At 51.3% G+C, this 284721-nt stretch overlaps 3 protein-coding genes and 2 long non-coding RNA genes across 10 annotated transcripts; 2 read left to right on the top strand and 3 right to left on the bottom strand.

Moving 5' to 3' along the window:
• The first annotated feature begins 41804 nt into the window (after positions 1–41804).
• On the top strand, positions 41805–78088 carry NOS2 (nitric oxide synthase 2). The gene is made up of 26 exons (XM_028109436.2): positions 41805–41914; positions 48955–49039; positions 49780–49902; positions 51376–51524; positions 55071–55233; positions 56005–56096; positions 57051–57192; positions 57286–57425; positions 58763–58937; positions 59031–59132; positions 62332–62526; positions 63532–63614; positions 64000–64144; positions 65016–65120; positions 66027–66076; positions 66476–66650; positions 67679–67811; positions 68802–68880; positions 69684–69865; positions 71993–72156; positions 73085–73292; positions 75043–75130; positions 75560–75681; positions 75942–76090; positions 77000–77194; positions 77784–78088. Exons 1-26 carry the CDS (start codon positions 41805–41807, stop codon positions 77901–77903), a joined length of 3474 nt encoding a protein of 1157 aa, XP_027965237.1. The 3' UTR covers positions 77904–78088.
• LOC114214014 (uncharacterized) lies at positions 68613–78679 on the bottom strand. The gene is made up of 4 exons (XR_003610300.2): positions 75892–78679; positions 73936–74081; positions 69566–69710; positions 68613–69234 (listed from the first exon to the last, which is right to left on the bottom strand). It is a non-coding gene; the product is annotated as an uncharacterized LOC114214014 (long non-coding RNA).
• Positions 78680–80062: 1383 nt separating this feature from the next.
• Positions 80063–96063, bottom strand: LGALS9 (galectin 9). 2 transcript variants are annotated; one of them, XM_028109438.2, is made up of 11 exons: positions 95942–96063; positions 91477–91568; positions 88866–89067; positions 87680–87790; positions 86403–86498; positions 84583–84618; positions 83953–84003; positions 83307–83348; positions 82558–82646; positions 82276–82438; positions 80063–80865 (listed from the first exon to the last, which is right to left on the bottom strand). In XM_028109438.2, the coding sequence occupies exons 1-11, from the start codon at positions 95978–95980 to the stop codon at positions 80719–80721; spliced, it is 1068 nt and encodes a 355-aa protein (XP_027965239.2). In that variant the 5' UTR covers positions 95981–96063; the 3' UTR covers positions 80063–80718. The 2 variants fall into 2 exon arrangements, with proteins under 2 accessions (XP_027965239.2, XP_087884515.1); XM_088028389.1 differs by lacking the exon at positions 86403–86498 and having other exon boundaries at positions 95942–96062.
• Positions 96064–105241: 9178 nt separating this feature from the next.
• On the bottom strand, positions 105242–251242 carry KSR1 (kinase suppressor of ras 1). Of its 5 annotated transcripts, XM_028109359.2 has the most exons (20): positions 250920–251242; positions 172278–172418; positions 148755–148902; positions 144192–144651; positions 141339–141343; positions 138746–138806; positions 136512–136595; positions 134920–134981; positions 134713–134819; positions 131526–131694; positions 129551–129592; positions 127749–127803; positions 126853–126901; positions 125450–125829; positions 123163–123259; positions 120049–120182; positions 119230–119361; positions 117947–118082; positions 112885–113018; positions 105242–108190 (listed from the first exon to the last, which is right to left on the bottom strand). In XM_028109359.2, the coding sequence occupies exons 1-20, from the start codon at positions 251148–251150 to the stop codon at positions 108112–108114; spliced, it is 2706 nt and encodes a 901-aa protein (XP_027965160.1). In that variant the 5' UTR covers positions 251151–251242; the 3' UTR covers positions 105242–108111. The 5 variants fall into 5 exon arrangements, with proteins under 5 accessions (XP_027965160.1, XP_087884512.1, XP_087884511.1 ...); XM_088028386.1 differs by lacking the exons at positions 141339–141343; positions 144192–144651; positions 148755–148902; positions 172278–172418; positions 250920–251242 and adding an exon at positions 140993–141025; XM_088028385.1 differs by lacking the exons at positions 141339–141343; positions 144192–144651; positions 148755–148902; positions 172278–172418; positions 250920–251242 and adding an exon at positions 139687–140974.
• LOC148163482 (uncharacterized) lies at positions 191341–196052 on the top strand. The gene is made up of 3 exons (XR_015769363.1): positions 191341–191648; positions 195394–195562; positions 195661–196052. It is a non-coding gene; the product is annotated as an uncharacterized LOC148163482 (long non-coding RNA).
• Positions 251243–284721: the final 33479 nt, after the last annotated feature.

Genomic DNA, 284721 nt, shown 5'->3' with positions numbered 1-284721 from the left:
ATTGTTTTGAGCCTCTGCACCTGCTTGCCGCCCTGGGCTGTGATGCAAAACACAATCCTTTCAAACAAAAGAGTGTAGGAAGTGACTGCCCCTCAGCCTCACCAATCAATTCCAATCAGCTCCAAGAAAACAGATTCAAATCAGTAACGCAAACCCCACCCAGAGCTAATTCTTTCTGAACAATAGCAATCACCAAGCTTCACTGAACATTAGGTGTTCAATTCTATTTTAAGTGGCATGGGAGCTTACCCCCAAAGTCAGATTTAATTAACTAATTTTATCCTGCCTCTTTATTAAAAAAAAGGACATGCGGGGTTTTTTATAATTTTAAACACAGTGAAAACGAGGAATTTCAAGAGATAGAATAGAAGCTGGTTATAGCAAAGTAGTTGAAATATTCCATCAGGAATGTGGATAAAATAGTCTGAGCAGGAACTTTAACTCTGAGCTTCCTAGCACCCAAGGCAAAAATAAAAATGGTAGGTAGGCCATGTGAGATTTATCATCATTTGAAGAAGGAGAAGGAAAGAAGCAGTAGCAGCTACAAATGATTTTGTTTGGAGGAGCAAACATTCTCCTGGCATTTCATGGTTAGAAAATTAGATTATGTAGAGCCTCATGCAAGGGACTCGAGATCAGTTGCTCAAAGACATCTTTGACCATGATTTTGCAGGAGCGAAAATGGTCTTGCCACGAAATCATGAAAGCACAGATCAATGATGGCTCTTCTGAGGAGAGCGGTTAACTCATATTGAAGCTCCTGCATCAAAGCCTGATCCCATGTCACATTTATTTTTAACTTTGGTTCAGGGATGTGAGGTGGTTGCTCATAATGAGTTGACTTCTAAAAAGATGGACTTTAGAGACACAGCCAATACAAGTAATACAAGCAAGCCAGCTTCAGCAAACCACCAGAAAACTCCCATGCCTTTTTCCCCCCACTGGTTGTGCAATACTGTATTTGCCCCCTTGTGATGTGTCAAAAGAAAAAGTGAAATAACCAGGAGAGTCTTGACCAAAGGAGACACAAAGAACGGCCCGGGCCTCGTGGACTGAGCAGGAGCTTCAGCTATTGGAAATTCCCGAAGTATGTGCCCATTTTGGCATTTCTACCTGGAGTGTGGACTTCCCGGGGTGGTGGCAGAAAGCCAGAGTCGGCATCCGTAGGAAGAGTGGTTCCTGCCCAAGGGCAAATATCCTTGCCCGGAGCTCTCCCTCGTGAACCAGCAGACAAACTGGCCTGGTTCCAATGTTTGACTTTGTAGACAAAGGCAGCTTTTCGGAAGCACATTTGCAAGAGATTCAATGAGCTAGTTTTCTTGTCTTCTCTCATCTAGTTCTTTCACAACCTACTGCCAATATCTGCATTGCAGGTACAAGTGTTCAGCACCACTGTGACCCGTATCACTCCTGTAGGCCATTTGGGGGGCAGGAGGGGGCTTCCAGCTTCTCTGGATTAATAACCAACATAGCTCACAGGAGGTAGTTACAGGATTAAGTGCATAAGTTCCATCTCCTGCTTCCATCCCATTTAATGAGAAAGTTTCCACTTGGGAGAGGGCTCAGTGAGGTCAGCTCAGATTCCAACTTTGTGCCGTTTGGGAGGCATAGGTTCCTTCCAGGGTGCAAAGTGAATGGCAGGGATGATGCGTAAGTCTTCTCTCTAGGGCAGCGTGCTGTTTTATGACCAGCAGAGGGCATGAGTTGGCATTGTGAAACAGGGCTGGGCTGTCCCCTTACCGGAGGGACAGTAAGCCACTGTCAAGTCAAAGGACAGGAAGAGAGCTCTCCAGCTTCCCCAGTTTAGTAAACCAGTGCATTCTGAGGCACCTGGATCAGTTCTGAGCATGGCGGGCATGGGGTTTCCCCTGTCTGGGTGAGACAAGTGATTCAGCTCTTCGGCTAATTTTTTTTTTCTCGGTTTTTGGCTCTAAGTATTGGCTTTGCTCTAGAAAAAAAAAAAACACTTCAGAAATGGGCATCGCTTAAGTGAGCCAGTCATAAGGGAGCCATGCAGACATTCCCTAGGTTCCCCCAGAGGTCCAACAAATAACATTAATAAAAATATTAGTAATAACAGCCATCTCTTATGTAAGCAATAATTATATACCAGCTTCTGTTCTAAGCATTTCCCATACATTTACTTATTTCATGTTCACAAGAGCCTTGTGAGGTGGGTGGGGTTGTTAACCTCATTTACAAATCAGGGACTTTAGGAACAGAGAAGTTTAGTAACTTGTCCAAGATCACATAGTGTTGGGAAGATGTCTGCTGAACTAAGAAAATGTCATCAGAAAGAGTGGTTTGAGTTAACGGTCTGGGTGGTCGGTAGCCAGCCTGGTGAGGTCCTTATGCTCTTGAATCTTCTTTGGGTCCCAGAACCCTTTGAGAATCTGTTGAAAGCATATAACCTCTCCCCATAAAAACGTGTATATGCTTTATCACAGAAAAAAAATTCCAATATAGCTGCTTTACTTGAGGAATTACAACTCACTCTTTAAAAAAGAACGGTATGGGACGCCTGGGTGGCTCAGTCGGTTCAGCATCTGCCTTCGGCTCAGGTCGTGATCCCAGGAGCCTGGGATCAAGTCCCGCATCGGGCTCCCTGCTCAGTGGGGAGCCTGCCTCTCCCTCTGCCGCTCCCTCTGCCACTCCCTCTGCTTGTGCTCTCTCTTTCTGACAAATAGATTTTTAAAAAAATCTCAAAAGGAATGGTATTATTTTTCTGTTTGCTCCCAACCCTCTTTCCTGCAGGTGCACCTCTCTCGACGAGCATCCTGAAGGATGTCTCAGTCTGTCCCCATTACATCTGAGTCACTTGTATTTATTGAAACGTCTCATTTTGTACACTTTAAATATGTATAGTTGTATTTGTCAATTACACCTCAGGAAAGCTGGGAGAGAAACCAGTCTTGCGTAAGTTATCAAGTCGTAATATTAACGATGTAAGTTCTGTCCATTTAAAGCCTTCAATCTTGTCCTCAGTTCCAAGCTTCCCTCCTCCTCCCAGGCTACCAGGAGGCTCTTTTCCTTCTGAGGTGTGCGTGTGAGGAATGTCTGCTCTTGCTGCACCCCTTGGTCCCCCTCTGTTACTCCCTCACTGATCTTTGGATTGGTTCAAGTCAGAGGAGGCGCCTCCTAAGGGCTCTGCTTGTAGGGACTCATTGTCAGCATCAAGTGACATATGGGGAGGGCGGGGAGTGTGGTGAGGACACCACAGAGAATTTAAAAGCAGTCGTTAGACTGATAAAAGTCAGTTTGCATTTACCATCATTATGCACAGATAACACTAAACAACGTCAGTGATGAAATGCTTTTTCCTGCCTGGGCAGACCACACGCCCTTGGTGGGCCATGAGGTCAAGGGACTTTGGCAGGCCTTGACTCTCCCTTGAGATCTGGAATCTTCAGGCCGTCTTCCAGCCGGAAGCACCCGTTGCTCATGCCTCTGTGCCCAGCGCCACTTGCCTCCTCGCTGCCAGCAGACCTGTAGCCTCCCAGCTCATCCTACCCTCCACAGCCCCAGCTCTGCCTGCAGAGAGAACTGGGCAGGAACGTGGGATTGGAGGGAGTGATCCTTGCCTTTTCTTGACCCTATGACTCCAGGAGCCTCAGAGCTGCCTGGTGGCTCTGCAGACATCCAAATAAACAATGAGGTGTCAGTCTCCCCATTGTGCAGATACCCTCAGATTTTTATTGACCCTTGTCCCTGTTGAAACTCGGTCAAAAGTCCCACTCTCCCCTTCCACCCCCAGAGGACGGATGGAATAACTTCCCAAACACTCTTCTCTCCCAGGAGACATTTCCAGACTCCCACAACCCTCCAGCTTATTGTATAGACCAGGGTGGTGGGGAGAAGGGGGTGCGGCTCTGGTGCTTCCAAGGGTTATCTCTAGGCAGGCCTGGTGGGAAGGCCGCTTCCTTCCAAGCCGGTGGCTCATGGCCCTTGCTATGTGGTATACTAGTCCCCGCGGTTCTCAGTTTTGGGGAAACAGAAACAAACCTCAACATCTCAGGCCACCATGCAATAGCTGTATAAAATTCCAGGCCCACTTAAACCCAGGCCTGGGCCCCAGGTCAGGAACCTCTGTGACAGTGTCATCACCTATGAGGCTGGCTCTCACAGGGGGACAGTGCTGGCTGGGGTCAGCACAGCCAGTGTCTTAGTCACCAGGGCCGTTTCCTCACCTTCGTTTCACCTGCCGAGCCAGGGTGCCGGCTGCATGTGCCCCGAGGAAGGGGTGACCTCTTCCTGATTGGCACACAGGAGCTCCCTAGCTCAGTTACTGCCTGGGCACAAACAACAACTACCCCCTGCCCCCCAGGTCTTCTCTGGCTCCCAAAGTTCCCCAGGTCCCCTACTTGCTTTGATCTGGACTGTCTTCTTGCCTTGCAGCTTCTGGGCTTCCCTCCCTTCAGCTCCGGCCTCTTTCTGCATTTGGGCCCAATTTTTTTTTTTACCCTGGCTCCTTGGCAGGACCCCTTGAGCTGCTATCCCTTGTTCTAGTCCGACCCTCCACCTATAGCGTGGTCAGCTCCCTGCTGAGACTTCCCTGATCCACTTTATATGATAAGGGAACTTCGAAGGCCGTATGTATCATGAAAGGATCCCAGGCTTCTTGTAAAATACTGATCTTGAAGTTATTTAGTTAAGAAAGAACCCCTTAAGAAAGACTCTGCTGCCTCAGACCTTGGTGAAACCAGGTGGATAGATGAGCACGCAAATAAAAAGCTTAAATGAGTCCAACTGGCTTTTGACAAAGGAGCAAAAGGAGAAAAGATAGCTTTTCACCAAATGGTGCTAGAGCAATTAGACATCTTTAGGAAAAGTAAATAAATAAATAAACCTCCCTCTAAACTTTGCATCTTATGCAAAACTTAACTCAAAATGAATCACAGACTTAAATGTAAAATGTAAAACTCTAAACCCTTTAGAAAAAAAAAAAAAAAGACGGAGGAGAATATCTTTGGGATCTAGCACCAGGCAAAGAGCTAGACACCAAGAACACAATCCTATAAGAGGAAAAAATGGAATCTCATCAAATTAAAAACTTGCTTTGAAACTTTTTTACAATGACAAAAAGACAAGCTACACACTGGGAGAGAATATTTGCCAGTGATGTGTCTGATAGTTCTTTTACATCTAGAATGTAAAAGAACTCTCAAACTCAATCGTAAAAAAGAAAAAATCCAAATCAAAAATGGACAAAAGACGTGAAGGGACATGTCCCTGAATGTTTACTGGGCAAATGAACACATGAAAAAGAATGTCCAGTATCACTAGCCATTAGGAAAATGCAAATTAAATCTGCAATGCAATATCACTACACACCTATCAGAATGGCTAGATTAAAAATTGTTTACAACTTCAAATGCTGAGAAATTAGATCACCCACACATTGATGTGGGGATGTAAATGGTACAGCCACCCTGAAAAAACAGTCTGGCAGTTTCCTAAAAAATGAAACATACAGCTACCAAACCTAGCGATTGCACCCTTGGGTATTTGTCCCCGGTAAATGAAGACTCACATTCATACACAAACGCATGCATAAATGTTTACTGCAGCTTTATTTGTAATAGCCCAAACTGGAAACAATCCAGGTGTCCCTCAATGAGTTAAGGAACAAACAAACTGTGGAATATCCACACCGAGGAACACTACTCAGCAATAAAAAGGAATGAACTATGGATACACCCAACAACTGGAATATATCTCCAGAGAATAATTCTGAGTGAAAAAAACCAATCCTAAAGGGTTAAATACAGTGCGATTCCATTCATACAGTCTCTTGGCATGACAAAATTGTAGAAATGGAGAACAAATCAATGGTTGGCAGGGGTTAAGGACAGGGGAATGGGGGTAGGAGGGAACATGAACATGGCTGATAAAAGGGCAACATGAAGGATCGCTGTGATGATTTAAATGTTCTATCTGATGTTGACTGTGTCAATGTCACTATCCTGGTTGTGGTATTGTACTATAGTTTTGTAAGATTTTTACCATGGGGTGAAACTGGTAGAGGGTACCTGGGATCTTTCTGTATTATTTCTGCCCATGAATCTACAATGATCTCAAAATTAAAAGTTCAAGTAAAAATTGATGTACTGCCTAATTTTTCCCGACCAATGAAATATCCTTAAAAGTAGATATCCTCAAAGCAGGATATTTTATTAAATACAATATTCTTGGGAACCATAAAGCCCTTTCTTGTTTACTTCAGTGGTAATATCATCTATGGAACAAAACCCATCTTCTTGTTGCTTTAGAAATACACAGATTTATACAATTTTATTATGATGCTGGGTTTCTACTTCTAGACAAGATGAAGTAGACACACTTTTCCCTATTCCTCCCACTTTAAGTACACCTAACTATTCTGGACATGCTATATAAAATAAACATAACAAGACTCATAGTGGTAGAGAGAAGAAGACTGACGAGCTAAGGACCTTGGGACTCTAGGATTTTCTTTTTGCCTCCTATATCCCAGACTGTGTCCTGGGTGCAGCAGCCTAGAAACACCCACTGAGCACGGGGCCGGGGGGGGAAGGCCTAAGAAAAGTCTGCTCTCTCCAGCCAAAGTACAAGGAAAGGGACAACCTAGCAAAACAGAAAACTTTTAGAAAATAACTGCTCTACTCCAGGCAATACCACAGAAAGAACTGTGGCCCCACTTCTACTTCCATCTTCAAAGGCTGAATGGGGAGTCTAGAGCCCCACATTTGGTGTCTGTAGGGAGGCTTCCTCCCCTCTCTCCACTGAGGTAGTGTCAGAGAAAGCCTAGTGGAGAGTCAAAGCTTTCACTACCACCGGTGATAACAACACTTCCCCACCATGATGTCAGTGGAAACCACACAGTGAGCAGTAAAAGGCACTCTTGCCTCTTCCTCCCAGAGTGTCAGTGGAAGCTAAGTGAGGAAACTGGATTTTTACCCTCACCTGGAAGCAATGAGGCAGGGTCTTCTTTTTCCTGCTGGATGCTGTCTCAGAGAAGACCTGCTAAAACAGATTTAAATAAAATTCAGAATTTCATAATATAATATCCAAAATGTCTGGAATTCAACTGTAACTCACTTATCACACCATGAACCAGGAATATCAACTTGAATGAGAAAAGATGGTTAACAGAGAGGTGTCTGGGTGGCTCAGTTGATTAGGTGTCTGACTCTTGATTTCGGCTCAGGTCATGGCCTCAGAGTCATAAGATTGAGCCCCGTGTTGGGGCACCACGCTCAGTGGGGAGTCTGCTTGAGATTCTCTTTCTCTCTCTCCCTCTGTCCCTACCCCCAGTTTGCATGCTCTCTAGAGAGGGAGAGGGAGCTCTCTAAAAAAAAAAAAAAAAAAAAGGACAGTTAACAGACACCAATCCAAGGTGACACGGATATTAGAATTATTTGGCAAGGACTTTGAGGCAGCCATCATGAAAGTGCTTGAACAAGCAATGACAAACATGCTTGAAATAAATGAAAAAATATAAAATCTCGGCCAAGAAACAAAAGATCAAAGAAGAATAAAACACATTTTAGAACAGAAAAATACAATAACCAAAAATTTAAAATTCAGTTGATGGCCTTAACAGAAGAATAGAGGTTATGGAAGAAAGAATCAGTGAACTGGAAGTTAGAACAATAGAAATTCCCAAATCTGAGCAACAGAGAGAAATAGACTGAAGAGAAAAAAAAAAAAAAAAAAACACAAAACAACAACAGAGCCATAGGGACCTAGGAAACAAACAAAAGACACAACATTCATGTCATTGGAGTCCCAGGAGAGGAGAGAGTGAAGCTTAAAATGAATTTGAAGAAATGATGGATAAAAATGTCCTAAATTTGGCAAAAGACATAGATTCAAGAAGCTGAAAAAAAAAATCAAACAAGATAATCCTAAAGAAATCCATGCCAAGATACATTATATTCACACTTCTAAAAAGTTAACCCAGAGGAAAAAAATCTTGAAGGTAGCAAGAGAGAAATGACACCTTACCTATAGGAAGAAAGCACTTCGAATGACAGTATATTTCTCAGCAGAAGCCACGGAGGCCAAAAGAAAAGAACTGTCAACCCGGATTTCTATACCAGTGACATAGAAAATATCTCTCAGGAATGAACGATAAATCAAGACATTTGTAGAGGAAGGAAAACTAAGAGAGTTTGCCTCCAGAATCTGTCTACCCTAAAAACTGGCTAAAGGAAGTTCTAGGGGAAAAAAAGGGAAATGGTAAAAGAAAGAATCTCAGAACATCAGAAGGGAAGAAAGAACAAAGGAAGGAAGAAATCTATGGGTAAATACAATAGTCTCCTTCTCCTTTTGAGTTTTCCAAATTATGTTTGATGGTTGAATACAAAATTACTAAGTATGATGTGGTTCTCAATGTACGTAGAGGAAATATTTAAGACAATTATAAATGGGAGAGAATAAGAGACACTGAGAACACAACAGCATGTCTGTGCTATTCTTGCCCAAAATTCTTGCCTCAATCTAATCATGAGAAAACATCAAACTAAAATTGAAGAACAGAGCAGTCTTCTTCCAAAGTGTCAAGGTCATGAAAGACAGAAAAACTGTCTTGGATTGGAAGAGTCTCAAAGAGATATCACAACCGAATGCACCACGGGATCCTAAATTTCTAAAATGTCTCCAGCTTTTAAAAAATGCTGTTTTAAAAAAATTCATAATAATAGAGTGCATAAAGTACACTAATTTTGAGTGTCCAGCGTGATGATTTTTTTATATATAGACACAGCTATGTAGCCAACACCCAGATTAAGACATGGAATATTTCCACAAGGAATGACAAGACTTACCCATAGATTCCTTTGTGCCCTTTCCCTGTCTGTTCCCTCCTCCAGAGGTAACCACTATTCTGCATTCTAACGTTGAGATGGTATAGGCTTGTAGGCCCCTTGCGAGCCAGGGTCATTTGAGAACTGCAGTGAGGTTAAGGACAGCCAGGCAGGCCTGGGCCAGGAAGAGAAAATGTTCTCTTCCCCTTATCTCATGTTGCAAGTTCTAAATGCCTGGACCAGCAAGAAGTGGCTCTTGCCTAGATTAGAGGTGTTCCTTCTTAGGACAAGAACATGCTGACTCCAGAGGAAGGGTGGCTGAGAGAATTCTTTAATTCAGCGAGCATACATTCTGTTCTTGATAAACCTTGTGTATCTTTTTTCAAGGATGTTAGCTTAATCCCATTATGTACTGAAAGTACACATCGTTATGTTTATCTGATTGCTGCAAGTATATAGCTGTGTGGAAAATAAACGACAGCATGCAGTTGCAAGTGCTGCCTTTGCTCTGCATCCCCTGTGTCCTGGTTCTTTCACAACCCTTACCCAGGGACCCCAACGCACTAGACGTTGACAATTGGCGCCCGAACAGGGACCCTGAAGGACGTTCAGGAAGGGTGAGTAACTTGAGTAAGTACAGGGTTATGGGACAAGGAACTTCTACTCCTTATGTTCGAATGCTGAAGCATTCGCTTGCTGTCTATGGCATCACTGTTGCTTCTACCGATATTGAGATGTGTTTGAAAGTGATTCGAGAATGGAATCCTTGGTTTCCAGATGAGGGTACTTTAGACATGGATAGTTGGCGGCGGGTTCGACATAATAAGTCAGATCCCGAGACGGAGCAGTTGTGGAAGGTTTTTCAGCGGGTTATGGCTATGGCGGAGGGATCTAAGAAGTCCTCTAAAAAGCCCTCCGCTCGGCCTCTGCCATCCGCACCAGTTTTCTCTCCCAAGAATCCTTTCCTTTCTGCTGCTTTAGCTGAGCTTGATGCGCTAGGAGATACCGATGATGAAAGTGAGGCTGGTAATTCTGTCTTTGCTTTTCCTGTCATTAGGCCTCCCCCGGTCCAGGGAGTAGCACAAGCACCATATTATGAAGGTATCGGAATAGAGGACATTGGTCGCTTGAAAAAGGCAGTGTCTCTATATGGACCACAGTCGCATTATGTTAAGGAGCTAGTTAATGGATTAGCTCGACATTATAATAACTTCTCTCCTGAAGATTGGAGGGTTCTTTGTAGAGCCCTTCTGAAAGAGCCTGAGTATCTGCAGTGGCAGATGTGGTTTTCTGAGCTTTGTATGGATCGTGCTCGTCAGAACGCTCTAAATCCCAATCCTCGGATACAGGCCATAACTTACCAAATGTTGGCAGGTATAGGTCAATATTCTGATATTGCTGCTCAGGTTAATACCCCTGAAGAAATTCATGAGCAATTGCGGGAGATAGGTTTAGAGGCTTGGGAACGTATCCGGCCAACAGGGGAGCACGATGGATCATGGACTAAAGTTATTCAAAAGACTAATGAGCCTTATGTTGAGTTCTTATCACGATTAAAACTGACTTTGGAAAGAACTGTTATTGGAGAAGAGGCTAGACAACAACTGTTGAAGTTGCTAGCATATGAGAATGCTAATGAGGATTGTAAGAGAGTTATCTTACCCATTAAGGATACAGGAGACATTAATACCTTCATGAAGGCCTGTAAGGATGTAACATCAGAAAGTCGAAAGATGCAGTTGTTTGCTGAAACCATGGCCACTACTTGGCATTCCCTACAATCTAAGCAGCTAGATAGCATGAAGTGTTTTGGTTATGGCCAAATAGGACACCTAAAAAGAAATTGTAGAGGAAAAAATCAAATCTGCCTTCTTGACCCGGATTGATCCCTCATTACCTTTAAAATTATACATCCTTAACACATGGCAATATCCCACGGCTATACTAGGTCAAAGTGAGTTGCCCATTGAATGGATCTATACTAAACATCATTTTTCAAAAAATATTACGCCATATGGTATTCAAATAGCATATTTGATAGAACAAGCTCGAGACAGGGCTATAACCATAACTGGTTATGATATTATGGACATTATTATCCCCTTGTCCAAGGATCAATTTTCATTTTTGTTACGAAATATGGAAGAACTACAAATTGCTCTTGCGGGGTATGTTGGTCAAATTGATTATCATTTTCCCAAAGGAAAGTTATGGGACTGTTTTCGTAAACAAGAGTTTGTTATTCAAGATATCATCAGTAATCAACCCCTAATTGATGCACCCACAGTCTTTACTGACGGTTCAAAAACTAAAAGTGCTTACTGGACCCCTACTAAATATTGGGTTCAGTATACAGACTTTGATTCAGTTCAGCAAAATGAATTGTTCGCCATTACTCAGGTGTTAAAGGATTTTCCCTCTGCTGTAAATATCATCGCTGATTCTGCTTATGCTGTAGGAGTCCTTAAAAATATATACACTGCTGTTGTGCATTCACATAAGTCCAACTTACTTAGCCTATTTTTGCTCCTACAAACCTTGCTAAGGAATCGGAATGCCCGTATTTATGTGACTCATATTCGTTCCCATACTAATCTTCCTGGTTCATTGACACATGGTAATGCTCAGGTGGATGCTTTGGTGTCCTTTGCATCTGCGGAGGAGGAACATAATTTATTACACACCAATGCCGGAAGGTTACATGTTCAATATAAAATTCCATACCGTCAGGCAAAACATATCGTGAAGCAATCTCCAATCTGTAGACCTTTACATCTGCGCACTATAAAAGCTGGGGTAAACCCCCGAGGTACATATGCCAATGAACTTTGGCAAATGGATGTTGCTCATGTGGCACAGTTTGGTCGATTGTCTTATGTGCATGTGGTAATAGATACTTATTCTCAATTCATGTGGGCTACAGCACAAGTTGGCGAAACTGCACAACATGTCATCACACATCTGTTGGAAACTTTTGCTGTGATGGGTTTACCATCTACTATTAAGACGGACAATGGACCTGCATATGGAAGTAAAAAATTTCAAGCCTTTTGTAAACAATATGGTATAATGCATAAAACAGGCATTGAGTACAACCCCCAAGGACAGGCTATTGTGGAACGTGCGCATAGTACTTTAAAGTTGCAAATTAAAAAATTAAAAAGGAGGAAAAAGGATCATATATTATCATTCACTCAATCTAATGCGCGTTCTATTTTGATACAGGCACTATTTACACTGAATTTCTTGAATCTTCCGCAGGGAGATATTCTTTCCCGAGCAGAAAAGCATTTCATAGAGGGAGAGGCTGCTCCTCCTCCGTTAAATGAATATATATGGTTTAAACCGGCTGCAGATGCAGAGTGGCAACCAGGGCTATTACTTTATAGAGGGAAGGGTTATGCTTATGTCTCCACAGAGGATGGACGGACCTGTGCCTGGCTCCCCGCGAGATGGATCCGGTCGAGGACCAATTCGCACGGCACCGTATCCCGCCAGGCGACGGATGGGGAATCCGGACCAGGATGAGCTTCCGTTACAAGCCATGGCACACCTAAATCTGGATGCCACCGCGGAGCCAATGGAATGAGTCAGTGGTGAATTATCAATTGATGGCCTGGGGAGATGGCGGCATCGCAGACCCTCGTATATCACATCAGAAATTTCCTGATCATATTCAAACGCACTTACGGAAAATTGCAGCTGCGCTTAAGACTGTTCGAATGTACAATGGAGCCTTTTCTGGCACAGCAAATTCTGCATCAACTTATAACTTCACCATGTTTAAAGAAATGAATGTGACTGCATGTGTGCCTTTACCATATTTGTTTCTGATAGGGAATTTTAGCTTTGATAATGGAATTAGCTGTACCAAATGCCGATTATACTCTTGTGTTAATAGTTCTATAGAATTTAAGCCAGAATATTCTCTTATGATTTTGCAACAACGTTCTCATATTTGGCTTCCGGTAAATTTAGAACGACCGTGGGCGCAAAATCCCGTAGACGCCTTGGTTTTAGAATTTTTCAAGAAGGTGTTAAAACGCACAAAACGTCTTGTTGGCATTGTTGTGGCAATTATTTTAAGTTTAATCACAGTTACTACATTAGCCGCGGTATCAGGTATAGCACTACATACATCTTTACAAACTAAACATTTTGTGGAAAATTGGCACCGTGACTCTCGGGATCTTTGGCTTTCACAAACTATGATTGATACTCGCTTACAAACACAAATAGATGTCCTTAGACAGACTGTGAGTTGGTTAGGAAAGAAGGTCTTGACGCTAGAGAGGCAAATTTGGCTGCGTTGCGATTGGAATTCCACAACCTTTTGTGTTACTAATTTAAGATACAATGCATCACAGCATGATTGGAGCATCATCCAAAGATACTTAGAAGGTAACTCGTCAGCGACTGACATGATCAATAATTTACATACAAATATTCAGGAAGTGTTTGGTAGACCCTTTGAGACTGAAGATGCTGCCACGTTGGCCGATTTATTCCTTAAACAACTTGAGGGACTGGATCCTAAAGGTATTATTCAGAGTTTGGGGCACACTGCAGGAGGAATGGGGTTCGTACTACTGGTTATTATCTTATGCTTCATGCTGTTGCATTTTTGCTATTTAAAGCCATCACAGAATTCTATGGCCACCCTCTGGAAGGCAATTTTATTAAAACAAAAGAAAAAGGAGGGAATTGAGATGGTATAGGCTTGTAGGCCCCTTGCGAGCCAGGGTCATTTGAGAACTGCAGTGAGGTTAAGGACAGCCAGGCAGGCCTGGGCCAGGAAGAGAAAATGTTCTCTTCCTCTTATCTCATGTTGCAAGTTCTAAATGCCTGGACCAGCAAGAAGTGGCTCTTGCCTAGATTAGAGGTGTTCCTTCTTAGGACAAGAACATGCTGACTCCAGAGGAAGGGTGGCTGAGAGAATTCTTTAATTCAGCGAGCATACATTCTGTTCTTGATAAACCTTGTGTATCTTTTTTCAAGGATGTTAGCTTAATCCCATTATGTGGGAAAAGTACACATCGTTATGTTTATCTGATTGCTGCAAGTATATAGCTGTGTGGAAAATAAACGACAGCATGCAGTTGCAAGTGCTGCCTTTGCTCTGCATCCCCTGTGTCCTGGTTCTTTCGCAACCCTTACCCAGGGACCCCAACGCACTAGACGTTGACATAACGTCACCAGTGAGTTTTGCCTGTTTTTGAGCTTCATATAAATGGAATCATATAGTATGTACTCTCTTGTGTCTGATTTCTTTCATTCAACATATCTGTGAGATTCATTTATGTTGTTTTGCAAACCTGCAGGTCATTTTTTTTTTTATGCTGTGTCGCATTCCACTGTACGAATTTATTTCTTTATTTTCCTATTGATGGGCATTTGGCTTGGTTCCAGTGTTTGACTATGAATAAAATCTCCTATAAACGTTTTTGTATGTGTATTTTTGTTCTCGCACAAACTAATTTCTTTGGGTAAATATATAGGAATTGCTAGGTCATATTTTTAGCCTTAGAGATACTGCCAGGCAGTTTCCCAAAGTTGTACCAATTTTTATTCCCACCAGCAATGTATGAGGACCTGTTGTTCCATGTCCTTGCTCACACTTGGTATTCCCAGGCCTTTTTTTGTTTTAGCTATTCTGGCAGGTGTGACACTCCTTTATTTTCATACCATTTATTTGTTGAAGAATTTGCATCATTTCTCCTGTAAACCTTCCCACAATCTGGATTTAGCTAATTGTTCTTTGTGGTAGCATTTAATATGTTTCCTTTATTCCCCAATATTTCCCTTAAACTAATAATCATCTCTAGAGACTTGATTATATTAAATTTTCTTTTTTTCAAGAATACTTCATAGGCAGTTCTTCCTATTATCTGTTGCATCAAATCAGAAAGAACATAATGTCTATGGCCTCACTTTAATTTATGTTAAGAGAAATCAGTGGATTCAGGTGATACCAGCATGTTTCATCTGCTATCAAGATTTTCTTTTTTTTTTCCTTAAAGATTTTATTTATTTATTTAACAGAGAGAGACACAGCGAGAGAGGGAACACAAGCAGGGGGAGTGGGAGAGGGAGCAGCAGGCTTCCCGCGGAGCAGGGAGCCCCATGTGGGTCTCGAACCCAGGACCCTGGGATCATGACCTGAGCCAAAGGCAGACGCTTAATGACTGAGCTACCCAGGCGCCCCTGCTATCAAGTTTTCATCAAACTTCCACTGGATGATTTTAATGGAGATTGATGATTATTGCTTAGATCCATTATTTCACTGGAGTTACAAAATGATGATTTTCTAATTATAACATTCCTTTTGCATTTATTATCTCTGATTATTTGTATTCTTCCTTATAAGTTGTTTCGTTATCCTGTATACATTTCCTACCAGAAAAGCAAGATAACTGCTTGATAATCTTGATCAATTAGCAGAATAATGAGTTGTTGCTCATTATTGTTGTTGCTTCAACCTCTAACATAATGAATGAATTTTTTTTAAGTATCATTATCCACTTAAGGATTTATAAAAAATATTGAAAGAGTTTCAATTCATTGCAATAGTTCTTTCTGATGCTCAAATTGTCCCATCTTTGGCCAATGAGAATACCTTCAAGTTAGCTCTAAGTGTATAGACATTTTTTGTTTGTTTGCTTGTTTTTAAGAGAAAGAGAGAGCACTCATGTGCATGAGCCATTTGGTGGGGGGAGGAACAGAGAAAGAGGGAGAGAAAGAATCTTAAGCAGACTCCTCCCTGAGTGCAGAGCCTGATGCAGGACTCAATCCCACAACCCTGAGATCATGACCTGAGCCGAAATCAGGAGTCAGACACTTAACTGACTGAGCCACCGAAGCACCCAGTATATGGACATTTTAAGGCATTTGATACATACTACCAAATTGCTCTCCAGGAAAGTTGTATGGTTTTACATACCCACAGTGGCATGTGAGAATGTTGCTTTTCTGCTGTCACTTACAATGGGTTCTGTAATATATTTTAAATAAATATCTGCCAATATAATAGATTAAAAATAGTAACACATTAAAAATTTTTATTGTGAAGGGTGCCTGGGTGGCTCAGTCAGTTAAGTGTCTGACTCTTGGTTTTGGCTCAGGTCATGATCTCAGGGTTGTGAGATTGAGCCCAGTGTGAGGCTCCATGCTGGGTGTGGAGCCTGCTTAGGATTCTCTATCTCCCTCTCCCTCTGCCCCTCCCTCTCCACTCATGCACATTGCCCCTCCTCTGAAAAACAATTTTTTAAATTTAAATTCAATTTAATTAACACATACTGTATTATTAGTTTCAGAGGTAGAATTCAGTGATTCATCAGTTGCCTAAAAACTTTTTATTGGGATAAAATGTACACAACATAAAATTTACCATTTTAGCCATTTTTAAGTATACAATTCAGTGGCATGAAGTACATTTTACTGTTGTGTAACCATCACCACTAACCCTCTCTAGAATTTTTTCATCATCTTGGGGGCGCCTGGGTGGCTCAGTCTTTAAGCGTCTGCCTTTGGCTTGGGTCATGATCCCAGGGTCCTGGGATGGAGCCCCCACATCGGGCTCCCTGCTCGGCAGGAAGCCTGCTTCTCCCTCTCCCACTCCCCCTGCTTGTGTTCCTGCTCTCGCTATCTCTCTGTGAAATAAATAAATAAAATCTTAAAAAAAAAGAATTTTTTCATCATCTCAAACTGAAGCTCTGTACCCACTAAATAATAACTCCCCATCCATCTCTTCTCCTTGCTTCTGATAATCACTATTCTACTGTCTGTCTCTATGATTTTTTTTAATTTAAATTTTGTTTTTGAAGTTATGGTAACCTATACATAACAAATTTACCATTTTAAAAGCCATGACTAAGTGTACATTTCAGTGACATTAAGTACATACACATTGCTGTGCATTCATCACCAACATACATCTTCAGAACTTTTCATTTTCCTAAACTGAAACTCTGTGCCCATTAAACAGCGACCCCTGATTCCTCCTCCCCTTACTCCAGCAACCACTATTCTACTATCTGTCTCTATGAATCTGACTACTCTAAGTACCCCATATGAGTGAAATCATACAATATTTGTCCTTTTGCTACTGGCTTATTGCACTTAGCCTAATGTCTTCGAGGTTCATCCATGTTGTAAGCACGAATCAGAATTTCCTTCCTTTTAAAGACTGAATAATAGTCCATTATAAGTATATGCCACATTTTATCTATTCATCAGTCCATATGTACTTGTGAATAAGTTCAACTCTGCTTTCAATGTTTTTGGATATATACCCAGAAGTAGACTTGCTGGAGCATCTGGGAATTCCATTTTTTTTTTTAAGATTTATTTATTTATTTATTTGACAGAGAGAGAGACAGCGAGAGGGAGCACAAGCAGGGGGAGTGGGAGAGGGAGAAGCAGGCTTCCCGCTGAGCAGGGAGCCTGACGTGGGGTCCGATCTCAGGACCCTGAGATCATGACCTGAGCTGGAGGCAGACGCTTAATGACTGAGCCACCCAGGCGCCCCATCTGGGAATTCTATGTTTAACTTTTCGAGACACTGTCATGCTCTTTTCCACAGTGGCTGCACTGTTCTGCATTTCCACCAGCAATATGCAAAGGTTCTCATTTCTCCACATCCTCACCAACAGTTACTATTTTCTGTTCATTTGTTTGTAATACCCATCATCCTAACGGGTGTGTAATGGTATTTCTTTGTGGTTTTGATTTGCATTTCTCTAATGATTCATGATATTGAGCATATTTTCATGTGCTTATTGGCCATTGTATATCTTCTTTGGAGAAATTTAAATTCAAGTCCTTTGCTTTACAAGTGGGTTGTGTGGGGGCGCCTGGTGACTCAGTCGGTTGAGCTTCCAACTCGGTTTCGGCTCAGGTCATGATCTCAGGGCCATGAGATCGAGCCCTGCCTTGGGCCCTGTGTTGGGCTCTGTGCTCAGCAGGGAGTCTGTTTGAGGATTCTCTCCCTCTCCCCCTGCTCCTGCTCTCTCTTTCTCTTTCTCCAAAATAAAATAAATAAATAAAATCTTTAAAATTGGGTTGTGTGGGGGCGCCTAGGTGGCTCAGTTGGTTAAATATCTGCCTTCAGTTCAGGTCATGATCTCAGGGTCCTGGGATCGAGCCCCACCGCAAGCTTCCTGCTCAGTGGGGAGCCTGCTTCTCCCTGTCCCTCTGCTCCTCCGCCCACTTGTGCTCACACACTCCCTCTCAAATAAATAAATAAAATCTTTTAAAAAATAAAACAAAACAAAATAAAATTGGGTTGTGTGTTTTTTGTTGTTGAGTTATTGGAGTTATATATATTCTGGATACTAATCTTTTATAATTGTCCAGGAAAGATTAGGAGGTGCAGGTACCCATATTATCTATCTATCTATCTATCTATCTATCTATCTATCTATCTATCTATCTATCTCCATAAAGATCAGATATAGGATTTGCAAATATTTTCTCCCATTCCATAGGTTGCCTTTCACTTTGGTTGATAGAGTCCTTCAGTGCACAAAATTTTTTAATTTTGATGAATTCCAATTTATCTCTTTATTCTTTTGTTGCTTGTGCTTTTGCTGTCATTTCCAAAAATTATTGTCAGGGGCTCCTGGGTGGCTCAGTCATTAAGTGTCTGCCTTCGGCTCAGGTCATGATCCCAGGGTCCTGGGATCAAGCCCTGCATCGGGCTCCCTGCTTGAGGCCTGCTTCTCCCTCTCTTGCTCCCCCTGCTTGTGTTCCTGCTCATGGTCTCTCTCTCTCGCTCTGTGTCAAATAAATAAATAAAATCTTTAAAAAAAAACAAAACAAAACAAAAATTATTGTCAAAGGCAATGTCATGGAGCTATCCCCCTATCTTTTCTTCTAAGAATTTTGTAGTTTTAGTTCTTTGGTCCATTTTTAGTCAGTTTTTAAATATGGTGTAAAGTAAGAGCCAACTTCAATTTTTTGCATAGGAATATTCAGTTTTACCAACACCATGTGTTGAAGAGACTGTCCTTTCCCCATTGAATGGTCTTGGCATCCTCGTAGAAAATCATTTGACTATTTATGCCTTCCTGGGATGTCTTGATATCTCCGGGTCCCTTTTCTACACAACAGGTCTTTAAATGTTGTACACAGCCATCATGGCCCCCATAAGGATCCTTAGATTCATCAACCATCTTTTTTTTTTTAAAGATTTTTTATTTATTTATTTGACAGAGAGAGACACAGCAAGAGAGGGAACACAAGCAGGGGGAGTGGGGGAGGGAGAAGCAGGCTTCCCGCTGAGTGGGGAGCCTGATGTGGGGCTCAATCCCAGGACCCTGGGATCATGACCTGAGCCAAAGACAGACGCTTAACAACTGAGCTACCCAGGCGCCCCTCATCAACCATCTTTTGATACAACTCTTCCATTTCACCCACAGTGCCTAGGAGGTTGAACTGATGAACTTCTAAGTGAATAAATATACATGGTATAAATCTTCCTCATGACCTTGGTCATTCTTCTTGGGACATGCCCCAGTGTCCCAATGTTCTTTAAAAAGGTGGTTTCCTGACCTGGACACGAGGCTCCATATGAGGATGAGCCATCTGCAGACCGAAAGTTGTCACCTCTTATTTACAGGACACTCTGCTCTCTTCACGTAGCTGAGAGTTGTGTTAGTTTTTTTGGCAGATGTGTCTATCTCACTGTTGACTCATCTTGGGCTTATGAGCAGCAAAAATATCCAAGAATATGTTAAAAGAGTGTTTATTGCCATTTCCCCAACTTGATTATAAAAGAGAGAGATTTGGGAAAATGTAGAAAGGTAAAAAGAAAGCAAATCAACCATTAAAATGTTTAGTGTTCGGTCTACTTTCTTTCTATTTGTGTGTTTTAACTTTTTATTTTAGATTTTTATTTATTTATTTATTTGATAGAGACACAGCGAGAGAGGGAACACAAGCAGGGGAGTGGGAGAGGGAGAAGCAGGCTTCCCGCTGAGCAGGGAGCCTGATGCGGGGCTCAATCCCAGGACCCTGGGATCATGACCTGAGCCGAAGGCAGACGCTTAACGACTGAGCCACCCAGGTGCCCCTGTTTTAACTTTTTTAAAACAAAATTCAGTTTGGGGCTCCCGGGTGACTCAGTCAGTTAAGCGGCTTAGATCATGATCCCAGCATCCTGAGATCGAGCCCCAAGTCGGGCTCCCTTTGGGAGCCTTCTTCTCCCTCTCCCTCTGCTGTTCCCCTACTTGTGCTCTCTCTCTCTCTGTCAAATAAAGGAAATCTTAAAAAAAAAAAAAAACAAAAGAAAACAAAATTCAGATTAAAAAATATATATATATATATTTTAAAGTAGGCTGCATGCCCAGCATAGAGCCCAATGTGGGGCTTAAATTCATGACTCTAAGATCAAGACCTGAGCCGAGATCAAGAGTCAGACACTTAACCAACTGAGCCACCCAGGTGTCCCCAGATCATATATTTTATGATACTACATATTCTTCAAACCCTCACTTCATAAAGAGACTATATAGGATCATAATGGCTATATAAAATTCCTTCATTTAGAGTTTATTGTAACTTAATATTCCATTTTATAATTTATTGAACCATTTTGCTATTGTTGGACATTTCAGTTGTCTTCACTATCTGTTATAAATAATAGCATTAGGCACACTTTGGTGTATAACTCTCTTTTAATCTCTCTGAATCGAAGTTAGGCTTCACAATTTATCCACCAGATTGTACTTTTTCCAACATTCAACTTGTTTTTGGTTGGTTTTCCTTGATTCTTTCATCCTTATCCAAGCCTCTATGAACCTCAATTTTCTTTCCTAACATAGACACTCTTCTCAGGTTTGGGTCAATATAAGCAGGTGTTATGTCTTTACTGGAGTCTTTACTAAAAATGTTGAAGAGGGTAAGGTCATACACAGAGCTGGGTAGTTTCCCATTAGAGAGAACTTTCTCTCTGTTGATGTTAACCACTTAGGGGGAAGAAAGGGGGTACATTTTATTACTATTATATTCTTGACACTTTAGAAACTGACATTTAGAGAGATTATATCACACAAACTGAGTCTGACTGGAGCCAAAGTCCACTTTAGTCATACGCCACATTTAGCTTTATAGTTAGTAAGTTTTGATATCCAGTAAAGTCAGTTTCCAACTTTCTTTTCTTCTTCATGATTGTCTTGGCCAGAGGTCAGCAAACTATGACTCACAGGACAAATTTGGCCCACTGCCTGTTTTTGTAAATAAATCTTTATTGGAACACAGCCATACCCATTTGTCTGTGTATTGTCTATGGTTGCTTTTGTGTTACAAACATAAAAATGAGTAGTTGTGACAAAGATTGAATGGTCTATAAGTCTGAAGTATTTACTATCTGGTCCTTTACAGAGTTTCCCAAACCCCAGTCTTAGCTATTCTAGGTTCTTTGTATATCTGTATTTTTAAAATCCTACTGGGATTTTAACTGAAATTGCATTGAATTTTTAGGTCAATGCTATCTTGCAGTATTGAGTTTTCTAATGCATGAATATGGTATCTCTCTCCAGTTACTTATGTCTTCTTTAATTTCTCTCAGCAATGTTTTATGATGTTAGTGTAGCTCTTCTGTGTCCTTTAATAGATTTATTCCTAGGTATCTGATGTTTTTTGATACTATTGTAAATGCATTTTGAGACTTTTTATTTTAAAATCATTTCAGACCTAAAGAAATTTTGCAAAGTTAGCATGAGGAATCCTATGTACTCTTCTTCCAGATTCCCTAAATGGTAACATTTTTATTACATTTGCTTTATCATTCCCCCTCCTCTCTCATATACACACACAGATATATGTATAGACACACACACACACACACACACACACACACATTGTTGGTAAGTGATATTTTTAAAATCTTATTTTTCAATGCTGCTAATATACAGAAATAAAATTGATGTTTTATATTGACCTTGTAGCTGGCAACTTTGCTAAACTCACTTGTTAATTCCAGTAATGGATTTTTTGACTTGTCATACGTAATCATGCAATCTGCAAAAAATGACAGCTTTACAGCTGTCTTTCCAATCCTCTTTTGTTTCTTTTTCTTGACTTATTGCATTGGTTAGCACTTCTGGTAAAGTGTTGAATATAAGTGGGGATAGTGGACATTTTTGTCTTGTTCTCAAACTCAGAAGAAAAGTGTTCAATATTTTACCATTGAATTGGATATTAACAGTAAGTACTTTTGTTGATATTATAACAAAGAGTAGCAACAAAATACCCGCAAAACCCAAAATTCTATCAAATAAATTCACATAGCAATGAAAAGGAATGAATTACTGCTACATTCAGCAATACAGTGAATCTCATAGATACAACAATGAACAAAGAAAGGCAGAAATAAAAGAATTCATTCCGTATCATTCCGCTTACACGAAGTTCAAGACTAGGCAAAACTAATCAGAATAGTGGTTTCTGAAGCAGGAGATTGACAAGAAAGGGGGCATGAAGAAGCCTTTGGGGAGCTGGAAGTATTATATCTTGATCTAGTGATGGGCGCATAGGTTGGTATCAGTGACTCCACTGTCTAACCCTTATGAAATCTATTTATCTAAATTTTGGTGTATCAACGTTAAATAGGCCAATAATCTCTTCCTGCCTTACAGAGTACTATTAGAATTCAAATAAGATACAAGAGCCATAATAGCTAACATCTGCTGGGTGTTTGTTCTGTGCCAAGCATCACTTAAATACTATATACATCAATTCATTTAATTCTCACTATACCCTAGACGGTAGATTCTGTCTTGTACATGTAAGAAATGATGCTTCGGAGGGTCTCAAAGTCTCTAAGTGGAAAAACCAGGATTTAATCCCAAATAGCCTAGTTCTCCAGCTGTAACCACTGCTCCATCCTGCCTCTGAGCTCTCCCTCTCTGACAGTGACCAGGAGGCCCTTTTACAGCCCTTAGTGTGTTTGCCAAGCTTCTGCTCCATCTGCTCTCCAGCCTTCCTGCTTCTGCCTTCGAGTCCCCTGAGCTGCTACACCGTGCTGGAGGAGCTGCTGGAAATTCCATGTTGGCACAGCATGGTGTTTCCACCCAGGGTGTGGGCACGACCTCAAGACAACTCATTCTTACCACAGCCTGTGAGTGAAGCAGTGGAGGAGGCAGCCCCAGGGATGGTGAACAGACTTGGCTTGTTGCCTGCGGGCATCATGGTGTAGCCAGCAGGAACCTTCTAGGGCCTGTACTTGCTTCTTGCTCTGGGATAGCTCTGAACTCTGGCTTTTAGAGAACCAATGTCTGCCTAGTAAAACTCTATTCCTTCCTCCCTTCCCTCCCTCTGTCTTTCTTCCTTCTTTCCTTTCTTAATTTCAAAATTTTTAATGAATAAAGTTTATGCCGGGTTAAAAAAAAATGCAAACTGTACCGAAGAGTCTAGAATAAAAATGGTCTCCCTCTCAACCTTGCTTGTCTCCCACACTCAGGTGCCCCTTCCAGGGGCAACTATTATGCCAGTTTCCTGTAGTTCTTCCTGAGATATTTCACGCATAAAAGTATATACAGATGTATCACTCCCCCATTGGCTTCTCACAAGTCATGTGATACTATTACATCTTGCTTTTTACCCTTAAAAATCTACCTTGGAGGTTATTATATGCCAGTATTTGAAGACCTGTTTAGTTCTCTGTAACAGCTGCAGAGGACTTCCATCAGTTCATGTCATGTCCTCTACTTAATGCTGACTCTTCTGGCCGTAGCGTCTGGTCTTGCCTGTGACAGTCAGGTAGACTATCATACACGCTTACGCAGATACCTACCTGATGTGGGGAGAAGCAGCTTTAATCCTGGACTTTATGAAGGAAACCAGAGAGTAACAAGAATGACTGACCCTAGTGCTGGAAAGAGGGCGATAAACATTTTCCAGTATGGTTATCAAACCTGATGTGACTGAGTCTCTGTGGACAGCCTCTTTTCTCATCCTGGAAAGCTGAGCTCAACACTTGAACACACATCACAGCATATTTATTATTAAAAAAGGGGCACTTTACACCACATTGGTGGAGAGATGGGGAAGAGGCTTTCCATTACACACCGCCATAGCCTAACTTCACGAAGACCCCCAAGCCCCCTTTCCCATGCTCATCGCCTCATCTCCCTGCTCCCTCAGCCTCATTCACTGCCTCTTCGGCTGCATCCTCCCCTCAGGCTCTGCTTCCCTGTCTCGGCCAGAGCCATTTAGCTCTCTTGCCTTCCCTTTCACATCCTCTCATCCATCTCTTAGAGTGTGGTCTCTAGGTCTTCTGCATTGGATTCACCAGCAGGGCTTGTTGACAATGCCATCCAGGACCCAGAAGAACTGGAAATTGGGGGAGGAGCGGTCAGGAATCGGCATCACTAGCAAGCTCCCAGGTGATTCATAGGTGTACTGAAATTTAAGGCTAGGTGTGAAGGCTGCCTTTGGGACCATCAGTTGGATCCAGGTATTTGGAGCCAGGTTGATGGGAGCAAGTTGTACTAAGCATGGCAGCCTGTGGGGAAAAATGCCCTCTTCTTGGCATGCCCCATTCAGAAAGGGGCCATGGTGTGGCCACTCCATGGCCAACTCCAATCTCTGGGATGAAAGAAGAAATACCCCCACTGTGCTTTGCCCGTGGCAGATCCTATTTGGAGGCCAGCATTTTTTCCCTTTTAAAAATTGAGGTAGAGGGGCGCCTGGGTAGCTCAGTTGGTTGAGCCTCCGACTCCTGATTTCAGCTCAGGTCATGATCTTGGGGTCCTAGAATAGAGCTAGCAGGGAGTCCGTTTCTCTCTCTCCCCCTACCCCTCCCCACTTCTTGTGTGCTCTCTCACGCTCTCTCTCTCTCTCTCAAATAAACAGATAAAATCTTAAAAAAATTCTCTCCCTCTACCCCTCCCCCACCCCTGCTCACACGCGTGCACTCTCTCTCTCTAAAAAAATAAAATAAAAATAAAAATTGAAGTAGAAGGTATACACAGTAAAGTGCACAAAATCGAACTGAGCAGCTTGATGGGTTTTTGCATTACACACCTCTGGAATACCACCCCCATCAAGAGACAGAGCATGAGCTCCCTCGTGCCCCCTTCCTCTAACCTCCCTGCCCAGAAGTAACCACTATTTTGACTTCCATCACCATAAAGGAATTTTGCCTGTTTTTGAACTTTGCCTAAAATTGAATCATACAGAGTGTACTCTGTGTTTGGCTTTTTTTACTCAGCATTTTGTCTGTGAGATTTCTCCATGTTTTTGTGTGTAGTAGAGATTCAGTCTTTTTCAGTGCCGTGTGCAAGGAGTCAGTAAACTGTTTCTGTAAAGGGCCAAATAAAAGATTTTCAGCTATGCAGACCACACGTTCTCTGCTATAACTACTCAGCTCCGCCACTGTAGCTCAAACACGGCCATGGGGGATACACATGTGCAAAATAGGGGTACAACGTGTGTTGACCCCAGCTGTGTAAAATTTCGTTATGTGAATATATCACAGTATATTTAGTTATCCATCCTCCTGTTATGGGCACTTGGGTGATCCACTCTTGGATACAATGATTCGTGCTGCCATGTGTTTTGGTGAACATAGGGACTCATTGTGTGGCTTGGAAGGAGTGAATTGTTAGATCATAAGGTCGGCATATGTATAGCTTTAGGAGATACTGCCAAACAGTATTCCAATGTGGTTGTACCAATTTGCACTCACCAGTAAAGTTTCTTCCCGTCCTTGATAACACTTGGTATTGCCAGTTTTTTTAGTTACAGCCGTTCTCATAGGTGTGTTGTGGATTTTAACTCACATTTCCTTGACGACTCATGATGTTGAGCACCTTCTCAAATGCTTGTTGGCCACTTGGATATTTTCTTTTGTGAAGTAAAAATTGTCTGCTATTCCTAAAAATTGAATTGTTTGTCTTTTTCTTGTTGGTTTGTGGAAGTTCGTTATATATTTTGAAGACGAATCCTTCGTTAGATAGAAGCATCTGAAATATCTTCTTTCAGTTTATGGCTTGCCCTTTTACTTTCTTAACAATGTCTTTTGAAGAACAGAAGGTTTTAATTTTAATGAGGTCCAACTTAATCAACTTTTTTTCTTTTCTGGTTAGTGCTTTTTTGTGTTATGTTTAAGCAATCTCTGCCTGCCCCAAAGTCATGAAGATATTCTCTTACCTTTTCTTCTAGATGCTTTGTTGCTTTTACCTTTCCCAGCTAGGTCTGTGATCCATTTAGAATTAATTTTTGAGTTTGATGTGAAGTAGAGGTCAACGTTCATTATATTCCATAAGGAAATCCATTTTTCCAGCACCATTTAGTGAAAAGACCATAGTAGGCCTGCTTTTAAGGTTGGGCTCTAGTCTTTAAAAGGGTTCTGGACACCTGTAGTGTGTTCAGAGCTGAGGAGGGGGGCTCTAGACTATGCCCCAGGAGGAAGAGATGAAATAGCGGGGGGTTTAGATGCTCTGGGCAACTCTAAGGTGGGTAAGGCATAAAGGCAAAGGAGGTTGCTTCTCTCTATGTGTGAAATTCCTTGTCTCCATAGTGCTTAGAAGGATGCCACACCAGGCCAAGAGTTTTCAGCTGTTGCTGGAAAAATGAGATTTCCAAGAAATTCCCCTTGGAAAAAAAAGAACCTGGTTTTGCATGTTTAAATGTTTTCACTACTGTTCATATTGCCTGGGCCAAATTATTGCTTCTGGAGAGAAAACAGGCTTCAAACTATGAACGACTAAGTAAGTTAGTACCGACAACAGCAGTAACCAGGGAAACTCCTGAATATTTTGAGACCCCAAACTATTTATTTCTGTAAGTGAAAGAGAAAGAGTGTCCCAGGCTCGGGTTCTGCAGACGTCAGACTGTGGACTCATATGTTCCAGACCGATGACCACTGTCCAGATCTTTCCTGGCCACTCCCCAGGACCTGCTCTCTGGCTACGTGAACCCAGGCAGCAGTAAGGGACAAGAAAGCCACTTTTATTTATTTATTTAATTTTTTAAAAGATTTTATTTATTTACTTATTTGAGAGAGAGAAAGCATTAAGTGCAATGTGAGGAGGGGCAGAGAGCGAGGGAGAAGCAGGCTCCCCGCTGAACAGGGAACCCAATGTGGGGCTCGATCCCAGGACCCCAAGATCATGACCTGAGCCGAAGGCAGGTGCTTAACTGACAGAGCCATCCAGGCATCCCAAGAAAGCCACTTTTATATACATTGCTTTGATACTCTAAGGATGGGGGAGAAGGGTGCTTGTTATTTCTCACCATTTCTGGAGTATGTGCGGTTCAGACTTGGCTGGTAGGCACAGAGCCGGGGGGTAGACACAGGGATGAGGGCCTCTTGAATTGATGCTAGAAAGCATTTCATTCCCTGACTTGTGGTTTATTTCTGAGTACCGGGAGTCTGCAGGGGCAGCTGTGCCTGGGGAGAAAGCACCTTCAGGTGCTCACTCACCCAGGACCATCCTTGAGGTCCACTCTCCTTGGAAAGTGATAACAACTGCAATTAACAAATAATTTATTCTCTGCATATTAATCAAAACATTCACCCAACAAATTTTTATTGAGGCAGGCACTATGCTAGACACTGGGTGTACATCCATGAACAAAACAGACAATAATTCCTGTAGGATAAGGGGGATCGGGAGGGCCAGGGGAAGGAAGGGCTGTAATTTTAAGTAAGGGTGATAGGGTTGGCCTCAAAGTCTTCAAGGAGGAGAAGAAATGAGTCATGGGGTTCTCTGGAGGAAAAGTTGTCCATGCAAGGCTTTAGGTTGCCCCTAGGTTAGGCAAATTCTAAATCTAAAGCTTCCTCCCTCCCTCCCTCTTTTCCTCCATCGTTCTTCCCTTCCTTCCTTCTTCCCCAACTCCTATAGGTCTCCTCTCCCTGAGAAACAAAGGATAGATGTGTTCAGCTGCTGAGAGCCCTCCAGGCCTCTCAAAACAGAACTTGGGCATCTTCAGGTATGCCCCCAATATCACAGGACAGATGGGAATTTAGTGATGGATTGTCTCTCTAACAGAACCTCATAGATGCCCCCAGAATGAAATTAAATTTTAATATGTTCACTCCAACTATTTCTATTTCATCCCAACTAATCCCTATCTCCTGAGGCCTTTGATGGGCATTTTAATTAAATCATGAAGAGCCCTTTGTCTCCTGAGAAGGAGGGTTGAAACCTCCCCATTTCTCCCCGTCCCTCCCCATCCCTCCGTCTCCCTCTACCTGCCCCCTGTCCTTAATGCTGAGTAATGTACCCCATTCCCAGCAGGGTTCTGGGATAGCAGGACCCTGTTCTGGACATGATATGGAAAAGAATAATGATATGGGAAGAGTATTCATTCACATGTATTATTGTGAAGCAAAAACAAAAAGCATGTTACAAAACAGTATGTTTGCCATGATTTCATTTTTGTAAACAAATTATGTGTGTGGGTATGTGTTACCAAATATTAATAGTATAACTACCCTCTAGGTGGTAGGATTACAGAGGATTTTCATTGTGTTTTTGTTGCTCTATATTTTTCTACAGTAAATTCTATATAATTCTTACAGTAAAAGAAAAAGTTAACCAAAATCACAGTATTATCATATCATGTGGTCGTTCCTTTACAACTACATGATGAGGGGTTCACATTCCTCAGCAGAGCACCCAAGAGCCTTGTGATCTGGTTCCTTGTAAGGTCCAGTCACTCCTCCCCACCCCCTGCCCACCAAGCTCCTCTTCAGCAACACTGAACTTCTTAGAATTCCAGCCCCAGCCTGACTTTTCAGGCCTCTATATCTTTGCACATGCTATGCCCCTTGCCTTGAACTTCCTTTCTCCCCCTGTCAGCTCAATGAATATGTTCTTCAAAACCCAGCTAAATGATCCATAAAAAACAAAACTGATTAAGTTAATCAAAATTGAGGGGCGCCTGGGTGGCTCAGTTGTTAAGCGTCTGCCTTCGGCTCAGGTCATGGTCCCAGGATCCTGGGATCGAGCCCCGCATCAGGTTCCCTGCTCAGCGGGGAGTCTGCTTCTCCCTTTTCTCCTGCTCCTCCTCCCACTCATGGTCTTTTTCTCTCTCTTCTCTCAAATAAATAAATCAAAACTAAAAAAAAAAAATCTAACATTAAACAGGTGTTAGTTAACAGTAACATAAAATCTGACACTTTGCAAGAGGCACTTTTAAGAGGCTGAAAAGACTGGGAGAACATACTTGCAAATCACATATCAAACAAAGGATTCATAGCCAGGGCATATAAAGAATCCACAAACTCAACAATAAGGAAACAAATGACAAATTTAAAAAATGAGCCAAAAACTTGAACAGACACTTCACCAAAGATGTACAGATGGCAAATCAATGCACGGAAAGATACTCAGCATCATGAGTCAATAGGCGATATACAAAACTACAATGAGATACCTCCACGCAGCTGTTAGAATGGCTAAACAAACAAAAACCTGACAATACCAAGTGCTGGCTAGTATGTGGAGTAACCACAGAGCTCACACGTTGTTGGTGGAAATGTGATATACTACACCCATTCTGGAAAACAGTTTAGAGGTTTCTCATATACTTATCACGTGACCTAGCAATTTTACTCCTAGCTATTCAACCCAGAGAAATTAAACTTACACCCCAAAAACCTGCACACAAATGTTTAAAGCAGCCCTTCTCATAATTGTCAAAGACTGGAACCCATTCAAATGTCTTTCGATGGGTGAATAGACTGTGATTCATCCACATAATGGATTACTCTTTAGCAACAAAACAGAACAAACTATCCATATCTAACAACACGGATGGTTCTCAAAGGCATTTTCCTGGGGGAAAGAAATCAGTCCCAAAATGTCACACAGAGCACGATTCCATTTATATGACAGTTTAGAAAAAGCAAAACTATAGGGACATAGAAGATATCATTGGTTGCCGGGGCGGGGGGGAGGTTATGGTGGTGATGGTTATGGGGATCTACACAAGCTTTAAAACTCATAGACCTGTACCCGCAAAGAAAAAGAAGTCAATGCTAATCTAAAAAGTAAGACAAAATCCAACCGTTGTGGGGAATTACCTGCCCTGGTAATCCTGTCCCAGCCTCCTGACACCCGGACTCCTCACTCCGAGGGACCACAGACAGGAAGAGAGTTTCCACACAGACTACCCTGCAGAAAATGGAGCGGAAGTGGAGAAACTTGCTGACGCTTCCAGCAGGTCAGGTGGTAAATGCCCTGTAATTTCAAGGACCGCGCGACCTTTCCAACTGCAGGGTTGAGAAAGCCTGAGTCTCCGAGTTCCCCATGGGACAGATGGGTGCACCAGAACAGGCCGTTTGCTCTGATCCCTGAGAGTCTGTGAAAGGTGGATTGCCTTTTCTTTTTCTTTCTTTTTTTTAATAAGCAAATGCTCACCTTGATCCTAATTCTAAATTACTTATTTTCACAGTAGCATAGATGTTTCTATAAACCAAGAAAAACTGAATAATATTATACGTTTTATTTATTTTTGTATTTATTTATCTTTTCACAGTTCTATTTAAATTCTAGGTAGTTAATGTACAGTGCAATATTTTTTTTAAAGATTTTTATTTACTCACTTGAGAGAGCGAGAGAGAGAAAAAGAGCACAAGTTGGGGGGGTGGTGCAGAGGGAGAAGCAGACTCCCCGCTGAGTAGGGAGCCTGATGCGGGGCTCAATCAAAGGACCTGGAGATCATAACCTGAGCCAACGGCAGACGCCCAACAGCCCGAGCCACCCAGGCGCCCCAGTCCAGAGCAATATCGGTTTCAGGAGTACAGTTCAGCGATTCATCACTTACATCCAACACCCAGTGCTCACAGCAGAGACAAATGTCCTCCTTAATCCCCATCCTTCAACGGGAATTTGGGCCAAGTTCTGCTTCCTCAGCGCCTGGGGAAAATGCAGCGTCAGGGTACTTTCCGCTGCGACACCTTATCGTAGTCTAGCTCCCCTTCTTCCTCAATCGCAGGTGAAAGGGTTACTCTCGTTGTTACATATTTACAACGGAACACGAGACTCCCTCAATAAAACAGCAGCAGTATCCCACTGGGCTCTGTTGGGGAGCCAGAAGAAGGCGAGCCCTTCCCACAGGTTCCGGGAATAAGAGTTCACTGTAGAATTCCCTGGGCAATAAGGAAGCAGGGCGGCGGGACTGCAGGGCCTGGCGACATGCAGCCTGGGGGAATTCCACACCCCAAGCTCGGTCTGCCCCAGGCCTGGGCTGTCTCCACACTTCCTGCCCGGGGCAATGCACCCCGCACTCCCGCACCTCGGGGTGCTGCTCACTGTGGCTTCAGCCCCTGGCCCCCCTGCCCTCTCTTCTCTCTTTGGGGTCTTTTGGACACCCACCCTGCTATATCAACCACTGCTCCTCAGTCTCCCATTCAAATCCTCTGAGGCAGAGGGCCCAGCACACTGCCTCCAGGGCCACCGGCTGCCCCAGGGAGAGGGGCCCACGGTGTCCAGCCAACTGGGCCAGGTCACATGATACCCAGCAGGGAGACCCAGGCCCAGAAAACCTCGCAGAAGTGGCCGCGCCAGGGCAGATATCCTGATGCTTCCAGAAGGGGTCTCTCCAGCTAGGAGTTAAGTACTCACGACAAAACAATTAATATGGAATTGTAGACAACACAAGGGCCTGGAACAAAGTGGCAATCACAAAGTTGCCCGCGTTTCTCTTCATTTTCTCCACCTCTCTCAATCAACCGCACGCTCCCGTTTCCCTTCTGGTAAAACAGAGAGTGTGTGATCTCCCTCCACCCATACACACACCTTTCCCTTCGTGAGGAGGGTCCCTGAGGTCATTTGGCAACTTACACAGTGGCATCTGCGGGGCCCTCCATAATTCTAGAGCTTCCGGGGGGCAGAGAGAGCCATGGCTGCCACCAACCCCCCCACAAAGTCATTTCAACAATTTATTTTATCCTTCTCTCTCCTGACCTTTTAACTGCCCCAACCAACAAGTTACTTAGGTGACCCAGAAACCATCCTCAGAGAGCTGGCCTTAGAGTGGGCTACAACAGTAAATACAGGTCATTGCTCTTATAATGCCCCAGGCATCCTGAGCCCCGGGGCGGCTGCAGCTACTTTTTCCTTAAAATCCTCTATGCTGCGGGGCTCTTAGTAGCTGTTACTTGTCTATTAAGGTTGGGCCTGGAATCTGGAAAACTCTTCTGTGAGGTTTGCCCGTGGAGCCTCGGCTGAGTTCTTTTTTTTTTTTTTTAAAGATTTTATTTATTTATTTTGAGGGAGAGAATGAGAGAGAGAGAGAGCACATGAGAGGGGGGAGGGACGGAGGGAGAAGCAGACTCCCCACCGCGCAGGGAGCCCGATGAGGGACTCGATCCCGGGACTCCAGGATCACGACCCGAGCCGAAGGCAGCCGCCCAACCAACCGAGCCACCCAGGCGTCCCCCTCGGTTGAGTTCTATCCAGCATTTCTCAGGTGTTTCCTGCCCCAGCTCCCCACTCCCTCTGAGGGAGGCCCTAAACAGGAGGCTCAGGGGTCCGGAAAACAGGAGAGCTTGAGGTTACAAGTGGCTGGGAAGAAATCCCCTCCTGAGGCCAGTGCTAATCCTCCCAGGAATGTCTGCCCCTCCCGCCCCCTCAGTGACCGGCTGGCCCCTGCTGCAGCTTCCGGCCCTAGGTGACCCTGTCAGCTGGCTCTCTCCCTCCCCCGCTTCCAATGCCCCCTCTTCTCCAGCTCTTTTCCAGGAGTTACTGAATGAGGCAATATCGATGCACATATTGGACAGAACTCTGCAAAAACAGCCTGGAAAAAGGAAACACCCATCATGTGCTGCACCCTGTGCGGGCCATTTATGCGCATCCCCACCAGCCGGGCTCATTATTTCCACTTCACAGAAGAGGAAACTGAGGCCTAGAGGTGTGCCAGAGTTTGCCCCATCCAGAGCCAGTCCCTGGGCCTCAGGGAGTCCAAGCCCCCTGCATGCTTGGAACCACCCAGAACTGCGGCCGAGCGGGTGTCCGGAACCACAGTGTAGGGCAGGCTGCGGATTGCTGTGTCTCTACTCAGTGCAGGCCCCAGTGACTGGGGAGCAGCCTCTCCTACCAGAACCAGAGCTCAGGGCTCAGAGACTGGCATTCATGTCTACCTGTCCATCCATCCACCCAACCATACATCCATCCATCCGTCCATCCGTCCATCTGTCCATCCAAAGGCCATGGGCCACTGCACACCCACTTGGAAGCTAGAATAAAAAAGACAGGCAAAAACAAATGTTGGTGAGGATGTGGAGAAACCAGAACCCTCACACACTGCCGGTGGGAATATGCAACGGAGGAGCTGCTTTGGAAAACAGTCTGGCAGGTCCCCAAAAAGTTAAATATTAAAAAAAAAAAAAAAAAGCTAAACATAAACTTACGCTAGGATCCAGCAATCCCACTCCCAGGTATATGCCCAAGAGGACTGAAAACATCTGTTCCCACAAAAACCTGTACGCAAATGTTCATAGCAGCATTACTCATAATATTCACACAGTAGAAGTAACCCAAATGGCCATCAACTGATGAGTGGATAAAAAAAATTAGTATGTCCATACAATGGGATATACATCCTATAAGATGAATAAACCTTGACGACGTTAGGCTTAGTGAAATAAGCCAGACACAAAAGACTGCATATTGCATGATTCCATTTATATGCAATGTCCAGAATAAGTGAATCCATTGAGACAAAAGGCAGATTAGTGGTTGCCTAGGGCTTGGGACAGGAGAAGATGGGCAGTGACTGCTAATGGCTTATGGGGTTTCTTTTTGGGGTGATGGAAATGTTCTGGAATAGGATAGTGGTAACGGTTGCACAACCCTGTGAATATACTAAAAACCACTGAATTGTACAATTTTAGAAGGTGACTTTTATGGCATGGGAATTATATCTTAATAAAAGAAGTTTATTGTGTACCTGCTATATGCCAGGCACAGTGTATCAGTGTATTTTTTTCTCACAGTTTTTTTTCCCCAGTGCCTTTATTTGATGTGGTGGGGATCATTGTGCACTATCATCTGATGTTTTTCTATCAATACCATAAGCATCATATCTTGTCATAAAAAATTCTTAATATGCTTCATTTCTTTGACTATATTATGGTCCACCCTAAAGCTGGACCCTAAAGCTGGACCAGCATGCCTTTCTTCAGTGATGACCATCTTATATGCAGTGATGCTCTGAACATGTTTGTGGCCAGAGTCTGGAGTGGGAGGTGCTGGTTATTGTCCTGCTTTTTGGTGGGCGCTCTGGTCAGGAAGGGGACTCTCCCAAGAGCACCAGAGACAAGTACTCCACGAAGTGGGGGAGACTCCAAAAGCCCAGCTATGAGAACTGTAAAGGCTTTCAAGAATCACCATTGAAAAAAACAGAGGCCCAGAGGGCTCACATGGCCCAACCAATAAATGGACAGCTTTTCAGGGAAGGATCCAAGAAGGCTGCGTTTAGCTGGTTGGAAGGCATTTAGAATTTCTTCTTGGATCAGCATGCGACACCCTCAGAGGCTGACGTTGGGGAGAAAGTGACCAGACACTCCTCTTCCTCCCCCATTTGGCTTAACCCTCCCCCACCTGCAGCACGCAGCCTATGGTCCACCCCACATCTCTCATTCCAGGGCACCCTCTGAATTCCAGCTGTCAGCATCTGCATCTTTGGGCGTAAGGGCTTTTTCCAGAACCGAGGAAGGCCACTCTGCCCACAGCAGGCCTTGGGGAGTTAAATCCCCCCTGGGAGCAGGGATTCCTCCCTCAGGCAGTGATGCTCTGGAATTGCTGGGCAAAAAGCTAGCAGCCTGGCCCCTCAGGTGGGACTGCTCTGGGCTCTACGTTGCATCCTCTGTTTCCCTGTGGGGTTAAACTCCAGTTGCCCATTGTGGTAACTGGCTTAATAGTGCGTGCTTGATGGCTGCCTGCCCTTCCCCATTTTTTTTTTTTTAAGATTTTATTTATTTATTTGTCGGTTGGGGGAGAGAGTGGCAGACAGAGGGAGAAGCAGGCTCCCCACTGAGCAGGGAGCCTGATGTGGGACTCTATCCCAGGACCTTGGGATCTTGACCTGAGCCAAAGGCAGATGCTGAACCAACTGAGCCACCCAGGAGTCCTGCCCTTCCGCATTTGATTACTGATGTCCCTTGCACCTTCCAAATATACTACTTTGCAACCGAATCTTTGCCTCTCAAAGTACCATACCTCAGGGGCTGCCTGGATGTCACTGTATGTATTAATCCTCAACCCAGGAAGCAGCATGGAAGGGCAGAGAAGAAAGAATGTTTTGGGGAGCATCAGCAAGGAATCTGACTCTTAAAGAAAATTCCTGGCTGGAATACCCCCGCAAGCTGGTCAGGTCCTGACCCACTGTACGAGCCCAGCCAGCCAGCATGAGTCACACTCCAGGGACTCAGCAAGCGAAGTCCTCCATCGTCTGGGCCACCTTAGGTCTGTCCACCCCTGGTGACCACCTGGGCATTCCCAGCAAAAATCCCTCTGCTTCTGTCACCTCCAAGTCATTCAAGGTGATACATAGCCACAGAGCCCCAGTCTACCCAGTGGCTGGAATTTGTGTGGCTCACACCCTCCAGTGGTCAGTCGACAAATGGCATGGGGCTCTGGGGTTGAGGGTCTGTTTGAAACTTGATGCCTTAGGGTAGCAAGGTGAGGGGACACGTGACTTGCCATGAGTCTATCCCGCTTGCGCACGCACGCGTGCAACACACACACACACAATTGCTGAGAAGTCAAACTTGCCTGCCTTCTCGTGTGTTTTCCTTGCAGTTGTGCTCCACCTCCATCATTCTTGTCACACCTGCATACCACCTACACTAGTCTTTGCTTAAATATTTTTTCTTACAACGACTCCCTTTTTAACTTAAAAAATATATTTCTAAAATAAATTTTTATCATATTCCACAAGTGAAAAACCAGTCAATGGTCGCAGACAGTAATCACATCAATAAAAAGTGTTAACAGAAAAAAGCGTACCACCCCAAACATCTTCTGGATTGCCTTAGGTACCCTTGACCACACTTTGGGACACCTGTCATTTGACCCAGGTTTACCCAGATGTGGACCTTGCCTTTAGCATCATCAGTAAGGACAGCTACTGAGCGCCTACTGTGTACAGAGTGTTGAGGGTACAAGACACTCAAGGGAGCCGCGTCACCATCTGGAAGGGGGGTGGTACCAGTGAACTGGGGAGGAGCAGGGCCCAGAGGAGCACAAGGGAGGTCGGGGCCCTTCTGGACTGGAAGAAGGGGCGAGCCAGGACAAATAGCTGTGAGACTTGGGCATGAGATACTCTTGGCCTCAGCTTCCCCATCTGCTAGGAAGGGAGCTCCAAGTGTCTCTTGGGTGCCTGGCGCTTTGAAGACAGGATCTCATTTAATCCTCAGGAAAACCATACGAAGAAGCTCTCGGTGCAGCCAAAGAACCTGAGGCTGGGGGCTTGGCCAAGTTCACCTGGCTGAGCTGGGAGCAGCATAGAGTCGTCTGGCCTCACAGCCACATGCGCACAGCACGGGGACGGGAAGCCTGATTGTCACAGGGCCCTGCAGAAAGGCTGTCACCCGGCCATCAGCCACGACAGCACTTGCCTGAGACCGCCTGGCCCCGCGGAATCGTCCTGGCCACCAGGACAGCAGGTGACACGACCTGCCTTTCAAGCACTCTGCTCACCATGACAACCACGTGCTGACACCCTGCTTATTGCTTTATTCCTACTGGTGTCCCAGTGAGCCGGAGCTTCCTGGACACGGTGGGAATCCCGTGGGTTCAGAGAGGTACAGCATCTCTACTGGGAGAATGGACATCATCGCTCTCACTTAGAAGCAGTGGAGGTTGAGGCTTCTCCTCTGGCCTGGGACGCCCTTCTCTGTCCCCTCACCCCAGCTCAGTCTTTCTGTCCTTCCAGGGCTCTCCTGCCTGAAGGATCACAGCCCCGTTGAGTCCCCATTGCCCCTGGAGGCCCCGTGCCCTCAGCATCTGAGCAGCACTGGGGTCAGCACAGTGTCCCCACTGTGGGACACAGGGGACGGCTCCCTGGCTTCAGCACAGGGAGGACCCAGTACTGCATTTCTGGCTGTCCAGTTTGGTGGGGAGTCCCCTGGAGCACTGTCTGTCCTGGTTCTGCCCTTCGCAGGGGCCTGACAGTTGGAGAAGGTGCAGAGGTGCAGATGGGGATCTCGGCCTGCGAGCTGGAACTCCAGGGTTTTAACCTCACCACTTGCCTAACTGTGTGATCGCTCAACTTTGCTGAGCCTCAATTTGCCCATTTGTAAAATGGGGCAAGTCATAACAGCCACCTCCCAGGCTGTGCTGTGGATTGAACGGTTGATGCATGTAAGCGCCTTGCTTAGGAAGTGTGCTTTCTGAATCGTTATTTTTGTAGAAAGAGCTTCAAGGTGGCTGTCTCCCAAGGCCCAGCTGAAGCTGAACCATCTCTATAACCTGGTGCAGGACCAGACTGACTTTAGTTGATGGGAACTCAGTCCCAAGATGATGAGGCTGAGACATTCCAGTGCTGCCTGCTGTCGGCTCAGTGCCCGAGACATGCTGGTAATGAGGGGAGGTGGGTGTTTCTCCAGAGAGGCCTCAGGACCTCCATTCCCACACTCCTCGGGGCCCACCTGGCCCCACCTGCCCTTCAGGTGCTCTTTGATTTCTCCTCGGCAGCGTTCACCTGCATCGTCCATCATCAGAAGAGGCCCAGGAATGCAGCCTGTTGGGTGAGTGGGGCCAAGTTCAGGCCCCAGAAAGCCACCAGATATCAGAGAGGGAAATCCATGACACCTCCAGGATGGGGCCAGCCCTGGACCCCGCGTGCAGACGGGAGCTCTGGGGAGGGCATCCAGGGCCCACCCTGTGTTCTGGCTCAGAGGCTCCCCGCTGTGTGACACTGGTGAATCTCTCAACGTCTCTGTGTGTCACCAACCTTACTGCTATTTTGACTCCCCTCCTCGCTGTTGGACTAAGAGAGTGTGGGGATAGTGGTGATTGTGAATATACGAAGCATTAGGAATATACTACACACCGCTGACAATGTACGCTTGAAAATGGTGGAAATGGTGATTCCCCTCCCCCCCAGGGTGAGTTTTACCCCAATAAAAAAATAAATGAACGCAATGTTACAGAGAGAGAAAGAGAGTTGGGGATTTATGTCGGGGGTGGGTGCTGACCCTCCAAGGAAGGGCACTCCGGAGGAGAGGTCAGGTCACCCACTTGCTCTTTGTCAAAAGGCAAATTGTTACTCTCTGACCCACAGATTCTCGCTTGGCTGCGTTTTTTGCTCCATAGCACAAAACATTTTCTTGGTTCTCATCCCCTCACTTTAATCTTGGCCACCACTGGTGGCGTGAGAAGTCAGGCCTGGACAGGGGAGGTGGCTTTTATGGGGTCACACAGACGCTCAGTCGTGGCAGCCTCGACACTCAGGCTGGTAACGGGAGCAGAACGCAAAGGAACAGCAGGGGGACAAATGGTTCCCGCTCTCCCCTCTGCACCAGGCCCCTCCAGAGCCCCTTTGCTCCATACCACTCAGTGCTCAGCTAGCGCTTCCTGAGTGCCCACTCCGCGCCGATCAGTAGGTGTTTCGGATCGTGGGCCCGACCCCCAAGGGTTCATGACTTCGTGGGGAGACAGGGGATCTGGGTTCCATCCTGAATCTGCCACAGATGCCCCTGAGACTCCAGGTGCCTCAGTTTCCCTGCCTGTCCAGAGGGGAGGAATCGCAGGCAGCGACAGACACACACGGGTGGCTGGGCAGTTAGAAGCACCATGCACTTCAGGGGGTCCCGTGAAGGCCAGCTGACAACAAGACAACAAGGACACGGAGACACTCCCAGGAGCTGCATTTGGGAGGGGTCCTCTTCATCAGGGGATGAGAGCATCTGAGATGGAGCCGGGGCACCCCCCTCAAGTGAAGGGCAATGCACACACATCCTGGGGGTTCCCGGCCCATGCATGCAAAGCCCAACTGTCACATGCTTGACAGATCGAATAGCTGAATAACTGCATTTCCTAAGCAAAACCAACCCGCTGCTCTGATGCCAGCTCGATGGGATTCTAGAGGAGTCCATGAATGGCAAATAATAGTAGCCATCTCAGAAGATTGCTGGAGGAGTTAAAGGAATTGATATATGTATTTGCTGCAAGAATAGCCAGAATATGTGGAAACAGAGGGAATAAGAGTTAGAGCAAGGCAAACTCCTAATCATCCCTCAAAACCCTTCCTGGTGTCCTCTCCCCTGCGACCCTTCTCTGAACAATGTAGATTCAGCTACCTCAACCATGGCATCCCTCTATCACTGCAAGCATCACACTGTACCAGAATTTTCCATCATTCTTTTCTCTAAGCTTTGCACTCCTTGAGCCCAAGGACTCAGGTCTTTCCTCAAGCAGATTGGTTTCCCTGAACAGAACTGGCTAAAGCCTGAAAGAAGGATGGCTTTGATATGCTGAAACTCATTGCAGAAAAACTATTTTTCATTCATTCATTCATTCATTCAGCAAAGATCTTTGAGCTTCTCTTCATGTCTTTTTTGGGACTCAGTTTATCTTACACAGATTCGATCCATTATAATGCTGCATTTAATTTGGGATGGGCAGGAAGGAGATGGATGGATGGCGACAGTGATATGTTAGGATGGTGAGATCATGGTGAACAATTCATACCACGCAGGAATACTGTGTTTGAAGTACTATAATAAATGGAATCATAAGAAATGATAATTTTCCATAGAATAAGTTATAAAAGAATTTCTGTTATAAGACAGGAATTTTTTCCCCTGTAGAAAATAATTCGACCTGCCGTCCTACCATAGCTTACTTAGAGCTGAAGGGTAAGACATCAGCGACACCAATATCTGAGCAGTCTCCCAGTGCCCGCGGTTCTCCTTCCCCACCCCAAACCGCAAGCTGAATATTTCAGTGACCCGTTTGGAACACTGGCATCATCTAGCATCACCGGACTTCTGTAACCTGGGCATTTTCCAGCGTGTTCCATGCTGTTAATACTCCCCAGCTTCCTGGACTCCTGCCACAGACTGGAAAACTAAGAGGCCAGACAGGAATTAACCAGAGAGCTCCCTGCTGAGGGAAAAAAGGACCCAGATGCTGAAAGCCAGACGAATGTGGCTTGGCTAAATATAACCCGGCTCCACGATGACTCCTTTATCAGACTACCCCCCACCCTCCCCACCCCGCCCCCACTGACGAGCTGCCGCCATGGACCTGGGACCAGGAAGCATTGGATTTACTGAGGATGTCCCACACAGAGTGATGTAACAGCAGGGTCAGGTCACCCACAGGCCAGGAGCCCCATCATAAATTAGCTAACTGTACACCCAGCCGGGGACACTCCCTTTGGAAACAACAAAAAGAGACCTTTATGCAAAAACGGCTCTCTGGATGACACGGGGTGGGTATAAATACATCTTAGCTGCCAGTGCTCTTATAACTTTGTGCAGTCAGTTGAGCCTGAGACTCTCTGGCCCCAGAGAAGTTGGCATCACTGTTCTGAGACCTCTCAGCCACCGTTGGCAAGAGCACTGGGTTAGAGGTGGTTCTGAAGGCGTCAAGGTGCAAGTCTCCCTGTGTGCTTGTCCATCCTCTGCAGAGGCAGGGCAACCAGCTGCGAGGTGAGTTGTCTTCATTTCTGGCGAAGCGACTGTTTCGAGAGGGTTTTGCTTCTTCCTGTCCGGGAAGGCCCTGAAAACTGTGAGAATTTTCTGCCTACAGAGATAAACTGGTGGAAAATCTAAGAAATGCCCAAAGGAGGTTGGGCCATTTGAAAAGGGCATCTCACTCAGATAGTTTTCCTGCAAAATTTGCTACATTTCAAGGGAAACCGTCTTTGGAAAATTCAGATTGGAGAGCGGGGAGGAATCCACTAAGAATTTTTACCCAGATTATCCTGTCCAGTCCTTATAAGGGGCACCTCTTCCCTGGAAGATGAATATTATTAAGTCCATTTTACGGATGAAGAAATGAGTCTCGGGTAAATAAATTGATCCAGGTAATGTAACTAGGAGAGCCAGGACTTGAACCCAGGTTTGGGGGCCTCTAAGATTCTTCCACAGGCCACATCACACACTGCCTCCCAGGGCGGAGGGATTTGCCATTGAGAAGGCATGCTGGGGGCAAGCCCAGACCCAACCTGGGCCTCTACTTTGCTGTCCCTTTGTTTTGTTTTGTTTTTTTTGATAAAGAGAGACACAGTGAGAGAGGGAACCCAAGCAGGGGGAGTGGGAGAGGGAGAGGGAGAGGGAAAGCAGTCTTCCTGCTAAAACAGGGAGCCCAAAGCGGGGCTCGATCCCAGGACCCTGGGATCATGACCTGAGCCGAAGGCAGACGCTTAACCGACTGAGCCATCCAGGTGCCCCAACTTTGCTGTCCCTTTTTCACCTTTTTTAAAGAAGGTGGTCTCAAATGTTGAGGGCTGAGTACATTTTTTCACAAACAATTCCACAAAGAGTCTCAAACAAATATCACTCCCCCCCCCATAAAAAAGGAGCAGACGGTTAAGGTTGACAACAGCTGTAAAATCTTAAAGGCAGCTACGACTTGAGTGCACTCTCCAATGACAGGTGTAACATGACAGTTGCTAATTAGACTGCTGGGAATGAGGCATCCACATTTCAACGCAGGTGGGCTCCTCCCCACCTTGCCCGAGGTTAGGGGGGCCAGCAGATCCCATTAAGGAGGCTCAAAGGGTACGTGCTTTGTCCTCGCTGAGCTATGGGGTTCAGTCTTTCCTTTAGATTGTTGTGTGGCTTTGTAGAATTAAAACCCATGTCCATGGATCCCCAAATCCAACCTCAAAATAGGAACAGAGGTTGCAAGCAGGGATGAAGTGGGTGTTTAAGACTGTTTATGTCAGCTCTTGTACTGATTCTGTAATAAACTAACCATATCGAGGAGGCTCAGTTCTGCCAACTCTTCCTAACCTGACACCATCTCCTTCCCCTTCATCAGCCCCACAGTGAAGAACCTTGGAGTTTAAATCCAGACAAGTGACCAGGTCTGCAAAGCCGTAGAGATGGCCTGTCCCTGGCAGTTCTTGTTCAAGGCCAAATCCTACCGGTTCGACTTGACCGAGGAAACAGACATCAACAACAATGTGGGGAAAGCCAGCCGGGTCCCCTCCAGGTAAGCTTTGGCCTGCCACCACCGACCGCTCGTCTCCCTTGGGCTCCCTCTCCCTGCTCTGCGCCACCAGCTCAGAATTCCTCTCCCTGACTCTGGCTTCTCACTGGAGATCTGTCCTCGCCCGTGGCTTCTTGGATGTCCCTGTTGGAATTTAGTGCAGCCACTGTTTCGTGGACACCTCGTTGCGCCTGATACTGTGTGAAGAAGGAAGGGACATGGCGGAGTCCTGCCCCTCGGGGATTCTGGAGTCTCTGGGGGAAGAAGATAGGAAGGGAATACGGAATATCTGACTTGAGAATGGGAGGCAGTGGGGCTCAGTGGTTAGAACCAGGGCGGCCTCCTGGCTGATGTTTGTTCGGATTCACTGGTGTGTATGCCTCATGAATGGTTCGATATTTTGAGTATCAACCTGGTGTAGAGTACTGGGATGTTAGGCAAGCCTTGTGCCAGGCTGCACGAGCTGGCCCTGGGCTGTCTCTCACCAGCTGTGTGACCTAGGGCAAGTTAACCTCCCTGATGCTCAGACATAGTATGAGGACACCCATGGGACCCGCCTCATAGTATGTTGAGGATGAGACGAGACTGTGCATAGAGAGTACTTAGCAGAGTTGCCCATACATAGCATAACTCAACTAATGTTAGGGTTTCTTATCACTGACCATGTGCCCCAAGTTACTGAGTAACTCCGTGCCAAGGTTATACGGGACACTTCACCTGCATTGCATCTCACCTGATCCCCACAGCGGCTCTGTGAAGTGTGAGTTATTGTCTCATTTTACAGATGAGGAAATAGAAGTCCTAAGAGGGGAGGGACTTCCCCCAGGTCACATGACTGGGCATTGATTTCCTCATCCACGCCCTCACCCCGCCCCCAGTCAATCTGCAATAACAGGATCCTATGAATCAGAACAAAGCCCCAGTCTGCACAGGGCTGCCCCCAAGCCCCATAGCCCCAGAAAGCTTTCCCGTGGACTCCGGTGGGCAGCAGGGCTACCCTGAGCACACCTGCCAGAGGCCACAGAAAAGCAGCAAGTTTAAGAGCAGGGGCTTGGAGATAAGCAGGTGGTTTTGCCACTTATTAGTCCTGTGGCCTTTGGCAAGTCCCCTAGCCGCCGAGCCTCGGTTTCCTCATCTGCAAGAAGGGGACAGGAAGGCCTATTTCCTGGGGTCATGGTAAGAATTCAGTGAGTTTTCACATGTAAACAACTTCACCCCGTGCCTGGCAGAGAGGAAATGCTCCATAAATGGTATCGGCAGGAGCTGTCACTGCTCTTGCTGAGGGCAGCGAGGATGAGGCTGAGCAATGTTAAACAGGGTCCCCTCTCAGGGCTTCCCAGAAGTGAGGTGGGCTCGGTGGGCCTGCAGAGAGGGTAGAATGTGGGGCGGGGGGATGAAGACAAGTAGCAAAGACATTCCAGGAAGGGGGTGGGGGGGTTGGCAAACCCTCAGAGACAGAACCAAGCATGACTGTGCTTGGGGGGCCGCCATAGGAGAGGCGAGGCAGGGAGCCACTGCAGATTCTTGAGCAAGGCAGTCCCCCTGTGGGTGTGGCTGGAGCTGGAGGAGGGTGTTCTGGAAACCAGGCAGTCTGAGCTGTGGTGGCCACGAGACCGAGAGGTGAGAGCGCAGGGTTGGAGAGCCTCTAGGTGTCCTCCTGGCGCTTCAGGCAAACGGGGCAGACTTCCTTACTCCTCCCACAGTCTCAGGAGGTCGCCAAATCATGCGTCCTTTCCTTCTCTTCACTTCCCGGCTGCAGCCCCTCACACTGGCTCTGACCTCTCTTACTCCACCTTGACTTCTAGCAAGCCATGCTCCTGCTCCAGAGTCTGCAGTGGCTCCCCATGGCCTGTCACCACACTGAGGCTTGACTGTGGCATTCTGTATGATCACCCCTCCCAGACGGGGAGGGGGGCATCCCACCTGCCCAGTTCCCCAGTGCCCATACACAGCACATTCCTCCCTCCGCTCATCCAGACCCACTCGACCCACCCCACCCCCCATCTTTTGAGATCCCCCTGAATCCCCCTGGCCTACAGCCTTGAGCCCTGAATCCCACACCTTCTACTAGCACTGACAGTTATTCCTGACTTGTGGTTTGGGACCATTCAGGAAACCTGAGCTGTAGGTGGACTTGAGGCAAACTAGCTAACTCGTCTTCTTGAGCTGGGGTGAGCTGGGGGGAGGACTCACACAGGTTATTAGAGGGAATGGGGAGAAAACATTGCACGTTAATTCATTTATCCCTCCCAACAGTTCATGAGGAAGGAGTTTTTGTTATTCTCTTACTGTAGCCATGAGGACACTGGAGCCTAGAAGATTAAAGTAATTTTTAAGATCTCACAGTTGGCAAAATGACAGAGCCAGGAGCCAAACCCAGCAGTCTGGCTTATAACCACTACACCAAGCTGCCACTTCATGGTCCTGGGCTTGTCCCAGCCCATGAACAATTACTCACCAAGGGCTACTTACCTGGCAGGGTGCTGGGGGTTTTAGAGATGGCCGTGAAGCCCTTCTGTTTATCAATTAAAGAAACAATAAGTAGAGTCATTTACTAACTGCATACACAGCAGTTAAAAATAACAAGGCTTATAAAGTCCTTATGGGGTCAGTGTTGAGGCAGGAACTATTATTTCCCTTACTTTACACGGTTGAGTGACTTACTTCCTCAAGGTCGGCACCTGGGAAGTGGTAAGTTGAGGTTTGAACCAAGTCCAAAATAATAACCTCTACACTCAGCAGGCTCTCCCTGAGGGCCTACTATGGGCTGAGAAAGGGACCAAGAAAAGAGACAGAGTTCCTGCTGTCAGGGAGGGAATGGATGGGGGAAACGGTGCCTTCCTCTGCTTCAGCAGGCAGAAAGGGATGTTAAAAGAGCTTTCTATATGGTTGCAGAGGTGGGGTAGGCAGAGAGATAGACGCGAGGTTAGAAGGCAATGTGGGTGCACCAGGATCTTTTCTGCGGAGACCACAGGGTTCCTGGCCTGGTGGTAGTGTGGGGAGGGGTGGGGCGGGAGAAGGCCTTGGGGAGGAGGGAGACCCAGCTGGACTGCTATCATACAGTGAGGGGGTTGGCGTGGGGAAGATGTTCCTGGAAAAGGAAGTAGCAGTACAAAGGGGATTTTATCCTGAAGGCAATGGAGCCAATTAATATATTTTGATTTTAAAAAGGAATTTTCAAATCTGTTCAGATGTAATAAGACCAAGAACCTATTATATGTGACTCATAGTTCTCTATTTTATGTAAACAAATGATTAGGAAGTGAGCATGGTGTGTGTGTGTGTGTGTGTGTGTGTTTTAGAGACAAAGGCAACATCCAGATGAAGATAAACAGCATTCTGAACAAAGTTGAGCTGAGTGTTGCTAGCCAGGCTGCAGTTGGCTCAGAATAAATAGGTACTCTCTTTCATTCCACTTTAATTTGGGTTTGGGATTAAATGTAGTGGACTACATGCAGGAGGGCCACCTGTACTCTGAGGTTGAGGGCTACTGTTCTGTCCCTGCCTGGATCCTGCTTCCAATGTTGGGAGCTACTCACAGATGGAGCAAAGTCGCGAGGCACCGTGCCTTACAGGTAGCAAGGGCCAGGACCCCGGAGCCCACCATGTCTCCCACTAAACGTCACCCCCAGCCCTGCGCTTCCTTTGGCTTCCTTCCTGGAACCACACAGAACATGCAGAAGAGAAATAGCACGCCTTGGGGCAGCCCAGTGCGATAAGAGAGCTTGAGCTGTGGCCTGGGGAGCTACCGTGTGGTCTGGCGCAGGATCCTTAACTTCTCTTGGCCCCCAGCTGCCTTCTCAATCACGAGGAAACAATACAGAACCGCCTTTTGGACTGGATTTAGTAAGGGGTGGATGAAATAACAAGAAAGTTGGCTTTCCAAACTCGAAGCGCCGTATAGTGGGAATCATTATAAACCTTGCTGTTATTTCACGAGGAGTAAACGAAGCCGAGGCCGGCCGCGGAGGCCGGTGATCCCGGCACGGAGATGGTCCAGGGGCGCCCCAAAGGCCGACCTCCCTGAGGACGCCGAGGGGTGTAGAAGGCCGGGGGACGCAGCCCGGAAAGCGGAGGCGCGGGGCGACCGTCGGGCCCCGGGGCCAGGCGCAGGGTGAGGCCCGGGGTGGGGCCGCTCCCCCCGCTCCCCCCGCTCCCCCCGCTCCCCCCGCTCCCCCCGCTCCCCCCGCTCCCCCCGCTCGCTCCGCCCCGGGGCGGGGGCTGCGGGGTCCCGTGGCGTTAAAGGGGCCGGGGCGGTTCCGGGAGGGGCGCCCTGGGAGCTGCGCCCACGCCGGGGCCATGCGCGAGAGGCTGGGCGCTGCGTGCGAGGCCGCCCGGCCCCGGCTCTGCCGGCTCCTGCGCAGGATCCTGCGGCCGCAGCCCGCCTGCGGCCCCCGCCGAGCCAGGTACTCCCGCCGGGCCGGGTCCGAGGGTGGCGGGCGGCTCCCGCGCCGGGACCGGGCTCGAACCCCCGGGTTTCCGTCAAAGTGTGAGGGATGGAATGCTCGTAGGATTCCGATGCGGATTTACTTAAATCAAGTGTTTTCCTCGTTTAGAACGCATCAGAGGTCGCAGTTCAGTAGCCACAAACGACCCAGGGAAGCCCCGCGTGCTTCCAGGAGAGGCGTCTATGCGGGCAGGAGTAGGAATCGGGGATGTTTCAGCATTTGGGAACTTTCTGGATGGATGTTTCAGCACTGGAGCTGCTGCACGCTTTAGGACAGATAGGATTAAGAGAGCAGAGAGGTTCTTGTTTTACGAATTAGACCCGTTTCCCAGAGCGCCTCCACCCCCACCCCGTGTATGCAGTGGCGGTGGTCAGGAGTGGGAACTGCGAGGGAAGTCCGGACCCCCGTTACCACAAACAAGCCACAGACCGCAGCTCCGACCTCAGCCATCCTCAGTCACTCCGAGGCTTGTGGATAGTTGCTGGGTCCAAGCACCACACTCCAGCACTCTTTATGATGGCAGGTTCTTAAGGGTCCACTGCTCCCACGAAGGACCAAACAGGGCTGAGCATAGCTGTGGGTTTAGCCAAATGGCAGGAGTGTCTGGAATAGACTGTGCAGTAATTGGGCGACAAGTATCCAGATCCTTAGTATGCTCACCTGGCTTCCAGCTCCCCCGTCTCTCAGCAGCTAGCCCAAAGAAATTAGCTACCTGGGGGAGAAGGGGACTGTGCATAGCTTTGTTGATTCGCTTTTCAAATTAAAAAAAAAAAAAGATTCCTAATTATGAAGGAATGCATGGTCATAGTTAAAGTTGGAAAATGCAGAAACCTATAAAGGAGAATTCAGATCGCCCATGCTGTCATCTGCATTAAAATGCTAGTCACTGTTAATATTTACTGGCATCTCCCCCAGGTGTTTTTCTATGCTTGCACGCGTGCACCCGCACGGCATCAGACCATGTACACAGTTTGAGGCATTATTTATAATAGTGGAGAAACTGGACACAATCTAAATATGCAGCCATAGGCAGTGGGTTCAGGCAGACTGTGGACCCTCGGTAGAGTGGATTTTCAGGTAGCTTTTTAATATTTGCAGGCAGTAGTTATGTGAAGTGTGCAGACAGTGTTTCTCCATCTAAACGTTACTGTGCACCAGTACGCTTCTCAAATTCTCCAGTCCAGTGGCCACAAGTAAGTAAAAGGAGGCAAGAACAAGCACTGTGCACGTGGGGGTGAGGGGTGAAGGCAAAAGATCAAGAGCAGCGAGGCATTGCCTCACTGAGGACCCCAGCCTCAAAGCATCTTCCGATTTAAGGAGCCCCGTGATGATCGCTCAACCATGGCTTACCCCTTCTGACTGTACAGTTGCCCCTATTTTGGCTTTTTTCTGGCGGGGCCCCCAGTTCAGACCAGCGGGGTGATGGCAGGGGGTCACATGGAAGGTCCTTCACAAGGCTGTTGAATCACTCCATTCAGATAGACGTTGCTTTCTGATATGTACTTACGGTCGCTTCAAGAGACACTATCTCTTTATAGTTACAAATCATGTAGTGCTATTAAAGTATGTAGTTAATTATATAATGTTAATTTAAATATATAGTCATTACTTTTCCCAATAATTAAAGTAACACAGGTTCATTCTTCGCATTCCAACACATTACCAATATGTATAAAGTGGAAAATGAGAGGGTGCCTGGGTGGCTTAGTCGGTTAAGCATCTGCCTTCAGCTCAGGTCTTGATCCCAGGGGCCTGGGATTGAGCCCTCGCATCGGGCTTCCCTGCTCAGCAGGGGGCCTGCTTCTCCCTCTCGCACTCCCCCCCCCGCTCGTTCTCTCTCTCTGTCAGATAAACAAATAAAATATTTTAAAAATAAAATAAAATTAAATATAAGCAACATACTTTTTAAAAGAGTCCTTGACTTCCAGATATCCTTACTGAGATATTTTTGAATGACATGATGTTTCAGTTGCTTTGAAATGATAGCAGACGCTGGGAGAGTAGAGTTCAAACGAGATTGGCAATTGGGTGGGGTTGAATCTGAGTGAAGGGCCCATGGGGACTTATTATAGCATTCTTTCTACTCGTGTATGCTCAACATTTACTGTAAATAATAACAATTTAGAATAAATAAATAAACCAAGATAAATCAGGGGCTTTACATAAAAAGCCCAAGTCCCTCCAGACAAGTGGGTACTGGGCAGTGCTGCTGGCCTGGGAGGACAGGGTTGAAGGATCCATTCTCTGTGCACCCAGTCTCTTCCCACATTTGTACTTGGCTTTTGAAGGGGGCATCTTCCCAGAGCTTCTGTGGATCACTGTTTGGGCAGCTAGCTTTGGCTTAGCTCCGCACTTTGTAGGGGGAAAGCAGGAGAAGAGGAGGAGGGGGAGGGCGATGATGGTGGGGCGACTGGGTCTGACCGGCTGCGTCCCCCACCACATACACACACCCTCCTGACTAGCAGCTGAGAAGTTCACTCCCACCCTCTGAGCCTCAGTGCTCCCATCCATCATATGGGGGCTTGGCAGGCGGGGCTCCAAGATCCCTCTCTGCCCGTAGATACTCTAACTCGTGCTGGTTGTTTCCTTTCACAGTCTAGTGACACAGGATGGCCCCCAGTGTCATGGCCTCGGCAAGCACCGGAATGAGTCCCCCCAGTCCCTCACGGGGACGGTCAAGGTCAGTGAGTCACACGGGTGTGGGAAGGCCCTTCCTCCCTCGCCCAGGCAGATGTAGGCTGAGCAGCCTGCTGGGGACCCCCAGGGGCACAGGTAGGGGTGAGGAAAGGCCTTGGGAGAGTGGGATGATCCGTGGTGGGCAGGAATAGGGGCACCTGTGGTGCTATGGCCCCTGGATCGCTTGCCGGTGTGGGCCGACCATTCATGGAGCCAGCCAATGTAATCCTGGACTCAGCAGCTGAGCCCTAGTCCCAACCCCCGGCCTCTAGGCCCCAGGTTCCATCTTTCTTAAGAGCTTTGGACCTTAGCGTTCCAGAGAAGTGGACAGAGAAATGGGTGGGGGGTGGGATAGAAGATGGTTTCCATATTCTTAAATAACTCCAGGGAAAGCAGTGGTATCTTCTTCCTTGTCCTGATTTCTGTTCTCTGTAGTACTGGCTGTGACAGTAGTCTCCCTTGCATCTCACCTCAGTCCCTCCTGTTGCAATTCCACTGAGGGAGCATTTGGCAGGGTCTTGGGTGAGGAGAGAAGCCTGGCCCACGGCCCAGGCACCTGGAGCTCTTAGCAGGCACAGGCCCAGGTGTCCAGGCTGCCGGGAAAGGAGGAGGGACACAGAGCCACATCCTGCCCTGGGTCTCCGCCCATAGCCGCCCACCCCAAGCCAAAATAGGGCCCAGGGGAGACCTGTGGGGCCCCAGGGAGGAGGCATTTGTAAATCCTTGGTGTTTTCCCCCTCTTAGACGTCTCCAGAATCCCTGATCAAACTGGATGTGCCCCCATCGGCCTGCCCGCGGCATGTGAGGATCAAAAACTGGGGCAGCGGGATGACCTTCCAAGACACACTTCACCACAAGGCCAAAGGGGTGAGAAGTCTGCGGCTCAGGGAGAACCACCTTTGTCCCAAGCTGGGGAAGCCATTTGGGCCTTTAGTAAATCAAATGATGTCGCCCTGGGCAAACCAGACAGTGATCTGCTTGGGCACAGGGTACTGGGAACAGAGGCCCAGTGGTCTGCACGAATAACAGAAGGACGTAGATGATGTCAGCCCCCTGGTAGTCCCCTCATGGTTGCTGGATAGTCCAGGAGATGGGATAAAGGATCACAGGAAGAAATTCAGTCTTTTTTAGAGAGACTGCATAGTAACAGGGAGAATTTTTTTTTTCTTTTTCTTTCTTTCTTTTTTTTTTTTTAAAGATTTTATATATTTATTAGAGAAAGAGAGTGCGCATGCACAAACAGGGGGGGCAGCAGAGGGAGAGGGAGAAGCAGGCTCCCCACTGAGCAGGGAGCACCACACGGGGCTCGATCCCAGGACCCTGGGATCATGACCTGAGCCGAAGGCAGACGCTTAACCTACTGAGCCACCCAGGTGCCCCCAGGGAGAATTTTCTAACAGAACTGCCCAAAGCTAGGTTGAGCTACATCGGAAGATGGTGAGCTCCCTGTCACTAGAAGGATTCAAGTGCTATTTGATAGGGAGATTGGAGAGGAGTTCAAGCAGCTAGTGAGTAGTTGGAGTAAGTGTCCTTCAAGGCTCCTTCTCCTAAGTGTCTTATTCTAACTATAGAAAGCGTTCTGGGGGCGCCTGGGTGGCTCAGTCGGTTAGGCGACTGCCTTCGGCTCAGGTCATGATCCTGGAGTCCCGGGATCGAGTCCCACATCGGGCTTCCTGCTCAGCGGGGAGTCTGCTTCTCCCTCTGACCCTCTTCCCTCTCGTGCTTTCTATATCTCATTGCCTCTCTCTCTCAAATAAATAAATAAAATCTAAAAAAAAAAAAAAAAAAAGAAAGCGTTCTGATTGTAAAGTAGAAAGGAATCGAAAATTTCAAGACCTTGAAAGTGGAAGGATTTCCCATACCTTCCAAAAATTACCACAGTTAACATTTGTGTATCCTTCCTTCCAGCATTTTTTCTGTGCCATCCTCTGACTTTAGGATTTGCATCCTCTCCCTTTGGTTCATTTGTGTTCCCAGGAGCCACATCAGCCTCTTTAAATGAGAAGGTAGTTGAGATAGTCCCAGAGATCAAGCTGTTGACTTGGCCCTGCGTCTGAGTCTGGTCGGGGAGCCGAGTCAGAGACTGAGCCCAAGGTGGTGGGAATAACCCTGGCTCATACCCACTTGGGTCAGCCAGTAGAGGAAAGGAGATGTGCATGGTGAGAAAGCTTGGTGGACCCCAAGGAGGAGGTGCCACAGGGGTGGAGAGGGGCAGCAGGAAGCTGGAGCAGCTGGAGTGGAAGGAAGGTGGCCAGGAGAGCTGGCCCACAAGGAGGATCCCCGTCAACACCTTCCTGAGGGGTCAGGCAGTCCCCTCACCTCCTGCCTCTCTCTTCCCAGGATCTCGCTTGCAAGTCCAAGGCTTGTCTGGGAGCCATCATGAACCCCAAAAGTTTGACCAGAGGACCCAGGGACAAGCCTACCCCCCCAGACGAGCTCCTACCTCAAGCTATTGAATTTGTCAACCAGTATTACGGTTCCTTCAAAGAGTAAGTCTCATTTGGGCTGGATCGCTACGGCCCCCTTTCCCCAAGCTCTTCGGTGTCCCGTCATTTCCCTCTGACCCCAGGCCCTTTCCCTACCCAGATTCACCATGGAGCCAGGGCTCAAGCACAGTTTTCCAAGGGGAAAGACCCCAGAGTCAGTTCTCATAATCGTAAGAAAAAGAGGCATAGCAATAGTGGTTAAAAGTGTGGGCCAGGAAGTGTAGCTGTTTGACTTTGAATCCTGGCTGCACCAATAACCAGCTCTGTATCCTTGGGCAATCTGCTCACCCTCTCTGCACCTCAAATTCCTCATCTGTAAAAATGGAGTGAGAACAGAACCTGGCTTAGACAGCATCTTCACGTTGAGTGACCTTGACAATGAGCTGATACGCACCCTTTCATTATGAAATGTTTGAAAGAGAAAGGACTTCAGGGACCCCCTGGTCAAACCCTCCTCTACCAAGGGTGAGCAGGGAAGCCCAGTCCCAGCTAGAATCCATGCCGTCTGACTTGGAGAGGGCAGGTCATACTCTTTGCACTGAACTCTGTGGGGTTCTATATTCCTGGGTTTCGTAAAATATATGATGATTAACGGCATGGATGCTGCTGATTTCAACCCTGGCTGTGCATAGAGTCACTTGAGGACTTTGCAAAATGCTGATGCCAGGGTACCCTGGGCCAAGGGCATCAGGATCTCAAGAAGCGTGGAGAGGGCAGGACTCTGTGTTCCCTAAAATCCCCTCTGGTGACTCTGATGTAGAGCTGGGTTGAGTAACCTGTTGGGAGTTGGCTGCCCTATGTGCTATGTAACCACAACCTCTATAGGAGTGCTTTGTGGCTAGGACGTTCAAGATCCTTGGGCTGTTAGCTCTGTCAATGACTAATGAGCCTTTCAGGGTCTGGGAATTCACCTGATGGGCCTCACTGGGCCACGGTATCAATACTGACGTTCGCTAGGCACTGAGTGTGTTCTGGGCCCTGCGTGAGTGCTTTATGAGCAATGCTCACCACAACTCTATGAAAGGAGTATCATTAGGATCCTCCCCATTGTACAGACACCTGTAGGAACTCCCCCATTTTACAGGAACTGAAGCCCACGGATGAAGTAATTTGCTTGAAGTCAGATGTTTGGGAGTCCCACAGCTGGGATTTGAACCCAGGCAGTTTGGCACCAGAGCCCCTGCTTTTAACCTGTGTTCTAGCATCCAGCATTTTGACCTTGAAGGTTCCAACTTCAAGCTGGACCTGGGAGGTCCTGCTGGCATTTGGAAGGCACTGGGTGGGTGTTAGCCCGGGGAAGCAACCGGGTTGCTCTTGGTGGTGTTCAAATCCACTTGTTTCTCACAGATGGAAGGCCCGTTTCTCAGTCCCAAGTCCAAACCTTGAACCCATCAAGAGGTCCTGGGGGGTGTGAGTGACAAACGGCAGTCCATCCCCACGATCACACAGAGTTGCAGACGGCTGGTGGGTTCGGTCTTTAGCGAAAGAAGGATTGTATAGTTAGAAACTGTAACTTGCTGAATGTTCTGTTCAGATCCATTCACTGATACCAAAAGCTACACTCTTTTTTTCAGAACTCATAGGCATTCTAGCATCTGTAGTGCCTCGGAAATGCGACTATATGAGAACAGTGGTAAAATATAAAATTCTAAAGGAAAATTGGGGGGAAATGTGAAGAACGCTTTCCTACATAGTCACATATTAACACCAGGAAGTGGGCTCAAGGTATCCGTGTTCTGGTGATTACTATGGTGTTCATGCTCGGGCTCAGAGTGGGGAGTCTTGCTAGAAGCTTTGTGGGGGGCGGGTAGGGCTCCCAGTGTGGCAACAGCAACCTCATCCAGCAGATCCTTATGCCAGGAGTGTCCTTGCAGATGAAGAGCCCCAAATGTTTGGTCTCTGAGCTTTTTTCTTTTCTTTTTAAAGATTATCTATTTATTTATTTGACAGAGAGAGGCAGCGAAAGAGGGAACACAAGCAGGGGGAGTGGGAGAGGGAGAAGCAGGCCTCCCAAGGAGCAGGTAGCCTGATGCAGGGCTTGATCCCAGGATCCTGGGATCATGATCTGAGCCAAAGGCAGACGCTTAACGACTGAGCCAGCCAGGTGCCCCTGAGCTTTTTTCTTTAATCAAGGAAGAGCCGTCAAGACACTCTTCGTCCATAGAAAGGCCATTCTGTTCTGAGTCGTCCACTCTCCTTAATCAGGAGTTCATTCCTTACATAGTGTTGTTTGTTGCCATTTCAAATTGTCTTTGGTGTTGATTGGAAATTTCGAGGTTGGGGTGTGTGTGTGTGTGTGTGTGTGTGTGTGTGTGTGTGTGTGTGTGTGTGTGTGTGTGTCTGTGTTTCAAAGCCTCTCTGACTGAATCCCTCCCTGGGGGATATTTTTGCAGCCTGGGAGGGGTGAGGAGGAAGAGTTTAGAAATCTCCCATGGGCGCCTGGGTGGCTCAGATGGTTGAGCGTCTGCCTTGGGCTCGGGTCATGATCCCGGGGTCCTGGGATCAAGTCCCGCATCGGGCTCCCTGCTCCTTGGGAGCCTGCTTCTCCCTCTGCCTCTCTCTCTCTCTCTATCTCTCTGTCTCTCATGAATAAATAAATAAAATCTTAAAAAAAAAAAAATTTCCCCTGGGAGGGCTGGCTGAGCAGGGCAGAGGTTGAGAAAAAGCACGCTCAAGGGGGGTCTTTGAGGTTGGACGACGCTGTGGAGGGCTCCTTCCTGAGTAGGCCCTGCGGCCCTGCAGGCTGGGTCCTGAATGCCCATCCCAGTTCAGAGAGGCGTGGGCAGGCCCTCAACATCTCTGTGCTTGCAATTCCCCCCTAGAGTGAAGGGTGGAAGGTTAAGAACTGGGGCTTGGCATCGGGCACCATGAATCTGAGTCCTACCTGCTCTTTATCACACTTATGCTCCTGGGCCGGTACTTAGCCTACCAGAGCCTTCATATTCCAGACTATAAAATGGACACAAAAACGCTGCCCTCACAGACTCAGTGAGACCCCGACTGTGGGTGGCGTCGCCCAGTACCTGGCTCAGAATGAGTACTCAGTACACGGGAGCTGGCATGGGAGGGACTGCTCATCTCTGGACCGTGGGATGGTGGCCAGAAGGCAGGACATGGCTGTGACTTGACTCGATGGGTCTTTCTCCAGTCTTTCAAGTGTCTGAGGATTGCACTCCTTGCAGATGCTTGCCAAGCTGAGATGAATAGGATTGGAGAGAAAGCACCTGGAAACAAGAGTGCCATCGGGATCGGGACCGGCTAGGTAACTGGCAGGAGTCGGTGGAGAGAGAGGAAAATGTGGACTCCCTTTTCAGAAATGATGAAGAATTTCAAGACAAGGACAAGAGAGCATTAAGCCAAGCCTGGAGCCCTTCTGAGCTCGGGGCTGGGGTCCCACACCTGTGAAGCCGGCCCCGGAGGGGAACGGTTCTCTATGAGGGACATCTTGCCCTCCTGGTAGCCGAGCTCAGTTCCTGCTTCTGTGCATTGAATGAATCCTATCTAAGGCCATCTTATTGTTGATCTTCCTGCTGTCTTCCTGTTCCCCAGGGCAAAAATAGAGGAACATCTGGCCAGGGTGGAAGCGGTAACAAAGGAGATAGAAACAACAGGAACCTATCAGCTGACAGCGGATGAGCTCATCTTTGCTACCAAGCAGGCCTGGCGCAATGCCCCCCGCTGCATCGGGAGGATCCAGTGGTCCAACCTGCAGGTGGCCTTCCTTAGACCGGGGCAGGGAAGGAAACGGGGAGGCGGGCAGGCCCCGAGCCGGTGGCTCTGAGCAGTCGGGCGGGACTCCCCGGTTCTCTCTTCACGTTCGTGACCTTGAGATGGGGCTTCGTAGGGCTCCCCCCGGGAAGTCTAGAATCTGATTTCAGCACAGGATTTCTAGCAGGTCTTTTGTCTCACATTAAACACAGACATAAAACCGAACGACCTGTTGAGACCCTGGTGCCTCGGTAGAGGACTGTTTGAATCCTCGGCTCCTGGGAAACACTGTCTTTATCCTAGCCTTCTAGGAGGCTTTACCTTGGGGGATCATTCATTGCTGGGTAATATGGAAATCGCTGGGACAGGGAAGTTGATGAGAAATGCCAGTGAAACCAACATGGGCTGAAAGAAAACATGCTGGGAGCCTGGTGTAAAATGTGCTGATGTTGTAGAGGCCCTAGGTTAGGGCTGTGGGAATCCCCATTCACATGCTCGAAAGTCAGGTTCTCTTGGGATTTGGGTTTTGATAGGGCTTTCCAAGAGGGATTGCCTGGGCTTCCCCAGGAGAGCAGGAGAAAGGCTGGACGGGGGAGCCCTGAGACGGGAGGTGTCGATGCAGAGAAGGGAAGAGAACGCTCTCCTCTGCTTGGTGTTTGGGTGGTGGACGACGTTCAGGCCACTCCCCCAGTCCCTCGTAACTCAGCTTCTGATCAACCCTGGGCCCTCTGTCCTCACGGTCCTTGATGGTCTGGGCTGGGTGGGCTGTGTGCAGGTCTTTGATGCCCGGAGCTGTTCCACTGCCAAGGAAATGTTTGAGCACATCTGCAGACACCTGCGTTATGCCACCAACAACGGCAACATCAGGTGAGTGCACCTTTCCCGGGGCTGCGGCTGGGGCCCACCCTGCCCTGGAGTCTGAGCCAAAGGACGCGGGTGGGCTCAGGGGAGGCTTCTCCAGCAGAAGCCAGGGAGAAAGAGGAAGGAGAAAGAAACACGCTTCTTCGGCAAGCCTCTTTGAGCTTAGTCCCTCTTCCTAGCCCGTGTCCTTGGTTCCCTTCTGACTTGGCACCATTTGGAGGGCATGGGGGGTCTTTAAGAAGCAACATCTTCATTGCTGAAGGTCAGACTCCCTGCTTTTTAGAAGGGATGAGAGGTTAGTTTTGCAGCTCAAGGCTCCAATGTGTCATTTTTCTTAGAACCGGGAGAGTCACTGCTCATCAGTACCCACCCCCGCCCCAAACCTTACCTTCTCCTACCCCCAACCAAAGAGGTCAAGGCTGATAGGACTGAACAGCCCATTCTGTCATTCATTCACTTTTCTGTTCAGCAAACAGCGCCCATATAATGGGGACCCGACCCATGACTAGGCATGGCAGCGAGGTGGGGGCAATACAGAGGTGGCTAAGACCTAGGACCCTGCTCCAGCCCACTGTGAACCTATGCCCGGCTCTAGACAAGCATCCCCCTAACTGGACTGCATGAGAGAGAGGTGCAGCGAGGGAAAAGGCTGGGACAGCTAACCCCACCCGAGGGATGGGGAATGTTCCTGGAAGGGGTGGTCCCTGTCTTGGTCTCAAAGGAAGAGGAGGCGCCAGAAGGAGAAGGAGAGAGAGAGGGTATGTCAGGAAGGGAGGCAAGATTACACTGAGGCCAGTGAGAGCCTGGCATGTTGTGTTGCTGTAGGAGTTTGGTTCAGTGAGCTCAGGTGCAGTGGGGTGGGGAGCGGGAAGACAGAGGGCAGAGGGGGACCTGGGGAGGCTGGCTGGGAGCCCCCACTGAAGCCAAGGAGTGAACGGCACTGTCCTTGTCTCGGGGAAGGTCGGCCATCACTGTGTTTCCCCAGCGGAGTGATGGGAAGCATGACTTCCGGGTCTGGAATGCTCAGCTCATCCGGTATGCCGGCTACCAGATGCCGGACGGCACCATCCTGGGGGACCCCGCCAGCGTGGAGTTCACCCAGGTACGGGATCCAGCCTTGGTAGCTGACAGAGTGGAGCCAGAGGGGTCAATGGGCCTGGGTCAGGAGACTCATTTGGGCCTGTCTTGCCCCCAGCTGTGCATCGACCTGGGCTGGAAGCCCAAGTACAGCCGCTTCGATGTGGTGCCTCTGGTGCTACAGGCGGACGGCCAAGACCCTGAGTTCTTCGAAATTCCACCTGACCTTGTGCTCGAGGTGCCCATGGAACATCCCAAGTAAGCAAGCGGGGCTGCTGGGATGTGTGTCAACGTGCATGCTCCATCCCTTCCTTGGGGAGATCTCAGTCCTCAGGCCCCTCCTTGCCCCCAAAGCCCAGCCAGCAGCAGGCGGTGTGCAAAAGGCCTGGCTCTCAAGGCTTGCCTTGTCGATGCTTGCACGGCAACCCCGGACTTGGGTCTTGGGCCTCAGACTTAGGAGGATATGTTGATGATGGGGGGAAGCAGAGGCTTAGACAGATGGTCCCTAGGAACTTGGAAAGCAGTGACCTTGGGAGAGGAACCCTCAAAAGGCTCTATCATTCTCACACTGAGCAGCCCAGGCCTCTTATCTTCCTGCCAACTCTCTCAGCTACCCCTCTTCTTATTGTGGTGAATCTATAGGGCCATAGTGACTTCTGGAGCTCATCTGGTTCAGCCTCTGCTCTGGGCAGCAATCATCATCACAAAAATTCCTTATATGCCTTATATTGAGACTCACTGTGTAGCAGGCACTGAGCTGGACTCTTCTTTTTGTCCCTTGCATACGCTGAACTCAGTCCCACCTCAGGGCCTTTGCATTCGCTGTTCCCTCTGCCTGACATTCCTTTTCCTCAGAAATTTAAAGTGTTCATTTCTTCTTTACCATGAAGTATTTCCTGAATGTCATCCCCTCTGAGAAGCCTATCCTGAACACTCAGTCTAGAGCAGCTACTCTCACCTTCTGTCTACCACATCACCTTGCTATTATTTTTCTATTCATCTGTTCACTTGTTTATAGTCTAGACTCAGGTCTGTAAGCTCCTTGAGAATAGGGATCCTGCCTTTCTTGTTCAGCTATATATCCCTAACATCTGAAGGGTACCTGGCATGTAGTAAGTGCTCGATTATAAATATTTCTGGAACAAATGAATTTAGAAACTAGTGATACCATTACCTTTATAGTAAACCCATGAGTTTGGTGCTAGTATCTCTATTTTACTGGTGGGGTTACTGAGGTTCAGAAAGGCTAACTCACATCCCAAGGTCACACAGCTGATAAGCGGTAAAGGAGAACTTGAACCTGGGCTTTCCGACACTAGAGTCCTTAACCGCTGTGTTATGTTGGGTTCTCCGCATTTAGCATGGTGCCTGTCACATGCTTGTTGCTTAACATATCTTTGCATGGACGAGTGGGTAAATGAATGCATAATTAATGAATGATACCTACGGTGCCCCATTCCCTTCTCCCGGTTGGAGTTGGGAAGGGGTTTTCTTGCTTGACTCTTTTTGTGAAGCCTTTTTTGTCGGTGGGGGTGGAGGGAGAGGGTGGGCAATGGCACAGGCCCCAGTGACCACTGGCTCTGCCTCCCTGCCAGGTATGAGTGGTTCCGTGAGCTGCAGCTGAAGTGGTATGCCCTGCCCGCAGTGGCCAACATGCTGCTCGAGGTGGGTGGCCTCGAGTTCCCAGGGTGCCCCTTCAACGGCTGGTACATGGGCACGGAGATCGGGGTCCGGGACTTCTGTGATGTCCAGCGCTACAACATTCTGGAGGTAACGGGGCCCGGCCGGCGGGGCCAGCTGCAGATGTGGGTCTGTCCAGGGGGTTTGTGAGGACCAACTCACCTCATCACTCTGCCGCTGCAGGAAGTGGGCAGAAGGATGGGCCTGGAAACGCATAAGCTGGCCTCACTCTGGAAGGACCGGGCTGTCGTTGAGATCAATGTCGCTGTGCTCCACAGCTTCCAGGTACGTCGTGTTCTGTGAGTCTAGAGACTTTCTGGTCAGAAGGTTATCTGGTCCAACTGCTCATCTCATGCTTGGTTCTCCCCTGACAGTGTCGTCCATTTTTTTATATGCATCACACTAGTATTGAGCACATATAGGCGCTGGGGATGCAGACAGATAAGCCCTCCTACTCACACTGGGTCTTCTAGTGTAAACTTGAGTGCTTCTAGCAACAGGCAACTCCTTACCTTTCAAGACTTGTCTCTGCCCGAGCTTGAGCACTGAATCCTCTTCCCTCCATTTCTCAAGGACTTTACTCCTAAAAATTCTGCCCCCCTTCTTCTGTCTCATCCGTGTCTTCCTCTCTGCTGGATCATTTTCAGCAGTGACCAATAGGCTGTAACAGGTCCCATCTCCAAGAAAGAAATGACCGGCTAACCAAATAAGTCCCCCAGCTACTACCTTGTTTTCCTGCTTCCTTTTACAGCTAACCCGCTGAAAGGTCTCCCTCCATAGCCTCGTCCTCCAGCCACTCCAGTCAGACTTCTGTCCTCTACCGCTTTTCCGGTCACTCTGGAATTCTTGCTGTTTTCCAAAGTCACCAAGATGGTTCCCACCTCAGGGCCTTTGCACTTGCTTTTCCCTCTGCCTAGAAGACCCTTCGCACAAATCATCCCATGACCCCCTCCTTCCCTTCATCTAGGTCTCTATGGTCGCCTCCTTAGAGTTGCTCTTCCTGACCACACCATGGAAGACGGCACCCTTAACCCACCTCCATCCCATCCCTCTCTCTTCTTCAACTCTGTCTTTATTTTTCTTCATAATTCTTAACTAGCTCCTGACATCACATAGTACATCTACTTCATGCCTTTCTGTTAGGCTGGGCCTTGTCGCTTTTATTCACTACTCTGTCTCTAGAGCATAGAAGAATTTCTGGCCATTGTAGATACGGGAAGAAATATGTACTGAATGAATGAGAGCCCGTGTCCACACGAGCAGGGGCTGCCCTTGTTCTGCTGAGCAACTGTATGCACTCCGTGGGCCCGCACACGGGTTAGTACTTGTGTGGGACTGAGCCTTCTGGTCTGTCCGCTGCTCTGACTCATATGAACGCTCCCCTTCCTTTTGGGAAGGAGGCAGGGGATGTGTGAAGATAGTACTGTAGAGGCTGAAACCCTCTCCCCAAAGCTGGCAGATGCCCTGGAAGCCAGACCACTAGGAAGATAGTCCTTTATTCATTCTGCAAAACATATTGAACATTTTGCATGTGCCGGGCACTAGGCTTGGCCAAGGATGTGAGTGGTGAACAAAATAGACAAAAACCCTTTCCTTGTGGAGAGGAGTGGGGAGTTGACATTAAACGAACATCAGTAAATATTTACAATTGCACAGCTTCCCAGAGCTGGTCACCCCATAGGAAGGTCAAGCTTGTGATTGATTGTTGCGGGGGCGGAGGGGGTCTGAGGCGGAACAGGAAGAGCCCCCTGGGGATGGCCCAACTCAGAAGGACCCTGCTGCCCGTGGACACACATCCTGACTCCTGGGGGCTCTGTGCACCAGCCTGTCACTGCAAAATGCCGATATGTCCCAGAAAATCTGCTGATCCTCGACTGTCTCCTGATCATTGCTGAGCACGTCCCTCCACTGCTAGAGAGTCTCCAGGACTTCCTTATTACCCTCCTTTAGGATAAACTTCCTCATCTGTAAAAATGGGAATAAATAGTAGGGCCTTCCGCACTAGGTTATTGTAAGAATTAAATGAAAATGTAGGCACAACACTGAGTTGTGCTACCTGGTCCCTAGCAAACACTCGGTAGGCCTTAGTCTTATTGTACTTATTATTGTTATTATTGTCCTTATTATGTTATTATTACAGTCATCAGCTTCTGAGCTTACAGTTGGCCTGGCACCTGCTTGTAGATGTGTAAGATTTCGAAAGACGCGATGAGCCCTCCATCAGCAGGCTGCTCTTGCGCCTCCCGCCTTGGCTCAGGCAGTGTCCTCCTCTAGGAATGCCCATGCCCTGCCTAACTGTGCCCATCTCTTAGGACTTACTTCTGCTTATGGGGCGCCTGGGTGGCTCAGTCAGTTAAGCATCTGCCTTGGGCTCAGGTCAGGATCTCGGGGTCCTGCGATCGAGCCCCATGTTGGGCTCCCTGCTCAGCAGGGAGCCTGCTTCTTCCTCTCCCTCTGCTGCTCCCCCTGCTTGTGTTCTCTCTCTCTCTCTTTCTGTGTCAAATAAAAAAATAAAATCTTAAAAAAAAAAAAAGACTTGCCTCCACTTAGAAGCAGCTTCTGGAATCCCCTCCTTCTCCCCCAGGTCTGTGTCTGAGCTCAACCCCCTCCGTTCCCCAGCAGCACCTGCACTCTCCTCCGTTATATCTCATAGCAGACCACATGGACAGCCAACTTCCACTGCCTCCCCTCCTTAGAATATAATCTAATGCAGAAAAGGGGCCTCGCGTTCACCTCTATACTACCAGTACCTGATGCACTGCCCGTGCATGTTCTGTGCTTTAAAGGCTTAGTAGGTTCAGCAGCTAATAGCTGAAGGTCACACTGCCAATAAGAAGCCACGGTTTGAATCATGACATTAAACAAATGTCTCTTGACTCGATGAGTTGCCCCAGACAGTGAGGGGTGTGGCTGCCTCTGTTGGATCATTCCAGGAAGGCTCAGACCCTTGGCTTCCAATTTTAGGATGTGGGACATTGTGGTGACTTATCTTCCATACACTACGGTCCCCCCCCCACCAACACTCAGTCCTCTCCAGAGATGTCTAGTTCCTTTTTGGCTGAGAGAGCCACATTCTTGGAGAAGTGACTCCTGGAACTCTCTACTAACAAGTGGCAAGAAGACTCCGTGGTTGGATTTATCAGCATCCAGAGGGAGCCATTTGTTGGGAGTTGGGGGAGACTTGTAGATGCGGCCTGAGAAGCTGACACTGTCCCTAGAGGGCCGAGGGAGGGGCCACCATGTGACCTGTGGGCCTACCATGGCTATGGTGTTTTCTGGGGCTCCTTTGGAGGCTCCGAAAGTGCCTTCCACTTGGGTATTTGTTTTTAGCAGCAAGGAGGTGGCCAGGGGCAATGGCTATCCCATTTTACTGAATGCCCGGCCTTTCCACAGTCCGTCTTGGGAGCCCCGCAGCCGACCGACCATGCTCCTGACTCCCCCATCCCTTGCCTCAACCCCCCCTCTTTGCCTCCTTCTAATTCAGAAGCAGAATGTGACCATCATGGACCACCACTCAGCTGCAGAGTCCTTCATGAAGTACATGCAGAACGAGTACCGCTCCCGAGGGGGCTGCCCGGCTGACTGGATTTGGCTGGTACCCCCGATTTCTGGGAGCATCACTCCTGTGTTCCACCAGGAGATGTTAAACTATGTCCTCTCCCCTTTCTACTACTACCAGGTAAGGGAGGGCTTTCCTCTCCTGTCTGTCTTGGGAGCTCAGGGGTGGAGAGAGTGTGTCTGTAGGTGTGTGCGCGTGCATGCGCGTGCGTGTGCACAGATGCACGCATGTGCACGCTCACTCGTGCAGGACCCACGGGGCATGGCGGGGACACAGAGACCTCTGCTTTTCAGGCTGCACTCATGGATGCTGAGCAGCGTTTGTTCCCACAGAGAGTGGGACTTCAGGAGAGACCTTTTATTCTACCTTCAGGGGCCCATTGCTTTGCTGGGGCTTACGCTTCTGAGGCTGCCCACCATTACCCCCACCTGTAGACAGTCAGAGCCCATGATGGTGAAGAGCTTGGCCCCTGGGTCAGATACGCCTGCAGGCGACTCTGCCACTTCCTAGCTGTAGGATCTTGGGTGGGTCTTTCACCCACATGAGCCCTGCTGTTCTCATCTCTAAAAGCGATGAGCATTATTAGCTCCACGATAGGAGGATCCCACAAACTGGTGGATGCCCAACCGAGAACGCACTCTATCACCATTGCCTGTTGACACCAGTTCATTTTTTGTCAAAAAAGAACTTTGGTTTGACTTGAGGAAGAGCTTCCTTACTTTAAGATGCTAAGTAGCAAATCAGGGTGACTGTTTGCTGGGGACAGTTTGTACCTGCTGTGGTAGCACCTCCTTTTCCTCTCAAAGGAGGAACCCGGTTTGGACTCTACATCATATGACCTGCCTAGTAATTAGACCCTAAAGGTGGAAGCGAAGTGGGGCCTCTTCCTTCTGGGGTGGACACTAATGGAAAATAAGCCAGCAGACACCCCGGTGTGCGCAGCTCTAAGCTGGCCACTGGGGCTGTAGCTCCGAGGGAGACAGAGCCCCGGTCCTCCCCAGTGGGGCATTCAGGGACCCCCGCCTCACAGAGGGCACGAAGGGTCCTCTATCTCCCTCGCATTCCCACACCAGAGCCGAGCCAGGGCCCACCTGCCCTCACATACGTGTGCCTTCCTTTCTGAAGGTGGAGGCCTGGAAAACCCACACCTGGCAGGACGAGAAGCGGAGACCCCGGAGAAGAAAGATTCCGTTCAAAGTCTTGGTTAAGTAAGTGGGAGCGGTCGGTGCTGAGGCCTGAACTGCAGCCCTTCCTTCCAGGCGCTGCCCTTCTCGGCCTCGACGGGCAGGGAACCAAGAGACATGGTGATCTTTATGGAGGATGGCTCGCAGGGGTCCAGATACCAAGGGGGGTCACCTGCCACCATTGGCCCGACCTTCCCTGTCCTCCATTCTCCCCAGGGGCTGAGTAGTGGGTTGAGCAGGTGAAGGGAGGCGAAGGGCCACGGGTCAGGGTCAGGAGCTGGTAAGAAACGTGCATTCCTTTCCCTCATCCTACCACACTTTAAACACTGTCCCTCTCCCGTTCTCCTGGGGCCCCCATGTTCCTCTGGAAGGCTGAGTCAGCACAGTGTCTGTCTGTCTGTCCACACAGAGCTGTGTTCTTCGCCTCCATGCTGATGCGCAGGACCATGGTGTCCCGGGTCAGGGCCACAATCCTTTTTGCGACGGAGACAGGAAAGTCAGAAACGCTGGCCCGGGACCTGGGGGCCTTGTTCAGCTGTGCCTTCAACCCCAAGGTAGCCGGCTCAGCTGGACATGGGCCTTTTTTCTCTGCCTGTGTATAGACAAGTTGGCAAAAGTTAAAATGGCTGCCCTGCTTCTGCATGTCCCAGAGCCTTGGATGTGCTGATCGTACATTGTAAATTTGTGACAGAAGGATAGATGTGTGTCCAGGGATTCCCAAATTTACATAGCACACAATTTTTCCATGGTGTCCCAGGGAACACAGTTTTGAGAAATGCTCTCCTAACCCAAGTCTCAATATCCGTGAGCTCCTGTAGATGGATTCTATTCCTATTTACTCAACACCTTCCCTACAGGGCACAGTGCTAAACGTGAGGGGGGCAAAGGATGAATAGGAAATAAAACAGAACCCCAGAGGGTGGCTCATTCATTCTGTCAGTGTTGGATTTTGTCCTTCTTGGACACTTCCCACGTCACGTGGGCGTGCATCAAACAGGGAGGCGGTGACATGTGTCACCTGAGATTAGCCTCAGGCGAAGCATTCGGATCCCCGAGGCATTAAAGGATCGTCATTTTTGTAACACGCTCATCTCATTTTTGTGGAAAATACGTCCACACACTTCAGAATTCAAAATAGCAGTGGGAGCGTTTTGACTGGGGGCCTGCAGGGTTTCGGAGACGAGCCCTCCCCGGCTTGTGGACGTGCTGGCGGTGGGGCTTGCGTGGGGCCGGAGGATGGGGAGTGAAGTGTTCATGGGGGTTTATTTGATGGGGATTCGTGGAGCACGCACCTCTGTGCCACGCTTGTGCTGGGCCTGGGGGAAACAGATGATGAGGGGGGCTCCTGGCCTGGGTGGGGGAAGGGAAGCACAGGGTGTCTGGGGATGGCGTGGAGGGCTGATGTTCTCCCTTGGGACCCTGCAGGTCCTCTGCATGGACGAGTACAAGCTGAGTCATCTGGAGGAGGAGCAGCTGCTTCTGGTGGTGACCAGCACGTTTGGGAATGGAGACTCCCCCGGCAACGGCGAGGTGGGTGGCCTGGGTCTCAGTGGTCGGGGGTGCCAGGGCCCGAGGGGGCCAAGAAAAGGATCTGGGCGATTCAGCCTGTCCCGTGGAGGACATGTGGAAGTGAGTGCTCAGATCACTCTGGGCTGCCCTAGCCCCAGCATTTGGCTGCCTTCTTTGTAATTATCACCATATGTATGTGACCCCTTTCCTAGGACGTACTTTATATTTTTAAGTAAGTTTGACCCACCTTTTTTAAACTCAAAAACTCATGTGTAAAGGAAACTTTGTATCATCCCCAATGGAAAGCCGACAAAAAATAAATCCAATGAAAGCCACAGTTCTTGAATTTTTGCTAGACGCTGTTGCCTGAGCATAGCTTGCTTTGTGTTTTAAAATGAGCAATGGCCGAGTATTAGAGGTCTTCGGGCTCCAGGAGCTCCAAGCTGAGACTCTCCCTAGTTTTCAGAAAGACGATAATAATAATAGAAACAGGAATAACTAAAAAAAAAATTACAGAAAAGAGAATGTCTTACCATATGATTTGACACTGTATCATATTTCACCTAAAGTTATCTTGAGTTCGTTGGAAATCAGGGTTATCTTAGAGAGTACGGGACCAGTTGTCATATTTACCAGGTTCCAAACAGGAAAAGAGGCTTATGCTCCATTAGGAGACCTCCTGGAGATGCCGGGCTCTCTCTCTACCAGAGCTGGATGGGCCTGGGCTATTCGGCGCTACAGGCCCACATGAGTTACTAAGGCTGAACTGGTCCTTGAGCCCCAGCCAGTAAACTGACTTCCGTTTGTGGATCCTAAACCTTCTTCTGCCAGATGTGGCCAGTTTTGAAGTGGGCCACCAGAAGAAAAGTAAAAGCAGTGCTTTTATGAATCTTGTCCTGAGAACTTGGTGGTTCTCTCTCTTTCTAGAAACTGAAAAAATCTCTCTTCATGCTGAAAGAGCTTACCAACAAGTTCAGGTAAGGCTTTTCCCCACTCGCACTTGTCCAAGCCCTGCCTTATGGACCTAAGGGTTCTGGGACCTGGGTTCCAGGGAGGGTACTGGTTGTGTATAAGGGGGGAGTCTCGTCCAAGATGTCCAGGCACAAAGAGAGCCTGTCCTCAGAGTGTGTCGAGGGTCAAACCGGGGAAACTAAGTCCCTCTCATAGGTCTGCAGGCTGAGCATGGGATTGGTCGTGGGAGTTGGTGACAATTGTGGCTTGGGAGCTGGAGAGGACCTGAAGATGGCGTGCACTGACCGGTCCTGTGCCCAGCTGGAGTGGGGGTGTCTGAGGCTGGCTTACGGGCCGGTCGTGCCATGTGATGCTTGCAGGGGTGAGCTCACTCCAGTCTCCATGTGTGTGTCCTCCTCGGGCAGGTATGCTGTGTTTGGCCTCGGCTCCAGCATGTACCCTCAGTTCTGTGCCTTTGCTCATGACATCGACCAGAAGCTGTCCCATCTGGGGGCCTCTCAGCTCGCCCCAACAGGGGAAGGGGACGAGCTCAGTGGACAGGAGGAAGCCTTCCGCAGCTGGGCCGTGCAAACCTTCAAGGTCAGTTCTTAGCTGGAGCTGCCCCCACAGCAGGGACGGGGAGGCCACAGCCCATTCCTGCCCAGAACTTCTGTGCCAGGCATCCTGGGTAGCCTGACCCCTGCCTGGTCCTACAGGCACGGTCCTAGGTGTGGCCTGAGGGCTCAGGTCATTGCTGCTCTCCCTCAGTGCCCCCAGAACTCCACTTGAAGCATGCATCCCTGGGTAGGAGAAGAGGGCTGAGACACCTCCCGTCCTCCAGGAACTTTGGTTCCTTCCCCCTCTGATTACCCAGGTCACCCCTCGATGACTTTGCCTTGTTTCAGTCTCCCAGCCACAGAGAGCCTGGGGACAGGGACCATGCAGTGGAGTCTTTGGACCTGTGTCAGAATCTCAGTAGGGCTTTGCTCCCTGTGGCTTGACGCCCCTGATTTAAAGAACTCCTCATTGGGGCGCCTGGGTGGCTCAGTCGGTTAAGTGTCCAGCTCTGAATTTCAGCTCAGGTCATGATCTCGGGGTCATGGGATTGAGCCCCATTTTGGCTCTGTGCTCAGCAGGGCATCTGCTTGGGATTCTCTCTCTCCCTCTGCCCCTCCCTGCACTCGCTCTCTCTCTCAAATAAATAAAATCTTAAAAAAAAACAAAAAAAAAAACCAAACTCCTCATGTAAGCAGAGCATTTGACCCAGCAGTGGTGCTTAGAGCACCAGCTTGAGTCAGGGCAGACTTGGTTCCCAGGCCCACACTGCCTGCATGTGACTCCACACCAGCAGCGTGGGAGTTACCCAACCTCAGGGGGTGGGCATGTGGGTAAAGTGAGATACTGTCAATATTAACATCCATGCGAATAGTAGTAGCAACTCTTGTGCCGAGCCTGGCCACCTCTTTGAGTCCTCACAGTGGCCCAGTCTGACCCACGTGCTTAGTAATTATAGGAAGCGCTTCACCGATTTGTAAGGACCTACAAAATGGTGGCCCCATTGATGGGGATGACGTCATTGAGGATGACAGTGACCGTGGTTAACACCGGTCTGCTCCCTCTTCTTCCAGGCGGCCTGTGAGATGTTCGATGTGCGAGGCAAACACCACATTCAGATCCCCAGGCTCTACACCTGCAGTGTGACCTGGGACCCACAGCACTACAGGCTCGTGCAGGACTCGCAGCCTCTGGACCTCAACAAAGGTACCTTTTGCTCCGCACTGCACGGGCCCTTCCTGCTGGGGTGGAGGTCTCTGCGCCCAGAGTCTGTGGTCGAGACGACCACTAGGACCCTCTGAACGGAGGCAGCTGGCCTAGGGCTGCCAGGCTCTCTCTCTTGTTGGATCCGAGCGCCTGCTGGGGTGCGAGGCAGGAGAGTTTGCTTCATCTCTGAGGGAGGCTGTTTCAGGAGGAAGCCCCGGGTGGGTGGTAGAAGAAAGGGGAGCCAGCACCCACTGAGGGCCTCCTGAGTGCCAGGCACTGTGCTGCGCTCCTCGCCTGCCCATTCTAAGCGAGCCCTGACATTCATCTTGCAAGAAGGGCCCAAGGACCTGAGCCCCTCGCTGGCTCAGCTGGTGGGGGCATCCGACTCTTGATCTCTGGGTCGTGAGTTCGAGTCCCATGTTGGGTGCAGAGATTACTTAAAAAAAGGGGGGGCACAAAGAAACTAAAGCTCGGGGAGGTGAAGCAGGTTGCTAGCATGTGGCCAGGCTGGGATTTGAGCCCCAGCTGTCCAGCTCTGACAGCAGCCAAGTATTGTAAAGAACATCCTGTGGAGGCAATCCCAGGCTGCGCAACGGTGGCTTCTGGACTCTGGGCCTCCACGATTCCTCTTTTCTGGTACCACGAGTACAGTAGTTGTGTAGCTTTCTGTGTGTTTAGGATACCCCCAAGTTCAACTATGCTCTCCCGCAGATGCCAGGCCATGGGGGTGGCCTAGAAATGCCCCTCTTTGGGCACCTAATGCATCCCCCTCCCCCCCTAGCAGCAGCCCAAACACCCCTGTTAGACCAAGTGTCTTTATTTGTGATTCAGAAACATGGCAGGGAAACAGCAAAAGAAAACTCTACCCCACCATCACAGCGGGACGCCCAAGGGGTAGTGTCCAGGCATAACTGACTCAGACTCGGGGAGGCTGACCCGTATCAGCGCTTAAGAACCACTCTGCCACTTCATCCTTTCTGTTCCCCACAGCCCTCAGCAGTATGCACGCCAAGAACGTGTTCACCCTGAGGCTCAAATCACAACGGAATCTACAGAGTCCCCAATCCAGGTAGGGGAGACCGCGGGGCTGCTTGGGTGATGTTCCACAGGTTTAATATAATGAAGGAAGGACCAGAGCAAGTCAGTCTTTGAAAGGAGAGAAGTGTGCACTGGCATTAGCCATGATGTCATGGGTAGGACCAGCTTGGCCGGTAACCCCTGTGACCTTCGGTGCCTTTAGGTCTGGTCTCCATTAGCTGTGGGCCGGTCTTCCAGCTTAAGAACGAGGCATCTGCTTTACTACCGTCCTTTGTCACTAAACCCTTTCACCAAAGGTGGAGGGCGGCGGGCAAAGAGAAACTCAAACCATTTGGCTCTTTCTTAAGAACTTTCAAGAACATTTTTGGCAGGGAAGGACATTGCCCTGTGAGGAGAAACAAGTGTTAGGAATTCCGTGTAGGTTTTGTTTTCATGTGCTGTCCTCCCCCGTTCATTAGGAAAACCGGGCTTTGTTCTAATAAGAGCCAGATTTGAGCCGGGGACAAGGAAGGGTTTGTCCCAATGACCACAGATCTCCCAGGGGTGCTTTCTTTAGGTGGAGGGTGTGGTCAAGCCCAGGTGGGCTTGGGAGTGCTGCCAGGGAGGGGGCCACCCACCCTCTCCCCACAGAGAAACCCCAGCCCCGGTGGGCCCCAGGCCCCCTTGAGCACCCTAGCTCCAGGGGATGCCAACAACCCAAGCCACTCCGTGCTCACCGAACTGAGAAGGAAAATGAAAACAGGGCACATTTCCTGGGAAAGTCAGCCCGCCCATCAGGGAGCTCGGGAGGAAATCCTGGTGGCGTCACCAGAGGCTTCTTTTTCCCTTCTCCAGCCGCACCACCCTCCTGGTGGAGCTCTCCTGTGAGGACAGCCACGGGCTGAGCTACATGCCCGGAGAGCACCTCGGGGTTTGCCCGGGCAACCAGCCGGCCCTGGTGCGAGGCATCTTGGAGCGAGTGGTAGATGGCCCTGCACCCCACCAGCCTGTGCAACTGGAGAGGCTCAGTGAGAGTGGTAAGACCACTGCACGGTGGCCCCAGCATCCCACCCCCTCTCCCCACCCCGGCAGCCCCCCAACTCCGCTGATGGGCTGGTCCCGTGCCTGGGCTGTGGGCACCTAACCCTGTCCTTCCTGCTGAGTGGGTGGGCCACCCAAGCCCATGCTGATGCAGTTTGGCCAACAGAAGGGATGCTTCTTTGGGGCTCTCTGCCCAACCCCAGAGGTTGGGGAGTCTCTTTCCCTTCATTCTTTTGCTCACCCAGCCACTTTTTTGTTAATGGATGGATTCATTTATTTTTGCATCAAAATTTTAACCAGTTGGTCGCATCTATATACTAGGCAGGCCCTGGGCTACAAAAACGAATGAGACTCAGTGTGCACACTCAGAAAGCTCACTACCTAGTACAGGAGGCAGATAGGCAAGAGTCTCCTCCTCCTCCTCCTCCTCCTCCTCCTCCTCCTCTCTTCTTTTTTCCTTCTTCATCACAGTAGCAGCTGGTATTTGTTCGGTAATTACTAGATGCCAGCATTTTATAGGCCTTGTCTCTTCAGGACCCACAATAAACGTGTGTGTGCACTTTACCTGATGACATAATGGAGAGATGTGGGAACAGTGTAAAAATGCTGAGCTTCGAAGGTTAGAGTCCCTGAGCCATCGGGGACTAGCATCACTAGCTGTGTGAACTTGGGCCTATAAGCCAACCTCTCGAGGCTTTATTTCTTTGTCTCTAAAATGGAGATAGGAGAGCCTTCCTCGCAAGGTGGTAGTAAAGACCAAATGAACAGATACACATGCAAACTTTACCACAATTCCTGGCACCAAATAAATGCAGGAATGGAGAAATGTTCATTTCCTACAGGCTAATGAACATTTGTCCAGAAGCTCAGAGAAGGGAGAGTCTCCTTGGATTCCAAAGTGCGTAACCCCCTTGCATGTTCAAGGCATTCTAACCTACGGCTCACCCACTGAGGGTCTTATTTATCCCCATCTCACTTGGCCAGTGGGCAGGGGCAGACTGTAGGTGACCAGGAGAGTGAGACTCCTCCTGGCCATCCTCACCTGGGAGAAGACGCTGTCCTCGCAAGGGCCTGGAGCACCCCCTTCCCGTGCTCTGGTGAGGTTCAATCTATGTGGGGAGCAGAGCACAGTGGTGGTGGGTACTGGGAGAGATGAGCTAATGAAATCAACCATCATGAGCCTCCCAGCCCATAGGAATAGCTCGCTGGCCTTAGTGATAATCTTGCCTCCAAAGAATGTGTACCCCCCAAAGAGAGTGACCACATCAGGAAAGTGGGGGTCAGAGAAGCAAAGTATAGCATTGTCTCCCACCGTCCAGGAGAAATGTGAGCGAGGAGACAGAGATGTCCTTGTGACTCTAGGAAGACAGATGTGGTCCATTCAGGCCTTGGGTCTGGATGAAATAACGCAATAGTACTATTTTTACCTAACGTGTATTGAGCATGTGTGTACTAGACACTGTACTATTATATATACACCATTCTGTTCAATGCTCATACGAACCCAGGGAGACAGGTTTTGTTATCACATCCGTTTTACAGAGATGGAACCCAAGGCTCAGAGGGTTTAATCACCTGGCTATTAAGTGAGGAACCAGAGTTCAAACCCATGTCTGCTGGCTCCAGGGTCCACACTGTGACCACCCCGCATACTGCCTCTTGGGACTCCTTGGGACTTGACACTTTGGGCTGATTTGCTGCTCACCCAGTACCTGTTGGTATAGCCCCAGAGGACTGTAGTCATGGGCTTTTCTCTAAATGAATAACTGGCCTCTGGGGTGTATATCAGTCTTTGGTGAATTTAGTCACTGTGAGTCTGTAGTTCACCTATGGGTGTTTTGCTGTAGTTCAGGTCTGAACCAGAGAGGGACTGAACTCTGGTGCATAGTTGATTTTCCAGGATCATGTCAACTTGGGTGCCCTTTGGAGGGCTGTTGATCGGCCTTCCCTGGCAGCACTACCTCTGGGCACATGAACACTTTCACAGTTCCTGGAGCTAGAAAGTCAGTGTCTCTCCCCTGCAGCTGTAGGGTGGAGGGTGTCTTCCCCAGAGGCCTCATGACCCTTCAGGAAACTGAAATAGGGCCTTTTTGTCATTCTGACTCCTTTTTTTCCCTGTCCAGGAAGCTACTGGGTCAGAGACAAGCGGCTGCCCCCATGCTCACTCAGCCAGGCCCTCACCTACTTCCTGGACATCACCACCCCCCCTACCCAGGTGCTGCTCCGAAGGCTGGCACAGCTGGCTACGGAAGAGGCCGAGAGGCAGAGGCTGAAGATCCTGTGCCAGGTGAAGATTGGGCCAGTGGGTGAAGGAAGGGCAGGGTCCCAGAGTCAGGGGAAGCCAGAACCCAGAGCTGGTCTTTAACCTCCAAGGGGGAATCCGACCCATCTTCCCAAAGCGAGCCTCGTCAAAGCTGGTGGGAAGTCAGTATCCTCTCCCATACCATCTCTAGCACACAGTTGTGTTGAGTGAACTGAACTTTTCTGAGTGTCTGCAGGATGCTACCAAAGCATACTTTGTTAGAAATTACCTAGAAAAGGAGAGCCACTATGTCTTGTCTTTGTATATTCCCCAGACCTGGCATAAGCAAGGAACTTAGGAAGTGCTGGAGGATGGATGGTGAGGATGAATGGAGACATGGACACGAGAGAATGCATTAACTCACTGGCAACTTTCTAGGCCCGTGCTTTTGCAAAAGGCACTGGATGGCATCCTATCCATCATCTTTCTCACTAATTACCTTTATTCCAGCCATTATCCTGTGGCTGCAGTGTACTAACTCGGCACACATGCTCTCATTTCGTTCTCATGACGTTCCCATGAGGGAGGTGACGCTATCCTCATGTCACGAAGGTTAAGATTGGGACAAGATCCCACAGCTAGTAAGGGCACCCAGTCAAGATGCGAACCCAGGTCTGTATGATTCCAAAGCCCGGTCCAAAATTAGATTATAATAAGGATTTGACTGCTGCCAACCAGTGGCTGACAGTGAAGTTCTAAGCACACGAATTAAATAAATGCAACTCACGGGCCTGAGTGCTTCCAGGAAAGGCACCCTTTTTCTCTCCAGCACCCTGGACAGCACCTGGCTCTTGGACGTGTTGATTGAGGGAACCAACGTGTGAATGAATGAATGAATGCTGGATTGTGACAGCCTCCTGCCTCCCTGTGAGCGTGTGTGCCCTGAGTCACTCACACTGCTCTTGGCTTTCAGCCCTCAGAATACAACAAGTGGAAGTTCACCAACAGCCCCACATTTCTGGAGGTGCTAGAGGAGTTCCCATCCCTGCGGGTGTCTGCAGGCTTCCTACTCTCCCAGCTCCCTATTCTGAAACCCCGGTACTACTCCATCAGCTCCTCTAGGGACCGCACACCCACGGAGGTCCACCTCACAGTGGCTGTGCTCACATACCGCACTCGAGGTAAGGCTTGGCAGAGGCTTTGGAGCAGAGTCCAACTCTGCTACTTACTGGGCGGCAGTTCAACATCTCTGAGCTGTGGTCTCCTTGTCAGTTAAAAGCCCACCTCCCAGGGGCGCCTGGGTGGCTCATTTGTTAAGCGTCTGCCTTCTGCTCAGGTCATGATCCCAGGGTCCTGGGATCGAGCCCCGCATCGGGGTCCCTGCTCCGTGGGGAGCCTGCTGCTTCCTCTCCCACTCCCCCTGCTTGTGTTCCTTCTCTCGCTGTGTCTCTCTCTGTCAAATCAATAAATAAAATCTTGAAAAAAAAAACCCCACCTCCCAGAGTGTTAATAGCAGTAGCAGGTGTGTGGCAGAGACTACTATGAACCGGGTGCTAAGCAAACCTTCTGTATATATATATTAGCAGTAACCGCATGAGATGGGTACTGTTTGCATTTTAGGGTGAGGAAGCTGAGGCACAAAGAGGTTAAGCCCCAGAGTTGCACCGTGAGCAAGTAGGGAACTGGATTCAAACCCACGCAGTCCTACTGCTGGGTCCATCCTGCTTCACTCTGCGGTCCTACTACCGCTGGGACAATGTAATGAGATCACGTGGAGAAAGCACCTCCGGGTACTTAGTGGGAGCCCAGTGATTCTTAGTATACCTGATAGTCTAGCCGGGTGCAGGGTTGATGATGCCTTGATTGCTCACTCACTCAGTGATGGTTTATTTCATATCTCTCTGTGCTTGCCATGATGGTGGGCGTGGAAACACAGCACTTGTAGCTTCTGACCTCGTGGAGCTTCCCGTCTAGAGGGGGTAGTGAAGAGAGACTCATCAAAATAGGCAGTTGTCATGATGTGGGTGCTAAGAAGCACGGGGTGCTATGAGGGCAGAGGATAGGGGATGGGCTAACAGAGACTGGGAGGTCCAAAACCTTGTCTACTTGGACTTGGCTACTGCACTGGATGGACTGTGCCCTTGTCCTGCCCTCTGTAACTGAGCACTGCCTGGGTTGGCAAAGCTGGGTGCATAGCAGTTTCCAGATGATGGGCAGACTCTGCCTGCTCTGCTGGACAACATCTTCGCAGGTCAAGTTTCAGGGCTCAGACAGTGAGAGGGGAGGTGGGTACATCTTGTGAGAGCCAGATCCCATTCAGAGGGAAAAAGAGAGTTCTTCTCAGGTTGGTTGGGATAGCTTTAAATGCCGGGCCTTTGGGAAGGGAATGTAACCTGGAGCAAGTGGGGGTTTCCACAGGCCCAGGAGGGGCCCCCAGGGAGGCAGGGTGTCAGAGCAGACCAGAATGCTCAGGAAGCTGTCCATCACTCAGAGCTCCTACCAGCAAGGGCTTTACCTCATGAAGACGGTGGCGCATTGACTGCCATCGGAGCTGAGTGGTGGGCTGGGAGGGTCCCTGGGGAAACTCTTGGAAGGAGCGTTAGAGTAGGAGTCAGGAAAGCTGAGCTGTCATCTGATTTTACTGCCACCTGAGTGACCTTGTACACATGCCTTCTCTGAGACTGTTCCTGGAGTGGCAGAAGGAGAAGCTGGCCCGCTCTTGATGCACCTTTCAGCTTTCCCCAGCTCTGGCTGCATAGAGGGTGGACCACAGAACCGGGAGAAGAATTGCCCCCTCCCTAAAGCCCACAGGGAGCCTGAGTGGACACTCCCAGGAGGCTCATTGGTCTGGGGGGAGCCTCTGGGACAATTCGCCCCCTGGGATGGGGGAGGTGGGGGATGATGTTGGTCAAGTCTGTGTTGTCCTTGCAGATGGCCAAGGTCCCTTGCACCATGGTGTCTGTAGCACATGGCTCAGCAGCCTGAAGCCCCAAGACTCAGTACCCTGCTTCCTAAGAAGGTAAGCACCCCCTCCACTCTGTCCATTGTGGTGCCACTGGCCCCTGGGAGTTCTGGTTTGAAAGGGAGGGATCTGGGCCCTTGAAGAAGGCGTTGGGGTCACACTGGGCCTCTGCATTCTATCCCCTGGCAATAGAGCATGGCCAGGTCTCCGGTAGGAACAGAGAGGACAGCAGTGGGGGGGGCCCGGAGTACAATGAGGTTCCGCCTTTTTCCAAAAGGAGCCCACGACGAGGTGAGGGTGTGTCTGGACAGGGGAAACAAAGCAGCCTCCAGGACTTGGGAAATCACATTTGAGCTCGTTGTCTTCTCCACCCCCACCACACTACCCCGCTGCCCCCACGGCACCCCCAGCTCCCCAGCCCCTGTCCAGCGTGTTCATCCATCTCTGGGTGTCTGAGGACTCAGCCTCTCCATCTGTCCCCTTCAGTGCCGGCAACTTCCAGCTCCCCGAGGACCCCTCCCATCCTTGCATCCTCATCGGACCTGGCACAGGCATTGCCCCCTTCCGTGGTTTCTGGCAGCAGCGGCTCCATGACACCAAGCACAAAGGTACAGTTAGGGGGTTCCCTGGCATCTCCCTGGGGCCTCCCTGGGGTTGTGCCCACTCTCCCATTTGCCTCAGCCTGTGTGGACAAATGATCTGAATGCCCTGGGCCTCAGTTTCCTCATCTGTAAAGGGGGGTACAATACTAGATTTGCGGGCAGGAGATGAGAATTCAAGTCGGCTGTCTGTCGGGCAGGGCAGGCCTTGACCCATACCTCGCCCTCTGGTGGCCACCCTGGTAACTGCAGCCCACTGGGTCTTGCAGAGCTCCAGGCCGGCCGCATGACCCTGGTATTCGGGTGCCGCCGCCCAGATGAGGACCACCTGTATCGGGAAGAGATGTTGGAGATGGCCCAGAATGGGGTGCTGCATGAGGTGCACACAGCCTATTCTCGCCTGCCTGGCCAGCCCAAGGTAAATGCGGCAGCTGCCCATGCAGTGGGTGGAGCATTACAAGCCCAGACTAGTGGGCGTCCCCGCTCCCCACAAGCCCCTCGCTCTCTGAGCCTGCATCTGAGCTCTAAAACAGTCCCACACCCGTCACAGCAATGCATTCACTCTGCCAGGAGAAGAGACGGGCCCTGAGACATTGAGGACCAAACAGGGTCACACGGTGGGTTAGTCCCAGCACCCAGCTGGCTGAAAGCCCTCGCCTGGGATACACACCTGCCTGGGATGACGTGGCCCAGGCTCCACCGCCCTGCTGATGGTCCCTGCTGCCCTCGGGGGCACTTAGCCCCATGAACGTGGGGAGTCAGGATAGATGCTCGCCTCAGGCCTTGGGAATTTGTTCTGTCTGGGCTCCTCCCAGGCCCAGTGTTTTGTGTCCAGTGCTGGGGTCACTGGGCATCTTGTGGGGAACAAGAGCAGAGGCTCCTAGACTTCTGTGTAATTGGGGAGCCCAGTACTCTGTGCCCTGCTCTGAATTACCCTGGGGGTTCCACGAGCGGTCTGCACGGAGAGGCTCCTGTTCTGGGGTGTACACAGGTGCGTCTCAGAGCCTGGGCAGGGGAAGTGATTTGACAGATGCCTCTTTGAAGCATGATGAATTCAAAGTCAATGCAGGAGCCTCACTGAATGGTCAGCTTCCTGAGGGCGGGGCGGTGGCCAACATTCATCTCTCGAGCCCCAGCCCGGCCCTGAGCTGGGCAGGATGCCAGTGCCCCTCATCCTGAGCCTGACCCCGCGGCAAGGTTCTGGCTGGGAGGGCCTCCGCCCTGCAGCCCATCGTGCCCCTCGCTGCCTCCTCCTGGCCAGCAGACCTAACTGCAGGCTTCACCGCCGGCAGCAGGGGCCTGGACCCACCATCTCCTCTGGTTTCAGGTCTATGTTCAAGACATCCTGCGGCAGCGGCTGGCCAGCGAGGTGCTCCGCGTGCTCCATGAGGAGCATGGCCACCTTTATGTCTGTGGGGACGTGCGTATGGCCCGGGATGTGGCCCATACCCTGAAGCTCCTGGTGGCTGCCAAGCTGAGCCTGAGTGAGGAGCAGGTGGAGGACTATTTTTTCCAGCTTAAGGTACGGCATCTGGTGTGTGGGCTAGCATGCAGCTCAAGGCCACGGGTGGGGGAGCCAGGACCAGGAAAGTCAGGCCTAGGGGAGTCAGGCTCAGGATAGGCCTGAAACTCAAAGGAACCCTAGAGGTGGCTGGAGGTCCGAGCTAGATGGGCTCTTAGAAGGCCTACCCGTCTCTCCTGGTCCAGTCGCTCAGTTAAACAAAGGCAACACGTTGCTTGGTGACAAGACTCCTCAGAGCCTCTAACACGCTACCGTGCATCGGGACTCCTCAAGACTGGGAGAAAGTATGCAGCATTTTCCAAACGTATTTATCTCAGAGCCCCCATTTCCTGGAGTATCTTGGGGGACAGGTACGAGGAAGGCTCGGAGAGCTGTTCGGGCAGTTCATGGCAGTGCAGGTGCTGATGGGAGTTAGTCTAGTGGGATTCAGTTAAACTCTAGGCGTCACAGTTGTGAAGGCGGATGGCTCATGAGTGTAGGTGGGATAAGGAAGCTGGGGGAGCCCCAGGGCTCGTCCTTGCCTGGACCTGATGAATGAGAGGTGGCTGGGTCGGCAGAGCTGACACCCTGGTTCTGTTTTCCCTTAAAGAGCCAGAAGCGCTATCATGAAGATATCTTTGGCGCTGTGTTTCCCTATGAGGTGAAAAAAGATGGGGCAGCAAGGCAGCCCAGCGATCCCAGAGTTCCAACAGCCCACGGGAGAAGTTAAAGTTGCTGCCACAGAACTTATTGATGGAGCCAACTCTCAATTATCTGAGGTCACAGGGCCTGGGGAGATGGAAGGAAATTATATGCCTGAGCCTCATGTCTCCTTCCCCACCAAACCCGATACTTGACCTGCTACTGAGTAGTAGCAGCCTGGACTGAGTGGAACCTCTTGTCGCCCGTGAGCCCACCCTTCCCGGATAATGGAGAGTTGGGCCTTCCCAGGTCCCTTGAAGACTTAATCGTCAGTGCCAGGCCCGGCTGGTGGGTGAAAAGGATGGAACCTTCTTCTGACTGCACCACTCTGAGTGACCACAGGAGGCGCTGTCGTGCTACCCTGTATTTAGGCACCCTGTGTACAGTTATTTATAACTCTGTATTTAAAAAAAAACAAACCCCAGTCTTCTCTAAAGGGCCCATTGGGCCTTCCCCGTATGACTCCTTGATGGAGATATTTATATGAAATGCATTTTATTTTAACCACATTGTATGTGTGCAGGGGTGTTTTGTAGGGAAAGCAACTCCGTTCTACAGAGTTGGGGACTGGTGGGTGGTGCAACCTGGACCCAAATCCCCCACAGAGGGATATAGTAGCTTGGCCACGCTGCTTCTTGAAATGGCCACCAGGTATGGGGCGGCCTGTGGAATTTTGTGCACACCTATAGTCCTGCAATGGGGGGTGGTGAGGAGGCTAGGCTTGCCTGTGGGGCCTTGGCTGTGTCTTACACCGGTGCACCTCACACGGGTCTCACCTCACCGGGGGTTCACCTCACACGGGGCTCGCCTCACCGGGGGTTCACCTCACACGGGGCTCGCCTCACCGGGGGTTCACCTCACACGGGGCTCGCCTCACCGGGGGTTCACCTCATACGGGGCTCGCCTCACACGGGCTCACCTCACACGGGGCTCACCTCAGACGGGGTTCACCTCAGACTGGGCGCATCTCACACTGGGCCTGTCTCACACGGGGCTCACCTCACCCTGGGCCCGTCTCACACGGGGCTCACCTCACACGGGGCTCCCCTGATCCGGGGCGCACCTCACACGGCCTGGTATGCCAGCTCCTCAGGGAAGGCCTTGACCAACAATCCCCTCGTAGAAAGTCGCCATGTTTGGCTCTGGGGCTGCCTGTTTCAGGAGAGTTGGGCCAATAATAATTTGGCACCTGGGTGACAAAGCAGGTGGGATCGGACTGTGTGTCAAAGACGTGGCAGTGAGTGAAGGACACGTGTCTTCCGTGGGGAAGACTTCTTAAGGGGCTGAGCCATGTTTCCTTCTCTTAGAATAAGGAAGGAATGCAGCCAGGGGCTAAGTGGGGGGCTCTGAGAAAATCAGGCTCCCAGCTTGGGTTTGGCCTCTGTTTCATTGGCTCCCTGGCCCACTTCGCCCCTACGCAGAGGGGGTGAGGGGGGAGAAGGAGGCCTGCCGGCCGCCAGTGCCCCAGCAACGCACCTGAACAATGTGCTCAAGAACACGGTCACCCAGGCCGGTGCCTCTCCCCTCTCAGCTGCACGCAAACCCCCTGGGATCTTGCTCCCAGGCGGACTGATTCTGGAGGCCTGCGGCAGGGCCGGGGATTCTGCCTTCCTGACAGGCTCCCAGGTGCTGCTGGTCCCAGGACGATGCTCGGAGTCCCAGCCTGGTTCCAGAGGCACTGGATTCTTGGTGGAGGTAGCAGGATGGGTTGGCATCATGAGGACACGGAACCGGCCCCCTGCGCTGCCCCAGTGGCTGGTAGCAGCCGACACGCTGAGTCACTCTCCTCACCACACCCTAACCCCAAACACCAGGACCCGCAGTGGAACAACACAGACAGGTGTCAGCTTGAGTCAGCTTCTCCTGACACCACGCCTGCCACCTCCTCCCACTGGGACGGAGGGTTCTGACGAGCCAGCCCTGCCATTTGGCCTTCCGGCCCAGCCCTTGGCCCGTCTCAGAAGTGTGAGGCTATTTGCTGGGTTCACCTGTTACCAAGCTTCGTGCATCACAGATGCCCGCCCAGGAGGCCCGAGCCCAACCTGCTTTCTCCCACCCATGTGGGGGGTTTGTGGGGACCCCCCTGGGAGCAGGTGTGGATGTCAGGACCCACCCCATCAAAGTGAGCTCATGCTCTCTGCCCCCCTGCCCTCACCCAGAACCTCCCCAGTTCCAGAGACTCCAAAATGTTCCAAACCCATTTAATAACCACAATGACCCCCCCATACGTATGTGCCAACAAGCATTTGTCTTTCTTTGAAAGAGCAAAGAGAAGAGCCCCCTGTTGAGAAAGATGCTGTTAGTTGATGGAGACCAGGGGAGTGTCAGGCTATCTTTCCTGGAGTGGGGAGGGTGGGACCCAGGTGTAAGGAAAGGTTGAAGGTAGGAGAAAGGGGAAGGGCCCAGGAGGCCGCCTCCAGGGGCTGAGACGGCGAGGATCGGTGGGGGTGGGAATGTGGCTGAGAGCGTAGGGTGTGGGCCTGGTCTGGGAGCTCGGGAAGGCCCGGGACCCTCCCTTTCTGTCAAGGGGACTGAACATGGGGCTTAGCCCGCAGGGACCACCGGCCTCGCCTCAGCCGGTAGGATTTGGGCAGCCGCAGCCCTGGGCGCCGCCCTGACTGAGGAAGGCAGCCCCCCCCCAGGTGCCTCCTCCACGCCAGGGTGGCTGTAGCCCGAAGCAGAGCCAAACACACCTTCTCTCCAGAAAAGCCCCAGCTCCCCAGCAGGCTGGGAAAGCCGGGGGCAGGGGCAGGGACAGGGAGAGGGACAGGGAAGAGGGAGGTGAGGGGCAGAGGCAGTAGGCGACACGGCCGCACCCTCATCCCCAGGGCCGGGGAGCCCAGCTAGGTCTGCACGTGGGTCAGTTGGACGTCGCCCCCCACTTCCAGGTTGTTGATGGCGGGCAGGTTCTTCAGGCGGTGGCAGTATTCCAGCAGGTGCTGACCATCCACGGCTACCTTGAGGCCGTAGCCTTCACACGTGATCCACACCTGAAGAGAGGCCACGTCGTTGGCACGCCCCTCAGGAAGTCCTCTGACCTAAATGCAGCCTCGTGTCTCCCTCCACCCACCTGCCTTCCTCAAGCATGATTTAAGCAAGCCTCACGCCAGCCTCTCCCCGACCAGCAAGCCTCCCCTGCCTTCCCCCTGCCCACCCTGAGCCCTTCTCGTCAGGTGCCCCCCACCCGATCCTCAGTCTCCCACCGAGTCCCGAGCCTCTAGGGGCAGGAACACCGGCCTAGGCCATCCACGTCCCCAGTGGCCGGCACACAGCAGAGTTCCACGCCTGCATTCCCGCAGGGCAGCCTCCTGACTTGTCCTTCCCGCCCCACACACTCTCCGGGAGGCAGGGGGACCGCGTCTGCTAAGACATCATCACTTACTGTGCCCCGGGCCCTGTCCTCAGCCTGTCACAGACATTATTTCATTTCATCCTTACACCTCGATGAGATGGAGATTCTTATTAGCCCCATTTTTCAGATGAGAAAACTGAGGCACAGAGCCGTTAAGTCACTTGCTCAAAGTCACACAGCTCCCTGTGAATCAAAGTCTACTCCTCTCTGGCTTGAAACACACCAACACACCGCACTGAAACCCAAACTTCTTTCCGTGGCTCTCAAGGCCCTCCATCAGTCAGTGCTGGGTGAGGAGTATCAAGGCATATGTGAAGACACGGACGTTCGGGCAGAGGTGGGGCCAGATATCGCCTTTTCTTTTTGAAGCTCCTCAGGTGATTTGCACGGGGAGCCGGGGGTGAGAACGCCTGCTCTGTGGGGTCGGGCCTCCAGCCATACCACCCACACCTCTCTGTCCTGCTCGGAAGCCCAGCCTCCCTGTCCCTAGACGGGGCCTGGCCGTGACTCTCTGCTTTCGCAGTGATAGCTGCCCTCCCTGCTGCCCCCCAGGAACGCCCCCCTCGGGTCTTTGTGAGGCGGGCAGCTTTTGTCCATTAGGTCTTGGCTGACGTTGTGGCCTCCTCTGACTGCTGTCCCCATCTAAGGCAGCGTGGCCCCTGCCCCAGAGCTCACTCGAGCCCATGATTCTGTTTTGCTTTCTGCACAGACCTGTTGTTATTTCCAGGGATCTGTCCACGATTGTTGAATGAATGAGTGAATGAATAAATGAATGACAGCTCGTGCTTGGGGCCCACCTGGCACTTATGGGCGGCGTGACCTCAGGCCGGTGACCTGCACTGGTGAGTTTGTCCCCTCATGTGCAAGCAGCGGGAGGACAAGGAGAGCAGCAATCTGGGGGGCACTTTCTCTTCTGAGACCAGCCCTCGCCCCAGAGGTATCAGCTCCTATATGGTTCGAGGGGCCCCCTGACGCCCTCTACCATCCCCGCCCACCCCGCTCTGTTTGCCCCTTGAGCCCCTCTGAGCTCCAGGCCGAGGCCCCTTACCGAGAAGCTCCGGCCTCGGGCAAAAGGCATTTTTCGGGACAGGCTTCGCTCCTCAGATCCCCAAAAGCTGTTGATCTGCGTGTTGCGGACCACGACGTTCTCATCAAAACGGGGGTTCAGGTGGAAGGCAATGTCACTCCCGGAGCGCAGGTTGATGTGGAACCTGGGGGTGGGCAGCTCACATGGACCTCCTCTGCCCCCTGAGCTCTGAGTCCCTACCCTTCCCAGCTTGCCCAGAGCCAGGGGGTGACCAGAAGGACCTTCTTGAGAGCCACGGCTTACCTCTGGGCAGTGGGCAGGACGGTGCCCGACACAAAGATGGTCTTGGAGGGGTACAGCCCACCCGGGATGGAGGTGAAGAAAGGCATCGGCTGTCAGTGGGGGGAGGGGAGAGGGGCAGGTCAGCTGTGTGGGGGCGAGCTTTGTGCCAATTTCCATGAATTTGAACTGTCAACTGAGTTTGACAGCCACGCCTGTGAGTAATATATTTTCAAGAAACAGGGGTGCCTGGGTGGCTCAGTGGGTTGAGCATCTGCCTTTGGCTCAGGTCAATCTCAGGATCCTGGGATCGAGCCCCATGTCAGGCTCTCTGCTCAGCGGGGAGCCTGCTTCTCCCTCTCCCTCTGCCTGCCGCTTTGCCTACTTGTGCGCTGGCGCTCTCTCTATCAAATAAATAAATAAAATCTTAAAAGAAAAGAAAAGAAAGAACTCCACGATATCATTATTTGGCTCAGTAAATGCCAAAGGAAAACTTTCCAGCATTTCTCAAAGTAACCGGCTTCCGCTGTCGTGAAAAGAACTTGGGCCGGACACAAAAGGATACTTGGGCTGTGAAGGATGGCCCTCTAATAGGCTCATGGTGAAGGGACAATTTTAAAGGTGACAGCTTCCTTCAACAGCCTTTTGATTCCCTTGGATGTTTCCAGAACTTCAGCTTACTAAAGGACTGCCCTGATGTTGTAAGCTGCCCACCACCTCCCACTCGGCCCGACACAGACAAGGCCTCTGCCCCTCCCAGAGAAACCACTTACATAGGTTGTGGTGGGGTACGCCATAGGTGGGGTGATAGGATTCTGTTGAAAGAGACCAGGAAGTTCAGTTTGGGAGTGCATACCCACGCGGACCCCTCCACATCCTAGAGGGGACGCCCCACTGTGAGGCCCTTGGCTTCACCCCTTCACCTTCCTTCCCAAGTCAGCCTTGGTGGAACTTCTTGCCATGCTCCCTGACCTCATCATGGCCACCTGCCTGCTTGCCTTTCAACCCTTCCACGGGCAGCCTCCCTAACTCCAGTGCTCCCATCTGATTCACAGTGGAAGCCTGTGACCAGCAGTGACATCCCAGGGCTTGTCCTCAGGACACAGGGCCTCATACCCAGACGCTGGGACCACTGCACTCCCCTTTCAGTAACAGAGAGCCCATTTTCTTGCTGGTCCCTAAGGGAGCCTGCTTCTTAAGCCACTGGGTAAATCCACCCTGACCCGGAATCTCTGTTGGCCCAAGAGGAATTTTACTCACATGTCTTTTGAGCGGAGGGCCCAACCCCAAACACCCCCATCCTCCTTGCTACACTGCCTTCTTCCCGGGGGAAGAAAGTTCCTCTGGGACTACTGAGTTCAGTCCTTGGGGAAGGGGGACGTGGTGAGGCTGTGACCCAACCAGAACTTTCAGACTTACAGGGAACAGCTGTCCAGGGGTGCTCTGCATGGTGTGGATGACAGTTTGAGTCTGCAAGAAAGAAAACTCAGGTTTGAACCGGTTCTCCCCAGCGTGAAGACCACCACCTGCCACCAGAGGGCACCACTTAACACACACTTTGTGAGAGGCAGCCATCTTTATGCATGTAACAAGCCCAACCACTCCCCACCCACCAAGCCCCGCAAAACTGGCGGGTTAGAGGTGTTTCTTCCCTCAGGTGGATGAGGTAGGGGCAAAGGTTTCTTCTACTTGGAGAAGAAATAGGGCTGCCCTTGTGGCCTGTGGCCCATCTTTCTTCTCAGGGGATTTTGTCTAGCACAGCCTCACTGTCCAGGAGGAAGGAGTGAGTGTGGGGGCCTCCGTCTCCTGTAGCTGCTCACAGAAGGGCAGGGGGCTTGAGCAGACAGTGGCAGTTCAGGCTGTTTCCTAATCCATGAGGGCCAGCCAATCCCCCAGCCCCACTTCCTCCCACCACCAGGCAGATGGCCAGGGTTGGCCTCGGCCACACCCCCCCCATGGGAGAGGCCCGGTGCCCAGCCCTGCCTCCTCTTTCTAACCCGCAGGAAGAAGCAAAATGAAGAAGATCCCAGGAGAACTCAAGAGACTTACAATGGGAGCCGAGTTGACTGGCCAAATGCCTGTAGACTGAAGGGGATGAGAAGATCCAAACAGCGGTTAATGTTGTGTTACGTGCAGGGGAGACGCTGACAGAGGCTGTCGTAAGAAAGGCCCCCCAGGGGCGCCTGGGTGGCTCAGTCGTTAAGCGTCTGCCTTCGGCTCAGGTCATGATCCCAGGGTCCTGGGATCGAGCCCCGCATCAGGCTCCCTGCTCAGCGGGAAGCCTGCTTCTCCCTCTCCCGCTCCCCCTGCTTGTGTTCCCTCTCTCGCTGTGTCTCTGTCAAATAAATAAAATCTTAAAAAAAAAAAAAAAAGCCCTCCCCAGACTCATGCTTCCCTCCTTCCTGCTCCCAAGCGTGTGGTGCCCAGATTCTCAGCCCCACCCCCATCCCAGGGACACATCAGGCTTGGGGGCGGGGGCACTGTCAGGGTTGGAGGAGCAGGGACTTCCTCATTGTCTCCACCAGAGGGAGAGTCATATAGCTCCCCTTAGCTCCCAGAGACAAAACCGTTACTTCGGTGCCATATTTCATTCGTAAGGTGAAGCATTTAGTGAAGGCCTACTGTGTGCCAGGCTCTGGCTTCCGGACATTTACAAGGGATGCATCCTCAGCTCCGGTTTCACTAGCGAGGCAACGAGGCTCAGAAAGGCTAATCAGCTTGCCCAAGCCCCTCTGGGTAGCAAGGGATAAAATCCAAAATGCTACCCAGTTCTGGCTGATTCTATCTACCATACCCTGTCCTCCCCAGGCCAGAGCCAAAGTTGGGCTGCCCTGCAAAGACTCCCTGGAGCTTGCCTGGTCCTGAAGTCAGCATGGCAGGAGGCACAGGCCCTGTCGGGGCCAGGAGAGACCACAGAAAGGCTGGGTAGAGAGGCACCCTTTCCTTTAGCCCCCACTGCTCCAGTGGCCAAAGGGAGGGCCAGACCCTGCTTCCCTTCCTGTCCTAGACCCTGTCCCCATGCCGCAGATTCTTCTTGCCCTGGCCCGCCTCCCACTCTGCTGGCTGTGCAAGCCACACTCCACATTCCTGGGGCCCCTACTGCTTGCTCAGGTACCGTGCAAAGTGCTGGGGATCCACAAATGAACAAGCCACAATCCCTGTCCATGAGGGGCTTGTGGGTATAGGGCAGAGGGGGGGGGTGGAGTGACAAGGACAGACATGTAAGTACAGGAAGATGCTCCCAAAGAGCAACATTTAAGCAGAGCATTGAAGGGCTGGTAAAGGTCGGCTGAAGGGGGTGGGGGAGGCGCAGGGTGCTGTCAGCACCGGGCCTGCAGGTGCAAAAAGCATGGTGGCCCCAGAAAGCCTCAAGTGAGCAGTGGAGGCTGCCTGAGCATCCTGGATAGGGGGTGTGGCCAAGAGGTGGGCTGGGGCAAGACTGGGGGGGTGGGGCAGGGTTCTACACCTCCTGCTGGGGAATCGGGGCTTTATTTAGAAGGACCTGGAACCTTTGGGATGTTTAAGTAGGGAGACGATGCGATCAGATTTGGGTAGAGGAGGGTCACCCTCGTGTGGGTGGGGTAAGCAGGGAACTAGACCAGGGTCGCTGTAGTCAGGGGTCAGATGGCTTGGCCCAAAGAAGGCTGTGGCTCCAGGAGGAAGGGGTGTGGGAGCACTGCAGGGAGACTAAGGAGGGGAAGGAAAACCCAAAGCCGAGTCCCAGGTTCCCAGCTTGGGCCAGGTGGTGTGGCGGAGACAGGGAAGGTTTGGGTGGGCATGATGAGGCCTGCCTGATGGAACCAGCCTCTTGGACCCTCTGTCCTTTCTCCTGAGATGCTCAGCCTCCAAAACCTCCACATTGAACTCACTTTTGGCTTTCGCCCCTTGGGTCTGGGGGGGCAACAGGCAGTCTGGGAGAACTGCACCGTGGAGAAGGCAGGCTGAGTAAGGTTTACTCGGGTGTTCTGTTAAAACAAAAGGCACCAGGGCATGAAGAGAAGGGTTAATGGAGCCAAGGAAGCGCGGAAAGACCGGGGCCTGGGCCAGAGGGAGGAAGCCAGTCAGGGAGGGGAGGGGAGGGTGTTCAGGATCACGTGGAGGGACAGAGGGGAGGAGTATGCTCCAGTGAGGGACAGCAGGCCAGCGTGTTCTCTCCCCCCCCCGCCCCACCACTCCCCTCCATCTCTGTCCCCTTCCCCACCCTCTCCTCTCCCCTGCCCCGCTCTCTCCCTCAGGCCCATAGGGGAGTAATTTGGGTCGGGAGGGAATATGAGAGATTAGGAGAAAAAAGAGAGGAATATCGGTTGTGGGCGTGTTGTGTGCTTTTCTCACCTCCGGGAGCACAAAGCCCGGAAGTGGTAATAGCAGCTCCAACCCAACGTCCTGGGGCCCTGTGGGAATGTGGGCCCAGCATACCCCTATCCTCCCAGTTTTCAAAAAAGCCAGAAATCCAGATTTCCATGTGATACCACCTGACCTTTTTTTTTTGACTGTGGTAAAATACACCTAAGATTTACTTTCTCAACCAATTTTCAGTGGACAGCTCAGTTGCATGGGGAACATGCGCAACTGTGGCTCAGCCAGCACCGCCATCCATCTCCAGAATGCAAAACTTCTCCTCCTGACCTTTTAGATGCCGGCAACACATTCGAAAATATCAAAACACAGAGAGGGTCAAATAGAGCCTAGCGTGGGCCCGTGCAGGCCGTGTCATGATCTCTGACATGTATTACCTCCTTGAATTCGCACTATAACTCACGGGGCAGCAGTGACTATGCCCCTTTCTCAGATGGGGAAACTGAGGCCAGGGGAGGCAAAGTTGCTTGCCTAAGATCCCACAGCTGATGACAATGCGCAGAGCTGAGCTAGATTCAGTTTGATTCCCAAGTTCTTTCTGGAGCCACATGGCTTCCTAAGCATGGCGGAAGTAGAAAATGACAGAGAGGAGCGGCCTGGGAGTCCAGGAGACTGAGACAAGTGCTCTGGACAAAGACAGGAGGACAGGACAGGGGAGTTGGAGGGGCATCGCCAGAGTCACCTGGGGAGGAGATTGGCTGCTACCATAGGGCCCACCCAGTGGGGCCCAGGTGCAGCTAGACGGGGCCCTGCACTCAGCCCGAGACAGGTGCCAGGTGGACAATCTGACCTGGAAGCTGATGTAGGACAGCTGCACAGCCCCGGTGACGGAGAGGGTGTCCACGCGGTGGAAGGGCACGCGGTGTGAGTACTGCATAAAATGGTTGCCGTTCACCGTCACCTGCCAAGACGAATGCACATTCCAGGAGAGGGCTCTCAGGCCAAGATGGGGGGGGGGACGTGAGCCCCTGCTCCCGGGAATTAAGCCCTGTGTCTGGTTTCCACATCTGTCCCCTGGGGGTAGGGGCACCAGCCTTCAGAGCTGTGCCAGTTGTAAGCATGGCCTATGATCCAAGTGCATCCGATCCCAGTCTCTACTTGCTTTTTGGTTCTTAGGGTTGTTTGTTTATTGCAGTCAGTTGATCTTTCTAATCTTAACTCCCCGGAGGTGTTCTTTAAATATGCATAAACATGTTCATGGGGGCAGAGGAGAGGCGACCCTGGGTTGTACATTGAGGAGCTGGGCACATCCATGCTCGCACAGAAAAGGACAGACATGGGGATACTCACCCCCATCCATCTCCCAAGCCCAGAGACACTATTCTGCTTACTAATGCAACTCGCAACACCATGTAACACTAAGCCGTTAGTAGAACCTGGATAAAGACTGCGATAATATTACCAAAAAACCAATGTTACCAGGGACCTGCGTGGAGGAATGGTTACAGCAGAGGAATGGAATTAACTGGAACTTTAAAGACCTGCAGGGCCAAAAAGCACCATGGTGATGTATCTAGTTCTTACTTCCCGAGTGAAAGAAGAAGCAGATGAGCCCGTAGATGCAGGGGAAGGAGTGTGAGGAGACTGTGGCCATCAGAGCGCCCCTACAAGGGAAAGGTCCTGCTCTCCGTCTAACGGCATTGCACATGTGATTATTTAAAGGCTCATGTGCTTTATGGAGGCGCCTGGGTGGCTCAGTCGGTTAAGCGTCTAACTCTTGATTTCAGCTCAGGTCATGATCTCAGCGTCATGAGATCGAGGCCCGCATCAGGCTCTGTGCTCCCCATGGAGTCAGCTGGAGATTCTCTCTCTCCCTCTGCCCCTCCTTGCACTCTCTCAACACATACATACATACATACAATCTTAAAGAAAAAAAACAAAAACGCTCATGTGATTTATAAAGACTAGTCACCACCACACCCGATGGGGCTGGGAGGTAGGCAGCGGGAAGGGGGTTGCAGAGAGTTGCTGCTCACCTTGAAATCCTGGCTTTCCACCAGGAAGCAGAGCTCAAATGGATTCCCCATCTGGAAGGGCATATGCATCTTCCTCTCCTCTGGCCCCCAGGACCCGTTCTGCTTCGTGTTGCAGACCACATAGCCACCCTCCTCAAACCGAGGGTTGAAGTGGAAGGCAATGTCGCTGTCACTGTAGCCACTGTGAAAGTTCACGGCAAACCTAGGCAGAGGGCAATCAGATGGTAGGTAATTCTGCAGCCTGGTTGCCGGCCGAGGTGGTGAGGGAGCCTCGCGCCTTGGACTGTTCCCGTCTTTGAACTTGCACGGCAGGTCTGGACCCATCCTTAGCTTGTGGCTATCCCTTCTGTTCACCTAATTTGCACTTCGTGTGTTCTTGTGCAATGATTGCATTTTGCCCTTACAGTGTGGTTTTCTAGAAACACGTAGAAAACGGGTAAAGAAAAATGTTGACGCTAGCAACAAGAAGCACAGGGCTTGAACACGGATTCAGATTTGCATCAGAGGGAAGTCAAGAAATGTGCCTGGAAGTGAGAGCGAGTCCCCATCGGCTCAATTGGGAAAGAAGCAAATAAATTTAGAGAACATCTGGAGTTGATGGAATATGCCTACAGAGCTAGGTACTAACAGAGAAGCATCGAATAAATGGTAGCTCCCTGAGCGCGAGAGCTTTCAGTATGTACGTCTGTCTCTCACTGGTGGTTGGCGTGTGTCCCACATGTGACATGTGGAGTGGTGGCCCTGAAGTCAGAAGGCCTGGACCTGGACCCCAGCTCTACACTGCTTGTCATTTGTGATGATCCTGAACCACACACCATAGCCTGGGAGCTGAGTGACTTCTTTCCTTTGGGGATGCTTCATGAGGGGGTGCTCAGGAAGCCCCCATCTGAGTAAATGTCCGTTCCTGTCTCTGTCCTCGGAGGAAGCCCCTCACCATTGAAACCGCCTTTGGGTACAGCTATGGTTCTAAGGTGAGGAATTAAAACAAAAAAACCTTCCAAAAGGCCTGGCTCACAAAAGGGGCACAATAAATGTTTGTTCTGCCTTTTCCCAGACAGAGCTCCCTCGGGTCCTAAAACCAAGTTCCAGTCTGAGGTTCTCCTCCGAGGCACCTCTGTCTACCCCAGCCTTCCCTGAACTCAGCGTGAGCCTGGTTCGCCACCTGCTTCTCGGGCTCGCTCGGCTCTCTCCAGCTGACCACAGTGCTCTCCTGTCATCCGCAGCCCCCACAGGGCCAGGCCCTGCACCAAGCCCAGAGGCAGCCCTTGAGAGACATTCTGTTCAATTCCTGCAGAGCCCGCTTGATTTCCTGCTGGAGGAGCGTGAGTTCTGGATGTCGTCCTCAACACCAGGCTGTTCCGAGAACCCTCAGCCAGCAAGAACCCTCAGCCAGCAAACTGCCGCGGCCCTGAGCCCAGCCAGCCCTCCCTCTGGGAAAGGAGGCTCCCAGGGACTCTGGAAGCAGCAAATCTAAGTCTATATTCCTCTTAAAACGGAGAATATTTTTCTGAAATGTCTCTGGGTGCATTTTCCCCTCTGTGGTCCTCCAGCTTCATTCCTAGAGTCCTTAGAAAAATCCTGCCCCGGGGAAGGATGAGTGCAGAAGCTTTGCAGGAAGGGGTACAGGATGGGAGTAGAAAGCCATCCTGGTGCCGGAGGAGGGGCAGGCAGGGGGAGAGGGAGAAAGGAGGGAAGTTCAGAGGGGAGATCCCAGAGTCCCCTGCAGGCAGGGTTTAGGGGGATCCTGGTGCCTCACTTCCCTCGGGGTCTGCCGGGGGCACTTGGGGCTCTCGGGGAAGTGCCACGGTCAGCGTGGCCACCTGGCAGGCAAAGCCGTGATGGAGAAGTGCTGAGCTGAGGTAGGACTGGGCCTGGGAGCAGTGTGAAAGGATCCAGGAGGTCCCAGGCGCCTGCGAGGTGATGGGAGAGAGGACCACGTGTCCAGAGGGGCGTTCGTGGGCGCCGCGGACTTCAGCAGGCAGCCCCCGTGGACGCAGACACCCTGCAAACTGGGCGACACCCCGCTCCCCCGCACCACCTGCACAGCTGCAGAAGTCAGCCAGGGCTGCGTGAGCTTCTGAAGGGCCTCCAGCCTCTGAGGAGACTGCAAGCTCTTCCCTGTTCCCAAAAATTCCCCCCTGGGAAGGAGGCGTGGGGGGGGGGGCAGGAAAAGGGTGTTTGTATTTTGAATGGACTTAGTATTTCCCAGAAAAGACCTCAAAACTGAAAGAGACCAAAATGCATTTGACGACAAGTTTGAAATAGGTCTAGATCAACGAAATGAGGGCTCTGCAGTTATGAGAAATGAAGGAAGTAAGAATTTTGCAGCTCTGGGCTACAGTGTAGAAAGCTCAATCCCAGAGCGTAATCATCTGCCTCTGGGCTGGCCCCCTCCCCTCCTTAGACTTAGGGAGAGCTCCTGCTCTCCCTAAGTCTGTGGGGCGTCTATGTTCATGGTGCCCAGACGCGTCCGGCAGATGCCAGTGGGGTCGTGCAGACCACCTGGGATCCCCTAGGCCAGGCACGGATGGCTCGGAGGGCGTTGGGTGAGCTGACGGGTGCCATGATTGGCTAAGGGCCGAGTCTGGAGAGAAGAAACAGTTCCCGGTACCTGGTTCCAGTGCAGTAGAGAACGGTCCCATTGACAGTGATCTTAAGTCCGTCCTGGAGACCCCCCTGGATTTTCCCGGAGAAGGGGATGCTCTGCGGGGAGAAAATGCTGGTCAGTCAGTGGGCCTGCCCCCTTTTGCATGTTCCCCTCAGGACTTGCTAGCAGCGGCCTGGGTGTGGGCCCCGTTCGGGGGCGCCTCAGCCTCACGGATCTTCCGGGCCTGTGAGGAAGCAGACCCGAGTCCAGGTGGTTCCACAGACTTGGGGGGCTCTGAGAGGATGGGGTGGGGCCGCCCTTGAGTGTCTGAGAGGAAGGGACAGCTTCTAAGAGGAGATAGTAGCATGTACCTGACCACTCGGAACCCAAGGAAGCCCATCCTTGCTCAGGGGAGTGACGGGCACCTCATTCAGCCTGACTGCGACAGGGGCATCTGGGAGAGGCGACTTCTGCTGCTCCTCAGGTCAGGCCATTAAAGACCTCGGTGACCTTGAGCAAAGCACAACGTCTCTGCTTCTTTGAGTTCCCTCTGTTGTTTCGGTCCATGTCCGTGGTTTTGGAGAAGTAGAGTCAGCCTGACACAGCTTATGGCCCAGCGGGGCATACTTCTCTGAAAACATACTCCCCTCATTTATCTGTCGAGGCCTGAAAATCTCTTAAGAGCCTTTCATCCTGTCGCAAGACATAATGCTTCAAAGGCGAAGGGGAACACTCCTGGCAAGCATGCCGCCCTCCCTTCTGAAGCCTATCCACGCTGAGGTGTAAAGATCTACAATCAGAGTGTGGTTAGGGGCGTTGTAAGCGCACAGCAAGAAGGCTGGGTTGGTGGCGGAAAGTGTACGGATCGTGGGGACCGGGCAGTACAGGTTAATCCCAAGCAACAGTTTCCCCAGAAAGGTTTTGAGATTTCAGTATGTCTTAAATGGTGGGTGTCCCCAAATTCTGAAAAACAAGATTATTTTAAATCGAGTATAATCTGGACAGTCTGGGTGGCTCAGTCGGTTAAGCGTCTGCCTTCGGCTCAGGTCATGATCTCAGGGTCCTGGGATCGAGCCCCATGTCGGGCACCCACTCAGCGGGGAGTCTGCTTCTCTCTCTGCCCCTCCCCCCTGCCCGTGCTCCCTCTCTCAAATAAATAAAATCTTTAAAAAAATAATAAATTGAGTATAATCCTACAGACAAGCTTATTCACTGCAGCATTGTAACAGCAAAGGATTGAAAAGAGTAAAAGTTCACCAAGACGAAAATGGTGAAATAAATCATGGTATTTCCATACAATGGATTTCCTGTATCCTCCATAAAAGAAGAAGAAGAGGGAGAAGGGGATTCTTTGAGAACTGATATGTACTGACACCGTTTGTATAACAAAACGGGTGGGGGAGGCCACATACATGCACTTACTTATTATGGATGAAATATGTGTGGATGAGTTCAAAGACACTGACAACCCTGCTTGACTCCAAGGAGGCATGGTGGGCTGAAGAATTAGCACCCCATCTCCACCGCCCCAGGCGCCCACATTCGAATGCCCGGAATTTGTGAATACTGTATGTCACCTTACGAGGCAAAAGGGACTTTATAGGCGTGATTAAGTTCAGGATCTTGAGATGGGAGGTTATGCTGGATTATCTGGGTGGGCCTCAGAGTCCTCAAAGAGGGAGGCAGGGGAGCAGAGGCAGGAAGCTGCTGGGTTTAAAGATGGAGGGCGGGACTTCCGGCCGAGGGAGGTGCGTGGCCTCTGGATGCTGGAAAAGGCAATAAAAGATTCTTCCCTGAAGCCTTATTGATACTTTTAGACTTCTGACCTCCAGGACTGTAAGAAAACAAATTTGTGTTGTTTTAAGCCTGGTGGGCCAAGGCTGCTGTGGAATTTGGACTTTGTGTGTGTGTGTGTGTGTGTGTGTGTGTGTGTGTGTGTGAGAGAGAGAGAGAGAGAGAGAGAGAGAGAGAGAGAACTTTTGGATTTATGGTCCCACAGACAAGGGTTTGCCGCCCAGCTCCTTGTGCTAACTAACAGCTCTCCTACTGGGCAAGTCCCTTGACCTGTCTGCACCCCAGGTCCGTTCTCGGAACAGTAGGGCAACAGCACTGGCCTGACAGTGTTCTTGAGAGGGTTTGATGAGATGCCACCCAGAAAGCCCTGGGTTTGTGGTCTTTGACAATGGCAACTGTTTGCATCAGGATGAATTAATTCCTCTGCTGGGTCAGAACTTGCTCTCAGTTCCTTCCTGTGCCTGGAGGCTGAGGACTTTTTCCTCCTCTTCCTGTCCGGAGGCGCCAGGCTCTACAGGCGGGAGGGTGGGCAGCCCCCTTCTGGAAGCCCAGTGTCACGAAGGGGGCCCAGCTGGCTGGAGGGGGCTCACCAGCGGGAGGCTGCGGCAGACTTTTAGCCAAAGGGTGCTGCTGCCGCAGAGGTTCTGAGGCCCTTCTGGTGGCTAACCTGCCCTGTCACCTCATTACCCAGCATTAGTGCCACTTTTACAGAGGAAACTGAGGCACAAAAGATTTGGTAGTTTGCCCAAAGCCACTTAGCTGGTCAGTGATAGCGTGGGGTTTGAACCCCAGCGCCCATGCTTTTAATTGTCATACAGGCTGCTTCTCACGACGAAGCACAGAAATCCTCGCTCCTGGCTCACCAAGCGCTTCCCCAGACGGGGGAAGACATCGAGGCTTGTTCTGACTGTGCTTCCAGATTCCGCCCTGGACCTCCGAAAAGGCTGACCCGGTGGCGCGTGGGCAAGGAATGGAGGCCAGACTCCCAAGGCAGCCCGGCTGCATGACCTTCCCACCACACTTTGGAGGAAGCAAGGTTTCCACAGCTGGATATCAGTGGGCCGCCTGGGAGAGGGCACCCATGTGGGTGGGCAGGTGTTCCCGGCGCCTGGGGGGCTGCACCCATCATCCTCTCTCTTGTCTGGACTCCAAGGCCCTGTTTTAATTCACTGTTGCCCATAGGAGAATTTTCCTTCTGATTTGAACATTATGAATGCAAGGATTGGAAAGTACAACCTAGCCAGAATAATGAAATGTCAGGGCCCGGAAGGATCTCTGGGATTGCCCAGCTGATAGAGAACGAGCCTAAGGTGACATGTTTTGACCCTGAGAGCCCCATGGAGGGCCAACCAACAGGGTCTGGTTCAACTTCCTCCAGCAACCCTTCCCCTGACCTTGCTGGCAGTGAGGAGGAAACAGGCCCAGCCAGGGCCCCTGCTGAGTGTGGAGTTAGCACCTTCCCTGCTTCAGCAGCTGCTGCCCACCCTAGGCCCCCGCCCTCCCCCCGCCCCCGCCGCCCCCACTCACTGAAGGGCTCTGTCAGCCCTTTGGCCCAGGCTCCTTGGGAAGCTCTTTGCCAAGGCCCAGGACACAAGCCTTCCGGGCCCGGGGTTGCTGCTTGCCTACCTTCTGTTATCAGAGGTGCTCTCTCTGTAAGCACCTCCCTCTCCTGGCGGTAAGGTAAGTTACCTCCCTTATCTGCCACTTACCATCTGGGCACATCGGACAAGTGACCTCAACTTCTCTGAGTCTCAGTTTTCCATGTATGATGTGGGAATAGTAAGGCTCATGGGGTTTAGACAAGGCCATCTGCAGACAGAACTTACACGTCTGTGGCCAAGGGTACAAAAGGCAGCCCTTTGAGCCCCACGCTGCAGGGACAACCCTCTTCCTTCTCACTCCTGAGATGACCCCTCTGCAGACACCCTTGGCCTGCCTCTGTCTTGTCTACTCACGCCTCAGGGAGCAGACACCTCCTCAGGAGGACTTCCCTGCTGCCTCCGGACTATGAATAATACGAAACACTTCCAAAGGACCCCCCCAGCGTGCCAGGCACTGTTCAAACACTCCAGATATGCTGCCTCGCGCATCCTTACCTAACCCTGGGAGGTAAGCTCGAGGATGAGCCCCATTTTACAGATGTGGAAATTGAGGCCCAGGGAGGTAAAAGTAACTTGCCTGAGGCCGCCCAGCTAGTAAATGGCTGGAGCCAGGGAGCCCATCTCCAAAGAAAGTGCCCTTAAGTGCCATGCTGGGCTGTGAAGGGTCGCCCAGGCATGCTATGTTGGCCTCCCCCAGAAACCCTGCCTACTTCCCTGTTCATACAAACAAGCCATCACTCTTCTATTTATTACTTATGCCCGTCTCCCCTCTCCCCTGCCGCCCTCCCCCTCCCCCCCCCCACTTCCCACACCTGGGACAGGCTCCCAGGGGAGCTCAGTGAACACTAGTCAAAGGCACAAATGCTGGGGACAATCAGCTCGCCAGCCCTGAGAAGCAGGAGAGAGAGTTGTGTCAGGATTCCCCCCGCTTGGCTTTCTGCCCTTCCTCCTGTGTCCTCTTTGGGACAGCGGCGCTCTTCCCTTGCTGCCACCCAAGGGTCATCTCCCGGAGACCCAGAGCTGCGTCCTCCTGGCTGAGGCCGCCAGCGCAGCCCGGGGCCAGCACCACCCCTGCCCACCGCCCCGGAACTCACTGGGCTCAGGTAGGGAGGCTGGGAGCTGCTGAAGGCCATCTCTCCACCACCTCTGCGGCCACCGCTGCTCCTCACCCCAGCCAGGCAGTGGTTTGCGCTGGGAGGAGCTAACCAGGAAAGAGAAACTAAAGCATATTGGTAATTACTCAATGGGGATGGGGATGGGGATGGGGAGGAGCCAGGAGCAAGAGGAAGTAGGTCTAGAGAAAGAGCACGTAGGGCGTTGAGGGAGGGCTGGGGGTATGACCCAGGGAGAAGGAAGTAGACACTCCCCGGCCCAGTGAACTTTTCCCCTCCTGCCTCCTTCTGGGCTCCACTCCTGAGATGGAATTGTGTTTGGTTCATATACATTCAAAGAGCCTGACTCCATTGACTCAGCAAGTTTCTAGATGACACTCTCCATAAGTGTGTGGCCATGTCCCCTGAGTGTGCCTGCTCTCAGGGCCCAGAAGACAGTGGGGCGGTCTGATGGGCATCGCCCGGGTGCAGGGCTGTGGCGGAAGGCTGGCTTGTACCCGTTTACACACGGAGAAACTGAGGCTCTGAGTCTAAAGGACATGCCCAGGGTCACCCAGGTCACCAGTGGCAACCTAAGCTGTAGGACACTTAGGTTCTCAGAAAAAGCATTTTTCCCTTTCAAAATGCTATGTATCATATGACGACCCAATCGCGTGGAAGGAAGTGTTTTCCAACCAGAAGACACGGGAACGGGAATTGTTCCCCTAGAGGATAGCGGTGCCCCGGGAACTTGGGGTCCCTTCTCCACGGATGTCTCTCTTTCTTCTCGTCTCGCCTCTTCCTTTTTGCCCCGGGCGTTAGAATGAGGAGAGAAGTCTCAGACATGATAAAAACATGTCACGAGACATGGGTTGGGGGGACATATGAAAAAAACTGTGTCTAAGTGGCTTCAGCACCTAGTGACAGGACGGGCTGTGTCAGGGGAGCGGCGACAAGCAACTTACCTGAAGCCAAGCGGGTCCCCGCAATGTGCTGGGGAGAGAGCCCACGGCCAAGCTGGAGGAGAAGTGAAGGGTCGTGCAGGCACCGAGTGGGGAGAAGCTGTGGGGCCATTCACGGCTCTGCACCCGCCTTCCACCCCGCGCCTTGCCGAGATGCACCAGAATTTGCAAAGACTGACGTCTTCGAGAGGCCCCCATAGACTGAGACCACTGTGTCCCCTCTGCCCACCCTCCACCCCCACTATATTCCTGGACCAACCAGAATTCGACCGAATTTAAGGGGCAGGCAGCAGCTGGGGCAGAAAGGAGACAAAAGAAAGGAAGGGAAGGTGTTTGGAGTCCTCACAGGGACACTGCGACAGTTTTGTGTGGGATCAATATGGAACAGCTGGAACTTGTCTTTGGGCAACTTCTTGGTGGACGATCATAAAGTCAAATATTCGCCTCTCCTCTGTCCTGGTTCGTCTCCTCCTAGATATTTACCGGAAAGAAGTGGAAAACACACGACAACTTTATTATTCATCCTCGCCCCACGTTGGAAACAACACAAATATGCACCAGTGGGGAAAAAAGAAAAAAAAAAAAACCACGTTGTGGACCCGCCCTCAGCCACGAAAGGGAGCCACGGATCCAGGAAAGAACCTCAGTGAAGCTCGTGGCCGAGTGAATGAAACCAGGCGTGCTGGGACCGTTCCATTTAAATCAAGTTCAGTGACAGGTCAGAAAAGCGATGACCCGGGGACAGCACTGACTGGGAGCGACGCGGAGAAGGCTCCTGGGCGCTGGAAGCATTCTGGAACTTGCTATGGATGGTTTACAGATATAAAAACTCAGCCCCCAAACTAGGATCTGTGCCTTTTACTCCACAGAAACACTTTATCTCAATAAAGTCCTGTTAATAAAACCGAAAATGCCCCCAAGCCCCGGGAGATGCAGGGACAGCTAGAGGTCCAGCAGACAAGCACTTTGGTATCACCATTCACCTTGGAGGTGAGTCACAGCCCTGGAACAAGGGTCCTAGGGTCCCCTGTTCCCACCCTGCGGGGGGGGGGGGGATGGCGACAACCAAACCCAAAGGCCAGTGCGTTTCCAGACAAATTAGGACAGAAGGGAGGCATTTCGAGACAGCTTGGCATCACCCTGTGGTCACCACCCTCCATTCCCAGGGCCTAGCTCTGGTCTTAAGGGGGTGAGAGGCCGTCCTCCAGAAAGTTCCTTCCGAGCTTTTTTATTCCAAGTCCCAAATGCTTGTCTGGAGCTCTGTGATCTCTGCAGCGTAGATCGAAGGATCTATTCAAACTGTGAGTCTGCCACCTCATACCCATGAGGATGGCCACTACCGAACAGCAGAAAATGACAAGTGTTGAGGAGGATGAGGAGGAAGGAACCTGGCGCACTGCTGGTGGGCTTGAAAATGGTGAGGCCGCTAAGGAAACTAACACGTGTGGTGAGGCAGCCTTTATAGACGGCTTTCTCGAATAAATGCATCACCAGCTTCCAGCCCCCAGGCGGCCCCCATCGATGAAGTGCCCCTTTTATTTTTTTTTTTAAGATCTTAAAAAATTTATTCATTTGACAGAGAGAGAGAGAAAGAGAGAGAGCACAAGCAGGGGGAGTGAGAGAGGGAGAAGCAGACTCCCCACTGAGCAGGGAGCCCGACGTGGGACTCGATCCCAGGACCCTGGGATCATGACCTGAGCCAAAGGCAGACGCTTAACTGATTGAGCACCCATTTCACGTGCCCCTGAAATGCCCCTTTTAGAAAGCTTTGGAGAGCCTAGATAACTGGCCCATGAGTGAGCCTGCTTTTCCCTTCCTGCACCCTAATTACCTCCTAGCCACCCCCGAGGACCCCAATAAAGGCAGAACTCCAGGTCCGTGCTCTCTCTCTCTCTCTCGCTCTCTCTCTGTCTCTCCCTACAGCATCCCTGGGTGGCCCCCATGTGCCGTGCACCTTCCTGGACTTGTGATTGAGAAACCTCATGTTTTCAAACTTCCCCGATGGTTGTTGCTGAGGGGTGTCTCACAATCATGAGAGGAACCACCAGAGCTGGCTCCACCACAGGGCTGGTCCAACCACAACATTGGCTCCGATGGGGGAAGTATCGGAGGGGGTGTGTGTGGGGGTTCACCCCAAGTGGTGTGAGGTCGGTGAGTGCCCCAGGCATATCTAGCCCACAGCATCACTGTATTGGCTGAGACCAATGCAACACCGCAGTTTGGTGATTCCTTAAAAAACTAAACATAGGGGCTCCTGGGTGTCTCAGTTGTTAAGCGTCTGCCTTTGGCTCAGGTCATGATCCCAGGGTTCTGGGATCGAGCCCCGCGTCAGGCTCCCTGCTCAGTGGGGAGTCTGCTTCACCCTCTACCCCTCGCCCCCTGCCCCCATGCTCTCTCTCTCTCTCCCCCCCAAATAAATAAAATCTTTTTAAAAAATTAATTTAAAAAAATAAATAAAAGCAAACCTCATGTCATCACCATAAATGAAAACCACCACCACTTCCATAAATAAAAACGCCTGGTGGGCAAAATGGATGAAGGTGGTCATGCAAATTTTGGGGGGACACAAACATTCAAACCATTGCAGTTAACAAATACCCCAAACATCATAAAATCCAGAAAAATAATATTTTTTATTAATTTCCTGGCACTATAATACTTTCCTACTTTTTTGGCTGCACACTGTTTGCTTCTTTGTGTTATGAGGATTTGACATATTTTCCATAAAGGAAGTCGAAAGGTCATCCTGCCTTTCCAATGGCCTGCTTCTTGAACTCCACTGCATGTGCGCTCTGGGGACTGGGCAACGTGGGACACGTTCCTTTGGGATGTATTTCTGGCCCCAAATCTTTGCAATGGGCAGGAGGAGGGTTCCAGAAGCCATTCCTAAACTGGGACGGGTGGGAATAACTGAATTATTCACAGAAGTGGCTGTGAACCACACGAATATATCCCACTAAACCTAGAAGAAACATATGCCCAACTCGACAACTCTTTTTTTTTTAAGATTTTATTCATTTATTTGAGAGAGAGAGAATGAGAGAGACAGAGAGAGAGCACATGAGAGGGGGAAGGGTCAGATGCGGGACTCAATCCTGAGACTCCAGGATCATGACCTGAACCGAAAGCAGTCGCTTAACCAACTGAGCCACCCAGGCGCCCTTCTCGACAACTCTCTTAGTCCGATCCCCAAAATGCAAATGGGCCTTTCCAATACTACCTGATTCAAGAGGCCATATGATAGAGGGGAAGTTAGAAGGGAAGGAGACAGTAGTGTTAATCAGTTCATTCAAGGGGCGCCTGGGTGGCTCAGTCGGTTGGGTGTCTGCGTTTGGCTCAGGTCATAATCTCTGCGGTCCTGGGATCGAGCCCCCCGTTGGGCTCCCTGCTCAGTGGGAAGCCTGCTTCTCCTTTCCCTCTCTCTGCCCTCCCCTCCTCCTCCCCCACCTCGCTCATACTCTCTTGCTCTCTCAAATAAATAAATAAAATCTTTACAAAAAACCAGTTCATTCAATACATCTTAGCTCTTGCAAATGTTACGAACACCTGTGGCCAGGCAAACCCATTGCCTATGCAGTGAAGAGCCCTGCCTGAAGTTCAAGCTTCTCGGGTTCTGTTCCTAAACCTGCCGGGAAGACAGACGATAGTTGGGCTGGCAGCCAGGGGTGCTTGCCCCTGGAAGACGAAACCTGGTTTGGCTATAGCTCCTGGCCCTAGCCCCGGCCCTGCCCCTTCCCAGTTCCTGCTACCTCCTTCCTTCCCTAAGCTGTTTTAGGACCTAACTCCCTCTTCATGTACCAGGAACACTCCCCAGGAAAGGAGGCAGTGTTTATGGACACCAGAGTGCTGTCTGCCTGGTAGGGGGCCAAGGACTTCACATCTGTCACCTCTGGTCCAGCTCCTGGCAGGCCTGGCCGTGCTGAATCATTGATGAATCTATGCATCAGACAAGTGCCCCACCCCACACATGCAATGAGCACCCAAACCAGGATAAAAACCAGGTCAGCTGTGCTCCCCCAGCTTCCCCCAGCAGCCCCTTCCACCGTTTTGGTGTCAGTGGAAGAGATGGCCTGAGCAACCAGGCTCCAGCTGCTGACCTGCTGAGCCGATGCCCCCGCGCCTGCTTCATCTAGTCTGTGTGCGGTCACGGGGCCACCCTCACCAATCCCCTCATTCCAGGCAGCTTTGGGGGAGCAACAGAGAGGGCCTGGCTTTTCCTTCCCAGAATTAGTCCACATAGGAGACCTTGTTCCTTCTGAGACCTTACATCCTAGGGGCTAGAGCATGAAGGATCTCTAAAGATACTCTTCTGATGGTATATGCCAATAATGTCCCCCAAAGAGTCATGCTTCCCTGGGTCCACACTGCTCACAATGTGACTTTCTCTTCCTTCCATCAAGAGATGGAGTCAAGGGGCGCCTGGTGGCTCAGTCGGTTAAGCGTCTGCCTTCAGCTCAGGTTATAATCCCAGGGTCCTGGGATCAAGCCCCGCACCAGGCTCCCTGCTCCTCGGGGAGCCTGCTTCTCCCTCCCCCTCTGCCCCTCCCCCTTGCTCATGCTCTCTCTCAAAATAAATAAATAAAATCTTTAAAAAAAAAAAAAAAAGGCGATGGAGTCTCCTTTCCCGAATCGGGTTTGGCTCATGACTTGACGTGGCCAACAGAATTCAGAAGTGACATTGTGCAATTTCTGGGGTTGGGCCTTAAGGTACCACACAGTGAAACGGTTAAAATGATAATTACATATATTTTATGACATTTAAGAGGTGGGAGTTGGGGGGAGAAGGCTATGAAGCTCCCCCTGGAAAATGTTCACCTAAAGTTCTCTGAGTCTACAACGGGCCCAGTCTGTGTTAAAGGGGAGATCGGTGCTCGTGGGTGGTGATTAGCTAGAGACTACTTCTAGATGCTACGAGCCTTTCTTCTTGAGATCCCCAGACGGATTGAAAGATACTTGGAAAGAGAATCACTTTCTCACTCTGGGACTCTACATCATCTGTGTCTCAGTTCTGCCTAAAGACATCTTAAGGACCCACCAGTAAGCAGGGGCCTCTCACTGGGCAGCTCTCAGCTGGGAGGACAGTGGTGATGTGTTCTGGAACAGACAGGGGAACAGAGGGTCAGGGCTTCCTTGAGCAGCCCTGTCGAGGACAGCGGGATCTGCAGGAGGGCTGGGGACTGCCAAAGTGAAGAGCTGTTAACGCGGGGGGGCTGGACTCCTGAGCTCTGGTAGGTAAGCCACCCCCCACATCTCCCTGACTCGGGCACCGTCAGAGGACACCCCTTGCCCTGAAGTCCAATGACATGTCAGGCTCCCACCATCAACCCCGGGCCTTGGGGAGGGGGGCCGTGGTTTACGGTGAGTCAGAGCATGCCTCCAGAGCACGCAGGGAGGCGGCTGAGCGTGCAGGCTCCCCCTGATGCCTCCGGCCGGCAGCCACAGCTGAGCCAGAATGTGCCGCCGCGCGTCTGCACACTGCTTTCGTTGTCCTACACACAGAATAAAAAACATGCAAGCCAACTTTTGGAAATTGAGAGATTTCACGTAAAAATTCAGACTCCTAGCTCCTCTTAAAGATAAACACACGAGAAGAATGACAAACAAAAAGGAAGGTCCGGCAGCTGGGGGCTCGTGTTCCCAGGAGGCAACAAGGCAGCAGGGCTGGGGGCGGCTGTGGCGGAGAGCACACTGTCCAGTTCCCTACAGCCCTCACCCCTCCTCAGAACAAATGTTAGAACAAGCATGAGTTCTCGCTGGGTGTCGGCCGCATCCTAAGTCAGGCACGTTGCTCTCGCACCTCGGGATCGGCTGCCTGCCGTGCTCCCTTCTGCAAACCGGCTGGTACTTGGCCCTTAGAGCATGTTTGAGCTACTTCCCTCAACCACTACTTTCAACTGGCCCCTTGAGGGTTCTGGCACAGGACGGGGGCCCATTTCGGGGTCACACACACTTTGAGGGTCTCGCTTCTGAAAACACAAAGCTCCTGTGGATGTTTCGAGATATGCGCTCTTGCAGGCTGGATTATATTTGCATCTTTTCCGTCTAGCACTAGGGCATGGGAAAGAGCGCTCATTCTTCCAGTTACAAAGCTCTCCTCCAAGGATACAGCTTAAAACTTAATTCCCAAGGACCCAGCTGCACTGGCATCTCCCATCATTTTGGCAGCTGGTGGTACCCCTTTTCCCTCCTCCATACACCAGCCTCTAGTGCCTGCCAGCCCTGCCCCTAACCCTCCCTATATCCCAGGAACTCCTCTCTCTCCTGGGCCCAAATCTGGAACCATCTACTCCTGCAGAGGTCTGCTCAAGTGGAATAGCATACAAAAATTGGATTTCAGGGTACAGAAGTAATTAGGGAATGTTAAATATTAAACCATGTGGCAAAGATCCCGTGTGCCAATGCTCCCTCCCCCTTTCTGAGTCTACCAGGGATCTTTTTTTTTTTTCCCTGAGTATTTCTTTTTTTATTATTATGTTATGTTAATCACCATACATTGCATCACTAGTTCTTGATGTAGTGTTCCATGATTCATTGCTTCCATATGCACCCAGTGCTCCATGGAGAACGCGCCCTCTTTCATACCCATCCCCAGGCTAACCCATCCCCCCCACCCCCCTCCCCTCTAGAACCCTGTTTGTTTTTCAGAGTCCATCGTCTCTCATGGTTCGTCTCTACCAGGGATCTCAAAGGGTCTCCCACCAGAGCCTCACTGCCCTTGCTAACCTCTAACCTAACCCCTCTCAGGCCCTGGGGAAACAGACTTCCATTGCTTTTATTTAGCACCTCCTGAAAAGATAAAAATGGCCTATCGAGAAAGAAAAAGAAACCTAGCAGCTAGATATCTTACCAGATAAAATCACTAGGGAAAACATGCTGGATATGGCAGTTATAAAAAAGCACCCCCCCCAAGTCTCTATATATAAACTGGGGACCCTCAGCTTTACCACTGGGTCCTCAAGAACGAGGTCACGTTTTTAATTTTTCTAGTCCCTGCCCTTATTCATTTCTACAGCAAGGTGTGCTGTCGGGCAATGGCCCTCTGCCCATGCAGCACTCACCTGGATGCCCCTGAGCATGACCCCGCCAACCCCCGCTCCTCACCCACAGACTCACCTCACCGTGACTGACTCTATTAGCAGCAGGGCAGACATTTGGGGAGTTACCCTGGATGCTCACCTCTTCCCCACAACCAATCAAAGCTCAGGTCATCATCCCCTTGCCTCTAGTTCAGCCCGGCTCCAGTCCCTATGTATCTAAGACACAAATGTAACTATGACCCTCCCCTCCTCAAGAATCTCCCATGGCTCCCCAGGGCTGCCACCTAAAAGTCTAAACTCCTTGACTTGGCACTTGCAGGATCCTCTCTGGCTCCAATCTACTCCCCCAGTTTCACTGTACAACAGCTTGAATACTCATGATATCCCAAGCATACCATGTCTTCCCAGACCTCTGAGCCTTTGCATATGCCATTCCCACAGGGTAGAATGCCCTGCTCTTGTTTATTTGCACCAGGCACATTACTCACTGTAAAAGTCAGCTTCATGAAACCTGCCAGGCAGACTGAGGGACCCTTTCCTCGGACCACTTGGGGGCTGAAGGCAAGGGGACTACCACCTTTTTATCTGTGTTTCAGCACTTAGCGCCACCTTCAGAGCACAGGCGTTCAGTAAACGTCTGGTCCGTCCCTCGACTTTTGCAGAGAGGAAGTTCTGGAGTCAGAGCCATGGGCTGCGTCCTGGACTAGCCACCTTCCAGCTGTGTCATCTTGGGTATCTTAACCTCTCGTGCCCCGGTTACCTTGGCTGACACATCACAATTCCTGCTTCCTGGCGTGGTTGTGAGGATTACATTGAGTGGGGCGGGGGGTGTGTGGCATGATGGATAGAAAGCACCTCCATGGCTCAGAGGAGGGCCTTGCAAATGCCGGCTCCCCTTCTCCTCCATCTGTCCTGCCTCCTCCAACCTCCAAAGCACCTCTCTACATGACTGGCAAGGAGAGGCTCCTAGAAATAAGAGTCAGATAAATGAGCACGCCACTCCCCACCCCCTACAGCTTCCACGAGGTGAAGACACCTTCAGCCCAGGAGACACTGGGTCTGGGTCTGCTCATGAGTTGTTAAGTGTTGGAGGCTGGATGACCATCCTCTGTGCATCATGGGTCTGATGCCGTTCTGTCTCCACTCCTCCATCTGCCTTCCAGGTCCATGGACGCCTTCTTTCTCTGGAAGGAGCTCCTAGAGGGGGTCCGGCCCCCAACCCCCATTCCTGTTCCCTCATGCCATCCATCCGACTAACTCCACACACTCATCTGGAACCGACCCAAGTAGACACAAGCCCCAGACACCTTGGTACAATTTTATTCACAAACTCCAGACACCCAGGCTTGGCCTGGCACAAAGGATGTGTTCTTGCCAGTGACAAAAAAACGGATACAGCACATTCATTAATACTAACCATTTTAATTTAAATTAATAGCATTTCTGGAAGACAAATGCAGTTGATAGAAAATATAAAAACTTTTACTGTACAGATTTTACATTACATTCAAAAAAAGCAAGTGTGTGCCTGTGGCCACGGAGGAGGCGGGCTTTACACACACTAATGAAATTCGGGCTAACGTTGAAGCATCACATGAGCTCCCTAACGGCTTCACATTTGTGTCTCCACCAGGCCCCCTAATCAACGCGGAACAGCAGTGCAGGCGTACAGGGCACGCGGCTGGCCCCTCGGATCACAAGAATGCCACGAGGACAGAGGGACTCCAGCGCCCTGGACTCGGTGACACGGAGAGGTCAACGTTGCTACACCGCCCGCTACCAATGGGGGAGCTTGATTGAAGACCTTGAGCTGGATGGAGAGCTAGGGGCTGCGGCTCTGGGGGTTAAAGGCAACGGGGGCACGGGCCCTAGGGTTCTGGAGGGGATGCTGGGGACTGAGGCTGTGCCGCGAAGGACCAAAGCTTGGGCTCCACTCTCAGGCCCTGGTGGGGACCTCTGCAGCTCCCAGAGCTCTTGCCGAGGAGGCTGTCCCAGCTTCTCCATCCCCTTCACAGTTGGCCGTGAGCGCTGAATTCACAGTATCTGGCCGTCCTTCATGTGTCTCCATGGCAGACAGGGAGAGCACACAGAAGGGCAAGCACGTCTTCCCAACCTCAGTTCACAGTCACTTTGACAGGGAGAAGGGACCACGTTTCTCCTAAGGGACAGGCAGCCCAGAGGCTAGGCCAAGGGCTGGGCGGCTGTCCGGGGTCCTGAAGATGAAGGGACTGTCCTCCAGGCCTTCAGCAACCCCTCAGGGTTCCTGGCTGAGCGTCAGTTCCTTAGGGGCAGGGACCGTGACTGCTCCCATCGCGGGGTCCCCTACACTTGCTCAAGACACAGTCAGTGCTCGATGAAACCTTCTTGAACTGACCCACAGGCGTGACACCCATCGGGGAGGCCAAGGGATGAGGGGGTGAAGCCAGCAGGCCCACAGAAGAGGAAAGACCCACCCAGAGCTGAATCCAGCTGGCTCACAGCTCTGGTCTTCCCCACACACCCTGACTGGGAAGGGTTAAGGAGCTCAGGTCTGGGGCGCTGAGGGGCAGCGGGAGCCCAGACACCTCACACTGCTGCACAGCTGTGCTCTCCAGGCGAGGGTGGCCCACCTGAGGGGCGCCTGACCCAGAGTCAGGAAGGCAGCCCTACCACTTCTAGGCAGTGGCCTGCTTCGTATGACATTTTGGCCAGACTCCAGGGAAGGCTCTGAAGATTGGGAGCTTTGCTAGGCGGGTGTAAATGAAAGGGATGGGAGGGCCACATGCCCCCATCTTGGCTCGGGGCATATGGACACAGATTCTGGGTCTGAATCCAACCACATCTCCAGCTTCATCACCCTTGGTCAGTCCTGGTTTGAAGCCTAACATGGTGTAACGCCCACTAAAGGCTTCTTTGCCATTTGGAACTGTTCTCCTTAGGTGACAGCTTCTAATGAAGACAGGCAGGATGTGCTCACACCACGGACATCCCCCAGTCAAGCCCCTCCTTCTGGTGCAAATATACAGGCACAGATGGTCCTGACTCGGTTCAGGGGAGGCTCTGAGGACTGGTGGACTGGTCTAGCTCAACAGCGTGGAGGGGCACAGGCCTCCCGTCTCAGCTAAGAGCTCAGAGCAAGGACAGTGGAAGGGTCAGGCGTGGCTATGGGCTTCCAACAGGATTGGAGGAGAAGGGGTGGGCAATTCCAGAACGTTGGCATGACTGGTGGGGCTTCTGAAGAGCCAGGTCACCCTGTGGCTGGGAGGGTGGGCTCAGGAACCCGCTGCCTGCCACTTCTCCCTCCCCCTCCCCTCTTTGTTCTCCCTGAGCAAGGCTTCATGGTACACGCAGCTGCCGGGCTGGGCCTTAGCTCTGGGGTCAAGTGTCAGCCAGGACTGGGATGTGTCTAAGAAGCTGAAGCCCTGAGGGCCATCTCCTTGGTGTCTTCCTGGAAGCTGTGTGAAAGAGACCTCTCTACAGGTGCTGGAAACCCTGGCCACCAACCCCTGGATCAATCCAGACATCATTTGGATTTAATCTGTCTCGACTTTTCCAGCAGCTATGGGCTGGGTTACTGGGGTCAAAAGGGAACCCAAGCCCTCTGGGAACTCCTGACCCTCATAATCCAGCTTGGTTCCTAGCCAGGGTTTCCTTTGCCAGAGGAAAAAAGGGACAGTGTCCCTTTGTTAGGATAGGAGGAGAACCCTACAGAGGGACATTCCCCACGGATAGGCTTTAGGGCCAAAGCAGAGTCCAGGTCAAACCTTGTGGTCCCCATCCTACCCCGAGAACAGCCACAGTCAGGATGCTTTTCTTCCTTTTCCTCACCGCCGCCAGGGTCCTCCGGAGGGGAAGGCCGCTTCCGCCATCCCAGCCTCTGCGGACCACTCTGTATTATTACCTGTTGTAAAGCATTGAGTTCACGCCCCAGAAACATACATGTAAACATTCGCTGCCTGTCGGGGCAGGTCTGGTTGTTGGTGATATGACTTTAAGAAACAGCAGGTGCAGCTCTATCTCCCGGTGTTTTTGTGGATGAACGTCTGAGTGGAGGACTCACACTCCTGGTCTGCAGCACTTAGGAGGGTGGACCGATGTTTCAAAGAGTGTTTTCGTTTGTGTCATGGTGGTTGTTTGGATGCTTTAGAAACACGTTTAAGAAAGAAAGAAATCGGCAGAGAAACTGCACGGCTGGCTACATCTTTGGATTACTGGACTCCAGGACACCCAAGCCAAACCTTTCAAACCGGGGTACAACTTTGCTGCTGTTAATGCTGCAAAGAGGAACAAAAACATGGGTTACAGCCACGCTGGTCTTGACTGGAAGCAGGATAATGTTAGCTAAGGAGCGGGCCGGTTTCAGAAGCTCCACAGAGGACCCGCCCCAGCAAGAAGCAAGAAGCAAGAACGGCTGCAAGCCAACAGCCTTGGCAGAGCTGCTCCTGGTCAGACTTGGCCGGGGTGCAAAGACTTGGCACATCCCTCCTGGGGGACATGAGCTGGTTAGTGGCAGAGTCCCCGGCACCTGGCAGGCTGTCATTGCCGCGGGCTCGACTGAGCTACTTTCTCACTTGCGGCCCAGGAGGGCTCTGCTCCGAGTGCAACCAGGAGAAAGAGAGACTGGACCCCAAGTGCCGAGAGTGGCCTCACACAATCCTTCTGGAAATGGTCCCCAAACATTGTGGGGAGGGGGGCATCAGGACCCTCCGGGAGGCAGTAGAAACGCAGACTCTCAGAACATGCCTCCAAAGACCTGGACTTGCTTTGGGGGGACCCCGGAGACCTGCATTTGGGAAGCAGCACAGTGACTGTGTGTGGCCTCTCAGCCACACTCTTGAACACTGACTTGGGTTCTGGTACTTTCTGTCTGTAAAGGGAGTAACGTTGTGGGGACTGGCAGCAGAAGCTTTGCTCTCATCAGTGAAATTGTTTGGCAACAGGCCCCCTTTGTTTTAGGACCACTTTCCTGAGGGCACCGCTGTGGACAAAGCCCTTCCCAGGTAGTGTCTTTCAGAGCAACGGGACTCTGGTGTCCACCCCCCCAGGCCCCTCCCAGAGAGGGCTGGCCTTGGGCAGCTCTGAAATCATCCCACTCCTTGTTGGACAAAACCTTGCAGGTTAACAGCCAAGCAAAAGCCCTGCCCCGCACTGTGGACCCAGCCAGTGGGAGGCCGATGTGCTTGGGGGGCGGCGCGCGTCGGTCTCACGGAGGTGTTAGTGGGGAGACAGGGCCGCCTGGGCGCTGCCCCCCAGAGGAAGAGTTAGAGAATGAAGTCCCATCCGGGGGGAGGCACCTCTGCTGGGCGGGGTGGGGGGGTCTGTTAGGAGGTCCTCGTGACAGTAGTTATTCAAGCACACGCAGGCCGTGGAGAGGGGAGGGGGCCAGTTTGAAAAACAACAAAGCGAAAGAAGAAGTCTCGGGAGAGATGCCTGGAGCGGCAGAGATCGCATCCCCTGGGTTAGTGCCCGCACGTCAGTTTGTGTTTGAGCAGAAGTCACGGTGCTGAGTGTCGATTAGGAGGAAGAAAGCCCCCGGTGCATGCAAGGCAGCCAGGCCTACAACCTATGGGTAGAAAGAGAGGAGAGGAAAACACAGTCAGAACCCGAGCCCATGGAGGGGCAGGGGGAGCGACAGAGGCCTGGCCAGGGCAGAGGGTAGGGGACCCACTTTCCCTGCAGAGAGGGAAAAAGGCGTCCCCGCTCCATTCCAGGCTTGGCAGCGCAGCGAGCTCAGGAGGGACCCGGCACAAAGCACCTGTCCTAAGCTCCGTCCCAAGCTCCCCCGGGACAGTCACAGAATGTTTAGACAGAGGTTGGCCGATGGACCCATGGCCCCTCAGCCCCTGACTATCAAAACAGACTTGCCGAAAGTTCACTCTCTCTGCTTACTGCGCTCCCTTCTTTAGGCTCTGGTCAAAGGGCACCCTGGACTTGGACCAAGGCTCCGAGTTCTCTCCCACCCCGGGACGAGCCGCCACCCGCCACAGTGGGTGGACAGGGGTGCTGCCAGGTGCCATGGGCCTCCGCTCGGCCCGGCCAGAGACCCACAAGCCCACGGGACCCTTGCCGGTGGCCATTTCGCCTACAAGACTATCACTTTGGCTTAGGGGAACAAACCAGATAAAAACGGGGAAGCCGAATGCCGAGAGAGAACAGGAAGCAGGGTGCAAACAGGCAGAGAATGAGGGGAACAACGGAAGACACGCTATTCCTGCAGAGCCGGACAGGAGTTCTCAAAGTCCAGGTGGCTGTCACGCCCTTTCCCGTAGTGGCGGCTCCGCCAGCGACCGGGAGGGGAGGCGCGCGACCACTGGGCCAAGTGTGGGAGGAGCGTAGTCCCCAGGTGATGGCACCGGAAGCAGACGGGTGGGGGAGGAAGCAGGATGACAGGGCGTGGGGGGGGTGGCAGCACAGGCCAGAACGTCCGCCACCCCCCAGAAATAAAAAAGCAACGAGACAGATGGAAAAGGAATGAGAAAATGAGAATTAGAGGCGGAATGTGTTGAAGGAGGAATCATGGACCGGCAGGAAGCACTGACTGAGAGGCTCATTCAGGTCGGCTGGCATTTTTCTCCCCAGTGGCTAACACGGGTGGCTCTGGGCAGGGAGCAACGCCCATTTGTGGTTCTGTCTCCCACCTGTGAAATGAGAAGGTGGGGCTACATAGTCTTTAGGGAATCTGGAATCATCATCTCCTGAATGCCGGACCCGCCTAGCGCAGCCTTCTCTTCTGTGGAGGACAAAACCAGGGCCCAGGATATTCAACACGGTGCCCCGAGTCCAGGGGAACCCCAGTCTCCTGGCCTCTGCCAGGGTAGCTCCTGCTGGAAACCCAGTTCCAATAAGCCCTCTTCTAGAGACCCTTTCTCAAGCTCTGGGCGGGCAGACAGGGCCCTGTGCGTGCTCCCACAAAGGCTGTTCTTTGTCACGGCACTTAGCATGTTAGTGCCATTCCCTCATCCGTTCACCAATTACACTGCAAGCTCCCGGCTGGCCGAGGCCTGCCCTTGGCCTTCCGTCTACCCAGCTGTGTAGCAGGTACTCGGCAATGGCTGGGTAGAACCCACACCTCCAATGGCAACATTCTGTTGCACCCCAGTTGCACTAGACTCTGACCCATCTTAATATGGACACTAAGGTGGCATTCTAAAAAACAGTATTCCCAACCCCAAACTGTCATTCCTCTAGGCCGTCCGTGCACATGGCCTAACTCAGCAGTTTATCACATTTCTTCAGTGAGTTCTCCCACCCGCATCCTCTGGTTGGGTGACCCATGCTGGGTCCCCCCTCACCTGTAGCTTGAAACCCAGTTTGGTTTAAGATGGGCCAGCCAACTATAGCTAAGCCAAATCCAGCCACAGAAAGATTGATCATTTTAAAGGTTACAAAAAAAATCAAAAACCAAAAAAACCAGGAACATATGATAAGAGATCATATGACCCACAAACCTAAAATATTTGCCAACTGGCCCTTTCTAGACTAGGACGGATGCTGCTGCACACCTGGGCAGCAGGTAGGAGATCCAGGTGCACCTCCCCCAGGGGCTCCGTGATGGGACGGCAGGTGCCCCAGCAGCCACCTTGGCTGTACGGACAGGCTCCTGTCCCCTCAACTACCAAGAGCAGCTCCACTCTATCTGGTTTATTTAATGGGACTCTGGGGGAGAGCACACTTTTAGAAAGTGCCCTTTGCCTTAAAAAAGTTTAAAACCATTCCTATTATTTAGGGGTCTTTTCATGAATGGGCTGCTCAACCTGCTTCCGCACAATCCACAAACTAAGGATGGTTTCTGCCTTTCTAAATGGGTTGCGGGGGGGGAACATCAAAAGAAGATTTCATGGTATATGAAAATTGCACGAGGGGCACCTGGGTGGCTCAGTCGTTAAGCGTCTGCCTTCGGCTCAGGTCATGATCCCAGGATCCGGGGATCGAGTCCCCCATCGGGCCCCCTGCTCACTGGGGAGCCTGCTTCCCCCTCTGCCTGTGCTCTCTCTCTCTCAAATAAATAAAATAAACATCTTAAAAAAAAAAAAAGAAAGCTGCATGAAATTCCAGTTGGCGCATCCATAAATAAAGCTTTATTAGAGCCCAGCCAGCCCCCCAGTTTGCGCGCCGTCCCTGGCTACTCCTGCACCAAACGGCAGAGCTGAGTCCTTGCGACACAGGCCATACTTGGTACTATCACAGCTCTGCGCTGCTGCTGGGCACGCCACAAATCCCAGGGACGGCGCTGTGACTCCAACTTCCCTCCTCGCCTGCAAAGCCTAACGCAGTCCCTATGCTAGAAGCCCACTCCCTGATCTGGCCCCAGCCCCACTTTTTAAAGCTGCCAAAACTGAGGCCTAGAACGAAGGACTTCCTCAGATTCCCACAAGGGGTTCGCGGCAGGGCAGAGGTCTGCTTTTGAGTGCTCAGGGAGAGAGAGAGCCAGAGGGACAGAGCAAAAGGGGAATGAGACAGAACGTATAAGAGGCGCGAAGGCTGCCTGGTACCAAGGGGCACAAAGGACTATGTGATTAAACAGAAGGCAAATGGATTTCCAGCATTAGAGTCGCACAGAAACCCGGGCCACGTGGTCCCCATCCCAGGTGGCTGATTTGGGGGCTAGCAAGCCATCTCGAGTCTGCACCCTTTTAAGTCAGAGCTGCTCTGGCTTCCAACTGGCCCTATCTGGCCCCTTCCAAGGCAGACTGCTCTTGTCCAGGCCTAGCCTGGGCCCAGCGTCAGCACTGCTCTGATAACAGGGATATGTGGGTTTTCACAGAAGAGGACTGGAGACGCTCGTGTCTCAGAAGGAGTCTCTGAAATAAACAAGATCCTAGGATCTCTTGGGCAAGGGGATGAGTCTAGTCCACTCCGGCAAATCTGCTCTGTGTATTCCCCAGATCAAAGTCTTACGCAGACAGGGCGGACGGTGCCCTTTAAGACACCAGGTGAGGCTGCAAAGGCCCACCGAGGGGGTACTTACTCAGCAGACTTCCAGAAGTGGCCGGGGTGGGAGAGCCGCCGGTTCAATTTGGGCAGCTTCTCCAGCATGTCCATCAGCAGGGTGAAGCTGGGCCTCTCCTGCAGGTCGAAAGCCCAGCAGGCGGACAGGATCTCCTGCAAACAGAGCCAGCAAGAGTGGGGGGTGAGAGCTGGCTGGGCGGGAGGAGGGCACAGCTCGGGTACTCTGCACAGGGTCCCTTTGATGCTCTCCAGCTGGGACCACCTCCATCTGGTGGTCCCCGGAAGAGCCTACCCATATTAAGAAGATTGGTCAGTCCAGGAGTAGGGCTGAGAAATAACTGAATCTCAGAAAAGCTCTCATGCTTTCAGTGGAAAACAAAGCTCCTAAGCTTTCTCCCCTCTTTCCTTCTTAGACTGCCCTGGAATACCAGGAACAAAGCTGAACAAACAGCTAATAGGAAAGAGATCAGAAAAGGGATTGTAGGGGCGCCTGGGTGGCTCAGTCGGTTCAGCATCTGCCTTCAGCTCAGGTCATGATCTCGGGGTCCTGGGATCGAGTCCCACATTGGGCTCCCTGCTCAGCGGGGAGCCTGCTTCTCCCTCGGCTGCTCCCTCTGCTTGTGCTCTCTCTCTCTCTCCCAAATAAATAAATAAATTGTAAAACAGAAAAGAAATGGGGTTGTAGATTTTTCGAAATGGAAAGCAGAGGAGATGTAAGATGCTCAGAATATATGTGGGGTGGGGCTGCAACAGAGGTGGGAGCCTCCGTGTTACAAGAATGGAGGCTGGGAGTGACCAGAAGGATGAAAAAGAGTACAGCACTTGAGAGTCAGCAGAACACGTGTCCCAACTGCCCGCCAAGGGGCATCAGGGTGGCTCAGGTGGTTAAGCGTCCAATTCTTTATCTCAGCTCAGGTCTTGATCTCAGAGTCATAAGTTCAAGCCCTACGCTGGCATGGAGCCTACTTAGGGGGGAAAAAAAGGGGGAGAGAGAAAGAGGGTAAAGCTCCTCTCACTTTGGTAACTTGCTGCCTACTGTCTGGATCTGCACATTTACTGCACACCTTTCAGCCTTTCAATTCAGGAGAGCTCCCATGAGAAAATAGGCCTGCCTACACAACCAGGCAGAGAGTGCTCACCCACTTAGGCTCAGCAACTCAGGTTTTTGTTCTCAAGTACAACTAGACCTTGTGGGGTTGCCCATCAGGTCAGGAAAACAAGAGACCCCGAAGATAAACTGACCAGAACACTGACTCTGGAGAAAAGTGTGTGTGTGTGTGTGTGTGTGTGTGTGTGTGTGTGTGTGTGTGTGTAGAAGCTACTCTATCCATAAAACAAGATCAGGGTGCAATGAAAAACATACCAACAAATAAGGAAGAGATTGAAATTAATAATACAACTTCTGAAACAAAACATTAGTTAGGAATACTGGCAGATAAAATCCTAGAAATTCCCCAGACCTACAAATTCCCTGACCTACACCCTCCCTACCCTCCAATGGCAATCTCAATTTTAGGTAGGGAAGAGAAAACATTAAAGAAGGTAAAAGACACAGAAGCTCACTAAGAACCAAATTCTGTCCAATGGGAGTTTCCACAAGAGAAAACAAAGGAACTACAGGGCAGGAAACTATATAATAAAGACATAATAAAAGAAAATTTCCCAGAAACTTTTGAGAGAAATTGGAATCTTTATCTGAAAAGGCCCAGTGAAGGGTGTCAAAAAAGAGTATCAAACCAAGAAAAATAAACTTATTCTAAGGCATATTTTAATGAAATTTCAATGTAACAAGGATAAAGAGAAGATCCTAGATGTTCCCAGAGAGAATAAAATAGGGCATCTACAAAAGATTGAGAATTAAGATTAATATCAGCGTTTTCAGCAATGCACTGGACACTTAGTAGACAGCAGAGCAAAAATTTCATATTCTTAGAGAAGATTATTGTGAACCTCTTGGTGTGAAAACAAAATCAGGACTTGTTTAGGCATGTAAGGATTCAAAGATGATCTCCTATGCACCCACTGGGAGGGAGTTCCTTTAGGGTTCACTCTCATTTTGCTGGAATGCAAATAAAGAAATGGGAAGACATGAGATACATGAAATTCTAGTACTGAACCAGGGATGAATGAAAAGAAATGGAAGGATGACAGCACTACAGTAGGCCTAAATAATTCCAGTATCCATATTACAAGAAACCCGTGGGCCCTGAAAAGAATGGAACAAATTCCATTCCATAAGCAGTATGTAGGAGCTGCAAGACCTCAGGAATATGGTAAAGGTGGTGCTTGTGACCATTCTTGGCAAGAAAAAAAGAAAGACAATTAGAAACTACAGGAAAAACCTAAAGCTGCACAAGAAAACCACGGTCCACATGTGAAGCCAACAAAATTGTGAGCCTCTGAGTAACTGACAGAATGAAAGAAAAGAGATGGACCCACAAAGAAGAAAATGTAGTGAACTGCTTAATCAGCCGCTAATGGCAACTACAATCTATGATAACAGCACACACATATTTGTTGTCTTTTAGCCTCAATCTATAGACACAGCATGGATGATTTAATCATGTCAACACAAAATCAATCTTAATAAAAGGATAAAGGGAAAGCTGATGGAAGTTGAGCAGAGAAGAAGGGGCAAAGGGACAGGGAGTGAAAAGCTGCTGGAACAAGAAGCTGGTCTTTTGGAGAGTGACCTAAGGTAGGGGACTGCTGGTTTTCATTAAGAAGCATTCTGGCCTCTTGGTGTCATCCTGTGCACACTACTCACTGTGGATGCCATGGCACAGAAACTTGGTGGTGAACTTACAGCAGTGTGGCTGGAGGGGCAGAGAAAGGTGCCTCCCAGAAGCCACTCCCTGCTTTTGACTATGATTCAAAATCATTTTTTATTGCCATTGACCTACACCCTCCCTACCCTCCAATGGCAATGTTTCAAAAAAAAAAAAAAAAAAAAAGAGCAGATAGGAAAGTCAACTTTCATGAACCAGAAGCTGACTGCTGGAACATTTTCTCTTTGTCCCTACTTCCCTGCTCCCTGGCCCTAATCTATTCTTAAGAGGCTTCAAAGGACCCGTAACCCCACACTGTAAGAAATCCTTCCAGAACAGAACATGAAAGATTAAAAAAGTTAATTATAATCTTAGCCCCAACCCAAGCCAATTAAATCTTTCTCTCTGGTGGAGGCCCTGATCCTGATATTTTTAAAAGCTCCCAGATGATTCTGATTTGTAGCCAGCGTTGCACTCTGACTCCCTTGCCTCTGGTGGGCTCTATACTCTGCTCTGGGCCTTCCCCCTCTTGAAGACTGCACCTACCACTCTAAGTGTGCGGAGATAGAACAGACTGCTGCCAGGAAAGCAACTTGGTATTTTTTCTTTCAGATACAACAAATATTTAGGCACACTCTGGTTTATACAAAGGTGTCCCTCATGACTTTATTGTAATGGGTAAAAATTGGAAATAACCTAAATGTCCAACAACAGAGAAGTAGTTACATGAGGGTGTGAGCCAGAGGACACAAGGGTAGACAGGCTTAAAAACAAGAATTTGCCAATGATTTGAGGTAATAAGCATAACAAAAGACCACGTGGAAAAAAGGTCATGATTTAAAAAATCAGCTATGTGTTAAGATCCTGATTTTGTTAAAAAAAGATATGTATTTAAAAAAATTAAGTGGCTCAGCCAGTTAAGTGTCTGGCTCTTGATTTTGGCCCAGGTCATGATCTCGGGGTCGTGGGATGGAGCCCCATGTCGGGCTCTGCACTGAGCGTGGAATCTGTTTGGGATTCTCTCTCCCTCTGAATCACCGCCCACCCCCCCCCAGCCCCCTGCCCCACTCATGCTCTCTCCCTTCTCTCAAATAAATAAATCTTAAAAACAAAACAAAACAAAACAAACCTGGAAGGTAGTAGCTGCTTTAGCTGCTATCTGAACGACTCAATAGCCAGGAACCCAAACCTTTCCTACCACTAGCCCCCTAAGGGGTCCAGGGCTGTGCCAGGGAAAAGATGGAGGCCAAGAGCACCAGGGTGGCACTCATCACCCACTTGCCTTGCTCAACAGCCCAGATGAGATGCTATTAATTGGCCAAAGAAGAGCCTGGTGTTGGTGCTACAGATCAGCATTCTGGTGTCATTCTTGGAGGAGCAAACTGTACAGGCAGTTTGCACTTCAACCAGATGGCAGGTCCTACTGAGGAATAAAGTGCCCCGGGCATGTCATAAATGAGCCTTCCAAAGACGCCCTAAAGGCTTGCTAACAGTCAAAGGAGGAAAATATGAAAATCTGTCAGGTCCCGAAGGAAGATCAGGTGCCCTCCTCACCGTGCCCGTCCCCGTTTGCACACGGTGATTCTACCGGCACTGTCCCTGGCTTCAGCAAGAAGCTCACAGCCCAGTTAGAGTTCAGCTGCACCCACACTGGGTGGTCCCTCCAGGCACTCCCAGTGCTAGGCCACCCAGATACTGCCTGGAGCTTATTCACATCCGGGCTGGTGCCTATTCATTCCACTCCTGTCTGACTAACATGGGGATGGTTGACTGCACTGAAAACATAGAGCTCTGGGTTCCTTGTACCACTGTGCTGGGGCCAGGAGACTTATAAACTGCAGTGCAGAGAAAGCATCAATGGTATTCGGAAGCAGGAGGTCCGCACCTGTGTTACCATCTGGCATTTTGACAAATACGCTGTGGAAACTTCGATTTGCTCCTGAACAGTTGAGAAGAACACTTTGGAGAGGGATTCATTTGATGCCACAGTGAAACCCCGTTTGTGTTCGGTGCGGGAGGATTTCATCATATCCTTTCATGTAAGTAACATACAGGGCCCTACTATCTTTTTCAGCTCATAACTCAATTAAAACCATGACCGTTATTTCTTTCCAGTCTTTTTTTATTTTTTAAGACAATGGTTTTTCTAAAGAAAAATAGTTGGGTAATAAAGGGCACAGCAAAGAGGCCCGCCTGGCATACTTCTGCCTTCAGGCCCCATTTCTCAGGTGACTGAATGAAGAAGGGCATACCTGCCGTGTGCCCGCCCCCCAACCCCCAGCCCTTCTTCCCCAGGAACAGGTGGCTACTCACAGTCACTTCCTTCCCCAGGCTGATGGAGGCCAGGACACGCTTCATACCCTCTCCGCTTCCAATCTGCCAGATCAAGGCCTCTGCAGCTTGGTTCTTAAGGGGCCAGTCTCTTGCTTGCAGTTCATACCAAACAGTCCTGTGGGGACCGCCCGCACGGCGTGAGCTGCTGAACCACCCGGCCCAGCTCATGCGCCCAGGGGGGCTCCTGCTGCCACCGTGCCGGGAACCCAGCCAGTGCATCCAGGATCCTCCTCCAGCTTTCCCCACCGACCAGGCTTCCAGAAATACTGTGACAGAATCCTGGTGGCTCCTCCCAGGTACAAGCAGACCCATGGCCCAAAGCACCTCTTGTGGTGAGAAGTCTGAGGCTGCACAGGCTCTGAACAGAGATCCTGTCGAACCTCAGTGGGGCTCATGCCTACATCCAAGGTTGTTTGAGGAGTAACAAATACCAAGCCCAGTGCAAGCACCCACGTCAGGAGAAGAGACTACCCCAAGGGAAGGTACCCCGAGATTACAGAGTGAGGCCCTCACTCAGCCTCTCCAAGCTCCCTCACCTTTCCTGGCTCATCTTGGCCTTCTCCCTTAGCCCCGCACCGTCCAGTGCTGGGGCCACTAGCCACGTGGGGCTACTGAGCAACGGACACGTGGAAAGTGGACCTGCGGGGTGCTGTGGGTATAACATACTCACCAGATGCTGGAAACTTTGTGGGAGTAAAATAACTCCTTAATTTTTTGTTTTGATGACATGTTGCAAAGATCACATTTGGGATCTACTGCATGAGACACATTAGTACAACAAATTTCATCTGTTTTTTTTTTTTTTCTAGTGTGGCTGGGAGCAAACTTTAAATTCTGTATCTGGCTCACGTTATATTTCCATTCTATTTTTCTTTTGGTCAGCTTTGTGGGGCACTAGAGGCAGGCTGGCAGGACCCCCGGTTCTCCCAGAGGGAGAATGCTGAGCTCTGGTCACCGTCCTCATGGGGCATTGGGTGAGACTGACACCTGAGTCACCTTAGTGAAGGTGTGACTGTCAGTGACTGACACCTAAGCCTCCTTAGTCCTCGTGAAGCAACCTTACAGGAGGTACTGTAATTCTCTGCCTTTTACCGTGGGGGAAGAGGAAGTCAAGGATGTGGCCCCTTAGCCAACAAGCGGCAGAGCCAGGACTCAGAGCACAACAATCCCCTCCGGCCCCCCCCCCACTGCCGCAGGACCCCTTCTTCTGGACACACTTGGCCTTCGAGCCGCAGGAAGGGGGACGTCAGGGGCCGCCTCACCCAAACGCATAGATGTCAGCAGCTTTGGAGAACGGCAGCTGGTCTTCGTCCTTCCCGGGGGTCATCTCGCGGACGATCTCCGGGGCCAGGTAGCAGAGCCAGTCATGGGACAGCTTCAGCTGGTTCTCACGCCTGGAGGCCAAGAAGCCAGGGCAAGGGCACGGGGCCTTTCAGCCGGCAGCAAAGAGGCTGCCTAGCACACCTATGCCCCAGGGCCAGCCTACCACCCGTGCATGGCCCAGAAAACAGCTTGCATATCTGCACTGGCAGAGGCACCAGGGGAAGAGGGATAACCAGCTTCTTCCAGGAAAACGGACCAGTAACCGGTATTAGCAGGGAGTGGATTCTCCATCCCAGGAAATCCGTTTGCCTGTGTATCTTACAACCTGGCCTGGGGCTTGGTCTCCAGCCAGACTGCCACTCTCCCTCCAGGAGGTCCTCCCAGATTCTTGGAGAGAAGCCTTTCTCCCTACCCCCACCCTTCAAGATTTGGGGAAATAAAACCTGATGCTCTTCCTCATCACCTCTTCCTGACGGGGATTGTGAACCCTAGGTCATTCCTAGAATATCTGCCCATTTCCCAAGCCAGTGGGGACCCAGCCTCTTATGGGGGTCAGCCTGAGAATGAAGTGCTATGTGCGAGGGACCCCCCCATCACCCAAACCTGATTCTGGACCAGAACCACAGGACCTCAGTGAACCTGAACTTCCTGCAGGGAGGGCTGCCCCTCAGCAACGGACAGGAAGAGCTGTATCTCCAGGCCGGGCTGGCACTGCCCAGCCCCACCCTGTTCTGAGCGGACACCCAAAGCCAACTTACCGGCCCTCTCGGACCACGCCTGAGATGCCAAACAGCCCGAAGTCTGTGATGACCACTTTGCCATTGTCATAGAAGACGTTCTTGGATTTGAGATCTTTGTGCACAATGCCCTTGGCATGTAGATAGCCCATGCCCTGGAAAACAGCAAGCCTCACGTCAGCAGGGCGGGAAGATGAGGGATAATGATTCAGCGTCCACCCGGGCTGGGCCATGAGCTGGATGCCCTACCCAAGTCAGCTCAAGTAATCTTCAAAATCCTATGCAGTAGGATGATCTCCATTGTACAGATGAGGAAACCAAGCCTCAGAGAGGGGAAGTCACTTGCCCCAGGCCACACAGCAGTTAAGCAGCATTGCTGAGGTTTGATTCCAGGCTAGTCCATGTCACCATGCTGTCCAATAGGCACCGTATACTTGGCTCAGGTGTGAAGTGTGGATTACGGGTGGGGAGCTGGGGGGGGGGGGGCAGGAAGTATATAAAGAGCGATGATCCCACCCCCCGTGTTAAGTCATACAGGAATTGAGTGATCTACAGGGTCTCGATCAGGCTTTGTACAACAAGCCTCTACCCTCAGGCTGGGCAAGGGCTCAGGGTGGGGAGCAGAGAGGAATTCCCACAGACGGAGTCCCTGAATTCAGGTGGTCCTAATATCTGTGCTGGGGTAGAGGGAGTCCTCGACTACTACCTATGTCCAGATCCACATTCCATCTCGGTTCAGGTTCTAGTTCAGTGTGTGGCCCTGGACACTGGACTTCTGAGCCTATCTCCTCATCTACCAAGGGAAAGGGGCGGGGCTGGAGGATTTCTAACCACTCCTCGATTTGGAAGTGAACACTGGCCAGGTGTATGGGATGTGGGTGACCTGACACAAGCACAGTCTCGTCCAAGGCCAAGCTGTCGTCATGAAACCCAAGACTCCCATGTACCCAGATGCCCTTGGGAATGGGGGCGGGAAGCCACCACTGACACGGCATTCCCCGCCAGCTCAGAAAGAGGCCCGTGTAAAGCCACCTCCCAGCCTCCCACGCTGAGGGCACTTCACACACTATGAAGAGCCCTTCGGCGGCTTTCAAGGTATCTTGGGGTGAGAAGTAAAATGGTAAACAAGAAACCACATTTAGAAGTAGAAAGAATGAGCCGTGAGGCAGAATCAGACAGAACTCAGCTGAGGCCAGAGCTCAGCCTGAGGGGGTCTGGAGAGCGTCGGAGAAGAATTTACACAGGCGCTCAATGGGGAGGGCTTGGGGTCTGCTGTCCCCCTGCCGTGGAAGCAGAGGGCTCCAGGAAAGAGTGACTTGCTCCTTGCCAAAACTCCACCCTGAATGCAAGAAGGTCATTCCTAGAATATCTGCCCATCTCCCAAATCAAACCAAGGTACAAGCCTTCCTCAGTGGCCCAAGACCCCAACGTGGTCTGAACAGGGACCAGCTGTATGACTGAGGACAAGCTGCTGTCCCCTCTGAGCCTTGTTTATAAGAGAGCTGCCTCAAAAAGCCAGCTTCAAGAGATAAGATGGGGGCACCTGGGTGGCTCAGTCATTAAGCGTCTGCCTTTGGCTCAGGTCATGATCCCAGGTCCTGGGATCGAGGCCCGCACTGGGCTCCCTGCTCAGCGGGAAGCCTGCTTCTCCCTCTCTGGCTCCCCCTGCTTGTGTTCCCTCTCTCACTGTGTCTCTGTCAAATAAATAAATAAAATCTTTTAAAAAAAGAGAGAGAGACTTAAGTGCCCAGGTCTGGAACAGACGCCCCGCCCTTCCCACAATTTCACAATTTCACAGTGTCTCCAGACTGGCCCCCAAATCACAAACCTAGATCAAGTTCAGGACCCTGTTATTGTATTTTGAACCTCAAAACACCAAAGATGAGTACAAAAGGAAGTGGCTTAGAAGGTTCCAGCGGAAGGGGGCAGGGGACAGCTTTTCGGCAAGAGGAAAACCAAACAAGCCAGCAGAGAGGGAGCTTCTGGCTCTGCAGTTCTAAAATCTCTGAGTAGCTTTTCTAGTCTGCCCCTAGAAACTTCCAGATAGCTCATCCATCTGACCTCAGCCAGTCAGCAAGCAGACACAGACTCCCCAGTGTTCTGACCATAAGGAGACAAAACTAAATTAAGGGAGGAGGGCAGAGCAGGGGAGACAGAGGGGAGCAGGGCCCAACGAGTTTGGGCGACACTATGAAGCAGGTGTGACACTCAGCAGCTCCCTCCAGCTCCTCTGAAATGAGACTTACCGCAGATGAAGGCATAAATGTGCTATTTTAATTTTGAGGCTTTAAAAGTTTAATTCATTAATTCAGCCACCTGGTGACGTGGAAATCTTGGTTTGCTCATGAAAGTCACTGTGATTTTTGTGTTTTCCTTGCTACACACACACACACACACACACACACACACACAATGGATGGAAGGGGGGAGGGAGAAAAAGGAAAGGTAAGGGTGGAGGCAGGGAACAGGGAGTTGGGGGGAGCTGGTAAGAGCAAGCTTTTCCACAAAAACAAGAAAAGAGAAACCCCGACCCAGCAGCAGTCTGGCTTTTACCCAAGCCTGCTTGGGTGCTAAAGAAAGCAACTTATAAAGAAGCTTTTCTTTCATTTGTGTTTCACTACTTTAAAAAAAAGATGAAAGAAAGAAAAAAGGCTGCCTGAGGGCCAGTCCTCATGCAACCTGGATTTGGATCCTGGAAGGCAGAATGCGTGTGCGCTTTCACCCCGCCCTTAATCAGTTCTAGCAGCCTCTCCCTGCGTGCCAGGCCCCGGCCTCAACGTGCTCTTGGCGGATTACTCCATTCTGCTCTTGTGCCAATCCAATGGGGGAGGCTACGTTGGAATTCCCATCTTGCGGGAAGCAGGCCAAGGCTCAGAGACTGAATGACCTGCCCAAAGTCACACAACTGGTGTGACCAAGATTCGAACTCAGGCCACGTGTCTTTAAAGCCTCCTGCATTCCTCCCCAACCAACTCATCCGTCATCACCGACTGGGTGCCTAGCTCCTGGTTCTAAGCAGGTGAGGCACAGACAGAGGGAAGGAGATGGGGTCCCACCCTTGAGGGCCCCAGCTCAGAGACGAGATGAAGCAGGGGGATGGCCAGGAACCCTGGAACCAAGTGGGTAACCCTTTACCTTGATGATCTCCTGGGCAATCTGTCTGGTCTTGTTGATATCCAGAGATGTCTTGGGATCCCTCACAAATGAGTGCAACGTCCGCCCCTTGCAGAAGCTGTGGAGAGTGGTGGGGTCAGGCTGAGGGGTGGGGCCGGTGCAGCCGAACCCCACCCCTCGGAAGCCTGAGAGGAGCTGTGGAGAGAGTTGTGCCCCCGGCCTCCGGAAGGCTCTCTCTGTCCCTGGGACCGTGGGCACCAGAATCCCTGTTCTCCACCAAGCCCAACACCCATTCCTTCTTGGGCCTGGCCTGAGTGTACAAAATCACACACACACACACACACACACACACACCCCGCTCCCTGTGGCTCCGGGCCTGCCCACCCCAGAACAGGAAACCCAGTTCACCAAGGTTCCTGGCAACCCAGAGCAGCCCAGCCTTGGAGGATTCGAGGCAGAAACAGGCCTCCTCAAACTCAGCGAAGAAGCTGGTCTTTTAGGACTGTAAACAGACAAAATTTGGGGCTCTCCATAATGATTCTCATGATCATTTTTACTGTTCTCTGATCACAGAGATTTCATTACAGTAGAGGCGTGTGTAGGAGGGGGTGGCATCACGAGGTGTCAGTGATTACGGGACAACAGGTTCAAGTGTTTGGGCCTCCCCCTGCAAGGACTCCTAAAACCCGGGTGAGCAAGGACCCAGAGAGAATGTATGGCTCATTTCCTATTCCCGGGAGAAGTTCAGGAAGGCATCTAACGAAGGGCCTGGTTTTAGGAAACCTCTCCAAGGAGATAGGATTCTTGGAGCCTCAGACACTTTGAGAACTGGCTGAGGGGTCTGGGATATTGGCTGATGGTTCCTTGTCTGTTTTCGAATCCCCTCAACATATCCTAAAACGTGAATTTTTTTTGGTAATGAACGTTTTGCCATTTTGATCTATGTATTCCCTTTAAGCAGACTCAGGTTCTCAGAGCCCCGGGTGGGTGAAGAGAGACGGACAGATGAATGGACGGACAGCGCTGGAGGCTGGGACCCTGGGAGTTGCTGAGCTGGTGTAACCTAAAGCATCACGTTGTCGGGCTTTGGGCTGGCATTTGGTCCCCCTGATGTGGCAACCTGGGCGGTATCACACTGCTCAGGAATTCTGGTGGTTCTGCTTTATGTCTCTGATAAACAGGCAAAAGGGAAATTTTTACTTAGTAAATGCAGTTTGTTTGAGTGGGGGGGAAAGATTCTTCCAAAGTACAGGGTCTGGCTACAGGGAATGTCGTCAGAATATTAATGAGGGGGCTCTTGGCAGATAGGATTCAAGTGATTCCTAGTTTCTTCTTGAAACCTCCATGTATATTCCAAAATATCTCCACTAACCTCTTATTGCTGTTCCTGACTGTAAAAGCAAACACCCACCAACTTTTTGAATGCCATGGGCCAAAATGTTTCAGCCTCACACCCCCGGTGCTGGGGGGATGGGCAGTCACACACCAAAGTTGGTGGGGGGGGGGGACACATCGGTGAGCACTTTCTGGAGTAGAAACAGACAGTATATGTCAGAGCATCACATGCGTATACTCTCGCTTAGCACATACCCTCCCAGAAAGTCACCTACACAGAGAAATAAACATGGTCATTACGGCAAAGTGCCCAACAAAAGAGGACTGGCTAAATAAACTGGGGGCGACCTGTGATCAGCCAGAGAGAGAACCCAGAGCCCGGGCCACTTTCAGTGATTCATGCTGGTAGCTTGAAATCAGCTGTGGGAAGAGTATTTATTTATACCACAGGAATGAAGAGATGCCACAAACTAGGGCTTCCCTCCTCACCACCCAGAAACTGGTGGTTCCACATTTACGAGCACACGGCTGGGGTCAACGATGTGCCAGGAATGCTGGGTGGGCGTTAAAGACTGTGGCTGGCCTCAGACCTGCACCCAACCTGGGGAAAGCAGGTGCGAACCAGGAGGGCCTGTGCTAATTCTTCCAAAGGAATCGTTTAAAAAACGTGAGTATATACAAACTTCTGTGTTTAAACAGAAGGCACGATAAAGATCTGTCACAGTGTCCACCTTGAGGGAGAAGCACCCAGTTGGGATGGAAGGGGACTGGCTTTCACTCTGCACCTTTCTGGAGCCTTTGACTCTCTCTATCCTTAGGCATCATTTTGTTTATTTGTTCATGACGACGGGTTATCCGATGGGGAAATTATACCCCATTTTGGTTCTCTTCTTGGCACCTTGGTCCTCCAGAGCATCCTCGCAAACCACGGGGCCCCTGGGGAAAGGGTGGGGGCGGGCAGGGGCTCGGTTACCTGGTAATGATGGCCAGGTGGGGCGGGTTCATGCAGGCCCCCATGAAGAGCACCACGTTCTCGTGTCTCGTCTGCCGGTAGTTCATCACCTCCTTCTTGAACAGCTTCAGGTGGTCCTGGTTGTGGCCGTCCATCTCCAGCAGGCGGATGGCCACCTCGCCGTGCCAGCGGCCGCGGTGCACCCGGCCCCAGCGGCCCTGCCCGATGGGCTCGCCCAGCTCCACTTGCTCAAAAGGGATGTCCCACTCCTGCAGGTACACACTGGTCTGGCTGGCCTTGCGAGAGATGGGGCCCCGCCAGGGCCGGCGGGAGCTGGGCAGATCGTCCACCTCGTCGTCGTCACCCTCTGCGTCGGACTTGCCGGCCTCCGGCTCCTCGGCCTGGAAGGAGGGGGAAGGCAGAAAGAGGGGCAGAGGGTCTGGGGTCAGCCAACTCGCCCTCCCCAGAGCCCCAGGAGAGAGGCATGGGGTCAGGAGGCCCAGGTTCTCGTTGCCGCTCTGCACTGGCTTGCCGTGGACGCTGGGCAGGTCCCTTAGCCCCATGGGGCCTCGATGTCCTCACCAACAAAACATGGTGCATGGCCCAGGGGGGCCCTGAGGCCCTTCTTCCCGAGAATGCGCCAAGATCTAGTGATGGACATCTAATCGCTGGGAAAAAGCAGTGACATCCCCCTGGCATAGACGAATTTGACCGCATTTATCCTTTCTGGGCATTCCCTTGTTTAAACTGGGTTTCTGACTGTCCTCCAGGCAGGAGTGAAGCAGTCAGTTAACATTCTAAGCCTGGGTGGCTCAGTCGGTTAAGCGACTGCCTTCGGCTCAGGTCATGATCCTGGAGTCCCGGGATCGAGTCCCGCATCGGGCTCCCTGCTCAGCAGGGAGTCTGCTTCTCCCTCTGACCTTCCCTCTCATGCTCTCTCTACCATTCTCTCTCTCTCTCAAATAAATAAAAATCTTTAAAAAAAAAAATTCTAAGCCACACTGCATGGCCAGGGACGCAGGCTCAGCTGACACTTTGGTTCAAGGATTAAGACAGTGGTTCTTGGGCCTCACTACAATCAGAATCATTTGGGGGGCTCTGACATCATACAGATGCCTGGCCCCACCCCGGACGGACTGAACTAGAGTCTCCCACGCTGGGCCTGGGGGTGCCGCGGGCTAGGGTGGGAAGCATGAGAGGTGAGAGCTTACTTTAGCTTCAAAGATAAAAAACCAAAAAGAAGCCTGCTTCGTTGCATTCCTCATCATTCCCCCCTGCGAGGCACCTGCCGCAGTGGGCTCCTAAGATGGCCCTTGCCAGGGCCTGGCACCCACACGCTCCCCACACCCCTGTGTGTGTGCTGAAGACAAGGAGGAGAGGAGAGAGAAGGCAGGGTCTCCGGGCTGCGCGTCATCCTCACTCACCTCCACGTCATGATCCTCCAACACGTCTGCTTTTGGCTGGTTGTCGAGCCTAAGAATCAAAACAGTGCGTCAGGGAGACCCTGAGCGTGGGCCACTCTGTTCTCAGCTAGGCAGAGGACTCCCCGGTGAGGTCTGAGAGAGGGTTACTGGGCCCTCATCCTAACTGTGACCCCCCTGCCTGCGGGAAAGGCAGTATGGATGCCACAGAAACGGACAGGAGGCTAGAGGCCAAACCCCATTTCCCTTCTCTGGCCTCGGCCTTCTTCAGACTAACCTGAGGGTGGTGGGGAATGAGGGGTGGGCAGGAACCACCAAGGCCCTTTCAAATCTGATGCCCGGTGCACAGGGTTCTGAACGAACACACACACACACACACACACACGGGACTTGAACTTCTACTTGAGAACCAGCTCTGTCACCTCCTAGCTGTGTGACTTCAGGTAATTTCTTAACCTCTCGGTGGGGGCTCTCGCCTCCGCACATTAAGGATGACACCTACTTCGATACCTACCTTCACCAGGCTGAGAACTATGTGAGGAAACGGGAGTCAAGGGCTCAGCAGAGCCAGACACGGGGAAGGGGCTCCGTAAACAGGAGCTATTTTTAGTAGGTGTCTCTAGCTCCGAGCCTTTGCCCACCTCTCCTGGGTCATAAGACTGCCCCAGGTTCACAAATATCCCTCCCCATGCGGAGTACACCCACAGGAGGCTAAGAAAACCCTCTGGGCGAGTTCAATTAGCCCAAGGAGTATCCCGCCCGGCTGGCCCAGGTACACGGCAGCGTCCAGAGCGGGAGGTCAGACACACAAAGGCGGGGTGGGAGGTGGCCAGGGGTGCAGGTCAAGCTTTAACAAGTCCCCATGGAAAAGAAAGAGAACACAGCATAGGGAGGCTTACCGGGTGCTGTCCGCCGCATCAGGGGATGGGACTGCCTGTGGAAATGCTGAAATGTCTAGAGGAAACAAAAAGCAAACACAAGGCCTGAGACTCCCTTCCTCCACCCCCTCCCCCAAAGGACACAGTGCTTGTGAAGCCGGCCCACCCAGTGGAGTGGCTCCTCCCCAAGCGGCCAGCCCCTCACAGGGCCGTGTCCCTGTTCACCAGGCCACTGCCACTCCTCAAATGGGACACGGATGCAACCTTCACAGCGCTTGGTTTTGCCCACACAGCTGGGTGCTGGGAAGGGCCTCCAGGTGAGGGAGGAGGTTGAGATTCTCCAGTGAACCCCATTCCCCTGCGGCCAAACTGCCCCCTAGGAGCACGTGGTAAAAGCAAACTGGATATTATTGACTGGACGTGGGGGGTTCTGCTCAGAGGCGGCAGCTGGTTACAACAGCCCTTGAGAGCAGTGAGACTCGGGGGGGCTCAGGCCAGCAGAGGCCCAGGGCAGGGCTCTAAGGGGGCTCATTAGTGACACCTGGTGCCTGGCTCAGCGGCTGGCATTTCTGGTGGGAGCCAGAGGCCCCGCCCCTTCGGCTTCTGGGTTTGGGAGGCTGGCGGAGCCGTTCTCAGGCGAGAGCAAGAAATGCACAGTCCACACCTCCAGGGACCCGAAGACTGGGCAGGTGGGGCTGACCCCGATCCCGGGACTTTCCCAGTTTTAGCACTGAAAGTCCCTGACCCCTCCTAGCCTGCGCACACCTGGCCAAAGCCATGTGGATAGTCCTGTAAGAACTTACAAATGCCCCAAGTTGCTCCCCTAATGGAGCTGGGCTGGAGAACAGAAAAGCCTGGACTAACCAAAATACCATGACTTCAAGGCAGGTCTGTTTAACCCAGGAGAAAAACAATTAGCTACAGTCTTTGTCTAAACACACCGAGAGGGCGCCTGGGTGGCTCAGTTGGTTAAGCGACTGCCTTCGGCTCAGGTCATGATCCTGGAGTCCCGGGATCGAGTCCCGCATTGGGCTCCCTGCTCGGCGGGGAGTCTGCTTCTCCCTCGGACCCTCCCCCCTCTCATGCTCTCTCTCAAATAAATAAATAAAATCTTTAAAAAATAAAAAATAAAAAATAAACACACCGAGACTTCATATGGCTAAATTATACAAATGCTTGTCATCCTCAGCTGGAAAAATAAGTACTAACCACATAAACTCCCTGGGGGCAGGAATATGGCCAAATGCAAAGGTTGGCACGTAGCGGGTGGGCAAAACAATTTTTGTGGAAGGGAATCAATGAGATTGAAAGTTGTCTCCTTGAAACTTTCTAAAATAAAGCTGCATTTTATCTTATCGCCAGCAGATGGCGTGAGGCAGCAAGGCTCAGGAAGGTATAAACCCGCAGACTTTTCCAACCTGGCTTCCCTTTCTAAGATAGCTTCTGTAAGTAGCTTCCTTGTCATGATGTAGGGGGAAGATATCCTAACGGATGCTCATAAGGCATCGGCAGAAAGGTCTCTCCCTTCACTCTGCAAACAGGATTTCTGCCACCTCCCAGCTGTGTGACCTTGGGTAGGTTGCCTATAGTCTCTGTTCAAGAGGCCGAACAGGACAGATGCCAAGGGCCCTCCCAGCAGATCACTGCCCCTGTGAAGAATCCCCCTCAAGGCGACCCACCCTGCTCCCTTTCCCAGCCGTGATACACAGCTGTCAAAACAGGTGTATGTGAGACTCAGGCACCTGAGAGGAGGGGGTGCCCAGGGGGGCTGGACAGAGGGCTCACGGCAAGGTGCAGTTAGTGGAACCATGCAGAGGACTCACCTGGAAAGATAAACTGCTGTCTATGATGAATGAAGTAGGCAGCTTTAAACAGAAGAGGAGGTGAGTCACACACACAGAACAGCAAATGCAGGGGCTTGGCGAGGGGGGCTGGTTACAGGGTGGGGCAGAGCAGGGTGACCCATGCAGGAAGGTGAAAGGGAGCTGGAAGGAAATGGGTGCTAGCAGGAGCCCCCAGCAGGGAAGGGGCTGGCCCCGGAGGACTTGCTGCAGAGGCCTGGCCCCTTCCATTCGCCTCCCAGGCTCACTTCTCTGTGAAGTGTGTCTGAGCCCAGAAGGGTGAGACACGAGGGGGAGGAAACAGTGCCTGTGAAAGCCGGCTGGGCCTTGTGCAGAGGAGCGGCCTCCCTTGGCCCCACACTCATGCCCAGAGGTGCTGAGGCCTCAGCAACCCGACCTCACCCTCCAAAACAGAACAAAAACCCACCTCTCTTAATCGGGACTAAAGGGGATGCGCTGGGGGTCTGGACTCTGAGAGTTGTCATATGGTAAAACAGGGGTACAGATAGCCTTTCCCCAGGTTTATTCTTCGACATAAATGGAAATGCCCCCCCAGAGTACAGAGTGGGTGCATGGTAGGAGTCATTCCTTCCCCAGGGTAACCACAGGGCCGGGCCCCGGGCACGGCCATGACCAGCGAGATCATAGATCCTGGACAGAGTGAGGGCTCTGTGCAAAGGACAATGAGGGCCCAGCCCACAGACGTCAGGGAAAGCTGAGAGGCTCTGGCTGACATCACAAAATGGACTTTTTCTGTGGCTATTGTTTTTCAAACAGGGCCTTCCTTTTAGAAAAACCCAAGCTAGAAGTTTAGCGAAAGACCCAGTTTCAGAGCATAATGGCAGAGCAGAATGCAAAGAGACGGTCACTCCAATGGGCTATGGCTCCACTGCGGGCGGGGTGGGTGTGCTCGGGACGACGCAGGAGATCCCCAGCCAGGCACACGTTAAGGCAAAAGAGAAAAGATTCCTACAAAATCTCAGTCTCCCAGCGCCCCTGAAAGAAATCCCTAGGACCCTGGTAAGAATGGTCGAGAGAGGCTGCCTGGCCTCTTGCTGGCTGCACGTGGCTCCAGCTAAGGGTCGCCTGGCACAGAAAAAGCTCTGCCTCTGTCCTCCCGGGCCTGGAGCCCCAAGGGCCAGTGACAGATGGGGCCTGACCTGACCGGGCCCAGAGCAAACTGGAGTGTCCCAGTGGCCGCCAACCGAAATACCCAGAGGGTCTAGACCAGCTGCAAGGAGCTGCCAGGAGGGGCCAAGGCCTGGGCTCATCCTGAAATAGGCGAGTGGGCCTTGCTCTGTACCTTGGAGAGGTGGGACACCCCGGGCCTGGCTGAGAGACGGGGGACCCTGGCCCTACAGAGCATGCACTCCCCCTGAGACTCAGTGTCCTCATCTGCACGGTGGGAATAACCTAATCCCAACTTCACAGGGTCTCCTGTTTTATGGGAACAAAGAGGGAACAAAAGCTCCCCCTTAAGCAGCTTATTCAGATCACAGAGCAGGTAAGCAATCGAGCCCCAGAGTCCCTCTCCCAGGCCTTCTGGGCCTGCCCCAGCTCCCTGCGCTCCTGCCAGGCTTTCTGAGCGCTCAGAAGCTGTGAGTGAACAATGCCCATGAGATCCCATGCACAGGAGGGAAGGTACGGGGATTGTGTCGAGAATCCAGGCTTTATGCCTGACAGACTTGGCTTTGATCCTGGCTCTGTCCCTTACATGTTACAAAGCTCAGGGCGAGCCACTTCCTCTGAACCTCAGTGTCCCCATCTGTAAAATGGGTGTGGTAACAGCACCTACCGCAGAGCTCTCATCAGGTGTAAATACGGTAACACACTTGAGCTTGGCTCCCGGCAAAGGCTCTTAGTGCTGGCAGTGTTTGACCTTGAGCCTGCTGGCGCGTGCTGAGAAGGGACACTGGACCCCATCCTGAAGGCACACAAAAGCCCCGAGGTGCGGTACCTGGGAAGTTGAACCTGCTGTCCCGTTGGCCAGGAGAGGGGTTGGGGGGCGTGGTGGCACTGGATGGATTGGATGATGTTGGGAAGGGTGCCGGCGAGGAGGGCGTGGAGGATGTGGTGGAGGACGGGTTGCTGCTGGAGTCCAGGTGGTTCATGGCCGGAGGATGCTCCTGTGGGACCAGAGACACCAGAAGTGGGCAGGGACTGTCACCGCCCTGCCTGGCCTGCCCCTCCCATACCCCAGGCTGAGACCCCCCCCTCCCTGCCTAAAAACAAGGAAGTCTGCCCAGGGCATCCTGACACTGTACCGGTCTAATATTCAAGACCCTCACCTTGATGCCCATCCCCTAAGGTACTCCTGCTCATCTTTCTTGAGCTCAAACATACTTTCCTCCCAGAAGCCCTTCTGAGCCCAGTGGGGACCACGCTCCTCCCCCTTATCCGCCTATAGCTAGCACTCTTCCTCAGGGCACTTGCACTTTGTCAAATGCATCTATCTTGGGGGGTTTTCTGAAGAATTTCAGAAAATTCTGTGTGTCCTGTGAGGGCAGGGACCGCGCCTGCTCATCATACACCCAGTGCCCGGCTCTGAGCAGAGCACACAGGAGGTTTTTTTTTTTTTTTTTAATGAATACAGTCTCTGACAAGTGTTTAGTGTGTGGTACACAGTGGTGTCTAATAAATGCTCCCTCCACTCTTTTGCAGACCTACTGGCTAGGACTGCCCAGGGGCCTAGCAAGGTCAAAGGGCCAGTGGAGAGAGGGCTACAGGTGCGACTCTGGCCCTGACCGATTTCCCAGACTCAAACTCCAATCCCTCAGGGGACAGGGTTGGAATTCCTTGGCCAAGAAAGTTGGGGCCAGGGGCGCCTGGCTGGCTTAGTCGGAGGAGCATGCAGCTCCTGATCTCGGGGTTGTGAGTTCAAGCCCCACATTGGGTATAGAGATTACTTAAAAAATAAAATCTTTTAAAACAAAAAGTTGGTGCCAAATTAGGTTAAAGGCTGAGTTCTACAGGTTTCTGTTTTGCAGGCCCTAAAGGCTCTCAGGTTTCCAGGGCACCCCAGAACCCACCAAAGCTACAGTGGGCCTCACAGTCCAGGGACAGCGCCCACCACCTGGTGCCACAGACCGGTGGGGGAGGGAGCTGGGTCCCCTGAGCCCTTCCTCTCCCTGCTCACCCTGCAGTGACCCTGCAGTGATCCCTGTTCCTCAGGGCTGGGCCAGCCCGGGGAGGTAGAGTAGCTACGAGGCAGGTTGCATCCCGGCTCCTCCACTCAGCACCCATGTGACCTGGTTCAAATCAGCCCACCTTTCTGAGCCACAGTGGTTCTCGATAAAATGGGGGTATCGGCTGCTGCTTCATGGGCTCAGTGTTTACTACCAACACGTCTGCACTGCCTATTGTGTGCTGGACTGCGACGCAGGCACCAGGGACCAGGCGGGAGCAAGACCATGAGGCCCCGCCCTCCAGAGCAGCCACCTGCTGGGGACACAGGTCCTCAGCCCACATCCCGGCAAGGCTTCCCCGAGGACTGAGTGTGTAAATGCTGAGAAGTGTGTTTCAGGCAGAGGGAATGGGGGGGTGGCAACCAAGGCCCCGAGGCAGGAGTAGGCAGAGCCACTATGAGCAAGGGGAGCTAGAGAAGAGGCTGGAGACACAGGCCGGCCCCTTAGATGACTGGCCCAAATGCACGGCCCTCGGCGCAGTGCCTGGCGAAAACTCAGTGACCTTTAGCTCGTGTTATGAGAATAACCATAAATCGGGGTGAGGGAAGGACGACGGCCGGTCAGTGCCCTCGGTGAGGTAAGGGGAGGCACCACCCAGAACTATGTCAGGTCAGGGCCGGGCAGGTGCATGCAGGAGGGCCTCCTGGAGGAGGAGGGGCTCTGAGTGAGTTCTGAAGAACTGACAAGTGTGGGTGTGGGGGGACGGTGTAAAGGGGGGGGTTCATCGGGTGTTTGCCAGACAAGAAGACAATGCTGGCAGGGTGGGAGGGGCAGATGGGGGTGCCTAGTGTCCCTCGCGAGGAAGTGTGTCTGTGTCTGTGACAGGCTGGACAACGCCGCTCCAGACCAGCAAGTTCGTGAACGTCTGTCCCCTCGTTACCCCTACAACACCCTGTCAACGAAGCATGATTGTCCCCACTTTCCACACTAGGAAGCTGAGGCTCAGAGAGGTAAGGGAACTCACCCAAGGTCCCTAACTGAGGCGTTAGGGACTTGCTCTGAGGCAAGAAAGGGGACTGACTAGTCGGGACTGGAGTTCAGCTGTGGTCCTACACCTCTCCACTCCACCTCTCCATCCCTGGTGGGAACACCCCAGTTGGGGGAAAATGCAATGACAGGCGGAGGGAGGCTGAGAGAGGACAGGAGCGGGCCCATACGCACGGTCAGCTCCGAGGCACTGGCCTCCCTTGTCGGGTAGTAAGATGTGGAGCAGCCCTCCCCCCAGGCTGCACCTTCTGGGTCCCTGGTGTTAATGGGCCGTACCACCTGCTTCTCTTCTCCCTGCCCCAACCTCTCCCCAGTCCGGCCCAAGCCACGGAGAAGCCAGTCGCATGCCCCTCCGTAGGGAGGCAAGGGCCTGCTAAGCCCTGGTCTGGGGCTGGGGCACAACACACTTGAAAACCCACAGCCACACCGGCAGCAGCCCGGGGGGAGGCCACCAGCTGCATGGTCACCAGGGGGCTGCCATCTGAAGCCACCAGGAGCACAGGCGTCTTATAGACACCATGCGCACCTGTGTCTGGCGGCCACGAAAGGCCTGTTAGACTCGCCTTTCAAATCTGTTGTAGCGGCAGAGGACCCCTGCTCTGGGCCTGCCCCTCGCTCACGGAGGGGGGGCTGCGCTCAGGGTCCTCATCTAAAATGTGATGAGTATGTGATTTTTAGAACCATTGTGAAGATCAAAAGGAAGATCAATGGAAAAAGTTCCCAACTCACAGTAAGTGCCCGGGAAATGTTCCGTTAAACCGGGGAAGGTGGTCACGGGCAATTAACTACGATTTGGACATCAACGTGAAGTCTACGAAATGGCTAACAACAGGATCCCTGAAGGCCACCCTCTGGCCTCGCGTTACATGCCCCACTTCCCTGCCAGACCCCCACATTACAGGAGGAGCCCCGGGGCAGGGTAGGGGCTTCTCCCGGCAGAAGCAGCTGACCCGTGGGCCACCGCCCGTGTACCTTCTTTGTCAGTGCTTTGGGGAGGGTTCCGAAATGGGGCTCAGCTGCTCTGTCCACTGGGTTGTTGATATCCGAGGGGACAGATTCCGTCCTCCGAAGCCTAGGTTCTAGGTAAAAAGGAAAAGGGGGAACCATTAGCAGGGAGCAGATCAAGCTACAGAAAAGTCCACCCCAACCCCCGAAAGCAGAGAAGAGTGGAACACTCACGTGGGAGGAAGGATATTCTACAGGCAGGGGCTTCCTTTGTACACTTGTTATGACATTTCAATCTGGGGGAAGAAGGCGGCAGGGTCAGTGCACGGAGGGCGACTTGGGGCTCCCAGGGCATGCACGGGGGCTCCAGGCAACACTCACTCTTGACTGCCTTGATCTCCACGCCCTTCTCAACAGACACTAACCCAGACGTCTGGAATATTCCACGTTGATCGTCCTAGCAGCTACTGTCTGCCTAACCGCCCAGCAAAGCAGTTTTAATCATACCCATTTTAACTTGTTGTGGGTCACACGTCTATTTCTCTTCTCTAAAGAAAAGGACACCCTCCACTCACATTCAGAAAACTAGAGACCAAAATCTGAACTTACAAAAAAGATGAATCAGAAGGAGAGTGTCTACCTGACCAAGGGATCCCAGGGATGCAAGGGGCAGCCCCTCCCGCTGCATTCCAACACAGGCCACATGGTCTGAGGGTCAGCACGGGCCCAAATGGAAAGACCTAGGCCCTCAGTTTGGTCCTATCTGCTGCACCCTGTCTTGGGGTTCTCGACAATCAAATGGGTCGACAGTGGGGCCCTACCAACCTCACACCACGATCGTCGAAGAGCGTGGGGCTCAGAGGTCATTCTATGCTCTCCGTGTGAAAGGCATTGCTTGAAAGGGAGCGGGAGGTCCCCAATTTAAAGCCAGGAGCCACAGAAGACCTAGACTGGTGGAAAGTTCTGGTGGCGTCTCCCTGGTGGTCAGGGGAATCATCAGGAAAACACAATTTATCCAACAGACATGCGTGAGACCTGTCGCCTCTGGTCTGGTGGGATCCTAAATGCTTTTCCTACACACACTAGCTCAGAATCTGGAAGCCATCCTGATAGATAAAGGACCCGGAATCATCTGCCCACTTGTGAAAATGAGGCCCAGAAAGAGCAAGCATTTTGCCCCAGGTCACAAAGCAGTGGAGGGGCAGTGATCCAGGAGCAGAGACTCCAGGTCCATCCTCTGCAAGCAACAAAGGACACTCTGCCCCCTGTGCTGTTCCCTTCTTTGTCCTTCTGTCCCACCAGAAAGCACAATGGTACGAAACAAGAAAGCTGTGTTTGTATAGAAGCAACATTCTCCCTGAACTCTCCTCTTCTGTGAACACCATGAGCCATCTCTGTTTTCACCCCCGCCTGACCCTTCTCCCCAACTTGTGTGCTAACACATGAGGACAAACTTCAGAACTCCGCAGAGTTTCCAGAAAAGTCCTCCCATTCCTCTCGGACTTTGTACAGGATACAACACCTGGAATGCTCTTTCTTCCTTGGGTCTCCCTGGTAAACTTCTACTCAACCTTCAAAGTCCACCTCAAATTTCCCCTTCTTCTGGGAATGTCTGCTCGATGCTTCCTTCATCTCTCTAGAGAGGGCTGATTACACCACAGTATGCCGAATGGGATTATAAATAGTAGCTTTAAGAACTCCCAAAGGGGTTCCCGTGAACTCTGACTTAACCTAAGGCCAAGATGAATCAAGTAGTAGGACTCGTACTAAACTAAATGTATGGCGTTCACTCGCCTCCCCCACCCCTTCCATCCTCCGCGCATCACCTGCAATGCTTGCATTTCACTCCAAACATCATGCTCTTCTGGCACACGTGGCAGACCTGGGACAGCCAAGACTTGGTGGAGAACCTGCAGGAGGTGGACACAGGAAAACGCTCACGTGGCTCAGAGACCAGAGCCTGGACGGGGCGGGGGGGGGGCGGCTGCCGGGAAACCAGGAGACTGGGTTTCATCCTGGAGCGACCGGTGCCCTCTCCCAGGGCAGGGATGCCCAGGCCCACTGCCTGCTCCCGGGCATTCAGAGTTCCCAGCCACAATGTAATCCTTGCCAAAATCCCAGTCAGTGTGGTCACGGATGCCAGCTCTCCGGCAGCAGCCATCGAAATTACAAGTGCGCATGCCGAGCGATTCCCGTTGTAGGAACTGATCCAACAGACACTCCCGTGGGTGTCAAATGAGGTACAGAAACTCCCGCGGGTGTCAAATGAGGTACAGACAAGGTTACTCCCCGCCGCGGGTCTGCAGCAGTAAAAAACTGAGAGCAGCCTATGCCGTTGAGGTGTGCAGACGGCTGACGATGCAAAGTACCATCCAACCACACCATCGGACACCGTGGGGCCAGAAAACAAAACAAGAAAGCTCTTTTTGCGCAAATACGGAATGATCTCCAAATTACATTATCAGGGAAAAAAGTACAACATAACTCCATCTATATGAAGTTCAAATACAGGAAAAAGTAACCAGTGAGGACAGAAGTGAACAGTAACCCCTGGGTGGTAGTGCGATGGACCCGGAGGGGCCGAAGATCAATTTTTTGGAGGGCTAGAATGCTCTGGAGCTTCACCTGGGTGGTACACATGGGTGTATCCATATGTAAAAATGCATTTGGGCTCTCAGCTTTATGTAAATGATGCCTCCATCTTTACAAGAAAAGAAGCAAAGGATAGAACAGTGTGTATAATACACATACGTGTTTGCTTGTATAAAAATATCCCAAGAAACCGCCAAGATCTGCCTACAGGGGGACCCAGAGGGCTGGGGGCGGCAGCAGCAGGAGGGGAGCGCCTGGATAACCCTCTACACCTCTTGATTTTTGAACGTCTTTCAATCCAAACTAAATCAAAATTTTAAAAGTTAAAAAAACACGAAAGATATAGATTGGAAGGAAGGACAGGGGTTGAGTGGGTGGTGTCCGGCAGAGAAAAAGCAGAAAAAGTCTAAGGCAGTCCACAGGGTGGAGAGGCCGAGGGGCAGAAAGAACTCACATTGTTGGAGGAATCAGATTTTTTTGAAAGCAGAGCCTATCATAGTAACAACCGAACACAGAATGGTTTGTAATGCATCCAGGGGTCCCCACTGAGGTGCCTCAGCCACAGCCTCTCCTCCACGAGACTCCGGTGCACGGGGATCAGCCCTGACGAGGCTCCAGAGGGGCCTGGGCATTGGCCAGAGGACGCAAGCCGCTATCTTACCAGCAGTGTGACCTCAGGCAAATTACTCAGGCCCCAGAGCCCCAGCGGGTCTCCACCTGTGGGCAAGAATTCCGGGCCAGCCTCCCAGGCTCACTGCAGCTCAGCTCACGCTCCAGGGGGAAACGAAAGGCTGCCACAAGTCGCAGAGCTCTTGACAAGCGTGCCCTGTCGTGTTCCCGACAGCCTTTAGCAGGGACGGCCAGAGCACAGGCAACCCGAGGCGCCGTTCTGCAGGTTGTCCAGCGTGACAGACGTGCTGTTTGTGACACACACCAGCCTCACAGGTGCCGAGGCCACGCCTTCGGGCCAGTCCATGTCATGGGCCCATATCAGCCCATGCCGACACGCACCAGCCGCCAGAGTCCCTAGAAGTTGTTGGAAATCCAGACTGCCAAGCCGAGAACTTTAGGGATGGGCCACGGGAGTCTGGGGTTTCAAAGCTTCATGGGCTCTGATGTGCAGCCAGCTGTAGGCGTCACACGATCTCACCCTGGACCTGCAGGAAGCTCTCAGCTCCTCCTCCCTGAGACCGACACCTGTGTTTTCCCTCAGTGCAGGGGTGGGGTCGGGGAGGGTCCAGCAAGCCCATACAGCCACTGGTGACGGGCAGGGGCTCCAGGTGGGTGCAGGGCTGTGTTCACAGAGGTGATGGACAGACCAGAGGCAAAAAGCCCCGAGAAACAGGGATCAGAACGAATCCCCCCCCTCAACCTGCGATGAAGAGCGACCCCTCAGTGGGGGCCCCAGCCCATGCAGGCCCCAGCCCAGCTCTGGGCCCCCTCCCAGTCCCAGCCTGGCTGGACCTACCTGTGAGTCACCGACAGCCCGATATCCCTTCGTACCATCTGCGGGGATCCATGTGGGAGATCTGCAGGGAAAGAGTCCAGGTCGGCCGAGGAGGCCTGTGCCTGTGGCCTTCTAGGTCACAGATCACAGGCTGGGTGGGTGAGAAGACTTAGTGAACAGGAGATAAAGGTGTCCCTGAACATGCAAACCAGGGACAGGCCAGGGAGACCAACGGGGCAGCGTAGTTACCCTCATGCCTGGCCCTGCTATTCCTGGGAACGTTACTGCCTGGTCTCCGCACATGGTTCGGAAACCATCCCCGTGTGGCTCCTAGCTTCAGGGGAAGGCAGCCTCGAGAGGCAGAAGGCAAAGCAACGGTGAGGACAGAAGTCCCCACCGATGTCCACTTCTTGCACTCCCGCACGGATGCATCCATAGGTCACTGGTTTGCGAGGGCTTAATGCGGGTCTCTTGTTTAGTGGGTAGGTCGTCTCTGGCCCTTGACGGCGGAGGGTTTGGGGCTAGTTAACGTCCCCAGTACCTTTGCAGACACAAGCACCTTGAGATTTTGCTCTCAGAGGCTCCAGTGCCAGACCTTGGCAGGCAGAGCAAGGACATGGTGAAGCTTCACCAGAGCCCCACGTGGGCCAGTCCCACCGGCTTCCAGAGGAGTCTCACTCAGGAACGAGCTTTGAGGTGAGCATTCCGTCTGCCTTCCTGGAGGGCACCCTAGGCTCTCCCTGCCCTAATCCTGGGTTCCCCATTAGAACTGCATCCCCAGTCACGCCTGACAGGTCAGGCAGTGGAGGGGCAGCTGGAGGCGACCCCTCCATGGCAGCCCACATGTCCCACTGCCTCCTGCCCCATCTCTGCCTGGGCACCCCCGCTCCTCCCCTTCTTCCCCGTCCTGCTTCTGCGCCTACTCAGCACCGCCTAGCACCCCCTGGAGGGCGGGCTCTCACCTGTGTCCTGAGGGGCTTCAGGGGTTCTGGGAAACCCTCTGGACTGGTAAGCTCTGTGGGCTTTTCCCTGGAAGGAGGGTCTAAACTGTTATCCAGTTATCAAAAGGAACCATAACCCAGAAAAGTCAGGAACATGGTGCTTGAGGGATATGCGGCTGTCTCCCGTCCCCGGAGTCAGCAACAAGCCCCCTCTCCAGATGTGCTGGCCGGGCACACACCTGGTGCTCACTAAGTGCTGGTTCACCTAATGCCAAGTACCACATACCTGAGCACATAGAGAGGGTGAGCTGCAGGTGCTGACTCCTCCTTCCACACCAAGGGGAGTCTGATCAGGACCAAAGGGTCCTCTGCTACCCCTTGGTGATTCAGGAACCCACCATCACACTAGCCCAGCTCTCTTTGGCACGTCTGCCCTGGGGCTGACTTGTCCCAACTCCTTCCTGGGATCCACGTCCCTGGGAGCAGACAAAGCCAGCAAAGCACCTGGGTCCAAAAGGGGTTAGGCTGCCAGCCTAAGAGAAAGGGACTCTGGAAAAACGAGATTTCAACCACATATACCCCCTGTGGTTGACTGGTCACGTCTGCTGCGGGCGTGGGGCAGGGGGGAGGGGAGACAGCACGAGGGCCAGGCATCCGGTGCCCTGGATCTAGATGGAACACTCGCCCTGAAGTCTCACTGCTGTGGTTCCTGCGTTACCGCAGCAACTGGGAGGCTGACAGGATGGGTTGTCCTAGGGATGTGGGTGCTCAATTCTCCCCCAAAGCGCTGAAGTTTGCGCCCGTGTCCCGGGGAAGGGGCAGCGCAGCCTCCCTCCTTGCTCACCCTATGGCCCCGTGGTTAGCCGGCAGCCAGCTTCATTTTGGCAGAGCTCTGGCCTGCCATCCTGCCCAACCGCCCCCCGTCACTTAGACCCTGCTGACGGCTCCATCACTCCGCTTAGCCAGCTCAGGATAGGACAAAAACAAATGGCTATTTTGCTCAGGCCCAAACCAGACATCTCTGCATTTCCAGGGAGACAATTCAAAGCAGACCCCAGAGGCGTGGTTGTTGCCCTCTGCTCTGCCTCGGGAGAGAGAAGCCCTACAGAGCAGCCCAGTGCAAGACCCTGCTGCCAACCTGGAGGTGGACGGCTGGAAAAAGGGATCAGGGGCCGCCGGGGCTCCCTCCGCCCCTCCCAAAGGGGCCTTCCCATTCACACCCTCCCACCTCCTTGGGGCCTCATGCAGAGTCAAGTCACATTCCTGCCTCCAGGTTGCCTCTCTCCTGAGAAGAGGGGTCCCAGGACATCAGCTGACATCCACCTACACCAGACGGATGGCGCGCCTCTGGGTGATTGCAGCAGCCCAGCACGCAAGGCTCCCTGCCAGAGGTCCCCTGTGGGGATGGCCAGCTACAGGCAGGGCCTGAGTGGGAACCGTCCACGGCCCAAGATGCTCTCCAGGCCTCTGCTTCGCAGAGAGTGGCTCCTGGCTGGGCTGAGGCCACCTGTCCGAGAGGTATGTCGCGAGGCGTTTCCCAGCACCTCTGCTTCTGGATGGTGCAAAGGCCGAGTAGGCCGAGAGAGGGTCAAGGAAATCCACCCCTGACGGGGACAGCAACACAAACACGATTCCCCCGGGTGGCAGAGGGGATGAAAATGAATCACTCTTACCAAACCTGCAGGAGACAAAAGAGAGAGGGGCGATGATGTCACCATGCTGACTCAGCGTGTTCCCCAGAAGCCCCCCTCCCCCCCCCCCCGACCAGGAGGGAGCGGGCAACGTGCTCAGGTGAGGGCTTTGCGTCCCTGGTGCGTGGGGCCAAGCTGGCCACGTGACTATGGAGACGGTTCCTCAATGGAAAGGGCTAGAAATTACCCCCCGTGGGCACTGGAGCTAGCCCTGCGCTTCACGCTTCCTACATGAGCTTGTCTAAACCTCGCCAGCCACGCAGCCTGGTAGGGTTCGCTCCGTTTCACAACTGAGCAAACAGCCTCACAGTCTCCCCAGGTCACACACCCGCAAGCGGGGACAGCCCGCCCAGAACCCTGGCGGGGGGGTGCGCTCAGGGTCCAGGCAGGGGACGGGGAGGTGGCTGGAGCAGAAGGACCATCACAGTTGTGAGAACAGAAAGGCGGTCCTCAAGGAGGGCCAGATGGGGACATGCCCTGCGCCAGCCTCCTCAAGGGGTGCCACTATCCCGGCAACGAAGAAAACTGGGGGAGACTTAGGCCACCTAGTCCACCCTCTGGGCTCACTGAGAGCAACAAGGTGACCTGAGTGTCCGTGTCAGGGCTAGTTCTAGTGGCTCTGTGTGGACCCGACTCAGAATCCCAGGGTGAGGCCCAGCTCACCAGCTGTGGGATCTGAGGACGTGGAGGCATCTGCCTGAGGCTCTGTTCTCCGCCCAGAGCCCAGAATGAGACCAGAGTCCTTCTGATGCTCTTCTTAGGGGGAAGATGAGAAACAGACGCATTGGGTTTACCCACTGAGATGCCCTCTGATGACCCACATCCATGTGTCCCCATGGTAGTTATACTCTCTGGGAGAGGAGGATCCAGAAGGGGGAGGAAGGCTGCAGTCCCTTCTGGGGGATGTGGGGGAGGACCGGGCCCCAGCAGGACAGCCTGAGGAGGAGTGGCAGGGCAGGTCACAGCATGGATTTCTCTCCTTGGGTGACATACTCAAAACCATCAGAGATGTCCAGGGCCCATCCCATGAGGGACCCAGGACAGCCTACACTGGGACACGGGGAGCAAGCCTACCCAAGACCAGAGAAGGAGAGCCCGTGTCAGGAGAAAAGCCGAGTCCTCAACCCTCAGAGGTACAAGAAGGTAGGAAGCACCCAAAGAAAACTCCTTCCTGGGGCACCTGGGTGGCTTGTTAAGTGTCTGCCTTCGGCTCGGGTCATGGTCCCAGGGTCCTGGGATCGAGCCCCGCATCAGGCTCCTTGCTCGGCGGGAAGCCTGCTTCTCCCTCCCCCACTCCCCCTGCTTGTGTTCCCTCTCTCGCTGTGTCTCTCTCTGTCAAATAAATAAATAAAACCTTTAAAAAAAAGAAAAAGAAAAAAGAAAACTCCTTCCTTCCCCTCTGCCCTGCCCACAAGAGTACACTGATGAGGGCAATTCTTACAGTAGCAGAACCGACAGTGACCTGAGAGAAGATAGTTAACACTATACGCTGCAATGATATGAAGTCAAAAAGATTAGGTAGTTTGAATAATTATAGGTATATGCAAAACCGGTAACCTGGTTGGCTCTGCAGGGCGAACAGGGAGGAAAAATGGTGGGGGAACCGCACACCGTCAGCCCCTGCAACCTACAGGAGCTAGGAAGCTTCTGCGTCTTGCACTATGTCACCATTAGTACCTATTTAAGTATATAGGTTAACAACATTTTTTACATAAAAGAGTAACATATTTTAAGATGTATGGACGTGAAGTTCTCAGATATCAAGGTAAGTGGAAAAAAATAGGTTAGGGGCACCTGGGTGGCTCAGTTGGTTAAGCATCCGACTCTTGGTTTCAGCTCAGGTTGTGAGATCGAGCCCCACGTCGGGCTCTGTGCTCAGTGGGAGTCTGCTGGAGATTCTCTCTCCCTCTCCCTCTGGCCCTCCCCCAGCTCGTGTTTGCATGCTCTCTCTCTCTCAAATAAATGAATAAACCTTTGGAGGAAAAAAAAAATAGGTTCGAGAATAGAGTACATGGTATTTGATAATCATTAGAGGTTTCAGCCAGATATTCCAGTTCTCCCTACCTGGGCACATGAGAGAATTACATTTCTTGGTTCCTTTGTTTGGGTGGAGCCATGAATGGTGAGTGGAACTTGCAGGAAAGAGCATGTAATTACTAGTGTGTACAGCTAAAATTCTTTTTCCCTCTGCCTTAGTGGAATGTTCCAGACAGTGTTCCAGAAAGTGGCTGTTCTGTCAGCCTGGGACCTGGAATGAGGCCGACCCACAGTGGACAGTGGCATGAGCAAAAAATAGATCTTTGTCATTTTTTTTTTTTAAAGATTTTATTTATTTATTTGAGAGAGAGAGTGAGCACACGAGAGGGGGGAAGGTCAGAGGGAGAAGCAGACTCCCCGCTGAGCAGGGAGCCCGACGCGGGACTCGATCCAGGGACTCCAGGATCATGACCTGAGCCGAAGGCAGTCGCTCAACCAACTGAGCCACCCAGGCGCCCAGATCTTTGTCATTTTAAGACCCAGAGAACTAGGGGTTACTGCAGCAGAACCCAGTCTATCCTTACTGATGCACGGTACCATTCTGTGTGTGTGTGCGCGACGGCGCGTGCACGCACATGTCCAGAAAAGAACCTAGCGGGCAAGATTCGGTCCAAACTGCTAACGAAGCCCGGAGAGTGGACTGAGACACAGAGGCACTTTACACTTTGCACCCTTCTAGGTCGGTTGATTTTATTTGTCCTTTGAAAATAAAGCCCATATTCCGTTTATGATGAGAAAACCGTAGACAGAACTTTCAGTGGATGGCACACTGAGCACCAGCCTGGCGGGAACACTCACCTCATCGGGGAGACCTCGTCAATGCGGTTCCCCAGCTGAGACTCATGGGACTTGCTCCGGGTGAGCGTGGGGAAGCTGGGCAGCAGCTGAAAAACCTTGCGGCTGGGCGGGGGCGGCGTCCGCGGCGGTTTCAGCTTGGTGTGCCTTCGCAGCTGGGGTGTGGTCGGAGGGGTGATGAAGCTGTGCAGGGCCCGGGGGGTCAGCCGGCCACTGGTGTGCAGGAGGATACAGGTGTCCGAGAGGCCCTCACAGGGGCCAGGGATCGGGGAGTCTGAGGTGGGCAGAGCGGACACAGACACGGAGCGTGGGCCCTGGGTGCTGCCGCCCATTCTGCCCAGCTGGGCGCCCCCTGGGGGCCAAGCCAGGCTGGCCGGTGAGAGGGCATCCGCGGAAGGCCCTGAGCCACTTTCCCGCCGGGCATCCAGTGAACTCCAGCCCAAGTCCTCTTTGTGCTCTCCTCCTGTGGGCCAAGAAGTGGGGTCACAGATGGTCAGAGCTAGAGGGACTTACTGGTGGCCAGGGCCCCGAGGTTAACACCTTGCCCAGGGCTGCACGGTCCCTTCTCGGCAGGCTTCGACTCGCAGCCTTTATACGGGCCTCTCGCGCACACACATCACCACCCGTGTCGTCTGTGACTGTTGAGGCCACCAGCTCAGATATTACTGTCCCCATTTTATAGAAGGGAAATGAGGCCCAGAGACAGAATGGCTCGTCTAGGATTCTTGCTGGCAGGTCTGTGGGGAGCAAGCTGGGAAACCCAACCCCAAAATGGGTGACCTCAGAGAGGGAAGTGGTAACTGATCCTTAAGAGTCAAGAAGGAGAAGCTGGGGTGCTCAAAGGGAATAACTCCATGTCAAGAAAATTCAAACACCAGGAAAGGGGCGTACCAACCTTCAGTAGTAATCTGCCCTGGGAATTTACTATAGGACAGAAATCCGGTTAGAAGAGGATCAATAGCCAATTCCTTCTGAGAGGCACCCGTGACTTTTGGCTGCCCACACAGCGGACCCCCGAGACCTTGAGGCTCTGGGCAGTTCCAACTCAACAGCCCAGTCTGTCCATTCATTCGAGCATATGCTGGATGCCGGGTGTCAGGCCATGAAAAAAGACATCCACTGTGCTCTGAGAGTCCAAACAGCAGGACAGCAGCGTGCTGAGACAGAGACGCCCAGGCCCTGAGGGAGCATGGAGAAGGGGGACCCTAACTAGCCTGGAAGTCGGGGTCTTCCCAGAGGTGGCGGCGTTGGGGCTGAGCCAGCTGGAGAAGGTGAAGCAGGTGCAGCAGGCAGAGGAAACAGTACATGCAAAGGCAGGGAGCCCACCTTCTGGTGACTACGAGGAGTTCCTCGTGCCCGGAGAGGTCAGGACGAGCTAGAGAGCTGCAAGAGGCCAGCTCAGGAGGGATCTCGGAGGCCTCGCCAAGGACTTTAGGTTGGAGCTTATATGGGATGGAGAGATACCAAAGGTTTGGGGGCAGCGAGAAAGGAGCCTGTCTACAGAGACCCCAATGCGGGGAAGGAAAAGACACCTCCCTCCTCATTTTACCAGTGAGGGGAAAGTACGGGAAGGTCGACGTTGACTCAAGACAAAACGAACTTCCACACTGGAGTTATTCCACCTCTGTGCTTTCTGCCCTGTATCGCTCAGTCTTCCCAGCACGTCAGGGAGGCCAGGAACGCTGACAAGGTCAGGCGGCGAAGCGCGAGGTGGGGACAGCGCCCTCGGTCCCGAGCACGGCACTAGGCCTCCTCCGACAGGCTGTCCAGCCTGAATGGCCTACAAATACAGCTCAGCCTCATGAGCCAAAGAGCTCTCTGTCATCAGAGGTGCTCCAGCCCAGCCCGGACAGGCATTGATCAGGGATGGTGGAGAGAAACTGGCCTTCACAATGCTCAAGGGCTCTTTGTACATGTCCCCCCTCCTCAAGGACCTTTTCCCCTACTTCACTGCCTCAAGACTTTCTTCTCAGGAATCCACTCCATAGAGTGAGTGACTCAGTCCGTGTGTTCCTTTTGTTTGCTCTTACAGAACCTGCAGCCACAACTGTAACTTAGAGCCTGGCCTCCAGGAGGCTCTGGCCTATCTCTTCCTGAGGGGATGGAAGAGCGAGTTCCATGATCCACGCGCAAGTCCGCCACCCAAGGAAACAAGTCCCAAACGCTTCAGACTGCCCATTTAATCTCCGCTGCTTTGAGCCGCCCAGGGATGGCACATGGGTCTCAACACGCATGCCAACACCAGTTAACCGGCAGTGGCTCTTGAGAATGACTCTGGAGTCACTCAATAGGAAGAGCTGGGGAGTGATTAGAGACGTGTGCTATGGATTAGGGACTAAAGCATCAGCAGAAATGATCTCCCTTGTTCACTGGCCACTGGCATGGAGAACCATCCTTCACTCACCTTTCTTAAGTAAGACCAGGGGCCACAAGGCAAATGTGTTCAACATTTTCCAGGACCCCGCAAACCTAATACTGAAAAGAGTACTAATATACGCCAGGCTCTGGTCTAAGTACTTGATAGTCACTCATTTCATCCTTACAACAACACAATGAGAGAATGGTGTTATGACCTCCAACGTACACATGAGGAAACTGAAGCATGGTGGGGTTAAGTCACAGACCAAGGTCCCACAGATTCTAGGAGTGCTGGGCCGAGACAGATGGATTCCACGGTCCATCTTTACTGCAATTAAGACTGCTCTCACCAAGCCCAGTTAGCTGCAATAAAGACTATGACCACATGATCTGAGAGGCAGGGCGATCACAGTCCCCACCCGGTCCCCAGCAGGTGCGCCAGGAGTATGGTCACCACTGGGCAGACCCATTTGGGTGAGGTGTGGCCAGGACCCTCTTGCGGACGTAGAGGTACCACAAGCTGAGACCAGATGAGAAGGATGTGGAAAAGACGCTGTCCTCCCCAGAGCCCTCCTCTGGGGCATAGTAGAAAAGCCCCCTCTGAGGAAGAAACCCAGCTCTGGGGCATGCCAAGTGTGGGACCCCAGATAACTCACCCAATGCCGCTGATGCTCTAGCTACAAGAGGTTCTCCCCACCACCACTTAAAAAGGTGTTGCCACTGGGGGAGGCTGGGTGGCTCAGTTGGGTAAGCGACTGCCTTCAGCTCAGGTCATGATCCTGGAGTCCTGTGATCGAGGCCTGCATCGGCCTTCCTGCAGGGAGTCTGCTTCTCCCTCTGACCCTCCTCCCTCTCATGCTCTCTCTCTCTCATTCTCTCTCTCTCAAATAAGTAAATAAAATCTTAAAAAAAAAAAAAGGTGCTGCTACACACATGTCAAGTGCCTGGCTTCATAAATTCGCATTAATGAGTTGGTGATGCCCCTAGCTTGGCACCTAGGACGGGCAGTCACCTTCCCAACACAAATAGGTCACCTCCCCTCTTCGACTGCTGGCTCCTCCACAATTCTTTACAATTCAGGCATAAGGAGGGAAGGCTGGCAAGTTACCCACCCCAGTCGCAGCTTGGGTGGCAAGTACTTCTAAATTTCCACAATGTGGAAACAAGCTAGCCACCCACAAAGATTGAGGCCGGAATCCTAGCTCTGTCACCCACTGCTGGGTGTCCTCAGCGAAGCCCTTTCCCCTCTTTGGGCCCCATCTCCTCTGTAAAATGTGGGAATGAGAATGTGGACTATGTCTCTCTCACGTTTATTCTGTGGCCCCTGCTGGGAGGCCTGGCCTGTCGAGGTCTTCAGAACTGAGTGAAGCTCTCCATGCTGGGCTCTGTGTTCAGAGGAGGACTTGGGACAAGGGGGTCCAGGAAGAAATCAAGCCCAATCACCTCTGGGGGGGGGGGTGGCGGGGAAAGGGATCAAGCAGACTATAAACCCAGTAGCTTCCTTAAGCCTCAGTCAGCCAGAAATAAGACAGGTGGCTCCAATCATTAAAAATGGGACTAATTCCATTCATTAGGCTCACTGTAAAGCCTTATCGGTATGGTATTGGGAATGTGAAATCACGGCGTTTAAAGCCATTTCCAAGGCAAGATTTAAAAAGCCTGTAAATAATTCCCAAGGAACTCCTCGTAATGCCAGGAGGACACACTTTGCCTGGGGCGGCCATGTACACACTCACAGCTGAAATACCACACAATTTCTCTCATCATGCTTCTGCCTTCTGAGCACACAGCCCAGCAGCCAATGGGGACAGGAGAAGGTAGGAAGCAGGCTGGGGGTGAGCCGGGCTGGGGAGGGGGTTGGAATGCAGGGAGCCGAGGGAGGGTTCAGAGCCCAACAGATGTGCTCAAAACGGGTAATCACACAGGGCCCACCCAGTGGGCTGGACTGGGGTCTCTGGCGATGGCAGAAGCTTCCCTGGGTTTATCCTAGCCAGAGCAGTCGGGATGCAAACCCTCCATCTCAGATCACACACTCTCTGCCCTTTCCAAGCTGCCCCAGAAACCCTGGGCCATACTTGCCCCACCCGAGTCAGTGGCCCCAGGGAAGCAGGACAGACCTGGAGAGAGAAACCTGCTATTTCAGCCCCGCTGGAGGGACAGGGAGCCGATGGGGCTGGCCTCAGCACTGGGGAGGCCAGTCCTACCTACCCAGACCTGTCACTTTCCGCAGGCAGGCAAGGGCGTACTGCAGGCGGCTACACTCCTCGGCATTGGCCCCGTAGCGCCGAAGCGTCTCCTTCACCTTGACCTCGTTCATGTCCAGCAGGGCATCCAGCGTGAGCTCGCTGAGGATCTCCTGAGGAAGCACAGAAGGGAGAGGCAGGGAGCTGGTGAGCAGTCAGGCCGGCCTGGGCTGGGCTCCCCTGCTGAGTGGCAGGGGCCAGGTGCTGGCAGGCCGGCCTCGGGACCAGAAGCCACCACCTGTCAGAGGACACAGGCAGCTAGCTCTCGCCCCCACCCCCAGCACTCCCAGAGACAGCAGCTGAGGTTGAGACACCAAAGCTTCAGGGCTGGGGTGGGGGAAGAACAGAAAAAAAACCAAAGTTATGATGAGGGCACGTTGCCCGCTTGTTTCTTTTTATGCCTCTGCACAGAAAAATGATGAATCATGACAACTTCTTAGAATGACAAGAACTTCAGATAAAGATGGCCCTTTGCAATTTTGCTGTATCGGAATTAGACAAGATAGATTCCAAATAAAACTGGCTTAACGAGAGAAGGGTTAAAAAGAATTAACCGTCTAGGACCTTACTACCTCGCCTTACTTAATTCTCAGTCAAAACCTCTCAAGGATTCAAGGTAGCAGGGAGGAAAGGCGAGACTCAGGTGCGGCAAGGACTCCCTGTGGCCTCTAAGGATGGAGGGGCCAGATGGGAAGGGACGCAGGGGGGCTTCTCGGAGAGAGAGTGGCGCCTGGCGGACCAGCACGGAAAAGGGAGCCTCAGACCTACAGCCAGAAGGAACTGGCTTCTGCCAACAACCTGAATGCACCTAGACACGGCTCCTTCCCAAAGCTTCCAGGTAAAAGGCCAGCCCTGCTGCCACCTTAAGTTCTTGGGCCTGGTGAGATCCTTCATCCTGTTCTCCTCCTGCCGAACTGTGAGCTAAGAAATGGGGGATGCTTTAAACTGCTGTGTTTGTGGTTATTTGTTATACAGCAACAGAAAACTAATACAGAGAGTGAATATTGGAATCAAGGCCTGACTTCAAAGCTTGTGCTCGCTCTTCTCATCAAGAAGGGAGAAAACCCCTCCGGTTCTGACTGCTTTGAGCCATATGTGACACCCAGTTCGGAGCAGACAGAAGCACATGTCTGTGGCCTCCAGGGGCTTGCAGGTAACTGACATAAAAAACCAAGTCACTGCAAAGCAATATAATATGGCCTAGCACAGAGAAAGCTCAAAGAGCTACCTGATGGGGGGGGCGGGGAAGGAGGGGTGGGGCTAGGGATCAGGGTATTTCTTCTTCTTCTTTGGCCCCTTTCGTTATTTTCCAGATTTCCTATGTGAGGGGAGGCCACATCCCACAGCAAATGATTCATATAAAGCTTGTAGTTCTTCAGAACCTAAGCTGATTTTCACTGATGTCAGTTCGCTGTGTAATTTTCTTTTAGAAAGAGTTACTGTCCATTCACGTGGCTGTAAATCATAGACTTAGCTGTCGAACCTGAACCTGACGGAGATACTGGCTGTGAGTCCTTAGAGCAATGATCTGGGTTTTTTTTTTTGCGATGCTGGTGGTGAGGGCCACCGCTGAGGCCTGGGCTCTGGCCATGTCCCACCCCCACCCCCACCACCTTTTCGTCTTATCAGTATATTCTTCAATCTCCAGGGCTGTGGACAAGAATCTCATAGCTCTTTAGAGTGATTCACACTGAAATTTGGAAAAACAGATGTGAAAAAAGCACCAAGAAGCTCATCACTGGCTGGACAAACCCTTGGTTGTCAGAAATCCTTCCAGATGATATAACAAGAGCGTCATAGGAAACCGCTGATAACAGCACAGGCGGGAGCCTGGTCAGATAAACGTCCCCAGGCCTCAGCTTTGTTTAATCCATGTGTCTTTATTGGCCTGTAAGAGGCTCTTCATCAAAATGCAGTTTCGACATCTTTCCCCTCCCTCTACTATGAAAGCCAACTGGGCAATATTGTCAAGAACGAATGGCGGTGACATGGAGCTTCACACAACTGCACAAAACCACCCACCACCCTCCCCCGGAGTGTTCTCCGCGCTCCCCAAATGTGTATTCCCCCCAGGCTGTGATGACTCAGCAGTTCTCCAGAACAGAGATTCAGAAACCAGCCTAGAAACCCAATCCCCAATCTAATTATCATGCAAATAGGGATTTTCTTCCTTTCTATTCCTCTCCTCCCAACCCACACCAAGTTTCCAGTTCTCAAACATAGTAAGTACGTTTATTATGACAAACCATCTGCCAGGACAGTGTGCCCAGTGCTTTGTATACTCTCTCGGCTCAGCACAATTCAGCAAGGATGGGCAGTGAGGTGCACCTGCCCGAGCCCCAGAGACCTCAGGCAGGGCAACCTAAGGAATGGCCAAATCCACGTGTGTGGGATCCCAAGTTCCTTCAACTATTCCCCTGCTGTCATTCCTCAACCTGGCAAAGCCTTGGGAGGCAACAGCTAGCTTGAGGGAAATATTTTTTTTCAAAGTAAATTAAAGGAATTAATTTCTACCCGCTTTCTGGAAAAAAAGAAAAACCACAACTATACTGTGAAATGGAAATTCTTTGTTCTTTATCAAAGTGAAGTGACCCCCCCCCAGGAAAGAGAAAGAATATGTTCAAATCCATTCCCTTAAAAAAAAGAAGAAGAAGAAGAAGAAAGCTATTCCCTTAAAGTTTCAAATTAGCTGGAAAGTTTCTCCCACTGCCATGAGGCTTCATGGATTAGCCCCACCACACAGGACCGAGGCAGCAGAGACCACCCTCCTCCTCCTCTGCCCTCTCTTTAGGCTCCAATTCAAACCAGGGGTTGGGAAGACAAATTGGGGGGGGGGCGGGGACTGGGACAGAAGAGCCAATCCAAGGGGCCCACTTAAAACTGGAGCTGCTCCTGCCTCTGTCTGATCAGCAACTTCTACTAAAGCTAGCTTCCCAGGGTGTGAACTGTGCATGTCCATCCATGAAATTAAGAGTGCTAGCACATGGTCATGGTCATCATTTCTGACTGCTCCTTCCATTCCCTAACCCCTCCCCCCGTCCAGGGTTGGATCACTGAACTCTCCCCTAAAAGCTGCGGCCAAAAAAAGCTATCCACCAGTCAGCAAGTTACCTGGTAGAGTAAGGGTCTCAAATACACAAGCCTCAGGGCCAGGCCGTGGGAAGAAATGAGACCAGCAGGGATGTGGCCTTCTTGATTTATCTTTTATTAGTAAGGACACTTCTCTTCTTTACCGGACAACAAGAAACCCAACAGCAGCAAGGACAATGCTAATCAGAACCCCACCCTCTGCCTTCATTCAGTGTTGGGGTCTGAGGGGAGGCAATGGGAGGGTTACCAGATCTTACTATAGGGAAATCTGGGGGCATCTGCGTGGCAAAGTGGATTAGGCCTCCGGCTCTTGATTTCAGCTCAGGTCTTGATCTCAGGGTTGTGAGAGATTGAGCCGGAGTCAGGCTCTGCTGGGCGGGGCGTGGAGCCTGCTTAAGAGTCTCTCCCTCCCTCTGCCCCTCCCCCACTTGTTTCCCCTACTCTAAAAAAAAAAAGGAAGAAAAAGAAGAAAATAAAAAAACAAACAAACTGGATCTTTATTTTAAAATAGCTGATTTGGGGGCACCTGGGTGGCTCAGTCGGTTAACTGTCTCACTTTAGCTCAGGTCATTATCTCGGGGTCCCAGGATCGAGCCCCACGTCAGGCTCCCTGCTTAGTGGGGAGTCTCCCTCTCCCTCTGCCCTGGTATCTCCTCCAGCTGTGGCCCTCCATAACTCGGCACCCCCAAACCTCACATATGGATGTGATCTGCCCACCCGCAGCGACAGGCACGGCCGAGTCTGAGTTAAGAAGGTCTTTTAGACCACGCGCAACTTCTCTGGATCACCTCTACATGGAAAGCACATTAGGGAATGAGTTTCACCAACTGCTGCAGGTGACCTCACATGCCCGCCAACAAACGGGCAGGTGAAGCTGCTCTGAAGTCCCCTCAAGCCTGAGAGGCCCCACAGTCCTCAGAGGGTCTCCCACCTGCCTGGAGGCACGGGGAAGATGACAAGTTGTCTCAAAGCCAAGGCCCCGGACTGAGGCTCTCGGGAGGGGGTGAAGACTAAGAGTCCATATTGCCTCGAGGAGAATTCCTGCCCACCCCATCCCAGGTTCTATTTAAAAAGAAACCAGGAACTAGAAACCAAGAAGGGAAGACAGGGCTGCCCGGGCAGTGCAGGGGACTCCAAGCCCCAGCTCCGGCAAGGCTCCAGTTTGCACCTGAGCACAGAAGTGGCGGTGAGAACCTGGGACAGAGCAAGAGCTCCAGAGAACACTGGCTCCCGGCCTTGGCCAGTTCCTTCAAGTCCCAGTCTATGTCCTCCAGTAGGTGATGGGAAGTTATTCTTCCTGATGATCATTAGACAGCAGGGTTGGTAGAGGGCTGAGGTCACTCCTGGTCTATGGTAATTCACCTGTCGGTTCTGTTCTCTAGAGCAGGCTGCGGGGATGGGCCGGGCCAAACACAGCTGTCCCCTCCCCTCAGCAACTGGCAGCAGGTCATGTCAGGGGCCAGGATGAGTATCAGATGGCATCCTGGGACTTACCAGCAGCCACGGGGCTGCCTGGGGTCTATACTTAGAAACCTGTGCTGGCGGACACGGAGAGTGGGCCACACTCACTATGGTCAGTCAGGAAGGGAAATGCCAGGGGCTCCAACGCCTCTTTGTGGGCCACGTACAAGAACCTTGGGCAGCTCCAGGCAGAATTCCGGTGAAGGCCTGGGTTAAAGGAAGGCCGAGAAGCAAACCTACACTTTGTGTTTCTAGCTAGCCTTCTGGTCCCAGAGTGCAGGATGGGTCAGTGCTGCTAGCTCTCCAGGTCCATTTGCAGAACCCAGATTTCTGGTGTGTGGGTGCAGGGGCGTCCCCCCGACCCCCCCACCAACTTCCCTGGCTGCAGGTTAAAGAAAGGGCCAGGAACCTTTACCACAGATGTTCCCCTGGGACTGGTCACACCAGAGAGGCCAGAGGTGGACCCCCAGAGCCCTGTGGGTGGTGATGCAGACCCCTGCACACCCCTCTGAGGCCAGCGGGGCAGCTGGGGAAAGAGAGGGGGAAGAGCAAGGGAGTTTCTCTGGCAGCCCAGGTGGGGAGTCTACGTGCCTACAGTTGACAAGGCAACACCTGCCAGATGTTCCTCTGCGCACGGCTGGGGCTGAGGGAGAGGGACAGTGAGACTTAGGTGACAACAGCTGGGAATTCTGGGAGGCACAGGTGGGGCTGAGACAGTGAGGGCCTGGAATGGGCAGCCTTCTGGGGTTTCCATGGAGATCAACAGACAGCTTTGTCCACGGGGTACTGGCTTGGTCTACAGGCCAGTCCTGGGCTCATCTCCTCCTATCTCAGCGCTGGGAAATGAGAAAAACCTCCTCCCAGGAGAAGCCAGCCACTTTCTGGAAGGCTTCTCTCCACCTCCTCCCAGCCGGACAACGTAGTGAAGGAAGGGCCAGACCTGCTCCCTGGAAGCCCCATGGCCGTGGGCCAGTCCCTACCCCTCTCTTGGGGTCTGGTTTCATCATTTATAAAATAAGTGAGTTTGGCTGAATTAGATCAGTGGCTCTCACCCCTGGCCTCACCCTGGCATTACCTGGTTTGGGGGCGGGGGGACTTTTAAAGGATCCTGATGCTCACATTTCACCTGAGACCAATCAAATCAGGATTTCTCAGGCTGGGGACCAGGAGAGAAGACAGGCTGCAGGGTAGACAGTCTGGCTAAAGTAGCCCAGGGCAGAAAGTGTCCGAGAATGCCCAGAAGGTAGGTCTGGCTGGGGTAGGGCAGGGCTGCACCCTGGGGTTGACCCCTGCCTGTCTTCCCATGAGGCCCATACTCCTTCAGCTCAACCCCAGCCTAGCCCAAGCTCCCAGATGTCCCAGGAGAAGTCTGGACCTGCCTCCCTTCCTCCCACAAGACAGGGTAGGGGCTTTCAGAGTGGGGAGCCAGGCTGGAATCTCCAAGAAGTGGCTGTCTCTGGCCTATGCATTGGTATGTCTGGGCTTAAAAGCCTCAGAAAGATGGGTCAGCGGTCGGGTAGGTAAGATGTAGAGGTGGAGGGATACAGGTCAAAGGAGAGAAGATGAGGAGGTGAAGAAAGGGCAAGTGATGAGCATTTATTATGCATCTCCTATGGGCCAGGGGCTCTGCTAGATGAACTGCAGAGGTCAGCACTTAACAGTCCTCATAACATCCTGAGATGGGTGATAAGGTTCAGAGAGGGTAGGTAACTTGCCCAAGACCACCCAGTCTGATTGGGAAGGCTGAGGCATGACCACCTCTTCCTAGTCCCAGCCAGGGCTTGCTCTATCAAGTGAGCCCTTTTGCCCAGGGCAGAGTTTACTTGGCATCACAGGTCACATCCGGTTTTCCTGGCTCCACACCCGGCCCTACCCCTGTGCCGAGCTAGGTTGAGCTCTGGCTGCAGGTGGCCTCCCAGGGTCTTCTCCCCCACGTTCCTTTTCTAGGCCCTACGTTCTCCTCGCGCCTTCTGGAGGACACCAGTGCTTCCTAACTCTGCCTGGGACCAGATCTCCAGCTTCTGGTGGCATGTGCTGTCACGCCAGGGGCTGGCCCCACCTTCCTGGAGAGCTCGTCTTGTGTCTCCCGGGAGCCCCGAGGTACCTAGAACAGGGATTGTCAGGCTTTTCCTGAACAGAGAGGGAATGATCTTCAGCTCTGCAGGCCATCTGGTCTCCGTCACAACTATTCAACCCTGCCATCAGAGCGCCAAAACAGCCCTGGACAATACGTCAACAAATGGGTGAGGCCGCATTCCAATAAAAGTATGGACACTGAAACTTGAATGTCCTATCATTCTCACGTGTCACGAAACAGTCTTCTTCTTTTTCCTAGCAGTTAAAAATGTGAAAACCATTCTTCGTTTACAAGGCTGTACAAAAAACAGTGGTGGGCTGAACTTGGCCCATGGGGCACAGTGTGGCAACCCCTGGTCCCAGGGGGTCATCCAGCCACTCAACAAACACATACCAGCTCTATTGGGCTCCATCTCCTCGTGGCCCTGAGCCTCGCTGCTCCTTCCCTCCCACCTCCCTCTGTGCCGACTGACAGGTCTTCTCCCCCTCCAGCCCCCCAGCACACAAGGTACAGAAGGGGACACAGAGGAGAGGCTCCCAGGGAGGCCCACACACCTGCCATCTAGGCCACCTGCATTTTGTCACTTTCCTCTATATCATCGACACACATTCCCAAAACTGCTCCTCCTTGGCTGTGGTTTGAAAACAGCCAGACGTGTCCAGCGTTAGGAACGCGCACGCATGCACACACACACACACACGCACACACACACACACACACACACACACACACACACACACACAGAGCTTTGGGGCTGTACGCTTACCCCTCCGCACACGCTACTTCCAAAATGGAGACAGGAGACACGTGGGCATCTACAGGGGCGGTCCTCTACACCCAGGATGTTTGCTGATTATGAGGGAAAAAAAGGCCTATTGTCCTCGAGACTCCAGAGTAAACCTCAAGTCAGAAATGGAATACTCTAAAACAAACAAAAACGAGAACATTCAAAGGTAAGATTGGAGTCCAAGTGGGACAGGGGGAGGGCTTGCCAGCAGCCAGAGGGCTACATGAACCCTTGGGTGACGTTTTACTTCTGGGGAACTGGCAAACAGGAAAGTCCCTTAATGCACAAGTAGGGCAGGGCGGGGGGGCGCACAGCTTCCCCAGGGCTGCAGGCCCTCCCTGGCATCCTTGGTTGACAAAGGAGGTCAGAGCACGACAAGCAGGGTGGCAATGGGGATGTGAGCCAGGCCAGCAGCTGCATGGCGAGAGGCTACTGAGTAAGGGTGGGTGTATGAGGGACCCTCCCCACAGGGACACCTCAGAGGGGGAGGGGGGCGTGTTGTAACCGCCCGGGGACAATAGCCCTAAACTGGGACTGTACCTGGCAAACTGGGATGCCTGCTAATCCCACGCAGAGGGTGCAGGGAGCAGGGTCTGGTTTGAAATGGATCTCCCCATGGGAAACCCCAGCTCTCCTGCGGGCAAAGGGACGGACAGGGGCTCTTGGGCGTGGGCACACCTGCGGTCATCTTTACTGCTGGCTGGTGCCCCCTTCAGCTCTCCCCATCCAAACACACCATTAAAAAGAGGGTTCCCAGACAGGTCTGCCAGTCTTCAACTTCCTCCTCCTCCAAACCCGCAGGGCGGGAGCTGAGTTCAGCCAGCGAGGCCCACCACGCCAGAGCACACCCAGACTGGCGGAGAGGCCTCAGGCCGCGTCAGCTTTGCTTAGGGCCCTGGCACGTGCCTGGCCCCAGCTGGGGGCCAAGAGCCAAATCACAGACCCCTCTACCAGAGGGACACGTGCTAACGTGCAATTATGCAGTCTGTCCTTTGGGGTTGTCTATCTGTCTGGGTGGGGGTTACGCTGGGCCACAGAAAGTGCGCCCAGGCCGGAGACCTGAGAACCATGCCACTCCACCTGAAAACAGGGGCTGCATTGTTTCCATGCTACCCCATGGGCATCCAACCGGGAGACCAAGATCTTTAAGGAGATCTCTGTAGTTTTCCAGAAACCCTGTAAACAACTCCTGCCCCACAGCAAGAATGGGCCTCCAAGTAGGGGAACCCAGTGCAGCCCAAGTGGATGGCCAAGACTCAAGCCAAGGAGGCCACTGCTGGTGCCACCCAAGGGGCTGAGGGCATGAAAGGGCCTAATGGATATTCATGAGGTTGAGGAGAGGATAAATCCTTCCTCTGCCAAGGTCAAAGGGCAGGGTTTAAAAGGGACCTTAGAGACAATTTAGTCCAACACTCATTTTATGGAGGAGAAAACAGAGGACCACAGAGAAGAGGGGACCTGCCTGGGTCACCCTGAACAACAGCACCAAGACCAGGGCCCAGATTTCCTGACACCCCTGCCAGCGTCCAGCACCAGGCTAACCCGGACCCCTGGGAGAGCTCACTGTTGTTCATTATGAGCATTCCCCACCCAGATGTAAAGGTTGCATTCCTGCCAGATTCTAAGAGGTAGTAAGGACTACCCTGAGAATCACCTCCAAAGGTACTAGCCTGAGGGATGCCAAGCCAGGTGCCTGCCTCGTGAGCCCAGAGCCCCATGGAATCCAGAAGCAATGGGCTTCTGGGCTCAGGGCCTCACCAGAGCCTTGCAAGTCCCTTATGTCTTGGTGGCTTAAAAGATAGCAAGTGGGCAGAAATTCCCAACTCCATGTTCTTGTCCACCCCTACCCATGCCCACTGATGACAGTGCACCCCTTTCCTTCTTTTAGAAAAGCAGCAGCAAGCCCCACATCACCAGCTACACCCAAACACCCAGGTCCTACGATGCAGCCTAAGACCTGCCCCAGGCGGAGGCACGCCGATTCTTACTCAGCTGCTCTGCTTCCTCTTTCCACAAACAGTCTAGTCATAAAAATAACCACCACTAGTACTGTCACTGCTCATGAAGGGGCCTGTGCGCAGCTGCTTGGTGGCTAAGGAAAGTGAGGCTCAGAGAGATTAAGTTACTCAAGACACAACCAGGGAGCGCCGGAGCCCGGACTGGACCCTGGTCCATGTAACTCCAAAGCTAGCACTCAACACCCTCTATACCCTTCGGCCTCGCTGGCCTGGGTGACCAGAAGCACTGACAGGCAGGGCTGGGCTGCCTGTACAAGTTCAGTTCCTTAAGCTCCCTACAGAAGGAGCAGGCTCAGAACAAGTATGTATCCTGTTCAAACCCAAAGCACGAACAAGCCAAAAGTCATTCACTCACGAGAAGGATCGGGAAGACCTATTCCAGTAAGATCCTGATGGTTCCCCAGCCACGTACCACAAGAAAGTCAGGGAATGAAACAATGAAATGGAAATCACAATCTAGATCTCTCCAGACATATTCTATAGACAGTAAGCAACGTAAGAACTTGGAGACCAGCGAAATGTACTCATTCAGGGGACTTGTACAAGGGCCACCTGATCCTGGACCCCAGCACCTACCTTGCAACCCTCCAGCCTGGGCTGGTCCAGGCTTCCTGTTTCTTGCAGGACCACAGGTGGTGGGGTCCCCGTGCCCCTTGCAGCCTTGCCCATCACCCAGCTCCACAGGCAATGCATGGTGAGGGGCCCAAGCCCTGGGTCCCCGGCAGCCACAGCCCCGGGTGCAGCGTCTCAGAGAAGGACAAGGCAGGGAGAGGAGTTTCTGTTTTCATGACTGCAGTGAACAGTCACCGTAGCCAAAAATAGTTTGTGCCTGGGAGCTGGGGAGTCAGCACATACCTCCCGGAGCAGGTGCTGGTTGTGAGACACTCAGGCTCTGGCGGGCCTCACTGCAGGGGCCTGGGGACCTGGGGACCCAGATACCCGGGATACCAGGCCACAGACAGAGAGGTGTTCTCCGCCTTGCTGCTCACCTCCAGAAAGTCTGACCTGAGTCAACAAGGAACGCGATCATTTCCCTCCTCCCGGTGAATCATCTGGGGAACCCCCACCCCCACATGAACTCCAACTACCCCTAACCCTCCTGGAGCTCTCACACATTTGGGGCTGGGTGGTTTGGACAACCACAGAAGAGTCCTATGAACTACAGCGAATGCCCTAGATGGCACCCAAGACAACCATGAAAAATGAGGCTCAGCTGTCAAAGCTCTTAGAACGATACACCGAGAACAGTGAACTTTACTTGATGTACAATGGGAAAAGAAATGTAAAAGGAGGGGCTGGCTATCAGTGGCTGGTGGAGTTGTGGGGGGGATTTTGTTTTCTTTTCTGAGCCTTTTTATTTTCAAATTTTCTTGTAATGGACGCTTGTAATTAGATTGAGAAAATGTTGCTTTGAAATAAAATTCTGAAAAAGGAAAAGTGTTCAGGCATCACAGAGCGAATGTACCACATGGTTCTATCTATGAGAATTTAAAATGTGTGTGTGTCTCTGGGTGTGTATTTTGTGACCCCTGCTTTGGAGCCAGATGTCCTCGATATGAATCCTGGTCACACCATGTACCGTCTAGGGGACCTCAGGTAAGTGACACTGTTAGTTGCATATTGGGCATAAAGCATTGCCTCCTGCTATAGATTAAAGATTCATGCCCCCACCTCAACACCTAATCCCCAGGGTGATGGTATTGGGGGTAGGGCCTTTGGGAAGTGATCAGGTTATAAGGGTGGAGCCCTCATGATGGGATTCGTGCCCTTCTATAAAAGAGAACCCAGAGAGCTGCCTGGCCCCGCCCACCATGTGAAGACAAAGCAGAAAGACCACAGTCTATGAATCAGGAAGTGGGTTCTCACCAGACACTGAATCTGCCGGCACCTTGATCTTGGACTTCCCAGCTTCCAGAACTATGAGAAATAAATTTCTGTTGCTTATAAGCCCCCAGTCTATGGTATTTTGTTATGGCAGCCCAGATGGAGTAAGACATCATCTCATAAGGTTACTCGGAGGATCGAATGAGAGACACTTCACGTAAAGCTCACAGCTCAGCCCCAGGCATGTTGGGAACACTCACTAAAGAAGTATAGCACAGAGGCTATACTTGGCTGGCTGGCTATATAGCACAGAGGCTATATAGCACTGGCTGGCTCAGTCAGTGGAGCGTGCGACCCTGCGTCTCAGGGTTGTGGGTTCAAGCCCCATGCTGGGTGTAGGGATTATTTAAAAATAAAACAATCTTTAAAAAAAAAAAGAATCTGGGGGCACCTGGGTGGCTCAGTCGTTAAGCGTCTGCCTTCGGCTCAGGTCATGATCCCAGGGTCCTGGGATCGAGCCCCGCATCGGGCTCCCTGCTCCGCAGGAAGCCTGCTTCTCCCTTTCCCACTCCCCCTGTTTGTGTTCCCTCTCTCTGTCAAATAAATAAATAAAATCTTTAAAAAAAAAAGAATTTATAGCATAAATTCATGAATAAACTTCATTTAAAAAAAGGAAGAAAAAGAAAAGAAAAGCCAAAAATGAAGGCTGACTGGAAGGAAGTGCACCAAAATGTTTATAGCATTTCCTCAGAGTAGTAAGATCATGTAAATCTTCAATAAATGGTAGAATTATTGTTTTAATTTATATACTTTTCACATTTTGAAAATGCACATCCAGGTAAATTACTGGATATTAAGAAAAAAAGAAAGGTAAAAAGCCAAGAAGCAATGATTAGCTCTGTGAAGCCCCACGGAGAGCCTCTGGTGAGGGTGGGGACCACAGCAGCTGCAGTAAAACCTCTCTTGCCATCTGGGGGTGTGAGTATGTTAATGCACGTCTCTTCTTCCATCAGCAGAACTGTTTTTCCTCCAGGAATCCACTTCCGGAGCGCAGGTGAAACCGACCCTTCAGAGCCCGCGCACTCTCCGCCATGCTGCTCAAGGGCTGAGCCATGCCCAGTGTGGGCTAACTGGAGTTTTTCAGCTTCCTAGCCCTGTGCTTGGCTCTGGTATAACACATGACCAAAGGCAGGCCATGCACAGCCTTCTGTGGGATTTTTCAGCTACAGTTCTAGGACCACGGGCAAGCACCACCACCATGCAGGAAGAAAGTGAGGCTTAGCTGCTGGTACCCTTGGTGCCTGCCACGTGGGTTAGGCCTGGCTGAGAAGTATACTCTTAACAGCATCACCTGAGCCTCTGCATCCAGACCTCCCTGGACTTCTATTACCTATGCTGACAAAAGTTCTTAGTGTAAGCCAGTCGGCATTGGAACTTGCTACGCAAACGTTCTAACTAGTAGGAGAATATAACAGCTTGTACTTAGTACTTACTACGTGCCCTCGTAGCATGAATTCCTCCATCTATTTATCCCTCCCCTTCATTCATCTCATCGACAGACAGCTACTGAATACCAACTCCGTGCCAGGCACTTTATTCCAGGCTAGGAACACAACAGCCAACAAAATACGCACTCCTTTTCTTTAGGGAGCTTACATCCTAGTAGGAAACACAGAATAAAAAAAAAAAACTAAAGTATGTAATATATCAGTTAGTAATAACTAATACATATAATAATACTGAAATTTGTGAATAAATGCTAAAAAGGAAAGAGCATGCTGAGACATGGGGGGCATCTAATATTAGCCCGGGTGGCCTCTCTGAAGAGCCGACCTCTAAAGATCCTAGCCATGAGAGTACAGAAATTTCCAGGCAGAGGAAACAGAACATACAAAGGCCCTGGGCTATGACAGGAAACCTGACGTGTTCTAACACAAGGCAAAGAGTAGGGGGGCAGGGAATAGTGTGGAAGAAGGAGGCAGATGCCAAATACTTCAGGGCCTTGCAGGTAATGGTGAAGGGGCTTGGATTTTATGCTGAAGGCAAGACACTAAACGAAGGACTGTACTCAGAAAAGTGAGATGATCGGATCTGGCTTTTAAGAAAAATCACTCTTGGCTCATGGAAAATGAAATGAAGGAGAGGGCAAGAGTAGATAGAGAGAGTGATGTAGGTGCTACTGCACAAATCCGTGCAGTAGCTAGGCCTGGGGCGGGGGAGGGGGGAGCAGTAGTGAAAAAGAGATATAGGTGGGCTTGGGATATGGATTTGGAAATAGAGCCAGCAGGCTTTGCTAGTTAATCAAATGTGGAGGTAAGGAAGCAGAAGGAATGAGAAATGACTGCTCAGTTTCTAGCTAGAGAACCGACAGACGAGTTAACAGGCTGAGAGGTAAGGGACTTGTCCATGAGCTACTGGCAAAATCAAGTTTTCTGTTCGCCTCCCAACACCAGGTTCTGGGCTGTCTATTTCCCCAATCTTGCCACCTGCCCAAAAGCGTCCAGGTGAGAACCGAGCCACCAAAATGCATATATTGATTTTCTTTCCAAAGAAGGGTAATAAGGGGCTTTTGTTTACAATAATTAAAACAGTGTGACACAAGAATTTCCCAATGATACATCCGGCTGGTTAGATGTGTTCTAGAGCAATCTTGCCTTTGAGGCCAATCCCGGAGGAGGGGACACCGAACAGAAACTGACAGCAGGAGCTGGGTGGCCCCGGAGGCAGCTCAGGCACCCTCTAAGCCAAAGTCATCCCACAGCAGGGCTATAGGCATACAGCCATGCCAAGTCCGGCCCCTCAACGAACAGAGCAGAGCCAGCTCAGGAACCCCGACCTCAGCCACCCTTGGCAGCCCCCAGACACCTCCCCTCATGGCCCCTGCAATACAACCCTCAACGAGCCCAGGTGAGAATGCTCCTGAGACCCCTCAGCCCAAGGGACCAAAACTCTTTGGATGATCTGATCTGAAGTCATTCATTCAACAAGGACACAAGGCAGCAGGGACAGAGCGAACAAAATAGCCAGAGTCCTGCCTGCATGGAGCGGGATCCAGTCTAGTCGGTTTTCACTGAACTCAACAGCCCAGAAATCCAGAGGATTGAGGAGATGGGCTCACTATTCATAAATGCCGACCAGCACAGGGCTAGCCAGAACAGTCACGCTCCAGTTTTCTTCAGGTTTCTAGAAACCGGGGGCAATTTCACACTCAAAGCTTAAAAGAGGGCACTCTGGCTCAGAACCAGAAAAGAAAGCACTTCATCTATTGGAGAGAGGGATGTATGCAAGTTCAGTAAGGATAAGAACTCACGCGCAGCACCCAGAACAGGGCCTGGCACTTAATAGAAGCTAAGTGTACACCAAACGAGTGCATGGCTGGGTGAACAGGAGACGACACCGGAAGGCCCTCAGCTCTGTATGGGGCCCCGTCTCAGCCCTTCCTCCCTTGGGGCCCGTCAGCCTGTTTCCATGGTGGTTATTTGTAGATGTGTACATCCCACACCCCAATAAGCCCCCAGAGAAGACTGTACTTTGTTCATCAATTAATCCCCTGTGGTAATTAAGTAAGTGACCAATGGATGTCGAATGAATGGATATTAAGAAAAGAGGGGGAGGAGGAGAGGAAGAAATCTCAGAGCAAGGCAGGAAGGAAGGGGGAGAGAGAGAGAGAGAGACAGAGATCGATTCATTTTCTTTTTAAAGATTTTATTTATTTGTCAGAGAGAGAAAGCACAAACAGAGGGAGTGGCAGAGGGAGAAGCAGGCTCCCCACCGAGCAAGGAGCCCAATATGGGGCTCGATCCCAGGAGCCCGGGATCATGACCTGAGCCGAAGACAGATGCTTAACCGACTGAGCCACCCGGGCGCCCTGAAAGAGTTCAATTCAATCGTACAATTGCATACAGTAACCCCCGGCTGGGCTAATCTAAGTAAGAAGCTGAGTCAAGGAAGGGAGACTGGCTTTGGAATCACAGGGACCTGAGTTTAAATCCTGACCCAGCTATCATGTCACTGTATGGCACCGACAGGTCACTCAACCTCTCTGACCCTCAGTTGGCTCAGCTTCAAAATGGGGACCAAGCTGTCTCCCCCCGCTCCCCTGGGTGTAAGGATTAAACAGGATGATATATACCCAAAATGCCTCCTTCCTTCCATATCCCATCTCCAGCTCTTCTCCTGACTGGTTGGGTGACGTGGGCACACCAGCCCACCCCCCCAGGCCTCCGTCTCCCCATCCCGCTGGGCCGGGACTGACACCTCAGATCCTCAGTTGCAAGGCAGTCAGAGCCGGTGCAGATCCAGTGAGAGTGCGGGCTGCATTCAGAGGCCGCTCCCAGCTGCCAAGAGCAAGGCCTCTGGCCCCCCAGGGGGAGAGGGTGAGGATGCTGGGAAGACGGACATGAGGGAAGGCTGGGCAGAAGGGCAGCAGGATTCATGTGCATTAAAGCTGAACCCAGGAGCCAAATACCAGCTCACTTTTCCGGTTTAATCTTCCACAGCTTGTGGCTTCACACAGCCCACCCGCCAGGGCCCACATGGAGCTATGGCCACTCCCAGCCAATGGGAAACCAAGATGGTGGCAGACCTCAGGTAGCTTTCTTCCCCATCCCCAAGAGAAGGCCTGATTTTAAACATGGGAGTGAGTGCGAGGGCAGTAGAGGAAAAGGGAAAGAGAAACTTGCCCAGTCCAGGCCTTAACAAAAACCCCTTACCGGACTTGCCTGCATCTTCCGTTCAGAAAATGCCACCAGCGAGACCTTCCCCCGGGGAGCCTGTGGCCTGTGGCTTAGGCCCTGGAATCCCAGCCTCTGAAGCGCCCACCTCTCTCTGCTAGGACTGATCCCAGCCAGCGCTCACCACTTCCTCTAACAACTTCCAGCAGGGAAACTGCGGCGGGGGGGGGGAGGGGGATGGCCCCGCACCAGTAGGCTCTGAAATCATTTCCCCCCCAGCTGCAGCCAGAACATGAAGCTGCGATTTCTCACCTGTGGAAGGTCTGGGGGGTGAGGGTGGAAGGAGTCACAGTGTGTGACTCTAGGTGTCTGGGGAGGGCGGAGGGCGAAGGCACTCTCCTGCTCGGGGACCCCTCCCCACGCGGTGCCCCTGCACTGTCCTCGTGATGAACCCAGCCTTCTCACGGGCAGGGGTTTTTAGTTTCCCTAAAAGAATTCTAGTGCTCTCTCTCTCTCTCTCTCTCTCTCTCTCTCGTCCACAAACACAGGCACTGCACTGGTCTCCAGACAAATCCCCCCACACGAAGATCTCCATGAGCTGACCGTTTGCTGGCCAGTCTCTCCCCAGGCCAAGCCCTTTGCGAGCACTTCCTGTGAGGCCCAACCAGCGCCCTCAGCCCTCAGGGTCTCTGCTGGGACCAATCCCGCCCTCTTGCCCTTCCCGACGGCCTAGGTCCCAGCTCTGAGGGAAGCCCTCCCCGCTCTTGGTCCTTCTCCCATCTCCCAGGGTGGGTTTGCCGGCTTGCTCCCCCCACCCCATCCCAGGCTGCCTTCCATCAGGGCGCTTGGTGTCGGCTCTGGGCAAGTCCCACCGCAGCCTGTGAGCTCCTGGGGCTGGCGGGGGTGGGGCGTCTCTAGCATCTCTGCTGTGAGCATGGGGTCCCGCCAGGGCAGGCTCCACACCTGCACTGCCCAGCACCAGCAAGGGCCATATGTCTCTTTACGTGAAAATTCATTACAGTAAAACAAAATTTAAATTTTGGCCTCCCCGTCGCACTCATATTTCAAGTGCTCCGTGGCCACGTGTGGTTGGTGGCTACCAGGTTGGGTAGGGCAGTACAGAATGCTGCTAGACAGCGTTGCTCTAGAGGAAGATCTGATGGTTTTGGGTAAACATACAAAGGTGTCTCCCAAGCTGTCTTGTCTCCAAAGGAGTTAGAATCAAAGGTCATGTATGTCAGAAGCACCCACCTCGGGCTCTGGAGCTGCAGGGGGCTGAGATCTAACTCAGAAAGGGAAGGAGGAGAGCAGAGGCCCTTCATCCACACCAGAAACCAGGAAGGGCCACTACCAGCCTGGGGCCACGTCTGCATCCAGTCCCTCTCTTCATGTAGCAAAAAGGCACGATTTCCCAGGAAGGTCAAGATAAGCAGAGAACGCAGAGGCCAAAGGGACACCTCCGACCACCATGGGCTATACCAGTGCTGGGGCCCTTCAGGACCGATAGCTCAGCAAAGTTAACTGCCAGACTTCATGATTCAGATCCTTTATCCTAAAAACCAACCAAACCAACCAAAAAAAAAAAGGACACATAGATAAGACCCTGTTTTAAAGTCTCCATCTCCAGCCTCCATGCTATGATGACTTTCATTCCCCCCTCGGTCACTCCCTCACACCCAGCACATAATTTGCCAAGGGCTTCCCATAGGCCAGGCGCCGTGCAGCTGGGCACGTGGACTCTTCTGGGCACAGGCTGAAGCCTTCTGCGTGCGCCTCTATGTGTGCAGATGGGCACCCCTCACACAGTCATTGCTAAGCTGGCTTGAGGAAATCTTTCCTGGTAACTAGTCTCTGTTAAAGAGGAATGAGATGGATTTGTATGGCTAACAGAGATGAGATTAAGACTTAAAAAAATACCGTACGAGCCCATTTTAGCAATGATAAAAAATTAAAAAAAGGAAACAAATTTGTATGTAAATAAGAACAATGTGCTATCCTGGATTGGCTCCTAGAACTGAAAGAAGCCACTAATGGAAACACTGGTGAAATCCAAAGAGAGTCTGGAATTTAGTTAACAGTGATGTACCAACATTGTGTTCTTAGTTTTGACAAATGCGCTACGGTAAAGTACGACGTTAACGATGGGGGAATCTGGGTGAAGGCCATATACAGGAATTCCGTACAACCATCGCAATTTTTCTGTAAATCTAAAACTATTCCAAAATAAAACGTTTATTTAAGAAAACAAGCAATGTTCAGATACCATTCAGAAGTGAAAGGGTTCTATCTCTGAGATCATGCTTTTTTTTTTTTTTTTTTTTTCTTTTTTTGGCAAAGCATGGGTTTTTATGCTGTTTGGAGCTTTGGTTTCTGAGATTTGTACCTATCTTTGATGGGTGGAAGTTTTAAAACCAATTCCGGCTACAAGCACACAAGACCCATCAGGGTCTAGGGTGAGCAGGGTAGGGTGGGTGTCAGAGTCTTGTGCCAGGACACTGCTCTAACTCTGGGCCCCCAGCACTGTGCCCCCCGCCAAGTACAAGGAGAGACTCCAGGAGCAGAGCCAAGTGGAGGCAGGCCCCCTCTCTGATCAGCAGGGGCTGGGGTTACTCAGGTAAACAGCCCTTTTTCCCAACCTTCAGCATACTCTGGCCTGGGCCTAAGAACCAACCTGAGATTTGCAGGCAAGAAATAGAATAATCTTGAGAAAAGGGGTCTGGAGAGTTTGGGGAAACCATATGGATTCCCAGCCAATGGTTCTTTGTGATTCTTAAAACCCATGCAGAAAGCTGCTGGCCCATGCCCCAGGTACTCTCAGGCAGCCCGGCCCGGCCCACCCTCCGGCTCCCATGTCCTTGGCCTCAGTTCCACCAACCTCCTGGTGAGGAGGCCCATGAGTGAGCTTTGCCACCGGCAAGGGGGTGGGAGGCAGACCGGGGCCCAGCTTTTGTCCTCCTGCTGCCCTTCTTAGGCCTTGAGCTGACTCCCCCGGCCGCTTGATTCAGAAAACTGCCTCCAACCAGCCCCTGCTCTCCCAGCCTTCCTTTGACTCCCTGCTGCTTTTCACTCAGCAGATGGCTATTTCCACCTACCTGTGTGCAAACCTCCAGCAGTCTCTGTGGGGCTGGTTCTCACTCAGGAGTAACAGCAGGTGAGGAACTGCCTAAATTTTTTCTCCTCCACCCCAGTGAACACCACTGTGCCTCTAAGCACTTGACCTTCACAAGCAAGTGCTTCGGAGCACAAGAGGCACGTAGGTCATGGCGCAGCCCCATACAGACTACAGAGGCCTCGCAGCGAGGGGCTAGCCAGGCTCCCGGAAGCACAACCCCTTAATGAGTGAAGTGTGTTGGTATGGTCAGGAGTGCCAGAGAGGCCCAAGGACTCCTTGGGGCACTGGCCTGTCCCAGCCTTCCCGAGGACACCAACCTTCCCAGGGCTCTTCCTAGAGGCTGACTCGTGGGTAGCTGGGCAGAGCTGGGAAGGTGCATCTTTGGGGCTATGATTCTAGAGTGGCTTCTCTTGCAGGGCATGAAAAGCCAAACCTTGGAGTAACCTGCGTCTCCACCCACTCAGGACCAAACCCTCGACTCCTGGGACACCCACCACGTAATAATGAGATTCACCCTTCCTCCCTCTCGATTGTCACATCAAGCCCAACGCTCGCTGGGTTGTTACAGAGCTTGTATTCCAGTGGGAGACAGCAGACAGACCACATACAACAAATAAGTTAGATACACTCCAGGAAGCGGTCGGTGTCGTCGAGAAAAATCAGCCAAGATGCACTGGTAGAAAACAAAGGGTAGGAGTGATCTTTAGATCAGGTTATCAGGGAAGACTGCTCAGAGGAGGTGACAAGGGACTGGATACTATGGTAATGTCCACAGGGTGAGCCAAGGAGAAAGCACTCAGGGGGAGGAAGAGGGAGTGCAAAGGTCAGACCAGAGGGAGCAAAGAGGAGAGAGTGAGCAAGATCAGGTCAGGGAGGCCAGCAGAGGCCCAAGTGGGTGAGGAATCGGGCATTTATTCAGAAAGAAATGGGAAGCACTGAAAAATGACATGATCCAATTCATGTTTCTGTGGACACTCTGGCTGCTGTGTGGAAGTGGAACGGAGCGGATGGATGATCAAGTAGGGAGACAGTTAAGGGGCCGCTACAGGAGTTTGGGGAAGAGAGAATGCTGGCCTTGACCGCGGGGCTGGCACTGGGGATGGAGAGAGGGGATGAGGTCTGCAGATCGGGGGGAGGGGGCAGGGGTAGAGCCCACAGGGCTGGCTAAGGGCCTGAACATGTGAGGGAGGGCACGGGAAGACTCAGGGACGGCCTCTTGGGCAGCTAGGGGGATGGTGCTACCGTTCTCTGAGGTGGGCAGAGGTGGGAAGAAAACATGTCTCTGTGAATGGAAGGGGAAGAACAAGAGCTCGGCATGAAACGTTTCGGAGCCGCCTCGTGATCTCCAGGTCACCGGGGAAGGTCACTGGGCAGCTGGAGACACTCTTGCCCTCTCACCGCGACCCCGTCATTCCCACCGAGCTCTCTGCTCACACTCTACCCCAGTCCCCCAGGCCGGGTAGCAGCCTGATTCCCAAACCACATCTGGCGCTTGGGCTCTCCCGCCTGCCTGACTGCCCCCGCCTTCAAATGAGCCAGCCCATCATTTTCCACTAGCTCTGCTGCATCACTCACGACCTCCTGACTCAGACACCACCTAGCGCAGTATCTGCTACACCTCTGGGCCTGGCTGCAAGACCCCTGTCCCAGCTGCCCCCATGGGGCTCTCCAGGAGCCTCAACGCCCCTGCAGCCAGCCTCCATGGTGCCGGCTTCTGCACTGGGCACGCCTGGCTCCTCTCTCACAGACGGACATGGGCAGAACTGGGTGTCCGGCACACTCCAGATCTCTGCAGCTCCAAGGAAAATGCCTTCAGGAGCTAAGCCTTCTGCCAGAGGTGGCTCAGGCCCTAGAAAGGAAGTTAGAAGGCACAGTTTGGAGTCCAGCAGGCCCGGGTCTGAACCTCGAGAGCATCACAGAGCCCTTCGGCCTCTCCAAACCTGTGGTCCTCGTCTGTCAAGTAAGGGATGATGCTGGCGAGACGCTGAGCAAGTCACTACCTCTGTGGGGCCCCGGCACCCTCCAGGTGTGAGGAGAGGCTCCTTTCCGTCTCTGGGACTGGGGGAGGGGTGGGGTACAGGTTGGGCTTGGCTGGGGGGCAGGGGCGACCGTTCAACTCTCCCTGGCTCCCAAGTCCATGATCTTAAAACACATCACCATGGACAACCATTATGTGTTGTTGAGATCTCCTTCCTGTGTGGCAGAAAGCTGTGAGACTGGCAGGTGGGGAGACGTGGCTCCTCACACACATGTGCATGCGTAAGTGTTAATAAAGCCCCAGGAAACTCAACCTTCACAAAGACCAGCTCCTTCCTGCCAGCTTTGTGTTTTGTTTTGTTTTTTAAAGATTGTATTTATTTATTTGACAGAGAGAGACACAGCGAGAGAGGGGACACAAGCAGCGGGAGTGGGAGAGGGAGAAGCAGGCTTCCCGCGGAGCAGGGAGCCCGACGCGGGGCTCGATCCCAGGACCCCGGGATCACGACCTGAGCCGAAGGCAGACGCCCAATGGCTGAGCCGCCCAAGAGCCCCTTCCTGCCAGCTCTGTAACTGCTGGTGTGCACCACAAATATGAGGGTTGCCGGGGCCGGGCCAGGCCAGGCACTTGTGACGTGTTAAGAGCACCCCGTGGGTCCCCCCGTTTACCCCCATGTACTCCCACTCCTCCTCCTCATGACAGGACCTTTTATGATCACGTCACTTCCTGTCCAGGAAATCTCTCCTAGGGAAAATTCCTAAATATACAAAGAGATGCATAAATCATATTAACCACTGTGTTATATATAATAGCCAAGGACTGGGATGAACCGCTGCCTGATAAACCACATCCCATACACACCATCAAACATTATGCAGCTACTTTAAAAGAGGGGTTATTAAGTGTGAAAGTACAAAGAAAACATGCTGGTTAGCAACAGCAAATGATAACAGCAAAACAAAACTGTTTATTCAGGATGGTTTAAACCAGTGTTGCCCAAGAGAAATACATTGCAAGCCACATACTTAAATTTTTGAGTCGCCACATTTTAAAAAGTGAGTCTATATGAAATTCATTTTTAGCAACATTTTATTTAGCTTACTATATCCAAAAGAGTGTCATCTTCAATGTATACTAAATATGAAAAGTTATTAATATATTACTTTTTTCTACACAAAGTCTTCAGAATTCAACGCCTCTTTGGATTTCTATCTTTGAAATTATAGCACGTCTCAATGTGGATTTGCCATGTTCCAAGTACATAGTAGCCACGTTGGCTAGTAACTACCTTACAGCACGGGTCTGACCCCTTAGAAATTTTAAAAAGACTTAAGTATTAGTGGGGGAAGAAAACTAGAAGGAAATATCAAAATGATCTTATATCTTAATGATCATGGACTTACGCTGAGTCGTAGGAATATATATGTGATTTTTTTCTTCCTCTGTTTTCCAAAGTGTCTATAAATAATCAATTCATATTGCTTTTAAAATAATAGCAAGAGACAACGTTTAATTTTAGAATCAAAGGGATTTAGGGGGCGCCTGGGTGGCTCAGTTGGTTAAGCGACTGCCTTCGGCTCAGGTCATGATCCTGGAGTCCCGGGATCGAGTCCCACATCGGGCTCCCTGCTCAGCAGGGAGTCTGCTTCTCCCTCTGACTCTCCTCCCTCTCATGCTGTCTCTCATTCTCTCTCTCTCTCAAATAAATAAATAAAATCTTTAGAATCAAAGGGATTTAAAAGACCTCACTGGGTGAACTACACCTGCTACACACTGATTTACTGATGCCTCACAAGAGGGCCCTGTGCCCCTGACACCTGCCGTAGGATACACTTCTCCATGCTCACTGGCTGATTATAGTTATTTGGTTGGGGGGGAGGGGAGGGAGGCTGGATGGATGGGAAGTGGGTACCGAGCAGCGAAAACAGTACATTACAGCAGATACCAGAGAAAACTAAACTCCGACTCTTGTTTCCAAATCCCAAAGCGATCACTTGCTGAAGTCATATGTATGACTTCAAACAAGTCACGTACCCATTCTGTGCTTTCATTTCCTCAGGTATGAAATAGCAATAATGACAGTAATTCCTTCACGGAGTTTTGTGAGAATTAAGTGAGATTATCTAGACAAAGTGTTTAGTTAGCACAGTGCCTGTCACACAGCCAATGTTTCCAGAAATGTTGGCAGGCTGTCCTTATGGAGAATCAATGAACCATCAGTGTGGTCAGGCTGTCCAGCTCATTAAGCAGTGGCACCAGGACACAGGCTAGAGCCACCCTTACCCTGGGTCCCTCCCACGACCGCTGTCCTCCCAGGTCCCCTCTGGAGAGTAGAGAGCATGGCCTTGCGGTCACAGTCCCAATGGAGCTAGTCCCTGGGTTGTGTATGGTCCCCCTGCTTGACACCCCCCACCCAACCATTCCCCCCTCTCCCAACCACAGTTACACAGTTGCCACAAGCCGCTTACCTGCACCACCGCCGGCCTCACATTGAAGGTGCACAGCCAGTCACTGACGCGAGGGTAGCTGTTGAGCTCCGAGGTCCTCTCACCAGGAGCCACACTCAGCCTGCACTGCTGCTGCTTGCAGATGTAGCGGACCAGCTTCGCCTGTGAGAGCCCAGGGAAGAAAAGGCTGGGTCATTCAGGCCACCCCAAGCATTCTACCCAGGAGCCTGCTGGATGCCCCCCCCGCCCCCACTGCCGTCATTCAAACACCAGTGAAGTAGGAAATGGAGGGTAGAGGAGAGGAGAAGCATCTGACAAAGCCAACAGAAGAGCTGGAGAGCCGCCCATGACCCCCTCCTCACCCCAAGGTGACACTGCCTCACCCCAAGGACTATGATCCCCAGAGGGCAATGGGCAACACTGGTCAGGACAGAGAATGGGGTTAAGATATAAGAAGGGCTTCCTGGGGGCACCCCTGGGTGGCTCAGTCAGTAAAGCGTCTGCCTTCGGCTCAGGTCGTGATCCCAAGGTCCTGGGATCCAGCCCTGCGTTGGGCTCCCTGCTCAGTGGGGAGCCTGCTTCTCCCTCCCCCTCTGCCTGACGCTCCCCCTGCTTGTGCTCTCTCTCTCGCTATCTCTCTCTCTCTCTCTCTGTCAAATAAATAAATAAATAACCTTTATTAAAAAAGAAGAAGAAGAAGAAGAAGAAGAAGAAGGGCTTCCTGCCTAGGGAGAGGTGGGGGAAGGGTCAGTACATTAGGCTACGGAAGATGTGGGGGTTTATGGAGAATGAGTCACCTTCCACTTAGGAGGCTTCCAGCCTAGAATCAGACTGCCTGGGTTGGGATCCGGGGGCTCAGGCACCCCCTAGCCCTGTGACCTTGGATGAGTTACTGAGCCCCCACGCCCAGAAAAGCCTCAGTTTCCTCCTCCAGAAAATGGGATGACAACAGAACCTCCCTCTCAGAGAGGCTGAGAATCTCAGTACAGCTCGGGCCTGATTAAAAGAAGGGTGAGCAGAACAGACAGAAATGAGCTCACAGCCCCAAGAGGAGGACCAGGGAGCTGCCAAGTCCTGCCACCTTCTGAGGGCTCAGTGGCTCAGTGGCTCAGTGGCAAGTGGGCACAATGGCCAGGGAGGGAACACTGAGTCCGAACAAAATAATTCCACTCAATTCCCAGTTTCAATATTTAGAGAAACCTCCACGGAGGCAAACCCCGGCCTTCCTGCACCACACACCTTGCAGATACCCCAAGCTGACATGGCTAATCAAACGTTCTTTACACCTCCGAGTGCCACTGCTAATGGAACACTCTCTGCTGAGCCTGACAACCCCGGGTCACCACGCAAGAAGTGCATCCGTTGTCCCATCGTGGAACTGAGCCCCCAGGAACATCTTCAGAGCACGGTTAACAAACAAGAAGATGTGAATGCCGCTTTTATCCTCTAGGGTCAAGCAAAGGCACTCAGGTCCTTCGTCCAGCCTCCCCCCACAACGATCCATCCCTCCCAGAGTGACCAGAGGCCAGTTCCAAAATCAGGGCCCCCAACCTTCCTTCCCAGGCTCATCACTCCACACCACCCCTGGCTCACCCTGCCGGGCAGGCGCACACTCACCTAGGAGCGACTTCTCAAAGACTTCTAGTACTTTCCTACCCCTGGGCCTCTGCTCCAACTGCCTGCAGTGGCTACGAGTCCCCTCCTCCTCCGGCCACAGTGTCCTCGGGCTGGGCGAGACCTCCCAGGCCTACTCACAATCCCCATCTCCCCTTGCACACGTGGGGTCTACACCGCAACGGCAGCCCCTATCACGGTGGCCTCATACTCACGCTTCTGACCCGGTCGCCCCCAACAGACGTGAGTTCCCAGGGCAGCAGACAGAGCACCAGGCTCCGGAGTTGAACCACATTGGGGTTCAAATGTAGGTTCTGCCACTTAACAGTTATGTGACCTTGGGGAAGTCGGTTCATTTTTCTGAGTTGTGGTTCTCTCCTCCCTACAACAGGTGTGGTGACTTCGAGCCCGTGGTCTGCTGGGGGGGTTGAATTACCGTACAGAAAACACCCGAGGCTACCTAAGTCCCCAGAGCAGTACCTACTGGGGCAGGGACGGTGTCCACTTCATTTGGGACTGTCCCCACACGCCTATTACGACACACAACGCTTGCTTACAACAGCCTGAGGAAGGAAGGAGGCAAGGACACACGTGGCCTCATCCCCGCGTTGAAGCGCTCTTCACAGCTGCTCCTTCCCTCCATCCAAGCTGCTCTCCAACCTCAAGCTTCGAAGAGCTGACCCAAGACAGGGCCAAACATCAAATAAGTAGACAGAGTCACAGAGGTCGGGCAGCAGGCCCTCACGGCAGTAGCTGGGAAGGCCATTTGCCACTGGCGTGAGAACTGAGGACCGGACCCCTGGGAGCCAATTAAGAACACGTCCACTCTACAGATGACTTTGGCCGTCACAAGTCAACATGAAGATTGGCCAACCCCACCTCAGCGATGAGCCAGGGTTGGGGCTTTCTCGACTTCAGCCCCCTCCCACATATCCAGCCCCTTTCGGCCTCAAGGCCCTCTGCCCAGAAGGCTCGTCCCCGTGACCCCTGGGCCATAGCTCAGCTTAGAACTCCATTCCTGCAGGGAGCCCTGCTCCTCAGCCCCCTGCCCGCCTCCCCGACCAGAGCCGTTTCCCTCCTTAGCCTGCACACTCCACGAGGTCAGGTGCCTGGTCTGTGTTCTGGGCCCCCACTAGGAACCAGCAGAGCTCCTGGGGCACAAGGCTGGCCCCTGGAAAGCCTCTGCTGGATGAATGGACACATGAACGCACGATACATACTGCAGTCCTGACAGGCATGCCTGTTTACCAGAACGATCGCAGAAAACAAAGGCCAACTGCACAAGGGGTCACTCAGGAGCTTGAGAGTCTCAAAAAGCAAAGCAAGTCCCCCTGAAGAGGAATGAGCAGCTTCTGTTCTTCAAGGCTGCTAGAGATCCCCGCTAGACGGCACCAGGCAGTCCCCTGGGTATGACGATGCAGAACTTGAAGGGACTCCTCACTGCACCCAGTTAGCCACCCATACGCCTGGCTGGCTGTGCTGAGACAAGGCAAGCGGAAGACACCCAGAGCGTGGTGACCCACTTGCCAGCAGGTCTGATGTCCCGGCGGCTGCTCTCTCCCGGAGCTCGTAAAGAAAACGACACCTACAGGTTTGGTTTCTGCTCAAGTCGCCAAGCTATTCTCGTTCACAAAGGACGTAGGGAGCCGGTGTGCAGCAGCTTCCGGCTGAGCGAAGACAAGTCGGCCTCACTTTTTGGAAAGTTGGTCACAGTCGCAGAAGCACTCGGGGGGGCTACTCTCCCAGACAAACCGCAGTGGGGGACCTGCCAGCCCAGCCCCAGGAGCCAACAAGGGGACCGTTCAGGAGCGATGTCATTTTTTCTTAACCACAAAACCGCAAGATATAAATTTTCCCGAATAGAAAAGCACCTGGGGTTTCAGCAACGGGACCAGCAGCAAGAGGAAAAGAGTCATGGGCTCTCCGGCCGCCAGGGAGGACCCTGGGCTGGAAGTGAAGTCTCAACTCCCGCCCCCAATGGGCTTAACAGCTGGTAGGTAGTACCAGCCACAAGGGTACAAAGGAGGTGCTCACTAAGTGTCCCCCCCCCCAGATCAAGGATCTTGGGGGAAATCCCCCTTAGTTCAGCTTCAATCTCACCACCTATAAAAAGGGTATCATTTTATGCAAGTGGGGGTCAAGTGAGTCACCATATATAAAACTGCTTGTAATAAGAAAAAAAAAATTATGAGCAACTCTATGCCAGCAAATTAGATAACCTGGAAGAAATGGGTGCTTTCCTAGACATGTATCAACTACCAAAACTGAACCAGGAAGAAATAGAACACCTGAACAGACCTATAACCGCTAAGGAAATTGAAGCAGTCATCAAAAATCTCCCAACAAACAAAAGCCCAGGGCCAGATGGCTTCCCAGGGGAATTCTATCAGACATTTAAAGAAGAATTAATACCTATTCTCCTGAAACTGTTCCAAAAAATAGAAATGGAAGGAAAACTTCCAAACTCATTTTATGAGGCCACCATTACCTTGATCCCAAAAACAAAGACCCCATCAAAGAGGAGAATTACAGACCAATATCCTTGATGAACATGGATGCAAAAATTCTCACCAAAATACTAGCCAAGAGGATCCAACAGTACATTAAAAGGATTATTCACCATGACCAAGTGGGATTTATCCCTGGGCTGCAAGGCTGGTTCAACATCCGCAAATCAATCAACGTGATACAATACATTAACAAAAGAAAGAACAAGAATCATAGGATCCTCTCAATAGATGCAGAAAAAGCATTTGACAAAGTACAGCATCCTTTCTTGATCAAAACTCTTCAGAGTATAGGCATAGAGGGTACATACCTCAATATCATAAAAGCCGTCTATGAAAAACCTACAGCGAATATCATTCTCAATGGGGAAAAGCTGAGAGCTTTCCCCCTAAGGTCAGGAACGTGGCAGGGATGTCCACTATCACCACTGCTATTCAACATAGTATTAGAAGTCCTAGCCACAGCAATCAGACAACAAAAAGAAATCAAAGGCATCCAAATCGGCAAAGAGGAAGTCAAACTCTCACTCTTTGCAGATGATATGATACTGTATGTGGAAAACCCAAAAGACTCTACCCCAAAACTGCTAGAATTCATACAGGAATTCAGTAAAGTAGCAGGATATAAAATCAATGCACAGAAATCAGTGGCATTCCTATACACCAACAACAAGACAGAAGAGAGACAAATCAAGGAGTCAATCCCATTTACAACTGCACCCAAAACCATAAGATACCTAGGAATAAATCTAACCAAAGAGGCAAAGGATCTGTACTCAGAAAACTATACTCATGAAAGAAATTGAGGAAGACACAAAGAAATGGAAAAACGTTCCATGCTCATGGATTGGAAGAACAAACATTGTGAAGATGTCAATGCTACCTAGAGCAATCTACACATTCAATGCAATCCCCATCAAAATACCATCCACTTTTTTCAAAGAAATGGGACAAATAATCCTAAAATTTGTATGGAACCAGTAGAGACCCCGAACAGCCAAAGGAATGTTGAAAAAGAAAAGCAAAGCTGGCGGCATCACAATTCCGGACTTCCACCTCTATTACAAAGCTGTCATCATCAAGACAGTATGGTACTGGCACAAAAACAGACACATAGATCAATGGAACAGAATCGAGAGCCCAGAAATGGACCCTCAACTCTATGGTCCACTGATCTTTGACAAAGCAGGCAAGAATGTCCAATGGGAAAAAGACAGTCGCTTCAACAAATGGTGTTGGGAAAATTGGACAGCCACATGCAGAAGAATGAAACTGGACCATTTCCTTACACCACACACAAAAATAGACTCCACATGGTTGAAAGACCTAAACGTGAGACAGGAGTCCATCAAAATCCTAAAGGAGAGCACAGGTAACAACCTCTTCGACCTCAGCCGCAGCAACTTCTTCCTAGAAACATCGCCAAAGGCAAGGGAAGCCAGGGCAAAAATGAACTATTGGGATTTCATCAAGATAAAAAGCCTTTGCACAGCAAAACAAACAGTCCACAAAACCAAAAGACAACCGACAGAATGGGAGAAAATATTTGCAAATGACTTATCAGATAAAGGGCTAGTATCCAAAATCTATAAAGAACTTATCAAACTCAACACCCAAAGAACAAATAATCCAATCAAGAAATGGGCAGAAGACATGAACAGACATTTTTCCAAAGAAGACATCCAAATGGCCAACAGACACATGAAAAAGTGCTCAACATCGCTCGGCATCAGGGAAATCCAAATCAAAACCTCAATGAGATACCACCTCCCACCCGTCAGAATGGCTAAAATTAACAAGTCAGGAAACGACAGATGTTGGCGGGGATGCGGAGAAAGGGGAACCCTCCTACACTGTTGGTGGGAATGCAAGCTGGTGCAGCCACTCTGGAAGACAGTATGGAGGTTCCTCAAACAGTTGAAAATAGAACTACCATACGATCCAGCAATTGCATTACTGGGTATTTACCCCAAAGATACAAATGTAGGGATCCAAAGGGGTACGTGCACCCCAATGTTTATAGCAGCAATGTCCACAATAGCCAAACTGTGGAAAGAGCCAAGATGTCCATCGACAGATGAATGGATAAGAAGATGTGGTATATATACACAATGGAATATTATGCAGCCATCAAAAAGAATGAGATCTTGCCATTTGCAACGACGTGGATGGAACTGGAGGGTGTTATGCTGAGTGAAATAAGTAAATCAGAGAAAGACATGTATCATAATAAGTCAAGAAAAAGAAGAAGATAGCAGGAGGGGAAGAATAAAGGGGAGTAAGTCGGAGGGGGAGACGAACCATGAGAGACTATGGACCCTGAGAAACAAACTGAGGGTTCTAGAGGGGAGGAAGGTGGGGGGATGGGTTAGGCTGGTGATGGGTATTAAAGAGGGCACATTCTGCGTGGAGCACTGGGTGTTATGCACAAACAATGAATCATGGAACACTACATCAAGAACTAATGATGTAATGTATGGTGATTAACATAACAATAAAAAATTAAAAAAAAAAAAAAGACAGATTCTGCTACATTACTGTTGGTTACTCCAACCATATCCAAGAGGCAGGCAGCACTCTGGCTCAAGACAGATGGGCTTAGCCTCTCAGCCCCTTGCCACCACACTCCCTCTGTGAGTGGACGAAAATCTAGCCTGTCAGCCTTAGTTTTACCTCCTGTAAAATGGGACTGATCTACCTCAAGAGGCTGTTGTAGAGATCTGCATGAGAAAACAGGGAGGTAAAACGTTCAGCAAAGCATGTGGAAGAAGGAAAGCACGAGCTCCGTGGGCGGCATCCTCGCCAAGCCAAGCCTTCGGCTTCTCTTAAGACCTCTCTGGGCAATAGGGCAGATGTGGGTAGGATTTTACCCACTTCAGAGACCGGGGTTAAAGAAGACCCTGAAGGTTGGCACTGATCCTCACAACACTGGTGGAACTCACAGACCCAGTACATTTATTTTAAAGGCAAGAGGGCCAGGACTTGGCTCACATGTTGACTCCAGTGCACACGAGCCCTCCCTCTCCTCGAGCGCTCACACATCCGTGGCAGCAACAGAAGGCGTGGCCTGAGTGGGGCAGCATCAATTCCAGAGTGCCCCTTGCATCATCTGGCATCCCGATCAGCCACAAATATAACAGAATCCGCCCCTCTAGCTGCTCTAGCGTGACCCCGACACAGGCCCCCCAAACGGAGGTTGCCGTAAGCCTGGCTTCTGTGGGGGTGGTGGTGGGGGGCTGTCAGACATCCCTGGAGAGCAGACACCTGTCAGAGCTCCCAAAGCACATGCTACCAGGACAGCAGGAACAGGAAGCTGCTCCCAGAACTGCAAGGGGCCCAGGAACCTGAGAGGCCTTCCATGTCTGCTCTGCTCAAAGCTCATCCAAACGTGCCTCTGTGTAGGCATCCCCCACTCCCAAGCTCACCCTTCCGAGAGCATCCCAGCTGTCACAGGCAACCCGAGCCCGGCTGATCTGGGACACGCACTCCTCTGCAGCCAGAGTCCCAACATCCCTCGGAAGCAGCCACAGTGGGGTGGGCTGGTAGCTGCCCCACCTCTAAAAGAGAGAGGGCAAGCCCGGCTGAAATGGTGGTCCCAGCAGAAATCTCTCACAGGCTCCACAGGGCAGTGGGACGGGGGCCAGCCACTGTGCCTGACTGGCTGGGCGGTGCGCTGGTAATGACCGGGCAAACATCCTACCCGGGGTCACACATGCACCCACGCCTACTGTGTACCACCGGCACCTGTTCTAACTGGCCGGGAGCCACGCCTCCCATGTAGCAGCCTGGTATCACCACTTACCAGCAGTGCGGCCGTGACTAGTTTACTTCATCTTAGTTTCCTCACCTGTAGGCTGGAGGAAACAGCGCATGTTCCACAGCACCGCTGAAAACTCACGGCGGGATTCATGCATGCAAGGTGGTTAGGCCAACGGCCAGAACACATGAAGTGCTCACTAAATAGGATGCTCTTAGCATCAGCCCGGCTCAGCCTACAAGCACAGCCTTGAGGAGGAGGAGTGTCAAGACTTTTGGCCAGTGCCATCTGGATTGCTCTTTACGCAGGCTTTTGAACCTTTGCACTAAACAAGGCTTTGCAGACAACTAACTTTGCAAAACAAAATCCACCGGACCCTGCAGGGCCTGGGATGGGGAGGACCCCATTTGGTCGACACCAAATCTGTGATCCAGGCTATGGAAGCAGCCCGATGCCAGGACCTTTGTAACCCTAACTCTGACTCATTGGCCACTGGAGCAGACACTCGCCCTTCTCAGTATCGCCAGGTTTTCAGGGCTCAAGCAGGGCAGGTGGTTCAGTCTATGGGGACAGATGTGACAGAGGCTAAATGATAACTGAATATAATTAAAGATAAATGGACACATGAATCCCAGGCACCGACAGGCATGGACGCCAGATTCCCATGTACAGCAACGGGCTCCCTCAATTATGCATATCATGTCATTATTCAATTATCAGCCCTAGTCATCAGAATGATCTCTTCTATTTATGTAGTAACTTATCACTTCCTCTCCCTGGATTCTCACTGAAAATTCCAGGAGGTGGGAATTGCAGGAGACCCCTGAATGCACAGGACTGACACATAATCCCAACCTTCACGTGACCCCAAAGCTACAATGTCTCTCAGCATCTATCATTCTCCCCAAAAACCCCAGTCAAGCGTAAATGAAGACACCGTGGACCCTTCTGGACTCTTGGTAGGAAGTACTGTGTACTCGACATCAAGTCGAGAAAAACAGCTGGGTCAAGACGTGGATGCTGGGCAGCCTGCTTGGCTCACTCGCTGACTGAGGGACACCCGCCCACCCTGCAAAGAGCAGTGTGCAGTTCTGAGCCCAACCTCTGCACGCTGGCAAGTATGGCCCATCACTTAGGGTCACTCACAAATAGTCAAACCATATATGCTAAACCCATGAGCCTTCCAGGTGCATTTCATTATTCCCATCTTACAAATGAGGAACTGGGGCACCAAGACCTTTGCAACTTTCCTGAATCCCATGGTTAGAGAAGGTATTCAGAGCTCAACCCAATGCTGTACCATACCATCTCCCAAAATAATGAGTCCCGCGACCCACCCCCTTAGCTCATCAAGCAGTCCTGGCCAGCATAAGCGAGATGCCGGTGGGCAGGACCTACCTCTCTTGTGGTCAGAAGCCCCAAATCCAGCAATGCCCAGCCCGCAGCAGGCACTGAATCCTCTGAATAAAAGCCACAGCCTTCCCCACTCTCCAAATGTGTTCCAATCACCCAAGCGGGCCACCACCTCTGATCCTAATTTGCAAAACCTGTCATCTGGGCTACACCCGCTCCCCGGCCCCACACCAGCTCTGAATTCATTAAAACTAGCCACCACCCTGCCCAGTAACCTAGAGCCACCCCTTTCACGGATATCCCAGCATCTCTGCAGAGTGAGGTGAGAAGCACCTGGTATGGCCACTTTGGACCAGCCTCCAGCCTGCTAACACCTATGGGACCCTGACTCCCTCCTCCAGGTGGGCAACACCGTACTCTTTAAGAAGATGTTGACAGCAGGCTTGGCTAGTGCCAAGCCCCTGTCCACCCCATCCCAAACTTCAGGGAGTTGCTAAAGCTCTTGAAACTTACTCCCATCTTCCCTAGATGGTTCCTGAAACTGCTGCTCCTTCCCAGGCACCTCTGGCCATGCCCAGAGTCCTCCTACTTTTCCCACCCCCTCCCCAAAGCTGGAGGGCACTTCTGGAGACTTCCTGCCAGCCCAGCCAGCTAAGCCGTCTGCTCTGTCTACCATGGCCAATATGTTGCAAAATGATTTCTGAGAATGTAAGGAGGCCTCTGGAGGTCGTCACGCAGCTGACAGCTCCACACACAGGCCCGGGCCGACCACGGCCCTCAGCTGCAAGAGCACCAGGGGCAGCCCTGGGTCCCCAGCACTGCTGAGCCTCCCGGAGCCCTCGAGGGGACCCAGTGGGGCTGTTCTTGGCCAGCAAGGGGAAGAAAAAGCAAGAGTGCCAAGCCAGCAGGGTGAGGAGAAGAGAAAGTGACCTCAATCCCCAGCCTGGGCATTTTGCAACCAGCCATCCTCCACCCGGCTCTGTCCCGTGCCTGTGTTCTCCCGGGGAAGCTGCCAGCCGTGTGCATTTGTGCAGAGACAATTTCCCCGCCAAGCCTCCCACTAGCAACCCTGCCCTGACGTCAAACTCCGAGTCAGGGAACTTCAAATACAAACAAACAAGTCTGCCCCAGACCACAACTGGAGCCGTTCCCAAGGAGGCCAGAGAGGACAGGGCCACAGCTGGGAACTCAGGGCTCCCTGCCCTTCCTTGACTCCACGGCCTGACAACAGGCTGCAGATGGGAGCCTCAGGCCCAGGCTAAGACCAAATGGGATCTGTCCTCGGCCTTGGTGACGGACGTGAGTACCCGTCTGGGGCCGGCACAGCAATGGGGGCCAGTGACCCCGTCCAGAAGCACGCGCAATCAGCAGCCCCTTGGATAACATCACCGGCTGTCACTGCCCTGGTACTGAGTATGCAGGGAAAGGAGAGACGGATGTGACTAGGAGGCATGCACAAAGCTTCCTGGGAAAGACGGAGCTGGAGCCAGGCCATGGATGGCTCCAGACGGGGGTTTTCTCAGCAACACCCCCTCTTCCATTGCAGGCTCCACTGCGGTCATGAGACTTGACAAGAAAGAGTTTCAAGAGGAAGGCAGTTCCCTGACCTAAATATCCTCAGACAGCCTCCACCTGAGAAGCCATGGGGGCATCAAATACATGCGCTCTTCAGAAAGCAACCTTTTGCTTGGAAAGCTAGTGAAGCAGGTGTCTCGGGGCGATCTTTCCAGTTTTGCTTTGTGCCCCAATTCAATCCTGTAAGCCCCCAGGACTCTGTGTGTTTTCGAACAGGCAGTCCCGGGCGGAGGGGGGGGGGGGCTGTCGGACAAACTGGACTAAATCATGAGAAAGCAAGACACCTGCTTCCCCTAACTGCCCTGGGCCTCAAGTGATTGCACAAGGGAAGGGAAGGAGAACCTCTATCTATAATCTTCTATATATAATATAAACCTCTATCTATAATTGTGCAACAAGTGGCCAGGAGACTTCTTCCCAATGCCAGGCACTGTGACACAATGCCAAGTCACCTAGTGCAGGCAACAGACTTATCCATGAACAGGTCTCACCAGAGAACTGAGAGCAGATGTGTCCACCCGTAAGCATCACCCCTACAGTCTCAATGCTGGGTGCTTCTGCTGGGAAATCGAGGGGAGGGCAAGTACAGGTGTTGCCCACAAACCAGATTCCTAAATGACGCAGCCTTTGTCTCGGTTCAAACACCCAACTCCATCTGCCTGACTGAAGCTCACCAGGCCCACAGAGCATGGCTTAGTCCATAACCCCTCAAGGACAAAAGGTAATCCCAGAAAAGTCCTGGCATTAATACTGGAGAGGACATGGGTGTGAATTACTAAACTGGGGCCTAGAAAAAAGGCAGAGGGCACAACCTAATGCAAAGGTGAAGTCCTGCCAATGGGACCACCCCCTCAACTATCCTGAAGACCTGGTCCCCTGGAAGCTTCTAGAAGGAAGGGACAGGGGAGGGTGAGGCACTTCAGATTCTGATCTGCTGTGTGTAGGATACTGTGCCATATGCTGGGGATATAGAAGGTTTTTCTTGCAGGAGAAGGTTGTTTTGCCTAGCAACTCGGTCACCACAGAAAAGGATAAAGGGCTATTATGGAGGGAGCAAGGGTCAAGAGCAGGTGAGTGCCACGGACAACCAGAGGTCAACTAATGTGATGGCAAGCTCCCCCAAATGATGACAGCCTCTGCCTCAAGCGTTGCTCATGACCTACCTAATGCCCATTCCTGACTTGCTCCTCACTCACAGACTGATTTAGTTTTGTCACCGTGCCCAGTGATGAACTGGTCTGAGTCAGTGTTTCTCTACGCTGACTTCACATCACACTAGCACGAGCCCCAGCCTAGATTCCCATGGGATGGGGGTCCCAGCATGGCTGTGGTGATGAGCCACGTCCAGCCTCCCTTGTAGCTATGTGTGACAGTTCTGGTCACTGGGACGAGAGGACCCATCCACTGGACTGCTGGGAAGGGTCTGCTTTCCTCACAAGGGGGGCATTCTCTGGGGCTGTCCACCACCTCCTTCCTGCTTTAAAGGTCTGATTGCTAAGAGCTGTCCAGAGAACCAGAGATAGCAGCACTGTTCAGCTGCTGTCAACACATAAGCCACTTAACCCCAACCTTCTCACTATAGAAGAAACCTAACGGCCTATTTGTTGAAGTCACATTTTCTGTTACTTGCAAAGGAACGTGGTCCTTGCTGCTTATGCTTATTAAGCCCACGCTATTTCAAACCTCCTTCTAAAGCTTCTAATTTAATGTTTCTAAGCCGAAGGCTTCCTGTTGGCTTCCAGAAAACCTACAAAAGGAAAAAGTATCCCTTCATTCTTCTTGGGACCACATGCTATCCAAAGGCATCCCTCCAAAAGTCCTTCCAAATTTCAAAGAGCAGCTATGTTTTCCTGAAGTCCAATTTGCCCGTTTTTCTTTTCTTTTTTTGGTTTGTGCTTTTCATTTCCTGGGCAATTTTTGCCAAGCCCACATACACAAAGATGTTCTCCCCTATGCTCTGTAAGTTTTATAGTTTAATCTCTGTTTAGGTCGGTCTATGATCTATAAAATTTGAAGTAATTTTTTTGTATCCCAAGATTGTTTTTACTATAACCCTGCACTGATTTTTAAATCGGATAGTCCTACGTGCCAGGCTCTGTACTATGTATTTTATGTATATTGTCTCATCCGCCAGTCACGTGAAACCTCTGATTGGGACTATGATAGGGGCTTCTTGGACCCACCAGTCCGGGACAGCTGATGTCACATGGAGTGTGCCACCTCTGCTACAACAGAGGTTTAGGTACTGGCTGTGGGATCCCAAGGAGACTGGGTCTAAGTATGGGTTGTGGTGCTATGATCCTGGGAAGGCATCAACAGGTTGGGGTGGGCCATGAGGCATGGCACACAGGGTAAGGGACGGAGACGGCACATCGGGTGGGGGGCACAGTATGAGCAAAGACCAGAGTAATGACAGAAACTTTTTCTTTTTGGTGGGGGGAGGGAGAAAGAATCCTAAGAAGGCTCCACGCCCACTGCCAAGCCTGATGGGGGGCTCAATCTCATGACCCTGAGACCATGACCTGAGCTGAAATTGAGAGTCGGACGCTTAACCAACTGAACCACCAAGGCGCCTGACAAACTTTTTTTAAAAAGAAAAGATAGAGCCAAGAGCCAGAGAGTAGACAGGATGGGAAAGAGCAGGAGAGGAAAGTCAGCCAGGGGGCAGGGCCCACACATGCAGATCCAGGAAGGTTCTGGAAGGTCCCGGAAGGTCACACTAAAGCATCTATACTCGCTCTCACAGGCATGGAGAGGGAAGCAAAGGAAAACACGTAATCAGATTTGCATTCCTGAATGATCATCATTCTGGAAACCATGTGGAGGACAGATTGAAGTGGGTGTGGAGAAACCAGAGAGGCAGGAAAATCAATTAAAAAGCCACCGCAATTCAGCAAATGACAAGAACAAAAGGTAATTTCGTTAGTGGAATCGTGGGTGTAGAGGAAGGAGCAGATTTTAGAGATGGTTTATTAGCAGTTTTACTCTAAAGACAAGACTTCCCTGATTGCTTGTCCAGGGAATGTCTGGCACACCAACCCCGTGGTATGCAGGAAACTGAAGAGCTGAGTTCCTCCAGCAGGAGAGCCAAGAGAGCAGAGCACCCATTTGTTTGATTCACTGGGTGCTTCGCGGGGGAGAGGGCCTGCTACCTGTCCGGGCCTTCCCCAAATGTCCGGCTCTGCAAAGCCACCTCGGGCCGTAGGCAGCTCCTTCCCAGCTATCTCCCAACTCCTGAGCTCTTCCTCTTCCCCTCCTCTCAGGCAGAGGGGGACCCTGTACCTACTGAGAACAAAAGCCCACTCCTGTAACAGTTCATCTCCAGCTTCCCCACAGCCTCCGGGAGTGGGTCAGACAGACAGGGGCTAGATGAGGGGCTGCATTCGCCAGAGTGGCCAGACCCAAGAGAAGCCCTAACCAGCCAGCTTAGGGCTGCTGGCTCTGTCTGGTCCTCTCCAACCCGTCTGTGCAGAAACATGCCACCCTGTTAAGGAGAGTGGGCCCAGGGGCGCCTGTGTGGCTCAGTCATTAAGCGTCTGCCTTCAGCTCAGGTCATGATCCCAGGGTCCGGGGATCAAGCCCCGCATCGGGCTCCCTGCTCAGGGGGAAGCCTGCTTCTCCCTCTCCCACTCCCCTTGCTTGTGTTCCCTCTCTCGCTGTGTCTCTGTCAAATAAATAAAGAAAATCTTAAAAAAAAAAAATCTCACCCCCACGCTAAGCTAAGGGACCTACCAGCTAAGGGAACATGAGCAACTGACACAATGTCTCTGAGCCTTTATTTCCTGTTGTAAATGAGGTGGTGGGACGGGGGGGGGGGGCCTCAAAACATGGCTGTGAAGACAAAAACAATATAATACATGTCCAGCAGCTGGTGTGCTATAAGCGAACAGCAAATATTTGTCCCCATCTCCCTTCTCTGTAACCTTAATGGTGGAAAAGGCTGGGCTTTGACAGCTGACAGGCAGACTGGGACAGGGGGTTGGGGGAACCTCAAAAGGCAAGTGTCCCAATGCAGGTGTCGATTATTGATCTATTGACACATCTGCAGTCTCCCCATGGAGCAAGGAGAATGACCAGCTATAGAAACAAATAGTTCCGAGCGCGAAGTAGTCTCCTCCAGCCCCAGCCTCCAGAGGGAACAGTAGGACTTTAAGTTAATAGATAAAAACCAAGCACTCCTGCAACACTGAGTTTTGCTGGGATCACTCCTCAGATGCCCAGTAGGGAAGGGAGTCTGGGGGGGGCAGCTTGACCACGTCACCCACACCTCTTTCCATAAGGGATCTGTGATGGCCATTCAATTACCCACGGCATTCCTCATTATAAAATCTTCATAGCTCTCATTTTATCTAGGCAGAAGAAGGTTAAAAATACACACACACACACACACACACACACACATTCATTTACAATAGGAAATAAAGGCTCAGAGATATTATGTCTATATATATATCATACACATATATATCATATACATGATATATATATATATATATAGGGTTTGGGATGAAACTGCAGGGGGGCTGAGGTGACGTAAGCTCTGGGAGACAGGAGCGGCAGAAGACCACCCTCTCCAACAAACAACGGCCAAAGACGACCGAATTTCTCCCCTGAGCCCTGCACGCCTCAGCGGACACAGCGCTAACTGGGCTCACATCATCCACATGATCACTAGCAGAGAGTGAGAAAGGGCTCAGATAACAGAAAGTCACTATGGAGTCATCCCAGGAATGCCAGCCAGAGGCAGTATGATGACGCTGGTCAAGTGCTTGGGCTTAGAACCTGACAGACCTGAGTTCAAATCCCACTTCTACCTGCTGTCCAGTTGCCTTACCACGGGCAACTTAAGTGAACCTTTCTATGCCTCAGTTCTCTTATCTGTAAAATGGGGGAATAACAGCACTATCTTCATGGGAGGGAAATGTAAAGTGCTTAGCCCTAAGCTCAGCTCCCATCATCTTTATCATAAAAATTCCAGTACCTCGGGGAGCCTGGGTGGCTCAGTCGGTTAAGCGTCTGCCTTCAGCTCAGGTCATGATCTCAGGGTCCTGGGATTGAGCCCTGCATCAGGGCTCTCTGCTCAGCGGGGAGTCTGATTCTCCCTCTGCCTCTGCCCCTCCCCCCTGCTCATGCGCACACATACTCTCTCTCTCAAATAAATAAAATCTTAAAAAAAAAAATTTCAGCATCTTACTATCTTTGAAGGCAGTTAAATTCTGACATGTTTATTGCTTTAAGATTCTTAAAAGTGTTCCGGAATGAGTCCATTTACACGGCAAATCCCAAGCTACTCCCATGTGTGCCTCGAAGGGGGCAGACGAAGACAAGGCCAGGTGAGGCGAGAATACACTGAGCACAGAGGATGGCCTTCCTCACCCTCACCCGATTTCCAGGTCAAGAGCAGGTCAACACAAGCCAGACTGTGCTATGTAAGCCCTGCAAGTGGACTGAGCAGAAGAACAAGGCAAACCGGCTGGCTCAGTCGGTGGAGCACGCGACTCTTGATCTCAGGGTCGTGAGTTTGAGCCCCACACCGGGTGTAGAGATTACTTTTAAAAAGTTTAAAAATTGGGCACCTGGGTGGCTCAGATGGTTAAGCGTCTGCCTTCGGCTCAGGTCACGATCCCAGGGTCCTGGGATCGAGTCCCGCATCGGGCTCCCTGCTCCGCGGGAAGCCTGCTTCTCCCTGCTTCTCTCTCTCTCTCTCCTCCCTCTGTCTCTCATGAATAAATAAATAAAACTTTAAAAAAAAGTTTAAAAATTAAGGGGCGCCTGGGTAGTTCAGTCGTTAAGCGTCTGCCTTCAGCTCAGGTCATGCTGGGATCGAGCCCCACATCGGGCTCCCTGCTCGACAGGAAGCCTGCTTCTCCCTCTCACACTCCCCCTGCTTGTGTTCCTGCTCTCGCTGTGTCTCTGTCAAATAAATAAATAAAATCTTTTAAAGAAATTTTTTTTAATTTAAAAATTAAGTCTTTTTTTTTTTTTTAAAGATGCATACAACCTGAGGAAGCAAGCTGAGGAGCGCATGGGAGGGGCGGGCAGAGCAGCCACCGGGCCTGGCACACAGGCTGTTAACAGGGGCTGTTCTCTGACACAGTCAAAGACAAAGACACACAAGAATGCATGCACACATGTGCACCCGCCACCCTGGACAAGCTCCAGCTGAACAGAGAGAGGACCCATTTCCAAACAAGCAGAGCAAGTGCGCTGCCAACCTCCCTCCCCAAAATCAATAGACCACAACTAATTGAAGAAATTAGATCATAACACTGACTAGGTGCTAATTAGGAGCCAGGCACCACTTTAAGTACTTCATATATATTAAGTCACTGATGCCTCATAACAAGCCTATGAGAGAGGCCCTAACACTATCCCCACTTCACAGACGGGTAAACTGAGGCCAAGGAGCAGTCCCAAGTCACAAGGCTATTGAGTGGCAGAATGAAAATCTAAACCCAGGCAGTTGAACTGCTGAGACCGTGCTCTAAGCACAGACTAGATGACCTCGATTGCCAGGTGTTAGGGGCACCTACTGCGAACCAGGCCAGGGCTGGGCATCTCGGCGTGAGGATCCTCATTTATCAACAGGGACTCAGAGGTTCAGATAACCAACTCAAGGTCTTGGGTTGAGAGCCAACTTAAACCCAGGAGGCCCTAATGCCCCAAGCCGCCCCTCCTGACTCAATGCACTGCATTTCATCTTATCTTAGGCCACCCCACACCAAACCCTACCCACTGTGCTCCACCAGCACTGGGGCAGACACATCACTTACACGGTGCACAAACCCAGGTGAGGCTCCCGGTAGGGGGCCAGAAACTTCTAGAAGGCCTGGAGGACCAGTGGAGCCTGGAAGAGTACACAGTCCTCTCCTCCTCAGGGGCCTGCAATCCACATCTTATTCCTTCCTACCTGTCCGCAGAAAGAGACAGAGCAAGAGCCTCCTGCTGGTGCCCAGAGCGTGAGAGCTCTTCTACGACAGCACAGCTCAAGGCAGAGAGATACACACCAGCTCTTGCATAAGACGCGATTTCGCTCACACACAGACCTCAGGGCAAACAGTGAGCTCTGCGAGCAGGGGTGCACTGCAGCCCCAGAGAGCAGAGGCGTGGGTAGCCCACACCTCAGCCCCACTCCGCAGGCAGGACAGCACCTGCCCCACATCCCCAAGGAGGCTGGTTCTCCCATGACCCCTGCCCCGGTGACCCAAACACTTAAATTCACCCTCCACATGGAGGCGAGCTCGCCTATGCAGAGAAAACTCCAGGCAAACCCCAAATGGTCCTGGATCTCTTCCTGGCCACCAGTCTTTGCAGTTGGGCCTGACCGAGGACCACACCAACCAGGAGGGGCTGTTGGTAGGACTGGCCCCTTCTTGAGATACCTGTTCAACCACAAAATCCTGGAGTGTTCTAAGATGAGAAAGGCCTTCAAGGTCATCTCCTACGGGGCCATGACCTAGTCACATAGAAAGTCAAAAGGCAGGTGCCAGGACAGACTCCCTGGTCTCCTGTCCAGTGCTCTTCCCTCGATGCTGGAAGACAGAAGTTATGAGTTTCACCTGCTGCTAGAGCAAGAAGCTTAGCCAGGCCTCTGGTGCCCTATTTTTACTTAGCAAGTTAGGGACTATTTAAAGTTTGTAAGTGCTAACTGATTTCATTGGAGGAGGTGTTATTCTACCCACGTGGGGTGAAAGTACGACACAGAGATAAAGTAACTGTCAGGTGGGGTGTGAAACTAGGCAGAGCCCAAGCCCTGAACTTTTGAGCCACATTACCTTTGTGACTGCAGCCCCTCAGCAGGGCCCCATGCAGCTCCGAGGCATGCCCTGAATAGCTCTTCAGAGGAGCGGGGCTGAAGATCATTCCAGAACTGCTCCCATCCCAGCAGCTCCCTAGGACTCACCCAGGACTGATCTGAAAATGGACCCGGGTGTTCACTATAAACTCCTAGGGGGATCTGGGAGAGTGACCAGAGCTTATTATCGGGGACAGCAGCTTTGCCAGGCCTATGGCCCCGCCAAAAACTAAGCCTTCCCTCCCTGCTGCATCCTCTGCACCCCTAAGCCTTGGCGGGCAGGAGGGGCTGGCTATGCGACACCAAGGCCCCAACACCCGCAGGCCATGATTCTGCACTCCTGTGTGGCCTCCTCGAGGCTCAAGCACTTGAGTTTTCCCCCTGAAAAGGAAGCCATTTCTCAATATGTTGCTACACACGGGTACTGAGAAACACAAACCGAGAGGCACATGGGGCACCAGCCACAAAGGGAGGAGAGTGAGGGGAAGGGCTGGTACTGTCCCCCTGGCGGCGCAGCTGAAGCAGCAATGAGGCACCCTGTTCACGAGGGGGACACAGTGGGAACAATCCAAAGACCCACCAACAGAAGCAGGGCCTGAAGAGGTGATGGTAAAACCACTTAAAATAGTACAAAACCGCTGAACAATTTTACAAAAACACAGGGAGTTTTCTTGTGCGACTCTCCTGCCTGACAGATGACTACAGCACGTGTACCTGGAAACTGCAGCTCACAGAAAACATGGCAGAGACGTCAACAACACGCCTGCCGAGTCTGGGTGGGAAGGCCACAGGTAATCACTTTCTCCCTTCTACTTTTCCGTTTTCCAAATGTTCTAGAATTACCATGCGCGGATGGTGTAAGCTGATTTGTGAGAATATTACATTTTAAATTGTCAAGAGAGGAAAACAGAAGCTGATGGGGAGAAAACTCTGGGTGGGCAGCCAACCGTCGGCATCCTGCTTGATGCAGAGCCCTGTGGGGGCGGCCATGCCCGGCCTTCTCTCAGAAGCCCTACAGGTATCAGATGGAACAAAACCTCACTGATGCAGAAAGGAAAGAGGAAGAAAGGAAGAATACACTGTGATAAGATGGCATTAGATTCATTTTGCTGAAATTTTTTTTCAAGACTTTTTATTTTTAAGTCATCCCTACACCCAACATAGGGCTCAAACTCACAACCCCGAGATCAAGAGTCACATGCTCTGGGGCACCTGGGTGACTCAGTCCGTTAAGCGTCTGCCTTCGGCTCCAGTCATGATCCCAGAGTCCTGGGATCGAGTCCTGCATCCTGCATCCCCAGTGGGGAGTCTGTTCTCCCACAGCCCCTCATCCCACTCATGCTCTCTCGCTCTTAAATAAATAAATAAATACATAAATAAATAAAATCTTTTTTTTTTAAAAAGATTTTACCAGTGGAGCCAGCCCCCCCTTTTTTAAATTTTTAAGAACTGTATGTATCCATCCCTCCCTCCCTCCATCCACCCATTTAAGAATATCGAGCATCTGCTAGTTACCTAGCACTGTCCAGGCCCTCTTAAGTAATACAGAAATGAGTAAGACCCATTTCGCACCCTCAAATAAGGACCAAAGGTATCTAGTAGGGGCCAAAGATATCAAGTTATAATGCAAAGGGGTATTTGACAAGTTGTTTCAAGATACAAGCTGCTATGAGCATTCAGAGATGAAAATAAAAGTAACTTCCAGGGGCGCCTGGGTGGTACAGTGGGTTGAGCATCTGACTCTTGGTTTCAGCTCAGGTCTTGATCTCAGGGTCGTGAGATGGAGCCCTGCACTCAGCTTGGGATTCTCTCTCCCTCTGCCCCTCCCACTCATACTCTCTCTCTTTCTCAAATAAATAAATAAAACTTTAAAAAAGAAAAGAAAGTTTCAGCTTCAGAGAAATGGCAGGTAGCAGGAAAGGGGTCATGAAAGAGGTGGGCTTTGAATTGGGTCTCAAAGAACAAGGAGCAGCCCATGACAGAGTCAGTAAAATAGGCTAAGGAAACATGCACGCGCATCTCAAAAGAAAGTTGCAGACCCGCGCAACTGTAACAAACCCTTCCACCTTAATCATAAGTGAGGAAATGCAAAAGGAAAGCAAATGGGGTTGCCGCAATGCCTCAGAGCCACTCCAAACGGTCCCGGGTGTGGGCTGCGGTGGGAGCGCTGAGCAGCACGGCCAGCCTTCCTGGCGTGGCGGGGGGTTGCTGAGAACCAGGCAGTGGCCTTACTCAGGGGCGCACACACTTTGTGCTAGCGATTCCACTTCTAGGAATACATCCTACAGAAACAATTAAGCATGCGCGTAGGGCTATTCACGGAAGTGCAACTTAAAATAGCCAACCATGGGGAAGTGGGTAACTACACTTCGGTGTGTTTATGTAGCAGAAAGCTGCAGCAACTAAAAAAATGAATCCCATTTTCAAAGAATATTTAATGACATGGGCGATGCCCACGATATTACAGCAAGGTAACAGCTCAAGGTAAGGAAACTACATTTACAATATAATCCCAATTGATCCTTAAGCAATTTTTAAAGCATGATTTTTCTTTTTTCAGCTTCGCTGAGGTCAATGTATAGTTTATAGCAAAATAAATATATGAAAATGTAAACACTGGAAATACCGTATCTCATTTTGAGGCTTTTTGTATTTCTTCTAAGAACATGTGTTCTCTTTATAAACACATAACGTGATCCAAAATGAAAGAGTAATAGGTGGGTTTTCAGTGGGAGAAGGGGGCATTGCAGACAGAAAGCACAAGGCAGAAGAAGAACAGATGTGTCTGCAGAGGACAAAGGGCCACACGTCAGACAGAGCTGAGCTCAAATCCTGGACCCATTCTTTTCCAGATGTGTGACCTTTAACAAGTGACTGAACCACTCTGAAGCTTCAGGTCCCTTCAAAGACTAACTGTGCCCACTTACACCAAGCACCTACTTGATACACCGGCAGGGGTGGCCCCCATCAGCTCTCTCTCAGAAGTCAACAAAATCAGATCCCTCTCTATGGACCAAGTGTAAAATTCATTCTGGATGCACTCAGGTGAGGCAGGAATTTGTAAAACATTTACAAAATACACCGCCGATAAAATAAGAGAATTTGCAGAAAACAAAGTGTCGCATTAGACCAGTGTACAACGCATCTCAATTTCAGAAAGATTACACTCTGAAAAGGTATCTGTCCTAAAATCTAGAAAACATGAAAATTTCTCCTAAAGATGGTGATGACCAGGATTAGGCTGTTGGTCACAGCCCAAGACATTAATGTTGTTCTCATGCATCTTGTGTGGTCTGATTTGTGTCCAAAATGAGGAAATGGACCAGAAGTCAGCTTCCAGTTCCAAGGCAGACCTGGATACTGCAGGGTTGAGGCCCCCCCCTCTGCAGAGACAGTTCTGGATTGGAGAGCGCTGCTATCATTCTCCTTGGAACCTGCCTCTAGCTCTCCAGTCTTACATTTCAGAAGACAATTTAGGCAAAATTCAGCACAGCGAGTTCTGCCAGCCTACCTGGGGTGTGTCCTTGGCCGCAACCACTATATCATCTCTCAGATGAAGAAGGTGCCAGCAATGCCAAGGTCAGCTGCCATAAGAGTAAGCAGATGCACTCTGGGAAAGCTTACGGTTTGGAAAGAATCCTTGAAGGGAAATGCAAGCTCAGTGACCAAACTGTAAGCAATTAAGGGCCCCAAACCCCTTCTAAAACTTTTTTTTTTTTTTTTATTCATGAGAGACAGAGAGAGAGAGAGAGAGAGAGAGAGAGGCAGAGGGAGAAGCAGGCTCCCAAGGAGCAGGGAGCCCGATGCGGGACTCGATCCCAGGACCCTGGGATCATGACCTGAGCCGAAGGCAGACGCTTAACCATCTGAGCCACCCAGGCGCCCCCCCAAACCCCTTCTAAATGCCAGGCTTTGACAAACCCAACAAGATACGCCTTCAGAAAAGGAGAGCCAGGAGGCTCAAATCACTCCCCAATTAAATATAATCACAGCAGCCAATCCTTACACGGTGCCTAACAAGTGCCAGGCACAGTTCTGGGCACTTTACCTGTAGTAACTTATTTGTCCTCGCCACAGAAGAAATATGCATGGAGAGGTTAAGTAACCCAAGGTCAGGGCCAGAGAACTAGCCCTGGATCTAAGTCGAAAGAGGGTGCCCCTCCCTTTATGGAGACGAAGCACAGTCATGCACAGGGCACATGCCTGGCAAATGGGGGCAGTGTGGATTTCAGCATCTCTCAGCCCCTTGTGCAGTCCACAACCTGCTTGACGATACGCTGCCCCATCCAAAGTAACAAGTGGGTACAGTTTGATATTAAATAAATGGCCTACAAATTAATGCAAGCCAAGATTTCTGAATCACTGATTTGGGTGACTGAGAGCACTCAATTCTGCCTATCAAGGATGATCAGATTCTCAGCAATGACAGGAAAATGCCCTGACATTTACAACTTCACGGGCTGAGACTTTTTAGCTTTTTCACCATTTCTAATGGGAATAGTTCTAAAACAAGTCCCATCCTTCTCTGCCACTTAGAAAAGCGAGCACCAAATACAATTGAACCTTGCCTGAACTCCACCATCACCCCCGCCCAGGACCCCGCAGCCTCCTGCCTTTTCCTGACACCCGGCCTGTGCCTCCTAATCCTGGGGAACAGATCCTGCTCTGCTTCTTTAATTGCTACTGGAGAAAACTAAATATGCAGGTGGGTTGAATCCCCTCAGAGGTGTGGGTTTGAACCTCCTTCCTGTGGCTTAGCAGTTCTTTCACCCTGCTTCTACCTAACCGCTCGTTCTTTCCCAGTTCCCGGGTCTTCCTGCTTCAAGCCAGAAGAGCTGACCCGCGCACAGACGGTCTGGCCTGAAACTCCCTCAGCGTGCCTCTCCTTGCGCCTTGGAACTCATCACCTCCCATGGCCACCTCCTTCCCTCTGAAGGCAGTGGGGGGTTAGAGAAGCGGGGTCGAGCTGTCCTGCAGCCTCTAAACCCTCACTCAAGTCTTTCTGACCTTAAGAAAACACGTTCCCTCCAACGTCCACCTTCCCTACTCTTCCTTCAGGCCCAAAGGTCTCAGTTTCTCCACTTCACTGGGACTGCTCTTGCAGAAGCCCACAGACTTAGTCTTATTTCCACGTGCATCTGCTTGACCTCACTAGGACAGGTAGCACAGCGAGCCTCTCCTCCTGCCTGCCTGCTCCTGGCTTCCTGTTGTCCTTCTGCTTCTGAAGGCACAGGACCCTCCTCCCCAGGACCCCCACCACCACCTGTATATATTGACACCTCCTTAACCAGAAACTCTGGGCCCCACCCCTCTCTCAAACTCCAGACCCATCTGTGCAACTCCCAAAGGGATGGCTTGCCTGCAAGGCACAGACGCACCTCAAACTCAGCAGGTCTGAGCGAACCTTATTCTATCATCTAGTTGTCTCCCACTTCTCACTCTCCACTCTTCCTAACAGAATGCTGATTTTTAGTTGGCTCATTTCATTTCCATCCTCTCTTGTAGTTAGGTGTAACTGTATGACTGACGTCTGGCCAATGACATGTCAATGCAAGTGTCATATGGCAATCTCAAAAAGAATATTTAAAGAACACATCCCTTCCCCCCAGTCCCTCATCCATCCCACTGCCTGGAAAGATGATTTGATAGCTGGAGCTCTAGCAGCTATCCTGGAACATGAGGCAAAGGAATGGCAGAGGGGGTGAACTGGAAGGAATGTGACTTCCCTATGTCTTTGCAGATCCACTACATCAACCCAGGGCTACCTACCTCAAGACCTCTTTTATGTGTAAGAAAAATTAACTTGTTTGAATCACTGTTATTTTACTTTGCTGATGTCATCGGCCTCCACATCCATCCCCCCACCCAGCATGCACATGCCCCTGAATACTCTGAATCAGCTACAGCAGACACAGAGGAATATCCTCAGCCTGAGCTCCTCTCCCCAGAAGGCTGCCTGGCTGCTATGTGGAGACAGGCCACCCTGCAAAAGGGAGGCGGGTAGGGGGAGTCCTCTGCATCCACATCCCCTCAAGCCTCCCCAAAAACCACCAAGAACACAGAGGAGGACAGTTTGGGGGTATCTGACCCATCACAAGCCCTCCCTGTTTTCCCCAGAGTTCTCCAGCTGCTGGAAAGAAACCTTGCATCCTGGGTGATGGCTTGTGAATATCTCCTGATAAAGGAAAGTCCCAGACAGAGGGAGGGGCCAACTTGTTTATTTCCAAACACAAGCCAGGGACTCCAGCTGCGACACTTACACTAGATCTGCCCACTGAGAAAGAGCACTGGGCAGGAGGGCCAGGGGGAGGGAGGGCTGGGGAGGAGCCACGGTTGTTATTTTAGGTAAGCCAATCTTCCTGTGATCAAGTACACAGCCCCTTCCCAGTCTTGTTTTTCCTGACTCTGCCTGGCCATGCATTTTTCATCTGGACGCGATTCAGATGCAGAAGGGTAAATGCCTTGACCCACTGAACCCAGTGGGTCAGAAGAACGATGGAATGCTCCTGGATAGGTATCCACCCTCGCACCCCATCAACACTTCCTGAATGCCTGCTCTGTCCAGGCACGGGTTTATAACGATGGCGAGAACCCCGGGAGGCTCACAGCCCAGAACATAAGTAACTGTAATGCTACGTGAAAGGATGCAATGTCAACAATACGCGAGATAAAGGGAGCAGAGAAGGATGGGAAGACTAAACACTAGCTGGGAGCCACTGGCAAGCTTTCCTGGACAATGCGACGCTAAGCCTGGTCTCCCTACCAGCATGGGTGACAAGCAGACAATTTATTAACAACATCATGCCAAACGACTGCCCGCCTTTCCCATAACCAGAGGCATGAGGAGTAATGAGGCAGCAGTCAGCGCTTGGGGGAAAGCCCGAGTCCCACAGTGGAGACCCGGTTCTAACCCAGTCTGACCCTACCAGAGTAGCCTTCGCCAACTCACTGTCCTTCCTGGGGGTAAACCCGAGGGAGGGACAAGCGACTGGAACGGTCTTTTCAGCTCTAGCATTCTAACGGGTGTTCCGGCCCCTCATCGTATATAGGATCACTGGGAGAGAGTATAGGGATGGGGTGCCTGGGACCCACCTCAGAGGTACGAAGTCAATTGGGCTGGGGCTGCGCCCCCAACATCAGTATGTTTTCAAAGCATCCCAGGAGGGATGCCTGGGCGGCTCAGTCGGTTAAGCATCTGACTCTTGATTTTGGCTCAGGTCATGATCTCTGGGTCGTGTGAACAAGCCCCTGAGTCGGGCTCCACCCTGAGGACAGAGTCCGCTTGGGTTTTTCCCTCTGCCCTCCTCCCCGCCTAAAATAAATAAATAGAATCTTTTAAAAAACAAAACAAAACAAAATAAAAGCAGCCTAGGTGATGTGCAGACAGGGTTAAGAACCGCTGTGGTGAGCACTGTTGGGGGCGGTGGCAGCCACTGGTGCTGGAAGGCTGGGAATCCCACTTCACAAGACCGACTTGTCCACGGAACTTCCCAAGTCCCAAAGCAGACGGTCCAACAGCACCTCCGGACCAGCTCCCTTCTCACAGCGATGTAGTGACTTAGAAGACAGGCAAATGGAAAATATCACACCACCTCCAGAGCTCACCTTCTCTCGACCTGCTCTCAGCCAGCTGGGTGTCCCCTCGTGGGGGCGGGTCTCACCCTCTCCTGTCTGTTGGGGAAACAGGGAACCACAGGCTGAAGGCGGCATCCCCCGCCATCCACGGAACGGAGGGTCACCTCCCAGTCCGGGAGCCCCTGGAGGGAAACAGCAGCGGCCTGGGAAACTCGAGCAAGCACAGCCGGGCCTCCTGCCTGTGAGTCAGCCACGCAGAGGCCTCTTGCAGACAAAGGGGCAAAAGAACAAAGCTCCATTGTGCAAGCTCTGCATGGAGAAGCCAGCCGAGACAAGGAGACAAGGAGACTTCCGGGCCAGTGGGGGTGTTATTAGCATTTTATTTATTTATATACCTTCATTTTAGTTAACAAACACTTGGTGGGCAAAGCACTCAGCAAGTGCAAGGAATAGTTCAAACAAAGCCCTTCCAAATATTAACTTGTTCTGCTTCCAGGCCACAAATTCAGAGGTTTAAGCTTTCCAAAGCTCCTGCTCCGGGAGGAGAGAAACATAACCCTCCCTCCTGCAGGGGTGCCCGAACCATTACCCAAGGGTGGTGTCTACCTCCCTGAGCTCTGCTTCTCCGCCCAGCCAGTGGTAAGCACCAGACACCACCTGGATCTAGGAGTGCATCCCGAATACGATGGGCATTTTGTCATGGCGAGGTAGGAAGAATGTGGAAGTCAAACTCTATGTGCTCCATGAACTTGGCCAAGGTCCGTAACTCCCCAGAACCTTGTCTCCACGTATGTAAAATGGGGACAGTGCTGCCTACCTCAGAGGAGTGCTGGGGTGACATGAAATAATTAGATACAAGGAGCTCCGCAGAGCGCCTGCCATCGCCATCTGCAAAGCACCATCGGTCCGGTTCCTGAGACCTCCCTCTACCCAGTATCTGGAGGCAGCCCGAGAGATTTCCCCATCACCGGGGCCCAGGTTCAAAGCTTGTACCACGGGCTCTCCTGCGGTGCTGGCTCAGGTCCCTCACCTCTGCCGTAACCCCCCACCCATGTCCAGGATTTGAACAATCATAAAGCTCAGTGGCCCTTCTGCTTTTTCATTTGGTCTAGCCATCCCCCAGTCTCCACACAACAACCTGGCCGCGCGAGGTGCTCACATTGCCGACCCCACAGAGAAGGGCCCTCCATTCTGGCCTCAGTCGGGTACAGTGAGGGGACATCTCACTCCAGGGACAGCTGGAGTCCCGTGACTCTCAGCATGGCACAGACCAGCCATCACTATCTGGCTCCTTGTTCCTGGCATCAAACCTCCCTTGGCCAGGAAGTCAGAGAGAGAACCGCGCTGATGCCCACAGAGGCACCAAAATGCTGGGGGTTCAGCAAGCCTCAGTTTCCTCCGCTGTAAAATGGGCATGGGGAAGAGTGTTGCTGAACTGAACAACCCTGAAGGGACTTCCTGTCCTCCTGCCTCTGGGAGCTGACCCCCAACAGTGCCCCACACTTGAGCCCCAGGGCAGGCCGGGACCCACGTTTGGACAGTGGGCACCCAAGGCGCAGAGACAGGCAGGGGTTCCCAGGTCTCCCACATCTGAGGGCTGTGGAGTCCCTGGGGGTTGTTAAGGGGTGGGGGCCGCCCAGGTCATTTACTATTATGATTAGTCCAAAGCCTCAGTTCTGAGTAGGACCACCCCTCTGCAGGGGAACCACGACCAGGCTTTCCATCTGCTGATGGCCACAAGCCACTATTTATGGACGCCTCTGGTCAGCCGTTACCCTGCCCACCAGCAGCAGCAGTCTGCAAGGCCCAGAGGGGAGTTCTGCAGTCCAGGGCTTCAGGGTCAAGCCAGCCTGGGGCTGAGGCCAGCCCTGCCACCTCGGGGCAGCGTGACCTGGGCAGAATCACCCAATGGCTGTATCTAAAGCTCTAAAACATGACACAGGGTTACTGATTCATGTGTCCTACCACAGACGCCAGCCAGAGCAGGCACCAGTGAACGTCTGCTCCCCTGAAGGCTCTTTCCAGTCTTTTGGCCACCGCAGCCACAACCAAAGGATGTGGAACCTTCCCGGTGAGACCGTGTCCCTTGCCTGGTGGAGGCCTGATACACCTTCTCTCCCGTTTTAAATCACAGTCTTAAGCTCTCCCCACTCTTGCCAACAGGTTCCTGCTCCCACTTCCGTTTTCCCACAAGACTTGTCAGCACAGAACCTCAGTGATTAACGCAGATGTCTCCTCCCTCGACATGCCGTGGGGGCCCGGCAAGGGCACACCGTGCCTGTAGGGAGTAGGCACTCAGAAGGCAGATGGACAGGTGGGCGGACTGCAAACACCAGGATTACTAGAAACTTCTATGCTATTCTGAGTAACGTCTACACTTCCCAGAGAGAGTGCTTTCAAAGCAAGTACCTTCAGCCTTTTCACTTTAAGAATATTAAAGTTCATGCCAAATTTCACAAGTGCAGCTTCCCCGCCCAGCATGAAATGCTTTAGAAATGAAAAGGTAAGAGCTGTTGCCTCACCTTGCTGCTAAGCTAATCCATCCAAGCTGTTCCACACCTCCAGAACCTTTTTAAAGTTCTGTCTGGGCGCCTGGGTGGCTCAGTCAGTTAAGCATCTGCCTTCAGTTCAGGTCATGATCCCGGGGTCCTGGGATGGAGTCCCACATCGGGCTCTTTGCTCAGCGGGGAGCCTGCTTCTCCCTCGCCTCTGCCCCTCCCACTGCTTGTGCTTGCTCTCTCTCTCTCTCTCTCTCTGTGTGTGTGTCAAATAAAGAAATAAAATATTTAAAAAAATAAAGTTCTGTCTCTCTCTGTCTCCACACACACATGCACACACATAGGTACATGTGTTTTAAGAGGGATCTTAAAATTCCCTTTTATGTTTTTACATTTCTCAAATTCTCCACAAGGAACACATACCTAGTTTTATAGCCAGATATAAAATTATTGGAAGGAAGGAAGAAAAAGAAACTCCACTCTGCACTGTCACGGGAAGGGGGCAAAGACACACTAAGATATCCATTGTTGGGTCCCTAGTGTTGTCCAAACAATGGATTTATCTCTGTCATCGGGTAAATATGGCTCAGCTTGCTGTCTGTCCAGATACTTTCCCTGGGCAGCCTGATCCCACACTGAACACACCCCTTCTATAATAATGACAACAATGTCAGTAACAGTTTTTATTGTGCACTTACTATGTGCTAGCCAACGATTCCATTTTTTAACTCATTCTAATTTACTTCTTTAAATGACGCCAAAGCAATTAATATTTATCCTCCTTTTACAGGTAAGGAAATAGACCCAGAGGGACTGGGTAACCTGTCTAAAGTCACACAGCCACATCTTCTTGATTTTCTCCTTTGTTTATTGCCTGAATGGGATAGGTCTCTCAGTCAGGGAAAAAAAAAAATACGTTTTACAGAGGTTGTGCTTATAAAATGGGGTTTTACATTCCGAGAGACAGAGGAGGCAAGGAGGAAGTTAGTTGAGTGGTGATGAGAAAACCAGCACTTAGTTAGCCACATAAATCCCATTACCTAGTATCACCTTGATGGGAGGATAGGACTGGAAACTGTCCTTAGTTTGTTTTTGTTTTTGTTTTAAAGTATAATCATTAATTCTCTTATCTCGTTGGCCAGAAGAAAGCAAAGGCCTCTGAGCGGACTATCCCGAGCCTGTGCTTGAAGGCTGGAGCTAACCTGTCCTTCCCGCTCTCCCCAGAGCCACCCTCCATCTGCGCGTGCTTCTGTCGCATCTGATACCCGGGGTCTCCCGTCCACAAAATACAGAAAGCAGGCAATCTGAAGGTGAAAAGAACCAAAGCATCTAGAGGCAAGTGCTGCACAGAGACCACAAGATGTGACAGCAATGACGGAACAAGTGGGAGAAGCCACAAAGCAGCCCCAAGATTCAAAACGCAGACTTGCCGTGGGCCAAGCAGCCCTTCGGACCACACCCCAAGAGAGGGATGGAGGTTCCCCAGCCACGGTGAAAAATCTGATGCCGTTAACCATGTCCGCACCTTCTGGAACCATTTTAAATGATCAAAACACATTTCGGTGCTCACAGGAGTAAGTGTGTTACCAAGGAAGTGGACTTCCCGACACGTGAACTTGTTTCCTACGCCACCCCGCACATCACGGCACCTGCAGCTAGCGGCCTTCCCGTATCCACCCTCCCCTCTTCCAGAACTTCAGGGCCCCTTAATTTTGTATAGAGAGCATGCCCTACCCCCGCCCCCCGCCCCGGGCTCCCATGTGGTGGTTGCCACATGACCCAGGTCTAGCCACTGAAACGTAAAGGGAAGCCTACTGCTTGGTACTTCTGGGAAGCTTGTTTTCCTCATTCAAATGAGTAAGAGTCAGTTGGCAAAAACCGGCTTCCACCCTCTCTCTCACCTTCTTTCTGCCTGGAATACAGCTGTGAAGCCCAGAGCTGCAGCAGCCATCTTGAGCCTGAGGGAAAAGGCTATGCACTAAGAATGATACAGCAAAAGGACACAAGGAGTCAACAGGAAGCCCTATGACTGCCTGCCTTTGGACTTCTTGTTTCATGAGAAAACTAACCCCCTTACTTGTTTAACCCAGTGTTATCCGGATTTTCTAAACACGGATCCAAGTGAACCCTGACACATTAATATCAGATTGTAATTCCAGGACGAACAGAACGACTCCTAAATATCTTACTCCAAGTAAGCCTGCAAAGTATCTTGGTGTCTTTGGGGTGCCTCAGTAAACCAGAGGCTGCTCCCCACCCCCGTGATCTATCAGGAGCTTTGCCTCGCTGCCGCGAGTGGCAAGTGGCCATTCACTAGCATTGTGTCTTTGCTAAGCTGACTTGCTTTTGCAACTTGGAATTTTGTTAGGAAACAAAAAGCGCTTTATGGCAAAGGCGTCAGTGCCACAATAGGACCTTTCTGCTTTGATGAAAACACATTAAGAGCTTAGCTGCGCTGCAAGCAGGAGAGGAGACTCGGTTGAGGCCTGGGCCTTCCTGACCATTCTCCACTGGGGATGCTGGAGGGGTGCCAACACCAGTCAGGAGGAAACACTGTGGGCAGACACCGAAGCTTCAAGGGGCTGGGCATTCGGGTCCCCCTGGAGGACTGTGACGGACAGGCTGCACCCCCGGCACTGTCCACTCCCCCTCCTGACCAGTCTGTCACATGATACTCAGTCCACCTGCAGAGTTACCCAGGCACCGAACTCAGGCTTTACAAGCGGGAAAGGTGATATGGCCCCACTAGGTGCTCAGAGAAAACCCAAGGAGTATAGAGGCAGGACAGTAGCCAAGATGCCCACTTGCTGAGCCAAGTCAACCCTCCCCAACCTGCTGACAGGGGCCGATGTAAAGAAGAAACAAGATGACACGGTTATACCACCAGGTACACCCCACAGAAAGCAGGAGGACATGCACACACACGTGTGTACACACAGGCGCGTCCAAAAGGTACGTGCAACAATGATCATAGCAGGACTGGGGGGGGTCACGTTCCCAAACTGTAAACAAACCAAATGTCCATCAACAGGAGAACAGAAACTGTGCTAATCACTCGATGGAATAGTACACTGCAGTGAAAAGGGTAACAGGTACATGCAACAAAAAAATGCCTACATTTCACAAATGCAATGTTGAGCAAAAAAAAAAAGCCAAATACTAAAGAATACCTACAGTCTGGTTCTCCCTACAGAAAGTCCAAAAAGCAGGCCAAACTAAATGGCGGTGTTTAGGGATGCCCATGGATGATAACGTAATCGTTTTCAGAAGCAAGGGAAGCGACGACTATGAAAGTCAGGCCAATGTTACTTTGGGTTGTTAAGAGGAAGGGGTCGTGATCAGGGAGACCTCTGGGGTGCTGGCAAGGTTGCATTTCTTGATCTGAACAGTAGTTATAAGGGTGCTCACTCTGTGATCATGCACAGTGCTGTACCATTATGCCTTGTGTACTTTTCTGACTCTGTTGTATCTTAAAATAGAAACAGTTAAAAATAAAAAATTAAGAAGAATGAGGTCCGGATAACAAACCCAGCCCACTGTGGGTACTCAATATATCTGAACTGAACCTGAATCTCCTGCTACCGTATTACCATCCCACCCCCACCCCAGCCAGGGTGCCCCACACCCTTCTCTTCAGCGAAGTGGCGGGGGCGGGGGTGATGTTCACATTTGTGTTCAGCCAGAAACCGGCCAAGGTAGCACATTACATTCTTCCTTAGAGGCTTCAAGTATATTCGTCTCTTATCTCCCACAACCAGAATTGTAAGCTCCTTGGAGGAAGGAAATAGTTTGGGACATACACATTTACTCCACAGATTAGTGACAAAGACCTAAAATAGGAGAAGCTCAGAAAGCACTAGAAAAGTCAGTATGGCAGAAAGAGGTGGATGTTTTGCTGGGCCATCGGAGCAAAAAGCTGAGAGCCCGGTCCACAGCCAGGACCTCTATGAGGAGACAGTGGGTCGAGGGTCTAACCTGCTCCCAGCCCTGAGAATGGGCCCAAGCTAACTGAACACACACAAGACAGCTAGAGACTGCACAGAGCCACTTTACTGTTTTATGCTGAAAAATTGCTGTCTCGGGTTCTGCTCTCCTACAATGGCTGTATAAATCCGCATATTCCGCCCCCCCCACCTCCCCAGTGAGCAGGTGTTTGCTTGGTGAGCTTGAGCTTGTCCTTACCTAACACCTAGTTTGAAAACTGCCACGTTTGGGGGCATTGAAGAAAAAAGAAACAACAAAAACAAAGAAACCTGGAAGCTTGCAGCTAACCACAGTGATGGAAGACACAGGTTAATGGCTGGGGTGCCCTATTCCCTGGGCAACTTTGCTTGGGTACTGCCCAAGGCTCACTCAGGACCCCTCCCCTGCCCTAAGCCTTCATGGCTGACCAAAGCCGCCTTTAAAGCACACATTCTCTCTACAGAGATGCCCCAACCAAGCCACGGCCAAGTCCTGCCAGCCCAGCACTCCGCCAGGGTCCTGCAGGAAACCACCCAACCGTCCACAGGTCCCTCATGAGTAGAACCTGACAGATCGAGAGGGCAGGCTGTTGTCCTTCCATTCTGAGTTCTAGTCCCCAAGTGCCCACCGATGCCCCCACCCATTCATGGGTGTTAAAACCTCTTCCCAGCAGACTACAGGCAGCCTGCACCCCCCCTCGCCCCCAGGCGAGCAAAACTACTCCCGGGTGCTCACTTTACCAGCCTGGAATCCCCAAAGCACTCAGACCAGGAGGAAAATAAAAGCAGAGACCCTTCCTGGCTCTAAGTCATCACGATGGTATCTACACCCAACAGTCAGCTCCCTACAGGTGGCAGGGGATTTAGCAATGGCGAGTTTCCGGCCAGCCAGCTGCCCCCACCACACGCCGGTTGTCCACTCTTCCCAGGCAACCGTTCTGCAAGAGCAACATGGACCATAAAATCTCTATCCCACCCTCCTAACTATTTTTCCAAGAAAGAAGTGAACAGCAAAGAATCTGATAGCAAGGGCTTCTTTTGGAGTTTCAAGATTGTTCTTCCAAGGACTATGTGCACAGGTATTCTCACCCCACCTGCTGAGAACCTGTCTTCTAAGATGGGACGATGGCCATCCAGCCCGCTGCAGGGAAAGCTGTGAGGATGGGGGACATGAAGGCACTCCATGATTTGCTAAGATGCCACACTGTTACTGGAGCAGAGCGCTGCCAGTACCGAGATAATGCCGGCCCAGAAGTCTGCCTGGGAGGCTGCAGGATGCTCAAGGATGAAACTCCTCCACTGCCGAGAACCGAGCCAGGAAGTGGTATTTGTACACTTTAAAAAGGAGCTAGACAAGCACTCCCCTGACAGCCTTCGGCTCAGCAGACCATAGCACGGCCCGAGCATTCGGGAGAAGAGAGGCGGCTAAGCATCTACTACGCACAAGCCAGGCACACGAAGTCTCCTTTAAACCCTCTGCAGAAACCCCACTTTGCAGACCAGGCCACTGAGGCTTGGGAGGCCACATTCCCTGGGATACCCAAATCTAAGGCTCCTCAGCTATTCGGTGTCAGGGCTCCGATTTCTCTAGCTCTGCTGTTCTTTTTTTTTTTTTTTTTTTAAGATTTTATTTATGTGTTTGACAGAGAGAGCACGAGCGAGTACAAAGCAGGGGGAGCGGCAAGCAGAGGGAGAGGGAGAAGCAGGCTCTGCACTGAGCCGGGAGCTGGATATGGGACTCGATCCCAGGACCCTGGGATCATGACCTGAGCCCAAGGCAGACGCTTAACCGACTGAGCCACCCAGGTGCCCCTCTAGCTCTGGTGTTCTTTCCAATTCCTTCCTGTCTGCAAAATGGCCACCGACTGATAAAATGACCACTCATGGTGGTACCACATGCTTCACCAAGTCCTCTGACATGTTCTCAACCTTCACTTCTCTTCAGGGTGTGTTTTCTCATAACCAACATTCCCCTTCTACAGATGAGGAAATGGAGGCTCAGGGAGGCAAAGTGACTTGTATGAGGTCACTGAGACCCAGTGAGACCCAGAGCATGGGGAGAGCACAACCCCTGCCACCTGCACAAGGCTAGTCAGGGACGGCGGTTCCCGACTCGGCTCTGCCACGACTCACGGCCCTCAGAAGGACCTCAGAAGGAACGAACGTGGAAAAAGAGAAAACCACCGTGTTATCTCAGGTCAGGGCGGAGCAAACAGTGAGGAAGTGGCCCAGGTGGATTTGGGTGGAGATAGGGACTGGCCAATGCCCTGGACACTTTGGGTGGGGGTGGGGAGGTCGGGGGTGAGGGGGGCTGTACCTCAGGCTCCCAAGTTAGGATTATACAGTGACCCCCCCCCACTACGTGTGAACTAAATCTGCCCCCCACCCTGGCCCCTGGACAAGGGGGTGGAACCCAGGGCCTCCCCAACACACACCTAATAGAGGGCTCTGGCTTCTTTAACCAATATTTATCCAATGTTTAAAAGGCATGTGGCCTGGAAAGCAGGGTCGTACCCTAATGCCAGGAACACGGAAACCTGGGCTTCACCCTGCCTAGCTCTGCAGAGTATCTGCTGGGGCATCAGGATTGGCCACCCGACCTCTGGATGCCTGGGTTCTCTGATGGGGCTGTTCAAAATCCAGGCCAACTCTCAGTTAACACAGAAAGAAGAGCCCAATGGAGACAAGTGCACCTGTTTTCTCTCCAGGACGGGCTCCCTGGTCTGAAGCCTGTGTGGTACCCCCTCCCCTTCCTGCACCTCCTATGAGCAAGTGTCCAGCTCCTCTGTTTTCAGCAGGACACGGAGATTCGGAGGGAAAAGAGGGACTGAGCCCAGAGAGCGGAGCGGAGTGGGGTAAAGAGCCCGAGTCAGACAGGTTTCACCATCAGCTCTGGCACTTACCAGACAGCAGGACTTTGGGCCAATACACTACGGCTTGGTCCCTGTGATTCTCATCTGCAAAATGGGCATCATGGACCCTCCCAACCGGTGGGAGGATTCAGAGGGATGAGGCACAGGGCTTGGGGTTGTCACAGGCACCCAATCAATATTAGCCATTATTCTAACTGCTCAGAGCCAGGATCCCAGCCAGGGCTCATGAAATCAGGTCCAGTAGGACACCCTTGAGCCCATTTCCAGGCATAACCCCCCCGCAAAGTCCACCCTAAGCCATTCCACTCTGCGAGAAGTTCCCTCCGTGACCTGACTTCTGTGCCCAAGACCCCAGAGGTATTACCAGGGTAGCTGTCTCTGTGCATACTCTGCCCCGGGGCAGGGCTGGAAGCAGGAGGTACTGGGGCACAGGGAGGGATTAGGGGGGTGCCCAGGTGGGTTTCACTTCTCCCCTCTCCAAGGCAAGTCAACCCCTCGTGGGGCAGGACAGTAGCTACCAGCCTACGCTCCAGAACGGCGCTGCCCAACAAAAGTGTAATGTTAGCTCCCATGGATCTTTAGATTTTCTAGTAGCCACGTTATAAAAAGAAACAGAAGATATCAATTGCAATGACATTTAACCAATCATATCCCCCCAAATCACTCCAATGCGTAATAAAAAACATACAAAATATTAAAAAGTAAGGAGATCTTGGACATTCTTTGGTTCACATTGTCTTCTAAATCTGCATGCATTTTTACAGCTAGAGCACGTCCCCGGATGGACCAGCCACATTTTTAGGGGCTCAATAGCCACGTGTGGCTAATGGCTGCCATACAGGAAAGAGCAGAATGAACATTTCCACTATTACATAAAGTTCCATCAGACAGGGCAGCTGTCCCGTTCATTAAATCCTGGGAGTTTCTGACCCTCGGTGGGTGGGGAGTGGCATGGGTGGGGCTCCTCTTTCTGAATTACCAAGGGGGCTGATTTCTCTGACAGCTGGGGGCCGACAGGAAATACCTGTTTGTCCGCTGTGAAAAAGTTTTCCCCTCCTTCTTCCTCGGGCTTGGGCACGGCTGGGGGGGGGTTTCCATGACACCTGCAGAACCCAAAGCACGAAGCAGCACCGTCCCCCAGGGAGTTGAACCTATACCCAGACCACATGAGAGAAAAATTCAGCCTAGGGGAACCCCCCACCCCGGCCCCCACGACAAGAGATAAAAGCTGACCCTCAGCGGGCCTCTGGGCAGCCTCTCAGCTAAGCAAATCCCAAAGAACACCAAGTTAACCAACTTCAAAGGGTAAAGTTTGACTCCAGGGGCTCGCAGCTTGTCAGCCCCTGAGACGGCTGCTTCCAGAAAAATACAATCAAAAGGGAAATAATGTCCAACCCCACACACGGATTGGAAAAATCTGGCTAGATGCATGCGACCAAGTATCAGGCAACCAGTAAAACCTCTATGGTAAACATGCACAGCTTTTCTAATAAAGAGTACGCTTTGGGGGCACCTTGGGTGGCTTAGACAGTTAAGTGTCCGACTCCTGATCTCAGCTCAGGTCTTGATCTCAGGGTTGTGAGTTCAAGTGCAGGGTTGGGCTCCACGCTGGGCATGGAGCCTACTTAAAAAAAAAAAAAGAGTATGCTTTATTCAATAACCACACTAAACTAGAATATTTACCTATACTACCTCTTTTTATTATTACAAAGCCAGGAGTTATGATAGTCTTCTTCCCAAGCTACGTGAGGGAGAGAGCAAGGCTCCACACAGTCCAATGAACTTGCCCAAGAAGGCCCGGCCAGCAAGGGTTAAGGCCACCCTGAGCCAAAGCCCACCAGACCCCAGTCCTCAAATTCACTGCTCTTCTACCACCTTCTGGTGTGTTATATTTGGGGCGGTGGGGGAGACAGCACTGTCCAACGTGTGTCTGCTCTTTCCTTACTAGATGCCTATCTGCCTGCGACGAGGACAGGGAGGAGGCATGGAGGTAACACAGCTTCAGTTAGGTCAGGGGCAGTAAGCCAATTTTTTAAAAATCGTAACGCTGTTTATGCAACGCATCATTTTTTAAAGGCGGCTATCTTCTGGGAAGAGAAAAACTGAGAGAAATACCAAGAAAACCAAGCGTACACAAAGCTGTCCCCAAGGTCTGGAGTCCTACACCCCGCATGGGGCGGGGGGGGCGGCTAAGACTTGAACTATGTTTGCTTGGTGCTTCCAGCGAGAGTAAGAACACAATGGTTACATCAAAGAACTGGGGAGAAGCATGGCTGACGGCAACCTGTTGATCACGTCACGACCTGGCTACAAAATGAGGGAAAGAGCAATAAAAAAATGTGAACCGCTGCCTTGTTTAGGGTGTATGGGCACGGCTGTAAGCGTTTCGCCCACACTAAATACACTGGCTCATCCGAACTGCACCACCACGCTACGGAGGTTAAGTACTGTGATCACTCCTGTTTTGCCAATTAGGCAACTGAGTCACGGGCAGATCAATGACTCACTCAAGGTCACACAGCTAGGGCATATGGCAAGGCTGGGATTCATACCCAGGCAGTCGGGCTCCAGAGCAGGGCTCCTGGCCTCTATGCCATGTTACCTGTCATAACAACACTAAACCTCTGCTGTCCGGATCCGAATGAATCACCCAGCTGAGGTGGACACTGCTGGCACCTTCTTGGATTAAGAACCAGTCCCTCCTGGATGAATGAACGTAGCGCGAGGGGAAAGGAGCAGACTTACAGGAAGCACACCCATGCACCTGCAGGCCTGCAGGCTTGTGGGAAAGGCAGTCTTGCTGGGCAGGGGGGGTGCACTATGGAGGCCACACAGTGAGAACCAACTCCTGAAGCGAGGAGCGCCTGGAATGGGGAGGCCGGGGCTGCAGGGGGCAACACTAGACCCCTCCAGCCAGCAACCTGAGGATTTAAACAGACAGTCCCACTGACGAGTGTTCCCAGCTCAGACCCTGTCCACAGCCAGCAGGTACCCACTGGGCAGCACCGTCAGAGCCGTCCCCAGGCTCCCATCCTGTCCCCCAGGGTAAGAGTTCCTCTGAAGACATGAACAGAATGGCAAGAGACTTAATATGTCGTTCCTCCCTTTCTGACTTGTAAGGACCTCTGTCCCTGGCTTTCCAGGGCCACTTCGGTGAAGGCGGACGGGGCAGGCTCTCCTGATCAGGCCCCTTCTGTCGGTGGGAAGAGTGAGGCACCTGGGAGCAGGAGTCAAGCTGACTTTGTTCTGCGCGGCTGGGAAGGGCGCTGGCTCTGTTCCAGGAGAAGCCTGCTCCTGGCACTACACGATCACTGCCCGAGCCTCTGAGGGAGATGAGCACCACTAAGGAGCCTCTAGAGCAATTCCTGTACAGTGACACCCTCTCCAAGGCCATGTGCGCTGGTCAGGTAAGGCAGTACCTGCTTGGGCAACGCCAGAGGTCCTCTCCAGGGCCAGCTGCAGGAGGACACCCCACCCTGCAGTATCCCTTTTTCACGGAGACCCTGAGGTTGGGGTGTTTCCTGCACTTCTGAAACCCAGAGAAAGTGAGACACACCCAGCCCATGCCCCACCCCTGAAAGCCGGCGCTGTGGACCCTCAGGTCACCTCTTCCCCCAGAACCCTCCAAGACCTCCAGCTGCACACCATCTGGCACTTTCTACCCTGTCCCCCCACCCAACTCACTTGACAAACAATACTGTGCCAGATGCTGCAAGAAGCCCCAGGCAGGTAAAGATGGACTTTGCCCTTGGAGCATTCCCAGGCCAGGAACTGACAAGATCCCTCCCTGAGTTGGGTGAGCATTTCAGCCAGGGACTCACAGATGGTTGGCAACGTCACTTGAGCTCTTTAGACCTCAGAAAGGTCCGGATGGGCCTGACAGATCTTCTAAACTCCCATTTCTTCTATGAAGCAATCTGCCAGCATCCCTAAACCTCCCATGGGTTGAGCACAACATCTTCAGAGTATGCAATCCTCCAATACTGGATACTTGAGCCTTTGTCCACAGTATCCAGACAGATGGAAAACACATGCCACCAGCCTAATCCAAATCCTAGCTTCTTCTTGTTCTATTGCGACTACACCGGTCACCATCAGATAGGCTATGCCGTGAAATCTTAGTGGTGTAAATGACAAAGGTTAGCTCTCATTCACACTGTACGTGCACAGAGTTGACCAAGAGCTCTACCCTGGTCCTCCTTAGTCCAGGAGGCGGGCTGCAGGCGCCTCCACCATCTGGGAGCTCTGATGGTTGCCACAGTAAGGAGGAAGCAATGTGGCAAATTGCACCTGAGCTCCTGAAGTTTTCCACTCTGAAATGTCACGTTACTTCCTGCTTACGTGTTATTGGCCAACATAAGTCATATCTCCACCCAGCTCTACGAAGGCAGCAGGTGCGATCCTACCTCGTGTTCAGTGGGATGACCAGAAGTAGATGGTGAACTGTACCAGTGACCGCAAGCAGGGTTCGAGCAGAAGTTAATGATATCAGGGCGCCTGGGTGGCTCAGTCCGTTAAGCGTCTGCCTTTGGCTCAGATCATGATGATCCCAGGGTCCTGGGATCGAGCCCTGCGTTGGGCTCCTTGCTCAGCGAGGAGCCTGCTTCTCCCTCTGCCTACTGATCCCCCTGCTCCTGCTCTCTCTCCCTCTCTCTCGCTGACAAATTAATTTTTTTAAAAAAGAAGTTAATGATATCAAACTGGGTGAAAGGCTGAATACTGACCGTTTCTAACTCTGTTTAGGTCTGTTTTTCAGTCTCCCACTATTGGCATTTGGGTTGGACAATTCTATGTTTGAGGGGCTGTCCTGTGCATTGCAGGATGTTTAGCAGCATCCCTGGCCTCTACCCACAAGAGGACAGTAGCAAACCGAAACCATGGCAACCAAACTATCTCCTGACATTGCCAAATGTCCCCTGGAAGATAAGATGGCCCCAGTTGAGAACCTCTGCTTTAGACTTAGAAGAAAGCATAATCTCTCCTAAACAAAGTAACAGCATCCTCCTCCCTCAAGACACCCTCCTCAGAACTACCGAGACAGTTTTTCTCATTTGCAATATAGGAATAATCATCGATACCCACCTCAAAGGGTTGTCTGGAGGATTAAACCAGCAAATGCTCATAAAGCACTCAGCATGGGGCCTGACACCCAGGGAGGGTGAGCCAGCATGATGCCGCCTCCAAGTAATACGGACTCATTGTTACTATCCCCACCAGAGCTGCTGCCAGCCCTGCAGGCCCAGAGAAGACATGGGAAGGGCCAGGCACAGATTTCTCCCTGAGACAGCAACACAGCCCCTCACTCAGTCCAAGGCCGCCCCTGCCCACCCCACCCCTCCTCCAAGGCTGAGCGGCTGCTGCAGCGTTCTTGCCATTTGTTCTCCAGCCCCCAAGGCCTATAGTCAGACATCTCTGTCATGATAATGATGACTGACAGTCGGGTAGAATGTGCTGGCTCAGTGTGCTGGCTCAGCGTGCCGGCTCGATTGTGGGCAAGCAATGGATGATAAACGAGCATCTGCCCAGAAAAAGGCCCTGACCAGTGACATGGTCACCCCACCGGCTACCATGACCACCTGTGAGACGGTCCTCCTCCCAAGGCTGGAGGCCAGCCCGCCCCTCCCAGCATCCACACCCCAGCCCCCCACGAGTCAAGCAGCCCTTTCTCCAGGGCTGGAAGGCAGGGGGAGGGAGCAGAGGGTGCAGTTGACTTTAAATCAGCGAAAGGAAAAGGGAAGGAACGTGGAGGAGAAATGTCAGATTCTACGATCTTAAGTTTTCCCAGATGCCTTACTTGGGTCACAGGCTCTCAGAATCGGCAGAGAGGCCCTTCAACAACAGCCACCTTGTCTCACAGGACCTCTTCCGAGGGCCAGCCCTGGGACAGTCCAGGCCACACGGAAAGGCTCTGATGGGCACACGGTTCTCTCGCCTTGGTGCTGCTTAGGGGCACCAGCTCCAGAATGAGCAGACCAGGCTTGGAATTCCAGCTCTGCCATTTCCTTGCTGTGCAGCTTTGACAAGCTCCTCAGCCTTGCTCATCTGCAGGGCCCTTAACCTACCGCCATGCGGTCTGGGCCCTGCACTAAGGCGCCCGGCCAGGAGGCAGGCATGGCGGCAGGAATCCAGCCCACAACCCTCACCAAACCCAGTGCCCTGGACCACTCCAACCCCATGGACACCTTTAGGAATCTGCATGAAATCTGCATGCATAATCACATACATCTGTCAGAATAGCTAAAATCAACACAAGAAACAACAGGTGTTGGCGAGGATGTGGAGAGAAAGGGGAACCCTCCTAAACTGTTGATGGGAATGCAAACTGGTGAAACCACTGTGGAAAACAGTATGGGGTTCCTCAAAAAGTTAAAAACAGAACTATGCTACGATTCAGCAATCACACTACTGGGTATTTACCCAAAAGAACACTAATTCAAAGGGATACATGCACCCCTATGTTTGTAGCAGCATTATCTACAAAAGCCAAGATAGCCCAAGTGTCCATCAACTGATGAATGGATAAAGAACATGTCGTGTGTGTATATATATATATATATGTTATATATATACACACACACACAGACATACAAATATATACACACACTGGAATATTATTTAGCCATTAAAAAGAATGAAATCTTGCCATCTGCAATGACATGGACGGAGCTAGAGTAGAATGCCAAGCAAAATAAGTCAAAGACAAATACCACATGATTTCACTTATTTGTGGAACTTAAGAAACAAATGAGCAAAGGGGGGGGGGAAGAGAGAGAGGGACAAACCAAGAAACAGAGGGATGGTTACCAGAGGGGAGCTTGGTGGGGGGAATGGGGGAAATAGGCAATGGGGATTAAGGAGTGAACCTGTTGTGATGAGCACAGGGTATGTCTGGAAGTGTTGAATCACTCTATGGTATGCCTGAAACCAATATGACACCGTATGTTAACTAACTGGAATTAAAATAAAAACTTATTAAAAAATAAAATAAAAAATAAAAACTTAAAAAAGAAGAAGAAATTTGCATGCATAGGCGACAGTGGTCAAGCCGATCTTCAGTTCCTCCACCTCTAAATAAGGAGAATCGTCCCCAAATCTCCATAGGGTTATTATGAGGATTAATGGCGATGCATGCAAAGTATTTAGTAGCGGTTGGCATGTAGGAAGTGCTCAGTGATTGTTGCGATGATAATTAGGATAAATCCCAATGATGATGATGATGACGATTTAATTTATAGCCTTAGTCAATGTCCTGCGATGACGATTTAATTTATAGCCTTAGTCAATGTCCTGCTGCCAAAGCAATCAGAACAAACTAAATGCTGCCTGTGGGGCTGCCACGAGGATTAAACGAGATAATGTATGAGAGATGCATAGAATAGGAAGGGTTCGATAAGCGCCAGCAATTATTTTTACAGACTTGCACAGCCTTTGGTCTAAATTCTGCATCCTGGAGTTTCACCCAAGCACGATCTCCCGGTAAGGCCATGCCAAGGATTCAGAGTTAACACTCACGAAGGGGCTGGGGTCAAGGCCTGGCGGGGTCAGGGGTTAGAGGTGGCACAGACACAGCAAATAACTTCAGCCCCCCTGATCTCCCCTCTCCCCTCCCGGGCTCCCCAGGCTGTGTCCCTGCCAAACCGTCAATCCCCTTTGCCCCCCTTCCAAGCAGAAAGCCTCAGCAGACGCCTTCTACGTCACGTTTCAGGGGACCCTGCTTTGGGTTAGCTGATGAATTTACTCCGAAGCCACGTGGCTGTATCCCAGCCAGTCCCTATTTCTGAATCTCGGCACAAGGATTTTCACAGATGTATTATCGAGTGCCTACCTGAGCCAGACTGGGCTTCGCTCCGGGGAGCCCATGAAGAAGGCATCGTGAGTGCTTTACCAAATATTTTGCTGAGAGCCCTGAGGCGCTCCCCGACCTGGCAGTTGGCTACCTACCAGAATAGGAAAGGGCAGCCTGGTGTGCTTTTTGTTCTGAGAAAACAAAGTGGTCATCACCCTGACCCAGACCGAGCTCCAGACCGAGCTCCGGACCGAGCTCCAGACCGGCTCACAAAACGGCTGCTCAGGAACACTTTTCTGGGAGTTCCTTGGAAATGGAACCCAAGCTCACCAGACTAGGGCTTCACTTTTTCCTGACTTCTTAAAAACTGGGATGACTTTGGCCACCCTCCAGTGTCCAGGAGCCTGGTTCTCTCTTCGTAGCTCCACAGACTGACCGTTAACAGTGGAATGGCCAGGTTCCCAAGGGTCCAGAGAGTCCCCTCCCGAGGGCGAGGTGAGGAAGCCTCACTGAAAGCGGTGGGATTCGCTCCGGCCGTCTCTGCCTCGGGTCACCCCTCTTGCTGCCCAGGAGCCTAACAGAAATCAGGGCAGCCCCCACTCCGTGAGCTGTCCCTCGCTTCTGCCTTCCTGCCGCGGCCCCCACCACGTTGCCCTGGCTGGGCTGCAGGCCGACCAGGTCCTTACTCTTCTCGCTCCGAACAAACCTGCAACAGCCCTTTTGATGACCTCAGCATTCCTGATGACCCCGGGGCCCCCCTCCCTCTCACCCTGGGTTGCTTGCCCCTCTCCATTTTCCCGCAGAAATCCTCCAGAAACTGAATGAACTCGGACCGGACGTATCCTCTGCAGCCACACTAATTTTTTTTTTTTTTTAAATGCCTCATGGGTCCCTCTGCTCCATCACAGTGAGCACTCCCGGGTGTGAGTAAAGTTTCCCCAGGACCAACAACAGTTTTTTAAGTCCCCGTGCCAGGCCCCACCCCACAGATTCTGGTTGGGCTTCTCTGGGGTGGGGTTCAGGCCTCAAAATCCTCCACAGCTCTCTCTCCAGGTGATTCTAATGGGCAGCCAGAGCTGCTCACCTGTGTGTAGCGGGATCACCTTGGGGCACACAGAGGTCCTGCTGGGCGGGGTGGGGCAGGTCCCATGCTTTGTCCCCAGGAAGGTCCCCAAGCAATTCTGGGAATGACGCAAGTTTGGGAGCAACCAGGCTGTCTGGAAAACAGGATCTCAGACAGTTTTAAAAAGGGATATGGCCAATCGGGCTTTTTCCTTGGAACTCCTGGGCTGCTTCCCTGTGGTTAAAATCACCCAAACAGAATTGTCCCACAAGGTTGGGCAGAAGTAGAGTCGGTCAGGAGGCAAGTCTAAGGGCAAAGTACCACAGCTGCTGGGAAAAAAACACGCACACGCTTGCACACAAACACACACATGCACGCACATGTTCACAGGACACACGTACACACGCACACGTACCCACACGTACGTGTAACCACATGTACACACTCTCCCCATCTTTGCAGCAAAACCTGTTCAAACCTGTCTGCCCACCCCAGAAAGAAAGCGCCACCCTGACGGTCTGGTGTGTGCACGCTGACGCTCCCGGACTTCCCAGAAAGAGGTCTTTCCCTCTTGCTGAGCCTCCTGCAGCCAAGCAGTTCCACAAACGGTGGTTTTCACGTTGGCCTACTGCTCCCAGCGCTAGTACTGTTTTTTCTTAAACCCACTCGCTTTTTAAAAATTAACATAATTGCCACAAAGGGGACGCTTATCTGTGCCGGACAGAGAAGATTTCCAGAAAAACAAGGATAACTGAAACAAAACAATGTTATTAAATCTGGCGGACCCTGTTCTCGGCGGACGTCTGGGATCCTGAGAGGCCCATTTCTTCCTGGTCCTGTGCTCCTTGCTTCTTAAAAAGGGAGATGGCTTCAGACCTTCTCCTCAAGGCCACTGAAGGGCTTCTCCTGGGACTTAAGGCAACTCACGCTGCATCTGGGCATCACCGAAAATGGTCTGGGGTGCCCACCTTGCCTTTTGTCCTAAGCCGAGTCTTCCAGAAAGGACAGCAATACTGAGAAGCGAAAGATACTGGGACGCCTCACCCAGTGATGGAAAGAGGGCAAACCACACCCAAGGCCACAGAAGCCCACGGCCCGCCCCTGTGCTGGTCACTCAACCGACCCCAGCTTCAGCGTCTGCCCAGGGACTTGCCAGCCCTTCACATTCATGCAGACCTTCGTGCAGATGGTTAGGAGTGGCGTAGGATGATGAAGAAGGCCCACGACTAGCCCAGATGCATGGCCGCTGTCCCCCATGCAAAAATGAAGGTGGAACTGAAAGCAGACCAAACGCCGGCCCACCTGCCCGCCTCAGGGAGCAGCTCCACATCCTCTTCTCCCCCACGGGAGCGAGGAAAAGACCACTTGCTGCTGCCCCCAGAGAAAATACCAGAGCAGTGAGGGTCTAATGCCTTCTGTTTACAGAACAATGAAAACAAACATGGGCTTTTTTAAAAAACTATCCAAACCGAAGCAGAACTTGCAGGAGGTCCAGGATGCTCAACATCCTCACCTGGCTTGCTCCCACCCTCACCTCAAGATGACAGGGGAGGGGTGTGGCTTCCAGCAGATTCACTAGCCCCCCAGAGAGCCACGTTCCCCACTTCCACACTGCTAGCCCCTCCAGACATTCTTCATCCTCACTCAGCTGGAAAGACTACTAGGAGGAAAAGGCCCCTACATCCGGCTGGGGGTTGGGAATCCTGAGGGCCACTAACTCATCTCAAAAGGCACGAAGGCCTTAACCATTAACCTGAGGTCCCCAGGCCTCACTTGCCGGTTACCAGGGCACCCACGCAGTCCCGGTCTGCATTCCTGCTTTCAGGCCTGGTCCACCAGGGGCCCACCCAGAGGAAGCCCCAGTGCCGTACCAAGGCCTCCCTGAGCCCAGGTGTGTGAGGAAAGGGGACCAGGAAGTCTGGCTGTGACAGATTTTTCAAAGACTTAGAATCAGCTATAAGGCCGGACAAAACAGAGAAAAGAGGTTTTTCTATTCAACTCATGGGTTTTAAGGTTTCTAATTTTAAGGGCAATTGGGGTTTCATTAACTAGAAGGATCGCTTGTATACACCCTTCTCCCCCCGCCCATCTTAGTAAACATAATTGGAGACAAACAAAAGATGCGTCATGCCTGGCTCTTTCTCTGGTCACATTTGGGTGGTTAGAGATAAGACATCCCCTCGGGCAAATATTAACCACCACCCTTGGGCCTCAATCTCTTACCCAGAATAAGGCCGCAGTTACTGAAGGAGAGACAGGCCTATCCTGGGAGCTTGGCCAAAGTGGATTCAAAATGCCAAGCCAGACTACTGGCCCATGAGGTCCCTACAAGCCAAAACCCGGGGGTCCTCATGGGGCAGTGGCAGGGCCTAGAAGGTTCCAGAAACATTTACTATCTGTTCACATAGGATCCAGCCATTAAATTAGGCTTCCAGGCAATGGCCTTCCAACCCAAAAAGGATGCATTTTCCAGATTGTTCCCACCATAGACCCACCATCAACTCAGGTTCCAAGGCACTGCAGGACTGATGAAGCAATGAACCCTCGGTGAAATTGCAGTGATTAAAATACCCACTTGGCAGTCATGTGTTAACCTGGTAGGCACGGTCTTACTGGACACCGTTCAGAGAATTTCGGGGCTGGAGGGGTCTTTAGAAATGATCGCCGAGCCTGTCTCGTTAGAGGAGGGGGCCGTGTCCCAGGGAGAGGCAGGAAACAGGTCTAAGTCACCATCCAGGACCCAGGTCTTCAAACCCCGGGGTCCAGGCTGTCCGCTGCACCTCACCTCCTCTGTGTGGAGGGGGCCACTGGTCTCCTCTTGAGTTAACACACAGCCACACAAGGGCAAATGCACAAATAAACTGCTTTTCTGCCAAGACACTGGATCAGGCCAAGGCAGTGAGAGATCAGTAGAGACCTGGGCAGGGAGGAGGGTGAGGAAGTGGAGCCACTCCCGAATACACCCCCCCATCCCCTCTGCCCCGAAGGCACTCGTTCTTCTCAAAAAACCTACCCACTCCTGCCCTGCAAAGACCAAGGTTTCCAACAGACACCTTCTCCAAAACCATGCTCAACTTTTCCAACTGTGTTCCCCACCCAAGGGATACGGGAGACATCCAGAAAACCCACCCCGGCCTCCAGCTCTGAGCAAAACTCACAGCTACTCCACACACCTGAGGCCTCCACCCAGAGGAAGCCCTCCCTCCCTTCACTCCTGGATCGCCGCCGCCACTGCCCTTACGGGCTGCACCCACCTCGGACCTGCGCTGCCTGGGAGCCCCTTCCCTGCGTCTCTCAGGCCGCAGACCAGAGTCAGAGCAGGATCACCCGGGGCACCTGCTCGTGGGCTGGGCCAAGGGACACTGCCAGGGCCGCCTCCCAGGCTCAGGGAGCCACCCAGCAGGCCGCACTGAGTCAGAGGCCAGGGTCCAAAATTGGCTTCCTGGACAACCTGGAAGGGGCACCGCCCAATGGCGCTCCGGAGAAGGAGCCCCCATTATCAGGACATGCACATGGAGAGGGCTGCCAACCAAGATCGATCTCGATGGGGGAAGATCAGGGAAACAGCTCCTTCAAGAGCCGTTTTACGTAGTTGGCTATCAAAAAATGCAAATGCAAGAAATCTCCTTCCTGCTCTTTATTGCTTTTCAATGTAAATTAAAAGACCTGTTCCTTCACGTCTCTGGAATCCAAAATATCAGTCCCTAGACTGGTCTCGAAGGAAACATTAACCCTGTAGAGTCACGGCAGGCTGGAGTGGCAACAAGCCGGGGTCCGATTAAGGCACTGACCAGGCCCAGGACCCCTAGGCAGGTGAAATCCAACCTTTTCACTTGCTTTCACACCTGGGATTGATGCATTCTCCTCAACCTCACTTACAGGTTGAGCTCCCAAATTACTGCCACCTGCCAACGCCTTCCCACCTCCTCTTCCTCGCTTCCGACAGGCCCACGGTGCTCACCTGCTCGGCCAGCTGGCAAAAATGCACCTCCTACATCCCATCCCGGCATATGCCCACCTCCCCAGGGATAATCCTGTATGCTCCCTGCCCAAAACCCCATGGCAATTTCACTCTCAGATTTCCAGTCTTTGTTTAAAGGGCCTTTAAAAAAAAAAAAAAAAATCTCGACTTGTTCCTGGAAGCTTGTCATACTTTTTTCCCCCTGCTGTCCGACAGGAGAAAAGAGGAGCCCAGTTTCCAGTTCACGGTGACCAGCAAGCATTTCCGGGCCTCAGCTCTGTTTCTCTCCGGCCAGGCGGAGGAAGAGGCCGTGAGCGTCCAGCCAGCCACTCACACCACAGAATGGGAGCCTCGGGTGCCCCAAATTAGAGGAGGTAAACAGCCAAAACTCCTGGCTGAAGCAGGGGCTGTTTTGCTTTGCGACTATTCCAGCAGCAGGCACAAGCCTTCAACCCTGCCACTGAATATAACCAGCACAACTTAAGAATGCTCTGCAGATCGCATTATTCGCCATTCAGCGCACCTGCCTCTCCACCCTACCCCGTAATTACAGAGAGTTTGGGGTTGGGATTTTTTATGATGCTGCTTTTTAAGCACATGACAACACAGAAGGGTTATTTAAATCTGAGCTAGAGGGGGGGAGATCAGCATTGTTAAAAGGGCAAAATTAAGAACACATTTCCCTGGGTCTTAGGTAATTCAAGGTCACTTGCAATAAACAAGACAGAAAACTGAATCATCTGAATCAAATGTACCATGGGGCTCCACCACCTTGCAGGGTCTGACAAACCGTAAGCACGGAATAGAGCTGACTGTTAATGTCTCCTAGAAAATCTACCACATTGAGAAATTCAAGTGCATGATTTCCTGTCTGACTCAGGTGTTTTACCACTTTTCTTGGTCCCCTCCCCGTTCTGAAAAGTGCACATTGATGGTTATAGACGAGGACTCTAAAGAAAGACGTGCTCCAGTCCTGCCCTCACCAACCATTTACTGGCTGTGTGATCTGCGGCACATCACTTAACTCCCCAGAGCCTCCACTGCTTACTTTATAAAACGGGGATGGTAGTCCCTATTACTTCATAGGGTTTCCTGAGGAATAAAAGATTAGAGTTGCCACGTGCATCACACCGTAAACGTTCAGTGAATGCCAACTTTAATCAGAATGATGAAGGAACACACATTGCTTTGGAAACGGTCAGTAAGGCTCCGTGCCAATGCTTTCTATGAAGTGGCATCGCTAAAGCAAGGTAATCCCCATTTCCCTCCCTACAAAATGGCATACATTTTCCAGCTAAGACAAAAAGCAGGGCTGGGAATGCCAAGTACTAAGTGTATAATACCATTTGATGAGCACCTAGCATGGGCCAGGAATTTAACCATATATTCACGAATCTTCATCACCCTGCAAGGCAAGTAGTGTTAGTCCCATTTCACAGGTGGGGAGCTCAGGCTCGAAACATGTCCCATCACCTCCTGATTCCAGGTGAGTCTCAATGTAAACACGGAAGATCAGGATCGGCGCCCAGGGCTTGGTGGCAAGCACTAAAGCACTTGGTGCCTCAACTTCTGGGCCTCTGTGTAGCTCATACCCTCTCCCTGCAACAGCGTGTCGTGTTAGCGTATTACTATTCACAGAATGTTCTAGAGCTGAGAGACTAAGCGCCTGGCCTCATCCGATCCCTTAATTTAGGAGTGTTAGAAATTCAGCCCAAGGGAAGAGAAGTGGCCTGTCCAAGGTCACATGATGGCCCAGAGGCAGGGCTGGTATTCGGCCACAGGTCTACTGACTCTGGAGAAGGATCTTGCCATTGGATGCCCCAGCAGTTCCCAGAGGAGTGGGTCGGCACCGGGAACAGGCAGGCATACCTCTGAACAGATTTCAAAGCAATGCAGAGGTGACCTAAGCAGGCCCCTCCCTCCCCAGACTGCCGGGAAAGCAAACTGGCCCGATGTGCACTGGGCCGGCTATCTTGAGCTTGGTTCACCCCTGAACCACAATCTCGAGATTATCAGTGTGAAAAATTACCTTGCTAGAGGCTTCATGAACTTCTATTTTAAGGCCACCCACTCCTAGCTGTGGCACGCACGCGCCTGGTCCCACCTCTTCCCCACGACATGCAACTCATCCGCCTGTCGGCGAGGGACTTCCATGAGGTGGCTGACCCCTGTAAATAATTAAGGGGTGATCCCATCACCTCGGGGAGGCCTACTGAGAGGGAGGCACAGCTAACAGCCTCACAACTGCTTCCTCAACAGATGGCGAGCCGAGTGTATCAGGAACACAGCCCACAGAGCCAGCCTGCCTAGGGGCCAAACGAGGTAGGAGCCAGGGGCCTCTGCTTTCACAGGCTAGCTTTAAGAGCAAAGACCTGTGCACCCCTGGGCAAATCCAACCTTACCTCTAGGATGGCCTGCCTCTTCTTAATTTGCAGGAAAACAATTAGAAAGCAAAATCACCCAAAGAACTTGTCTTTCATGGGCAGGGAAGAACTCCTTAGAGTAAAAAAAGCCAATTTCCCCTCCATCCCCCAAAAGTCAAGCCCTGTGAACAGTTTGGGAGGCACTGGTGAGTGATGGAGTTCTCTCTGGGTCTGTGCACATCTGTACAAAGAGGTATGGACACATACATAAGCTTTTAAAAAAAACAGGAATGCACCATATATATCATTCTGCCTGACTTTTTTTTTTACACTTACACTTTTTTTACACTAACAGACCATGGAAATAATTCCAAGACAGTCCATAGATCTATCGTGTCCGTTTCACAGTCATAGAGTATTTCATAAATGATCCAATTTTCTCTTCCTGCTGGACACTTAGGGGTCTCTAACTTTTTGCTTCTATGGACAAAGCTACAGTGAACATACACCTGTGTGTATACAGGCATGGTTTGTGTCAGATGTCAGATTCCCAGGCGTTAAGACTGCTGAACCCTAATATACATCTTCAGTTTTCATAAGAACTGTCAAAGTACCAGGCACAAAGGTGGTACCCATCGGCACAACTCGATTACACCTAAGAGTTGCAAAGTGCACTCTGGAGCACTTCCACGGAAAATTTCACTAGCGGGGGAGAAAAGGATGATTGCTCTGCCTGAAATGTTCGGAAACCACCTAAAAGACAGTAATAACTGTTAACATACAGCATTTACGATGTGCTTAACGCTTTATAAGATAATCTCATTTCATGCTCCAACAGCCCCATTTCACGAAGGCGGAAACTGAGACGCAGTAATTTTTATACGGTCCCTCCAGTGCACTGACAAGAGGTAGAGCCTGGAGAGACCTAGGCAAGCCGATTCTGGAGCCCACATGCTTGCTACGTGCTTTCCTGCCCTCTGAGCACACAGGTCCATGCAGACTCACAACTACAAAAATGCTTCCAGACCTAGGCCTGTTGGTCTCTCCGAACCAATTCTGACAAGCTTCTAGGTCATCACCTTTCTGCCCAGACTGGTGAACCCAAGGAGCATCGTCACTTTGAGAAGGTGCCTGCATCCCCTCTTCCCCCTGAGAACTCCACCACCTCCCAGGCCCTCACCCTTCCAAATCCAGAGGATGTCATCTCCTCCGCTGCCTGTTCATGACCTGCTGGGCAGGTCTGTCCTCCCTATGTCACAGCCACAGACCCTGAAGGAGGAAGTAAAGAGACCAGAGGCAGAAGATCTGCTCAAAAGGAGAAAGAAGCAGCAAAAGGCCGCCAAGGCCTTGATGCCGCCCATTCACTGGCCTTGGATCTCAGTGCACACCACCCCACAATTTCTACACCAGGGACTGTCCTCATTCATCTTTTTTTTTTTTTTAAGAGGTGCAGGGGACAGAGAGAGGTGAGGAGGGGTAGAGGGAAACGGAGAGAGAACCTTAAGCAGGCTCCATGCCTAGCACAGAGCCTGATGCGGGGCTCGACCTCACGACCCTGAGATCATGGCCAAGAGCCCCCCAGGCGCCCCAGGACTGTCCACATACAGAACCAAGAGAGAAAGGAGAGAAGAGCCAGAACTTTTGCACACGTGGATTCAAGCTTCCCAGGGATTTTGGTTCAAAGGGGTCGGTGTGGGGATGAAGAACGAGAAACGGAAGGACAAAAAAGGAAAAAGGACATGAGGAAGAAGCAGATGAAGCAGGAAAGGAAACGGGAGGAGCAGCAGTTCAAAAACACAAGGGCCTGGGCTGGAGCACCTGAACCAGCCCCCCTGCCTCACTCCTTTCTGCAGAAGAAAAGCAGAAGAGCAGACCCGGGCCCCTCGCAGGGACATTGCATAATCAAAAGAAAAGGAACTTTTCTGCCTGGAGGGAAGCCTGCAGTTGCGTTCCCATCCATGCGCTTCTCCCCGGCAACCACTTCTGGCCAGCAACCAAGGCACACACCCAACTGGAGATCCCACCCTCCCCAAGACCCGGGCCCGAGGGGCATTGGGGAAAGGGAGGCATCAGACAGGAAGCGCTGGTTCCAGGTGAGTGGCCCAGGACGTCCATGCATGAGGACCCCAGAGCCATGGAGGGCTTCCTGCTAGAGCATTTCCATGTTGTTCTAGAAATGACTGGCAGGTCAGGGAGGCTGATGTAATTAAGACCTCTTACAGCGTATTTTTCATTAACGGTGGTTCCTGGAAGCCCGAAAAATTACTGCAGCCATTGTAAGTAATGACAAAAGATTGGAAACACCCTGAATATCCAGCAAGAGGGGATCGGTAAAAAATAACAATAATAATAAGATAAGGGCACATCCGTGCAGAGGAAATGTTATGCAGCTATTAAAAAGAACAAGACAGCTAGCTCTACATGTCCTGATGTGAGCCGATCTCCCAGGTAGAACAAGAGCAGAAGCAAGCACAGGAGAGAACAAACAGCGTGCTCAGGCGAGTAAAGGCGATGAGGAACAGTGAACAGGATGATTCCTGCCTGAGGCGCTGGCAATTCTCTTATTTCTCAACCTGAGTAGTAGGTACACAGGTGTTCAGTTGATTAAACTGCACATACATTTTATATATGCTTGAGTATATGATATTTCACAATTAAAAATTTTTAAGGGTGGGTGCATATGCCTAGAAAATCACTAAAACCTCCAAAGTAAATGCCTCTGATAAGGGAAACTGGGGGGAGGGGCAGTGGGGTGCAGTGTGAGGGAGGTTTGCTTTGACTCTATATCCTTTTATAACTTTCAATATCTTTTACCACACGCATGAATTGCCCATCTTAAAAAAAAAAAAAAAAAAGAACAGTGCCTGGCAATCCTCCAGGGTGTTTTGGCATCATAGATCGGGAAAGTACCCAGGGGGCCAGTTTCCCCATTTTGCAGCTGAAGAAGCTGCAGCCCAGAGCATCTGAGTGTCCTATCTGTGGCCACACAGCAAGTGAGTGGCAGACAGGAAGAGAAGCCAACCCTCCAGGTGCAGGCCAGTGTTCTCCACCTTTCACTCTCTCAACCGCAAGTCCCAGGGTGGGAGTCACAGGGCATAGTCAAGGTTGGAGCCCCCACGTCTGGAGCCTCCTGCCCCCATGTCCCCTGGGCTGCTGCCTCCAGCCTGTGGGCACACAGAAGGACAGACAGACAGACAGGCGGGCGGGCAGGCTCCAGGGCACTGTCAGCTGCGTGGCCACTCCCGAGTCCCTGGTAGGCGTCCTCCCGGCTAACCGCCGCCTGGCAAACCACCACCCAGCAAACCCACGGGACGAGTTCCACATTTTGCCACTGCGCAGTCATAACCATGTACATCGGGGGGAGAAAGCACTTGCCCTGGTGTCTCCAGGCCAGCAGCCAGGCACCACACCTACCCGCTCGATGGCCTTAGATCCCAGACCCAGCCAGCGGCCAGGCACCAAGAGCCAAACCAGACTCTGGTTGTAAACCACCACCCTTGTTGGTGTGTTTACGCTGAAGAAAATCCTCGAGGGCTGTGCAGAAGGATCATAAAACCTCAGAGCCATGGGGAGTTTAAGAAAACTGGACGGTTTTCCCGGCAGTAAAAATCTACCACGCCTGTTTCATTTATGGGAGGCCAGAAACAACTCAATCCAAATTTTAATACTTCCTTATTTAATAAATGCTAACGAACCCGAGTTCATATATCCTTTCCAACAAACAGCACCCCCGTGCGAGCCGGGCACACTGGGAGCACGGAAGGTAAAGACAACAGCTAACATGTGGAGAACGTTTACCAGACAGCTGGATTTAACATTCGAGACAGGCTGCTAAGCTCTCTGCACGTGGCACCTAGCGGCCTCACGGCGGTCCTATGGGGAGAGTCAGCTGTTACCCATTTTACAGAGGAGGAAGTCAAGGCTTTGGGGGTAACCTGTGCAAAGTGACAGGGCTAGCAAGTGGCAAACTGAGGTCAGTCGGGCTCCAAAGGCCGTTCCCGCCCATTGAGCAAGACACAGCCCTGTCCACAGGAACTTGCCCCCTAGCAAGGGTCTGGACTTCCCCTAAATCTACTCTGCCTGCAAGGGGGCCAATCCGACCTGTGACTTCCCACTCCCTCCCACACTCTGAAGGGGGGAGCGTTTCCCGAGGAGTTGCAAATAAATCAAGGGCCCAGGATCCATCCATTACGCGGCCCTCTCCGCTTCGGCTCCAGACCAAGGGCCCTGATGACCTCCATGTTGACGCCAAGCCAAGGTGACAGCCTGGGTAAAAAGGCTTTGTGTCACAAGGGACCTGACACCCTCACTCCCCCGCCACCCGCACCTGGCAGAGAGCCAGTTCCACAATGGCCCAAGGGAGCAGCGGACCCTCTCCCCACTTACCTCGCTGTGAAGACCAAGCCAGCCCTCCAGCAGGCAGGGGTGGTGCCACAGGGCTAGGGAGGTGGGCTGGGCATAGGGAGGGGATTCTGATCTAGGCCCGGCCACTAGCCCTCTTTGGGAAGTCTCCTAAACCTCTCTGGGATGTCTCCACATCTGTAAGAGTAGGGATAAATCCTTAAATCCCACAGGGAAGGGAGCGTTGGTAGTATAGGGACCAAGTCGCATAAACTTCTCCAAAGATCTTGAGACGTATTTTACAGATGTGAGGTACACTCCTGATGCGCTACCACGGCCATACACCACATGCAGCTCCCGACGCCTGGAATATTCTCGGTGCCCTTCTGACTGGGAAGGTTCAAGGTTCAGTCAAGAACCATCTCCTCCTCGGAGTCACCTTTGACCTCCAACCCCCTCACTCACAGGTACCCCGTGTACCTTCAGGCGCCTCCCCATCACGCCGGACAGGAATTGGGCACCTGGTCAGTTTTCCCTGAGGGCGGGACTCGAGGTAGCATCTTCCTCTACACCACCAATTCGTGCTACATCCGGAATACATTAGGTGCTCAGTAAATATTTGCCAAACAAATGGAAAGTGTCAGTAGTGCTATTATCACCCTCTGGAAGTTGTGAACAGGACGTAACCTCCTGGGGGGATGGATCCCCACGGGGACCCCCCCCACACACATTGAGACTGACCCAGACCGTCAGGACACCCACACTTCCCTGCACTGTCTGCTTCTTGGCAAGTGCTTCTCATACCCAAACATGAACTCCCCTCCAAGAAGCTAAGTCCACCTGATCTGTACCAGGCACTGGAGAAGGCAGGGGAGACACGATCCCTGGCACTCCCCCAGCTAGTTCTCAGTTCAGGAATTCTAGTTCAGAGGCCCTTTCCTCTGATAAGGAAAAGAGAACATTCCTTATCTCATCCTCTCAAAAGCCCATTTGTAGAGAGGTTTGTATTATTATAATGCACATGATACAATACACACAGCAGTATATGTATATAACTTGTAGGTGAAAATACCCAGGCCGGGAACACATGATCAAAATGTCTTTCCCGATAGGTTTGCAAGAGCAAGTCTGGAGGTCAGAGGGCCAGCTAGGGAATGCACCACGCCAACACAGGGAGGAAAGGGCAGGAGAGAAGTTTACAGCATTCACAGGGCAGGGGGCCACAAAGGAACAAAGACAAGGGAAGTCCCCCCCCCCCAAAAAAACCACGATGCTCAGGGCCCAGGGCCCAGGGCCCAGCACACTGCCTGCTGGAGAAAGACCGGCCAGGAAAGAGAAAGGAAACAGATGAGAGAGGCCATCCCCCTGAGACAAGGGGGAATTCCAGGCATTCCAGGGAGAGGAAGCTTGAAGGCCTGAAACAGCGAAGCCCAGGGGAGATCACAGTTCCATGGGGCTGCGCCCTAAGCTTCAACAGATGGGGAGAAGGAGCCAGAGAAGACACTCAACTTGAGAGGCAGGCAAGGTGCCACACTGGAGAAATGCAGCTCTGTCTGTCCTGCAGGCATGAGGAGTGGCCCCCAACTAAACACTAAGGAGCTACTACCGTCCTCCATTTGTCCATCCACTTATCAACAAAAGGCCACCGGGTTTGGTAATATTTTGAGAGTTTGTTAGAGTCGAGGTAAAACTGGGTGCTTGGACAGCAGCAAGCGAAGGGCCGCCAAAGATTCTGGCCTCAGAGAATGACAGATCTGCCTGGGCACAGGTAAAGACCCGTGTGGCCAGCCCCACAAACCCTTGGAGGGCACGGCTTGTGGCAGGCAGCCTGTCCCCAGTGGTCAGGGCCAGTCTCTGGGAGCAGCCACAGAAGGTGCATGTGGGGGGGGGGGGGTAGACACAGCTGGAGAGGTAGCCAGACCAATGTCTGCAGCCTCTGGGTTTTACTGAGGACCCCAGGAATCAGAGCCACTTAGGGGCCCCTGGGCAGCTCAGTCAGTTGGGCATCCAACTCTTGATTTCGGCTCAGGTCGTGATCTCAGGGTCCCAAGATCAGGCCCTACGTCTGGGCTCTGAGCTCAGCGTGGAGTCCGCTTGCCCCTCTCCCTCTGCCCCTCTCCCTCTGCTCCTCCCCCCCCGCTCCCCCCCCTGTTCATGCTGTCTCTCTCTCTCCCCATCTCTAAAATAAATAAAACCTTAAAAAAAAAAAAAAAAGAATCAAAGCCACTCTTTCTCAATGGAGTAAGAGAAAAAGGAGACACCAGACTGCAATTCTGAGAGCCAAGCTCTTTCTCATTTCAGCCAGGAGTGCCAGACTTTGGGAGGAGTGTCCCACTTTCTTCTCCACACCCTCCTCACTGGAAAATCAGGGTCTGAGGTAGGGTTTCCCAAGAAGCAGACTCTGAAGTGGAGGTGTGCCTGAAGGAGAAGTCCACCCCATGAGGTAAGCAGGCCTGGGCAAGAGGGGCAGCTGGGCTACAACATCAGTTGCCAGACCCATGGGCAACTCTGAGCTGGGACGGCCCCTTGAGGTGTCCCAAATGGAGGCAAGGGGTCAGCCTCGGTACCCCAACCAAAGAGAGGAAGCTTCCTTTAGCTGAAGACCAATCCCGGGGAGGGACTCAGCCATGAGCTGTCAGTAGCCATCACCCCTGGCAGCTGGCATGGGGGCGTGACCTCTGAAAGGGGTTTGGGCAGCACATCACAGCCTTTTCGATGCACCTCAGGCTTTTCAAATGGTTCCTCAACAAGAGTTTCGTCTAGAAGAGACGCTCAGTCTAACAATCTCAGAATGAAATGGCACAGAAAGTCACAGAGGAAAAGCACTTGTCTGTTATTTTTATGTCACTCATAACTGAGCTGATAGGATCTAACGTTCTCTTTCCTGGTCTTAGATAATTTTTAAGAACACATAATTTTATTTCAAAGAGCCTGTCAACGGGTTGCTCTGTGAATTTTCTATTTTATCCCTCCTCATTCTCAAGCTCCTAGTTCACACATGTGAAAAAAAAATCTATTTTTTGATCTGTAGACTCAAGCCACATCGTATGAGCAGATATTTGCATTAAGTTGGGGACAAGGTCTGGGTAATCATATGGTTAAAACATTACGATAGGCATAAAAATAAAACACGAGACATGTTTGTCACGTTTTAAAGTACATGAAAATCCAGCCAAAATATTTTTACATTTATAACACGACTTTTTTCCCTAATTCATGAGAAATGCCTATTTACTGAGGAAAAATTGGGAAAGAAAAACACCAAGAAGAAGATAAATTAACTATTATTCCACAATTCAGGGACAAGCCACCCACCATTAACAAGTGTATGCATGACCTTCTCTTTTTCCTCCACGTATTTCATTTTTAATAATTAATTGGTGTCATACCAATTTAGAAACCTATTTTTTTTCTATTAATGGTATACTACGAACACTTTAGCAAGGAGTAAACTTTTGTCGAGTTTCTGGCATTTTTATTTTTTTAATTTTTTTTAAAGATTTCATTTATTCATTTGAGACACAGAGATACAGAGAGAGAGAGAGAGAGAGAGAGCATGAGCAGGGGGAGAGGCAGAGGGAGAGGGAGAAGCAGGCTTCCTGCCAAGCCAGGAGCCCGATGTGGGGCTCGATCCCAGGACCTCAGGATCAAGACCTGAGCCAAAGGCGGACACTTAACCATCTGAGTCACCCAGGCGCCCCATGTTTCCCTGGCATTTTTGAAGGCCAACAGGTCTAAATGCGCTACGACTTAAGCTATGCAACATCCCAAGGTTGTATGTTTAGGATATTGGATATTTAGGTTACTTGCAATCTTTGTCGGTAGAAATAATGCTGCAATTACCATCCTTGGGGCCAACTCTTTAAATCCTCGTGGGTCCTTAATCCAAATTCCCAGTGCCTTCATGCACATAACTTTATTGAACTCACATGCCGAGAACCTAAATAAGGGGCTCCTCATACCTGTAGCACAGAGCCACAAGCTTAGTCTCAGAAGCCTGGGACACACCCAGCACCACCCTGGAAGACACAGAACATACACACACACACACACACACACACACACACGTCCACGCGCATACGCACACACGCACATCTAAGAGACAGTTCTCACCCAGACCCACTGGAGGCTTGACTGGTGTCATAATGACTCCAATTTTCCAAAACTGGAAATTACTCAGTGGGTCCCACTGGGCTCCGACAGCCAAACCGCCCCAAGGCATTGGCCAATTTATCACTGACTTTCTTCTTTCTTCCATTCATTTGAATTTTATTGAAGAGTTCACTCTGTTGAGAATTGAGTAATGACTACAACAGATACAAATCCCTCCCCTTCTAGAGCTCTCATTCTAGTGAGGAAAGACGGCAATCACAAGCACATGGCGCTTGTGGGTAGTAGAAGGCGTGGGAGGGACATGGAGCCCAAGGGGGTGAGGCAGCAGGGAGGGTGCACTTTCACCCACGGTGATCAGAGAGGACCTCACTCACTCAAGAGGGGCAGCAGGCCTTGTGGGCGCCTGGGAGAACATTCCAAGAGGGACTAAGGCTCCAAGGCAGGACGCCTGCCTGGTGTGTTCAAGGAATAGGAAGGAAGCCAATGGGGTTGGGGCAAAGTGAGAATGGAGAGGAGGGGAGAAACCCTAGCCTTAACTTTGGCTTTTACACCAAGCGGACTGGGAGTCGCTAAAGGGCTCTCGGCAGCGGGCGGACATGAGCAGACTTACATTTTTAAAGGAACGCTTCATCATTAGATCTCTCCCTCAAACTTCAGCAAGATCCTCTTTACATTCAGACTCACCCACAGACAAGGCTCGCGTGCGCATACGACACCCACCACCCCCCGGCCGGCATGGCTCTCTGTCCTGCAGAGGATGGAGTTGGGCCCCGATGCCCCCAGCAGCACAGGCTGCCCCTAATGCCAGCAGTCACCCCCAACCATCAGCCCACTAGGAGTCGGTGATCCTCACACCCCAATGGAGTAAGACTCTCACCCCACCTGTGCTTGCAGAGCCTTGGGAACAACGCTCCTTTCAACAGTCTCGATCCGTGGTTGCAGCTCTCTCCTGCACCTGCAGCTCACCGCCCTCTGAAGCCCTTCCTCCTTCCGGCCAGAACCCACCATCCCTCACCCAGGAAACCCAGCAGGAGAAACCACCAGCAGAGGCCGGGGGTGACCACCTCTGAAGGGAAGCCTGGACCACAGTCCAAGTGTCCGCCACTCCCAAGCATCCAATGGCGCTCGACAGGGAAAGAAGGGTCTGGGGTCTGAGCAGGGAGAGCAGGGTGAGGGCCAGGGAGGCTCCCAGTGGCCCATCTGTCACCTGCACTGGGAGGACACCTTCCTCACCTTGCTGCACCTGCCCCAGAAGAAACAAAAGGAAGAGCAGAGACAAGGCAGGGGGTGAGGAGGAGAGGTGTACTCAGATTCGGGGCTGCATCTACAACCTACATGTCCCACACGTCTGTCCACCTGTCCTCGCTCACTGGCACAGACTCTGGGAGACACACGCCATGGTCTACTCACTGGTACAGGCCGGGGCAGGGGGGTACTCACACAGTTTTGAGGAGGCCCTCGCCCTCCAGCATGAGAGAGGCACATGGGCTGAGCCCCTGCAATGCCCTGTGTCTTAGGGCATGGATCCTCTTCTTGTCACCCCAATCATGACCCCATGAAGTAGCGATGACTGTCCTCACCTCCCAGGTTAGGAACTGGGTTCCCTGAAGCCGAGCGGGACTATCCAGGCTCACAGAGTGACACAGCTAGGACTCAGGTCTGGCTCCACGCCAGCCTTCCCTGCCGCCACCCCCCCCCCCCACCGGACATGCATCCAGTCTTCTTGGAGAAATGATCCACCGACAGAGCCCTAGGACAGCGGTGGAGAATCAGCAGGGAGGTCCATGGCATTCACCAGTACTCTGCAGCCACAGGTGGGGTAAGAATCCACATCCAGGATGTGGGGAGTCTCCCTAGAAGTCCAGCTCTGCTTAATCTTGTGTGGGACAGTAACAGGAATGGTAAAGAACAGTAATTCGCGTTCATCAAGTGCTTACTGTGGCAAAGCTCTGCTCCACATGCTTTACACGTTTACACATTTGATCCTCATGGCAGCCCTAACCGTACTATGACTGCCCCCATTGCACAGATGGGGAAACTGACACCCAGAGAAATAACAACATCACCAAGATTAGGAGCAAGCGATGGCACAGGCACGATTCAAACCCAGGCTGTCTGGGTCTGGTTCCAGAGGCCATTTCCCCAACTTCTGGACTGGAGAGCCTTCTGCATGGATGCACATCATCATCATCATCATTATTATTATTATTATTTTTGATGCACATTATTTCTTTAGGAATGCGGTGAGGTTAATTTAGCACTGATTACAATAATCCTCATTTAATTACTCAGCACTTGCGATGTGCCAAGCGCTGTATTAGGGCCCTCAAACTTCTGGGTGAAGAGGTCACACACAGTCTTTGTCCTTAAAAGAGACAGGAAATCCTTCCTTTAACGCAGGAGGGCTCTAATCACACTTCTTAAAGAAGGCTGTCCCGGAAGCATGTGGTGTGCTGAGTGGAGGGGCTGCCAAGGGGAGAGGCAATGGCATTCTGGGAGGAACGGATGGGGGGTGGGAGTGGGAGGCAGAGAGGGGTCCACAGGTGACACTTGTCTCTGTGGAGCCAAAGCGTGCTGTGACACAGAAAATGCAAAGGCGTGGGTTCTGCAGTCAGCCAGATCTTGATTTGGCTCCCCTCTGTCCCCACTGCTGTGACGTCAGGAGGCTAACCCACCTCTCTGGGCCTCTGTTCCCTCCTATGTAAGGGTGGTGAGAACTCACCAACTTCCCAGAGCTGCTGGAAAGACTGGTGGGGTGTGGTATTCTGGGTCCTGGCTAAGAGCCCAGAATCGAGAGCATTCAATCAATGTTTGCTTTTGTCATAAATGTCCTCCTCATCACCTCCATCCATCGTCCAAACACCCAGAACACTTTACTCAGAGTGTGGGCAGCAAGCACCATTAAGTGGCTGTCTAACATTTCCACAAGAGTCTCTCTGAGCCAACCACCAGCTTCCCAGGACCGTGTCTCACAGGCAAGGTCTACCACCTGAGTGTTTGGCACCTAGAGAAAGAGCCCACAACAGTGGTTCTCCTTTCTGCGACATCCCCAAAACCCGGGAAGCCTTTTCGGTGCCAGGCAGGCTCTGCTCCCACAGGACTGCTTGCTGGGAATAGTTCACTACCCTCAGGAGGGGTGGAGGCTCTGGAAATTTCTCTGCCTCTCAGCCGAATCCGGGACCAGCTCAACAAAGGCCTGAACACCCTGGGGAAAAGCGCAGGACCAAGATTCATTTTTACCCCGGCAGGTTTGAGCTCTGCATCAAACCACGCTGCTAGCCTTCCGTCCCAGGGCACTGAGAAGGTAAGGCGGCTGAGCAAAGTGGGACCTTGCACCAGGGGGCTCAGGTCAGGCCCACCACCGTATCAAGGGTGGGAGGCCCTCAAACATTCACTACCTTAATAAATGAATGAATTAAAATAGTAATGATAATAAAGGAATTTTTCCAAAAACAGTTCCCCACACACACAATGCATTTCTCTTCTAGATCTTTCCACAGGCAGATATATTTTTACATGTGTTTATATAACTACAAACGCTGCGCACATGCAATTTTGCATTCTGTATATGTCCACTTAATGTACTAATCATAAATATGGTCATGCTGTCACCCCGTCTTCCTAAGAGCACCCGTGCACGTAATAACCCATTGTGTGCTCTACCGCGGCCTGTTTAACTATCCCTTTGCCGCTAGACATCTGTTTTGGGGGGGGCTTTTTTGTATTACAGATAATGCACATACCCTCATAAATGTTGCATTTCTTTTCCGCGGAGTAACTGCCTTAGAATAAGCTCCCTTGGAGGGATGAATCGAGTCAAAGAGTTATCTACTGTCCTGGTGTTACGGATGAGGAGAGAAAGCCCTGCTGGCACGATCCACTCTCGTGGGCGCTCCGTGGACGTTTGTGGGATGAATCCAAGCGGCCACAGCTTGCCCACCCTCGCATCAGAAACAGGACCCGCTTCCCAGTACGCTTCCAGAAGGTCAGCAACAGAGCTTTTGGGAGCAGCTTTCGTGCGTATACTATCCCCAAACTCCATTTTGTAGTAAGAAATGAGGGCTGAGTTTCAAAATCCCTAGAGGATTCTACAGGATGGACTCAAGGCCGCTGAAGAGCCACCTATGGCCCTGGAACGCTTCACAGCCTTCTGGCCCCATCACCCTTCCTCCGAGCTGCCGGGCTCCGGGCTCCCCCGAGCGCGGCACCTCCCTGGGAGTTGCCCAGGGCACCAGCTGGAGGTGCGTCAGGACTTCCAACTCACTCCCTTGGGCCTCTGCCCTGGCTGGTGCTCAGCTTCCAAAGCTCTTTCCCAGGTGTATCCCCGTGGCGTCTCGCTCTACCCTTCTGAGCTCTTTATTCAAGTATTACCTCCTCTGCAAAGCCATCCTGACCCGTCGCTTAAAATCATACCACCCCTGGGGGCGCCTGGGTGGCTCAGTCGGGTAAGCATCTAACTCTTGGCTTCAGCTCAGGTCATGATCTCAGGGTCATGGGATCGAGCCCCGCGTTGGGCTCCGCACTCAGCACGGAGTTGGCTTGTCCCTCTCCCTCTGCTCCTCCCCTCCATGCTCTCCCTCTCTCATAAGTAGATAAAAATCTTAAAAAGAAAAAAGAAAATTGGTATCACCCCTTGCCCCTGGCGCTCTATCCTGCTCTCATGGTTTCTACAGCACAGTCATAATTTATCAATCTATTTTACTTACTCACTTACTGTCTTACCATCGCCCAACACCAAAACCGAAGTTCTACAAAGCTGATACGTTTGCCCATTTTGTTATTTCCCCAAGTCTAGAACAGTGCCCAGCCCACGGGGCGGGGGGGGGGGGGGGGCACCCACTAATTAAATACTTGCTGGAAAAAACAAATATAAAAAGATTCTTACTCTGCGCCAGGCATTGTATCTTGCACAGCTCATCTCGCTTACTGTGAACAACAATCCTGTTATAATCCCCATTTTAAGAAACTGTTGCTCAGACAGGTTACACCACTTGCCCAAGGATGCACAGCTAGCCAGGAAAGGGGTGGGGCTTGAACCCAGGCTGTCAAGTGCCGAGAATCTGTGCTCCTACCTACAAGGTGCTGCTCACCCTCCCAGCCTCTTATCCAAATACAGGAGCAGCGCTGTATGGGCCAGCAGAGCTTTCTAGAACAAGACCAAGAATCCCCCCCTGTGGGGGCACCTGGCCGGCTCAGTCAGTAGAGCATGCGAGTCTTGATCTTGGGATCATGAGTTCGACCACCGTATCAGGGGCAGAATTTACTTTTTTTTTTTTTTTAAGATTTTATTTATTCACTTGAGACAGAGATACAGTGAGAGAGAAAGCATGAGCAGGGGGAGAGGCAGAGGCAGAGGGAGAAGCAGGCTCCCCGCTGAGCAGGGAGCCCGATGCGGGACTTGATCCCAGGACCCTGGGATCATGATCTGAGCCAAAGGTAGCCACTTAACCACCTGAGCCACACAGGCATCCCCAGAATTTACTCTAATAAAAGAGAGAGAGAGAGAGAGAGAGAGAGAAATCTACCCTGTGATTAAAATGGGAAAGAGGAGGCAGGAGTGGCCAGCCCAGGCAGTGGACCCCAGGAGCCCACTCCTGCTCCACTTCCTCAGAACAGCAAGTGTGACTTTCAGAACGCAAGCCCAGCCTAGTTTGGCACCACGGGGTGACAGAGGCCCGTTAGCTGTGACAAGTGGGACTGGGGCTCTGACCAGCAGGGCGCTAAAAAAACAAATCCTGCCAGACCAGGAAACTGCTTAAACCAAACAGGGCCTGAGAGGAAGTTTAGTTTAAGCTGTGAGATGCCCAAGACAAGGGCTGGTCATCTGAGGCCACCTAAGTCTCCTTCTAAGAAGAGTCAGAAGCCCCCTCTGGTCTAGGGACCCAAGGTGGGCGGGGGGCGCAAACGAACCAGTTTCCACCAGTCACATGGCAAATCGTAGCCCCGCGTGGCCGGCCGCTCACAGGTATGGGGAAGAAACGACATCTTTGGCTTTTGGTTTCTTTTTACTTTTTTTTTTTTAACTACTTCCTAAAACTCTCAAAATTATCAAAGATGCCGTTGCAAGACTGGCCCAGTGCTTTGTCTCTACTGCTCACCTCTCCTCCTAAACCACCAGATCAACCACACATAAAAAGTTTCCTGTCTCCTGAAGAGACAAGTTTCCATTTGCTGATGGATTCTTCCTCGCTCTGTTCTGTCCCCTGGGCCAGGGTGCATCAGGGCCACCAAGAGGAATCTCCCCAGGGACTTAAATTCTTTCTCCCGAAATTCACCACCAACATTTGAGATCCAACTGTGCCTACAAGTCGTCCGCACCAGGCCCAAGTGGGACCCACTACGTTGCCTTTCTAACCAGAGCGCTTTTGAAACAGAAGCCAAATTTTTTGAGATGGACTCAGATAAGAGCCTTGGCTGTGAACCCGCTTCCCCCTACCCTCCCCCACACAAGGATGTGCCTCTCCCCATCTTCCTTCCCCATTAGGAGCCATCCACCTCCCGCTGTGCCTCCTTTCTGCTGCAAATGGTCACCTGCTAATCTGGATTCCAACCACTTGGGTCTCATCTGTCTTCTTTACAACTTTGAGGTCAAACGGTGCGGAAAAGGAGAGATTTTCAAACCGTTTTCCACCTAGCGTTAGTTCTTCCAAAACGCCAGGTGTCACCAAAGCCTTTTCTGACCCCTCTGCTCCAGACAAGACCCCAGGTCAAGCAGATTTCGGAAGGGTGCAGAGAAATGAACACAAATGTGAACTCGGACAGTTCTAGATTTGAACCACAGCTCCACCAATTACTGTGTGACTTTGGGCCTTATTTCCTCATCCACAGAGTGGGCTAGTAAAGTTATCATTACTGAAGAGTTAACAGAGAGAACATCTGTAAAAAGCTTGATTTGTTGAAGTTGGGCAAGTCTGCCTCTGCTTAGCTGTTACTGAGGGAGGAAGGCATGAGGAGCCCCAGACACCATATTCCTAGGGTCTGGCCTTCCCTTCCCGGTTGGCAATAGACTCATAGATTAGAAACGCAAGGAGCTGGTCAAAGCTGACCCCCAACTCGATGCTATCAGAGCACCCTACAGCTTACGAGTCGTCTAGCCTGTTCCAGACAAAATGGCAGCCAACGGCTTCCACAGGCCCAGTTCCTGGAACTGCCACAGGGTCACAGCACACTAAGTGAATATATTCTAGGCTGCCCCGAGGTTGAGTATCTCGGACCATCTGCTCGGACCTCACTGGCCCCCTCCATCTCTTTGCTCTCCCCTAAAGGAAGAAAACCTTGAAAAGCACAGTGTCCTCTAGTCTATATTCCCAAAAAGACTCACAAGTCAGAGTCCCTGGTCTGGGAAGGATGGGGCCAGGCAGAGTCGTTCAGCAAGAAGGGGGTTTCCCATGTCTATTTCTCAGCTTTGTTTCCCATAAGTGGCATCTAGATACTCATACCTGGTATCAGCAGCCCCACTTCCGAGTTGGCAACCTCAGTTCTCAGGGCCCCTTCCCTGCAAGAGGCCCAGGGTCCCCCCCTGACCCCCCAACTTGGCAGGCTGAGGCTGCCAGGCCTTACAGGAGAGAACTGAGTTTCAGTTAGCAGAGTGAAGGCTGGTGGCACACAGCACAGCTTGGTTCAAATCAAGAAACATTTCCCAAGTCCCTGCACACCTCAGGAGGTAGAGATGAGTCACTATGCGGCCTGACGGGCTTTCATTCACACCCTCACCAGCACCTTCTAGTGGTTTACTCATCTACAAACTCCTCCGAGAAGCCGACTTTCTTATTTACTCTTTACTTATTACTCTGGTATCCCAGAACATTGCCTGGCATGTAACTGGCGGGCAATACCTGCTGAGTTAGTACATGAGGTCTTTACCATGGTCCAACTCTAGGGAAACAGTCTTGTTTCCAAACTCTTGCCTGCAACCCTGACCTCAGGGCGTGTCACCCACAGCCAACCAGGGTCTGCATGGACCACCACTTCCCACTGACCTCTAGGCACCCTGGCCTCCTTTCCCGTCTTTGAAAACACCAGGCTCATTTCTGCCTGAGGACTCTTCCACAAGTCGGTCCCTCGGCCTGGAATACTCTTCACCCAGGTTTTCGTAATGCCATTGCTTTCTCATCTGTTCAAGACTCAGCTCAAGTGTCACCTCTGGGAAGGCCTTTCCTGGCCACCCAAGCTAAAGCAGCAACCTTCTCCCTGCCCCCATCACTCTCACCCACTTCCAGATTCCTTTTTCCCAGGCCCCCTTCCCTGTCTGCTGGCTCTGATCTTTCTATTTCCACTAAAGGAACCACTCTGTCTTCTCACTGCTTCTTTTTAGGGCCTAAAACAGTGCATGGCACATAGGAGATGCTCAACAGTCACTGAATGAATCGACAGAAGGGAGAAATAAACAGCAAATTCAGGATGGGGAAAGATTTCCACACTTTAAATATCTTACAATTTCACTTGTCCATTATTATCTGGGTGTTTTGTTTTTTTTTTTAAATAAAAGACAGAAAGGGGGGGGAATGATTTAACAAGGCCAAAAAATAAAAATAAAGAAAAAATGGGGGAGAAGAACAGAGGCCCAAGAAGATTGAAAAAAAAACAAGATATGTACCCAGGAGTACGATTTTTAAGATAGCTATCATTCGAAAAGCATAAAAATGGAGTACAGTTTAGCAATTCCCATCACGAAAAGGATCCAGGCTCTTTGACCCAATAACTCCATTCCTGGGAATTATCCCAAGGAAATGAATTCAGAATTGGAACAAAAATAAAGAGGCGCCTGTACAAAGATGATTACAGTCACATTGTTTATAATAGCAGAAATCTGGAAACAACCGAAATGTCCAATAATAGGGGAAATGCTTTGGCAAATTACGGCATGTCCGCTGGATGGAATATCATGCGGCAATTAAAATGACCAAACAGTGCTGAGAGAGGTTAAAAAGTTTTGAATCCAGGGACACCTGGGTGGCTCAGCCGGTTAAGCGTCTGCCTTCAGCTCAGGTCATGATCCAGGGGTCCTGGGATGCAGTCCTACATCCGGCTCCCTGCTTCTCCCTCTCCCTCTGCCTGCCACTTCCCATGCTTGTGCTCTGTCAAATAAATTTAAAAAAAAAAAAAAAAAGTACTGAATCCCTTCTAAGTACCAGGCACTGTCCAACCCACCTTCCTTATCTCAGCCAACACTTCACAGGAGTCCAAAAGAAATCTATTCCTATTCCCTTTTAACTAACAAGGAAACTGAGGTTCAGAAAGCTAAAGAACTTGCCCAAGAGCCAGCAAGAAGAGTCCTGACGTGTACGTGACCTTCTGCCCCCCCAGAGCCCATGCACACCCTGAGGTCCTCACTGTACCCCTTCATGTCCTCCTTAGTGCTCAAGACTGTCCTTTCCGGATCATGACTGTGTTGGGGAGGCCAAGCCAGATCTGAAACAGCTAGCAAAAAGTGTCAGGGCACCTGAGAAATGCTTTTGAGAACAGAGCAAGAAGCAAAACAAGATGACAAAGGAAACCACCTTTCGGGGGGGCAAGAAAGCACAAAGAAAAGAAGCCAGAGGTGGTCAGTAAGACCAGGCGTCAGGAAGGACAGAGCAGAACCATGAGACACGAAGCCTGAAGGACAAGCAAGCCTGGAGCTTCTGGACACTGGGTCTGCCCTTCCTCACCCACTCTTCTCCCTGGGCCCGCCCTTAGCAGTGTTCAATAAATGTTGGCTGAAATACACACATCTCGTGGTATGTGGATAAAGCAAGAGAAAAGACAGAAGAGATACTAGAGTCAGGGAGATGAGTGGGCTGGAAATGGGGACCGCCACAGTGTGACCGCGGGCTGTGGTGGCCCACGGGGCAGTGGTGGCACTAAGGAAGGCGATGCACCATTCCTGGACTTCATCATCTGAGAACAGGTGTCAGGTGCAGGCAGGAGATTTGGCTTAGCTGGCGGCATGGCCTCCCTGCACCGTGTGGGCTGCTAGAAGCCAGAGCAAGCTTCCGGAGGAAACGGAGACAGTCATTTCATGGGAAAAAGTACAGAGATTCCTCCCGCCTGCTGGGGTAGGTACGGTTCTGCTCGGAGGCAGAGGGCTAGACTAGAAGACCTCCCCAGGTCACTCTGCTTTCTTAAGGCCAACCAACCGCCCAGCGCCACCACTCCCAAAACCAGGCTTACTTAAGAGGGCAAATGCCATAGATGACCCCAAGACTGGATAGAGCTGGTTATTACTGAAAGTGGGGGATCGCTATGTGGGAGTTCACCCTACCATTCTCTCTACTTTTGTACATGTTTGAACAGTTCCATAATAGAGTTTTCAAAACATGTAAACTCAAACCCAGGCATTTCATCTAAAAATCACCAGGGCCTGGCCCAGGCTTTGGGGCTGCCCTCTGGATCCCAGACAAAGCCACCAGAGTCTTAAAAAATTATTCTATGCCAACGGATTTTTCAGGAGGATGAGAAAGGAATTTGCAAATGCAAGGCAGGCAGTACAAGCAGGTCATCAAGACTGTCCGTGTTTAAGTCACAGCTTGGTCTCTCCTTGGCTGTGTGCCTCTGAGCAAGTCACTTAACCTCTCTGTACCTCAGTTTCTTCCTCTATAAAATGGGGATAACAATAGGACCTTCCTCACAAGGTTGCTGGGGGGAGTAAATGGCACATAAAACTCCTACCAGGGGGGCCAGGCATGGAGTAAGCTTGCAAAAAGTCTGCTGTTATGATACATCCATTTTGTAACATGGACAGTCACTTAATCGTACATCCATCTGATCAGTAATCTGGAGAAAACAGTCACTTAATCGTACATCCATCTGATCAGTAATCTGGAGAAAATGAAAAAGGGTGAAACCAGCCCTCTACTTCTGAGACCTCAGGCAGTGGTGTGAGAATAGTGCGTCCAGCGTACCTAGAGTGGCCCCGGCAGACCCAGGCCTCTACTGGCCAAGGGGCTAGAGAGGGCTCCTCCTTTCACAAAAAGCCAGCACGACAGAAACAGGAAGCTGCTTCCTTTCCTTTCCATTCTGAGCCAGCATTTCCTTTTCTGTTTTAAAAAGCATTCCTTGTCTGCAGCCCAGCCCTTCCCCTGCCCTCAGCAGCCCCAGGCTCAAACACACCCACAGCCATCTGCATTTCTCTTGGATTGTTTTCTGCCCACCGGCAAGGTCAAAGGTTCCTGGTAGACCCTGAGTGAGCACGCCCTTGACACCAGGCAAACTGGCACGCAGGGCCAGGGGCAGGAGCAAGGACTCCAGGCACCCAGACCTCTGCGGGCCTGCTTTCCTCACCTAGTTGGAAGGATTAAGTGAAATATATCTTTAAGTGCTAGTGTGGTGCCCACCACACTCTGCCTCCCTTTGGAAAGCACCTCCCTCGACAAAAGGCAACCCCACACAGCTTGGTAAGTCTAGGGAGTCACCAACCTCTCCTCAACCCACCTGATTTAAACTGAAATCTCAAATGGGACCCCAACATCATAAAAACATAAAGCTTAGCTGAAACTAAGGCTTCACTTTCTTGCCTCTTTCCCTGTTCATGGCTTAAGGAAGTATTTCCCCAACTATGTTCAGTGGAATAAAGAGCCCTGGATAAATAATAAGTTTGGAAGCACTTGCTGCAGGACTTCTCAGAGCCTTTAAAACATTAATCATCTTCAGGAATCTCCAGGAGAGGGCTGATGTGGCACATTCTCAATCCCCAGAAGGGCTCTTTCACAGATACAGTATAGGAAAAGCTGCATTAAGCCCTCTCAAGGGCCCCAGACTGGAGGGAGGGGGCTCTCAAGACAGCGCCCAATGATGGAGAACACTCAAGTCACTTTTTACATATGCCTGTAACTTTTTCCCCAGCCAGTAAAAACTCTGAATGCACCATGAATAAAGCTGGTCCTGCTCTACCATGCCCAAACCAAACCCTTGGGACTCAAAACCTTCCAGGTGTCATTCTGAAGAAAGCCCCACCACTCTATAAGCAGTTTATCTCACCAGAAAAGCAAAACCCTCACCAATGTTACAGAGTGGAGTCTGTAGTTTGTCCTGTGCAAAAAGTTACTTTTCCTAACCGCAGCTGGTCTTTCCACGGACTTCAGTATGCTTTCTTTCCCCTCTTTTCTTTTTTTTTAATTTTAAACACAAGTCTTAATTCATTCTTGCAATTATTCTGTGGGTGGAAAAGTGAAAAGAGGGAGAAAAATAGCAAGCAAACAGGATACTTCAGCTCCATTATTTTGAAAGGCAATCCGCCCAGTTAAAGCACACTGCTGCCTACCAAGGCCAGAATGGCAGAGAAATAGAGATGTATATAAATATATAGGTTTTATACGTGGCCGCAGCCCAAATTGAGGCTTTTTCGATGCAGATGAGAAACAGCCACGCCTAGGAACAAATGACAAGCATTTCTGATCCCAGCATCTATCCCCAGCGAACCCCTCTGCATCTCTACCTGGGGTCTGCGATAGGGCAGAAAGCCAAGATGGACGCAAAGACATTGGATTAAAAGGTTGTATCTTCTGGAAGTGTTAGCACATCATTTGTTACCTTGACATTAAAACCAACAACAATGTATTGCGGCAGATAACGCAACATCTGCACAAATTTAAGACAAGCAGCAGGCCCTACAGGAGTAAAAGTTCACACGCACCCAAGTCCCAGGAGATCTTTCAGTGGAAGGATAAGAAGCCCTTGAAAGTACATAGTCAGGTTCAAAGACTCAGAGAGACCATTCTGACTGAGCCCGCCCATTGGCTGGACTGGTTTTCAAAAAAACCAGTGGGCCCACGCACAGGATACCCCAAGCTGCTCCCCAAGAATCTCTCCACTGCCCAGGGTCCCCAAGACACCGAGATCAGGGCTGGGAAGGCAAACCCAGCTGCTTGCTTTTGCAGGAAACTCCTGGAAGTGGAGGACCCCAGCAGCACAGGACGGGTAGGAAGCTTGCTGCTGCCCTCAGTCTACATGGCCCCTGTGGTCTGAATCCCAGCCCAGTGCTTGGTCCCTCCTCCACCCGGTCAATTCTCTCATGGGATTCCTGCCGAGTCACTTCACCCTCAGGCCTTCAGTCTCCTCACCTGCCTGCACGATGACAGGGCTGGACCAGTTGGAAAGCCCAAGATCCTTTGAAACCCTCTTGCCAAGACACCCCAAATAGCTATCTGATCAGTATTTGTGGTTGGTGAGGAAAACGAGGCTCCAGTTCAGTGACGTGACTTTCATGAGCTCCTGGGGATAAAGACCTCACCGCACAGAGGCGCCCAACCTGATACCCAGCACCCCCTCGGCTGTCTTGGGCCAAAGAACATTCCCTCTTCTAATTGGTCAGCCCGAGCACCCTCCCAACTTTGCTGCAGTTTTGTGGTTACAAAACTAGAACCCACAGTCCTTGACACGTACCCCAGAACCTCAGCCACGGCAGCTACAAAACTAGAACCCATAATTTCTGACAAAGAACCCAGTACCTCAGCCTCGGGGACCATGTCCTTCCTGTCTCCTGTTCACAGTCCTCGATCTCACGGTGGATGCAGATGCAGGGGCAGGGGCAAAGGGGTAAATGCATAAAGGCTAACATTTTATAAATCCTGGCATTCATGTTGGGGAAGGGGCACTATATTATGCCCCAAAGATTTTATTTTATTTTATTTTATTTTATTTTATTTTATTTTATTTTATTTTATTTTATTTTATTTGAGGGAGGGAGAGCATGAGGTGGGGGGGCAGTGCACGCACACACAAGCAGGGGGGAGGGGCAGAGGGAGAAACAGACTCCCCGCTGAGCAGGGAGCCCCACGCGGGGCTCGATCCCAGGACCATGGGATCATGACCTGAGCTGAAGGCAGGCGCTTCACTGACTGAACCACCCAGGCGCCCCTATGCCCTAAAGATTTTAAAAAATAGGATTCGGATTGCATACTTTGAGCCAGCAAATTCTACTTCTAGGAAGCGACTCTCTGCAGCAGGATTTATAAAAGCAGGACCTGAAAACAGCCTGAATGGCCAACACTAGGAGGACTGGTTCGATGAACTGATGGTATGACCACACAACACAGCCGCCGACAGTGATGACGTATATCTGTGTGTACTGATGTAGAGAGAAGATCCTGCATTATAAAGCAATACACATGACATGCTCCACAAATATATACGTGCACGTCTGTAGGCAAATGCAGAGGACAGAAACACTGGAGGAATATACAGCAATACGTTAATAAGAATTAACCAGATCTGAGAGGTGGCATTATGGGTGTTTTTTTTTTTCTTTTGTTCATCCGTATTTTCATTTTTACACCGAACACAGACCATTATGTGTATCTCTAAGATATTTCTGTAAAAAGTAGAAAGCTAAAGAATAGTCTGCACATCAGAGGGTTTATTCAGAAAGAATAAGGCAGGTATCCATTAAAAAAATTATGAGCAAGCTGATCTCCAGGCAGCTTCTCGTTTCTCAGTGACGCCAGCCCAGAGCTGGTTGCATCACAGACCTGTCTTGGAGGATGTGCCGGGCTGCACTTCAGGGAAGCAGACCCAAGCCCAGCTCAGAGGCTGCAGAGCCTGGGGTGGCCACCAGCAGGCCCAGTCTTCGGGAACGGAGCCACCCAACCAACACCCCTGCGCTGCCCGTGTTTTGTTACTGGCCACTTTCCGGGGCTCAGCAGCCACGATCCTGATCAGAAGGGCCAGCACGGCTGCCAGCAGCAGTTGCAAAGTTCCGAATGCAGTTCTGGAGACCAGGCAACCCAGGTCCGGGCGCCTACTCGCTCAGTCTCCTAAGGCCTCTGAGCCGTGATGTCTTCATTTGCAAAATGAGAATAAACCCTCCTAAGGCAATATAAGTCAAGGGCGTAGCAGAGTGCTCGACCCAGAACAGGTGAACAAGACTGTTGCTGTCCCATGTCTGCCCCCACCGTGCGGGCAGGCCATTCCCATAACCCCAAAGGAGCCTACATGGCTTTCTCTTCGAACTGAATGCGAGAGCAGATTCCAATCCGTCTGTTCTGAAAAAGACGTATACTTTTTAAAAAGCACAGTTTAAAGAGGCTTGGTCGCAGGTGTTGCTACATCCCCCCCACAGCTGCAGACACCGTCACTGAGGACCAGACCCTTTGCAGTCCCTCTCCAGACCATGGCCAGCAGGCAGGTCCAGAACACTTGTGGTGGGGAATGCAGCTCCCCAGAATGCGGGGCCGGCCCAGAGGGGAAGGAGGCCTTCCCATTAGTGTCCCCAGGCAGCAAACCGGCGGCCTCCTGGCACTCACATGAACTTGGGCTGCAGACCCGGGTGACGCCTTCCTCCAGCACCACCCAGCCCTCCCCAGCCTCAGAAAACGGTAGCATCCTCTCCAGGCCACCGCTGAGGAACGCCGGGGGCAAGTTCCACCAGGGAAAAAGTTGCCAAGGCAAAAGGATACATCAGAGGGGACAGTGCCCCATCTCGGCATCCCTCCAGCAGGAGGCTGGAACTCTGGCAACGGAGCAGAAGGAGAGAAACGCCCCACTCTGGAGCAATGGCTGGTGGGGAAAGGGAAACCAGCTTTCGCTCACAGTTCTGCTGGGGACATAATTTGGGACACCAAGACTCTGGGAATATTTCCCACAACAACAGAAGGTTAGCCTGGCCAACCGTTCGGTCATATTCCTGATCCCTAAGCACTCAGCAAGCCACGTTACCGGACGCAGTAACGGTTCACCTGCCTGGCTCCCCAATGGACTCAAAAGTGTCCCCCAAAGACCAGGAGAGCATCCTCCCTATCTCAGAATCCTTGCCAGGGTGGCTGCAGTTAGCTCAGCAGGCGAACCAGTAATAACTGAAGGGGTGTCCAGTGAACGGATGTTCATGCAAACCCAAGGGCCTGATCTGTGAGGACAAAGGGCAGCCCTCTCCTTTCCAGCAGTTCTGGGGTGGGGGGGGAGGTTGGGACCACAGGGAGAGCTCAGGTACTCCACACAGCAGGGTTCTAACCTCTGCGTCACCCGTCACCCACAATCAAGCTGGGTGAAAGGCAAACCCCACCGACCTTCTGAGTAGCATCAAGTCCTCCCGTGGGCGCCTCCTGTCTCCCGGGCCACTCCTCAGCCAAAGCGGCCAGAGTGCAGACTGTACCTACACCACAGCTCTCCAACGTCACCTTCCCAGAAAGGCCCAAGGGCAAGATCCCTTGGGGTCTCCCTTCTCTAAGTCACTTGTAGAGGAGGGACTTCTCTCCATAAGAGCACAAGGTAGGAGACTTGGTAGGCCTTGGCCTCTTCTGGAAAGTACTAGCAGGTAGGCAGAAAAGGGCAAAGTTACCATGCCACTAAACGTGAATCTTCACGAGGCACTGCTCTCTCCCCAGAGCCCAGCACAGACTCGGCCCCCAAAGGATGAATACGTGAGGGAGTGAACTGGCCTGGGACTCCAGGCCCAGCTGTGAGGCCAGCCAGGTGTCCCAGTGTGAGCATATCTGGGAACGAGAACATTCTATCCTGCCTCGGTGGAGTTCTCAGACCCCCTAGGAGGGTCTGATGGAGCCAGGGCACCAGCTTCCGCTAGGATGAAGTAGCCTCACTGTTTACAAATTCAGACTCTTGAGTTCAGATTTTGTCTTCCTCCTTCCCCATCTAGAGAGAAGAAACTGTGTGGTGAAGGTTGGTGGATTTCCAGGAAATATTAGGAGACTGAGAAGGGTCGAGCACACTGGCTAGCAGGTAGGAGGCAAACATTAAAAAACCCTGGCTCCTTCCACTCTGTCGAATCCAAACAGGACCACTACACAGAGAAAAGTCCTCACAGGGCAGCTGGACATGCTGACCCCCGCGCATCATCACAGCCTGCAATCTCGGGCACCAGCAGCTGAGTCCAGGTCAGAGACTTCCAGGGGCATCCCACGTGCTGTTTCTGCCAGCAAGCACTTAGTGAACGAAGGCCAGAGCGTGCTGGGGTTCCTAACATCCTGGGAGAAGTCGGGCGCAGTTGCGTAAGCCAACCCCTCTGGTCGGCCCCTTTCTTCAAAAGCCAGGAATCCAGTGTTGCAAGCATAGGCTCTGGGGGCCCTGGCCTGGAATACGATGGGAGAGGAGCTTGCAGAACAGAAAAGAAAGCTAGAGCGGACATCACCACTGCCCCGCTTACCTCACTACATGCTGGTGGGACTGTCTCCTGGCCTGGGTCGCCCACCTCCAGGAAATAAGAGCCAGCTCTGTCGAAGTACCTTCTCCTGAAGGTGGCCTGGGTCGTGAATGCCACTGAACCCTCCCTCGAGAAAGTTTATAGGCAGAATCTTCTGGTAGTAAGACACGGACTTACAGACTCGCAACACTGCAGGTTTCTGTGGTCTCATCCCCATTTTACAGATGGGAAAGCTTGAGGTTCAGAAGTCATGGGACTTGCCCAAGGTCACCCAGACCCCCAAACCTGAACTCAAAGCTGTCCGCCCACTGTCCCTATAAGCAGAATTCTTTGACTACTTCCCCCCTATTTGATCAGTTTGGTAAATCTGGGTTTTGGAACTATTTTTAAACAGGGGCATGTGTAACAAACGTTTGATTCAACCCAACTGAGCGCCCTTTACTAAACCACTGAATTTAGAGCCATAAGAGCCTGAAGAGATCCACTCCAACCTCCCTGTCCAGGTTAGGAGGCTCAGGCCTCCAGGGTGAAGAGACTCATTCAAACTAGCTGGAGGCAGCCCTAGGGAACCAGTTCCTGGGGTCTAAATTCCCATCCCAAAAAACAAACCAGGTCCTGCCTTTTCAGGGAGTGGGGTGGACCCAAATCCCCATCACAATAGAGACAACAGGGAGCTGGGTATTTTCCCTTTGGACCTCTGCGTGGGTTTCTGGCCTCTGAATAAACACAGCCCAGAGACCCAAAGAGCTGGATGGATGCTTTGGGGTGTCCGGATGCCATACCTTCGCCAAAACAAAACAACCCTGGAAGTCAGCGTACCTAGAGGGCAAGGCACCATTTCCAGGGAACGAACAGTAACTGGTTCTCCTGTATCCACTCTGTGAACCAGGAGCTCTTCAGAGAGACACGGGGGACAATCCGAGAGAGGCCCACACAGAGAACTTTCTCTCATCTCAGTAACACAGCCATCCAACCAGACACATGCTACCCGACGACGATCCCTCCTCCCACAACTAAGCCACACAGGCCCCCTATTGTATCAGTTTAAAAATTGAACTCTGCTGGGCAAACACATTCGGCTGTGTTCAAGAAACCAGTTTCTCTCACCACTTGGAAAACAGCAGCGTGCATGCAAGAAGGGACAGCTGGGGGGTGGGGGGGGGGTTGTTGGTTGGTTTGTTTTTTAAGCAAAGCCCTGGTCATCACTGCTATAGCAACCAGAACAAAAGGAATAGCCAGCACTGATTAGATGCTTCCAATGTCCCTGGTTTTGTAGCTCTTAAGAAAACAGAACTGCAGGAGAGAAGTCAACCCCAAGCATTCTGGATCAAACAGGGATTCGGGCTTCTGGTGAGCTCAAATCCCTGACTGGCAGAGGCAATCGGCAATAAGGGGTTGGGGGGTGCAGGGAGGTTGAGAAATGAAGGTTCTAATAAAACAAAACATCCCCAGATCTGCAGAAGGCCAGATGTACCAGTGCAAGGCGGAAAGAAGGCACTTCTTCAAGATGGGGTAGCAACGAAGTGGCGCCTGGCATTTCGCAGCCTTTCGAGTCTCTGGACAAAAGCTAGTTGGGAATGCACTAGTTTCCCTCTATTGTGTATGGGGGAGGGTGAAGACTCCCCCGTTCTGAGAACCCAACCACCCTTCTGACTGGTTCTTCCAAATCCTTTTAATACTGCACCTCCCGGCTATAATTTGAGGGAGGAGGGCCTGCAGATCTTATTCTTATTTACACTGGAGAGCAGCTCCTCCAGAACCCCTTAAATAGTGTCATCTTCCCACCAAAAGCGTCATGCCCCAGCACAATCCTCCCTAAACCAAAATCCAGTGTGTGAGGAGGAGTGGGGGAGTCGGTGGGTAATTATATTTTGAGCAGAGAAATGCTGTGGCTGCGCGAACGGAAAGCACCAAATGCCTGAACAGTAAAAAATGCAGTTTCAGCAAACACGTTTTGAAAAGCGGCAGACAAAAATCCTGGAAGAGAGGAAAGGAAGGAACAAGCCCGAGTCCGGGGCGTGAGGGGAAGACAGAGAATGGCGGGCCTGTGGCCACACTTCAGGGGGACCCCCCACGCCTCGTCACCCCGGCCCACGGCTGCTCCTCACAGTCACACAGGGAAAAGTCCAGCGTGTGACTCAGTGGGAGAATGAGTCCTGCAGCCCCGCAAAATGGAAACGGGGTGGGGGCAGAGATGGGGAAGCATGGGATGCCCGCACGCAGCCCACCCCGCCCAGGGGCGCCTCCAGCCTCCACCCCAGTTCCCACTCCGCCCCTCCCCCCCAATCCCGCCCAAGGTGAGGAGCTGGTCCTGGGGGGTCCCCAAGCCGCCTCATCAGCAAGTGGAGGAAGGAGAGGAGGGGGCGGCCCGAGCTCCAGGATGCATCTGGGAAGGAGTGCACCGGGGCAGCGAGGGAGGTGCTGGGGGCCGCTTCCCGGGCGCGCGGCCCCCTTACCTCCAGGGTCCGGATCTCCTGCTGGGTGAGGTCGTTGGACACGGCGCACTTGGTACGCAGCCCGCGCAGGCTGCCTATGGAGATGTCGATGAGCTTCTGGAGCTGGCCGCACTGCTGCAGCGCCCGGCTGGCTGCGGCCCCGGGGCCCCCGTCCGCGGCCGCCGCGTCCCCCCCGCCGCGGCCCTCCTTCTTCTCCCCCATCGCCGCCGCGCGCAGCGCCGCTCTATCCATGCCTCGGCATCGGGGCCGCGGGGTGGCCGAGGCGGGGAGCCCAGGGGGCGCGGGCGCCTCGGGAGGGAATCCGCGAGCCGGGAGGGCTGGACGAGGGGCGCCCCTCGGCGCAGCCGAAGCGCGGACGCGAGGACAACCGGCCGCCGAGCCCGCCCCTCCCGCCCGCCCAGCAGCGGCGGCAAAGCGAAAGCCGCGGCGACCCGACGGCTGCGGCTCCCGAAGCTTTTAAGTGGCAGCGGGGGCCGGGTCAGGGTAGCTGGGCATGCTGGGACTTGTAGTCCGCGCCGCGCACCTGCCGCCCGGCCCGCGCCCTCGGGGCCCGGATCCGCGCCCGGTGCCCTGAGCCCCGCGCCCCGCGGCCCAGAGCTTCCCCCCTCGGCGGCGGGCTCGGGCTGTGCGACACCGCCCCGCCCCTGCGCCCCGGGAGTGGCTGCTACGCGCCAGCTCCTCCCCCGGATGCCTCGTCTCCCCCGCCCTACCCACCCCCCCAACCGGCCCCCCCTACACCGATCCCCCCCTACACACGGTACTCCCGCCTTCAGCCTGGGGGCTTCCCACGACCCCCGGATGGGGCGGGGCAGGGGCCCGGAGGGTCCGCTTCCTGCAATTCTGCGGCCGCAGCTGAACCCTTGGAAGATGGGGACAGTGGAGGTTCCAGAATTTCTATGTGGGTTTAGGGGCCGCCATCTAGTGGGAAGGGGCCTAAAGTACTTGTCCTCCAGCTGGTTCGCAGAGCATTGGACTCTTGATTGTCTATGCCAAAGGGAATTCTCAGGCCTGGAGAAAGACGTCAGGGCTTTCTTCAGGAACTTACTTACCCACCAAAATAAGTATCCCATCCCTCAGCCACCCCAACCCAGCAGGCGAGACCAGACGCCTGGGGTGGCACATTGATTTGTCATGGGCTTGGAGTGCTCCCGAGCACACAGCCTGGGCTCAAATTCACACTCTACCTAGCAGTGTGACTTGGGCAAAGTGAGCTCACCTCTGAGTGTCTGAGTTTCTGCATCAGTGAAAATGGGGTGATAATAGTACCTAGGGTTCACATAAAGAATGAGTTAATGTATGGACCTAAATTGATTACTGACACATTTGTCACTGGATAAATGCTAGTAATTGCTACAAGCCAACCTCAGATCTCCTAACCACGGCCCCAGACCCCCGCTGTGGACAGAGGCACAGTACCCCTACTAACCTGTGTGTGCCTGCCTGTCTATGCCTTCTAGCTCAGCATTCAAGCTGCAACCCATCCCCGCACTCTCCCCTCCACGCCCCATCTCCTGCCGGGTTCACATGTGCCCTCTTACTCGGCTAAACTGAAAAGCCAAGACTCGAATCAAAAGCACCCAATTCCATACTTCCAACATCTGCTATCCAGAAGGAGTATCTCTGAATTTTCTCTTGTAAGTGCCTTGGCTGCAGAAGCTGCTGGCTAATTTATCTTTGAATCCTCTTCCCAGAGCCAAAAACAGCGCATGGCCCACAGCAGGAGCTCCATGAAGTTGTGCAACCCATTTCGTGAATTCTTCAGGCACATCCTGTGCTGAGTTTCTGCTATCTTTCAGGCCAGCCCAGGCCTGGGCCCTTTCTCTCCCTGTCTGTTCTGTCTGTCTCTCCCCTCCTTTTTTTGAAGAATGAGAACTGTACAGGAGGTAGGTTCCCAGCGTTGTAGTCCTGCCTGAACTCTACACATAGTGCTGGGTGGCAGTTTATATTAAACCTCCCTGTAATGTCATTTGAAATTTCAAAACTAAAATACAAAACTATGATAACTTTAAAATGTGCTTTTGCAAACGAACCCCTCCTCTGACAATTTTCTGAAACACAGGAGGCTTCCTCCCTAACTCTTGCCCCCTCCCACTCCTCACTTAATTTAAAACAGGACTCCCTGTTCTGTATCTATGAAGCCCCCCACTTCTGACTGACTGTTACCTTAGCCCAGCCCACGGCCCTTACAGAAGAGTAGTTAACTTCCCTGAATGGGAACTGTGCACCTGTTGTTCTCCACCTGAGTGTGAATCATAATCTCCCGGGGGCTTGGTAATAGGCAATGATGGACCCCACCCTTAGGGTTTCTTTTCTTTTCTTTAAGATTTTACTTATTTATTTGACAGAGAGAGAGAGACACACACCGAGAGAGGGAACACAAGCAGGGGGAGTGGGAGAGGGAGAAGCAGGCTTCCCGTGGAGCAGGGAGCCCGATGCAGGGCTCGATCCCAGGACTCTGGGATCCTGACCTGAGCCGAAGCAGACAGACACTTAATGACTGAGCCACCCAGACGCCCCACCCTTAAGGTTTCTGATTCTGTGGCTTGAGGATGGGGCTGGAGAATTTGCATTTCTAACAAGTCCTCGGGTGCTGTTGCTGCGGCTGCCGTGGGTCTGGGGTCCTGAACTTTGAAAGCGTTGGTGTAGAGGAAGGGCAGTGGGCCCAGAGAACTATCTCCAGGGACCATCCATAGTGTGTCCCAGCTGGGCTGGTCGAGAATCTCTGTTTGTTCAGCAGCCAGAGCTGCCGGGCTTGAGTGACTGACTCACTCTAACTCAATTCACAGGAGGTTTCCTGTAAGTGCCTATTGATGCATTTACATCGAGCTGTAATTGCCACTGGGGCCTGGTTGACACATTTTCCCCCCAGGGCCACTTTGGGTAGGAAGCCAGATCCCGAGGAGAGTAACCGCCTGCCTGGCAGTGGTGTTGGGGCTGGAGACTGGACAAACCCCAGCTCCCTGGCTGCTGTCTCGCCAGGATCCGCGCAGCCGGGCGCTCTTCTGTGGACGCGGTCTTCCTTCTGATCCGTTGGAAGCAGTCAGTCAGGCACTGCCTACCTACCCACTCCATCTCGGAGGCACTGACGCCCTTCTCGGGAAGGTTCGGGTGTCCCCTCGGCCACACCTTTACAGAACTGACTCTTAAGAGATGCAGAAAGCTAGGCTTTACAAATAATGCCTCCGCTCATCCCCTTAACATTCAGTAAGTACTCCTCAAGTGTTTACTTAGGTGGCCGGCCCTATTCTAGGCTCAGGGAAACAGTAGCGAACAAAACAAAAATCCTCACCCTCAGGGAATTTGTATTCTGGCGCGAGAAGACAGACAAGGAAGAAAGAAGTGGGATGAATGCCCAGTATGGCGGATGGTAACAGGTGCCTGGATGCAGCAGAGAGCAGGGAGAGGGACGGGGAGTGTGGCGTTTACGACCTTCCCTGGAGCTGTTTCAGGGAGCGGGGTTCTCAGTTCTGGCTGGGAATGGCTGTCTGACCCCAGGCAAGCCCTCTCTCATCTCAGAGGGTCTTTCCCCTCATTTGCAAGATGGAGGTCACGTGTTGTGAGGATGGACAGAGAGAGATCTGCAAAGCGAGGGTCACAGAGGAAGGGTCCTACGTATTTATTTTTATTTATTGGTTAAATGCTTACTGTGGGCAGCACTGTTCCAAGCGCCTTAGTTAACTCACTTAACTAATGTTAGTTACTCTCCTTTCCCACCCTCCTGAGTGAGTCTCTCCGGGTTTGATGAATTCATCCATTACGTGGTGATTCTTAGGCTCAACTTCATCTCCAGGCTCTTGAGACTTTCTCTGTGGCATCCTCAGTACGGAGAGTTCTCCCCTTCCTTTCCCCCTCCCCTCTGCCTCAGGCACCTGCGTTATGGGCACACTAAGTCTTCGAAGCTTGCAAAACCCTGCGTGCGTCTCAACACCACGCGGCCGCATGGGCAAGTTCACGCTTAGACCCAGCAGGCACGAGAAGGGCAGCTGCCATGTGCCAGGCTCTGGGATAGGACAAGTGAAGGAAACCAAGTCCTCATTCCCGTGCAACAAACCTGAGAGTGCAGACAGAAAGTTAACAAGTCAGCAAATATATTACCAGAATAAATTCAGGGAAGGATAAGTGGTTTGAAGGGGGAAAGCTAATAGCTGATAGCAAGTCCCCAGGATCTGTGGTGCTTCATTAGCTGAAGTGGTCAGAGAAGCACGCTCTGACTCCTTTCGAATTAAGATCTAAGGAGGAGCAAGGCATGTGTAACTCCGGGAAGGGGGCATTCCAGGCAATGGGAACATCACGTGCAAATGGCCTGAGGCAGGAACAACTTGGCACACTCCGGGAACAGAATGAACCAGTGTGGCTACAGCACAAGCAGAAAAGAACAGGGGTTGGAGAGGACGGGGGCACTGCTGGGAAGGGGTCCAATAAAGTAGGACTTGGGCAGGAAGTTTGGAATCTTCTCTAAGTCTTTGTTACTCCTCATGTGGTCCAAGATTCCTGCATCGCCTGGGAGCTTGTTAGAAATGCAGGGTCTCCAGCCCCACCCCAGAGCAGCTGAATCGCAGCCTGGATTTTAGCAAGATCCCCATTTGACTTGTATGTTCAAGTTTTTAGAAGCATAGCTGTCTAAGCACATGGAAAGAAAGCCACATTCCTGACAATTTTAAGTGTTTTAAAACATCTCTCCGACCCCTGGAAGGGTGGATGTGAGAGACGCAGGGGTACACAGCAGGGGCATTGGTTATGAGACTGCTGCAGTGGCCCAAGGGGGGTCACAGGTGCAGAATCAAGCGCAGGTGCGCGAGGAGGATACGGAAGAAACAGGAGGCCCGACAAGCCGATGGGTTGAACGCGGAAGGAGGAAAGAAATGGTTTGAGCGATCTTGGCCGCTGCCCCTCCTAAGACACTGGGGGGCGCTGTCGGAGGAGCCTTACCCTGCAGCCAGGCGTGGCCACACCCACTCGCCCCATTCCCACCTCCACGCCCCGCATTGTCTGACTGGCAGGTGGCAGGCTTCTCTTAGAACCTAGGGCAGTACAGGAGAAGCTTTGTTTTCACGGATTTTACCCTCAGACTATCCGGGAAATGCACCCTGGAGAGATGGACTCCATTATCTGCTCCCTGGGCTCATTCATTCATTCTTTCATTCATTCACCAAAGATTCACTGAGCCCCCCAGTAGGCGATGCCCTGCGTCTTGTGCTAGCCTGTGGGAACAGAGCAGTAAGTGACACATCACTTTATAGTTTATAAACAGACTTTCCTTTGAAAGGAAAGCTCACAGTAACCTGTGCTGTGCTTCCTAAGGCCTGTGCCATCTGGCACGCCAGCTAGAAAACCACACAGGGTTTCCGTTGACCTCAGGGTGAAGTAGCAATGCCTGAAACAAGGAAGGCCCACAAAGTCGTTCATTCCCAGGCCCCGCTGCCCTGTCCAAGTTCATGTGCCACTCAAGGCTTTTTTGAGTCAAATGTCCCAATTGTAAAGAATCTGATGACAATAAAAAGTGTCTGTCCGGGAAGAAAAATACACATCTCACAATTGTGAAACAGCTTCCTGGGGTTTGTGGGGTCCCCTTGAGGGTATCCATGAACCCCAAGGGCTGTAGACAAGCTTAGGAGCCCTGCTTAGCGGTTGCTCCTAACTGTCTTTACTCAACAGTCGTCGGTCACACCGGGGAGTGTCATGTCACGGGGACCTTGCTCAGTTTGTCACTTCTGCCTGCAGTGCTTCCTCTCTACCTCCCCCACCTACATCTCCACTCGTCCTGGAGGTGGAGCCCCCCACCCCCTCTCCCACAACAGAAGTGATCTTTCTAACTTCCAAATGCCCACAGAACCTTGCACACACCTTGTATTTTTGGTTCTTCCCCTGCCCGTTTCCCTGACTGGATAATGAGTCTCCTCGGACTCAGACAGATTCTGTATGATCGTGGGAGAGGTTTTCACCTCCCTGAGCTTGTGCTCCCTCATCCATAAAAATGAGCATAAGAATCTCTCCCTCAGCCCGGGTTGGAGCGAGCACTAGGTGTTATAGACAACTGATGAATCAGTGAACTCTACCTCTGAAACTAGTAAAACACTGTGTTAATTAATTGAATTTAAATTAAAAAAAAAATCATCTCTCCCTCCAAGGTGCCCCAGAGAGGTAAAGGAGATAGACAGACCTGGCACACAACAGTGCTTACATGTGACTGAATAAACAAATGATGGGTTGCATTTTATTTTCTTTAAAGGTTTTATTTATTTATTTATTTGAGAGAGAGAGAGCGAGCAAGCACAAAGCAGTACAGGGGGGGAGAGAGAAGGAGAAGAGGGCTCCGTGTTGAGCAGGGAACCCGACTCGGGGCTGGACCCTGGGATCACGACCAGAGCCCAAGGCAGACGCTTAACCGACTGAGCCACCCAGGCGCTCCTGGACTGCATTTTATAGGCGAAGAAGCCAGGGCCTCTCTCGAGGAACCCTGTGTGGCCTTAGGTGCTCGCTCTAGAAGAAATCACCACCACCGGTGTCACGTGGTCAGAACCCACTCTGGGTCAGGTCACAAGAAGGAGCCGAGTTGAGAAGGGTCCCTTTTAGCCCTGGCACTAGAGTCACTCCGGTTGCCATGTACTTCTTCAGGCAGCCTGGTGGAGAGACACGCATCCAGGGAAGGCAGGAGGTGATGTGGGTACCCTCTACTCTCCTGACCCTTTCCCCTCCTCCACTTTCAAATCCTTGCCCTTCTGAGCCACCAGGGTGTGTTCTGCATCCTGTGGCTTCTGGTACCAATCTCCCACACCCTTCGGCTCTGTCGCTGTGGGCTCCAGCTTCCCCCCACCCCTGTGCTTCATCAACCCTGCCACCTGTTCCCATTGTCACCTTTACCCACTATCCCCAGCGCTCGGCCTTCCTTCCCTCTTTGCCCTACGGAGAGTCCTCGATCCATCATGACGGCCAGTCCCTGGCTAGCCCCCTCCGTGAACTCGGCCCTCTCTTCCCGCCAGAGGAACCTGGCTAATGAAGTCCCAGCCCTTGTAAAACCCAGCCCTCCACCTTCTCCAGGCCCGTGCCAGAGCAGCTGAACGATATTAGAGAAAAACACAGCTCTGCTGATGGGCTGCTCTTTAAATTCATGACCGCAAACCTCAAATTGGCAGTTCTCAGGCCTGGCAAGCCTACCAACCTTTCCTAGAAAGTTCATTTTCCCATTCTCAGAGATAGCTATTTCTTTCTTTTTTTTTTTCCTTAAAGATTTTATTTATTTATTTATTTGTCAGAGAGAGAGAGAGAGAGAGAGCACAATCAGGGGGAGCAGCAGAAGGAGACGGAGAAGCAGGCTCCCCGCCGAGCGGGGAGCCCATTGCAGGGCTCCATCCCGGGACCCTGGGATCATGACCTGAGCCGAAGGCAGACACTCAACTGATTGAGCCACCCCGGCGTCCCAGAGATGGCTATTTCATGCTTTCTTCTATCTTTACCAATTACCTTGCACTTGTCAGCTAATGTTCTTGGCTCATCCTTCAGTGAGAAACTAGAGGCCATCAGACCAAATCTACAGTCCTGTGCTCCCCACCCATCCTCCTGTGACCACAGAAGAGGTGCCCTGGTACCCATCCCTCCAGCAGGCTTGAGGCCTCCATTCCAGCAAGTATCCTGCTTTCTCCTGCATCTTCTCCCTTTCTGCCCTGTTATTCTCATTTGCACACAAACATGTTCTGGTATCTCCCTTCATGAAAGAAGGAAAGAAAGAGAGAGAGAGAGAGAGAAAGAAAGGAAGGAAGGAAGGAAGGAAGGAAGAAAGAAAAGAAAGAAAGAAAGAAAGAAAGAAAGAAAGAAAGAAAGAAAGAAAGAAAGAAAGAAAGAAAGAAAGAAAGAAAGAAAGAAAGAAAAGAAAGAAAAAGAAAAGGAAGGAAGGAAGGAAGACAGGCAAGCAGACCTCTGTAGTAGTTAGGGTCCTGGCAAGAAGCAAAATTTCACTCAGATGGTTCAACTGACCTCAAAGAAGGGGCCACTTACAACATTAAGGGAGCAAACAAGGATGCTGGGGCAGCCAGAGATGAGCAGCGCTGGGTAGGGCTGGCAACTCCTGGCGCAGAAAGACCAGGGGAAGGAATAGTGCTCTCTGCGTCACGTGAGAGGGGACAGCATAGGAGACAGGGCTCTCCTGCCTTTGCCTTCTCTTGGCTGAACCCGTTTGGGCACATTCTAGCAGGACAGTCTAGGTGATGCAGTACAAAAGGGTCCCCCTTGCAGAGCCCAGAGTGGGCAGAGAACATCTTGGATGGGAGACCGGCCAGCACCCCTTGCTTTTACCCCAAATGCCCTTCCAGCTTCTGCCCCGTTTCTCTGCTAACTTTCATAGCACAACTTCTTCGAAGAGTTGTCTACACTCAATTTCTTTACTTCTCATGCTTTCTCCAACCTACCAGTCTAGCTTGGTCTCCATGATGCAGCCTGACAACCTTTCCATTTCAAGGTCGCCAGTGGTGGCCATGATCCCAAATGAGAGACAGCCTCTCAAGCAATGGCCACATCGCCATCTTGAAACAGTTCTCTTGGCTTCCGTGCCCCGCAGACCTCTGTTTTTCTTCCTACCTTTCTGAGTGCTGTTGCTTGGTTTTCCTTGCCAGCCCCTCATCCTGTCCATCAGCTTGCTCCAGAGCTCCATCCAGGACCTGTGAGGACTGCCACCTTCATGCCTGCTCTCCAGTTGACCAGATGCACAGCGTCTTCTTACCCCTTCAGCTCTCAGCTCACGTCCACCTCCCCACAGAGGATCCCCCAGGCCACACTCTCCAGAGCAGCCGCTCCCACCCTTGGTACTGGGTCATGCTGCCCTGTTTGGTGCCTTCCTCAGCCTTACAGCTATTTGTCAACCTGCTTGGCTTATGGATTTGTTTCCTTCTTTATGCAGGGACTTGTTAGCCAGCAGTGGTGCCCATTCCTACATCCCTAGTACTTACAACAGTGCATGGTACATAGCAGGTGCTAAATAAACAGTTGCTGCACGAATGATCAGGAACTTTGCCAATGTCACATAACAAGATAAAGCCAATAATTTAAGAATGCTGTTGTGCTTTTGCAAGACTGAATTTCCTGAGAGGCACTTAAATATCCTATTGGATTCTTTCAAAGCAACTCCCTTTCCTATTCAATTTATACTCACATCTATTATATGTATATGTGAAAATAACCTGAGCAGAGAATCTGACAATACAGATTTGGAAGTAAATGGGGCTCTATATTAGTGTCACATAGTTCCATAAAGTAAAGACTCAGAAGGAGCTCATCTCCTGGCCCCATCTGGTTAATGGTCAAGGGCCAGCACTGTGGAATGAGGCCAGACCTAGGTTTAAATTCCATTTCTAGGGGCGCCTGGGTGGCTCAGTTGGTGAAGCGTCTGCCTTCAGCTCGGGTCATGACCCCAGAGTCCTGGGATCGAGTCCCCTGTGGGGCTCCCTGCTCGGTGGGGAGCCTGCTTCTCCCACTCCCTCTGCCTCTCCCCACCCCCGTGTTCTCTCTCTCTGCTCTCTCTCTCAAATAAATAAAATCTTTGAAAAAAAATTCCATTTTAACCCTCGTTCATAATGTGACCTTAACCAAATCACTTTATCTCTCTGAGCCTCTAGGTTCTCCAGTATAATTGCCTGGCTAGGGCTGTCACAAGAATTAAGTGAACAGCTCATGAAAAGCCCTCAGCCTCTAAGCCTGGCACTGTAAGCACACTATATTAGTTCCAATCATTTCCACAGCTCTGATACAATTTTCCAATTTCAGAAGCCTCCCACTGATCACAGGCTGCAAAAGGGAGCGACGAACGGGAATCGGGGAGGTAAGGGCTGGAGGCTGTGTTTGCAGGTTGTTTGAAAGGTGGCGGGAAATGGCTAGAAATTAAAGATAATGTTATATCCCCACCGGGGTCGAAGCCCTGAAAAGTTATGGTGCCCATTCCCACAAATAGGAGCCAGAACAAAAATAAGACCACAAAACAGAAAATCTGCATGTATGCTAAAGTGAAAATGGCTTTTTTTCTCCCTAGATTTTCTAATTGCAAAATTCTAGATAAATTCATGGAAGCTGAGATCTTCATTTTCCAGTGCCCTTGCTGTGTTGCCTGCCTCCAGGTAATCCAGCGCATAACCGACGCCAGGTTCAGAAATTCCTAGGATCTGACTGCCAGGAGATACTTCTACACCTGTAATATAACTAATGATAAATGATAACGTGTTGGCTTTTTTATTGTTCCATTGTTTTTGAAATTCATCTGAGTCCTTTCACCTATATTAGTTTGCTTGAACTCCACATCTTCGGGATGTGGTTGGTACTCCTTGGGTTTAAACCCAGAGAAATTGATTGTTGGGGGTCGGCCCCACATTCACAGAATAACCAAAATGTAGCCTAGGCCCCTGGATCTACCAAATCACAAGCCAAATGACCTCCGACTTACTCTTCATCATTGAACCAAATGAACCCATTTAATTAGCATAAAGATCTTTCTCAAGCTGGATTTCATATGCTGGGGGGACTTGTTTTACAAGAAATTGAGGCAGCACCAACCTAGTCCCAGGCAGAAGACAGACTTGGAAAGGTTCCCTCCTGCCACCTACGGCTCCCCATAAACACAACTGTGTCCCTGAAATACCATCCTTGGAGAAGAGTCTGTTGTCTCGGACTGATGTTCTTATTCCCCTGGTGGTACTAGAGAGAGCTGGGTGGGTGGAGAAGTGCCTAGAAGGGAAGGGGGCTGCTGAAGGATACTAGTTCCTACAATTATTTACATACCTGCCGATCATCCCCGTTCTATGGAGGCTGAACTGCAGCAAACCTGTGTCTATTCCCTGTGGCCTGGGCATCTGAAGGGACTCAGCTCAGGAGCATAAAACAAGGTCACATTTCTGGTTAATGCACACTTACAAGGACTTGAAACACTCACCCTCCTTAATCATAGTCTTTATCCAGGCCCTGTCCCCGAGGGTGTCTAGGCCTCCCCTTTGGGAGCTAAGCCTATCACACAAAGCTGCCAGGTCTGTGATGAGCCTCCACCAGCCCCAGGTGCCAGGTGCCAGGACAACCTGGTCGACACAGGCTCCAACCCTCCCCCTAGACATTCTCGCCTCACAGCTAAGACCAGTGGGCCAGGTTGAGCAATTCTTTACAAGGCTCAGAGATAAGGTGCAGATTTTTAGCTAACATATACTGAGCATTTATTACTTGCAAGGCACTGTTCTGACCACTTTTAACGCATAGCCCAGGATCCTGAGGGCCACCTTATGAGGGAAGTACTGTAACTACTAGTCCCTACTTATGACAGGGAAACTGAAATTTAGGAAGATTTAACTGCACTTCACTGGCTACTCCTTCTCAGTCTCCTGGCTGGGTCTCCCTCATCATCCAGCCTCTAACCACGGAGCACTGGGGCAGGCAAGGCTCGGTCCTCCCCTCCTCTGGGCTCACCTGGCCATCTCATCTATAAGTTGAATTTGCCCCTGGGCTCCAAATTCCACCTGCCTCTCCGCATCTCCATGTGGATTTCTAACAGACAAATGCCAACTCAGCGTGTCCACATGGAGCTCCTGATCCCCCCCACGCTCAGCCTGCTGCTCCCCGAGTCTTCCCCATCTCAGAAGATGGAGACACCATCCTGCCCCTTGCTCTGCCAAAAGCCTCAGAGTCATTCTTGATTCTTCCCTTTCTTTCCCAGCAGCTGGACTTAAAACACACACACACACACACACGTACACACCAATATGACATGATAAAAGAAAAAAATTGATAAGTTGGGCTTCTTTAAAATTCCAAATTTGGGGGGCACCTGGGTGGCTCAGTTGGTTAAGCACCCAACTCTTGATTTCAACTCAGGTCATGATCTCAGGGTCATGAGACTGAGCCCCCGCGTTGGGCTCTACACACAGCAGAGAGTCTGCTGGAGATTCTTTCCCTCTCCCTCTGCCTCTTCCCCTGCTGATGTGTGCATGCGTGCACTCTCTCTGTCTCTCAAATTAATAAATTAATCTTTTTTAAAAATAAAAAACCAAATTCAAAATTTTTGCATCTCCAAAGACAGCATTAAGAAATTGTGAAGAGACAAGCCATAGAAGGCGAGGAAATATTTGCATTTAATTTTACTCCCTTCCCCAAATCTGCTAGAACTACAGTAAAGGAATGTTTTTTCCTCTCCAGTAGAAGAGACAATAGCTATAAAATCTTGGGAGCTGGAAAGCTGGTAGAGCAGTAGTAAGAGATTTAGGGAAGCTGAGAAGTAACCAAACCAAAAAGTGAGGCAATGATGAACTCCTGAGATAAGAAAATGATACAGGAAAGGAAAAGTAATCATAATCCGTTACCATTCCATTCAGCTATGATTGGCATGTCCATAGTCGTAATGGTGTAAGTACTGAATGTTAATCTAAGTAAAAGTAGAATATGATGGCGTTTGGAGGATTGGAAAAGGGGTCTTAGTGGTGGAGGACAAGGAAAGACTCAAGGCTAAATCCTCATTTTGCACAGTTTAAAGTCAATAAATAATCCTAAAACTGAAAAATCATGCAACAGTCTTATAGGCTTGTTATTTTAAGCTATAGAGGAAAAAAAATCCAAGGGAAAACAAAAAACAGAAAGGTAAAAAAATACTTGCTACAGGGGCCCCTGCCCCTGTAATGGCAATGGTTAGGGAACTTGGTTTTTTCATATTGACTCTTGTTTATTATTTGACTCTGAGCAAGCACGACTTTTCGCAATTAAAAATGTCGCAAATTGTTAGGGCGCCTGGGTGGCTCAGTTGGTTAAGCATCTGCCTTTGACTCAGGTCATAATCCGGGGGTCCTGGGACCACACCCAGAGTCGAGCCCCACATGGAGACCGTAGTATCACAATCAGCAGGAAGTCTGCTTCTCCCTCTGTCCCCCGCCCCATGCTCTCTCTCTCTCTCTCTCTCTCTCTCTTTCAAAAATAAATAAATAAAATCTTAAAAAAAAAACCTGCCAGCTTCCTTAATTTTCACCCCTGTTGGTCCCCACTTAGGACCAACCATTGAAAACCAAAGACGCATCCCTAACCAAGCGCGCGGGATGCCCTGCTTCTATCAGCCTCCTCTGGCTTCCCCTACCAACAGCCTCCAGTCAGGGCACACCTGAAGCCTCCTCCCCTTTCCCACTTGAAAGCATTCCCACCCCTGCCCGCCTTTGAGGCTCTGCCAAACATGTGGGCTGACTCCCTAGGGAAAGCTCTGAATACTTTTGTCTGTTCTTGGCTCTTTCCCGAACTTTGGACAAGGGGCGGCAGGAGTCATGGAGACAAAGGGACAATCTGCGGTTGATTTTGGAGATGAAGCAGGCCGACCTTGCTGAGGGATTGAAAGGGGGCGAGGGCTCCAGGGAAGGAAAGAGGGGAATCAAGGAGACTCACCGGGTGGATGGGGGCACCATTAACTGAGCTGAAGGCTGAAGCAGGAGCACGAGAGTGAGGCTGGCTACAAGTCAGAAGTCGGGTTTTGGGGCGCCTGGGTGGCTCAGATGGTTGAGTGTCTGCCTTCGGCTCAGGTCATGATCCCAGGTCCTGGGATGGAGCCCCGCATCTGGCTCCCTGCTCGGCGGGGAGCCTGCTTCTGCCTCTGCTTCTCTCTCTCTCATGAATAAATAAATAAAATCTTAAAAAAAAAAAAAGAAGTCGGGTTTTGATGAGTTTGAGACGCCTATTAGATGTTGGTGTCCAGGAGGCACTTTTACAACTGAGCCTGTGCCCAGAAGGGATCAAGCAAGAGAGAAGATGTGGGAAGGGCTCCTATGAACATGGCTTTCATAGCCAGGAGCGTGGATGAAACCACAGAGGGAGAGAGGAAGAGACTGGGAAGCTGGACTGAGCCCTGGAGACTCCTAGGGTCAGAGGTGGGTGGAGGACGGGAGTCCACGGAGAGAGGACCTCCCAGTGCGGATGCAGGGAACCTGCTGCCCCAGAGCGAACCCCGCACTCCTCAGCACGGCCCTGGAGCTCTGGGCCACCTGCCGCCACCTTCCTCTGTGGCCCCATCTCATCCTGCCATCCTCCTTTGGGCCAGCGTATTTCCCCAGATGCGTCTCATTGCTTCAGACCTTCGTGCATACTATTTCCTCTCTAGGACTTCAAAAGGGATGTAGACTCATTATCAATAACTCAAATACAAGGGCGATGCTCGACAGAGAAAGTAAAAGTTGCCAGTAATCAGTCCTTCATCGATACACTTTCGGGCTACATCCTTCCTGATGTGTTTTCTGTGCACGCACTAAGAACCCTCTCTCTCACACACATACATGCCCACAATATCTCCCCGGCCACCAAAAATGGGAAATGCCTGCTTTAAAACTTGCTTTTTTTCCTTCTTCTTCTTTTTTTTTTTTTTAAGATTTATTGATTTATTTTAAAGAGAGGGAGAGGGAGAATCCTCAAGTAGACTCCCCGCTGAGCAGGGAGCCTGATGCAGAGCTCCATCTCATGACCCTGAGATCATGAGATCATGACCAAAATCAAAAGTCAGATGCCTAACCAACTGAGCCACTCAGGTGCCCCAAAACTTGCTTTTTCTTCTTAATATGTCATGGACCCTTCCCATGTCAGTACGTGGATGCTTCATTCTTCAAAACAGATGTTCAGACTTCTTTGTATGGATTGATCACAATTTAACCATTCCCCACTGATGAAGACTTGCCCCCTATCTTTTTTGTAATTACAATGTGGCATTGCTCTAATTTGTACATTCAGTGCAAATTCATGCCCTTGGACAAATTCCCAGAGGTAGGATTGTGAGGTCAAAAGAGGTGAATGCTGTTAATTTGATAGATATTACCGAACTGCTCTCCAGTTCAGTAATATGGAGACCTCCATATTAGGAGGTCTCCTAATTTTAGGAGACCTCATGACAATTTTTGAATGAAATTCCTGTTTATCCACATTCTTGCCAAGACTGGATATTGTCGATCATTTTAGCTTGTTCAATTCTGTTAGAAAGATTATATTGTATTATTGTTTAGTGCACATTTCTTAGAATATAAATAAGGTTTCTCATAGTTTTTCATATTCTTTGCCCATTTTTCTGTGGGTTTTTTTTCTTTTTGATTTGTAAGCTTTCTTGGTGTATTCGAAGGATCGGCCCCTGTCTTATGAAGGTGTTACAAATATTCTGTATTGATTTGTTTTTCTTTGTTTATCTTTATTTTTGCTTTATAAAGGTTTAGAATTTTATGTGATTTTTTTTTTTTCAGATTTTGTGTGTTGTGCTTATGGAGGCCCTCGACTTTCCGAAGTTATTTTCTATAACTTGTCTTTTTTCTAGAACTTGATTGGCTTTATTTTCTTACATGTAAACATCTTAGAACCATCTGGAATTATTTGAGCATTGAGAGACAGAGACCTAGTTTCTCTTAGTAAATATTTATTGAATGAACAAATGAATGGGAGAGACATTCTGCAGCCCTAAGTTAAGTTGATGGCCTCCTAAGGGTTTAGATTAGGTGCTTAATAAGGTTATTCATTCAACAAATGTTTCTAACCATGCGCCCATGTGGTGGAATGCGCGTGACTTTTCCTGTCAGGGGAGGAAACAGACAGTAGCCTGATAGCACAATGGATTAAAAACTTACAAAGGAGACATACGCTCTGGGAGAGCATGTGATAAAGGGGGCTGCCCTAGCCTGGGAGGTCAAGCGTGTCTCTGGTTAGAGAAGATTCTCGGGTGGGACACTCTAGGGACCAGCACCCATGGGAGAGTGAAGGCAACAGGACTGGGCAGAGGGAGAAAACCATGTTGTAGCCACAGCAAGGGTCTCAGCGGATCTCAGGGAGCTCTGGGGCAGAGACAGCACTTCGGAGGCGCGCTGAATGAAGACAAGGGGCCTGGGTCTTCATTACGCATCCCTCCTCTCCTCCAGTTCTCTAGGCGGTGGACGAAGGCTGCCCCACACAGCTCCCGGAGAGACCCCTGTATGAGAGTCAGCCTCCAACCCGCGCAGCAGCTGGAAGAATGAGGGTCCCAATCCTGAAGAGGACTTTTGGGTGACACACCACAGTACCCACCCCAGGAGTCCTCCCTAAGAAGTGGAGGTGACCCTTGGGTACTGATGGATGAGTAGGAGTTCACTAGGCACAGAGAATGGGGGCTTCCTACAGCACAGTGCCACGCCACGGAAGCAGGGAGACCGATTAGGGGGCTAGTGGGTGAATAGGTTCATGTAACACATTCAAATCTGGACGTGCACATACAAAAAAAAAAAAAGGGAGACAGAAAAGGCAAGTCTAACAGGCTCCGCCCTCAGAGCCAGCTACTATTAACATTTTAGCATATTTCTTTTCTTTCTTCTCTGCGTATTTTATTAAAACGCTAGGATTTTACAGTAGATATGATTTGATTTTCGGTTTTTTTTCTTACAAAGTTTTTCCTATGTTTTTACTTTTCTAATCACAAAACCAGCACCTGCCAATTACACACAACTCAGAAAGTGCAGATTTTCTTTTTTTTTTTTAAGATTTTTTATTTATTTATTTGAGAGAGAGAGAGAATGAGAGATAGAGAGCACGAGAGGGGAGAGGGTCGAGGGAGAAGCAGACTCCCCGCTGAGCAGGGAGCCCGATGCGGGACTCGATCCCGGGACTCCAGGATCATGACCTGAGCCGAAGGCAGTCGCTTAACCAACTGAGCCACCCAGGCGCCCAGAAAGCGCAGATTTTAAAAAAGAAACTTAAGAATATCCACAGTCTCTCCTCCCCATTGCTGCTATCATCCGGATCCTTTGTTATGCATATCTGTAGCTAGCGTCTTAAAGAATGAGTTTCTAAACCAATCATTCATCAGTCTCCTTTGAGATCCCTGGACTGGAGTCAGGAGCCCTGGGCTCAGTCCTTGGTCAGACATTAATAGTTATAAGGCCAGGGCGCCTGGGTGGCTCAGATGGTTAAGCGTCTGCCTTCGGCTCAGGTCACGATCCCAGAGTCCTGGGATCGAGTCCCACATCGGGCTCCCTGCTCCTTGGGAGCCTGCTTCTCCCTCTGCCTCTCTCTCTCTCTGTCTCTCATGAATAAATAAATAAAAAAAATCTTTAAAAAAAAATAGTTATAAGGCCCTCCCCTCCGCTCCCCTCCACTCCCCTCCGACAGTGCTGAATTGTGCCTAAGGGCTAAAATTTCCACCCTGGACTTAACTATAATCAGGAAGGGTGATGGCCAGCAGGCCCCAGGGCTCAAGGGTGAGGTTGGGGGTGGGGGTGGGGAGAAGGACCAGAAAAGAGGCCTGGCACCAGCATAGGAAGGTTTTGCTGTCCCTAGACTGCTGAGCATCCTCTAGGGTGGGAAGGGGCAAGGCCCCAGAGCTGTTTTGTTTTGTTTTGTTTTGTTTTAGTAGATGCTCCATAAATATTCATTGGCTTGAGTTGTTCTCAAATAGTTTCTCGGTAGTCGTCTATGCATTTTGTTGTCTAAATTGGACTGAAATTTTTTTTAAAGATTTTGTTTATTTGACAGAGAGAGAGAGAGAGAGAGAGAGAGCGCACGCGCACAAGCAGGCAGAGGGAGAGGGAGGCAGAGAGAGAGGGAGAAGCAGGCTCCCTGCCGAGCTGGGAGCCCTATGTGGGACTCGACCCCAGGACCTTGGGATCAGGACCTGAGCCGAAGGCAGACGCCCAACCGACTGAGCCACCCAGGCGCCCCAGAGCCGTTTTTGTTACCTGGAGTTTCCCACACCTCCTTGCAGTCCCCTCAGTGTCCCAGGCCCTCTCTGGCCCAGCCCAGGCCTCTGCCTGCATCTCTTCCTTTCTCCTGACCCAGCTTTGTTCACTTCCTACTGATCCTTCAGAACTTAGCTCCTGGGACACCTCTTCCCGGGAGCCTTTCCTGCTTCCCCAGGAGGAATTAGACTCCTCCTCTGGCCTCTCAGAACCTTACACACCTCACAGCATGTACCACAGGACACTTTGGGCACCTGTTTCGTGATCTCCCACCTAGGCTTCCCCCTAAATTCTGAGCCCCTTGAAGGCTGGGTTGGAGGGGAAAGTGCAGGGAATCCCAAGCGGGGGAGTCCAGGGGAAATAGCAAAAGCAGAGTGCATGCCGCACCATCGCGCTCTCGGCTTGATGACTGCAAAGCAATGGACTATTCGTCACCAAGCTGGAAATGATAAGCAAAACCTCCAAGTGCCACTTCCTGGAAAGAGCTCCCACCTCCCAGCAGAGTGCAGTCCTTGAACCATTGTAGTCCTGTTGCTCTGGAATTAAGACCAAAAGCCTTAGTGTGGCTTTTAGGGCCTGCATGATCTGGCCCCTGTCCACTCCCCGGTCTTAAGCTGCTCTGCTGAGCGCCCTGCTTCCTTCAGGCACTCTGGCCCTCCGTCTTATCCTAGAAGGAAAGACACTCCTTCCCTTATGACCTCTTCATGACACTGTTTCTGCTGCAGGAACTCCCACCTCATTCAAACTCCACAACCAGTTCCTCCCCTGAAAACCCCACCTATTCTGAGGAACTCAGCTCAAATGGCACCTCTTGCAGGAAGCCCTTTTGGATACGCCACGCAAGGTCAAGTCCTTTCTCAAAGCCCTATGTGTTTCTCCTTCCTAGCACCTGTTACAGATGCTTTTAAATGACTGTGTCACTTAACATCTAAGTCCCCTACTGGACTGTAAGCTCTGTGGAGGTAGGGGCATGTCTGACTTGTTCAGCACCAGCCCCCCAGCATCTAGCCCAGAGCCTGGCACAGAAGTAAGGATGGGGGGAAGGAAGGAAGAAAGAGAGAAAGAGCAAGAGGGAGGGAGGGAGGGAAGGAAGAAGGAAAGTCCCCAAGAAACATAGCATTCTTAGTAATAGAAAATGATGGAACATGAAACACGATTAATTAAGTCAGGCACATAAATAGAGGCCCATATGTCAAGGTTCTATTCGTTCTGTGAGTGCAATATCTGCACATTTTTCATTAAGATGGGAACAACAAACAAACACAAAACCACATGCACCATCTCCTGGTGAGATCTTCTGCTTCCCCCCCCGACCCCCGGAGGGAGGCCCTCTCTGAAATCAGTCTAGACGGGAGGAGCAGGTGGTCCCCCAACTACAGACCAACTTGGTCTGGGTCCAGGAAGTTGAGACCCAGAAGTCAAGCTGAAGGCCTGCAACCAAAGGCAAGATCAGATGTAGACTGATTATCTCCTCCGTGCCGAGTACTGGACTTGGTGGTTGACTTGTTTAATCCTCCAAGTCTGTGAGGTAGGAACTGTCACCCTCATTTTACAGATGAGAAAACTGAGCTCCCAATGGGTTGAGGAATTTGATTAATATCACATAGTTCTGGGGGTGCCTGGCTGGCTCCGCCGGTGGAGCATGCGACTCTTGATCCTGGGGCTGTGAGTTCGAGCCCTACATTGGGCATGGAGCCTACTCAAAAATAATAATAAATAATGTAAAAAAAAAAAAGTCACACAGTTCTGTGCCCAGATCTACCTGACCCCAACAACCATGCTCTTCTTTTCCTGTAGCTTCTCCGACTAAGAGGGAGAGGCACGGGCAGCTGCTGTGGGCACAGTAACTAATGGGTTTAGAAGCCTAGGCTTCCATGGGCAACACCTGCTGGTTTTGTCTGCCCTGTAGCCCTCCCCCTTTGTGGCAACACAGCCCTCTTTCCAGCAGGAAACTCATTCTTCGAGGGACGGTGAGCTGGCCCTGCCCTTTCTTCACCCAGCTCCCAAAGGGAGACAGACCTGACCCCACGTTCAGATCTACAGGCTCTGGAATGGGCACGTGCTCAGGCAGGGCCAATCAGGGGTCTTCCCTGGATTTGAGAGCTGAATCTACTGGGAAGGACAGTCTGTTTTCATGGAGGTGCTAAGTAAGTAGGAAACAGAATTGGGGCTGCCCTGGGACATCTTTCTTGCCACATGAAGGTCAGGTGAGGACTCAAACCGACAGAGGGAGGGAAGCAGAAAAGAGACATGAGACAGAGAATGCCCTCAAGACCTCTTTGGAGCTCTGGATCCAGCCGCACCTGCACTGCCCTTGGACTTGCCACATACACTCTTTCTGTCCTGAGCAGGTGCAAGCTGAAGCAAAGTTAGGCACACCAGGAGGGAGAAGATAAGAGCGTGGACCAGGAGGGTCCAGACAGAAGAGTTTTCCAACCCGATTTGGCGCCATCCTTGTCACCCACCCGCCAACCTGCCATGTGACTTTATACCCATGGTGTACTCCTCTGATCTCAGGCCTGCCATCTGCAGAGGGATGTACTAATTTGCAAAACCACACCAGAGACTGCTTGTTCCTGGGAAACTTCAGAGAAATGGGAAGTTTTCCAGTGAAATCAATACAAAGAGATCTTTCGTGGTCTGGCGAGGGAGGAGAGACTATGACTTTACTGAGGGGTGTGTGTGTGTGTGTGTGTGTGTGTCGGGCCTCACCTGCTTCAATGCAGGCTACTAAACCAAAGGTAGGGATTCTATGCTTGATACTCAACGCATGTCACTCACTCTAATAGGAAATATTTTTGGAATGAATGAAACATTCATCCCAGTTAATCCCCACAAGAGTCCAATGAGAAGAAAGTTCAAGACAAAGAAACTGATTCTCAAAGAGGCTCAGCAACTGCCCCAGAGCCCCAGAGCTGGGAAGTGGCCAGGGCAGAATTCAAGGCACATCTTATTTGCATTCTTGCCATTGACCTAGACGGATAGAAGCCATCACGTCTGTAGGATATGACCACTTGGGGTTCTCCAGGAACCCCAGAAAGAAGCTTGCATTAAATGACTTTTGCAAATAAGATTGAACAAATTAGATGAGGAAGGGTGTGTGATTGATAACATGAAGGAGAGAGCCACACTGTGGGGAGTCAGAGGTGGGGGAGGGGGAAGGGTGTCATTCCAGAGGGAGAAGGAAACCCTCAGGCTTGTGCCCTGGGGTTTGTTCCAAGAGGATTGAGCTTGGGACAACTCCCTACTTGCAAAGATCCCTAGAGGGGAAGGAAGGGAAAGGGGCTGGGAAGCCCAGGTACTTTACCCTTGAGCCATGTCTCAAACATTTATCTGAAACTTTTGAAACATTTTCTTATGGGGAAAAAATACTAACTTCAAAGCTTCCTTGTCCTCTGTGCTGGGGAAAGAAGAGTGTTTTGTTTTGCTTTTTAAGATATTGTTTATTTTAGGGGCACCTGGGTGGCTCAGTCGTTAAGCGTCTGTCTTCGGCTCCGGTCATGATCTCAGGGTCCTGGGATCGAGCCCCGCATCGGGCTCCCTGCTCCGTGGGAAGCCTGCTTCTCCCTCTCCCACTCCCCCTGCTTGTGTTCCCTCTCTCGCTGTGTCTCTCTCTGTCAAATAAATAAACAAAATCTTTTTAAAAAAGAAAAAAAGATTTTGTTTATTTATTTGAGAGAGAGAGCGCACATGAGAGGGGGGAGGGTCAGAGGGAGAGGCAGACTCCCCGCCGAGCAGGGAGCCCGATGTGGGACTCGATCCCGGGACTCCAGGATCATGATCTGAGCCGAAGGCAGTTGCTTAACCAACTGAGCCACCCAGGTGCCCTGGGAGGATGAGTTTTAAAATAGCCTTTGGGGCACAGGCCCCTCTTGGTTTGGGAGACCCTTGGCTGACCACGGGTTAGACCAAATCTTATTTTGGAAAGGACAAGGATGGCCATAAAAGGCTGCCTCGAATGTACACAAATGGGAATTTTGCTCACTGGTGGTATCTTTAGGGACCAGATCCCCAACCCTGCTTGGTATATAGACATAAACTGTACTGCTTTGAAAATTGTCTGTTTGTGGGGAGAAGAGTGTTCAGTGTACATGTGCGTGTGAGTGTGTGAGCATGTGGGTGTGGCGTGCACGTGGTGTGAGCAGCATGTATGTATCCGTGCTTTCTGTCCAGGAGTGTCCCCAGGGGATCAGATCTCTATTTGCAGGCAGGATGCTGAGGCCTATCTTCATTTCCTGTTGGCGACGAAGGCTTTAGGACTGGGTGGGGAGCGCTGAGCACCCCTAGACGATTGTGCCGAGCCCCCGGTGTCATTCCAGAAGGAGAAGGAAACCCTCAGGCTTTGGTCATGCATGGTTGCCGACACCTGGCTTCTCCTAGCTTGTCGTGGGAGGAGTAGAGTTTTGTCTCTTGAAGCAGCCAGGCAGCCCCTCAATCAGTCATCCTAGAAAAGGGTATAGAGAACGTAGATCCAGAGCAGAGAGGCCAGAGGTTCTAGCTCTCTACCTGGGGAGGAGGAAAGAGGGCAGATGCCCAGGAGGGAGAAGGAGGCTACCAGTGAGGCTGAGGCTGGGACTCGGGGGTGGCTTCCCCTGGTACGGTCATTGTCTGCGTCTGGGTTTCGGTTGGTTTGTCCAACCTTGCAGTTGCCTCCCCCTCTCGCCACACCTCCAAGAACCCTGGGTTGGCCACTGCAGCCTAGTCGTTGCCTGGGACGTAGAAGGGCAACCAGTGCCCAGGCTTGGCCCAGACCCCGGAGGGAGCTGATAGTCTCCCCCCCACTGCCTCCTTCTTGAGGTCTGTGGGACAGCACAGCACCATTTCCCGGGTCGCTAGCAGCCAAGTGAGAGAGGTCCACGCGGAGGAGAAAGTGACACTAGGGAGCTAGGTGGTGGTGTAGTCACAGCCTCAAGCACTGATGGCCGGGGACCGGGCAGAAATAACTCCCCTTTCTCCATACAGGGCAGGCAAACACACCTTGAAAGCTGGAGCCTATATCCCATCACATAAAGCTACAGGTAAGCCTCTCATAAGCTATTTAGTATATTGATCAGGACTCCTTCAGTTGCAAGGGACCTGATTTGCATTACCCTTAGACAAAAAAGAAACATATTGGCTCACCTAACCGAGAAATTCAAGGGATTCGGGTGTGGCGAGACCTAATAGTGCCATGGGAACCTCTGTTTTTCTCCCTCTCACGTCCACTTGCCTCTGTTTGACTTCATTCCTCAACAGGATCTTACTCTACTCAGTAGTAGGAAGATGACTCCCAGTGACTCCAGGCTTACATGGCCGGAGAAGTTGTAATTCGGGAGAGGACTATGTTTCAGAGTCCATGATAAAACTTTCAAAAAGTTTAAACTCATGATGTTTGATAGAGAGAGTGTGTGTCCCCCAAAGACATAGAGCTTGGTTTCTAAATGCACTCTGCACAAAATGCAATTAGAACTCCATGGAGAAATGGCAGATCCCAAGGCTGAGCCTGGGAAAGTACAAGATGAACCTAAAATATCTTATTAAACCAGAAGGCAAGGAGGCACTTAAGAATGATGGGGACTTGTCAAAAGCCCACAGACGCTGGCTGGAAGGAGCTCTCACGATCCAAATCTGCGGAAAATTTGAGCATCAGAATAAACAATGAGAGTAAGAGATTATAACCCATTGGATAAAATAAGAAGCAATGAATCCATTCGGTTACAAATAAATAAGTACACCACTTGAGTGCTTAGGGAGAAATGGGATATTTACATTGTTACAAAACACTTACTAGTTACAAAGAAAGAAAGTGTAATTCACAGCGGAGAAGCCTGGCTGACACCACATTAATCAAGAGTCGAAGTGAACATCACCAGTAATGGGACAATTCAAAAATCACGCCACCTGGTAGGATAGGATGCTGCAGGAGAACAGCTGTCCTTGAGTAACATTCCCACCGGAGATGCATCATCTAGTCCAACCATAAAGAAACATCAGGCAAACCCTAATTGAGAAACATTCTACAAAACAATTGGCTAGTACTCTCATAGGGATCAAGATCATGATAGTCGAGGGACGACTAAGGAACTGCTCCAGACTGAAGGAGACTAAAGAGGACTAAAGAGGCAAGGATGTGTTGCTTCAGTTAAGTGGCCAGACTACGCAGTGGAAGGCGGAGGTGTTAGCATGGGACTAATTCGCTGAGCACGGAGGGTTACTAGCCGGGAAGACTCGCCCCCCTCTCTTTCACACCCTAGACACTAATGGCAGGATACATATAACTCTCCCCTAGCTTGGCGGGGGCGGAGAGAGGCATGTAGAGGATGCAGTGGTGGTGTAGATAAGCGAGGGTCACGGGCATTTTTAACACCTGAACGTATCATTTGTTTTCTTTTTTTTAAAGATTTTATTTATTTATTTGTGAGGGAGAGAATGAGAGAGCCACAGAGAAAGCATGAGCGGAGAGGAGGGGTAGAGGCAGAAGCAGAAGCAGAATCCCCACTAAACAGGGAGCCCGACCTGGGGATCGATCCCAGGACCCTGGGACCATGACCTGAGCCAAAGGCAGATGCTTAACCGACTGAGCCACCCATGCACCCCGCTTGTTTTCTTTTGATAGCAGACTTACCTTCCCAATTACACAGGAAATTGCCTTCACATGAATTGTCATGTCAAGGCCATGTACCTTATGTTTGCAGGACATATGAGTTGAGGACAGTGGGATCAAGTGACAGGAAGGAGTTCGTTTGATTAAGGCAACAAACAGAAGGATAAATGTGGGCCATAAAGTCTCAAGCGCTCATTCTCCAGGATGGACAATGGCAATCACTGAGTGGGGCAAATGAAGGTGCGTGGACAGACCAACACTGCGCGGCCCTTTAAATGCTAAGACTGGACCATCTCCGTGTCTGACTTAGCTGGGACTACATCCCAGCTGGTCTCTTGTTGCTTCCTCTCATCACCCTTTTAATCCCGAGGAGCTCACCCTGACCCTTCTGACTTATTCCCCAGCTTCCCCTGATGACGTCACTCCCCTCCAGACGGAAGGCATGACGTCACTCCCCTCCAGATGGAAGGCATGACGTCACTCCCCTCCAGATGGAAGGCATGACGTCACTCCCCTCCACCTAGGCTTCTCCTCCCAGCAGTGCTGCTGAGGCATGTCCAACCTGACTCAGGCTCCAGGGTTCCACTCCCAGTGCAGATCCCGAGGAGTCGTCCAATATCTAATCATGGAAACCCCAAAGCTGGGGAGGACTCTATGATGCAGGTGCCAGGAAGCCATCTTTTTCTAAATCTGAGATTTGTGGTTTTGAACACGAGTCACGAAGCCTTTGGGAATCAGATAAAAGCTATGGACCCTTTGCCCAGGTAAAAGCACATTCACATAAGAATATAGGGGGTTCCCTGCATCTCATGAAGCCCATCCACAGAAAGTAGATTTGCATCTGCTTTCGGTAGAAAAGCATCCTATTTTTCAGAACCTTTGTTATATTCCTTGAAACATTCCGGTGATCTGATGTTTTTCAACCTTAGGATGAACGGGGGTGTTTTCCCCCTTAATTACAGAGGAGTTTGTGTTGGGAGAAGACAGATCTAGTGGTAAATAAAGCCTAGGACTTGTCTGGGAGAATGAAGATGAAAAGAATAGCTCAAGTCTCGTGTTTTGCCAGAAGGAGAAGGAACACGGCGTCCTCACGCTCAAGGCTTGTTCTAAACTTAGCCGGCTCCCGTGGTTCCAAAGTTGGCAAAATGAGCTCCCACCATCCTAATAAACACGCCGTGGTGCAGTGACTCACTGAGACAGCAGCCGTGTGCGAGATGGGGCTGCTTCTGGTCAGTGACACAAGGGATGGCGGTGGCCTGGGACCCCCGAACCAGTAGGATGTCCAGTGTAGGGGTGAGGATGACCTGGGCACCAGCTGCCCCAAAGAGCCAGAGAGGCTTGCCAGTGACAGAGCCCAGCTTCCCATCATACAGAGGAGAAAATGAAGGCCTGGGGAGCTGGGGAGCAAGGGAGGACCTGGTGGGGTCACCCAGCAAGGAAGGGAGCCGTCATCTTGGAGAGTTCATCTGATGACACTTCATACCCATCAAGGCATGGAAGAACAAGGCAGACTGGGAGGATGGCATTCCTAGATGCCAAGGGATTTCCCTGTGACCTTAGTCATCTGGACATTAACAGAAGGTGGCTTCCAGAAGGAGAGACAAGTAGTGCTCCTCTGCTCTGCCCGGCCCTGCTGTGGTCAAGCTGACCTGGTCAGGCCATGCTGGAGGTCTGGGGTCAGCTCAAGGTGTTGCACTCCTGGAGAGGGTGGGCAGTGTGGAGGAGGTAGATGGACTTGGGGTTCACCACTGGATGGGAATGCAAGACAGATGAGCACAGTCACTATCTCCAAAGCCTTGGTGAGCAGTCCAGGGTGTTGGGCCCCCTCTGCAGAGGTGCGGTGGGAAGGGGCCTCCTGGGGCCAGGGGGCTGCTGTGGGGTCCTTGCAGAGATCAGAAGAGGGTGCACCCGAGCAGCAAGGAGAAAGTGCATCTGGGAAGGGGAGTGGGCGAAGGGGTCATTTAGTAGCAGGTCTGAGAGGCCATGGGAGGCTGGGACAGAGGGCTTAGGCCAGGGAGGCGAGGGACAGCCTGGGGGACAGGGAGGCGAGGGACTGGCTGGCGGGCTGGGGCTAGAATGGTGCAGGGTATTGACCCTGCATAAGACAGGGAGGTGCAAGCTTGCTCTGGATGGGGAGTGGCCTCCTGGCACCTAGGGAGGTCAGAAGGCCCAGTGAGGTGGGCTCTGCTGGGCATCATAGCAGAGGCATGAGTCACATTCCATGATGTCCTTGGGAGAGAATGAAGGCTAGTGGAAGGAGCTGGTAGAAGTCAGTCCAATATGAGGAAGGGTGTCTGCCAGCCCCAGCTACTGAGTAGTGAAATGGAAGGTAGAGAGCTCCTTGGCACTGGAAGGCTTCAAGCAGGTCGGCTTGGTGGGAAGAGTAGCTAGCAGATTCAAGCATCGCCGTCCCTTCCAACCTTAACAATCTCCGGCTTGGATTCCTCCAGAAGCCTTGTTGAAGAAGAAGAGCAGAAACTCATTTCTTCTTTTCCCAAGTAGTAAAGGGAAAGCCGAGACTGCACACTGCACTCAAGGTCACACACAGAGGCAGCAGAACCGGGAATGAAACCCTGATCTGCTCCTTCCCAAGCCCCAGACTTTCCCATCTGGTTTCCCAACTGGTGTCCCAGCCTGTGCTATTTTGGGCTGGCTTCCCTCTCAGGACAGAGGGCGCCCATGGGACCAGCACAGCACAGACGGAGGCTCCCAAGAGAAGCTGGTAAATGAGCACCCAAGGGCCTGTCCTCTCTGCACAGGTCAGAATGGGGGATAAAAACGTGCTCCACACTTACCCAGTCCTGACTCTGTCCCTGTGCCATCAGGAGGGAATATAACTGTGCAGGACAGTACTCTGACTCTGGCTCTCTTGGCAAAGAAAATCACATTGACTTCCTTAAGTTGGGGCGGGGGGTGGGGGGAAGTTCAAGAATCACAGGTGAACCATGTCCTCCAGGCCACCAGGGGGACCCAGTTGGCTTGTCTTGGATCTTTGTTCCCCAAGTAAATTCTTTAAAACACGAGCTCTTCAAAAAGCAACCTGTTTTTTTGTAATAGGTTTGTACAGATATAACTTATATACCTTGCAATCCACACATTTAAAGTGTACAATTCGGGGCGCCTGGGTGGTTCAGTCGGTTAGGCGACTGCCTTCGGCACAGGTCACGATCCTGGAGTCCCGGGATCGAGTCCCGCATCGGGCTCCCTGCTCGGCAGGGAATCTGCTTCTCCCTCGGACCCCTCCCCCTCTCACGTGCTCTCTCTCTCTCTCAAATAAATAAATAAAATCTTTTTAAAAAAAGTGTACAATTCAATGGTTTTCAGTATATTCAGAGTTGTGTAACCATCACCACAATTGATTCTAGAACATTTTCATCATTTCTAGAAGAAATTCTGCCCTTCAGCTATTGCCCTCGAATTCCTCACTTCCCTCAGCCCTAGGCAACCACTGATCTACTTTCTGTCCCTATAGATTGGCCTATTCTGGGCATTTCATAAACACGGAATCATACAATTGGTGCTATTTTTGTGTCTGGCTTCTTCAGAGCATACTGTTTGCAAAGTTCAGCTACGTGGTAACATATGTCAGTGCTTCATTCCTTTCTCTGGCTGAAAAATATTCCATTGTGTGGATGTGCCACGTTTTGATTATGTATTCATTAGTTGATGGACATTTGAGTTATTTCCACATTTGACTAAGGAAAGATTTTGTATTCAAATAAACCTGGGGAATGATGCCAGCTTTGTCTCCCTCTTGGAGATCCACAATGTCCCTTAGCAAATTAAAGGCTCTGAGAAGTCCTGCAATAAAGGCAATCATTTACCTTTACTTGACCTACCGCTTCCCAGTCATCCCTCACTTCTCCACACAGAGAAATCCCAGGGATTTTTTTTTTTTTAACGATTTTATTTATTTATTTGACAGAGACAGACACAGCGAGAGCAGGAACACAAGCAGGGGGAGTGGGAGAGGGAGAAGCAGGCTTCCCGCGGAGCAGGGAGCCCGATGTGGGACCCTGGGATCGTGACCTGAGCAGAAGGCAGCTGCTTAACGACTGAGCCACCCAGGCGCCCAGTCACAGGGATTTTTGCATCAGGTGTACACTTGGGAAAACAGTGACTGACTGAAAAGAAGCTGTCAATGGGGGCGGGGGGCGGGGGAGAGGAATGTCTCAACTAAAAGGAAGTTGGCTATGAAAAGTGTTTCAGCCCCTTCCTGCAGCTGCTGCTGGAGGCACTGAAAATGCCATGATTTGAGAAATTCAGCAGATTGGGAAACCTTCCGAGGCTACGGCCAGTCCGTTCATTTGCTTCTTTGGTCATTAAACATACATAGTTTGAGTACTTATGGAGCTAGAGCAGAGGCTTGCAAACATTTATGACCATGGGAAGGAATTCATTTTACTTCATGACCCGGTTTTACACACACGCATACAACTGGAAGTGTGTGAAGCAATACTTAGCCTTACTGTGTGCAGCGCCTTCTGTAAGTGACTATTTTATTCTACTTTATTCAAAAAATATAGGATAGTCCTGACCCACTAAATGATTTCCTAACTCAGTAATGGATCATAATCTGCAGTTTAAAAGCCACTAAGGTGACAGAGCCGGAAGAAATATTTACAAAACATACCTGCCAGAACTGCATATATAAAGCATAGATAGAGACCTGTCAGGAGGGCGCCTGGGTGGCTCAGTCAGTTAAGCGTCTGACTCCTGATTTCAGCTTAGGTCATGCTCTCAGGGTCGTGAGATGGAGCCCCGCAGCAGGCTCTGTGCTCAGTGTGGAGTCTGCTTGAGATTCTCTCTCTCTCTCTCTCTCTCTCCCTCTGCGCCTCCCCTTGCTAGGGCTCTCTCTCTCTCGCTCTCAAATAAATAAGTAAACAAATAAAATATTTAAAAAATAACATCTGTTAAGACTCAAAGAAAGGAAACCAAAAAAAGGAAGAGGAAAAGAAAAACGTGCAAGAGCAAGAGCCCCATAAAAAATAGGCAAGGGGCGCCTGGCTGGCTCAGTCGGTAGAATATGAGACTCTTGATCTCAGGGTTGTAGGTTCGAGCCCCATGTTGGGTGTAGAGATTACTTAAAAATAAAATCTGTTTAAGAAATGGGCAAAAGACTTTAACAGGCACACTCCAAGAACAGCCAGAACACAGACGAGAAGTCCGTGAGCGTGAGAGGTCATCAGGAGATGGTGTGCCACTGCACACCCATTAGAACGGCTAATGTGAGACAGAACTAACCGTATCCAATGTCAGAGAGGAGGCGGGGGGCTGGAGCACTCATATGCTGTGGGTGGGAACGTAAAATACTCTCGCCACTTCGGAGAGCAGTATGAAAGCGCCCTATAAAATTAAACACACCCTCACCATGCGCCCCAGCCATCTCACTCCTAGGTATTTACCCAAGAGAAATGGAAACAGGTCTCTACAAAGACTAGTACAGTGACGTTCACAGCGTCATTATTCATATTAGCCAGAAATGATGGAGCAAATGTCCACTGACAGATGAACGGATAAACCAGTTGTAGTATATTCATACGAAGGAATCCTGCTCAGCCATAAAAAGAATGACATGTTAACACATGCAGTAGTATATACAGATCCCTGAATGTAGGAAGTCAAACACAGATTGATTACGAACGGCATCATTTCGTTTATGTAAAATTCTGGAGAGGACAAAGCGATAATGACGTGATGCAAATCCACGGCTGCCTGGGTCTGGGAGAGGGGCTGCAAAGGGACCCGAGGGGACCTTCAGGGTAACAGCGACGCGCACATAACTGTACTCAATCACCCACATTCATCAAGCTCTACACCTAGAATGAGTGACTTTTATTACATATAAATTACACTTTAATAAAACCATTTGTCAAATCTTGAAGACAGGGGCGCCTGGGTGGGTCAGCCTGTAAAGCGTCCGACTCTTGATTTCAGCTCAGGTCATGGTCTCAGGGTCGTGAAACCGAACCCCTCCTATGGCTCCGTTCTGGGCGTGGAGCCTGCATAGGAGTCTCTCTCTCCCTCTGCCCCGCCCCCCTCTCCCTCTCTATAAATAAATAAATAAATAGATAGATAAATAAAACACATCACTGAAGACAAATTATATAGGGGAGAGTTGGAAGGGGAAGGAGATGGAGGGGCAGAGAAGGGCTCAGTCGTGGGTCTACAAGGCTAAGGGGTGTGCACTGTTCCCGAGAGCCATGGGGAGCCATGCAGAGCTTCAAGCAGATGGTGTCATGATCGGATTTGTGTTTAAAGCAGTCTCTCGGGCCACTCTGTGGAGAAAGGGTCTGGTGAGAGGAAATGAGGGCCGGAACTGAGCAGTGTGGGGCCGCTGCAGCGGAGAGCCATTTAGGCTGTAGAAGAGGCTCTGGAGGTGGAATAGGAGAGCGTGGCAGAGGGGCTGGGCAGCCGCGGGGGGACATCTGAATGCGACGGACCCTTCTGCCCCAGCAACCAGGCGAAGGGCGGCGCCTGTGGAAGGTGGTCGGGTTAGGGAGGGAGAGGATGAGATGATGGGTTATGGTGTCTTGCGTCCGAGGGGCTGCGGGCCCCCCTGAGGAAGTGGTGGGAGGTCAGGGCTCTTAGGGATCCAGGGGCTCGGAAGAGTGGCGTTTGCTGAATGCAGTCTTGGGAGTCCTGGTGAAGCCCTGGGAGGGAAGGAGAGGCTGGGGGCGGGTGGGAAGGCCGGAGAGTTGAAGCACGTCTGGGAGAAAACCCGTGTTGGAGAGTGAGTGGGAAGGGCTGGAGACGAGAGGAAGACGGAGGGTGTGTCGGGTAGTGGTCAGATAGGTCAGCTGCTACAGAGCAGAACAGTCACGGTCACGGTCGTGGGGGATGCAGGCTGAGATCAGGGACAGGAGAGCAGGGGCGGGAACTCCCCTGCAAGAGCGAAAGGGTAAATGAGATGACAGCAGGGCGTGTAGACGCTCTTTGGAAAAGTGTGTCCGAGAGAAGGGAGACGAGGAAGTGGGAGATGGAGCGCGAGGTGGGCCGCAGCAAAATGGGTGAGGAGTCCTGGCTCCGGTCTCTCGGTGCGGGCTTCCCTCCCAGCCTTCTTGCTGCTGGGAGTAGAAACAGCCTCTTTCTGGCAACCGTCTTGCCCTTCCTCGTGCTTGGATTCACAGCAAATTCTAGTTTCCTTGCCGACTCATTTCCCACCCTTCAGGGAGCCGGGCAGGCGGCCCGGGCTCCTTCCCTGCTCCCTTCTCCCAGGCAAGAGTGAACTGCAGAAGGTGCCCCGCTGGCTCATCACCGGAGAGCCCAGGAAGTGGAGTGAGACCTGGAAGGCAACTCAGCGGATCCCCCCACTCTTGGCGGAGGAGTAAAACTGGACCCAGAGAAGGGCCTCTGGTTTGCCCAAGGCTGCAGAGCTGTCCTCACACCCCTGCACAGCCCCCCAGTGGCAGACATGGGGAAGTTTCGGTGGGGAGGTGGTGCCCAGCCAGTCTTGAGGCCCCAGGGGACACCTCCGCACCCAGCAGGAACTCTGGGCCCTCCAGCGGGAAGAACCTGGAGGAAAGGGGGAGATAAGAAAATGACCCTCCAGTGACTGGCTGGCCAGTTAGCCTCGACTGCTTGCGTGGGGAGGGGCAGCGCCCAGCCCTGGGCCTCTGCCAGGCTCCCTAAAGGGTGGGAAACGAGTTGGCCTGGAAATTGGAATCTACTGTTATCTCAGACATGAGTAAGGGCAAAACGGTTGCCAAAAAGAGGCTGTTTCTACTCCAAGAAGCAAGAAGGTTTGGGAGGGAAGCCCGCACTGAGAGACCAGAGCCAGGACTCCTCACCCATTTTGCTGCCGTCTGGCTCTGTGACCTTGAGCAACCGGCTTCACCTCTCAGGGCGTGGAAATTCCACCCATCATCTCAGGCAGACACATGTTCATTCATTCATTCATTCATTCATTCATGTTCATTCATTCATTCATTCATTCACCCAACAAGCATTTCTCCACATCTGCTCCCTTGGACAGAGATGTGCTGTGGGAAGAGCTAAGCTTTGGAGTGAGAGACCTGCATTCAAATCTCCATCTGCCACTTCCTAGCCAGGTGACTTTGAGCAAGTCATTTAATCTCTGTGTGTTTCAGTTTCCTCATCTGTAAAATGGGGGTAACAATACCTACCTCAAGGAATCTTGCTGTTTTCCCATCTCATGACCAGCCAGGTACCATCTTCCCACGTATCTCTTCAAGTTCAAAATGAGGCAGTTAATACATGCACTGGACATTTAAAAAAAAAAAAGGAGTAACTACCTCACAAGGCAGATATAAGGATTAGGTTACTCGAGACAAATAAGAATCTTTAATAGGGGCGCCTGGGTGGCTCAGATGGTTCAGCATCTGCCTTCGGCTCAGGTCATGATCTCAGGGTCCTGGGATCGAGCCCCATGTCGGGCTCCTGGCTCAGGGGAGAGTCTGCTCCTTCCTCTCCCTCCGCCCCTCCCCCCGCTTGTGCTCTCTCTGTCTCTCAAATAAATTTAATTAACGAATCTTTAGTAGATGCCGAACACAACAGCCGTGAGTTGACAACAAATAGCAGCCTGATGATGATGATGATGATGATCTGTAAAGCCTGAGCCAAAGCCTGAAGCATGAAATGTGCTCAAGAAATTGTAGTTACTGGGGTGCCTGGGTGGCTCAGTCAGTTAAGCATCCAAATCTTGGTTTTGGCGCAGGTTGTAATATCACGATTGTGGGATTGGGCTCCACACGCCGCATGGAGTCTGCTTGAGATTCTCTCTCTCTCATCCTCTGCCCTTTCTGCTCGTGCTCTCTCTCTCTGAAATAAATAAATCTTGAAAAAAAATAAATTGTAGTTACTGTTATTGTAGTTACTGTGTGTCATTCTGTTTTTGTGTTACCGTTATTGCATTATTGTGTTATTGACATGAACAGTCAGAGCATAACAATATCATTGTACGTAAAGTGCACAATGGGCTTGCTGAGGTAGCAGCTACTCAAGAAGTGGTTGCTATTCATGCATTTGTCTCGCTGATGACATCATGATGTGCCCAGTGCCTGCCACCTAGTAGGCGCTCAATGCATGTGAGTTTCCTCCCCGTTGGCAGAGACCTCAGAGCACCCTGGCCCTGGTGAAGGGTCCATGGTCACCTAGGAAGGACTTAGGCACTCCCGGATACCCAAAGCGGGGTGTGTGTGAATCCCAGGGCCCTGTGGCAGTCTCCACCCCGGGGCAGCTCAAGACCCAGATCTCTCACAGCTGCTGCTGGAGGAGACAGATCTTTCCAGCAAACCTTAAGTCTGATTCCAGACCAGCCACTGTCCCCTCACCCCCAGTCCCTGTTTCTCAGCCCAGGAACTAGCTAGACTCTGCTCTCCCTGCCCAACATATATATTCCCAGCTATTTATAACCCAGGCTTAGAGCGGCCATGGTGGGGCTGAATGGGCAGTGAGGAGTCTGGCCTCCCACCATGTGGGCAGCCCCAGAGGCCCTGGCCCTCATCAGAACATTTCATTTCAAACCCTCTCTTTAGCTTTCTTTCTCTCCCCACTGGCTCTGGCCCAACATCTCTGTAGCTTGGATGACATGGCT

The sequence above is a fragment of the Eumetopias jubatus genome, unplaced genomic scaffold, assembly GCF_037043125.1.
Source record: "Eumetopias jubatus isolate StellerSeaLion01/CBP00866 unplaced genomic scaffold, mEumJub1_p1.0 scaffold_10, whole genome shotgun sequence".
NCBI lineage: Eukaryota > Metazoa > Chordata > Mammalia > Carnivora > Otariidae > Eumetopias > Eumetopias jubatus.
Note: the sequence above shows the minus strand (reverse complement) of the source record. Positions and strands in the feature narration are given on the sequence as shown.

Bases quoted from the DNA above. Each gene is read 5' to 3' on its own strand.
- NOS2 (XM_028109436.2), top strand. From the start codon at position 41,805: ATGGCCTGTCCCTGGCAGTTCTTGTTCAAGGCCAAATCCTACCGGTTC. The intron at 73,293-75,042 runs GTAAGGCTTGGC...TTGTCCTTGCAG, and splicing joins GCTCACATACCGCACTCGAG to ATGGCCAAGGTCCCTTGCAC. The intron at 77,195-77,783 runs GTACGGCATCTG...TTTCCCTTAAAG, and splicing joins ACTATTTTTTCCAGCTTAAG to AGCCAGAAGCGCTATCATGA.
- LGALS9 (XM_028109438.2), bottom strand. From the start codon at position 95,980: ATGGCCTTCAGCAGCTCCCAGCCTCCCTACCTGAGCCCA. The intron at 91,569-95,941 runs GTGAGTTCCGGG...TTCTCCCCGCAG, and splicing joins AGCCTCCCTACCTGAGCCCA to AGCATCCCCTTCTCCGGGAA. The intron at 87,791-88,865 runs GTGAGCAGCAAC...TCGTCTTGGCAG, and splicing joins TGGAAAGCCAGGATTTCAAG to GTGACGGTGAACGGCAACCA.
- KSR1 (XM_028109359.2), bottom strand. From the start codon at position 251,150: ATGGATAGAGCGGCGCTGCGCGCGGCGGCGATGGGGGAGAAGAAGGAG. The intron at 131,695-134,712 runs GTACACGGGCGG...CTGGTCCCACAG, and splicing joins CCAAAGCACTGACAAAGAAG to GAGCATCCTCCGGCCATGAA. The intron at 113,019-117,946 runs GTGAGTAGCCAC...CTCTGTTTGCAG, and splicing joins GCCTGGGGAAGGAAGTGACT to GAGATCCTGTCCGCCTGCTG.